Here is a 288358-nt window from a genome sequence, read left to right on the forward strand (position 1 = left end):
TCATTCGGTTTTTTCTCAACTTTTCGTACCATAACGTGGAACCGCAATACGTTGTCAGTAGGTCAAAGGTGCGGATTTTACTGAAAAATCACATCATTGCACTATTTCATGCAAACAACTCAAGGGGCGGTAAGATAATGCTGGTGAGCAAAACCCGTGCCCATGGGCAATTTTTAAAGTCCTCATCAGGGCAAAAAGCATACAACGTACCTTCCCGTATGTTTTAGTGCCTTTTGGAGGTAGACGGAAAGAATGGAAACAAATGGAAAGGGGTCGGTAAGAGGTTTGGGGAACGTTTCTTTTTTTTTGCTTCTTATTGCATTCTCTCTCGCTCTCTGCTTAACCCCTTCTTTGGTGAACTATTTGCGAGGTCAAATGGAAATAGCGAACAGCTCCAAACAAAGGACCACACACACACGCACGCACACACGAACCGAACAACAACAACAAATTGGGTATTTCCACCCTACCGCACACAACTTTCTCCACCCCCCGGCCACGGTACGAAGGGATGAAATTGGAAACAGTTGTTCCTCCACTCCCGATTCATCTCCCTCCCGCTCGAACACTCGGCTTGCTTTGACCGGCAATAATAATGCGTTCGCATTGTGGATGCATCTGCTGCAACGCCTGTCTGATGATGCATCGCACGCACACACACACACACACACACACACACACACAGAGACAAACACAACCAGCTGGTTTGGTGGCGCTGGGATGGTACCACCCCCGCGCTCATGTTAACTGGGGTGTTGCAATTTGCGCTACCATACGGTACGGAAAAATTCACACTTTTACTGACCCTAAGTGAAAATGGTTCACCACACCGGGCCGGGCACAAGTGCGGGGTAGTGTCGCCACAGCGCAAAGAAAGCACTCGAATGCTTGTTGGCGCATTGCTAAACACTCATTTGCACACCTACACATATTTCTTTCCAGCTTGATCCAAGCCCAACAGGGCGACCGCTCGGGAGGGTGTAAACTCATGTGGAAAGAAAAACCAAAACACAATGCCCACAATTGCCAAGGACACCGACTGCACGGTGCGTACCGTTTATCTGGAAGTTTGCGGGGAGAAAACCGAGGGAGAAACGCCACCAAACCGGAGAGGCAACCGTGCACGCGCGCGTTCGGTTTGACAAACCGAGTGACTATGTGGTCGCTACTGGTGCACCGCCACTGCTGCCTGTTTGCTGTTTTGTTATCTTTGTGTGTGTGTGTGTGTGTGTATGCGGGGGTGCGATGAGAAAATTAGCACGCACGAGAAATCTCGCGCAGCTGAGATGAATGCACGTTGGGCATTTGGGACGCAACAGTAGTCCAAAACAAAACACGAATATTGAAATTTTGTGTTTACTCACTATTTTTGAAGTTCCCCAAGGTGAGAAAGATGTTAGAAAAGTTTAAAAAAAATCTAAATCTGTATAAATAAACCTCCAAATAGATTAGATCTGGGATCCCTGAAAAAATACAACAATTTTCGAGCTAAGAAAACATTAATACATTTCATTTCAAATCTCAACGCTTTAAAGAAAATGTTTTGTATAAAGTGCGTTAGTTGCGTAAAATATATATATTTTAGCTAATAGTAGCAATCGGAAGTGCCCACAATATGCTTCAAGTACTAGGCGTCTCCATATTGTCGATACTAGGCGTCTCCATATGGTCGATACTAGCAGTATTAAGGTGCGTTTACACGATACGATCTTTTGGTGATGGTGAACCTTTTTCGAAATGCAAAGAATGATCAGTTTTGATTTAAACTTGAACGGTACATTAACGCATCCCAGCACTTGAAATTTTAACCCTTTTTAAAACTATGATATGATAAATTAAGTGTGCCTTTAGTGTCAACAACACTTGGTGAATCGTTTTGATAATTTGTGTTCGTTTGATAATGTGCGAAGTTCTCGAGAACTTGAGTCGAAATAGGCACACAAAAATTAAAAAAAATACATTTTAACGACTTCTGTGTTGATTAAATTTGTGATAAAATAATAAAAGGCAGGGGTTTCTATATATTTTCGATGTGAAAATCAAAGTCGTAAAAAATATTTCAAGATCTCAAATTCATAGGACATAGGACTGCAACGTTTTATGGCGTTTGGATTAAGGTTTCGTACACCTGGAATGAAATGAGTAAAGGGAAAATCTTTCACAAAGCATACACCACAATAATGAATTTTGCAAAAGAACTGAAACCCATTTTCAACTCATAAATACGCATTTTGGAACGCCATCATGCTGTCTCTAACGCGTAACTTCCGATTGAATGATAAAGTTTGACGAAGACAACTGTTCGAATTGATAAATTAACAGCACGCTGCCTGATTGTGTTGTCAACTATTTGTCCACTAAAAACTAATCGCACCAAATCTCACCTAAGCTTTTGTGCCGATATGTGCGTAGTAAATTGCCCACTGTACTTTAAATCTGTGAACAGTTTTCCCAGAACAGTTTTTTCGTACATTCCATTTAAACATTCTATTTCGAGCTGGTCAAGTTAAGGTCAAGTTAGTACATTACCTTTCGAATGACTCATGTGCAAGATTTCCAAATAGCTTCTGCAATCGAAGCGCTCTTTCAAGCACACACCACAGCCTCATAAACGTCATTCGAGCAGATGACAGTGGTCGGATTCAAAACATTCGAGCGGTTTGGATCTACACGTGCGTTGAAGTGTACCTCACCATCTCTTTAGGTACACACTAAACGGAGCCGTTGTGTTAGGGTAAAATCGTTCAAAAACACAAGATTTCATTCGATTCCGCAGAAAGTGCCTTCGCAAAAGGAGGGATAAATTGATAAATATCCATGATATGGGAAAATTAGACCTTCAAACATCTTCAATACACAACCATACTAACTACATTACTTCAAGGATTTTAAGCAGATGGACTGCAACGGTTGGGTTTTGTTGTTTTCAATGCTCGTAACCGAGGATAGAATTTGAATTCACTATTAATTAATGCATGGTTCAGATTGATCTTGATCCTGCATTACGTTCACTCATTCTTATTAATTCCATGCAGAACGTAATCCTCCGTATTATATTAAAAAGGGCTCGTGAGCAGATGATAAATTACGATTGTCCAACCTGTTGTCCAATAGTTTGCCTTGTTAGTCCGTTTTCTTTCTTTTCTTTTTTTTTTGTTCTTTCCAACAGCAGCCGCATCGCATTTGCTTTGATCTGATCGATTGTTTGCGTGATCGCTATGTTGAAAGAACAGTATACAACGCTGCGAAACATGTACAAAAGACACAAAATAATTCAATTTAAAAACAGCATAGTTATTTTTCTGATTTTGGCTATGTTTTTTGTTGTTGTTGCTTGCTTTACATTATTATTTCGATCTAAGATGACAAAAGTGTATAACGCGGCAAACTCCTGAAGACAGTGTTTTCCCTTTTGGAAATAAAAGGCTGATGCTGTTGTTACTGCTGCGCTGCTGTGAGATGGATGCGCACATCACTGCTGTCTGGTTGTTTCGTTCAATAGTTTGCCCCTGATGATGTTCTTTAATGTTGGCCGCTAAACTGCATTTGTTCAACCGCGCGGCACAAACACACACACACATGCACCTCTCTCTCTCTCTCTCTCTTGCTCGCTCGTTCACTCGGTCACGTACGTGCGCACGCACGTACTCTATTCCTGGACTAAGTTCCCATGGTACCAGGATTTACAGCAGAGACAGTGATTCAATGCCCATCGATGCAAGCCGCTACGCGGCACACACCGACACGGTCCACAACCGTCTACTGCTGAACGAAGGGACTGCGATGCTACTAACTACCGCTGCTTGTCCACTTCGCCGCTGATTGTATTGTTGCGCCTGGGAACACTCTACTCTTCCAATAGAAGCTCTCATTGGAAGAAGAAAACACTCCAGACGAGCGATAAGGAGTTGTCTTTACGCGGCTACCGTAATCACCAAATTGGACCGCGACGATTAAAGACAGAGCTTGGTGCTTTGAAGGTGTGGGCTAAAGATCGATGAATCACGGACAATACAAATTGTAATTTAGAACCGATAAATAGACATGTGTGGGAAGGGAAAGGTGATGAGAATCTGGTGCGAGAGAATTTACATTCATTCAGCGGTACGCGGTGTGCCACGGATGTCGATGTGAAGCAATAAGCATGTAGCGTCGTTAGAGCGCAGTACCGGAGTGTGGTTATGCTTTGCAGAAAAGAAAAGTTAGCTGGGTGTTTGGATGACGTTCAGTACCTATTCTTTCTGTGTTCCCTACTGTTCCTCTTACTGTTATGCCCTATTCCTCTTTTACTCCTACTGTATTGTTTCACGCTCTTCACACGGCCACACGCGCACAAGAACGGAGCGTGAATGACGGCAACCGGGGATTTGTGAACTTAAAAACCGTGCACTTTCAGCTGGTCCGGTTTCGCGAGACCGGACTTCGTTAGCCACTGGCAAATGTTCTCCCGCTGGTCACCCTGCAGCTGTAGTACCTCGCCGTACTCAGGATGCTCAATTACAGTGCCATTGCATGCGAATTCCTACAACAACAAAAATGACAAAACCGCAGAAAGAAACAGAAACGGTTAGGGACGCTAGGTTCTGGCTTTACAGCAAAAACACATTCCTCATTTTGGTATCAAATCTTACCTTCTTACATGCTCGCACGATCTTCTTCAGGTCGTACTCGGCCGACAATCCCTGGACAGTGGTTAGCGTTTTGCGACCATTTCTCTGCTGAATTCTTATGTGCACGAGACCGTCCTGCACATCGTAGTCTGCACCCTTTATTGCATCAGCAAATGGGTCTGCGAAAGAAGAAAGGAACAAATTCAAGTACGTTAGCACAATAAATCCAAAAAAGAGCAATATTTAGTTAAAGGCACCATCGCAGTAAAACAAATTAACAAAACGAAATAGCTGCTACATCATAGCCAGCGACAGCTGATGTAGTGGTGGTAAACATTTTTTTAGCTGTTCCCGACTGCGCTTCACCGTTATTAGGTCATTCATGTGATATGTGATGGTGAGTCATGGGAATTTGTTTCGCTGTAGCTCGAAGTCGTTTGGGTGCGAATCATCGCTTGGGCATCCAAGTAATCTATGGTTCCCGAACAAAGAGAAACCAATCCAACGCTTCAAACATCGTTTGCTTCGATTTAACAATTACACCACTAAAGCTTTATGTTTCTCCTAACAAATGTTGCACTAAAGTTAGCGTACGAACGAAGGGAACCATAATTACGGATGATATTTTATCATAATCTATAAATTGCCATATTTTTATCCACCCTCCCACAACCAACAAAGAAGCATATGGAAGCAGCTAAACCATTTTCTTTATTAATTATTAATTAAACCATTTTATAATAACAGGTTATTTTTACCTGCTCGCTGTAAAAATTTGCCCCTTGTCAAGATAACCATCTCAAAACAATCAGAAATTTCGATACAAAATTCAAGTACCATAAAATAACTCGTGTTTAGCAGCCTCTCTGAGAAATATTACATTTACGAGTAGCTAATTCCTCTTTAAGAGTGCGTATGTTAAGGCAAATAAGACGAAAACTACCTTAACGTACACCATATACCAAGAAATAATCAGAGGAAGCTTTTCTACATTCATGGGTCATGGATTCAAGTCCTTGAAACTGCAAAAAAAACGAAGTTTAAAGCAGTGACTAAACCTTTCATTTGCCTCGAACGCGGTCAATTCACCTACAATCGAGGACAAAATGACCAGCCAAAGACAAGATCAGGCAGTTGTGCTCACCGTAAGGGCAACTGCACAGGTACAAGGAGAACGTGTATGATAGGGAAAAAAAACTCTAGCAGGGGCGATTGCAACGTCAATGATGACAACAATGACCATGCGAAATATTTACCCAATTAGCCTTGATACCAGTTGCAAACATAGCAAAAAGAAATCGCCAAGTATGAAACTGCCTATCGAACGCTTATACTATGTGAAATTATTGCTTCTTTTTCGATAAAAATGTATAAAATGCTCATAAAATGACACTTTCATTATATTCCAACATCCAAAGTGTGTCCCACGAAGCACGTTGCTGTCATTCGATACACGAACACACGCACACCATCATACTAATTCATTCCGTACACGTATCCAACACACCAGTGTGAATGAATAATGCCATCCGCCATTTTGAAAACTCACCAACGTCTCTTTCCTTCCTTCACGTGATTGTTTCAGGCATTTTTTATACGAATTGGCATTGGTTAACACCACACAACTACCAACGCCAAACTAGAGTGCTTTTCTCGTATAACGCACACACACAAATCCACACTCATCAACACGTATGCACACACAGGCTTCATGATACTTTAATGGCGCGCGGATCACGCGAACTGCGAATGTGTGTTGTATGAAATTACTACGAATATACGCACTTTGGAATGCATCTCAGTAGAAAAATATGAACCCTTACCACCCAAACTCGCCCTCATAACTCTTGAATAAATCATAAAGCACGAGAAAGTGTACCGATTCCGTCGTGAGGTTCCCCATGTATAGGTGGGGTGTTGAAACAAAAGAATAGCCCACACACGGGGAACGCGGAAGTGCCCGTTTCGCAGTGAAACTCAACCTAAAAAAGAAAATCCTACGACCAACAGGAAAAGTGCGGTTATGTTACTCACCAAATGTATTAAGATTCTGGATGGACATACGATAAACAAAATAGACACAAGTGAAGAAAAGTAACGCTTCGCTTAGCGATTATCGCCGAGTGTCTTTGTTGAGTGCGTTTGGATTAGCACACGGACGAACTGTGCCTCGGGGTGGAGGAGTTTTTGCTGGTTTTATTCACGCGTTCCTTCCTCGTGGAGCTGGGTTGTGCTGCTCGGTCTGGAAGTTTCGTTGGTTAGAGCGAACGAGCGATGGCAGGCGCAGAGAGAGAGAGAGAGGCGAATGTGCTACTATAAGGCAATCACTGAACAACTTGAATAGACCGCTCCGAGCGAGTGCTATTTTAACAATGGAACGAAGTGAGTGACGAAACAAAATCTTTGCCGTTTCGTTCTCCAAGTATACGCCAGGTACGCACAACAGCTCATAGTTTGACAAATTGCCACCATGTTGAATTCCCATTTTGACATTAATGATCGAAGATTCGTAAAGTTCGATATTTTTTATTTGAATTATTTTGTAGCAAACGAAAATATCGAATAAAATTTAACCGTAATAATATTGCAAAATAAAGTATAAAAACTACAAGTTGAAAAATGCATCGTCATGGATGATATATAATATATTAGATCATCGAAACCCATCTCTCAGCAACAAGCGTGGATCGTCGATTGTTGCGTTTTGGTAAAATATTCACAAGCATCGTATCTAATTTTTACCGAAATGATATGCTAAGGTTATTTCGTGCCTTGGCCTACGGTGTAGCATATCGTGGACCGTCTCTCATCAGGAAATGATTCGATGAACTCGCATCAAGCAGAGAACATTTAGTTATACTACCAACAATCAATTGACTCTAAAAGTAGTGATATTCGACAACAGCTCAGATTAATGTTTGCTCAACACTGTGATGTTTCAGCGCCAGTCATTCTTTTTGAAGCTGCTATATAAATATGGATGAATTCTGTAATGAGTGAGAATAGCGGGGCTTCATTTCTGACCACACAGCTAACGTATACGTCCTACGTATTACTATTAAAGATAACTACACGTTTTACTGCAACATATGTACAACGCCATACGAATAAAAAGAAGTACCAAGCATGAGTTTACCAAACATTTCGAACATATTTTATTTCACCTTTGCTAACTTAAAATTTCTTCATTTGATGGCAGCACGATTGCGGCGCTTGGTTCGCTCGAACGTTGCACTCAGGGTTCTTGACCCACAAATGAGCACAAGCATGACCATAACGGTTTGCCTGGGATGAGTATTTGATTTTAATATTGTCATGAATCAAAGTAGGATATATGTTATCATTGAAACATATAAAACCATAGACGTTCTCTATGCTTAAATTAAACTCATACCTTTTGTTTCCCACCAATACAATTTCATCGAACATCAAATCTACTATCTCCAAATGTGGATTGCACCCTTTCACATTTAAAATGCATATTTCATTATAAGATTGATCGGCGCTTTGCAAAAACAGTTTAACAGAAACATCACTGTCAGTAGGCAAAATGTAAACACCCATTCCATACAAGGATACCGAGGCCTGTGACATGAGGGTCAATGAAATGTTTCCACAGATAGGTTTGTTCAAAATTTGAACTGTAGTACCAACGAAAGGCATTTTATGAGAAAAGTATTTACGCGTTGTTCCACTTACAAGCTTCTTCAATTCCGTCGTGTCATACTTGGCATTTGCAAACTCACACATTTCGAGCGCACAAAGCAACTGTTCATCAGTGCAATTGATTTGTTGTAAGCCAACAATCTTACGCATTCGATCCTCCTCAATCTTGGTAAAATCTTCCATTTTAAAATAGTACAGAGGGTAGTTTTGAATGTATGGCAAACATACTTCATCGACGGGCTCAAATTTGTAGTAATGGTTTTCGCGAAAGATCTTCATTGCTGAATCCTTGTCGACGATCTGCTCCTTCAGGAAATTCATCAAAGGCTTGTAGCACTCCGTTGGCAGCAAGTACATTCGCATATGCTCATAAATATCACGTATGTTTTCATGGCCGATTCGAACCTTTACACCGTAAATAAGTCGTAAAATCTCAAGAAAGATGTCCGGATCTTCATCCTTCAGCTCTATCTCGTCCAGTGGCGCTTCAGCAAAGCTCCCATAAAACAACACGTAGAAGTACTCTGACGCCACCACCAACGGCAGCTTGTGCGCGTAGATTCGTTGCTTTTCCGGTCCTACGATGAACGTTATGTCCGACAACAACTCGTTGTTTATCATGGCCTCAATACGTGAGCTTAAAGAACCATCATATTTAAGACCGCACTTTGCATCTGCTTGGCTAAGAATCGGGTTTTCTTGATGTGTCATGATGATTTCACTAGAATGGAACAGATAACATATTCTTGCATCAGCACTACGAACGTTATAATTTCACTAATATTATTGCAAGAATATTTGCTCAAGCAATCGGATTGTACAGAATAGAGTGCAGCGCTTTCACTAAAAACTTTTTTTTTACATAAAAATTCAATGCTGAAGCAGTACGAAACTGAAATTGGAATAAGGAGACACACTACCGAACACTGTGCTACATTCATTTGTTTACGTTGTTAACAATTTACCTTTCTACAATCTGCAATAACAGTGAATTCGATGTTTCAGCGGAAATGGACGAATTTGTACCACCTCACAACACACTTCTCCGAATTACTCTCACACTGCACAGATGAAAACTACTACGGCCACTTCTTAGGTCAGCTAAGCTTCGAATCGTCCGATAGTCAAGCGAGAAATGATTTCGGCTTCTTGCGCTCAACACCAGCTTCTGCATGTTTCTGCTGTGACGATTGTCAAAGTAGCCAACTAGCTTTCTCGCTCTGCCTGACTCAAGTTTGAACGTGTCAAAACGAGAAAGCATGTTTATTGAGCCAGTTGGATGGTCGCCATTTTTGTGGATCTTTTGTTCCAATGTGGAATAGTGATTGCTAGACGATCGTTTCCAGTAATTTTAAATGACGGCCAACAAAGAGTGGCTATTGTATTGCCGCGGACGGTTTGTTGAAATCGAATTTTGGCGGGAACAACTTTTTAGCGCAATTCTTGCGGTGTGTTGGTGGTCCTGAAACGAAAGAATATTCTCGAAGAAAGCCATCAATTGTTGATGCACAATCATCAGAACTCGTGCTAATTCGAGAGACGCATGCAGCTATTTCACTATTTCTATTACGGAAGCTATTTCGAGGATCGATTCAATGCGCAGCAAAATAAGTTCATGGTCGCTGTTGTAAATTCAAAGTGACACACACAATTCGCCGATCGTGCAATGCTCAATTTATTATCGATAACTTTTCTTTAGTATTTAAACAGATTTTTACTATGAAATCGTAACTACGCAATAGTTTTGGATAATTCTCATCGTCCTTTTGGTGGGGCTGGCTGTCGGGCTTTTTTGCGGGCTTTGCAGGTAACACTTTTTTTTCTTCCCAAGTCATGTTGAAAATGGCTACTGTTCTGATACTGAACAACTGATGCTCCTGCCAAGAGCAATCTGCCGAAATCCTACAATCCGAACAATTGCAAACTATTCTTTTCGTAGGATGTAGGTAATCGTATAGCTATGATTGTAGATTAGATTTACACCAAATGCCCGAAGTCATGCAGACAATCGAATTGCAGTTCAATCTTGACTATAAGGAGCACATTCCAGTATCTCATCGTAACCGAATCATACCGTGGATGGCCATATTCCACGGGGCACCGGTATATGATACAGAATAATATTAGAGTGCGTACATCGATAAGTTCGACCAAAGAAGAGATTCTCTCATGCCCATTAACACAAAATATCTGAACAGTCGCTGAATCAGATACGTGTGATAAAATCGTGCAGACAATAGTTGATGAAGGAACAGGAAGGAACTAATATCCGCAGAACATCTTGAAGCTTTCGATGATCCGTTCAATTTTGGATGAGGTGCCCAATCCATACGGTGTCCGCCTGAATGGTGCAGGCAATCGAATAAATCATCAGCGAAGGTGTTGAATATGCGCAGGCTGCTTTTCAGCATAATATACCCAAGTGCAATCTTAAGCAATGCACGCAAAAAGTTGCGCGAGAAAGAGAAGGAAAAGCTACTGCCACCGAATTACGGGCAAGGATATAGGGCTGTTAACAGTTCTGAAGGGTAAGAATACAAATGCTTAGAATCATCCGGGGCAAATGATCTGCGAAGGGAATAATCCTGCGAATGAAGCATCCATGCGATACCGAATGAGTGTGATGTGGAATAATGCATTGCAGCTTTGGCATGATTTATATACAAATATCCGCCAGCAGATTGCCCGTACAACTTCAGCATCGGAAGAGCTTAACCGAAGAAAGCATAGTTTCTATATCACGTTGAAATTAAATTGGTGCGCAAATGAACCCTCTCCATCAATTCTAAATTTCAATCGGAACTACCTCATATATGTCTTTGTACAGAACTATATGCAAGTAAAAAAAAAATCTATTAAACTAACAGTTACTTTGTTCATCTTCAAGTAATTAACCATGTGGGTTATATAAGCAGCTTGTGAATTGAATGAGGCATACGAAAAGTTGTTTGTATGGGAAGATGTCTAGTGTTTCGGACAGTTATGATGAGTTACTTGCCAACTAAAATTAGCACAGTTCAATCAATAAAGTATGCATAATTTCGCAATCAATTCATATTATTACACGATCATAAAAGAGCACTCATATTTCAACTTATTATTAATTTTTGTTTCAATATTGGCAACACAATTGCGAACCTTGTCTTGATCTGACGCCGCATTCAGAACTCTTGACCCACAAATGGGCAATAGCGTGAGATGAACTACAATCGAAGCTGAAAGATATTTTAATATTGTCATGTACTACTGACGGATTATCCCGGTAGATAACATAACCACTACTATTTTTCATTGATATAAAAAAGGCATATGTCTGGTCTTTTAACATTTCCATCTCTTCGAACATCAAATCCACTATCTCCAAACGTGGATTGCATCTTTTCGCGAAGTTTAAATTCGATATTCTATGATAAGCTTCATCATTACCTTTACGAAAGAGTGCAACGGAAGCATTACCTTTGGTAGGCTTTATGTATACGCCCATTCCATACAATGATACCGATTCACGTGATGTAACCGTCAGTCTAAATCCATTATTACCGGGGTCTTCAGAAGTTAGACACGAAGAATAAAGAAGAGGTAATTTATGAGAAAAGTATTTACGCGTTGTTCCACTTACAAGCTTCTTCAATTCCTTCGTGTCATACTTGGCATTTGCAAACTCACACATTTCGAGCGCACAAAGCAACTGTTCATCAGTGCAATTGATTTGTTGTAAGCCAACAATCTTACGCATTCGTTCCTCCTCAATCTCGGTAAAATCCATCCCAAAGAAATAAAGCGGATTGTTTTTAATGTATGGCAAGCATTCTTCGTCCACGGCCTGAAATTGGTAGTGATGGTTTTGGCGAAAGATCCTCATTGCTGAATCTCTATCGACTACCTGTTTCTTCAGAAAGTTAATCAGCGGTTGGTAGTACGCTGTTGGCAACAAGTACATTTGCGCATGATCGTAAATATCTTGAATATTTTCATCATTGATTTCCAACTCAGCACCGTAGCTTAGACGCAGAATCGCAAGAAATATTTCTGGTTCTTCATCCTTCAGTTCGATCTCCGCCAGTTCCGCTTCTGCAAAGCTTCCGCAGAACAAGGCATTGAAATACTCCGACGCCGCCACCAACGGCAGCTTGTGCGCGTAGATTCGTTGCTTTTCGGGCCCTACAATAAACGTTATGTCCGACAACAACCTGTTGTTTACCATACTGCCATTGCGCGAGCTTAAAGAATCGTCGTTGTGATATTTCAAACTGCACCTCGCTTCTTCTTCACTTTTGATATGTTGACCTTGTTTTGCCATGGCTGTTCGCTAGAATCGGAAAGAAAAAGGTGTAAAATAAAGGTTAGCTATACAAATGTAGTTATTGAACTACGATCATTCGAATTGGAATTTTCTGTGGCTTGCTCGTTCTGTCGCTGGTGTACGACACTTTGCTTCGTGCATCGCATGTTTCAGAGGTATGCTCTGATCAATCGTTATGTAGAGAGAATAGTTAAGTATGTTTTCTATTAACAAAACCTTCTAGGATCCGCTTATTTATAAGTTCTTATCCGTGGTAGTGGAACAACTTACCATAAAGAAACTGCTCTTCAGCGATGCTTTTATACAGTTGGGATGGTGCAATTTGTTCACTGGTTCCAAACACTTCAGCAAGGAAGCCGGCTCGTTTAATGGTTTGGAACGCGATAGAATGTTAGCGGGAATGGTAGTATTTAACATGCCATTGCGCTTCATCACATGTTGCTGTCTTGCTTTTGAGAGATTTCGGGTATGTGTCAACCTCCTTGACAGAATGACAGCTCATATATCATTCCCTCTCGCTTTCTTCATGCCAAGCGCAAAAGTGTTTTGTTTACAAATACACATTCGGATCATTTCAAATTTCCGTAACTTTGTATGGATAGCAAACCATTCTGTTCATTTGCTAGGGGAAGAAATTTAGCATAAAATAAGTTCTACAACCAGCTGCAAGTGCATGCTACTCACGATCATGGCGGACGAATCGTGCGTAAAGTGGACCAACTTTCAGGAGCATCTGGTGCGTGCAGTAAATGAAATTTTTGTATCGCACCAGTACACCGATTGCCGATTGGTCGTACCCGAGGGAGAATTGTGTGCAAATCGTGCAGTACTCTGTATGGCGTCCAAATTCTTCGAAGCAATCTTTGCAGGCACCATGACCTCATCTGTTATTGCCACGGATCACCTGACGATTCTTATTCCGGATCTGCAGCTTTCTTGTTTACGATGCGTTTTACAATTCATCTACACTGGGGAAGTTTATTTACGGCCGCACGACGTAGCACCCTTCGTAGAAGCATGTAGTTTGCTACAGATACGAGGAGCTCCGTATAGCGATGATCGGTCTGTAGAGAATAATTTCGGAACATTCATCAACTCGATGCAGGATGGGTTGATTGCGGACAGCGGCGGTAATGAAACAGCAACGTACCTTTCACACGATTGCGAACGAGAAGTAGTGTCAGAACTAAGCGTAGCGGAGCAAAGCGAACAATCCAATACGTTAACAGTACAAAATGAATCCGTCGAATTCGATTGTCAGCAGGTGAGCTTCGGCGAGAAATCGATCGATGGCAGCTTTTCGCCGGATTATGAGATGGAAAATGGGGATAGAAATGCAACGATTCAGGATCTGTTACATGAAGGTTTGGAAGACCGTTTGAACGAGGGTGCGAAATCGGAATCCAGCGAGCATTTAGACCCCTCCAGCTATGAAACTCGCCTTAATGCAGCCATCGATGCAATATTAAATCGTAATATAAGCTATCGGGTAGCATCTCAACAGTACAAGATCGCTAAGACCGTGCTGTGGCGAAGAACGATGAAAATGCCCCGTTTGGTTCGACCGACTTCACCGAAACTAGCTAACCAGCGAAGAGAGGCTATCGATGCGCTAAAATCCGGTGAAAAATTAGTACACGTAAGCCAGCGTTTTGAGATTCCACTGTCGACGCTACATCGGGATAAGATACGGCTGTACAAGAAGGGCATACTGCCGAGCAAAGTAACATTGAAACAGCGCGATAAGGGCGAATCCTTTCGGCAACGGCTGACGGAGGCGGTGAACGAATGCATTGCAGGGCGCATGTCACTTTCGGAAGCGGCACGGGTATACGAATTACCGAAAACTTCCATATGGCGAAAGGTTCGATCGTCACAGCCGAGTAATAGCACAAGTGGAAAAGAAATGGAAGAAAACGTAGCGAAATGTGATCACGCTGTTCGGAGTTTGGACCGTTGCGTCGGCACAGTCCTAGCGGATGCTGAACACACGGTCGGAGATTTGTTAAGCGTTACATACCAAAGTATGGACGTGTCTGCGTCCGAATTAACGCAGGATGCAATCATCCTGTAGTTGCGCGATCGTCGTAGCAAGACTGGTTCTTCACAATAAACGGTTACACTTTGCAACAGGGCAACTATAATTTTCTTCTCATCCTGTACGATATCAAAATCTTACGCAGACATTTACAGCTGCGTCCGGTTATATTTCATCCTAAGAACGAAGAAAACATGCATTCTCACATTTCGACAATATCCAATGTCGTGTCGTGTGTGTTTTTTTTCTCCCAAATTGTAAATTTACTACTTTTCCGTCGGTTTCGTTGCAACCTCCTCCGTGGCAGGATTAGCATGGCGGAAATTCGGGAACTGTTCCCACGGTGCGGACAGATCAAACTTGCGGAACTCTTGCGCCAGCTCGAGTGGTTCGCACACGACACGTTTCTTCTCATCGTCGTACCGCAGCTCGACGTAACCGCTCAGCGGAAAATCACGACGTTGCGGATGACCCTCGAATCCGTAATCGGTCAGAATACGGCGCAGATCCGGATGATTAGCAAAGAACACCCCGTACATATCCCAAATCTCGCGCTCGTACCAGTTGGCTGCCTTAAATACTTCGTTGCATGAGTCGATCGGCGTCAGCTCGTCGGTGTAGGTCTTCACGCGGATGCGCGAGTTGTAACGTAGCGATAGAATGTTGTAGATAATCTCGAAGCGATACTGACGGGAGGGTACATCCATGCCGGCAATATCCACCAGATTTGCAAACTGTGCATTGTGATGATCTTTCAGAAACTGCAGCACTGGCACAACACCTTCCGGTGCAATCAGCACTTCCAGCTCGTCGCCCGAGGTCAGCTGAACCTTCTGGACATACTTCGGCATGCATTCTGCGACGTACTTGCCGAACTCCGACAACTCCGACCGGGCGGCAGCATCCGGCTTGCGGACCGTTGCTAAAAGTTAAACCAGAAGGATGTTAAAAATTGCCCTTAACACCAGCATGAAGGATGGCAACTAACGCCTTGATTCTGCTGCCGGTTCAGTAGATTTATAGCGCAGCATAATACCCGGAGCAGCACGGGAAATGCCTGCAAGAAAGATATGTTTCAATACTCGCAACACCATCAAAACAAACACTGAGGATAGCAGGCGAATGTATGTGTTTTATGACCATCCTTACCGCTTCGGCTACACACGCCGCTTTTAGCGAACGTTGAGGCGAAAGAGCGTAAGATGGAGGCCATCGTTAACGGGAACTTTTCAGGACGCAGCGTTCAACAGTCCAATCCGTTTTCTGGCCCCGTTCCACGGAGAAAAGTTATTCTTCGGATTGGTTCCGTTTTATGTAATTCGATTTTGTCACCACTTCGGTTTGACGTTTGCCGCGTTGATTTTGACAGCTCGTGCGCACTGTGGTCTTTTGAAAGCAAATTTGGTTAAAAAGCATGTTATTCAATCCGTGGTTGAGATTAGCATTCGTTTAAATTTATTGATTTTGATTTTTTAATTTCCGTGCAATAGTAAGAAAATGAAAAAAGCTAAATTTCTTTCAATTTCAATCAGGAAAAAAATCTTAACACGGGTAAACAATCGGATTAGATTCAATCTGCTCCGGATCGGATCGGCCAAGGTGCAACGAATCCGCCCGTTCGTTCACCACTATCGGAAACAGAGCGAGCTCACTGTGCACGACGTTGTCGGTGGGTTTTCGGTTGGAAAAAATGGTTTTTGCAGCGGAAAAAAGTTTTCAGTGTGCGTTCACGTAGCTAAAATCGGTACGAGGAACGTACTGTAGCCGTTTGGTGTTAAAGTGATCGCATAACAATCCACATTCGAAGCGAACATTCAGTGCAACGATGCTGTATCAGTGGGCTGTGCGGACGGGTTGCGCTACTGGTACCATCGGTAGGTGGTGAAAATAAGCAAAGAACATTTTTTCACACGCGCGTACAACAGTGTGCGCGCGCTAGTGTGCGTGCGTGTGCAGATTCATCCGCAGCGTTCATCCGGTGGCAGATCTGCGTGCGTTCAACACTGCCAGCAGGACGAAAATGTGTTCCAGCTAGGGCAGCAGCGCAGGAGGAAGTGAGAGCAAATTGTGCGTGACAGAGAGGGTGTGTGATGCTGCGCGGGAGGCGATGGAATAGTGGTGAGAGCGAGAAGCGATTACAACAAAAGGTTGTTACACTGCCATAATAGTGGAGCCCGGGATGCAGCAACCACGAATTCTGTGCTGTTTGCCAACGATGGTCTACAAGGATCATTTCCAAAAGTCAACACGGGCGCGCGCTGCAGGATCAACAAATTCATTCGTTTGGTAGTGTGCGTGTGTGTGCGGTTTGTGCCATGTACGCACAGTCCTCGCTGCATCATCATGGGGCTGCCCGTTTTGTGGCCGTGGTCGTCCGTCGTTTGTTCGGTGTAGTGAATTTTGTCATCCGCCAGCGAGAGGTGGTGTTTGGTCCGTAGTGTTGAGTGCATTTTCCACTTGATTTTCCAGTTCGTATATGACTGCTTGGATGCATTTAGACTCGTTGGTGCGGTTGTGTGTACAGTGGCGAAAGAAACGCAATGATGACGACCATAATGCGGTGGGAAAGGACGCGGTTGTGTTTACTTTATGGTTATTGGATGGAAGTGAACAAGAAAAATAAATGGCAGTCAGGTCGCTTCCTTTTTCTGTCAGTTGTATGAACGGTTATGAGTGAAAAGGAGTAGTGACAAACCGAAAGTAACCGTTTGCATTATTAATTCTACTTTCTGATTAAAATCAAAGTTGCATAGTGATTGTAAGTTGAATGTGATAATACTTTAAATTGGGGTATTGTGCAAAAAGCACAAAGGATAAGATGTGTTAGAAAAGCAAAAATAACGAAAAGCTGCCTGTATCACCTGAAGAACGCGCGTGTGCATCTAGTTGCGTGTACCCTTTTCCGTACATGTTTCTCTGTGTGTGCGTGTGTGTGCGCGCGCTAGTGTGCGAGGCAAAACCCTTTCCATTCGCCCGGTTCATATTTGCGATCGACTGACAGAAAGAGAGAACAAAAATATTCCCTTTCTAACCGTATTGTAACCGTGTTGTAAAAGCAGCAACACCGCCAAGCATTGATTTTGGGGGAAACAATTGTAATTTTAATTATTTTTACTCTTGTAGGGGAGCCGTGAATAAAAAAACCACACACATCCTTTCTACAGCCGGGGAAAAAATCGATAAGTTGTCGGGAACACACCATGCAGTTGTGATGAAACACCGTAATGAAGCTGTGTAGCGGTGGTTTGGTTTTGATGTTTTGATGAAACAACACAAAAAAAAACAACAACCACCTAGCATAGCAACGAACCATTGTGCGGATGAGAAGAGTAGAACAACATAGTAGCCGTCTTCTAAATTTTTTTGTTTCATATTTCGGCAAGGCCGTGTAAACGCGGTACAGCGCGCGAGCGAGTGTGAGCCCTTACCTTCTCGATTCGTGTGTTAGTGCGCGTGCGTGCGTGAGTGCGTACCGTGTGCTCGCGCGCGCGTTCCGCGAGTGTGTGTTGTTTTTCGGTGCTGCTGCGCCGCGCGTGTGTGGCGCCATTCCGACGTGTGATTGCGGGCGCGTGTGCATGTGTGTGTGGGTGTGTGGAGTTGCAGTTTGTGTTTTTTTGCTTTGTTTGTTGGGGGAGACAAACGAAAGATAACACACAAAAGGCAAGCAGTGAAAAAAGGTGTATGCGCGCGCGTTTTCCCGCTGATGATGCCGTAGTGCTTTGTGAGTGCTGGCGTTACTTTATCGTGCAGCCGCTGATTGTGTTTGCGGTGAGGTTGTGTGTATGTGTGTGTGCACAAGCACACACACGTGTGCTGTGCGTTAAAAGGGGGTATAGTGCGTGAATGCACCTTTCCGTGCTGTTATGCCCGGGGAAAAAAGGAAGTGTGCCCTCCCCCGTACATTGAAGGAAAAGTGAAAAGAAAGAAAATTCATCTCTAAAAAAAAACACGGTGTGTTTACCAGCGGAAGCCCCCTTCCTTTTGATTTGTGAAGGAATCGAAGTTATTGGAGGTTATTGGAGCCGCGCGGATCCGTGCCGTATGGAAGAAAATCATCCCAAGCTTCGGGAAATCTTGAATATCCATGTATTCCCATCCTTCTACACGGGAATTTTTTCAAGGAAAACTATAACAAAAGGTGAGAATATGCAATATAGCGAATAATGGTCTTGATTAGGCCTCGGCAAGTTGAGGGTTTGTGGACAGTAATACGGAACCACAGGTACCCGGTAATGATGTGGCGAGATGATACGGGTGCAGCAGTATTAGTAGTATATGGGTGTAGAGATAACGCAGCTATCGAAGTAAGTGACAACCGTCACTGATATGCGAGGAGTTAATTTTTTGGTAAAAATAAAACACGATTTGGGGGGTTTCTTTCGTTAAAGCACCGCAATTCTGCCAGTAGGTCAGGTGTAAGTAATATCTCCTTTCTTCTGTAGGGTCTCAAAAGTAAACCATTTTTGGCGTACTTTGGTGTTGATTTGAATTGGGATTTATTGTAGATAAACGCAAAAGTTAATTGTCATTCACATTCATTCAAAATGTTTGGTCGGATAGTATTAGCGTAAGCGGCTTCGGGACCGTAGCATGCGTCCTTAAACGCCATTCCTCTACCTTAGTTTTCATCATCAATTTTAAGTGAAGCAGAGGCACATAATTGTTCGTACGGTGTCATTCTAATGACAAGAGCACCGCGAGTATTGTTCATTTTACAATATTAAACTAATTATACAGCTCACTGTACGTTTATAGCTTTACTAGGGAAGCCTTAAACGCGGAAACTTCGGCGATCATCACTGAAGATATTGGCTAACGCTGATGAAATCGACAGATGTACATCAGAGTAGCCAGCGGACAGTGGAAAAGCTAGTTTTGGGGATCAACGAGACAAAAACACGAACAAACCCTAACAGATCCCAACCAAGGCTGGGAAAACATTTTTTGAAGTTGGCGAAACTATCACCAATGCTGGATTAAAGATCTCAATGTTGAACTACGCGCTATTTGGCTAGGGTGTCTGCCAACCAACCATTCAATAGTCTGAGGACATTATTTACACTGGGAGTATGTCTACAACTAGTAGAATAGTTTTGAATGTTCAATCGTTTAATCGGTTGACCCTAGAGGAACTGGAGAGTGTTTTATGAAGAGTTATGATGTTACGTTATGAGTTATGAATATCCTGTTGCAGGTAAATAAAGTAAAAAAAAGCCAAAAATTGCAGGCTTAGCCCTCTTAAGGTTGTTGTGCCGATAAAGAAGAAGTTAATAAACGAGAGCTTCTAATATTACAAACATATGCATGCTTTTAGCATTGGCTTGTCACCTTGATCTATAATTTTTATACGTACAAAGCTGCATAAACGGTATGCGGCCAGTTCGCAGTTGTCCCGATAATCAACGTTCTACTGTACCTTTATTCTGAAAAGCCGCTTGAACAATGTTAAAATGCTCTGAGGACAGAGGATGTTGCATTCGCGAGCCTTTGGGAGTTCTGCGTCGATCGTGCAACGTATTACACTCATCCGTGGGTTGAGTTGTTGTTGTCAAAATAAGTCAAAACGAACGAATGTGCATATGAACTTTACCCGGCAAGGTGGTTCTAGAGAGTATCATCTGCAATGTGTTTTATTGACATCGGCAACCAATTTGGGACGCTGATATAGTCCTTTCCTGCGTAGCAGATGCTTATAAAATTATATCGCGAGTGGTTGTCAAGAGCTTCTTGGCAATCACCACCTTCGTCAATCTTTCATCGGGATGGGTATGATGGATCATGTCTAACAGAATGTTCTGGTGAAGTTGACGATCTCAAATACAAAATTAAGATTAAATGTGTTTTATTTACGTTTTATCGCATTTCAAATCATGAGTGTGGCAGTCACTCACTTAAACAATAAGCCGCTTGTAGTGTTTAATAAGCAAATACGTTAAACCATTTGTTTAAAATTAAGCACAAAATTTGATGGATGAAGAAAACCGTTACAACTGACATCCCGCAGCTTGAACAGGAGGAAGTGTTTTGCTATGTTTAATTACCCTAAATTGGTGCGACTTCGTGACCGCGCGCAAAGGCATTTAGTTGATGTGTTGGTTAATGGTAGAGAAGGAAGGGCAGGGTTCTACCGATAGCTGTTACTTTGCTAACATCCTAGGGCTTCTAAGAGTAACTGGCCGTGTAATGGTATATCCAATATAATCAGTCCAGTCCGGGTTGTTTACTGTCTCAAGGTTGGGTTGTAAGTAATTGGACAACGCTGTCGACTATGAGATGCAAGAAGTTAGCTTTAATCATGTTTAGCAAGATTTGATTTTTTTTTCGTGAGAAGAACCACTTTCAAATATTATAACTTTTAGTCTGTTATAGTTGTCCTTTGCTTAAATCTTGTATTATCGACTACTTTAGTATTAGAGAACACACACGCTACGCACTTAAACTTCATCGATGCAATCAACGCAAATCAACGTTTAATTAATTTATGTTTTTTTATTTAAAAGTTTCATGTTTATGTTTCATTGCTCAAGTACGATGTGAAGCTTTCGTCCTTATCCGGGTGCTCTGGTGTTTTGATTCTTACCCTGTTGCACTTTACCACTTGTTTCGATAGGATATGTGGTGTTGTTCAGACCTGATTCCGTTGATTTTGGGATTTTTCGTCGTTGATCTACTTTGAATGTTTCTACATTTTCACTCTTGTTATTTTTTTAATATTAGTATTTTTGTTGTGTTTCTGTTTCGTAATTTTTTTTCTGTGATTTTTTGGTGATACGAATGCTTAACCTGATTATGTAATTAATAACTTTATATTTTGATAGTTTGATATTTTGATATTTAGATGATAGCAGATATACTACTTTATAAGGGGTTTTTCATAAGAAACGGCCAAGCCGTATTGCTTACACCTTAATGTAATGGCAAAAAATTAGACATGCATTTTTTCTTTGAGAATTTTAATCGAACCATATGCGTATAATGCCTCCAATCGCGTTTGTTGCATCGTTGCAATGCTGTCACATTGAGATCGAACCGCAAATTTAACCGTCCACTGAACGCTTTCGATGCAAATTATTGTTCCCCTGCGGGCTGAATTGCACCTTCGTCCACGGTGTTTCGCCCGTACCCACATAGACCGTCCCGAAACCGGCCCTATTCGCAGACCCGATGATGTTGATGCTGGCTTTATTATCATTCGAGTTTATCGAGTGCAGCGAGCAGGGTAGCCGGACTCTACCGTGTGGGCTTTGTTGATTAATAACACACACAAAAAAAGAGCACCGCCAGCGGTTATATTTTCGAGCCGGGACATATTTTGCCAGTGTCAGTTTGTGGGCCCTTCCTTAGGTTTCAATGGAAGCGGATGGGTTTGGTTGTTGCACGAAACATCGGCCAGTCTCGGAATGTTGCTCGTTGTCGGTAGTGAAGCTATGTTGAGGATGTACTTTCCGTTGCGATGTCACCATTCTCACCGCCAGCATGGGTTTGGTGTTGAATGTTGTCAGTGGGGGGGGGCGTCATTGATGGTTTTATGTATGTTGCTGTTAAACGCACGGTGACTTGGGATCGGTTTGTGATCATTTGCGTCAAACTCCAGACCAAAGGGTAGAAGATAACGGCAAAACGGAACCAGTTCTGATAGCTGTGTCTTTCTGGCCGGGATCTCACGATTTACGCCGGTAAATTAATTCGCGAATCAAATGTCTTCACAAACAACCCAACCGTTTTACGTCACTGGAATAGAACAGTTGGGTTGTAGCATAATACAAACGTGCCTATGTGACGCTCCAATAACGTTTTGATGGAAAAGAATTTATTGATTGTAGTTTGCATGTTATTAAAGCTTTATTTTAAAAGAAGATCCTCAACAAAGATACGTTTTGATTCCATTATGTTTTCAAATCAAATGATATTACGCGATGATGTTGGGTATGATGCGTTGGACGAGAGTCAAGTCAATCGACGCTTTAAAGTTATGTTTTCTTATTTAACAATATTTTTTATAATGATATAAACTTTCTTTATGAACAAATGAAAATTAAAACAACCAAATGCTTTATTCACCCCTTTAAGTTGCTCAACACCACCCAAACATTCCTCCATTGAGTTATCTCACCAGCCGGACAGAAGCTTGTAGACAGTTGTGGGGCTCAAACAAACCTGTTTTATTGATTTGGTTTTGGTTGCTGTCACTCCATGAACCGACCAGACCGATGAGTCACTGGTCACGGAGATTTCTTTCACTCTGCGCTCGAAGATGTCGTCATCGTACCGCTTTTTTCCCCCGCCCGGTATCATATGGCACTGTGAACAAGCCATTGAGTAAAATGTGTTTGAGTAATTTATTGGGTGTACAAATTAGTTTCAAGTGTTTTTTTTTTGAAAAATAAGAGGCTTCTCTTATGCTCCCTGCCAGAGACCCTGGAGCACAAACTTGCAAAGTTTTCGAGGGTATCGTATGCTTGAAGCATATTGTGCAAGAAATTGCAGTCATCGTTCAAAATCATTCCCTAAACTTTCCCTTCCCTCCTTTTACTTGTCTTAAGTAGCATTAGTTCAAGTAAGAGGACTCTTATCCTATGTTTGTTTGCAAAATACATCATCAATTGTTGGAAACAACAATGCTGCGATTGATGTAACAATCCTTAAATACTCTTTGTAAAACTCTGTACGTCATCCTTTCGTGTTTCCCTTTCATTATGTTAACTAGGATGTAAGTTGTTTTTAAATAAACACTGTAAAAAAATTTGACTCGCATACGACCGATTCAAAATTCGAAATGCCGTTGATGGATTTATGCTGCCGCATTGTGGGTTTACGGTGGCAAAGTGACAGTTGATGACGTCATTTTGTGGGTTTACGATTGGCTGTGTAAACCCTGTAGTAGACATGACGTTTAACAACTTAAAGAAATAACAATATTTAATCTTATGACAAAATAACGCGAATGGAAAAGAATATCTCTTAAGGAACCTTAGAATATTTGTTGGGTAAAAATAGCTACAATTGATTGTTTTGCGTTTATTTTACATCTGCGCTAAATTTGGAGAGGAATTCTGTAAAAAAAAACAATCAGCATTTGAATTTGAGCAAAGAAGAAATTTCGTTGATCCTTAGATATCCAATGCGTTGTGGTGTTGTTGGGCAAATCTGTCGGTGGGAATTCAAATGCAGCCAAAATGTGCTCATTCATTTGAACATCTTCTGCACACGGACTGTAAAACACACACTCACACACGTGCGCCCTTTCTATTTCCATCAAAGCATGCGCGAAAAATAGTTACACTATTGTTTTATGATCCGCGTGCCACCGGCTATCGGGCTACTGTGTGTGTGTGTGTATGTTTATGTGTGATTTACATTCGCGCTAGTATTAGTGTATCTCGTCACCGTCTCGGTTGCGTTGTGTGCACGTGAACGGTTTCTAATGGGTTCGTTAACTGTGGTGTGGTCCTTTGCCAACAGAACCAGTGGGAGGTTATGCAAAGGGGTTCCTCTGCAATGAGTCAGGGGTGTATTAAAATCACCTAATTTTACCGCTTTTTTTGTATTTTGCTTTGCTCGTCTTGTTGTAGACGCTCCATCTGGGAGGGGGTGGTGGTGGGCCATTCATGAATCTCCCTATAGGGGACGGCATTGATTTGTGGTTGTGCTGTTTTGCTATAGAAAGTGAAGCTGTTGAAGATAGTGTTGAATATTGGATGCAGTTGAGAATTAAGACCATACATTATGGAAGAAATTTCCAACAGTTCGTAATTTTTTATGGAATTATGAATTAGTTTCAAGCTAAGAATCACTCGTCAATATTCTTTTCACAATTTTTCTTCTGCTTTAATTACTTTGTGTAATTATTACTATTATTTTTGTGCTTTTATTAACATGTGCAGTTGCAAAAGTAATAACTTTGACTCCTCAGTGGCGCGTTGCGTACGTCATGCGCTTTATTTTTGACTATTGGGTAGGAAACTTATCCATGACAAAAAATCAATCTCCTACAACAAATTGATCGATTATTTTATATTAAATTAAAAGAAGACGGGTCGATATGTGGTGGAATCCTGGTGGGAGTGGTGGTGAATGTGGTGGGTTTCCTATTACGACCGTCATATCTTCACGGCTATATGTCTCTACTAATTGTTCTTATGCCTCGACAACAGTCGTGATTTAAATCTCTTTTGATCCTTATGGACGTTCCAATTTTATCGCTGTGAAATTAAAGAAAAATCATCATGAACGAAGAAGGTAATAAAATTTTAATTTAAGCTAATTATTAAGCTTTTCTTTCGATGGATGGTGGACACTGCTAAATATTTGTAAGTGTTCTATATACAAATGTTGCTCTAAAACATCTCCATTAGGCTTAGAAATTTATTCACTGTTTTATGTCGTCCACATATTATGCCCTCCCTACAGGAATCGATCTGTCGCATGGAGTCGATATGCAACGGTTCTATTTATGGAAAAGAAAAGATCGAACGCTTTCGGACGAATCAATAAACAATAAGACGCTCAAAACCCATTTCAAGCCAGTTTATGAGATGCCTTATGATGCAATCGTCATAAACCTGGGCGCCGCATATCGTTCTCGTTTGCAAAACGCTGCTCGTGAATGGGTGTACTGATGTTAAATGATGGAATAAAGCAAAAAAAAGTAATGGAATACATCCTACAGCAGTAATGAATATTATGATTGTGGGACAGAATATCTGTTCCTCTAAGGAAGGAAAAAGAAACAACTTGTTTATTGCGAAAGTAAAAAATGGATAGAAAGAGAGAGATTGCGATAAGATAAGGCGAGGGTGCTTCAATCGAAGCAAAAAAGGGAGTAATAATTACACAGCTCCATCCGAGAGGATATTAATCGGCTCATATAAAATGTCAATAGTGGTTTCAAAACTTGTTCGCCTTGCCTTGTCTCGTTGGGCCGTGTCGCGGGACGTGTTTGCACGGATGAAATCACATATTCGCGTACACAATTTCAAACACACACACACACACACTTGCATTCTCGATACAATAATCGACCCTTCTTTAGTGCCGAACGGTGGGAAATGTAAATCGTTTGTTCCAGGCGAGCAGCGTTTTGCATTGGATAATTATCCCATTATTATATCGCGGTACCGCCAGACGCTGGCCAATAGTGGATCAGCTCCGCGCGGGCTATTAATTCGAAACGATCAATCACGACGCTGGGCAATCGGTGGATGATGCATTCTCACGTGCATAAGTGCAAGGTGTATAAATGCATCATATTATGCTGCTGGAATTTAGTTTGCTGCGAGATTAGAATGCGTTTTCCTTCTATTCGTAACGCGCAATGGCCAATGAGCCATAATTTTGCGTTGATTTTCTAGCAGCAGAAAAGCGTTTCTGACGATTCGATAAAAACGCACCGTGCTTCGGGCATTTCGGGACGAACCTTAGCTCCTAAAGGTGTAATGCGTGAAAAATCAGAATTCAGAAGTGTAACGAAAATGGTTACTATTGGGTGTGGAAGTAAGTGTGCAGCTTTTTTGAGCCCAAGATTGCGAGTCGAGATCGTTTTCTTGGCGGCACATCAACCACAGGAGGTGTAGGGCCTATCATTAATTACATTTTTTTATTTTATTTATCACCCCATGTAGCTGGTGGGATTTCGCACCGGTCATGTCGTGTGAAGATCGGCACCGCTACCGAATACACCCCCGAGCTGCCCTAATTTTGGGTTCCCATCCCATCGGTGGGTCCCATCGGTTCAAAACAGGAGGTAGTCGTGGGTGGGTGGGTAGGTGGGTACAATAAGGTCGGTGAAGTACAATCTCAGGTCCATTATTCTGCAAATAATTTTTCGCTTGTCAGTAACGGTTTGACCGCAGGAAACCACGTGCAGAGCATGACTTTCTGCGGATAAATATATAATACTTTGAGGTTGCCATTATAGATCGACTTTTCATCACCATCACCACCACGGTGAATGAAAAGGAAGGGCACCAGTAACATCTTGGAAGCCGTACGATGTCTTTTGGCTTCTTCTATAGTGACTCGGTTTAGAATATTGTCAATCCCATTATTTTTGCCGAATTGAATCGGTTTGTTGCGTAACGCTGTGCAGAGAGGGAGCAAACACTTTCTACGTCTGATACGCGGTTCCCCATTTAGCAATATCTCCAATTACTAGCTTTCAAACATTTTCAGCTTCCCGTAAAAAAAGGTCGTGAAAAGTCACCATTTTTGAGCTGTTAAAACCACTCAAGACACGACGAGACATTTTGTTTCTTATAAATTTCCTGCAGAAAACAATAGACCTCAGTTCTTAATTAATCTTATATTAACGAATAGATGAAACGTTTCGTAAAAAGCAAAGTTTACTTCATTTCGCAACAAAAGGTCATCAGATGTCCAATCAGTCAATGGCCGAAATCATACTCTTAGCCACTTTTTTTCTATGCGTTTTGACGTTTCAAGGCTTATCCACTTACAGCTCACCATACAAATGACAAACCAAGTTAAACCTAGGAAAAAAAAATGGTTTCCTAATGAAAGCAGCTGACCGCAGTTCGGCAAATGTAAAAACAAAGAATTTTGCAAAGAATTTAATTTAAGTATAAATTTCTAAACATAAATCGATTTTTCTCAACTTGTAATTCCGTAAAAATGATCCCTTGTGTCATTCTTTATGTCAAAATGCTATATACTTCATGAAAATGTTCTTTACACACTGGATTATTTGACTGATACAGGCTAAGAGCTTACGCTTTCTAACTTATAGTATGATCTGCCCCAACATCTGAGATCTGGCATCCTTACTCAGTAATATACCGGTGGCGTCAACATTTGTAAAACGCTTCAAACTTATTTGCACACCCAATGCGAATGAATGCTCGTACAAATACGAAACCGGCTTCCTTCGTATCACGGTGTACTGGTAACAAGTTGCGAAGCATATAATTATACATAATGAAATTTTTATCGCTCTCCGTGAAGCCTTCCCATGACTGCATATTAATGTTTTGTCCGTTCAATGGTACCGGTGGTTTGGTTGCATGCATTTCTGCGTGCCGGTTCCTATCAAGCATTGAGTGCGTTCATGATCATCGAATGCCTTCGGGACACCACTTGAGGTCTGTCTGTCGTGAAATGTGCGGTAATTTGTTTGTTGTAAACAGCTTCCGCTTCACGTTCGCTACTAGTTGACTGTTTCGCAGTAAAAGCAGTGGTGATAAGGTTGGTTATTAAAAAAAAAATATTTAAAATTAGAAATATGATGTAAGCAGACACGCCTATAAGGGTTTAATCCGCGTCTATGTTGTGAGCAAACAATGTTTTCAAATGTTGTCAATGTTTTTTTTTTGCTATTTTTAGCTTATACAGGGAAACACTCGAAGAAATGACAATTCACGAACACTTTTCCTCTATCGCTTTTTTTGCGAATCGATGAACTTTGTTTTATGTCTATATAAATGCTCAACATTAACTGCTGTCTTGAAACGTGCGGGTATATCCCCCGTGCCCGATGTCGTGACGAATGTACATTTACACAGTCCGAAGCTTTATCACGCGATGATATCGTGTGGGTGGATTTGTGTGCGCCACATTACAACTTGCTTGGTAATCTTGCGTACTTCTTATACCGCCACCTGACATACCCACCAAATGGAGACGTCTATTTAACAGCGGAGCAGAACACTCATTCGCACATTGTGCGCACCACTACCAACCACCCGTGCAGAGTGGAGCGATGTGAAGCGAACCGATGATGATTTACGTACGCGTACGACGCCATACCGATGACGTCAACGGGCGAAGTCGTTCATCGCGGCTTAAGCCGCCGGGTGGATGTAGCGTGTATGTGCGCGCGCACGTTTGCGCTCGCCCGCATACACAACTGCTCGATGGCCGTGTCCATTTTTCAAGGTTCAAACACCGCCGTCCTCTCACCAACATATCCCCGCACGTCAACGGCTCCAGCAGTAGATGGTGAGTGAGTGAGTGTTCGGATCGGTAATAGCAACGTAATAGGAGAAGATGATCGGTGAACATTGGAACGGAACAGCAAGCGGCTTAAATCGTGACTCTTTTTGCCCGGCGTTCGTCACCATTGGTAATTGACGACGGTAATCAGCGACATGTTGGTGAACGATTTTTAAACCCGATCGGGTTCCAAGACACAATCGGTTGGATCGTTGTTTCGTTGAAGGAAGGAAGGATCGATTTAAATACTCGACTTTTGTAGGCGCTCAAATAGTTCTAACTGTGGCTTTTTCAAGGTTAAGCGAACTTTGGAGCTATAGCTAACAGCAGTGATAATTTCTTTCTAAAATGGATTAAGCATGCAACTCTTATTCCCGCAGATCACAGGCTGTTTCAGTTCGTACAGGCTGTTCGGTGTCATTTTAATGACATGAGCAACCAACAGGGCCTTCTTCTCATTGTTCCTTTACCTTACTGTAGAATCGGGCCCAAAAAACAGGCAGAGACGGAAGGAGACAACTTCCGTTTCTCAGAGGTCTTTGAGAGTGCTGGGACTAATTTGTTGTTTTTTTTGTATAGTTGCAGCTTCAATTCTGAAGACAGGTGTTGAGGGGTTGGAGTAGTTTACTTTGGCTTTATGTAACAGTTGGCTTTATCTCCCAACATCCGTTGTTGGTGATGACTTTTGACCCACGATAGACGTAATGTTGGGACAACATCAAACAAGCGAACGCCTGTCTGTACATTATGCTTGGTAGAATCTCTATCGTTTAGACTTCGTAATCTTAAATGCAATTCCAGGAACTTGATTGACCTGTTAGAAATAGGTGCCGATCTCTAGTGCGAGGTTGAGGACCAGCCCATCTGGCTTGGTACAAACCCTTAGCAGTAGGAAAAATGCTTTGAGAGTTACTCATCCGTCATCATCTGACATAAAAATACCGCTTTTTCTTTCTTACAAATCGGGCAAACTTGGGCCGGTTTACAAAACTAGACTATTATATTTTGTAGATTTTTGTTATGGGTTGATTAATTTTTATGTTAACAACATTTTGTAAAGAAATTTCCGTGCTAATCATAGGTGCTTAAGCGAACTTCTCATCGTTCTAATCGTTAATATAGCGTTCGAGCAACGATTTTCACACCTTGCGTTAGCAACAGCTTAACTTGCAAAGAAAGAAACCGATCTCAGGCCCTGGCACCGTTCCATGCCATTCGCTCAGATGGCTTTTTGTATTAATGTGTAACGATCGCTAAAGAAAGCTAAAGAAACTGTAAATCAACTGTGAATCAAGAAGAGAAGACACTGGTGGTAGCTGTTGTGGACATGGCACGGGTTAATGTTTGCCTTTGGATGTGAAGTTTTAATTTTTATTTCATTACTAAGTATTCATCCATTTTATCGCTAGATGATGAAGCATATGGGCATATTAACACAGTTGATAAGCAACTCTCCTATCTCGGTTCAAGGTTGTTAATCGGTAGGGGATCCGCTTTTCGTATTCGTAAGAGTATTACCATTGAACGAATACCAAAAAAATCCCCTCTGTCTACAGCTACCCTCAGTCTACAGCTTAGATGCAGTTAATTAAACTACCACAAACATATATCTTAATTCTCGATCGATTTGCAAACACGCCGTGACCGAACTGTCACTCAAAGTCGTTCACCTTTCGCCACGTCCCTTTTGGAGGTTGTGGCCAATGTGAGGATTATTGATTTTCCCTTCCAGACGGATTTGTTGATAGCAAGCTAAACCGAACGGGACACATTTAAGATTATCTTAATTCTAAATCATGTTTTGTTTGTGTTCATCTCCCTTCTGCCTGTGCGTTTTGTCACGATATTGCGTCAGACCTTTTGCAAGAGCTTTAAATTTCGTGCCAACTCGCAATGACGCGATTTGGGTAGTGAGGATGAAACAAAAAAAAAACATCTACCCCTATGACATCACGTACAAGAGTGTTTTCCCTCGTGTATAGCAATGGGAAAACGGTTCATATTTTGCTGTATGCAGTGGCATTTACCTTGACTTTCGAATATGCCATGACCCTACTGCGTAACACACGGTTTCTCTGTTTCGGTGTACCGTGTACATAAAGGTGTGGTGTTGTTATTTCTTCTTCTAACATTTATAAGTATCCAATATATGCTAGAATTTCCCACCCGACCAGCCCTTTGGATGTGCTATGAAGATAGGTAGGGACCTGGTGGTTCTTCTTTGCCTTCTAAAGGGACCGGCGGCGGATGTTCACTCTTTCTCCACCTGTGTGCGAAAACTGTTCTCTCACTTAGAGTCCACTTGAGCCAGCGTGCCGTTGCATAGGAGTGAGTTGTTGCTCTTTCGAGCAGCTAGCAGCAGCAGCTGATGATATATTATTTATCGTTCATTGTTGTTTTGGTATGGGTGTACGTTGGGGTCGGCATTGTTGGAAGCAACAAACTACGTAAATACATACGCGCCCCACAGACTTGGTAGTCGATGTCGTCATCTTGCGATGTTGCCATTTCTTGCATGCGCGAGATGTTATCATGGCGTGTACTTTGACGTTTCTTCGTTGCTTTGTGAAAGGATGTACCAATTAAAGGGAGGACTTCAAACTTTACTGTGTCCATGTTGTGTAGCGTAGATGGATCGTGATTAATGACAATATTATTAACGATCGCTGAGTTAGTGTATAATCGCTGATCATCGCTGAAGTATATTTGTTCTTATTTATTGGGCTTTATAGCTCTATCATCAAACGAGTCACTCAGTATGTTGCAGATAGCTTAAGTTAATTAAAATACATGATCATCACGAGAAAAAGTTTATAAAACTTTTAGAACCAAAAACTTTTTTTATCTTATGCAGTTGGTTTTGATTTAAATTTGTCGTTACATAGGCATCTATTGCTTGGTTCATTTCCTTTTACAAACCTCAGGCTTGTATTTGTTTAATTACAAAATAAACAACATGTTGGAATTAAGGTTTATTAGACCAAATCACATGTACTTTATCAACGATTTATAACTATAAGTGACTTTCCGTTTCGTTTTAAAAGTTGTCGTCTTGAGACACTTTGAGCTCATTGTAAATTAAACGCCTGTAACTATGCAATAATTATGTTGAGTTTGTTTGATATTTTCAGATCTGTGAGAGTATTTAAGATCTATTTCATTGTTTTGTAATTAATTGTTTCGGGGAAGGCATTAAAATACTGCCGCTAAAAGATTTATAAAATATTCGTTTATTTACTATCAACATTTAAGGATATTCTAGGATTAAGTATATGTTATTTAAGATGGATTAAAAATATATTTTCGTCCATAAATTTATTTATACTAAACACCCATTTTTTCCTTCTCTTTGCAGATTATTAAACATCCGTTAAAAAAATCACTGTCGATCGCTATTGCAAGCCGTAGCATTGAGCGCATTGACAAAACCACGCAAACCACGGTACGGGCGTATCGTTGGGTGAAGCACTACCAACCATCCGGTAGTGCCAACGTAGCCAGTGTACAGAACTCTGCTTAGCCTTCCTTAAAAAAAAAACGGCTCGTGAATGATGTCCGTGCAGCAGTACTGTCTACGGTGGAATAACCATCAGCCGAACTTCATCTCGGTCTTTTCAACGCTGCTGCACAATGAGAGCCTGGTCGACGTTACACTGGCCGCCGAGGGACGGCAGCTGCAGGCACACAAGGTTGTCCTGTCGGCGTGCAGTTCCTACTTTCAGGTAAGAATGCTTACAGAAAGGGGGCCCGGCGTCATGATGGTAGCGGAGCCGGTCTTCTCACGAACGAACCGAACCAAAATTCCATCTGGAACAATCCCCGTAACAAGGACTCATTATCAGGTTACGTGGCAAAATAAGTCTAGCAAGCCAGAAATGGCAGACATATGACATAGTACGCATAGGTTAGTCCAAGAAGAGAGAGAGAGAGCTTATAGAAAGGCGCCTAAATGTAGACTATCTTATGTAAAAACAAATTATGGAGTTAAACAAAATTATGGTCGGTGGTATTTGGAGAATATCCACGTTACCTATTTGCAACTGTACCCAGCTTTTCCATCTTCACGTCTATCCATTTCAGATGTGAAGAAGACTGTTTCCTTTAAGTAAGAAACGTGTTTCTTTGTTAGATTTAGTAATTAGGCAATAATTTCGTTTTATAACAGAATTGCTTTCATGGAATGATTTATGTATGCTGTACCCTGACCGCCATGACAAGTCAGCAATCCTACAATTTCTAAAGGTTTCTGAGGATACTGTATTAATTATACAACTATGTCAAAATATCACAGACTTGAATTTCGCTTTTTTACCTACGGTAATCCATACGAACAGAACTTTTTAAGAGCAAATGTTTTGTAAAGTTAAAATTGGTTTCTACTACCATACGCACAGTAGTATACTACGTTCAACACACCAAATGAATTTCCTTGTCCCGTAACGTAACCCGTAGTGTAACGGAAAATGAATGTGAAAAATGTATTCCAAGACATTCTCCACCGTGACTACGACACTTAACTTTCTTTCACGCATGTATGGTTGCCTGATTATGGTTAATTGCGTCAATAACCCTTTCGGTTCCGTCTTGGTATTACTTCTCCCCCCCCTGGCCTCCATATCCACATACACTTACAGTGCTTCGTCTCCAAACGTGACAGGTATTAATGACAAACACATGAGGAAATAGGATAACGTGCACTCGGGGATGCTCTGTGCCAGACCAAAGGTAGAGATGGCGTGCAATGGTAGCATATGGCAAGAGGAATTTGAGACATTTTGCTAATTAATCTCGTCCATCACGCGCATGTGTGAGTTGTCTGTGGATGATAATAGATAGTCTACGTGCAATGGATATGCGTACTGCTGTGTGTGTAGATTATAGTCGTCTGGTATGATTACTGGCATTTGAATGCAAAAAAGGGGATACAAAAGGACAAATTATTGATTTTTGTTATCCTATTGCCACGAAATTCTATCCTCCAGTATGTCAGTAGGCTGCGCGATTCGCTCACAGTTGTTACAGTTGCCATCAGAAATATTCCTTACCGAATTATTTTTTTTCCTCTACCCTAGTGGCGACTGTGTTTCGCACTTTTGCTTGCGTTTTGGACATTTCTCACCCTAATCAAAAGGGAAAGCTCGAGAGTATTCCCCTAGGCTATTGCCTTTCAATTGCGTTATCCCGTTCGGAAATCTTTCGACACGCGTGGCAAACAGGGTGTTATTTAATCAACAACCTTTCAGCAATTGGAATACACGCGCATTGTGCAAGGGTTCGCGGAGCTATTCCAAAACAAGAAGGATGTAGAATAATTCATAAAAATTATATCAACTGACAGTCACACAAATACGGTGGCGGCTCAGGTTCAGGGAGTTGGTTCTGTTTTGTTGTAGTAGGAAATGTTTGAAATGCTATCGTTTGAAGAAGGGTGAAATGAAAAGGGGCATGCTTCTGTGTTCAAGACAGGATATTGTTACGAGAACTAGTACAGAAAAGTCGTTAGCGGAGGTTGCATATATGGAAATGTTTCATCCCTTGATAATCTTGGATAACGATCATTTTGAAATGTTCTTGTTGATAATGCCTTTTTGTCAGTTTTGTATATTAGCTTACATGTTTAAGGAATTATATTACTTCTCGATATTTCTTATATCTCTTTTTTATCTCTACAATAACGGTTATTTCTTTTTATTTTATTTTTCTCCAGTCACTTTTCACCGCCAATCCCTGCCAACACCCAATCGTGATATTGAAGGACGTGCAGTACAACGACCTGAAGACGATGGTCGACTTCATGTACTATGGTGAGGTGAACGTGTCGACCGAACAGTTGCCCCAGGTGCTCAAGACGGCCGAAATGCTCAAAATCAAGGGCCTGGCGGAGATGCCGGACGCGTCAGCCGTGTGTAAGGCGGACCTGAGCAAGCTCGACCCGTCCGATCTGATACAGGCGGCGAACGTTATACCTGGTGCGGCTGGCGATGCGATATGGGGCAGTGCCGAATCTCAGCAGCAAGCGCAACAGCAGCAGCAACAGCAGCAACAACAGCAACAGCAGGCACAACATCACCAGCAACAAACGCAACAGCAGCAATACCAACACCAACAGCAGCAGCAGCAGCAACAGTTACATCAACAAACCCAGCAGCTGAGACGCTCACCTTCCCCCACGACCAACATGTCACCCGCGGCACGAAGGAAACGGTTACGGAAGACGTCAACCGGTTCCGGTTCCATCTCGACCGACCGGTTGCAGCATCAACAGCAGCAGGCGGCTGTGGTCGTAGCGCAGCATCAAGCTGCTGCAGTAGCTGCGGCTGCTGCTGCGGCGGCCGCTGCTCAGCAGCAGCAACAACAGCAGACGGACGAACAGCACGGTCCGAGTGCGGACCCGAGCACATTAAACCTCGTGCCGCATCTACACATCCAGCAGCAGGTGGACAACATATCGTACGGTACGGCAACGGCGGGGCACGGTGCGTTAGCGCTGGGCGCGGCCGCTGTCGCTGCAGCAGCCGCAGCCGCCGCTGCCGGCAACAATATCCGCATCATTAAAGAAAGCCCCAGCTCGGACGTGGACCAGCAGCAGCACGAATCATCGCAGGAGAGCGTCGACGAGACGGGCCATCACATGCCGAGCATTATCGTATGTACCGCAAGGAACGCCACGTAGGATTTTGATTACATTTGTCAAACGACCGGTGATCGGTGCCTCATTCTCTTACTTCTCCAACAAATATTTGTGGATTGTTTGTTCATTGTTTGCCGTACAGACACCAACAGTATGGTCGTGTGTAGTTTGGCGGATGTAATCAAAATCGCTACAGTGTTGCATTGTCGTTCTGTTTCCTTCGAAAAAAGACAACCATTAACATATCCTTTTCTTGTCTGCATTGTAGAAAACGGAAGACCTGAGTGGGGTCACGCAAACCATACCGATGGACATTTCGACGACACCGACCGCTGTAAATATAACGCAATCGCAATCACAGCATACCGGTAAGTGGAACCACCGACCAACACAATGTGATATCCTTTGTGGCCCACCTGGTACCCGAGACACAGCAGCCGACGTGATGCCACGATAGCAGCGTCGTCTGCTGTTCTCGGTACGCGTCCATCTGTCTGTCTGAAACCTTTCTATCCCTCGCCCGTTTCGTTTTCCGGTTCTCTATAATTCAGCCTCTATCTCTTGGTGCTGCTTTTCGTTCATTCATTGATTGGCTATATTGGTATCGGTGTGTTTGGATGTACGTTTGATTATTACGTGTGTGAATGTATGAATTTTTCGCATCTGTGATGTTCGGAAACGTTTTCACTCATTCATATGCTCCATTCATTAAGATAACATTAATCATGTTTCTCATATGATACTAACAAGTGTTCCTTCGTTCATTGTTCATGTTATCATCTTTCGTTCATTTATTATTTTCGCTATGGATTGTGCTTAATTTTATTAAATTAATTCGTAGCGCTTGTTCCAAAATGTTCAGGGTTGTATGACAAAAAAATAGAGTTGTTTGGAGTTTTTGGCTCCATTTGTCGTACTTGTTGTTAACCTTTTGGTAGTAGTTTCGTTAAATTTTCTGAAGGGAAAACTGGGTTTATAAAAGAAGGGATTCTCTTCTTAAGCTTTAAAATGTTTAAACATGTATAGTTACATGCCACGACTTCATTTAAGGAACTAATAGAAAACATTTTTGTTCTTCGTGAGCTATTTTTACTTCGTGTAGCATTTAAATGTTTGAAATTTATATTATGTTAACAAGAATTTTTTTTATCAATTTGTTATGGTCGAAGCTTTGATTCCCCGAAACAATTATGTTTTACTAACAATGAATCTTTTATCGTTTGATGAAACTTATTCCCAGTATAATAAGTCATGCACATAATCTCCAGCTTTGGACTCTTATGTTTTTTTTCTTAGCGAGATGGTTTTCATTTAATTATTATTATTTTTCCATTCCAATTACCAGTAGATGTGCATCCTATTTTGCCATTTCAGTTTTGTTTATCACTACAGTTTACCCGATCGGAATAATCCGCCGTCCGGTGAACGCTTGTTGGCGTTGAATAAATTGAATTGCGCGTCACAAGAATGCAATTAATGTTGGGTGCAGTAAATATATTGATAGATTATAAAAATATCATGAAGAAGGTAGAAAGTGGAATGGTGTTTCTGTTACCAACCATTTCCCATTGATCCCGTGTGTCACATATGTGTGCCATATGAAAAGCTTCACTATGCGTGAGTGTTTGATCATTATTGATGAAAATTAATTTTTCCACAAAATGAAAAGCAAAAGCATGATAGCAGTTGCGTGCAAAACCAAACAAAACTTTTACTGTTCTGTTTTCATGGGGTCCAAAAACTGGCTATCTGTGTACCGGGAACTCATTTAATCATCCTGCGATGTGTATGTAATGAGATGTGCAGGAATGAAATAAAATAACATTTCCACCTATATTTATACCGAGTTTGCATTTTGAGATTTTATATGCAATAAAATTTGTAACATTCCTTTTCATGTTTCGCAGCAAAATAAACGCAACATATTGCATTGATGTAGTGTCCTATACTGCAAAATATGCATGAAAAATGTTGCAAAAAATTTAGATGTATGGAATTTTACTTGATTAATCCTTGGTACTGATCCGTTCCGATTGGCTATTTCACTTTGGGCCGAAACCCACATTTTTGCCTTTGTCGGAGGTTGATTTAAAATTTGCTGCAATTTTAATGAGAAGGTGCAATTGATTTTGGTTTAATTAGTTTCTCGTTGCTATTCGAGATCGCAATTAATCGCTTTGATTATTTTAAAACAAATAATACCGTCGCTATGAACTTGTTTGATGTTTAAAGTTATCTGCTTTTCCAACAAACGCAGCGAAAATATATTTGCAAGATTTTGTAAAATTTTATAATTTGTTTTAAGTCTGCAATTAAAATACTTTTTAAAAACTGATGATGTGGTTTTTAAATCATTCTAAAATTAAAACATAATGCATAAAAAATCCGTAGACCGTAATAATAATCATAAAATATCAACATAAAGGAAAGGATATCAATCGAATTAAAAAGAAAACCAACATAAACAAATACCACCAAAATATGCTCCACCGCTCGTGACCAAAAATTTTCATTTTAAATGTTTCTTTTCCCTACTTTTGCGCAAATGATATAAAAATGTGTGTGTGTGTATGAGTGTGTATACCTTTGTAAATAGGCAGAAGAGAGCATAAGTATTGGCTTATATTGCATTTTCCGCTCCTCTTCCCCTGTATGCCCCATTTGCTTTCGGTGGTGTCCCTTGACGCGATTGCAATCGTTCACTGCATTGTTTGGATAGTATGCGTGGAATGCAAACTGATTAAAATTCGTTTCGAATAGTCATCAGCACCATTAAGCCAGCAGCTACCTTTGCAGTCGACCCGACAGAATCGCTGATGGTTGGGATTGAATTTTGCCGTCATTGGTCCCGCCACATCCAACCCGTAGAAAGGGACGGGACGGAGCGTTGTATGTGTGTTGCAATTGTGTGTATCCTTAAATGATTGTTGATGGAAATAAACGGCAGATCGCAGAAGGGGTAGCTGGCCTTACTGTCTGCTATTCTTCCACCGTAAACGAATACTAAATTGTAGCCCATCCGAGATGTGTCCCGTACGCTTTCCCATCCGTTTTTCTGTCATCGTGTGTGTGGGCCTGAATGGTAGCAGGATTGGGGTATTTCGTGTAGCACGATGAAACCTGCAGGCGGCCTGGCCAGGAGGCATCTGTGGAAGGAGTAACGAAGGATGGGTTAAATTACGTCAACTCGAGGCGGCTGTAATAATCTTCCCACTCACCATATCTCACCTACTTATTGATGCTATGGATGGAGGGCAACTGCAGTAGTAGCACATTTTCACGCCTCCCCTGTTCAGTTCGTTGGTCCGTTGGCTGTCATCAAATTTCAATAAAATAGCACTCCGAAGGTCGCTTTCCACTGCAATCACATTTGGTATCGATCGATTGAACAATGGTGGCGTATCGTCGATGGGCACTGGGGGAATAGGTTGGGTGGGATTGGATGCGTTAAAGTATCGAGAGGATTGAATGTGGTTGGGAGGGAAAAATACCATTGCATAATGTAAATGATGCATTCGTGCTGTGAAGCGATGGGCACAGGCAGTCGTGGTGTTGTATTGTTTGTTGCGGAAAATGATAGCAATGAATTTGGTAAATTCTTTGCATATGTGTATGTGGGATCCAATAAAAAGTTATTTTATAGAAATAATGCGGAGATGCACTTTGGGCAAGTGTGTGTCAGTCGCTGTGTTATACGATGTCGATACGATACGCATTGTTATTTGATTCAAAGTTATACATATTTTACTTGGTATCATAAAGTATCTAAAATTAATTTGTAATTCAGGAATGACTCAAACTTTACCAATGGAACCCGCAACCCGTGCAAGTCATTTGCATACACAATACAAGTTTTCGAAAAATATTTAAATGGAAAGCTTTCAATGTGTCCGTTTGGAGAGCTTGGTGCAGAGCTCAGCTGCTATTTGAACAAGATCCTGATATTTTGATGAATTCCAGATATACCTAGGCACATTCAAGTTGAACTTATCTATAATTCAGAAATAGCTCAGACCTTGTCAATCGAATTTGAAAACTTTATAAATTGTTAGCATAAATATGACTTTTGAGATCTTTATATTATGTTCGATGTATTTGGCGGAGGATGTATTTTTTTTTCTTACTGGTCCATTTGTGTTCATTTACTTTTTCTATTAGTCGGCTATTTGTTAAATAAATTGCTTGTGATATTTTTCGTATTTTTATAGTCTTTTAATTACTTTTATTATATGGTACTAAATAAGAGAGACTTACGTTGCAAAACATTTTGTGTTCAATTTTGTATTCGTTTAAAACAATTATGATTCATTTGTTTTTTTTTAACGAACATTGATGTTAATCCTAATTCTGTGTTCAAAAGGAAACACAAACAAAGCAGAAACAAGCAATTAAAAACGTTCAATTAGCGACGAGGTGGGATTAAATAGCAGACAAACAACAAAGCTCAAACATGTGTCTGACACACGATTATTTCTACTAACATTTAATGTGACCATTTGAGCAACCTTGGTCCGTGTTTTAATTGGTGCGCTTTTTCTCTGATCGACAATCATCGCCCACAGTTGCGATCAATTGTTGATTTTTGGTTGGTTGTGGTTGTTATCTATTTGAAAATGTTGGAAACAACCAACGCAAACTATTTTACGATGCGAGAGGAAAAAAGAACCATATTTCAATCCTTTTAGCGCTATTGTTTATCCTTCTGTTATCAAACCGCTATCAACCCATTTGAAGGACAAACCGGAGGGATAGTAAAAAGTAATCGTTTGCCGTTACCATCGCACTACAACAAACACAAAAAGAAGAGAAATTATATGTGACATGCTTTATAGTGTATCATGAAGTGTGACATGAATAAAATGAATATAAACGGGGATGTGGAAAAAAATACAGCGGAAAACACTTCAATTTGAGTGCTTGCCATAATCGTTGTTTTTGTTTTGAATTTTTTTTTGTATTTTATTCTGATCGATTTCAGTTGGGCGGAAAATAGAGCATTGAAAGGAGAACACAACTAAAATGGAGTGGCAAAGAGAGGCTAGTTTGAACAGAATTATTGAGCAATGGAAGGGGTAATTTAACTATTTTAGCAGCTGCTTGTTATCACTTGAATTATTTAATTCATTCTACTTAAAAATGTTTAGTACAAAAAGGTCACATTATATGCTTTAATAATTTTGCGCTAAAGGATTTGAAAACGTTAAAAGTTATATTATTTAATTAATCTTATATTGCATAAGCGTTACACTTGATCGATTAACTAGTGCAATTTTATGTACCACTTAATAGAAATTAAAATATATGCATCATACGCTCATTACATTGCATCGATCGATCGTTCGCCACGTTCCGTGGTGGTGTATGTACGTTCGATATTTTCCTATACATTTTTTACACCACCACCTATACACTGGACATCATTTTTTTTTATTCTTGTTGGTTTCATCCCTCTATCATACGGTCGGCATTTCCGGGCACACCTTCCGTTTTTGTGGTAACGCAAGTGTGACGTTTTTTAACTGTCATCGCTGTATTGTTGTTCGGTCATTTCAACCGGAAGCATCTCATTTGCAGATGTAAGGGAAGAGTGTGTGCAGCAATCGTCCGACGATGGACAACTTCGATACTAATTTATTATGCATCATCGTGTGTCCTTTTTGGGCGATGAAGTTTGTGGTATAGCCCGGGGATTGGAAGGAGGATGAAGGGAATGTTGTGGGATCCATACACAAAACTGTATACGTAGATAAGTACACGCCATGTGTCTTGGTACGTGTGAACAGAATGTGTTGGACGTTTGATGTACGGTAAGGTAAGAGGAGATTCTGGGTTTTTTTTTCAATTTCCGTCCACACTTCCTTTGCTGCATTTGATGGTCTGCCTGATGTCCTGTTTGTGGTTTTTATGTTTTTGTATCGCTTTCCCGGACATTACATTAAACGCTGTTTAAAATAAATTTTTATTTGTATTTAGCTTCAATTAAAAAGCCATTCATACCAAAATACGTCAAATAATTGAATAGTGTTTCACGACTGGAGTATGTAGCTGAGTAAGCATTCACACTTTTTTATCAGTTAGGAATAATGTACGATAGTTACCATATGTTAATGTATTTGACAGTATAAAATCGTAACTTCAAATTTAAGCTAAAAAAACCTATAAAAACACTTTAGTACATTATAAAGCAATACATAGATTTGCTTTGCAAACAATTCCTCTTCTTGGCTTAATGATCCACCTAGATCATGCTTGTCATTTCTGGCTTACTAGACTTATTTTGCCACGTTACTGGAGAGTTAGTTCTAGCTACGGAGGGCCGTTTCGGACGGGGTTTCATCTCGGTCCTGTCGTGTGTAACCGGTACTGCTCTGAAATACAACGCCGAAACTATTATGGATGCTGTAACATGGCAAATTCCTATGCATTTCTTGGTTACCTTTTATCATGTCGAAATCTTTCTTTAGAATCTTCAGGGATCAAAGTAGTTTGATGTGCCCGCTGTGTTCACACAAAGGCCAAAATCACATGGACATCATTAAAGGTGATTTTGACCCGAGTCAGGATGACCAGATCCTGCTCCTGTGGATAATGATGAGCTTCTGGGAAAATAGTGTGTGACGTCCAACCTTCACATACGCTTACTGAAAGCCACAAAATGAACAGACCGCGGTTCTGTTGTTGTTCTTCGGTTTCGCCATTATTGCTCACACGTCAAACTAATCCTTCGTGACGTATGAGGTGCCCTGGGTCTATTGCACGGACAATAGGTAATGGGTGCATTTCGATTACAACAACACTACGTGGACATCCGGCCACTTTCGGCCGCGGTTCAGTTGTGTGCTTGATGGGGAACGATTAAATTTACATATAACAGATTGAAAGGGACACAAAACCCGTTTAACGTAACCATTTGTTTGTTGTTGATTGGTACAAATAATGGTTTGGAAGGAAGTAATCGAATTGATTTCTATCCTCTTGATCTATCGCGAAGTATTTGTTTTGAATATAGGATACAAGTTATCTGATCTCCCGGACAGGAGGATTATCGAGTTGATAATTTACCAACGATATGTTTTCTATTTGAGTTGCACAATACCTGAGGACTTCTTGATTTATCTGGATTTATAGGGTATTTTGAGATTAAATTGTACTATTTCGGAACGTTTTCTTTATGTGTTATATAGACAAGCAAACACATGAATGTATTGCAACGAAAATACGGAAATGCAATTAAAATTTACCCTCCAAAACTGAAATCAGGAAACAATGGGATCCGTTTGGTACAATACAATCAACGAAATTGGAGGGGTGTAGGCCTTCCACAGCTACGCAAACACAGTGCGAATGAAATGGAAAACAGGATAATAATTTATTCCAGCGAATGTAATTAAAATCACGGAACACGTGATGTTGATGATGGTGACAGGGTGGGTGTCCGATCGTGCAGAAGCATGGACGCTTTTTATTAAATTGGCTCCGGAATATATTTAAATTATGTTTATGTTAAGGTGACACGGACACACGCAACGAACAGTACCAACTTTTTTTTTTTTATTTTCAAAGTGATTCATGCTGGAACCCCAAATTGTGCTTGTAAAGTGGAGAGTAAAAAGGGTGATGGTGTGGTTTTAATTTACTTTAGTGTGGAAAACAACAATTTTCAATGAACTATTGGTTTTGGGAATACGAATAGATTGTTTAACATGTGTATAAATTTGAACATTTTCTGCAATAGTTGTTATTTATTTTAACGATTTTATATTTAATCGAAAACATGGCATGGCCTAGTCCCAAAGAGAGCTTTAAGGGTCTCCACGTGTGGTAGAATCGATTTGCTGGCGATTTGGAAAAAGACACATAACCAGCCGCAATGAAATCAGCTTACGTAGGTATAACTGCGTTTGTTCCACCCGGGTCCAATCGTACTGATCGTAATGTTGTATTCCTTTGGCTGGTATGATTATATTTCATTTAAATTTTTCACCATTTTCCCAAATTATAATAAGGCTCCTGCAGTTTTTTGTTGTGTCGATGGTTGCCGTTAGGACCCTCACATACGCAACTCTGAACTACCGCTTGATCAGAAGTGTGACAATGCGTTATTCGCACTACCCATTCCCAACAGAATTTGTGCACACGGAAAATCGAAAGGCTTATTATTTTGGGGTCGTTCATTTTATTCCGTACGTTCGCTCACACCTTGCTCAGTTTCAACCTTGCCGACATTACCCTTCCAACGTCCGTGAATGCTAACGAATAGACGACATTAATGTCAGCTTCTCACTCCGTTCCGTGTGCACGACCGGCTCCAGATCCCAGCCACCACCACCAGGCGCCTCCATTGGTGTGTTTAATTCGATTTTATTTTATTCATTTCCATTCGTGGCATGGTTTCGGTGCCGGTCATTTGCTTTCTCATCGGAGCTTTTTTTTTTTTTATCCTCCAGTTCCTCATCGCGTGGCACGAACGGGATAAAGTTAGAGGATATGGTACTGTTCCATTTCTCTCCAAACCCCAATGCCAATGTTCGAGTGTTTGTATGTCTTATTGGAAGGCTGATTGAAATGTTATTCGTGGTCCCGTTTCCTTCCGCACGGGGTAAATGAATGCTCATGTTCGCTTCCGTGTCACTTTATCCATTTTGGAACGCAATGATTACTGGCGGTGTTATTTTTGTTCAACCACTTTGACATTAGCGTTGGTGCGGTTCGTGTTGGCTGGATTGCAAAATGAGGAAAAAGTATCGCTAGAAGCGAAAAGCGCTAGTAGGGCAACCATTGTGCTCATTAAAATACAAATCCAAGTACGGAGACACAAGCTTTGGCGCATAAGGGAAAATGAAGGTGAACAAAGACGGCAAAGCTGGATGTAGATTCGGTTGTATTTATTTTTGCTTTGTTTGAGCGTGAACTTCTCGTTAATGGTCAATCGCTCCCGGTAATCGGAGGATTGATTTTTTACCCGAACCCCTTAGCATATAAATAGGATTTTAGTTGTGGTTGTCTTATTATCAAATTAGGCCACCACATTGGGTATGGAAAATCATTGAACGGACACACGGTCGTGGTGGGGTTCGTAAAAAAAGCAATAACATATTTAACACAGCATAATTTGGCGCATTGGGAGCAAGGTTTTCAGGAAACGAAGGACGATTGTTAATTAGGTATGCCTAACCTAGCCTTGACAAATATTGATTTTTCACCACTGATACATTGAATTGCTTCAGGTTTAAGAAGCTTCGAGAAGCTGGAAATAGAATAGAATGTTACAATGGTTTTACTATAGAATAGTACTTTTCGAAGCGGATCGTGCAGCTCATAGTAAAGAACCGCAAAATTTATCCCACCGTGACATCCAGCCAATATTTTTTCACTACTTAAAATTACCATTGGAATTGGAATTTGTTGTATTTTATTTTTTTTATGAAAAAAAGTTGAAGTATGTAAAAAAGTTGATTAAACAATGTTTAAACAGATCTCCAGTAGCGTCGCAGATAAGTAGCGAGCAGATCGTCAAGTACCAAGGAGATGATCCGTTTTCATTTTTTTCTCTAACGCTAGTAGCGTGAACGCTACAACTCTGTAAAATCGTAAACCCTGTATTATGCAGCAAATTGCTGGAGGGTTGCTTCAAACCCTGTAACATAACATGGTAAGGGTTTACACAATCTTTTTTATTGAATTGAATTATTCGATAATCAGCCAAAAACGCTCGAAGAACCCGGACGATTTGTAATATGACCCACATGATATATTAGTCATATATGTTCAAGACCTCGTGAGAAAAATCGTTTGACAGATTTAAGCCCTACTCCATGTTACAACCTTCCTAATGCCCTAGTGAGTTGTTTGAAACCACTTCCAAATAGTTGCATAACAATACACCGAAGTGTCCGTTGTTCAACTCCGAGCTCAAATAGGCTCGTTGTTACTGGATGACGTTCATCGTACGTCAAACGTTCGAAACAATGGTACGGAAATAGAACTGCCCAAAGAATGCCATTGAATTGTTCTCCTGATGGGGTGGTCCTCGTTCCACGCCAAGCTTTACTTGCCATATATTTCTCCCGAACGCACACTGTCAGTTGCATGCGTACATTAGGGCTCAACCCTAAGCGTCCCCATGCTCAGACAGGTATGTGTGAGCGTCGTGTATGAGAGTTTTGTTGGTACCCCATAATCCATTGTGCCAGGTACGGGCCAACACACAGTCTGGGCTCCATTCCAATCAAGATTGATCGTGTTCACTTTTTTTTTTGTGTTATTTGGTCATATCTTCTTTATCCCACAAGTTTGCTGTGTACAGAGTGTCCAGTTTCTAAAGCGGATGTGAAAACTGAATGCACTTTAGCATTCTAACATTACCACGGTACACCATTTTGCAGGGGCAAGTAAGAAGCGTGCTGGGGTTGGATCCATCGGGCGGATAGGTTTGGATGGACATCCAATTTAATTGGGTTCTGCTTTGGCAGCTTCTCGTTGTTTGAAACGATCGTACTCTGGTGGAGGGGGGTGGGGCTTTGTTGAGCTTGACAGAAAGTTTGGTTAATCGAAGTCAAAGCCTGGAAGTCAGATCGTAAGGCAAATTACGGATGCTGTGTTTGCTTTCAATATACGGTAGCGAATGCTGGTGGTGTAAACCGTTGTGCTCTCTATCTGTTAAGCTGAGAGAGTGGCATTACGTATTGAAGTCAAGTTGGTCCGTCATTTTATTTCTCGAGGACAAAGGTCAACGAAAGATACGTTCCAATACGTGTCGCTCTGTAAATGGTGTCATCTTTACACATTTTTCGACCGAGAGTTTAACCGCCACAAAAGGTTTTCCAACGTGTCACATCTTCTTTTGGGTGTATCTGTGGTGTGGATTGTCCAAAGCAAATCAAATCAATTGCACCGGATAAGATTGGAACAATGGAACCATTCGCTTTCCATTCGCTGTTGATAATGAGCAAAATAAAAAGGCAATTCGGTGAGGGAAATGAAATGAAAGCATTCAGTTACGTTGCGACCATTTGATTACTGCTGGGTAATGAAAATTGATCCATTAAAGTGATAACATTCGAATGCAATTTTGTATAATGTAATCCAATGGTTCTATCCCTTCTGCAAACATTTTACATATTTCATCGCATAAAACCATCACCACCACCATCGCCGGCCGCGGCACCGTCTACTGGTGTCTGCTGATTTGTATTGATTGAATCAGTATTGTTTCCACTTTCCACTCGGTTGTATCGATGGTTCGCTTTTTGCATCGATCCGATCGATCGCCTTACGGTGGTGGTATTTTGCTTTCCGGTTACCTGCAGCATAATACTCATTTCCCGGAACGCATCTCTCCTGGCACAAGTGCCGAATGGCACGAGGTTGAACGAATAAATTGAATATTTTAGTACAGCCCTTTTCTTCCGTTCTTTCTGCCCCAGTCCCGCAACTGTTATCTCCGCTGCTGGTTGTGCCGTTCAAAGCGGAGTTTCTCTTACCCTTCGCTCTGAGATTTTAACTATTTGAAAGAAAAACGCATTGCTGACAGCTATTCCAGCTACTAGCAACCGGGAACGGGAAGCCTCCAACCCGAACCTGTGCTGTAGTAGTAAAGTGGCCACAACGGAGCAAAAGGGGTGCGCATGCAAGAAGGGGTTAGCAAAGAAAAGCCGGAAGTGCTTTCGGTCATCGGGAAGCGTGTTATTGTCTGAAATATTCATTCAATCGATAGTAACATCGTGGGTGGAGCAGTGTTGGTGGACAGCAGCCGAGCAACAGAGGCACGTTGTCGTGTGTGGTTCGCGTGTTAAGCTAACAAAGCTGCTGCAGCTTCTTTCAACGAAGAACGAAGCAAATGTAGCAAATTCCGCTAGAACAACCATCCTACCGACAGTTGCTTCAGCAGGAGCGTTGGATCTAAGCGATGGAAAACATGTTTAACAAGACATGCCAAAAAAGGGGACCATTTCGTCTTGGCATTTTCTACAACTTTGGCACGATCGGTTGATTGATTTTAGTTTTACATTTGGTTTGCTTTTCATTTAGGAAGTTTGCATATTTAATGTTATACTAGGATTTGCAATTGATTTGATAAAACCCACATTCATTTTTACAATCGCAGCAGATGATATTACAAATGTAAAATTAAACTTATGTTCCAACGACAATTGGTTTTCACCCCCTTATTTTCTTTGTCTATGTACTTTTCCGTAGCTTCAATACTTGATTTGTATTATTATCTGCTGCAATTGTGAAATAGTTTGATAACATTGCCGTAAACCGTGATTTTGTTGTAATAATTACGGAAAAGTTTGTAAGTTTGTATCCAGGCAAGTAATCAATTGAAACATAATTGAATATACATAATTTTTGTAAATTATCGATCATTAGCCACAATTGTCAATAGATTTGATCTATATTTTATGACACATCTATCAACGATTAGTTTACACTGCTGGAAAGTTCCATAGAAGTAATTAGTGTAATTCGCTCCATATTTTTTATGCAAAACAAAAACAGATAAGCTATATCAGTTTTGAGAGCTTTTTTTCCCAGAATTCCACATTTCCTTATGGAAATTGTTTTACCTTTATTGGAAAATTTTTCTAGTTACACCGATGGATATGGAATTGTTCGTTCTGTTGGATGAGATGAGGTTTTGGCGAATGCTACTTTCTATCGAGATGTATTCAAAACATTATTCCCTTTTACCGGAACTGGTTTGGTTGATGGTGATGTATTGCATTTAATTATTACGTATTTCTTTTCTAGCCACCGATCCTAAATCAAAATAGTTTTGAAAATTAATTAAAACTTCAATAGGCAAACATGTTCATGGAATGTGATTTGTTTTTCTTAAATTATGTTTCAGTGCCCGACATAAAATGCATAAACGCAAGATGCACTTGGTGGAAGTAAGCTTTCGAGCAATTAATATTACAACAGCAAAAAGCCTGGAAATAATTGAATTATAAATGTCAGAACGGAGTCAGAACAGCCAAGAACTATTAAAAAACAATCTGAAGGGAAAAGTCAAGTGGCGAGAAAATTATTCAATACCAGGCAATGGACCAGTCCTTCTCATTCTCCGTTTCGAGCGCTTCTTCCCGTTCCTGACATTGATTGATGTTTTTCAGTATTGATTTTCATTGCCCCGTTGCCGCTGCTACCGTGCCTGTCCTGCCTGTGGCCTTGCACTTTGTAGAAACGATTTTCCCTTCCCACACAAACATACACTGAGGCGAAAAAAAAAAAAAGTAAAACTAACTAAAGGCAACAAAACCCATACATTTACACCGGACTGGTGTTGACCGTGGTGAAAAGAAAGCTGCTGTGTGGCGTCGCCGCGACCTTTCTTTGTCGTTCGAAGTTTTCCCTGTTTTAGTCATCCGCACAACCATCACAACCCCCGGTGGTCGGGGTGGCCCCGTTGGACCAGATTGATGGCAACAAATACTCTACCCGTTGCGAACACCTTAACACCAGCACAAAATGTCAAACCCCTTGGTGCATGGGAGGAATATCCATACCCATCCTCCGCTGTTTCCCAACGACGTCATTGGATACCGTTCGTGACCTGCTTCGATGGAAATGGAAATTTTACTTTGCTGCTGGTGAGATGGTGTTGGAATGTTTGCTGATGTTGACGTTTGTGAAGTTGGATTTCTTCTCCGGAGGTCCTTCGTGCGTTACCCTCCCCCCGCGATACGTTCTTCCCGTGCCACATTGCCATGCATTGATTAGTGAGCGTCGCGGTGGCTGGAATGAGGTTCTCCCTTCCTAAAGGTGAAAGAGAACCTTTTACCCTTAATTGGGAGGTATGGCATCGAATGTGACGGAATGAATCAATGGCGTTCGTTTGGAGAAATAAATGCCTTCAACCCAGCTGGGGAAGGGTTCATTCTTGACTTGGGTTGGATTCGTTTTGTTTTACCCATTTATGTGAATTTGTATTGATCTTTTTTCCAACCTGTTCCATAATTTTTCACATATTGTTTTTTTTGTTTCTGCTCCATGCGCTAGTATTATGGATGGAAGCTCGTTCCAACATCGAGCGCGTCCTTCACACACGGTAGATTGAGCAATTAGTTAGCCAACCAAAGCAAAACCTTTTGCAAGGTAAAGCATTTAAGCAAATCTAGTTAGCATTGTGCGAGTGTGCATGGGTATTGATTAAATAACTCCCCTTAATTGCTGGACCATTTTGTGTTTGTATTCAGCAAACGAATTTCAAATGTGACGTTTTTTTTTTGTCGTGTAAATTGCCCATTCATCTTTTGAATCTTTTCAAACGCATTGAAGCCTTTTTTTTGCCTCTCGCACTTGCATACCAACAGTCTCTTTAAAGCCTGTTGGATATTTGTGAATCTGTCAACTTCAGCCGTGCACGTGCTGACATTAAGCTTTCACCGGAAGGGGAGCAGCAGAAAGCTTTTTTGAGAAGCTCAGCATAATAAAACCGAAGCCAGAAATGTGGACGCTATGGACTTTTACTAGTAAAGAGATTAAGTTTACTCCCGTTTTTGTGCCGCATTCGGTAAAAAACACGCCATTCGTGACACGTAGCTTTTGATGCTTTATTGAGCCCTTTTTTAGTTAATTTTTTTACTCGCTTTAGAATTACGTTTTGTTTGCACATTGCTGCATGGCTATGATTTACGATATGGGATGTAGTGGATATCTGAAAAGTAGAATTACTAATCCATCCATGGAGGGATGCTTCTTATTTGAGCGTGCAGTGCAAATTTTGTATGGGTAATTCAGCTATTTAACCGGTTGAAAACATGAATGGACGAACATTTTTTGGATTGCAAAAGTTTATTTGATTTCGTTTTTGTTCGCTAATTGAGTTTACAATGTTAAGAAGATTTTGTAAAATTCCGAGTGTAAAAAGTTCCAAGAGTTCTTGATTAACAACTCTAAAACATGTCAGATTTTAATTTGTATGTTTGTACACAATATATCTGTGACATCATGTGTGTTCAATAGGGTTGAGTTGACTCTTTGGGACTAAGTTAATTTTCGAAAAATTGATTTATCAGGTCATATTTTCGCAACATTTATCTTGTTCTCAACGCTGCTATTTACTCTTTCATCGGCACAACAATCTAACGAGGTCTAGGGTCTGTCATTTCTAGTTTTTTCTGGTTTTCTGGTTCTGGACTTTATTTATCCGTAGCCGGATAGTCAGCCCTGCGTACGAGGGATTGGTTCGGATGGGATTTTAGACCGTTCCTGTCGTGTGATAACCGGCGCCGCTTCCAACACACCACCGTGCTGATGCTACGTATGAGCCTTTTGCACACCCGGTTGTCGCACTGTACTCCAATTCAAAGAGAATAGAAGGTCGTACATGACACCCTATCGCATTTGAGGTGGGCTGGTGCAGAAGGGAGTTCGCTTTCGCTATATTGGCGTTCGGTGGAAAAACGGCCTCAGGATGGTACTTTAATTCCGGGTGAGTGCGTTCATCCTGTGCTCTAGGATAAGACACCATAAAATGGTGAAGAGTGCGACTCAACGGTGCTACAGTGTTTTGCAAATGGACTTGGTCATTTGGGCTTTTTATCGTTCGCACCCTTTACGAAGGATATTCCAGCAAATCTATTTTGTTTATTGGCGGCTTGGCTGTGTTTATTCCTGACGGCTGACGAAAACGTTGTAAATCGAAACGAGAGGTTGCTGATTGTCGAGTGGAAGCCGTTGTTTTGAACGTGGAATGTGAGCTTAACAGCAAGTTGGTTACAGAAAAGCGGTTGGTTTGATGATATAATCTTAAGATTATATGAAGAATTATGTCAGGTTGATTTTTTTTAAAGAATCAATCAATAGATAGGGATGAAAACGCAGGTGGTGCAAACTCTCATCAAAAAGGTTTAAAAGGACAAGAGTATCTCTCGTAATTAAATATTGAAACGAAATGGATTTTAAAACGAAAACCTAATAAGGCAAATTGAATTCGCCAAGAAGTGTGTGCAAAACATTCATCCACATGGTTGCAAACAGAAAGGGTTTCACGATTAATTATAAAGCAGCGAGAATCCGCTAGACGGATAGAACCTCACGCCGCTCCATCCTTATCATGGTGACAACCTTTAAATTGTTCATCCTCTCGACGGGATGTTCAACAGAACTCTTCATCAGCCACCAGCCGTACTTGCCCACAACAGGTCCCCGGTCGGTGCTGTTACTTTCAGTGGACCGACTGGGAAAGACTTCCGAGCAAGAGCTGGAACAGTGTCTGTCGCCTTACGACCGTACGATGGCCCATTCTTGGCGTTCTAACCTTACCCTGCGAAAACATCTCAGTGAATGTCAACCGTGAGCATCTGTCAACTCTGACGCCATATCGATCGTACCGAGCGAAAGGACGTGGCAGAGGTTCCGCGCGCCCCATTACAGCAGTCCCGATGCAAAACAAACGGGGTGTTTTTGATTGCGATGTTTTGGTACTGTTCTAGAAGAGAAGAGCTAGAACAAAGTTCTCCTTCATCGGGACGAGCTGCTCGTACGTGGTGGTGATGTGTAGCGTTGCTAAAGGACAAAGTTGTTCGCGTTGGAATGGGTTTTTTTGGTTCATCCCATTAATAAAGCTGCATCTCAGCATCAGTTAAATACCATCGATTGATTAATTTCGTGCCGAAACTTTCGAGACGACTGTGGGTGACACATTTCATGCATTTGGTTATCTTCATCACAATGTATAAAAGCCTTTTTGTGGCTTAAACTCTGCTAAATTCAATGTTTTAATTAAGGCTAATTCTACCAGATGTAATGTAGATTTTAAGCTATTTTATAAGCTCGTGGCTTAGTGTTACTGTATAGGCAGTTAACCCCAGTGCAGTGTTTTAAATTGAAAGGAATATAAAGTATGTTAGAAGCTTTCCTATTCTACTGGCTGTCAACGTGTTGGCTGTTGTTTGTTTGTCCCGTGGAAAGGATTATTTCATCGTAATTTATGGCCACCAAAATGTCAATCCCTCGCTTACTGGTGGTGCGAATGTATCGTGGCTAAACGCTACCCACACAACCGTACAGCGTCATACTCGTGTAGCACCTTCACAATGTTCTGTTGTGTAAATTAATCATGATTTCTTGGTCGGCAGAAAACGAGGACTGCGCAAATGGTGGTTGCGATAAGCTTTCGGGGGAAGGTAAGGGAAACGCGGACGGAGAACCATTTTCTAATGAGATGAATGTGCAATCAACCGGATGGAAATGGCTCTGGGTAGTGGGTATAAGTTGATGTGGAGATGAATATCCCCATCCATCCAGCTTCGGCTCCAGCCGGAACTGCTGGTGTTTGCGTAATTAGGATTGGATTTTATCGCCCGGCCATTTGGTGGCACCAACGTCCATGCCGTTGCGTGTTTCTGTTGCCCATAGAGGCAAGCGTGGATGTGTAAGATTTACTGCTTATCTATGCCTATCTGTGCCGGTAATGGCCAGACGGGGTACAGTACCCGGTCGTCTGTGTCGTCTGCATTGGTTATGGCAGTTCCAGGCCCTATTTTCCGGCCGTTTTCAGGTTCACCTGATCGGTTTAGAATGCATCGGGTCGGTTCTTTACTAACTCCCCTTTAGTGGCCTTTCGCCTGTCTGTACGCTTTCAGCAAGAGTGGTTGATCGAACGACACAGCATCAAACGGGAGGATATTGGCCCCGTGTACGACGTTTCCTTGCTAATTTGATTTCTTCAATTACCATACCATGTCAGGGTCCATACACACACAAACACACCCTGCCACAAGACGAGGTGGGATGCTTTATAGACGGTTTATCGATCGTCTGCATATACAGACGCAAATCCCGCGCCAGTCGACGGTCGCGACGTTCTGCTCCCGATCGAAGCATAAAGTGGGCGAGTTTTATTTTGCTGTTCGAATATTGTATGCTTTATCCGTTTGCTGTTCGTTGTGCTGTCGCTTCCACTTCTCTTTCTTCTCATACGGCATTTGTTGTTGAATCGTGTGCAGCACGCGGAGTAATAATTGTCATCGTCACTTTCGCACATCGCGCACATCTCTCTCGTAATGTGTCTCGGGGTTTACATGCGTCGTGCTCTGTTTCGTGTGTCATTTTATTAAAATCATAATTGATTCCGACAGTGTGCCCTTTCATCATTCCCATCCTGCACATCCATTTCGAATGGGGCTTGCTGTTTGTTGTTCGTTTTTTTTGACGTGCCAGCCTTTAGATGCAGCTTAAAATTAAATGGCTTTCTATTTGCTTTTTTCATTTAGTGTGCTGTATCTATCTATCTCTCTCTGCACAACACAAAATACAGAAACAGTTTTTTATTTTGATTTTCCTTTTTTGTCATCTGTCATATTCATTGTATTTTTGTCTTTTCGTTTTATTTCAACACTTTTAACAAATCGTTTCGATCGTTGTTTGCCTGCACATTTTTGAATTTCGATATTGTGTTATATGTGTGTGTGTGTGTTTTTTTTCTTCTTTTATTTACTTGTAATCTTAATCATCATCTCCTGTTTCGATGAACCAGATGTGAAAACAGTTGTTTAAAATTTGAGTAGAAAAACAAACAATGGAAGAAATAGAAAAGAAAATCAAAAGCAATCGCTCCCGAACACACAACAAATACGCATACATAAAGTAATGGAAAAATCTTGAAAAAAAAACAACAACTCATTCACATTCATTCAACCACTTACTTACTACCAACATATTCCAAACAACTACTCACCATTCAAACCCAACCACTCCACTGAACTAAAGAACCGCGCTAAATCATGTTTCAGCAAATAATGGCAGCTCGTGCAATAATTAAATTATAATAATTAATGTCACAAAATTATCTAATCTAATCTCACTTTGTTGTAGTGTTTTTAATTGTATTGTAACAACAGAAAAAAAACAAACAAACAAACATTAACGTTAATCCAATTGTTATGTGTAATAATATTAAATGAAACAAAATGAAACTAAATTTGGTGCAACGAAAGAGGAGACAGAGAGAGCTCGGGTATTGTATGAAAGACGCATAAAAAGAATTGAAAAAACAACAACAACAAAAGAAAACATAACAATATCATAGGTGACGATAAATGTCACAGTGAAGAGCAATGCAAACGCGTTGCACTGCGTTTGGATACCATGACATGCGTGAATCGAACAAAACGATGCCTGTATTTATTTGTTTTTTATTTAATTTTACACTCGAATATGAAAAGGTATGAGATGATAAAATGGTATATGAGATGATAAAAGGCAAGGAAAAAAACAAGAGTTAACGGTTCTTATATTTTCTGTTTTGCGTATTCCATTTCTTATCGATTTCCTATTTCTTGACCACACTAGAGTTCGGTTACTGTAGCTACTGTTCTTTCAACTGTTGAACGACGATTCGTTTGGTACAAGCATAAGTAGAAACATTTTAAATAGATTTTTTGTGTGTACATCTTAGAGCATTCTGTTTAAAATTTTTACCTAAAACAAATAGTTCATAATTAGTAAAAACTAGCAGCGATGACGTAAGCATGTAAGAAGTACAGAAGTTTTTCCGTCTTATTTACTTGCTCCGGTAGTTTAGTCAATTTGCTGTCGGTATTTTTTACCACAATTGAAAAAACATTGTGTTTTTTCTCTTGGAAATTTCGTTTTACTTTCACAATTGTAATGATTTTTACGTTTCTTTTAAATCAAAATGCCACATACTTATGTTAGTTTAAAGATTTTTTGTTCTTAATTTTGTTTAATGATGAAGTACATCTCGCTGGTCTTTGTTTTTTTTTTTAAATTAGAAATAGTTATTTAAAATCTCCGATTGTTATACTTAATGTGTGGCATTTGAGGAGGAACTTCCATTCTTTACATTAGTTTTTACCTTCGAAAACATGAAAAAGCAGTTAAGTAAACGCACGTAATTTGAACCCATTTCCTTCCACTATTACTACTATTACTACTACTATTACCACACAACACATGGCGTAAATTTGCAAATTCTTTTCGTTTCCTACTTGAAAAGGTCGTCGGGATTGAAAAAAAAACGAACGCTTTCTTTTGAAAATGTATTGAAAAACTAGTAAAATTTGTTATTTTTTGGCGATCAAACTTAAAGCTTCGTGTAGAAAACAAAACGAGAAACAAAATGCAAGCGATTTTGTGAGGAAAAAGATAGAAAGGAAGGACAGAATGTTACGCGATACAAAATTAAATAGAAAACAAATAAATAATCAAAGCTCTCTTGTTCCCTTTTCCGTTCCCAGGTGGGCAATGGACGGTAATCGATACGAATTATTCGCGGTTTGGCATTGCGCCGTGTCAGACGAATTTAGGACTGCAGCAACAGCAGCAGCAACAACAGCAACAACATCAACAGCAGCAACAACATCAGCAGCAGGTGCAGCAACAGCAGCAACATCATCAGCAAACGAATCAACAGCAGCAACAGCATCAGGGTGATAGTCAAGGCTTAAGTAGTGGCGGCAATGGTGCAAACAATGCCGCCAACGGTGGCGCACCGGGCAGTGGTACGGCTGGATCGGCCACCGGTAACAATGGTGGGCTCGCGAACGCATCCACGACGAACTCGAACGCGACGACGCCGCAACCGACGACACCGGTCCAAATCTATCAGCATCCATTCTCGCCCCAGATCATATCGGTTAACCCGAACAGTATGGTCAACAGCTACCAATCGTCGAACCTATCCACACCGACGTCACCGCAGACGGGCAGTGATCAGACGACGGGGCTAGTGTATAGTACCGGAACGCCAAATCAGTCACCGCTCGGCGCCACAACGACCGGTGCGTCGTCCGGTACGAATGCGAGCGGAAATGGCAATACGGGCACGGGAGCCGGTGGTAATGGTACGGCCGGAGGTAATGGTACAACGGGCGGCGGTGGTGGCAACGGTGGTGCTGGTGCCGGAAACGGTGCGGGAGGAGGTGCTGCCGGAACGGGAACAACCGGTGCTGGTGGTACCGTGCAACCGGTCAAGCGGAAACGATCCGTCAATCCACAGGGAGATGAAAATTTCCTGCGAGCACTCGAGGCGGTCCGGTTCGGTGGTATCGGTTTCTGTAAAGCCGCACGGCTGTACGGTGTTAATAATCGTACGCTGTGGTTAGAGTATAAGAAGCGTGGTTACCCGATCAGCCGGCCCAGCATTAAGAATCGCATCAAGCTGGAGCCGAACATATCACCGCCTCCGACGGCCACAACGCCACCTGGTGATGAGAACGCTTCGATGGAGCACTACGATACGGCACTATCATCTCCTGCCCTTAATATGTCTCTGCAGCAGCAGCAGCAGCAACAGCAGCAACAACAGCAAGTCCAGCAACATCAGGCCACCCAGCAACAAGTCACCACAGCACAGCAAACGCAACATCAACAGCAGCAGCAGCAAGGCAACGACACAACGAATGCCGCGGCGGCAGCTGCTGCCGCTGCCGTCGTTGCTGCCTCTTCCACAACCCCCCTTATGTGCCCCCCGCACGGACATCCGATGGGTGTGATGGGTTTTCTCGATACACGGCATGTCGATTTTACGACCACGGCCAGTCTGCATCAAATGTCCCGCCAACGGTATCCGGATACGGCCACGGTTAACATGAATACGGGCGCAGTAAACCTGCAAGGGTTGAACTTTAACTCCATGTAAGGGGACGGGTGGCTTCGTGTTGTGACCGTAAGCAATGGTGGTGACGGTGGTGGAGGTGGTACTGATCCGGCCATTCTATCACTTGGTGGTGGTGGTTGTCCTACTACTACGGAGGTGACAGAAACTTAGTGTCTCAACGAGATCTGCCGCTCCATTGAACTCCACTGTCGGTGAGCAACAATTGAAGCCACATGAAGAAATAGCTCTACAGTACGGTGTGATAATTGTACGTAGGGAAAGATCATCCCTTTATCCTTTTGTTCTTGGACGATCGCATCCAGGGAACGGAAGATTGGGTAATCTTGACAGTTGCACTTTTCCATGTGGAGGCTATGAACGTTTGAAGTACTTCTGCATTACTGGAAGTCCGTCAAGTTCTTGAGGATATTATTGTATGTCAATCAGAAATTAGTTTCAATTAAATAATTATATGCACGATATGCTCATGTTAGTAAGCATATCCTTTTTTTCTCTTTCGACTTTTTTCGTTGGATACAAAAATTTCTTTCAATGAAGACACCTCTCCAATTCAAAGAACCAGTGGTGTGTTCAGTTTCCAGTTCCTGTATTCGGACGAATCATTCTCCGGTGCTCAGTGAGAAGCGTTTGTATGTGGGCATACAAGCCATTTTGATTCGAAAGATATTCATCTCAACCGCTCCCCCCCCCTTATCCTTCTACCGACCTTCCAAATTGCGTTCAAGAAAGAATATATGTATTGTATGTGTGTAATTATATGTATGTGTGTGTTAGTCTTTCTTGTACGTTGTATGTGTTTAAACCAAGTGATCCATCTACATGTAAAATATTATTTATGTTTTCATTTAAATATATGGGGGAGAACGAGAGACTTTCGGGGTTCGACTTCGAGGGCATGCTTGATGCGGCTTAGATTAAAGCAAAGTGTATAGAGGCAAAAAAGGTACAGAAGAAGATAACGAGTGAAATATATCTAGTTTCTAAAAACAAAAATTATGTATTTTAAGCATAAAACAAAACAAAACAAAACACTTTCAAAATCCCAGCTCCCCAGAAGGGTAGAAAGAGCGACAAGGGTGCAGAGAGAAGCAGGGATACGTCGAAAAGATAGAGGTCAAATCAGTAGAAGTAAAAGTAGTAATTATGAAGATAATGTAGTGAAAAAAATGAACAAAAACATAGCCAGGATATGATGGAAAAAGAAAAAAGAAATCGAAGAGATAAGTGTCGAACAAAAAAAAAAAGAAAACAACAGTTGTATAGTAAAATAAAATCCAAAAGCGCGATGGTGAATAGTATTTTTGTTAACTCTTTTTTAGCAGTTTATACGTGTATATTTGTGGGGTGTTTAAAAGAACACCTCACAACTTAAAGTCAGTCTTGTGCGAAATGGTCAAGGCGGTTAGGGAAGCAGAGCAGAAACGTAGAGTTAAGATTGAAAGGAAAAAGCAGCAAAGCAAAAAAGAACATAAACAAAAAGTCAAAAAGTCACAGTCATCGATTCGCGAAATTTTGAACGGGAAATAATCAATTAACTGTTGCAGGTGATAATTGATGATTCTTGTAACTGCAAACTACACTAGTGTAAAGCAAATCAGTATAACATGGCAGAGGCAGACACATATTCATACACTTGATCGACAATTCTAGTAAGGAATAGATCACACGAAACATCCTTCAAAAATAATTTACAGTAAAAGGAGAATATGGTAAAAAGCAAAAAACAGGTAAAAAGAATATAATTAAAAAGCATTTTGTGACGAAACAAAAAGACATTTACACGAAAACAAAAAGGAATGAAAAGGTTAATGAAATTATTACAGCGAATTAAACAAATCAGAAACAAACCATGAAGGAGAACTGTAAGTAAGATAAAGTGCAGTAAACGCGTGTGGAAATTTGTATAAATCAACAAATCAAACTCTCGGTAAGTTTATTGTAACATAAACGAAACAAAAAGAGAACAATCGAAGGAAACGGAATAGTTGAATGTGGATAAAAGCACTTTACGCTTGGTGAACGAAAGTGCATAGTCAAGAAAAAGCTGCATGGAAGTGGAGGAATGCAAAATGCAAACAAACAAATCCTAATTTAAATTGAAATTGTGGTACGGAAGAAGCAATTCACAGCATTGTAACAAAAGCAAAAGCACATAAGAAGAAAAGGAATGAAGGTAAATTGTTTGTTTGTAAGAACAGACATTAGAATAAATGTCGAGAGTCAAGAAAAGGGTTAAATAATTAAGCAAAAAAAAATGCCATTCTCGTATCAGTTTGTTTAAGAAACACATGTACACAAACATAAAAACATAAGAAAGTAATACACAAACAAACATACCAGAAAACAATCCAACAAAAAAGAAGCAGAAGAAAGCTGAGGAAACCCAGAAAAGTACAGGACAAAATGAATCGATTAAAGTAAACAAACACACACACACACACGTACGCGTTCTGTGAAAAAATAAGTATTTACTTATGTGAGTAATTTAAATAAATTGAAGCAAACTGAATTATTGCGTTGTCGTATATGTTGTTGCATTTGTTTCGCTGTTTCAATTATCGTGAATTACACGTTTGAATAACTTTTAACATTTCGAGAGGCTGAATTATAATTGTTCTTTCTGTTTCCTTTTGTTTCTGTTTGCTTTGTATTTGTGAAAACAAAAATTTATTATGTTTTTTTTTCTTTTGCTTTTTGCTCTTTTCCTTCCCGCTTAGTGGCTGAGATGGCGCGTATGGCACTTGGGTTGGTACCAGGTCAGTCGTCCTCATCGACGTCCAGTGGTGCATCGGAAGCTTCAACCGGTACCGGCAGTCTCGGTAGCAGCGAACAGTCCACCTCCACGTCCGGTGGTCACATAGTGAGTGCGGTGGCAAAGCGTGGCCGTCTGTTGATCCGTCAGCAGCGCATCAAGAAGGAAAGCGATTCATCCTCAATCGGTCAGCAACCGTACGAACCGGATACGCCGTCGGATGACAACAGTCCTACGGCACAGTACGGCCATCAGCATCTGCTCACCGTGCCGTCACACCATCGCTTTGAGCGCCAAGTGTCCGAACCAATCCTGCCACTATCGTCGTCCATTTCCGTGATTGGTGGACCGATCGGATCGTCGGGTGAGAGCCGCCATGGTGCGGGTGATCGACCGCACGGCCATTTGCTTTCCGTACCTACCAGCCAGCAACCGTACCTTGTTAAGCAACACTCGCATCCACTGTTACCAAGTCAAACATCAGCCAGCGGTCACAGTGCGGGTGGAACGTTCGAACCACTGCAAGCGTATAACCTGCAACGGCAGCTCTCTCATCCTGGTACGGGACAGCGTGGTAATTCGACACCTTTGACACTGGTTACGAGCAGCAGCGGTTCTACACACTACCTAACGCCATCGTCCTCATTGAAGACGGACTCGGATGAGGAATCGGGTACACCGACAAGCGCGATTCCAACGATTCAGCTACAATCGAGCGTAGATCGTACCGGTTCTTCCGGTCCGACGGTGGTGATTGTACCGGCCGAACCGATACAAACCGCCTCGTGTGGTTCTTCCGTAAGTGTCGTTAGCAATGCTAGCGATCAGCAGTCAAATCCTACCACCATCACGTCCGCACCGACCAGTACAATTCGCGTTAAGGGTGAAGAGCTTTCCCGGTCGATATCAACCCCATTGGTAAGGCTGGCTGTCGGATGGGCTGTCCAATGCCGGGTCGAGCTTTGCAATAACAATCTTTCTTTTTGTGCCATTTTAGACCTCATCCCGCTCCACCGACATACCGGGGCTGGATAATCCTCGCTCGAGTCACTGTCCGGTGGTACGCGAAGGACCGGCTCTCGGGTGTAATTTCTGCTGGAACACGATCGATGCGCACGGGCGTATCTTGCGCCGCAAAACCAAGTACCACTGTCCGGAGTGTCAGACGAATCTGTGCATCGTGCCCTGCTTCCAGGAGTATCACGAACGTCAGTCGGCTGAAAATCCGACCCCAACCAACGACAGTGGCGGTGGTGGTGGCACTGGTGGGACAAAATCCAGCCTACGGCATTACGCCAAATCGGGCTCGATGTAAACGCACGTGTGCCATGGAGGAACACGTTTTAGATTTGTTGGTAAATTGGTACAAAACAAACGAACCGTTTGGAATTTTGCAAACGCGCTCTATTTTCACGCGTTGCCATTTTGGGAGAACGAAGAACTAGTGGCCGAACCGTTGGGAAAGGTACACACTGTGGCTCGATTCTCAACAATCGTGTATTTGGTAGAATGTTAACGTGTTGTAATTTTTGGTACGATGTTAAGGATGTGTGTATGTGTGTGTGTGTGCTTTCAGAAGATGACTATATAAAACATCCCATCGAACATGGACATTGATGTTAGCGAAACCGTAGCAAGTAAGCAGCTGGTGGGTCAGCGACACATGAACTAGAATTCCTGTTGATACAGGAGCTGCTTCACGAGCGCCAATACAGAGAGAGTGTTAACATCATGTGTGAGTTTGGATAGTTGGAACATTTTTTAGGGCGATCTCCAAAACAGCGAGATCACCAGCTAAGAGAATGTTAGAACTGTGGCTTATCCGTGTGGTGTGTCCACATGTACGCTTATACTCAAAATCATTGTCAAGACTAGGGTTCGACTACGAGAGTTACCAATATTAATGTGGTAGTTCCACGAAGTTCCATAAGTAGTAGGAAGTTAGTAGGAAGGATTGTACTACCGGCAAACGGCAAGTGGCATGTAAATGTGCATTCATATCTTGTTAGTGGTACCATTAACACTCGGAAGCTGAACTGCGTGAGGTGTTATTAGTGAAGTTATGTTGTATACGGCGCGTATTTCGTCGTAGTGTTTGTTTTTGCGTTTACCAAACAAAAACAAATATCTTCAACACGGAAGGATTTCCTCTAGGACGTACCATGAATTGTTAATGTCGGTGGTTTATGCAATGTTTATGAAATTTTGGACTTTGAAAGAAGGGAAATAACAGAAAAAAAGTACCCTATACCTATATACATATATATACATACACATATACTATATTCATATATACCGACGTGCTAGCTGTGCACATGAATAAATGTAACTATTTTTACCATTTAATAGAACAGTACCTGACACAATGTTTGAATGTGCATTGGGCGGACGTGCAAGGTGTGTGCGTGTGTAAGAGATGTAATTTGCAAAAAATTAAAGCAAAGGAACTAATATCGGATCGTATCACCATTATCACCGTATATGATAGGGATCGTACAATTTGGTTAGGAGGACATCATGTTGCTGTACCGCCGTCCTGCTGCATTTGGGACGGTTGGATATTTTTATAAGCGATATTTAAACGAAAATCATACCACATACACACACACACAAACACGCATAAAGAAAAGTGTGCATCCACTAAACACTAATGGGTGTTTCCTGCTTTGTTGTCTTCTTCTTCAATGCGAGAGAAGTGTCCTTCATTCGTTTGGGGCAGAATGTTGTTGTGTGGAGCTATTATTTCATCAGTTTAGCTAGTATATCTTGCTCGTGTGTGTATCTGTCTGTGAGTGTGGTTTACAGAACGTACAAATTTTTCGTCCATATTGCATTACAGAGAGAACAAAGAGAACGTAACATAAAAGGAATGTTGTAGAAAGAGCATATACACACACTCGCGCTCGTCTAAATGGAGGAAAAAATATCTTTAGCGTGGGTAATTAGTGGTAGGGAATGCTAATGTATACATATTAACTACAAGTGAGATAAACATTAACGTACCATATTGTAACGAGGGCAGAACAGGAGTAGAGAACCGGAGCGGTTAAGAGTGTGTAGTGATGTGAGTGAACCGCCCGTTAGACGTTTGTTGCGGTTTTGTATTCACTTTGGCTGCCTCCTGCCGTAACGAGGTTAGTGCGTTCTTGCGCTTCAAAGAACGATTGTTTAACGACTTGCAAATCATATTGCAACTCGCAACGAGGCAAGAAATTGGAGAGCTTTGGAGAGGTGATTGCGTTTTCGTTAACATCAACCGACGACGCGCAGATATAAATTCGAATGGGCGCTTGAAATGATAGATGATCAATATTTTCGGCTACCTGCTAAAATTATGTTTTAGGAACGACAAGAACGTAACACTAGATGAAATACCCACACTAGCGAACATGTCCACGAATCTATATAACTCCATTTTATTTTGAACCGGAACGATTCGACATTGGTAACATAAAGGTCACACATTTCGGAAATGAAGTGGCCACATGATATCGAGGAAAAATTTAGCAGATTAACAAAAAAAAACACATACGTAGATAACTTCTGCTTATGGAAAGTAAAATCGCTCGCGATAATATTCAGCACAACAAGTTTGTTGTCCTTACCGTAGGGTCTGTAATTGGTAAATTAAGATGCAACTGTTGCAAGATAACGAGAGGAAACCCATTAACAGCAGCGTTAAATGGGTTGATTTTTTAAGTGTGTGAAGCAACCAGAAGCGTAATTATGTGTGTATTTATGTAGCCCGTCGAAACAGGAGATTGACACGGTGGCCATTCTCCGATCGTAACGCTCTGGCACGTAATAAATCCGTCTTCAATGGAATGGATAATAATTGGCGTGAGGTTTGTGTTTGTTTCATTACTTGAGAAAACAGAGCATGGCGCACAGTTCGACATAAACGGGCAGTAAGAGACCTTGCTTTCGGTTGGTTCGCTATCAGCTTTTATTTACAGCATGTTGTACGCTTTGCGGGATAGGATGATCGGGGGTTTACATTGTTTTAGGTTGTTTAAAATCTAGCGCACACCTTACAGACGTTTAGTTCATCGCAAAGTCTGTTGTATTATAGTGGTGTTTTCAAACATTTCTTTACTTAAAATATACATTTTTTATTCGAAAGCAAAAAAAAGGTGAAAGGGACAGAGAAGGGTTTGCAAATGTTACAGTACAAACGATAACAACAGAACACAAAAACGGTGTTTTTTTTACAGAAACAAATCCCGATCGGTCTGTCGTTTGTCGTCAACTTCGTTTCGGTTAACATATGTCTTTTCGATTGTTCGCAACGTTTGGGTACCCACACCGATCCCCGGGATGTGATGGCGGGTCTTTGCACGTGATTGCAAAAAGGACTCACATCCCCGTCGTGGTACAAAAAATCAATGATGCTCTCTCTCTCTCTCTCCCTCTCTATTTCACTCTGAACCGAGACACATGGACCCACCGCTTCTACTAGCTCTCTAACATTAAAAACCACATTGGGTTGTTCATGTTTGATATTCCAAGTTGGGGAGCTAAAATGCACCAGGTGCATCCACAAACAATTCGTTACATTTCGTTTTCGTATGTGTTTATACTATGTGATTGTTTTGTTCTGTGTTTTTTTGTGTTTGTTTTATTCTCTAACGTTTAACAGTTTTTCTCTCTTTTTGGGCAAACGCTTGTAAGTTTGCTTGCTTTTAAGTTCTTCTTGGTTTTGTTTTTTTTTCTGTGATTTCCCACCTCCAAAGGATACTTGCGTATTATTATGGGGTTATGTCGTCTTGTTCGTTATTATTATCATCATCAGAGTAGCATGATCACAGTGGAGAAAATGTTATGATAATTTTTTCGAATTTATTTCTCTTCTTTGGTCTTGTGTTTCTCCTTCTCGCATAATGTTTGCAAACGTTTGTTTGTGTTTTCTTCTATATAACAAAATTAAACCATCTCTAATACAAACCCATCCGGTAGCGCGTTTGTTATGTCCTTTGTTTTATACGGGGCAGTTTTTTGTAGACCATGGAACTCAGGGATGTGTGGAACAGGGAGGAGAGGCGGTTAGGGAAGAGATGTGGATGATGTCGCGAGACGAGTGTGAAAGTATTTCCCTTTACTCACTTCACATTAAAGTCGGCTTTCTATTTGTCATTTTCTCCTCACCCCCCTTGGGACAAACATGATCAAGCTGATCTTGTTTCACCTTATTACGTTTATTATTCTGGAAGAATATGTACCCTAGTGCCACCCGGTGCCTAGCGCGTTATTAGTTCTGCTTCGGATGTGGTACCGGTGCGGGTGGGGCAGGCTTAAAGCACTGGAGCAAAAATGCAGTATAGATGACGAACCCGAGACCGAGCGCGATCAGTGCGTACATGAAGATGTTCAGCTCCGGCTGACGGAATCGGTTCTTGCGCAACCACTCGAGCACGTCCTGTTCGTCGTACATGTCACCCCGGTAGATGCTGGGGAACCGTTTTCGGAAGTAGACGATCGCGGGCAGCTTGGTGACGCCCCATTTGCGTGCGTACCGTGGATCACCCATCTTGACGAACGTGATGTCCAGGTTATCCGTTTCGCTGTCGATCAGTTCCAGCTTTTCCAGCACCGCCTCACTTTCTTCGTGATCTTCCTCAACTGGCAGAGAAACAGCAGCAGTTTAGATAGGTAAAAAGGATTGGAAAAACATAATCAGATCATGATACTCACAGAAATAGACGGCCAGGAACTCATTCTCGTCGAGCAGTTTGTTCAGCATCTTGCGGTTAACTTCTTCGATTTCATTTTTAATTTCGAACACATCCTGTGACGTCAACCAGTTCATGACACGCTCGTGATCGTGCATGTCACCATCGTACAGCATCGGGATCTGTTTGCGGTAGTACACGAGCGATGGAATTGTCGTAACGCCGTACTTGTGTGCCGCATCCAGACTGGCGACCTTGACGAAGTCAATACCGTAAAGATCTACCTCACCGTCGATCAGTTCCAGTTCCTCCAGTATGTCGTCACACTCGGCGCAATCTTCATCGTCTGTAAACGGGAGCGGAAGCTGTGAGTAATGAAATAAGGCGACTTCTTGGGAGGAACTCACAGTAAAACACACAAAGGAGCGGCGACTGTTCCATCAAACGATCCAGCATACGCTCGTTAACTTCCTCAATTTCATCTGCCAGTTCACGATTGTCATCATCAACCAACCACTCGAGTACGGACTGTTCGTTCTGAAGATCACCTTCGTAGATCAATGGGTTACCGTTTCTAGTCGTATTTGGTGAGTAATTGAAACATTAGCAAAAAACAACATTCCAGTTCCAATTTTAGAGATGTGCTCATCCCGTGTTTCAACCCTACCTGAAGTACACCAGCGCCGGGAATGTCTTGATGGAGTAGCGCTTCGCCAGCTGTGGATCCTGAATCTTCACCATGTGAATACCGAACACGTCCAGCTCGTCGTCGATCACCTCCAAACCCTCCAGGATTTGGTCGCAGATGTTGCAGTTGATCTTGTCTGTCGAAAGGGAAGACACAAACACGTTAGGCACAGAACACGCAAGATGGCAATGCGGATAGTGTGTGGGCGAAAGGCGTTACATCAAATACAATTCATTAGAGAGAACACAACCAATGAGGACAGATAGCAATAGAGGAAGAAGGTTTAGGAGCTAACAGAAGAAAGGGACACGCAGTTTTTTTGGGGTGCGTATATGATGAGACAGACATGAAACGAATGGAATCGCAGAAAGCATCGATGGCAATGTTCATATATATTACACATTGTGCGTTGGTTAGCTGTACTTAAGACAGGGGAAGAATTTGACTGGCGAGAGAGTTCTTTTTCTGTTGGCGAACAATTATGCATAGGTTGTAACAGTAGGAATAGAAGAAAAAACAAAACAAAACAGAGCACAGACATACTGCCGAAGAAGTTCATTCAGTTGGAGCACAAACGCACATTCCGGGCATTCCGGGAAAATGGACACATAATTCGGCGCAGGAATTTCTCGCGCAAGCAAGGTTTTCGTAGCCGGCACAGATGGCCCATGGTAAATGGGGTTTGCGGTAGAAAGCTATGGAAGTGAGTCAATCAATCACGGCAATATTTACAGTGGAGGCTATTAGGAATGTTGGGCTCGAGCGGTGGAGTATTGGGCTGAAGAACATACCCCTCGGAATATCATATTATATTGCTTGCTTGTGTATGTACATTTATGGCAATTTCAAGGGGAAAACACACGGCACATAGGAGCTGTATCAGTAGTGTCTCAGGAGCGGAAAACAGTTGTGTTCCGGAGGAGGCGCAAAATCGCGCTGCGCTTGCGGGAATCATTTTTTTTTGTTGGAAGCCAGCTTCAGACATGGAGAGATCACATCACAGAAACTATATACAGAAGTACAGCTTGTTGTTCAGCTGGGTAGGAGGGACCAGCGTTGTTAAACAGACAGCGAAACAGAGAACGGGATACACCCAATAGGGGGTACGGTTGCACACAGGAAAAAAAGAAACATAGATACAGCCTTAACGGGTTGGCGGGAACAACAAGAAGAAAAAGGAAGTGGGAGAACAAAAACAGAGAAAAAAAAACGAAAAGAAAAACGCTGTTCTGATAGCTGCTGCTAGTAGATACCTGAAATTCCTTCCCGTGCAAATTCCTTTCGCTTGCGGATGTTTTCCGCAGAACAAAAACTTCGGCAGTACGAGGGTGATTTGGTTTTGTCTGTTGTTGGCAGTAGCATTATTTGCATGTTGATTTGTATGCGCATTTTTGTGTTGTTGTGTTTGGTAGGGAGAAAGGGCGGTGGGTAGGGTAAAGTGCAACACAAGATGAGAAGACGACGTGGTGCACAAACAACATCCGGTAAAGAGAACAAAACCAAAAAATAAAAAAAACGTAAGGAACATGGACATGGTGTGATTTGGAAGGTGCAAAACGGTAGAGACGCGCGTGTGGAATTCATTGTTTGTTGTGCGGTAAAAAGAAAAGAAAAGAACAACAAAGAAAAAGAAAACCATATTAGGAACTGTTGGTGCATTTGGAGATTGGTCCGTGGATGCAACAGGGTAAACCAAATTTCTTGTTTCGGATTAAGGGCATTATACTGTTTTCATGGAAATGGTACCAATTGTGAGGTTTTTCGGAAGCAGTTCCAACAACGACTGTGGTGAGTAGCGAAGATCATGTGCGAAAGCGATGGAGATCACTTACAGAAGTACACCGCCAGGTATTGCGTTTCGTCGACCATCGATTCCAGCATTACGCGCGTGATCAGCTCGATACGATCTTCGGTCTTTTGTGTGATCAACCACTGTAGCACTTCCTCTTCCTCATCCAACGAACCTGGCGAAAAAAGGGCGAAATCTCTATTACTCCAGAGGCAGTTCGCTTGTACCGCACCGCAACTTACCTTCAAACACATTTGGCACATTGTCCTCGAAGTACACCAGTACCGGGTACTCGGAGATACCGTACTGTTCCGCGATCGAGAGATCATCCGTCTTGACAAACATGATACCATGCCGGTCACAGTCGTCGTCAATGTTTTCCAGCGATTCTAGCACACCCGAACACTGCTCACATTCGTCCGCATCTTACCGTTGTTGATGGAAAGGGAGAGAGACGAGATACATTGCTTAATTAGTTCCAACAGTACAGTCAAAGACCAAGCACTGAAGGTACAACTTGGGAGGAATGGTAAAGAAACGTTAAATAGTGCAATAATTTTAGTAGTTTCCGAGGCACAATGAAGGATCACAGGGGTGGTCATTGGTTGCGCGGTACTGTGTTCACACAAAACGAAACATGCAACAGTTAAGCCACCAACATGAGTGTTTGTGAGTGCAGAGGAACAATGGACACTTTGCCAGAAAACGAGGCCTAATACACGAGTGGGAACGGGTTCGGGGTTATAGCTGCTATACCCTCCACGGATGCCTGTGCAGCAGCCGCTACCGGTGGTGGTGGTGGTGGTGTCGATGGTACATCGCCATCTGATGCAGAATCTTCCGTAGCTCCATCGTCTACTACCTCCGCAGATGATGCAGCATCCAGCAGACCTTTACGTTCCTTCGCTTTGCGCTGCTTTTTGGCAGCCTTTGTAAAGCAAGCTTCACAAGTCGTTTTGTTCCCTAGAGAAAGAGACAGTGATGGTGCCGGTTCCGGTGCAGCAGATTAACACAAACAAAAGTGGTGCAGAAAGTTTAGACATAAAGAGTAGTACGTGCGAGATGTGCACTTTGGTTGTGGTGTAAAAGAAGACAAACGTTAAATAGTAGCGCTTAGAGCACGCAAAAGTTTTAGAACGTCAACCCACCGGTGTGAATACGTGTCTCTAGTGAAACTCATACATTAGCACATATGAAGCACATTGTCAGTACAGATCCCCCAACAAACGGCCAACTGTGCGTAAACGATCATCATTCGCTTGCTTTGGTGGTTGGATGGAATTACTTACAGAAGTACACAGCCAGTGCGTTTGAGTCCTCGATAAGGCTCAACAGTTTCGTGCCGTCCAGGTCTTCGATGATGTCACCGCCAGGGTTCTTCTGTGTCATAAGCCAGTTCAGGATTTCGTCCTCATCATTGAGATCGCCTGTGGATGTCCGACAGAAGGGTTTAGTGATTGTTTGCTGAAGGAATTTATCCAAGGCAATGTCAGAAGTAGCTCATGTGAAGTTGAAATGAAGGAAGACGGTTGGATGGAGTATGTAAAACTCCTCTGTAACTACTCTAGTTTTGCAACCCAGGCTAGAACAGCAGGGTTCGAGTAGAGTACCGACTAAACGACAGAAAGGTGCTTTAAAAAACACATGATCGTTGATATCAGTTGTAAGTCTACGCATAACCTCCAGAACTTTAGAAGCCTTCCATACAACGGCATCACAGTAAAAGATAGTTTGCATTCGAGCATCACATCCAAGCCATGAAATGGACTTCGACACGCCATAAATGGACGTAGTGAGAAAATACTTACTGATGAGGATTGGTTGATGAATGCTAGAGAATTTGTTAGGACATAAATGTAAAGAGTTGATAGAACATCAACTAGAGATTGAATCGAGGTATGCTAAAAGAGTCAAACAGTCATCTTTCAGAAGTAGGCAGAATATGGGAAGTACCATTTATAAATAGAAAGAAAAGGGTTGAGGACATTGACTTGGGGGAATTACCAACGATCTTGGGAAAGGAGATTATGTCCTCTCCTCAACAACCTTCACTTTGTAGTTAGTTTGTAGCAATAATTTGACTGAAACCCCAAGACGAGACACACATCCAGGAAGATTTTCAAATGCCTTGAGAGACAGTACACTTCATAACTATACTTGAAGCCAGTCTTCAATGGCCACTTACCTGCGTAGATGACAGGTTCCTTAGATGACAGCTTGAAGAATACGATACCGGGCAGTGCGTAAACACCGAGCTCCTTTGCCATCTGTTTATCGTCGATCTTGACGAAGTTAATACCGGCACCGTCCGCCTCATCATCGATATGTTCGATTTCGGCCAGCACGCGTGGACACTGTTTGCAATCGTCACTATCTGCAACAAGCGGGACACGAAGGTTAGCGAAAAGCGTGCCCATCTTCCATCCATTTACCACAACGACAGCTTACAGAAGAAAACAGCTAAATAGTCGGACGCTTGGCGTATCTTCTGGAACATCTTTCGGTTCACCTTTTCGATGTGATCGGTCATTTCCATGTTGTGCGGATCGGTGAGCCAATCGAGCAGTTCCTCCTCGTCGTCGATGTCACCATCGTAGTTGATCGATTTGCCCTTGCGGAAGTAGGTAACGCCGGGCGGGTTGCGGAAGCCAAACTTCTTCGCCATCAACCGATCGCTGCTTTTGACCAGCAAAATACCATAGTCTGAAGCTTCGTCGTCGATCAGCTCGATGTGGCGCAGAATTTTGGGTGTGTTTGGATCATCCTCAACATCTGTGGAAACAGTGTCAGTATTAAGGAACTTATATCTTACAACGAAATCTACCGTTACTCACAGAACACAACCCCAAGGAAGTCTTTACTGTCGATCAGGCTCAACAGTTCGTCTCGTTCCACCTCCTGGATGCTTTCGTCCGTCTTCTGTCCGTGCATCCAATCCAGGACGTCGTATTCGTTCAGTAGGTCACCTGCGAAGCAAAACGACACGACACAGTTCCGAAACCCGCCGGGGGGTTGGGATCGGTAACAAATCGGAAAGCCGAAGAAAGAAAAAGCGGTTTGAGTGAGGCCGGCTTCATTGTCGTAGACGGCAGTTGGCGGCACGCAATTACAGATAGTGGCATAGCCGACGGGAAATGGCCGGCTGCCCTATTTGTGTCAGAAATACTTACATCCTGCAGTGGGCTAATGTGAACTACAAAGTCATCGCTTTTACGGATGTGTACAAGTAAAAGTGGGTGCAAAAAGGGACAGATTTACAGCGAGAATAAAGAGAGAAGACGAAAGACAGAGGGGTAGCAAAAGATAGTCCCACTTGCTTACCGAACCGGACGAACCGAACAGCGGAAGGATTCTTCTTCTACAAGGGCTACATGTACACCTTTCCCGATAGAAACACTTGAACTAATACAGCTGGTTGTGTTTTGTTTTTTTTTTTTTGGTAATTGGTTTCACTTTCTTTGTTTCCATTTTCAGTAAAAGTTAAAGATAAAAAGGCATTTTAACAATAGGGATGATGATTTTCTCGATCCTTTTAATTCTTAGTTATTTCTTGTTTCTCCTTCCCATTTTTCCCCCATTTGTTCTCGTTTGCTTTACTGGTTTTGGTTTATCTATATGTATAAAAAAGTTCTTCACTTTTCCTTCCTTCTTTGACAGCTTCTAACAGTGAACCTGTTTTGCTTTGAGATTGTTTCGTTTGTATTACTAACCCCCCCCCCCATCGTTGGGTTTTACTTATTGTGTTTCCACTCGTTTTGTTTCTTCTCACTCTCTTTTTCTGTTGCGGGGGTTTTTGTATTCATTTCTCTACTTTCATTTCCTTCTTTGAACAACTCCAAGCCATTGTTGGGTGTTTTTTCTTCTTCCGTTTTTGTTTGTTGCTGTTGTGAAATAATTCTAGTCTTCTTCTTTGAACACGTTTTAACATTTTGCATCTTTTCTTTTCCATGTTCGGACACTTCTTTGAGTTTCATGTTTGTATAACTTCTCCCTTTTCTTTTTGCCCCCGCGTTATTTACGTATGTTGTCTTTCTCGTCTGACTAGATGTTAGCTTCTTTGAAAGTTTGACAACCGTTTTTGTGTTACTAATCAGTTTTGTTCGTTCATAATTTTATCGCGAAAAGTACTAACCCTCAAAATCACAGAAAAAACTAGCAGCACCCCGAACCATCATTGTTCGGTTCTTTTCTGATACATCATCGAGCGTGCGTCGAGCGAGCCGTTCGAGATGGAGGAGAATCTGTTTTAGGAAGATTTTGCCAACACTATTCTCTCTTTTTTGTTTACATCAGTTGGTTTTCTTTTCGCTAAAGGCAGTTTCGATTGCGATTTATGTTAGTAAATGTGTTTTAATGAGCTGGAGCGCAAGTTCGGCGCACAAGCATTAGCAGCTTTCTTCTAAGAACGATATTTCTCGCCTTGCCTTCTGTTTTGTTTGTTTATGTAATGAAATATCCTAAGACTGATACGACACAAATCACAGGTCCGCCCTTTTATACAGGTCGCCCTTGTCACGCAAATAGAGATAAAAGTTAAAAATATCAAATCAAAACGTGCACCCAAAGGTACAGAAATTATAATAGGAAAATAAATTACTCAATGTATCGTAAAGTTGCGTGCAAAACTCGTGAAATAGTTAAAAAGTTAAAAAAAAAGTAAGAAAAACGTAGTTAAGAAAAGAGCTTCGTAACACAGTTTCAGTGCGAGTTGCGAGTGTAAAAAAGGTAAGTTTGTGCGATCGGTGAGATCGGTTGCTTCAGCGTTACCGGCGAAAAAAGGTAGTACTAATATTGTTTCCGACTGATCGATCTCACTGATTTGATTCACGTCTAACCGGTGCGAAGTGCGGTAAAGCTTAGCTTAGTTGCTGCCTTTCGATCGTGGTGCTGTTCCCATCTGCATGGGACAAGTTACGCTTACGATGCCGCCCGTAACGGTCTAAACAGGTAAATAAAGTTACTACTATACACTATCGACAAACACATGTTGCAGTCTATGGTTGAGCGAAACAGTTGCGAAAAAATGAAACAACAACGAAAGAGAAATGTATATATGGTGTATATAAGTAACGATAATAACAACCTTGCGCGTTACCATTTGCATCGAGCGCAAGTGCATCTAAAATACATGCGGAAATAGTAGACGTAATAAGTAATAAGTAGTAAGTAGTAGTAGCAGTAGTAGTAGTAATAGTACTGGTTCGTTTTCCTAAATTCGTGCGAGGTTTTCTTTTTTGTTGCTTGTCAAAATGTGCGATCGTTCCGATGTTGCCGGTGTAAAAACGAGATAATCGTTTGTAATAACAATAGGAAAAGTGCAGCGTTTCTACCTAGTCCTGTCAACGTTTTAACTGCTTGTGCGTTAGTATTGCTTTTGCCACTATCACTAAACAACAGTGGTACAGTTGGAGAAGCGTGCAGCGTGCTAATATATTGACCGACACATCAGGTCCGTTTCTGCTCAGTCTAATGCGAAGCGCGATAGAATTTGAAGTGAGCAAATTTTGTTTTGTTTTGTGTGTTTTTTTTTGTTCGTTTCTTCTTTTTTTATCAACTTTAATAAAAAAAAATCATTTCTTTGCCTACCTTCTTTGAAAGTTTTGGTTTGTTTCTTTTGCATTTTGTAGCACTGGTTTTCAAGCTACTCCATTTACTATGTTTGCTTTTCACTTTTGGTACTTTCTTTGTGTACTTAGAGTTTTTTTTCTCTCTTTTTTCACTTTTCATTACTGTGTCACTTTTTGGTTTTTAGGTGTTTTCTTTTGTGGTTTCTTTTTTTTTACTATTTACAAGTTATTAAAATATTTCTCACCTTCTTCTTACTTCTTCCTCCTGCATAACAGGTTTTTTTGACAACTCTTGTTTCTTCATCTTTTACGCCATAATGTTACCATCTATCGTTATTTGGTTTGTGTTTTGTACGCTGTCAAAACCTTCTTCTCTCGTGCATTACCCATCCACCGTACCCTTGCAAGTTGTTAGCAAAACAATCTGGATAAAAGTTAAACCGTCTCTTTCCTATGCGGCGTGAGAAGATAAGGGATGCTTTGGTTGATTCCCCCGGGGGCGCACACTACAAGGCACAACAATGGTATACTGTTGCCGCTGCATTTAAGCTGTATATACGCAAGATTAACAAGAAGAAAACAACATTGAAATAAACAGTTTGGGGGAAACATTATCGGGGTGACGATAAGAAAGGGGTGTTAAACATCAACCATCAGAAAGGGAGGAAAATTCCAATGAAATATTTCTATCCGCACACACGCACACACTAGGAAAGAGACGGTTCTGGGTACACCGTGGGTATGGGCGGGAACCATAATGGTCACGAACACGGGCTGTGTGCTTCCGGTGTGTTGTTTGCTGATTCGAAACAAACCTGGAGCATTGTTGGGTGGGTTTTTGGAAGGTAAAATTTTGACAGCGCTACAATTTCGTTTTTCAGTGACCGCGAGCAGAGCGTCACTAGTAGGATGTTTCCTCCCCTGCGTTAGGGATTACTTTCGACAGAACACATACACATACAGAGATGGAATCTGATGAACGGAAAGGTCCGGACGAGGGCGAACGTTGGTACGAAAGCAATAAAAAAAGGGTGAACTGTACGGTAATCGGAGCTCCTCTCGTGACAACGGAAGGGAGGTTTGTTTGCTGTTGCTTTTGATCATTTACCACCAACCGAGCTTACCGAACAGTCCATCATCGTCATCGTCGCCATCGTCGTCCTTGGCGTCCTTTTTACCTTTGCCCGACTTCGAGCCCGATTTGCCCGCCGATTTGGATGCCTTCTTCAGATCGAGCTGCTGGCGTTCCTGGGCCGCCTTCTTCTCCTTGGCGGCGGCCGCCGTTGCGTCGGCAACATCGGACAGCTTCTTTTGCCGGAACGCGAACTGGCTCTCCGCCTCGTCACTGTCCCGGCGGCTGATCTTCTGTGCGGCCATCTGCGTTACGCGGGTATTCTTCTCGACCTTTGCCGGGCAACACCGGAACGAGTCGTCCTCCTTGGCGGTGGATTTTTTGTCCCGCTTTGTAACACGACCGGCGTGTCCCAGTCCAACGTAGAAACATTCGTCATCTGTGTGTTATACAAAAAACATTTTGTCAGATTTAGTGAATCCTAAGTTCAATTTTTGCTTGTTTTGTCGTTGGGGTTTTTTTTTTAAATATATGCTTATTCAAACGATACGCTGATGGTGGCGGGCAGTGATTTTAGAACTGATTAAAACAAAAAAGAGAGAGAGCGAGAGATAAAAAAAACGGGAGCATTGAACAGGGGATAAACATTCATTGCACATACTCAGCAGGGTTACATCTGGTGGGGTCGGGGCTTTTATTCTTGTGCGTTTAAAACGTTCGATTGGCAACGATATGTTTTTGAGCGCGACTTTCCGTTACACCTATCCGCCATATTTGTTTTGGAATGCAAATGCTAACAATCGACTCTGTTTCCCGCCTTAGTAGTAACTCGTTACTGTTTTGAGTGGCAATAACAAAAAAAAAAACCTAGTGCCCACAAGTGCCAATTCAAAAGCGCATGCGGCACGATACATCACAATAGACAGCGATCGATACATGATCGGAGCAGCGTAGTGGTGCAAAACAAAAGAAGAAAGAAACAAAAAATAAACATTAAAAATAAAACACATAATGGGAGAGCAAAAAACAAAAGAAAGAATAGGAAAAAGTAACAATAGACGGAGCGAACTATCGTTATCGTATCGTCAAACGGGTATTTCTGAGGATCACTAAACGTAACAAAGCGTTACGCTGCCATCTTTACGGTTTCGTTTGACAATTCACGATCGGGACTGTTGTAAGGTTCCGTGGGCATGATTTGCAACATCAACATAGTTTGCTAAAACCGAACCGAACCGAACTTTCTTATCAGTGTGACGCGGTTTGCGTTTTATCGACGCGATTAAACATAGCTACAGATAATCGATCTTCCGGTTTCGCCGAACGTAAATCCGTTTCCTGGGCCCTGGGTCGGGGTACCCCGGAAGCAGCTAATTGATATGAATTAACTGACAAAATGTTTTTTGTAAAACAAAACCAAATCACTACAAACAAACATTTCTACATTGTTTTCTTTTGACGCGGTGTGTTTACTTTTCTTCTGTTTTTAGCGAGGTTTGGTTTCATCCCGTCTTCTGCTTTTCGTGTGTACCATTAAGTATTGTTTGGTAAGTTTTTCTTTTGGTTTGTGGTTCCGCCGTAGCAATAACATTCGAAGTTTCGACGTGCTTAAAGTTGGCAGGATCATTTCCTTGTTTTGTTTTTTTCTTGTTTTTTTTGAATTTGTTTTTTTTTGCTTATTTACAAACACTAGAACGTGTTAATTGTAGCTGTTCGTTGAAAGGAGCAAGCAATAGTGCCTAGAATCTTTGTAGTGTTCTCTGGATATGGCCACGTGCTTGTTGCACACTTGATTGCTATAGACAAGCAGACAAGATTATTTTGTGACGTGACGTGCGGCACGCCTTTTGGATGTGGCAGGTTTATAGTGCAAACGGTTCCTGCTGTCCGTTCGAGCGGCCCTCGGCGGTGGTTCAGCGTTTCCGGGATTTCGCGGCGATCGAGTGACGACCACATCCCAAAATAATCTCCTCTGCTCGGTATACGCTCGTCAAGTCCGTGTATTTGGGTACTTTAGCAGTGGCCATTCCTAAAATGAATACATTGAACTTCATTAGAGTTTCAGCACAGCAGTGATACACTAGGGAAACTTGCTTCTGTACAACTTATTTAACGATTAAAGATAACATAAATTCATCTACAGCTCTTACAGTCGTTTGCCGTGTATCGCTTATGTTCGAAATCCTTTGAATCCTTTACGCTGTTCGGTTATTTTTTGTTCATTTCTGTGGGTGGAAGGATACGCAAGTACGAGAAGCTACAAGGAAAACCAAGTACTCGTTAAAATAGTAACAGTGCTGGTGGCAGTACCAACCGGAAATAGTAGAATACGTAAGTGAAAACCTGGGCGGATAAACATTGTGTCAGCTTAAAACGTACGACATATCAATTTTGCCTCCAAAACTCTCCGTTCTCAGTTCCGAAACAGGGTCGTCAGATCAACACAACTTAAAGCCCCGAACCAGCATATAGCAGCAGATGGATTAAGAGTGCAGAAAAGGGAGTACAAATGGAAGCGGGTAGTATAACAATATAACGGGTGAAATAATACACACACACACCTAACACACACACACTCGCACACGCAATCTATTGTGCAGTAAAACGATCGAGTGGACCGTACATCACATCCGTTATCGAATCGTCATTTGGGTAAGCAAAAGGATGAAATGGAAGAATGGTTGGGAACAAAATGGCAGCTAAATGAGAGCAAGAAAAACGGGCAAAACGGGCAAAACTTTTTTTGTGTAAAAACCGTGGAATTGGGAACGAACGCTTGATTTGATAATGATAGTGGTACGAAATTTTGGAGTTGTCTTCCTTTTGCTTTTGTACACTTATGAATGAAGCATAGGAAAGGCTCATATACTGACTCGTTCTACGTCGTAAGGGGCATTCACTGTACGGGGGCAGCGGAACGGAAGGGTAGCGCAAGAAGGTGCATCACGCCTCGAACACAGTTTTACACGATCCTTTTCGAAGATCACATACACGATGTTTACGAACTACCAGCCAAAGAAAAAAAAACACCTACGATCATCGAATAGCGCAGCCGGAAACGATGCGACGCGACAGTCAAGGAGCGAAGAAAGTACGGTTGTTAATGGTGCAGATGGAGTTGAGGTTATGTGTGCAGACAGAACGAAGATCGAAGCTGTGTACGTGATCTCCCTCCCGGGTACGCATACTTCCACCTTGGCCTTTCTCCTTCCGGCGAAGGTGTTTTTGTTAGCATTAGCTACAGTATGTACAACGACCAAACAGGCACAGAAACACGGTACACTAAGGTAGATACAGCTTGCATAGATATACTAGGCGTATTAAAAACAAAGAGACAGATAGATAGATAGATGGATAGTAAGAGATCGAACCGGCCAATCGAGATTGAACCGGTAGCGTGCGAGCAGCACCACTGTGCCTACAGAGGCACACTACAGAAACAGGTACACGACAATACACTACACAACACAGGGTACAACAGTGAGGTTAGAGAGCTAGCGCTACAACTGAGCAACAACACGGTCTGCAACTCTGGTGCAGAGGAGCGAAGGAGCGCAGAATCAAACTACCTTCGGCATCATCATCATCGACGGCACGGGTAGTCTTTTTCGCACCACCCGACACCTTGGCGGTTGTCGGCTCGGATTTGCTGGTACTGGCTTTGGCGGGCTTACTGGACGAAGCGGAGGTGGACTTGGTGGAACCCGGTTTACTCTTCGTGTCCTTGCCGGCAGCTGTTTTACCGGTGCCGGGCGCCTTCGGCTGCTCGACGGCATCGAGCCGCGGGATGGGCTTTAGTTTCTTGCCACCGGATCGTTTCTTGTCGATACGATCCTCCCGTTCGAGCTCCTCCACATCGTCGGTGTAACGCTTGCGGAGTTTCGGTTTCGGTAGCTTATTGTCTGGAAGAAATGAGCGGATGGGATGGCGCGTTGGGAGCGGAGGCGTGAGGAGTGGTTTTAAAAGAGAAGGAAAATGGAATTTATGAGTACGAGAAAAACAAACACAACACCACCAAATCATCAGAACTGATGAGGTTGTTGGAGCCTTACACACTAGCGAACACATCGAGTAGAGTAGAACAGTACGGGGGTAGTACGACGACGATCGAGTGATATGCACAGTGATATAGATACAGCGGTACAACGATGCGGACGGTACGAACATACGGTACTAGCTACATCGAATCGGTTACACTGAATTACATCGAATTTAGTACACATCGAATCGGGTAGGTTACTGTAACGCGACAGTAACTCCCAGCGCGGTACCAGACCGGATAGAATCCAATTCACGCACAAGCGTTCGTTCGTGCGCTCTGTCAAGGAGGGGTTATTTAGGAGGAAAGGGGCATGAAAAGGGTTCTCGATCGATAGAAGATGCAATGCTTATCTTTCGTTCTCTACGTGCCGAATGGCGATAGGTGCGCTGGTCATGTCATAGCCGAAACAACATGGCCCACATCGTTCCTCAACAGCCTGCATGCGGCAGAGTGTACTGCTTGGGCTACAAAACAACACTACATCTAACACCGACTGGAGCTAGTTTGCTGCAACTCTGCTCTACGCTAGCAGTGGCCAATATTATTTACCAAAAAAGAAGAAACCAAAAAAAAAAACGAAACGAAAACTCTTAAATGCACGATTCAAATTAGGCATTGCTAGTGAAGGGCAAAACTGGAGAAGGGGGGGGGGGGGGGGGTAAGAACTGAAGGATACTAAGGTGCCACCTAGCGACGTTAGAAAACGGTTCCACTACGGGCGGAGCGCTACGCTGCAGAACACCGAAACACGTGTGCACGATACGTAAACCAAGTGGTGATAGCCCATCAAACACGATCAAGACTCATAGACGCATGCGTTTGTTGTTGCTTCCTGTTTTGGCGGTGAACCACTCGGCAGCCACGTTTACCTAGCCCGGTGTACAACGAACGGAGTGTGCCTGACATGGTCGAAACGGCGGGCGCTGACAGCGATGTTGCGGATGGACGCAAAATGGAACGTTCCGGAACACCGGCACGGGCACGTGCTTCCGCCAGAAGCAGTGCCTTGCGGGCTTCCTCTTCCGGATCGGAAAATACCACCGGAACGCGCTCGCGCACCATGCCGTACTTCAGCTTGATATCGTACTTTCCTGCACGGATGGGATAAGGTATCAGACACGTGATGATGGGCATGATATGGTAAGCGGGAATCGGGTGAGCGAACAGCTTAACGGTAGCAATGACACTGGAGAGATTGGGCAAGCAAGTCCAGAACGAGGCGTATATGTGGAGCATGTGTTTAGAAACGGTTGCAAAACCCTGCCCCGTCAGTCTGTAAGGATGTACTCTCAGGAGTGATACAAAATTGCAAGCACGTACACCAATCACTGTTTGGCTTTAATGTTTTGCACGAACATGTTTCAGACATTAACAGCAACTTCAAATAACAAGATGTCTGTAATTCTTAGCTTCTGGAAAAGGTTGAACCAAATGGAATGCATAGCTGAGGTGAAGTCGAGTTGTCGGGCATACATTTGAGCGATGCAGCTCGATGAACAAAAAAGTAAAAAAAAACCCAAAAAAGAAATAACAGAACACAAAACTGGAGGGAATAAACAAAAATGGAACAGCAACAACAGCACCGATGGAAAACAATGAGCAACGGTCGGGAGTTTGAAAATGTCAAAAAGGTGGGCAGAGCGTAAATTCCGAAGGCCCCTTCCCTTTCGGAGACGTAAGGCACTGGTGGGTAACTTATACAACTAGGACACAGTTCCGTTCTTACTTTTGTGATCAATTAGCCACTGCAAGATGCGTTTTTCGTTCTTGAGATTACCTGCGAAGAGAGGGAAAAGAACATGAAACATAGCAAAAGAAGGAATGGAAGTGGAACGGGGGGATTTGGGGGGAAGGTGGAATAGTTGTCGTTGTGAATTCACTTGATCGGTTATTAGTCTCGTTCAAAGCTTGGGGAACGTTCCATACCATCGTACATAATCGGGACACCGGTTTCGTAATAAACAAGGGCCGGGAACGAGAAGATACCGATCTCGTGGGCCAGCTTCTCATCGTTGGCCTTCACAAACTGGATGTGGTGCTTGTCGGTATCGTCGTCGATGGTTTCCAGCTTCTCGAGAATTTTGGGGCAAGTTTCGCAGTCGTCATCGTCTGTGGGGAGGTAATGGGAGGAAGCGAGTTTAAAATATCCTCCAGACGGTCGTACAGATCCACTTACAGAACAGCACAGCCAAATGTTCCACCTCGTTCACCAACACTTGCAGCGTTTTGCGGTCGACCGACTCGATGATCTCGGGCTTGGTGTTGTACTGCTCCAGAACCCACTCGAGGATCTCTTCCTCGTTCATCAGATCACCGGCGTAGATCGTGCGGAACTTGTTACGGTAGAAGACCAGTGCGGGCAGTGTTTCGAGATCGTACTCCTTGTCAATCTCCTCATCGGACGTCTTTACGAAATCGATGTCCTTCTCCTCACACTCATCATCAATGTTCTCCAGCTCGGCAATGATCTTCTGGGCCTTCTTGTCGTCATCGTGATCTGTCGGCGATGGACACAAAATCGAGGGTGAGTGTTAGGACCAGCACCGTACCGTAGCACTGTAGCGTGTACTTACAGAAGAACACAACAATGTGTTCATTTTCCGACAGAATCTTCTCCAACATCTTGATGTTGACTTCCTCAATTTTGCCGGGAATTTCGAGCGTCTCCTCATCGGTCAACCATGCCAGAACCTCATCCTCGTCGTTCATATCACCCGAGAAGATCAGCGGATCCTTGTTGCGGAAGAACACCAGCGACGGTATGTTCTTGATGTTGTACTTCTTGGCAGTGACTGAAATAAGAGATAGAGGACATGATTAAGTGTTAAGAATGGAGCTTCTATGCTCGATAGACGAGACCCAGCACTCTTACCCATATCTTCGGTGGTAACAAAGATAATGCCAGCTTCGTCCAGCTCATCGTCGATGTTTTCGAGATCGTCTAGGATTTTGTCACACTTCTCGCCCTCCTCGCACTCGCCGCTGAAGTAGACGCACACGTACTCATGATCGTCGATCAAATCCTGTAGAATCTCGTCCGTCACCTCCTCGATGGTGGCCGAGTACTTTTGCAGCTTAAGCCATTCGAGAACTTCCTCCTCGTTCATGAGATCGCCCTCGTAGATGGCTGGGATTTCGTTCTCGAAGTATACCAGCGCTGGCAGATGGTCAAGACCATACTCACGCGCTTCTTCAGCATTGTCCAGACGGGCAATAACGATCTCTTCCTTTTCCAGCTCATCGTCGATGTTTTCCAGCTCGTTCAACACGCGGATATCCTGCTTGTCGTCTTTGTCGTCTGAAAGGTGGAGAAATTGTCCAAGAATGTTATGACGGTGAACATAACGTGGATAGCTGACAGAAGCTGATACTTACAAAAGATAATAGCAACGTGATCGTACATCTGCATCAGCTTGTCCTTCATTTCGTCGGTGATTTCAGGAATTTCGGAATGACGCTTCTGATGTACCAACCAGCCGAGCAGTTCCTCTTCCCTCTGCAGATCACCTTCGTAAATGTGTGGAATACCGCGTTCAAACAGAATCTACAAAAAAAAACATCACTTGATTACGGACTGATCTATTCCACTTCTCTTCACCCTTCTTACCATGGTAGGCAGTTCCTCAATGCCCCACTCCTTGGCTTCGTTATCATCATCGATTTTAACAAAAGCGATATCGTTCTGATCGCACTCGTCGTCGATGTTTTCCAGCTCGGCCAGCACCTTCTGCGACGTCTTCGAGTCCTTGTCGTAGAACAGCACAGCGACGTGCTGCATCTTTTCGATGATCATGTCCAACATCTCATCGGTAACGTCCTCGATTTCGTCGCTGTTAGTCTGGCGCTCCAACCAATCGAGCACATCCTCTTCCTGGTCAAGGCTGCCTTCGTACACGGTCGGAATGCCCTGCTCGAAGTAGACCAGCTTGGGGAACTTGGTGACACCGTAGTCCTTAGCCTCCTCAACATCATCCATCTTGACAAAGTTGATACCGAGCTGATCGCATTCATCGTCGATGTTTTCGAGTTCGTTCAGAACCTTTTCCGACTTCTTGTCATTGTTGTCATCTGGTGTGAAAAAAAGGGATCCTTTAGGAAGGAATCTACACGAAAGCAATGGCATAACATTTTACGTACAGAACAAAACGGCGATCGATTTGCCTTCCTTGATAAGTTTGTCCAGCATCTCGTCGGTGACATCCTCGATCTCGTCCTTTTCCAGCTGAGAGAGCAACCATTCCAGGATCTCCTCCTCATCCGACAGATCATCATCGTATACATTGGGGATCTGCTTCTCAAAGTACACGATCGCGGGGACCTGCAAGTATCACATTGGAGGGTGAAGAATAGTGTAGCAGTTGGAGCGTACGGTACTGACAGTGTGAGATAAACCAGTCAACCACTATAGATAAACAAAAACTGCTGGCGGAATCGCTAATCGTTTAGCAAGGTGGCTTTCCACACCGATCGTACGACGATACAGGCGGGTGGCACTATAAATATAACACCGGCTGACGATACCCGCGTATCATCTACGGTCGGTTTGGTTCGTTAATTTCAAGTGGGTTCTAATTTTAACCACCATAAAGCACTCCAACCATTACCGGACAGACACGCACCGTTGTAACAGCGCTGGCTTGCGTCATAGTGACGGCGAGGTGGTGGTGATCGTGAACGTCTGTTGTCTTACCTCATCGATGCCGTACTCCTTCGAGACCTTCGGGTCGTCGATCCGGACGAACTGGATACCGTGCTTGGCGCAGTCATCGTCAATGTTTTCCAGCTCCTGCAGTACCGATTCCGAATCCTCGTCTTCATCGTCGTCTGCCGAGGTGAGTAATGATTAATGGGTTGCGATCTCAAGGATGGGAAGATTACGAGTTTACTCGCGGGAAACTTACAGAACAGCACGACCAGATTGTCGATGTTCTGGATCAGAGTCTTGAGCGTCTTGGCGTTGACCTCCTCGATGACATCATCATCGTCACCGGTGGCCTTGTTCTCTACCAGCCATTCCAGCACGTCCTCCTCACGCTGCAGTTCGTCTGCACGGTGGACAGTGGGCGAGAAGAAAATTGACATTGATCATCTACAACCCACGCTAGTCTTGCGCGAAGCGGAACGGCAACACTTACGCTCGTAAACGATCGGAGTCTGGTGACGATAGTAGACCAGCTTTGGCAGTGGGCCCAGATTGTATTCCTCAGCCAAATCTTCATCGTGAATCTTCACGAATCCGATGTCAAGCTGGTCCGCCTCGTCGTCAATGTTTTCCAGCTCCTGCAGGGCCTTGATGCACTTCTTACATTCCGGCTTGTCTGGGGAGGTTGAGGGTGAAGTAGAAGTGAAATTAGTCTCTTGTCATTCAGTAATTTTGCTCGGGAGGATGCTAAGAACTGGACGGCAAATGGTATGCCACAATGGATAAGGATGGATAGCTACAGTGGGAAGTGATCGTCATTAACCCTACGTCCTAAAGGAGTTTTAGATTTAGTAACCTTTTGTACATGCATAATCAACCGGTTAGAGCAATCTCCCTCTCTTTTCAAAGTAAACCGAAGAAAAGGGCGAGGGAATAGAAATCTTTCTGCTGTGGATCGTTTAACAAGCGTGGGTCGGTGTTTTATCGCACCGAAACAAAAGCATGCAAAATGACAACAGATACACACCATTTTTAACACCAAAGACGTACACACTAACAACAACACAGTAGTGATTAACCTACCAGGCAGCAAACAGGACTTTACCGAGCACACAAATAGCGTACGAACAAATAAACAAACAGCTGTACGAACAAACGGGACCGAGATGAAAGAATCGGACCAAAGAACCGAGCATCAGGTGGGATAATGACGTGAGGGCGGAAAAACAGATCCACTTCAGTTTGGTCGGTGGGATGCAAACGCCGGGAGCACAAAGGTTTGCCACTAGATGGCGCTCGCGCTAGTTATGGTTTGGTGTGTACTACCGAAGATTAAAAATAATGGCCGTGCTCCATGTGTTGTGATGTAATTTCAAACGAGGTGTGCTTCCTTACTAACCGGAGCCGTACGGTAGGCCAGTGCAGATCGGTGCGGTTTCATGTTTTTAGTGCTTTCTTTTAGATTTCTGACCGTGGCGCATGGAGTGTGTGGGAGCTTGTTCATAGTTCAGGTTCCGAAATGGACGTCTGTTTACGCAAGGTAACACCTACACGCTATTGCTCGGTTCGGCTCAAGATCAGTGTTTCGTTTTTCTTTTTTCCCAAATCAACCTGTTTCACTCCGACATGTGTGAATGTTTGTGGCGTTTGAATGGGATGTAGAACGAGCAACGTTCCTTCGGTGTGTGGCCACCTCCACGGGGAAAGTGCATGTTTTCATTAATATCATCGTTAACTGTTAACTGATGGAAAACGAGAACGGCATGGATTTGATATGGGTGCGAATATTATACTCGTAATAGCGCCTATGCGATCGGTCGGTTGATCGTGCCGACAACGTAGGAAGTTCTGACCTCCACAGCGGTGTGGAAAACGTTGATTCTTACATCATTTGGAAGCATATCAAACTTCAAAGTAATTGACAGTTTAAAGCATCATCAACCGGTGGGGATATTATCCAAAGTAGTGGATCATGTAATTTAACTGCAAAGTTGCCTTTATCCACCAATAAAAACGCATAAATCGCTCCGAACTGGTTACTGATTGCATGAAACAGCAAGGGCACTAGCGAAACTGATGATAAAAATAGGTGATGAGCATACGGAGCAGACAAAACATGCCGCTCTGATACAAACTATATCTTGGCGCTGGGTACGCGCTGAGTGATGGTTTTGCTAGGTAATGAAACTAATTTTTACTTATTGTGAGTCATCGTTGTGGTTCGTATGGCTATACAGTCGGGGTTGCAAAAGCGCTTACCAAGGTGCGAATAACATATTGCCCCAGAGCAAAAGTAGAATCGTATTTAGCTCATATTCTTTACAAAGTTGAAGTTTGATGTTGAAGGATAGATTGTTCTAAATGGAGCAGGGAAGCATTTGAACATTATACAGCAATGCACATTTCCAAACTGCAATCAATTCAGTGTGGTGGTAATAAAATGATACAGCGATTTGCACCAAATGGCTGAGTGCATCAGTTCAGTTAAACGATGCGTTCGCTCCTCGGTCACTGATACAGCCATTCCCAGGGTGGCTAATAATAATGCTCAGCCACTGTGTGTGAGTTTTGTACTAAAATTAAACACAAATCTTCTAGTGGATCACATCAGCGCGCTCTAGTGTCGTTGGGATGTGTCTGGAGAAACGTTAGCTAATGATGTCACGCACGTCTGTTCGACACGAACTGCGTGAGTGTCAACGCAAGAGATGTCACTTTTGGTTTAACCGTGACTCACTGCTCGCTTAAGAGAAGAGTCTCAAAGCAACACAACTGTGCTAACCTTGAATATTAAGAGCCGACCGTAAAACGATCTCCTGTAGGGCAGCAATCTTTACAAAATTTTCTGTCCAAGGTGACCCAGGGCAGGAATTCCTCACGTTTAGTGGTTGCAGCTGATCGAGGGAATCGTTTGTTGTTGAATGGGTTTTTAAACATATTTATAATGTAACTCAAAAGTAAACATAAACATGGAGCCGAATTCGGTTTGGTGTGCAATTGTAAATGCACCAAACAGATGAAACTGTAGCAGTGAAATGATTTATTTGTTTATTTATTTGTTTAACTCTCGTTTCTGCAGCTGTTAAGCAGCATGGTATTGATCGTTTAAGCACGACAGGAAAGCACCGTATACATCACATAAAGATGTCAAGGCTGTGTTAGAGCTTAAGTAATGAGGAAAAGTAGCGATTCAATGAAACATGGTTATTGAATATAACATAGTAGTTAAATATAACAGTTTAATGAAAGAAAATAAAGATTATAAGAGAATGATACTTTTGGATGAAAATATAAAGCAATAACATTAAGCAAATTAATAACAACTAATTTAAAGTTTTCTTCGAAAGGAAAAGTTTTACGATTAAATTTGGTAACTCGTATAACAGAATAACAAAGTAAAACTGAAATTGTAGAACGAAAGAACAAACAACTTTAACGACAAGAGCTGTCAAACACATTGACACATAGAGGACACAACAGGAACAACAACAAAAAAAGAACATAGAACATAAAAACTAAGGCGTAGTGGGCGAGAGTAATCAGGTAGCTTGATCTAGTAACCGAATTGTCCTAGCATACTGTTGCCTGGGAGCGTAGCAACACAGCAGGCGCAGAAAAAGTAAAATTAATACAGAAAAAATAGCCAAACGCGAGATTTGGGCAAAAGAAGACAATCAGCAAGGGTGGGAAAAAAGAAGGGTAAAGGCCGGCCAGGCGTTGGGTGGTTTTCGTGGAACAATAGCAATAAAAGAGTAGGGAAGAGAGTGGAAGGGAGAGACGGTTTTGTTTCACTTACTGTTGTTTCCGGGTGGGCAGTTTTCGTGATCAGTGCCTACGGATACGCGGGACGATACGACACGAAGGGGCGGTTTTGGGTTTGTCGTTTGTATGTATATTTTTTTCCATTTAACCATGTTTATATGTAGGGTTTTTGTTGTTGTGTGTTTGTACGTTGGTGGATTGCGGTTTAATCAAAAGGTTTCGAAATTGTTTCGTGTGGTTTTGCCATTTCCAAACGATCCATTTTCCAACATTCCGTTGTGCCCGGAATTTGGTTAATGATCGACGTGTGGGTGGTGTGTGTTTATGTGTAAGTTTTTCGTGGTGCAGTGCATGGAGGGGTGTGCATAAAAGTGGCATAACACACGGACACGTGCGCACACACACATATATACATATACCCGCACCGGTAGTGCAATTTCGAACGTGCAGAGCGCGTATGAAAAAAATACGCATGAAAAAGTAAGAAAGGAAAGTGGAAAGAAAAAAAAGAATAGAAAAAAAACGTAATAAGAAAATGTATTTTTGTAACAGAAAGGGAACGATTAAAATTTAGTTAAACGCTTCCGCGAACCGACACCGACAGGAAGAGCAGAAGGTAAATTTAATACGAGGTGACAAACTGGTCTTAAAAAACGGTCCGCATTTCCTCGTTCGCCTCATGGGAGAGGCGAATGGCAGGACAGCGAAAACGAAACGTTGGAATGTGCGCGAACCGAACCGTCGTTCTGGGGCGGCAAGAAACTTGAACGGGCATGAACATGAATTTGAACCGCCGTACGGAAACGTACATCATGATGATGCGATATTTATAGTGGGGTTCGCTTTCAAAACTGTACAGCATTAATCACGGCTAGCGAAATCGCGATGAAAATGAACCGAAAAGAGTAGGAAGAGTCTAGAGTCTGGCACTAGTCAAAACGCGAGGCTTAACGCTGAAGTGAACTACAGCAGTAGCAGCAGCAGCAACAGCATCAGCAGAGGGAAAACAAGGAAAAGTCGCGCGTAAAGTGAATAATACACGGCTAGGAGAGAAGGTTCAGCAAACGTGAAATTACGAAAGTCCCGAAACATTGGTGCTGCAACAGAATCTGCCCATTTCCGTGCTCCTCGTTTGCCCATAGTGTGCGTACGGTCTAGTCGCGACAATTGCGATCTACAGCGCAGCGCATAACACAGCGGTACGGTGGTTAATTTATCAGATGAAACGGTGCGTTTTGGTGATCCATTGTACAATGTGATGAAATGTGCTAGCTGCGTTCAATTTTTACACTACACAACGAAATACTGATGCAAGGAAAAAGAAATAAACACGAGTGATAAAGTGTGTAAACGAGACGCGTGAACCACAAAAACTAAATGAAGATCGGTATCGAGCAGGGTGCATATTTCAACTGTGTACAGAACACCCGTCCCGGGTGAAGGAGATTTCAACTCGTGAGCAAGAAGAAAAACACAACTCAAAACAAATGTAACACGAACACTGTACAGCATCAACTACTACTTCAAATCGAGCGCATCAAAACGAGTGCCTTGTGCGGCTACGGTACGGTAAGTCGGGCTAGTTTTCTCTCCCCCCCCCCATTTTTTTACAATCATATACAGCGTGTCGATCGGTTTTTTGGTCGCGCAATTGGTCGCACACACCAATCGAACACGGAGCACTTACAGAACAGTACCGCAACGTAGTCGGAGTCTTCGATGATCTTCGACAGAATTTTGGCGTTCACTTCCTCGATCCGGTCGGGCAGATCCATCGCTTCCAGCGAGGTAAGAAAGTCGAGCACACCGGCCTCATCCATGAGGTCACCCTCGTAGATGATCGGTTCCTTCTCCCTGCGGGAAGAGAGATGGGATATTTTGTGTTGTTGTATTTGCCCCCATTAACAGTGCAGTTTGATGTTTCTACAGGTACTTACCTGAAGTAGGTGAGGGCCGGGAACTTCGCGATGCCATACTGTTTCGCAAGTCGTTTGTCGTTGATTTTCACAAAGTCGACACCGAACGAATCGGTATCATCGTCGATGTGCTCTAGCTCTGCTAATACTGTGTCGCAGGTTGTACAACTACGGGCATCTGCGGTCGGTGGGTAAATAGAGTGGAAGAAGAAGTGGGAAGTTTTGTTTTTAGTATTTCATACGATCATTTGGTTTGTTGAAACTGCTGCTGCTACTGCTGCTGATTCTGCTGCTGGTAAGAAAACACTTGATCGGAATTATTGATCTAGCAACATGATTACTTGTCGAAAGTTTCACTTGTAAATCACTGATTCGGTTTTATAGCTTCCTTTTGCTCCGGCAAAATAGTTTTTTTTTTATAGCAAACAGAGTGTTCGTTGTGTGTCTTACTCTATTGAGGATTTTACCAGGATAACCACACTGAACAACACATCACAAGTTCCGGGTTTGAATAACAGATTAAGTAAGAAATTCACTATAACACTTCTTTGTACACCAAACAGCCAACCTGATATTACAAAACTCTTCGGTTTGTTCCCCTATATGTTGTCGATGTCAGTGTCGCTTATGCAGACTGGCCAGATCTTGAGCAGAGACGATCTGGGAAGTAGTAACTCAGTATCTATTAGTGTTGCTTGGAGCACTAATTATAGCAAAATGACGCTAGAGAATAACACATATTGAACAAGACCCCGTGTTTCTAATATTTGGTTAATATGATACTAAGAACGTGAGAGTTGTTGACTTTTGTTTGAGATGTACACTAAGGCATCCGGACGACCCAGCCCCTAAAGTGCTTTTAGGTCGTCTACGTGGACAGAGTAAGTGTGGTAGGCCCAAATTGAGATGGAGTGATGGCGTTGATGCGTCCGCCAAAAAAACCGGGATAAACGACCGTGATCGATTTATAGGTTTCGTTCGATCGGTTTAGAGAACTCCTGCAGCAGGCCAAGACTGCGAAGCGGTTATAGCGCCTGATATGTAGTACACTAAGATATCGCTATTTTCCGAATTAAAGAATGGTTGTTTTATACCTAAAAGGGAATTCCATCACTTCCATTCCATCAATGCCATCACCCATCTCCAAAATATATCATTTTATGGCACGTTTTATAGCAATTAAAATACTAAGGTATTAATGTGTTCATGACCATAGTTATTACAACATTATAAGTAATATCAAATTCTTATCCAGTGTATGACTTCCGAGAGCAACTGACGCAGTGAACACTAAGCAAATTGAAATTCTTTGCTATTGCTTTAAGATAGTACTTTTTTATAGCAACTACTATTGCTCGGATGATGTATTTAGAATCGAAAGGGAAGGTGAACAATTTCTTCTATCGATGAGTGATAGCAAAACGTTACAGAACTTTCAAAATACTATAAATTATTTCGTTTTTCTTGTGTTATAAAAACAGCCATGCATGAATTGTAGTCATCTTATTTACAGCGAGCTTTCTTACGGACTGAAACCTATCTACTTATCGGTTCTTTCCCTTAAAACAGGGTCACATTCTGATGAAATGGTTCACGTGTTTTGTAACATGAAGCGACGAACTGACACGTTCGATTTTAATCGATACGTCTAGCTAACCGATGTCTATAAGTAACCAGACGAAGGAGACAGGCCACGCGAGTGTTCGGGCTCTTAAAATAAATCTTCTGGCCACGAGCAGACGATAAAGCGATCGCATTCAACTTGGCACGTCGGAACGTATTTTGTTATGATTTTGGATGAAATATTGAAGTTAAAGTTGTCACCGTGCAGACAATGAGTGCGCTATGATTATGGCATAATGAGTTCAAGGTTGCCATAATAATCCCAAGAGATGTATCTGGTGCGTGGAATGAGTGGAGAAAAAGCAGCGGCAACCATGGCCGTACATTCATTTACGGCTGTGCATCTCATTGCGTTCGAGCTCCAAAAACACCGTCGCCAATAATGTCGTGAAAGTTGACCTACTTTTTTACCACCGTCTCTAACATGTCTCAAGGCACGAGGACTTCTTCTGTGGGTGTGTGTGTGTGTGTGTGTGTATTTGTATGCACCAAGTGAATCGCCTTTTGCAACCGTTGCAATGTCGAGTTGAATGATTCTAGTGCACCATTGTCGTACGGTGCCAAAACATGGCGGAAATGGCCACGCGCGCGGGGCCCGAGCACACAAAACGCGGGAAAATGATCGTTTACCGTTTCATCTTTGACTTGCGGGGACCTGGGGACTATTTTTAATTTGCCACTGTGCGACTGTCGCACGGCCATGCAGCAGCTCGATTTGCAGCAGCTCGATTGCTGGTAAGCGAGCAGATGCAAATGAAACGGTTTGGTGGAAAAGAGACGGTAGCTCCAATCAACGTTGGAAAATTCGCGCGGACAGATTTGTTTGCTCGCTTGCGCACAAGCTTCGAGCTGCTACGCTCGTGTGGGAAGTTAAACACGATTATTGCATAGGGTTTGCAGTGCCAGGAGTTGGTTCATTAGGTTTTACCCATCGTGAAGTACCATGCGTCTCCATCGAGCCGTTAAGCTGGCCTATTGCACGGAAGGCAAAGTCAAGTTCATCCACTAGGCAATTGACTAGATGGTTGTACTCCGTTCAGCAGCAACAGTTATAAGAGAAGGGTGAAAAAAAAAATAATGTGGATGAAATGTTGTCACGATCAATATGATCGTTACAAGAGAATCTGTTGTAGTTGTTGTATTTATATGTAAAAATTTAAAACAAATTTGAAATATATAGAAATCCTCTTATATACAGTTTTTTATATGTACTGTGAAACAAATTAGTTTAAACTTTTGTTTTGTAAACAGTAGTTACTTAACCATTCTACACACAGAACAATCGAGTCCTAATAAAGGATTCAAATGAAATGTCGAAAACGTTCTATTCCAATCTAAAATTACCCCAAAACTAAACAATTTTCCCTCGCTAATAGACACTGAACGTCTCTACTTAATCATAAAATTCGACAAAGTGCAACAAATTTTATGGTTCTACTTTTTCCGCACCCCTCTCGGTCATTTCTCTTCGGCCTTCGGCGAGGGCGATGGCAATCGCTCGATCACTAGCGGGGTCGGTACCGCACAGTATCTTTCCACTGGACCATTTTACTATGGCCCATAATAACCAAATGGAAACATCAAACTCACATCTCTGGTCCCGGACTGTGGGGGCAAAACACACTGTTTACATAAAGCCCGGCCACCGGCCACCGTAACGCAGGCGTTCAAGGTTTTCCCGCCGTTCGCACCATTAGCGCACAACCGACATCCGGTGTGGCCGGGTGTGTGTCCGGGTGTGGTTTGGAAATTGTTGGCCCATTTGTTAAAATGGTTCGTGGCGTTGTGTGTGTGTGTGGAGAAAAGGAAGCAAAGAAGAAAACCTCCGCTCCGAATGCTATCCAATGGATGTTTCAAAATGGAGCAAACCAAGTAAAAAAAAGGGTGCAGATACATGTGATCAAGTAAATTAGACGTTAGTGGATTATTTTCACAACCAAAGTCGAGTGGGTAGAGTTCGTTTTTCGCAGCTTTCTCGTCTTTGGTTTCAATATTTTTACACACTACACCAATATTTGCAGGCTTGTATAAATGAGGTGTTGTGGCCCCATCTCCGGAATGCTCCTCCTATATTATCGACTATCGGCGGACCGATATTAACCGCAAACCCAATGCGGCACTAAGGAACGGTTTTTTTTTCTTCAATTGAATGCCTTTGGAGCTATTTCTTACCACTGATTAGCACCTTTCTGGCTCGCTTAAAATAAGCAAATGCAGTAATGCACGACCCTACAGCTGGGGTACTGCCACTCCAAAAAACCATACCCCATAGGTGTCGATCAATCAGACCTGTCAATTATACAACCGATAAACAACAACCTGTTGGCAGCGGCACAGATCCGGGGAGTAATGGCCGCCGAGCTGTTGCCAGTGGCGGGGAAAAATATTAAACCAAACGAAACTGTACTACACCGAGCGGCAGAAAGGCGAACTTGAAACCATAACCTCCTTCGTGAACGGGGTTCCGCAAGCTAACCAGCTAACAAAAGGTTAGTTGGGAAGAAACAGCACCAAATCATGTCCAACAAGGAACGTATTAATACTGTCCGTTCCCAACACTCTCAGACCCTTTCCGGGAAGGAGGCGGAAGAAACGTGGGAAGAATTTGTGTCCCAACCGCAAACTGGCAACGGTACAGAGCTAGTGAGGTATTTTTTCGCTTGTACATGGCGGCACCATCTTCAACCACTGTTTCCCGGGTCCCACTGCACGTGGCCACGTTGCGGTATGCCTTCAGTGAATTGCTGTGCCCTCAGAGCGGGAATTGTGCGAATATTCGTTAACAAGAAAATAGGATCATCAGTTTCGTGTCTAAGATCCTTTAGTGGTTTTGTCCGAGCTGAAGATGTTCAAGGACATCTTGGATGTCTTAGAATTTGTGTTGTCCTTACTACCTATATCAACCAAATGTGTGCTTCAGTGTGCAATAGTGTGGAAGGTTCAATGAAACTGCTAATGAAAGCTTTAAAGAGAATCTAATAACGATGCCAACTTACAACGCATTGATAGACTTAAAGCATCCGAATTCTTGATCATCCCCTTGTCATCTCTAGAATATACCTTCTAATTGCTCAATTGTACGCCTAATGGATCTGCTTGCCTGTTCTGTCTCCAACCGAGTAAAAGCTCTCCTAGCAGGCGAGACACCAGAAGAAAAAAAAACCGCTCAACGGCTGATGAGCGGAACCTGCGAAATGATTGTGAGGACGAGGTCGCGCACACGGCACACCGGCGCATATCTTGTCCTGCGTCGGCACGGGTCGGGTCGGAAGGTTTATTTTTGAACACTTTGTTCTGAGCAAAAAACAAAAAAAAAATAAACCTACCACATGAACCCTCGCGACAGGCCGCGTGCTCACCGGTTGTGCGGGGAAGCAACCGCTACCGCTCGGGTACGGTTGAGCTCGCGCAGCACTGTGACATCGGGGACATGGGGAACGAGCGATATTATCAGCCAACTGTACCGGTTTCGTTTCCTGCACTTGCCCTACGGCTAATGAGGCATTCCAAATGGCCAGGGGAGTATTTCCGGGAGTTCTCAGATGTAGCTTTAAGACATTGAAAGTTGCCCCGGTTAGTGGCGCTGTACCGGACATTGGGAGTTGTCTCTTTGTAGAAGATTTAATATTCTAATATGGCAGTTGGTTGGTACTGTTGTACCACACACCACGATCACTTGAAGATCACTCGCAAACTTCAATGACCTCAAGAACAATGTCATCCGTTTGGTGTCGTTGTGTTGCTCCTTTTCACTCTCCACACGTACAGAACACATTCTTACTGAATTAATTTTCTCGCACGATACACACGAACACACTCTCGGAGTATTTTTTTTTTATGTTTTGTACGCGAAACTCAATATCACAGCAGGACACACGATCGTGTAAACACTGACACGCACATACACTAATGCACACGCATTGCTTACCGCACCGTCACCGTGTTACCACTGTGTCACATCGCTATTTTTCCCATCCCTACCCGGGGCTCTCCTTGCCCATGTGCCGACCGTGCATCCCCCTACCTATCTTCCCACGGTTTCCGTTCAACCCTTTTCCCCTCCCAACCCTGCAAGCGGCCTGGGTAGGGTTATTGATGTTGAGTTGTTGTCTTTTTCCGCCTGCATTTGCTTTTCTTTTCACGATTATTTTTAAAAATAATTTAGCTCTCACCACTCGACAAAAACCACTGTTGCTTATAATTCCGGTTGCGCAATGGGGTACGTGGGATTGTGTTTGTGCGCCGTGCGCGTGTGTTGTGCGGTAGCGCACGAGCGCGCGTACGCAACGGGTGAATTTACTGGGTGTAGGTGTGTCCGTGGTGTTGACTTGCAAAGGTGGGTTCATCCGCTTGGTACATCTTCGTATCCATCGGTAGTATTAGCACACGCAAGCAGGACACACCCGAAAGGATAGCTGGAAACGAAGTTGGTACGGTCGTGTCGAGCAGTTTCGGACTGTCGGAGAAGCTACTCGAACGGTGTGCACTATCAAATGTGTCGGTGACAATCGTTGCACAGTTTCATCTTCGGTGGTCATCGCATTTGAACTCACAACACAGCAGGGCCCCGAGGCGGTGCTAAGATGTGAGCGACGGACGGAAAGTACGGACGAACCGGGTCAACTATTTTTAGCTCGTTTTTGCACACATTTCCCACCGAGGCCGCCCCAGGTTGTGAACACAGGAGGTCCGGGGTTCGGACACACGGGCAAATTCGATACTTGTGAAGAGGATGTGCCGTTCGGATCGGAGACAAGGATCCCGCTCGGTAGCCGTAGCAGCAACAGCAGTAATAGCAGCAAGAATTTCACATCACAACTCAACTCCGCCGATCGGCAACCCGGCCAACACTTACACCAGTACACTGCAACGTAATCCTTATCCTCTAGTAACCGCTCCAGCTGCTTCGCCGAAACTTCCTCGATCGTGGCCTCGGGGGCCGCGGCCGGGGCACTACCGCCCGCCTTTTTCGCACAGTCTACATCGCTCACTAGCCAGCTGCTGGCCAACAGTAGGAAGCACAACGGTGCCACTAGACTCCTGATTCGCGGCAGGCCCATCTCGTGCTGGGGGGATGTTTCGCGGACTTGCAGTCTCCAAGTTCCGCTCCGTTCAGAGGTCCGCTCGTAACTGCGGCGTACGTTCGGTACGAACGGCTTTTCGCGGCCGATCCCCGTGATTCGCGACCGTTGCGCGATTGCTACGGAATGGTTGATGTTAAAAATAAGTTCCTACTGGCCGTGCTCTTGTCTCCGAACCACCGAAGAGCAGCGTTCGAGATGGAGAGAATCTCGGGGATCTACGATCGGTCCCGGATCGGGTATTGCGAGTGGTCTGGTTGTTTTTTTTTTGGGAAGAACTCGTGGTTTGCTTCCGATCGTAGTGTTTGTTTCACTCGACGTATGTGGAAAATTGTTTTCCCCAAGAGAAACGATCTTTCTATGTATCTACCGAACGGAGAAGAAAATTTGGATGAATTGCATATAGTTTGGGCGATTATAGGCTTGACAAATTGGAATTTGAAGACTGGTGGCCTTGTAAAGAATGATTGTCCATTTGTTCTTTAACTCAAGGAATCTATTTATGCCATTGCAGACCTATGACCTAACTGGTTTTTAACAATAAGAACACAAGTGTTGATGTATTTCAGATATCGGGTAGATGTAACACGAAATGAATGAGTTCTTAACAACCCTCATTGCGATCCTGCTGTTTTATGTGCTAGCAGTTAACCTATCTTCTATTATCCCTATTTGTTTGATTGAAGTTTAAATGCTTAAGTACTTTGAAAGTAAATAATCGTTTATTAGTATTTGAGTTGTAAAGAATAATTTGCATGTTTATAGGCATATGGATCAAAGATAGAAATGATCGTTTGGCTACGAAGGAGTAAAACTCGTTTCAATTTATAGTTTTTACCCAATTTTACACTTGTTTATTCGGCAACACCTGGAATTACCCTCGTGCATGTGAGTGCAAATTGAAATTGGGCAATGAAACGCAAATAGCATACCTTTAGGCGCCTAACATAGGTTCCCCTTGTACCCGCGCTATGACAGCATACCGATATACAGCCAGTTCGGCAGCGCTTTGTGTAAATGACACTTCAGCTGAATGCTCATGCTGTCAAAACGCTGTCAGTGAGAAAATGTAAACAATAATACGACCTTCAACTCGCGCTGTCGGAAAGGGAAAAACTTTCTCGTGGCCCAGCTAAAGTAAGTGCGTTTCCTGGAAGTTTTTTTTTATCTTTTCGCTGCATAACACTTTTTACTCTCTTCAGGTGAAGTTCGATGAACATTTTGTATGTGGAATTCTTTTACACCGGAATCACGAAACCCATCTCGCTACGTTGGCCTATAGGTGAGCTATGTTGGTGCTTTGTGTGTTGTGAAGGAAACTTGTGAAAAAGTGATTTGTGCGGTGTTAATTTGGTGTGATGGGACAAATCGCTTGGTAACGGTGGCGAATCATTTCAGCATACAAAACCTGTTTTGAACAAAGTGTAGAACAGTTTATTGCCCAACAAGCAGGGGTAGTATCAGGTGTGACCTCGGACAATCAGCTGCGGCCGGTTCTTCCTGATGTTTGCCTATTAATAGGATTGCGATGAGAAAGTATTTCCCTACCCCCACCACTTTGCCAATTCGCACTGTGCAGAGAAGGACTATAAATAAGGGAACCAATCATACATATTTCCGTTACGCATCGTGGATACAATTGAACAAACAAAGTTGTTTTTTTTTGGGTCTTGCGTGAAAATTTGGTCCCTTTCGACTGCATTGTGGTTTGCTTTGATTTGCGTAACATTATTCTAATCGGTTGCTAAGGTAATTGTGGGGTTGTCATAAAACTTGATTGCGATGAAACATAAACGTGGGTTGTTCTGCTCATAACAAGTTCGAAGTAATACTGATTTATTCTAATTTTCATAAATTTGTCAGTCGTTTCTTTAACATTTTATTCCGTTTCAGCATTTTTAGTGAGCATCAAACAATAAAGTACACCCTGCACAAACCACAAACGATTGAGGAGCATGCGCCTCGATGCGTTGGTCGCATGGTATCAGAAGAAGATCGGAACCTACGACAAGCAGCAATGGGAGAAAACGATCGAGCAGAAAATTCTGGCCGGCATCAGCCATTTGCCACTAAAGAATACCAAACTCAAAACCGAACTGATAGATGTCGATCTGGTACGCGGTTCCACCTTCCCGAAAGCTAAATCGAAACTCTCGATCCTGACGGTGCTGTATCTGGCCGCATTGCGCTTTCTGCTGTTGCCAGTATATGCCCGCTGGTGGGTACAGCAAACATCGCCAGGAGTTTTTCTACTCCTGCTCACGCTCTATCTGCTGCAGATGTTGAATCTCGGTGTCTACAGCTACTGTGCCCGATCGGTGACAGTGAGCGAGAGTGATTCAAAGTTGACAACAGAAGCGGTGGATCACATCGTCACGATATCGGACTTTTTGATCCCGCTAGCACTGAGCTTGCTGTTGAGCGTAATTCATTCGCAGATTGTTGCGACAGCCTCGAACACCAATGGTTCGTCACTGTTTTCCTGTGGAAAACTGTCTCAAAAGTGTTTCTCGCATGGTACGCCTGGTTCGGGAACGCCGGGCGCCCCTAGTACCGGATCCGGCCCATCCATGTCGGCCCCGACTGGTATTGGAACGTTGAGCAAGAAGCAACGTGAGCAACGGATTCGTCGGAAGCGTCGAGTTAGAGCACACTCCGAAACGGCACAATCGGCATCGGGCCGGGTGCCATCGGATGATCGAGATCGCAAGAAAGCGTTCGCAAGTGTGGGCGGATCGAAATCGGCTACCAGTTCACCTGCCCGGATGGCTCCAAAGAAGGGTGCATGTAGTACGAGCAGTAGCACCAGTAGTGATGCTGTGGAAAGACAGCAACCGGAGCTGAATGTGGAACCGGATGTGAATAGTACCCCCCGTGAGGAACTGCTTCGTATGGAAGATCGTGCACCAAACATTCATCGGACAGCGAACGGTACGGCGAAGGTTTCACCAATAGGCGTAACCATTACATCGACGAACAGTTCAAGCGATCATTCACCACCGAACGGGCGCCGTTCTGGTGATCATGTTGCATCGGATACGATGCTTCTGCTTCCGTCCGGGTTGCGTCGGCGTAATGTAAATTGGGACCCAACCGTACCGGAGCGTACACGCCCGGGAACTTCCCTGTTGGAACCGGTCGTGGATGACGATGGGTTCGAGAGCTTAAATGGCAAAAGCTCCGGCGGTGAGGAGAGTGTTGGGAATGTGTTTCACCACGAACATAACCGCTACCGTAATAGTCCTTTTGCAAATGACTGGCCAGCCAATGGTGCTACCGGGGGAAACAAAGAGTTTAAAGATCACCAATCCGATTCCGATACGGATACGCTAAAAAATAGTGCCACCAGCTACAACACTCCCATCATCCCGGAACTCGATGGACTGCTCGATCCTCAGCGCAAGCAAAGCATGGAAAAGGATGTGCTTGACGTTCCACAAAAGGATACGCAGCAACAGCAGGAGGGGAAAGAGTACAAGGACCCGGTACGTCAGCGGCGCACAAAGGACACAAGTAAGCAGCAACGGTGCGCACCGATCGACGGTGCAAAGTTAAGCGGAACGGACGAAAAGCTAGGGACGAGCGGCAGCGACGATACGGACGAAGAGAACGAGTACGATTTGCATTCACCGTCGCCGCCCCACCTGCACCTACTCCATTCATCGCCACCGCTTCGCCATCAGCCGGTACCGGTACGGTCGTCGGCCGGCTCGTCCCCGTCACCGCACCATTTGCTTTACCTTCATCGCCATTCCGCCGTAGTGCAGCCGACGATCCATTCTGTTCATTCGCTTCATACGCATCAGCATCACTATCACCATTCGCCCTCCGTACTGACCGAAGGTAATGGCACATGCATCACACTCAAACGCGCTGTTTGCTGTAACCGTACGATAGGAAGTTGGGAATTTGCCCTGAGGATTACCAAATAGATAAGCCTTTTATAAGGAATTGATAAGTAGAAGCTGATGAACACGTTAAACTAGTACGAAATTTACAGGAATTTCAGGCTGAAGTGATAAAGTTAGGATAATTTATTTATTATTTTCGAGTTGTACTGGAATGTGTTTAGGTAAATGTGGAATGATTTCCTTTTTTGGAACGTTTTGTAAGTTGAAATCAATATCAGCTTGATCAAAGATTTCTCTATGCATAACATTTAGTGTTTTAGTAGATAGAGCTTTGAACATAATTGATATTTGCTTAAAGATTCCATATCTACCTCAGCCAATTCCAGTTCAATTTGAAAAGAATCGAGATACGGTTCCAAGTTTACCATCTGAGCTCGAAAACACTCTAAAATTAAGTTAAGGCAAGAGCTGGTAGGCCAAATCTGAAACTACTAAATGATATAAATGTGCTTTTAATGAATGTGTGCAACTAAACGGACAAGCCAGTATAATCATACAGTTCATAAAAGCTTATTGCATTAACGTCCCGTGAGCTAGACTAACTTTTTCCATAGTTACGTACCAATGCGTTTAAAAATCTATCAGTTTTCTCCGTCCGTTTACACGATAAAGTATTTCGAGTATGTTTTATATAACATGATTACAAACGAATTGTATAGTATAGTCTTTAAAGTGCAAAGGAAACAAATTATTCAAATTGGAGATTGAAGATCACTTTTTTTCATATACCAATTCAAATAGGACATAATTTTCCTCATAAAAACGAGTAAAACTATTCGTAAAAAGACTAACGCAAACTTTCTTACCACTTTTAGGCGAAGAATGCAGCTACAGTTCCGAGCTGGACCATTCCGATACGCAAAACGAACACTCGGATGATGATTACGAGCTCGAGGACGTACCGACGCTGATCCTGAATCCGGCCTGCGGTGCGAGCGATCGTGTCAGCTGCACCATATGGGAGGCACGGGAAGCAAAGAAGGCGGAAATGTCCGTGCTGGATATTTCGTCCGCCATCATCGAGCGCGTCGAAGCCATGCCCGAATCGTGCGATTACGTGTACATCGGGGTCGTGCTCAGCGTGTTCCTATCGCTTGTGCCCGCCTTCTGCCGGTTGTGTGAAGCGACAGTCGATTCCACCAACTCGACGGAGGTCAATTTCCTCGACATGCCGGTAATACTGTTCGAAAAGGCATCCTTTTCGCTACTGGCCGTGCTACGGTTCGCTTTCGGTGAGAGCACCTGGGAACGATTTGTGCTGGTGCTCGGGTTCCTGTTGCGGCTCCTGCTTACGTTTCTGGTGTTTTTTCTGCTCGCTGTAGCGGAGCGTACGTTTAAGCAGCGCTTTCTGTACGCCAAACTGTTCTCCCATTTGACGTCGTCCCGGCGAGCTCAAAAGTCCGGCATACCGCACTTCCGGTTGAACAAGGTGCGCAATATTAAGACGTGGCTGTGCGTACGGTCGTACCTGAAGCGCCGCGGACCGCAGAACTCGGTGGATGTGATTGTATCGGCCGCATTTATCATAACGTTGCTGCTGCTTGCCTTTTTGAGTGTGGAATGGTTGAAGGACTCGGTACATCTGCACTCGCAGTTTAATCTCGAGGCGCTCGCATGGTCCTGTGCGTTTGGGACATTTCTGTTGAGGTTTATGACGCTCGGTACAAAGATTAACAAGAAGTACAAGAGCGTGTCGGTGCTGATAACGGAACAGATAAATCTCTATGTTCAGGTTGGTAGTGCGTCGATCGTTTTGGCACTAAAGTGTTGAGTGAGCTAATGATCACTTAATGTTTTCAGATTGAACAGAAACCAAATAAGAAAGACGAGCTGATGATATCGAACAATGTGTTAAAATTAGCAGCTGATCTCCTCAAGGTAAGTAACGACCAGGTGTGAAATGGCCAGGATGATATTCAACCATAATATTTTTTCTCCATTTCACAGGAGCTGGAATCTCCGTTTAAAATCTCCGGTCTCAGTGCAAATCCGTATCTCTACACCACCGTGAAGGTGGTCATACTGTCCGCCCTCTCCGGTGTGTTGAGTGAAATGTTAGGCTTCAAGCTAAAACTTCACAAAATTAAAATTAAGTAAATGGTGCAACATTTAGTTCCCAATTTGAAACGAAATATTTCATCCGCGCTTCGCGCGTTTAGCAAACCTTCAATGTGAATGTAAGTGGCTGTACTAAGGTTGTTTATTTCGAAGCGTTATGTGATGTAGCTGGTTTTTTTGTTTCTGTCTCAGTGTGTACAATTGCAACCGGGCACGCCCGGTTGGGTAAATTCGTTTACAGTTTAACGCTCCTCTCCATAGATGTGGAAGATACTCACCTTATACTACCTATACCTGATGAAAAGGGGATCCGCTGCCACGAAGCTACGCCCCATGCCTGCAGATTCTCAAGCCTCAAGATTTCTCTCGTTCCAATGTTCCGTAGGTTAATTTGTGATGGAACATAGTAATAGTAGCGTAAGAAAGTTACTAGTAGCACATCTATAACTACATTGCAGCGAACTGCACTCGATAAATATACAGGGTTAATACACAAAAAACTATATAGAAACCATATGAATGAATAGCATTAAACGCACGATCCGTTGATCGGTAGTGTAGAGAGATTGTTCTGCCACGATCATCCGCGCGATGACCGATGTGGCAAGTTAGAGAGAACTGAAATAACTATAGTTTATTTTTATAGTACAGTAAACAAAAACCATCGCATGGGTAAGGAGGAGATAAGGATAGGAGCAGGATTTTATGTGAAAAAGGTAGCAATGTGCAATTACAACGTTTATATAGCGAAATGTAGCGAAGAGAACACACATTTGGTGTGTAAGTACGTAGGAAAGGGTGTCGTTTTAGATGCGGATAAGCTAGCATCATGTGTTCGTATTGAGATTGTGTATTTGCTAACTGTTTTAGACTGTGTGCGTGTTGTGCGGTAGTGTGTTAATGGTGCGATGCTGTATTCGTTTCGTTTCCAGCCGTTAACTAAGTAAGAAATGTTCCACCAGCACTAGGTTTGCTATATTTTAACCTCGAAAATTAAACTCTTAAACGCAGGACATGGGTGTGTTCCCTTTTACGTGCAGACGATGGGCTCGAGCATATCCGAAACGAATACCATTACTTTCTTAATGGCTGATTTCCATTACACGTACGCGTTGTGTTAGTTCTCATCGTTAGGTGGTAAAGCAATCGTTCTTGATTACACCCGTTTCAAGCTATAAAAAGGATGCCGCGGATGTCTAAATCGAACCACTCCTTTACTGTAGTCTAGTGGCGGCGGCAAGCCCATCAGATAGTATGAAGAACAAAGTGTCCATCAACTCGATCATCTCGATTATTGAGATGAATGTAAAGTTTTACCGCCTGGTCGGTTTGGCACCGTTTGAACTCAACACGAACCGGGTACGTCTATCGAAACCATTCTGCTGTGCGGTTGGTGGATTCGTGACACTCTACTGGACCGCGATGGTATCCTCGATCGCGACCAGCAATCATGGGAACGATCGGATCTCGCGCATCTCCAACTACTTCCAGCTAATTACCAACGCGATCATGCTGACCGCGATCCTACTGACACCGACTTTTAGATTGCGCAATTTCGCCGAAGTTGTACGTGCGTTGCGCAAACTGGAACTTGATCTGCAGAAGGATTCCATCGGTAGCAACTTCGGGCGAATGGCTCGTTGGAACATTGGGATCGTATTGGCCACGATTGGTGTATTGCTGTTGGTGAGCGCGTTCGATTGTTACGTGACGGTATTCCGAGGATCTATCCGGGTGGACTATTGGATCATAACGATACTACCCCAGTTCGTGGACGTGATAGCCGTTACGCAGGTCATTCTACTACTGCTGTACATTAATGGGCGATTCCGGATGCTTAATCAGTTGCTGGAGGAAGAACAGCATCCGGTCTTGGGAAGAATGCGATATGAACAGTCGGGTCGACTTAATGTAGCGACGGTGAATGGGCCGAAGAAATTGGGCCTGCACGTGATCGAAGTACACGGTTGCGGGATGGACGGCGAATCGCTGAAGTATCTGCAACTTCCGAAGGTCCTATATCGGTACAACGATCTGTACGACATTTGTAAAATGCTCGATTGCTACTTCGGATTACTGTTTTTACTGACGTTCACCTCGATCTTCATCGTAACGACGATACAGCTGTACTACAGCTACACCATTCTGTACTGGTTTACGGGTGAGAATGGGTTCACCATCTGGTCGCTGATGGTGTGCCTCAACACGATATCGATCAATCTCGGAGTGCTGCTCACGATCGTACTGTTGTGTGAAAAGATTTCGAACAAAACCAGACAGGCGAACGATCTGCTGGCGGATTTGCAACTGCGTGGTTCGCGCCATCTATCATCGGAGGTAAGTGAGACAGAGTAGGAGCGGTGCTCATGACGAAATGCTCAATTGTCCACTATCTCATTAGGAAGTCATCAAACTGACGATCCCATTTCAAGCACCGAACAAGGTGTTCAAGTTCTCAGCGATGGGCTTTTTCCAGATTAATTGCAACATGTTGTGTGGGGTAGGTTCTTTGGGAACGGTAATTCGTAACCGATTTCTTACGTAATACTGGTACCACTTTTTTTTCTTTTCCCCTTACGCAGATGATTGGGGCAATCACGACGTATTTGGTAATCTACATTCAGTTCTACATTTTGTACGCGGATGAGGTGAAAAAGTCAATGTTTGTGTCTCGTTTTCAGATTTGAATTTCTAGTGATACATTTTAAGTGTCTGTAATGCTGGATTTTATTCCATCAAGCTGATTCAATGTGGCTATGAGTGGATAGCTTGTCCGTTCTTTATGGTCTACTAGTTTGAATGTTAAATAAAGACGAACTCATCTAGAATACTCACAGTTTAATTGTGTTATCCCCGTCGAATAGCTCGGATCAGGACTAGTATTACTTTTTTCCATTTTCTTCTTCTTCTTGGTAGCGTAGAACTTTGGAGGCCTTGGTTGCTGTTTAGAACTATAGACACTCTAGGAGGTCTAGGGCTGAAGTTACTTGGATTTTCTTAACTTTTGAGTTCTGCATAAGGAGGATAGCTAGGAATGATAATTATGCGAAGGGTGACGTCCAGATTTTCGTTTTTGCCATATCCAAGTAACCATTGAAGTCAGTTAGCTTCAATTCGACGGTACGCTCGCTGTCATTTCACACGGTCCAGTGTACCTCCTGAATACTTAGTTCTGAAATTGTAAGTAAGCGAAAGAGTAGGTGTCTTAACCATTGTTGAACCATATTCTAGAACCTTTATCGTCAATCAGCGAACAGAGTGTACTGCTGATGGAACAGGATTCTGCAAACTACTCCAGCAGCGGTGAAGAGACGGAAGATGCGAGTGAAACTGAGATGTGGTTCATTGAGCAGCAACAAGATAATAAAAAATATCAAGCAAAGCGTGTCGATTTGCTTCACCAGTTGGAACTTGCAGAACAACGCAAACATCCAGTATTTTTACAGATTTTAGCAAATCTCCAAAGCGAGCTCGATGATCGTTTGCTACTGAACGAAATCGAACGAGATTCTGCACTAGCCAGTGCCAATCGTGACTGCTTGCGTGAGGAGACCGCTTCGGAGCAGGAATTCGCCGAGAAGAAAGCGAAACTGATCGCTAACGCGATTTCCGATTTAGAGCAGGAAAAGAAGATGCTCCGGCATGAGATTGATGCGATGGGGCTGACCGGGATCGATAAGAATACGGTGTCACCAAGGGCCACACGGCAACTGCGCCCACGACTTTGCGACTCAGTTTCGATGCCTCAACCGGTCAAAATAAGCTATCTGTTAAGCAAGGAAGACATTGAACATGATCTGCAACTCATCCGCGCTGGTATAGAAGCTAGCGTTCATGAGATGGAAGGTAAGAGCAGAAGCATGTTTAAGGAGGGAGGACACATATATATATATATATACACCGTGTTGGTAAGTTTTACAAATGCATATTACATTTTCCACAGGGAGGGCGCTCGTCGATGAGTGTGCTTCTGCCAATACCGTCCAGCTGTTGCGACGCCCGTTAGATAGATAAGTAAACTTTCCACTTCATCGCAACATTCAGCAAATCTCATTGGCAAACGCATTGAATATAGTTGAATGGGGTGCAATGTATAGAGAATTAAATAAAAAATTAATTTCTACACGGAAAAAGCGTTTTTCTGTCAAGTTTTGAAAAATAACATAAATTTTGTTTGAATCTCCATGTTTTTTCAATAATCTTTTGAAAATAAAAATCATCGCAAACTTTCGCATCAAGAAATGTCATTTAAACATCGCAACGCATGTCCATTGGACAGTTCAGCAGTGCAGCACGAAGCTGTCAAACAGCGAAAAAAACAACATTTGTTCTCCCTTCGCTGCGATCTCGTGTGTACGACAGTGTGCAGGAATCGAGTGCGATTGTTTTCTGTCTTTCGCTGCATAGTCTAGAAATTCCCCACCCGCTATATCCGACCTCCCTAAAGCATAGCTGGAGCAACTCTGGACATCCAGAACACTGTGCCCTTCCGTGTGGTTGCGTGTGAACTAGAAGCTGTCCGTGGGAAAGTGCTACGTTGCGCCTTCTAAAGCTGTGCGTGGAGCTACGTACAGCCATCACAACCGTGTGGCACCACTCCCGAAGAATTGTTGTTTTCGCGTCCAGAGTCCATCAGTTTAGCGTACCAAAAAGGTTGCTGTGAAGAAAGGTTTCACATTTCGCTGTGGCAAGCGAATTACACTGCTCGCGGTAGTAGAGTGTTTGATAGTACTAGAGCGCAGTTTGCCATCTTTTCCCCCCACTCACAAATCAAGTGCCCTCATTTTTCAGCCCCAGGTAATCATCGATACGTCAACAAACGGTGGACAATCGGTGATTTCGCTCTGTTGTTCCGCTGAAAGTTGAACTTCGATCGTGTCCGTAATCTAAGGCGCGGCCGTCATTAGCATCTAACGTAACTCCCACGAACGCTAACAGCTGTCCGGTACCAGCGGGAGTTCCCAGCCATCTCAGCAACCATCGACCCAAACATCAACTTGAGAAGGCGGGCACAGTGCGGCGAAACGAGAGTTGGTGTGGAGAACGTGCTTCGGAAACTGTAGCCCGACACTAAACAATCATCAGCCGGAATCGTTATCCTACGGGCGGGCACATTCAGGAGGGTGTTCTAGGGCCTTAGCGTCGTGTGATCAATTGACGGTCTCATCATCGTTTTGGAAGCGCGTGGGTTACACGGTGTGCAATCTCGCGTGCGATTGATTATTGGCTAGCGTGTGCGTGTGTGCGTTGAGTTCGTGATTGGATTTTCTCTCGGAACCGCTGTATTCGAACCGGCGCGTCGGAATCAGATCACGTATCGCAGAGTGCGGAGTGAATTATACAGACCTTACCCACCGTCTCCAAGCCCCACGCAAAACAATGTCGAACGCACAGGAGGAAGAGCAACACCTGCGGGAATGTGAATCGTACATCCAGACGCACCGGATCCAGCGGTTGCTGAAGGACTGCATTGCGCAGCTGTGCGTGTCCCGGCCCGACAATCCGATCGTGTTTCTGCGGCAGTACTTCCAGAAACTGGAAAGGGTAAGTGTTATTTAAGTTTTCCATACCACGCTTCCGAACCATCTGCTTTGCCATGTAAGAGTAAATTTATGAACAATTTGCAATCAAAGTGAATGATTAATAGTTTCTGTATTAGGAGGAGGAAGCTAATAATTATGATCCTCTACCTGTTTGGTGGGTTAATTTATTACTTTTTGTTTTTTATTTGTTATGATTTTGAGCTAAATTCATTACATATTACATTACATATATTACATATTGGTCTACAAGTCCAGTGCCAAGTATACATTGAGGAACGGTATCGAACCCAGCTAATTCATATTTCGTATCATATGTAATGAACATTGGTTTCGTTCAACATAAAGATTGGTTTGGTTTGGTGACAAACCATCTTTTAATGCTATGGCTGTGTAGAGCTTCTTACCAAAGCAAGAGTGGTGTGACGTTCGTCTCCACATCATTCGAATTGAAGTCTGTCTTACTGCCTTACAGTTTTCTTTTAGGAGTTTGGATAAGTTCTGCACCACGCAACAACCGCAACAACAGAATGTCATGCTGTTTGTACTTTATGTCGAAATCTAAGCAAGTTTGGAATGTTTGTAGATAACAATCTACTATTCCATTGAAACCTGAAGCTTATTTGAATCAATCACCATTGGCTTCCAAAACTTTTCCAGCACAGTAGTGGTCATGCATTTTGGGAGTGTCTAGTTTGTTCGTAATAGGTAGTATCAATTCGTTTTGTTATTTCTCGATCAACGATCTTCGATGTATTGAAGATTGAAGTTAAAGATTCCGCATTCAATCGCTCGAGATAGATAGATTAAAGATACGCGTTCTTCGCATTATATTATTATCTTGTTGTTTTTGTTATGGAGTTCGCGAGGTTGTACCTTAAATAAATAATGGGAATTGTTCTTATTTTTAGTAAACATAAAAAAAATTATATCGAAAATTGGGCATTCCATTAGACTATCATGGCAATAATTTCTGCATAACAATCAACAATGAATTTAGCGAGTAGATTTGCTATCGTTGTTGTTGTTTTTTGTTGTTTGTTTGATTGATCAACAATTTTTCTGAACATTGTTTCGGCGTGGAATAAATGATTTCATTTTCCATACAATTTATATGGAAAAAATATCTCCAATAGCGAATAAAGTAAAACACTGGAACGGATTAAACTCGCTATAAGAGGTTTGAGTGTACTTCACAACATTTCAAAAATTTGTTCTGTACTGTTCCTTTTAGTTCTACTCAGTATCTCCATTTTGTTCTAGAAGCTCAGTATTGCAATATTAATCATTCTACTGTTAGGGGTGAGAGTAAAAAACAACATTGCGACGAGTGTCCCCTTGTTCGAAATCTCACGGCGATCAAGTAAGTCCGGTGAGTTTGATGATGAATGATGCTGCTGATGTACGTGCATGTGTGTGGTGACGTCCCGCGCCGCTTTCCGCCGATAGCTGACCTTGTGCATTGCGTCGCCAAGTAACGACAGCACGTTGTTGCAGTTGCCCATCACAACGACCCAGTCCACCCCGAACCGCTGCCGAGTGGACAGCATGAACAGCACAGCAGCAGGCAGGAAGCGATGTTTACCCTCGCGCAACGATTGTGCATGTAATTGTACGATTGAGCGGGAGTCGGAGGGTTGAATGCAAATAGGTAGAAAGAAGTAGAAAACAAGAGATTCACGATCGTCGTGTTCGTTTGATTCCGCTGCTGTTTGGTGCGATTACTGTTGAGCGTAATTGACGGCGAGAAAATGCATCAAGATTGGACAGAGAGGAGTGGAACACATCAACTAGCTCTGTACCAGGGTGATCGCGACGGTCATCGTGATCGATCACATATATTCCATTTGATCGGTCGTATGTTTGTCGAAAGATGTGAATTAATTGTGTAAAATACAGTATTACCTCGTTGGAACTGGGCGGAATAGAAACAAGAGCTCTGCATACATAATTTGTTATTTTATATGATTGTCGATATAAAGTGGCGCAAGTGTTTTAAGTGCAGAAAGGTAATGTTTTCTTCAAACTCAATATCTTACCTTTATCAACACCGAACAATCTTACTTACGCGCGAGAGATTTCTACAAACGTGTGCACTTTTCGACACCTTCATCGTACACAAACCAATCAAACGAACAGGACCTTGATGCTATCAAGATTGCAGTTCTGTACAATGTCGTTACGATGCAGACGAGACACAACTGATTTGATGGAGGAGGTGGTTGAAATGTGTAACTTCCGAAGACATACATACATTTTGTATGATGCAGAGAAACAAGTAATTTGGCCTGATCTTGATTCCGACTTTTCGATTGTATCGATAATTAGATATGATTAAATGTAATTAATGATTTATTTTGGTTGACAACTGGAACTTCCGAGTACAGAATGGGGGAATGTATACCATTTTGCCGAGCCTGTAGAGTTTAGTCACAATTTTTCACTCTTAAAAAGCCTTTACTAATAGGTCGTATTCTAAAAGTTTAGAATTCGCAAAGTCCGGACTCTAAGGCCTCAGATAGAATACAAGTTCTCGGCACCGCAACAATACACATCTCTTAATGGACTTCCAAATTACTTTATTAAGACCCTCTTTTCCCAATCAATTAACTCTTGATAAGTCACAAAAGTAAGAATTCATGGGGTAATGGAGGCAGTTGTGTTCAAGAGTTCAAGAGCAAGGCAGAATGTAGTCGGAAAGATTTCGGAATCCAAATTGCACAGGGACGTTACCAGCACAAACGACATTTTAGCCAGTAGAATAAAGTCGTATCGTTTTAGTAGAATGTCGATTATCCGTCGTGTTGTATTTGATAGTACAAGTAGTCCCCGATAATAGTGTGTTCCAGTGGATCGTACATCATGTTTCATTGGTTTTTACTTGAACAATACAGAGTCCACCTCACTTATTTGCCCATAATGCAATCAGCATTACAGGCAACGTTTTAGAAGGAAATTTACGTATGAGGCGCTATGGCCGCTACGAGGACTTGGCCTGCCCAACGTACGTCGTGTATTAGATATTATCTAAACGATACAACTATTGGAGTATGTTGGTGCTATTATTTTAAATCGCTTGTTTCACTCTTGGTGCATCCCTGATGGAGGCTATGACTCATTTAAACACTACAACAGTATCCGACGCCGGAATTAGATCGAATGTAGTTGCGTGTGGAATAGCGTTTGCCATGCTGGCACATAATAAAGCAAAAAAAAATAAATAAAATAACTACACGAAGCAGGTAATGCAAGCGATAAACGATTTCATGCTTATGCGGCAAAAATCCTATCCTCCACAACACGTACAAGCACAGAAGGTTGGGCTATCTACAAACGATCCTTTCTGGTCGGATTCTAAACGCTCTGCTACCCACTGTTGATGAGGCTATCAACTGGGAAGGGGGTTGCTTGTTGAGGGTTTCGGGTGAGTGAGATTTTCCTCGGCAAAATGTGAATTAGAGCCAACCGGAAAAATGGGGGCTCCGTGATGACGAACCGATGACGTTACGACTTGCTGGCGACAGGGATAAGCTTTGCCGCGGAATTGAAGTTTGTTCTCCGTTTTTATGACTTATCCACCCCTCCCCATCGTTAAGTACCGGCTGATAAGCGAGGTCACTTAAGCAGAGGTTGATAACATCTTTGGCCAAAGCTCTTAAAGGATTTCAAGTGGAAGGGATAAAAGATTGTCTCGACACGCGACACAGGTTAAAGAAGTTTTCGGTATTTGTTTTTGCACAAGCTTTCGGTTGTAAAGAGCAGTTTTAACAGGTTTATTTATATTCTGTAATAGATTACTCGTTTCGATGGTTTAGTGTGATAACGGTGCCGATTTTTCACTCGACAGGACTAGCTCCAAAACTTAAATCAGTGGGATTAACATCAAGAAAAGCCGGACATAACAGCTCAAGATTCCCTGGTGCTGCCACAATGTCGTAACCCTGATGTTGCCATAACGCCATAAAAGCTTTCGCTACGTTTTCTCAAAAGATTCTGTATGTATCAGCTTATAACTGCTTTAATTTGAGGATAATAGCGCTAGGACACAGTAGGATTGCAAATCAGAAATTGTAGCTGCTTTTAATACCCTATTCCATTCAACAGGAAGAATGTAAACGGCTTAAATACGGGATAAGCTGTGTTGCATGTGTGTATTGTGGTTCTCACACTCTGTGGACATCCTCCCACAATATTGAATAATCTTCGTTCGTATCTCTGAAGCTGGGTAGGAAAATTCGGATTGAACTTTGTTGTGAAGCTCGGTCGTCTATTTTGGTCGTATGGTTCCGGATCGACCAAGCTCTCCTATTGCCATATTGCTTTAGCACCCACACACGCGGCAAACACGGCAAAAGGGCACTGTGTGTTGGTTTTCCTGGTTGCTTTCTGGTCAATGCGTCACACTATGTCCAATGCAACAGGGTTCGATTGTGCTTTCTTCGGTTCGGGGGACGGTCTGGTATGTCGGCTATAGGTTCGATGGCAAACGACCAGAGATGACATCTGGATGTTGGGAAATTGAAGGTCTCCTCTTATAATAACTTCTGGCCACAGGATGATTTCGTAGGCGTTTCACAATGGGTTGTGAAACAGTTGGTCAAATGTTTTGGGATAGGAAATAGTAAATCTTTACGAAATGTTTTCTAAGAAGTTCCTGAACGATGAAAGGAAAATTTACGTCAATGTACCAAAAATTTATATAAAATTGATAACACACACACAATTTATGTTCGTATTTCGCTTCTTAAGGAATTATCCCACTGTATGCTTCGGTAACAGATGTTCAGTTAGTGGTGGGCCATCTTTTGTGCCATCCTATTTTAGCCACTCGCTTACCGATTCGATCCGTGTTGCAGGCGAAAACCTGTCCTTACCCGACAGTGTCAATCTCGGTGGCAAAATAAAACGATGCTAAGAGATTTCCCAACGCAACGACACACTATGCTTTACCTGTTTGCCATTTCCTCAGCTCTTCAGAATGGCGACCAAACTGTCCTTCCATTTTGCTTTTGTCCGGGGAAACTTGTTCCTTCCACTGGCAAGACAGACTGGGCTTATAAAGAGCGATAGCACACACCCACAACAACGCATTGAAAGTTGCCATAGGTGGTTGGCTAGAACAATGTTGCTTGCTCAACTTTCGCCTCCACGAGGAGAACCCCATTGGGCCCATTGGAGGAAGCCGACACACATAGCCCGGCATTGTTCCGGGTGCGCTGTTGCTTGTTAGAAATATTCAATCGGTGTTGAGTTTCACCAGAGTCAACAAAAGCGTAAAGTTTGTTTTCCGGAGTATGTTTTTCCTTTGCACATTTTCCATACCGTGAACTGTGTGTGTGTGTTTTTTAGTCTCTTTTTAAAACCATTCATTACCAGGATATTGTTATTAAAAATTAATTTGCCCCATTGCTTTTAGGAGACGCTCGGAAGCGAAAGAGAATTTTGTTCTGTAACGTTGCTCGTGTTGCTCTTGTAACGACGTAATAAATGAAGGTAATTAAGGTTTGCCGATTCACAGGCCTCTCCCGATCGTTAAGGTGGGAGCCATTAAACGAGAAGGATATCAAAAATGGATCATATTTTCTACGGCCACACCACACTATGAACTTTCCGGTCGTTGTGCGGTGGTCATAACCGATTGGTAGAGACGGGAGAACAGAGGCGGCGCGGAAGTTTTGCCATTAAAATCTGCTGTCCCACACGAGCCCGTACCCGGGAAGGGATGGGTGGATGGATGGAAAAGTTAACGATGGATAATCAATCCAATTTTGAACTTTCAAGCCCCCCACCTGGAGTTGGAGTTGGGAAGCACTTTTGTGTCACGGTTTCCAACACTTATGCGCAATGCGATGTGGCAATTTCATTGATGCAATCCACCCACGTCCCCGGCGTTTGGTGGGTTCAATCGATGATCGATGATGTGTAAAAGATTTTGCTCTCCAAACATGTTTTTTTTTTTTTTACCAGTGCGCCAATTATATTTCCACTGCTGACAGTAATTGTGGCTGTGGGTGGGAAAATGAAGTTGAACGTTCGCGTCTGAGGTGATACCTAACGAGAATAATCACGAATTGCTTGTGCGGCGGCCATGCGTGTTTATTGAGCTTAATAAGGCTGTGTGGTGTTGTTACAGATTTTATGTCGCTCGCTTTGTCTTTAATTAGTGTTTTGTTATTTAAATATATATATTGTAAATTTTTTAATGTTTTGATGTTATTGATCAATGGTTGAAGATTGATGAACCGTTTTGGACAACGCTTAAATTAAGCCATTCGTCGTCAAAGACCAGATTTAAAGGATCATTAATGATTTATCACCAACTCGATCAGCTCGATCAGTATAAAACTCTGAATGTACTCCCATTTTATTTATGGTGTATTTAGGAACAACAAACATAAAGCTTAAGTTGAAGTTGTTGCTGAAAAGGACATTTAATTTCAAGATATAAACACCCTTATTTGCCCGTGATTGTGATAGAGTTAACTAATTTAAAAGGTCAATTTAAAACTGGCTAATTTAAGTCAGCTGGCTGCGATGGTGAAACTGGTGGCAGAACTCTTCATGGTGGGCCATGCGTGGGTTGTCGCCATTACACATCGGCTGATCGTCAGGATTTGGGAACAGGAGGAACTACCAGAGTGGTAAAAACAGGGTGTTATACACCCAGTGTATAAAAAGGGTGACAGGTTGGACTGTGCCAACTTTCGAGCCATTACAGTTCCAAATGCCGCCTACAAGCTACTGTTCCGATTTATCTACTATAGACTGGCTCCCCTTGCCACAGATTTCATCGTAAACTACCAAGCTAGGTTTACTGGAGGAAAATCCACCACCGACGAAATCTTCATTCTACAGCAGATCCTAGTGAAATGCCGGGAGCACCATCATCATTGACTTCAAGGCGGTCTACCGCACCATAGATCGGTCAGAGCTACGGAACACAATGCAGCAGTACGGATTCCCTGAATTTCCCGGAATTTCCCAAACATGCTGTTGCTGTCGGAACCGTTCGAATCTCACCAGGGACTGAGGCACGGGACGAACTCTCCGTTCTACTATTTAATATAGCTCAGGAAGGTGTCATCAGAAGCGCTGGTTTCGATATCCTGGGCCCGATTTTTACTCGGTCACTTCAATTATGAGGTTTCGCCAATGGTTTGACATCATCGGATGCACATCTGTTGTGGTGAGGGAAGCGTCCCCAACTGAAACGTGAAGCCTTAAGGATTGGGTTGGGGATCAATGCGATGAAGACAAAGTACCTGCTTGCCGGAGGCTCTTATCGTGATAGGGGCCGGCTGGGGGTCAGAATATTAATAGACGGTGACGATTTTGAGGTGGTAGAGGAGTTCTTCTACCTTGGTACCTAAGCAACGAAATCCGGAGGCAAATTGTGATGGGGATCGCGCCTTTTATGGTCTGTCACAAACTCCTAAGATCCAGAAGACTTCATCAAGACACCAAATGCAGTATATAATTATGCGGTTCACCACAGGTTACAATAACAAATATTTTTTATTGATTGTGGCAACTCGCAGGACCACTTCCTACCAGTACAAAAACTAAGTGTGAAATGAATCACCTAATTCTATGTCTCGGGTTCTTTTGTTCCTTTCGAGAACTGATTGCTACCTATTGCGAAACGTGGTAATCGCGTTTGGGAGAATTGTTGAATTACGGAGAGTTGGGCTGCAAGAATGCATCTTCCGTAGGGGACCTGCGTTGATCGATGACTGATGGCGTGTTGTATGGGGCTGGCTTTTGACGAACGGATGAGGGACAAGCGTTAAAGAATGCACCCGTTTCCGTAGGAGAGAAGTTCCAACAATCGGCGATAATGTAGTCTAGCTGCACTGATCGGATGATATGTAGATGAACGGGTGAGAGTCAAGGAATGTTGGTACGATCACACGTTGAACGTAATCGTACACTGAAACGTCCGGTCATGAGTCTTGGATGATACGTGCGGAGGACGCTATTATCGAACGAGCGGTGCTACGGATTATCTTTGGCGGTATTTGTGAGCAGGGCGTGTGGAGAAGGAGAATGAACCACGAGCTTTGGGGGAGCAGACATCCTGACGGTAACGAAGTCCCAAAGGATACGATAGCTGGGGCACGTGATGAGGATCCCCCACCAGTAAGGTGCTCGCCAGCGACCCGTTCGGCACGAGGCGCAGAAGAGCGCAGCAATTTCGTTGGTTGGGTCAAATTTAACTGGACCGAATCGAAAACGGTCAGCACGACGTGATCAACTGTGAGCGGGCCAAGAAGAAGAAAAAAATGACATTTTATGTCATCATATGAATCTGCGACGGCCATTATGCGTTATTGGACCAATAATAATGTTAAAAATCCCTTCCCAGTGATCAAACAATTATGTTAATACCGTGCAGGAATTCTCTTAACTACCGACGTCGGAATCGCGTAACGCTATGTAACGCTTCTATTGGAGAATTATTCCATGTATGTTCTCCGTGATGGTGTGTACTTAAAACATAAGAGGTTGCGAAAAAGAAACAATCAAATGCAGCTCGTTATCTAATCTTATCTATTGCTCCCTTGCTGTGGCTCCCGGTAGTTATCGGCTATGATTGAAATCGATGCGAAATTAATACCTTTTAGCGATGGTAACACGGACCAGTTCCAACGCTCGTAACACGTATCGCATCGCTACAGATGTGAATGAAATGGAATTACGGATTGTTAGCCCTCCCGGCTGTCTGCGCTCTAGGCAGCATTCCATCGAGCATATTGCCACCGCAACCCGAATGCGAAGTATGCAATGTGTTTGTGCCGTTGTTGTTCCCTGGCCGCTAGAGGGCGCCATATATTGTTTGCCCTTTGGATAAGTTTTTGGCAAATGTTTGCTTTTGGGGGGCACGATTCGCAAGAGCGATAGGGCGATTGTGTGGGTTGTTGCTATCTAATCGCGATCCTGGGTGGGAGGACAAAAAAAAAATCGTGTGGTTTGCTGGTGGGTGACCGGGGATCGATAAACTATTTCACGATGAAATGGGGCGTTTTGTACCGATTGGAGATAAAAGTATCGATTATTAGATAAACTGATACAGAGCAAACGGTGAAGATTGACGTTGTGTCTGGAGGGTTTAGACGGTTTCGAAGCTTTCGCAGTAGCAAACATGTGGATATCTGTTAAAGTGAATATTAAAAGTGTAGATTCTGTAATTTTTCGCACAATAGTGCCTTAGTTAGTTTTTACTGCGAATAGTGACTGTGAAGCCTTTTTCTGTGTGAAGGATGGTTAAATTTTAAATGTTCAACCAAGAAGCGTGTTCTTGCCACCGTACCAGGGAAGAAGAAACTCTGTTTTACTAGCACTTTGCGCTGTGGGTCGTTTCGGTAGGTCCCTGAAGTGATTAAATTGAAAATCCCCCTAACCTTTGCGGACGATGGGAAATCGACTTGGTGCGCTGTTTGGCATTGAGAAAGCCCCCGGAAGCAGTGGAACCGATACTGGGGGCAGCTCGTCCAAGAATTACAATTTAATCGAATCAACGGACCACCATACCCAGCGTTCGCCTTCGTCTGCCGTCGAACAATCGGCTGTGGAACCATCGACGTCGTCCCCCGGGAGTCGCCTCAATCGCGTTCGATCGTTTTTCCTTCCATCGTCCCGTGGAACGTCCGCACGGCGTCGTGAAGCGAGCGATGAATCAACGGCCGGAGGTGGCTTTGGCCCAGCGGGACGGTCGGGTAGCAGAAGAAGGTTTCGCTTTTACACCATCCGACGACGTACGGAGCAACAGCTTCCAGCAAAGGATTCAACCATAATTGGAGGTGGTGATGGGGCAAAGGCTGAATTATTCGAGGGTGATGTGAACGAATCTTTGCTATCAGCTGGACAGAAAAACTTGCAAAGAACCAACCAATGGATTCACCGTCTTCCGTTGGATGATGGGCAGAAGTTGACACAGAACGAGGAGAACATTGTGGATCTACCCGATGCGGTGCCAGGTCCGTCTGGTGAATCGAAGGTATGCTTTTTGGTGTGTTGTCACTATGTGTGAACGTGTACAGTATTTATCTTTATCAGTATCATAAATTGTTGTGCGAAAAAAATATCAAAAAACAATAATTTTCCTACAAGCAGGCAGCCTTTCTCGTAGAATGGAGAGGTATTTTTTTATGGTGAATTTACTGCACTTTAAGCATCGCCTTGGGAAGTATGCAATATGTTTCTTTTAATTGTAAGTCATTCATTGAGGATATTAGACTTTTAGAGTCACTCTTTAACTAGCGATTAATGTAAACTAGTGTAAAGTGTTTTAAAAATTTCCATACTTCCAGGCATTACAAACTCTAAACGCAATTCTCGATGAATGAAATAGACGAGAAGACACTTTTATATAGCAAATCGGCCGGACTGTTCCTAAATAGAGAAATAAATAGAGAAAAACGCTTTTATATCACCAAACACACTTAAGATATACATTTGAATGGTGTTAACGTGTTAGTAACTCGTTTCGAAGGCTGCAATGTTTGTATTTCTACTGAAACACACTCTATGAGCAATGTTTTTTTTCTGCAAGCTAGAAAACCCCAGTGAAGGTGATGAAGCTTCCTTGGATCCGCGTGGGCAACGCGCCAGGAAAACTTTCATTTCCACGCCTTCTCTAGGAAAAAGCAACATCACGAGCTGTCGTGATACAAATGCTAGGATGTTGCTTCGGCTGTCTTTTCCACGCAGATGCAATTAATTAGGAAAAGTCCCTTTCATTCAGCTACTTTTCTTGCTGGTAGAAATTCAGCGCTTGTTATCGTTTATACATTATAGTGCCCGACAAGCCCCTGTGGAAGAAGTTTGTAGGTGGATTTTGGTGCTTTTGTTGCAATTCGAATTAGATTTAACAAGAAAGTAAATGGCAACAAAAAAGAATAGGTTAAAAGGGATTTCCTACTTTCTTTATGGTACAAAAAGTTGAATGAAAAAGTTTTTTTTCCCAAGGAAATCATCTTTCTAATCGGATCGGCATCTGAAGCAGTGATTGTTGCTTAGCGATCATAAAAAAGAGAGATTTTGAAGAAAGTTGGCCGATAAAATGAGCCGGAAAGTTTTTATTCTGCAACAAGTTTACACGATAACGAGCGATGCCAGGGTGAATTCTTGGTTACCTAATTTAATTGCCTCTTCATATGCGATTACACTGTCACTTGAGCTGTGAACTTAGTGGACGGTTTTGTTGTTCGATTTTGCATTAGTTAAACATTTCCAGTAATTTCTGTTTCACTGATTAAAAAGCGTTGTTATTCTCGTCTGGCTGCTTTTTCACCTTGGAAGGACACCTGTTGCGTTGCATCATGTTGCGCATCCTGTGGTTTCCGCCGATTCGTAAAGCTTCGTGCCTTCGTAACATTCGGCATTTTTCGGGAAAGCTTCTATTTGTTTTTCCAAGTGGATAGTGAAGTTTTCCATCTCGGCTAACAGTGGCGCTTTGGCAACAATTCAAAAGCTTTCGGAAGCTTTCTTCCAAACAAGCGCTTGCTAGTAGCACAGTGGTTCCCAGACGGATAAAGAAATTAATGAGGAGGGTAAATGAAAGGTGGATAATATTTGCAATAAAAAGCAGGAAGTGAACGTAGATTATGTAGCGATTAATATATTTTCCTTTTTTACCTAATTTACAGCATTTGTATTTTACTGTTGAATGGAACGGATTTTGTTAAGTTGAAATTGATTAGATTTCTTTAATATCAACATGAATTTCTGGATAATATTCAAACTTTCGTGTATTATCAGTTATTAGTATTAATTGTTTTGTTATGAGTGAAGTAACTTGTATTTAACTAATTAATTTTGTTTATTCATCAACGTTTGTTTTATGAATAAATATAATTTTTATAAATTGATTCATTTAATTATTTCATTACTAACATATCCATTAAAACTGAATAATAGAAATATTATTTAAAGAAATATATATATATTATTGTATAGAGAGCACTGCCTTTACGGAGAGAGCCACCCTTTTCAAGCAGGGGGTGTATTATGACGTCAATGGCTTTTGGGTGATGTAGGCACCGCCCGGTGTTGATGTGTTAGTACTAACCGGAAAACCGGCACCATATCATAACATTTTCCTGTAGTGAAAGTAGTGCGAATTCTCACTGCTGCTATCTCTTTCCGTTGCGCCGTTTGGCAACAAACTGAAGGTCATCAACGCGGCACCGAAAGGCCATTGTACGCAAACACACGCAATGTACGTACGTTTATTTCTCCCCCAGTTGGTTGGTGCGAAGCTTTCTCATTCCGTAGTGTTAGTGTAATGTTTTGAAGGGCACGCGATAGAGTCTCCATTTGCTGCGATGTAACCAACACTTAGAACTGCCAACGGAAAGGATGTGTTCCGTCGAAGAACCGGACCGAAAGCTCTCTTTCCAGACCGTGGGAAAATTGTGAGAACCCGCTGTTGTTGCGATGATTGTGTAGAACCGTTCTGTGTGGTTGTGCGCCGTGTGCTGCTAATGTTATGGCTCCTTTTGATCAACAGCGTTACTCGGTACCGATTAATTCATCCGATGCATAATGCTTTCTCGTTCCATTTCGCTCATGTCCCAAGGGGGTGGTATTGGATCGTTTCGTTCATCTCACTCTTGAGATTTTCGCATTGTTGAAATTCCAGATCACCTCCAATTGCTCGCTCTTTCTCTCTGCGTGATAATGGCGCTTTTCCGCTGGGAAAATACAGTTCCCCGAATTCGTCGCGTTTGACGTTCGACTCCGTTTCGTGGAGTAGCATCCTGGCGGGAGTGTTGCGAATCAGCCGCGTCAGTGCTTAGGTGGCGCTTCCACAGTGAACAGTTTGTTGTGGCGAACGCGTATGTGTACGGTTGGTTGTACGAATCGTTCGAATTTTCCAAACCGGGAACAAGGTATCGGAAGACGACGAGCTTTAGCCGTCCATTCGGTGGGAATGCTTTCGTCGGTGTAATGCTCCATCCATTACCGTAATCAGTGCGTGTTGCTAATGTTGCAATGTGCGTGTGCTCTGGTATGAAATAGTTGTGCCTGTGTGTGAGCGGAAACTTACAAAATCGGGACATTTGCAGCATTGTGCCGGAACACGTTTCCGTACCCATTATCGTACGTCTTTGTTATCTAATCGTGGGTCTCGTGTAAGATAATGGGGCGGAACGGAATGAATCGAAGTGAACGTGAAGAATGGGAACGGACAACAGGCCTTGTAGTGTGTGCAAAGTGTGGTTTAACCGCCAAAATGGAGACATTTTATTGTTATGATGATGTTCTAAGTGACTACGAGTTGTTACGAAGCTCTTAAAAATCGAGAGGATTGTTTCGGATTTTTTTCCCCGTGGATTTATATTTAATTGCATTGAGACAGACCTGGAGTAGGGACCAGAATGTGCACAACCATAATCTAATTGAATTTATTAACAGATAATTCATCTGGCATCCTTGGTGACAGGTTTTAATTGCGTTCAATTTTCTTTTCGTAATGGGAAATTAATAGCTGTTGATGACCTAATCGCTTGGTCTTTCGATTTCGATACCTTAAGTCTCAATGTGGTTACAACTGGACATTCAAAACATTGCCCAACACATAATCGATCGTACGCATTTATGGGCCACACCGGCATGTCGTGTCGAACTGCTTGTCATAGGTTGTCCCCGTGGCCCAGCTGAGTTTTCCCACGGTTTACTTCAGCGTTGCGTATCGACCGCTTGACGGAGCCGCATAAATTGTACTTCGATTTTTCCAGAGGAAATGATTTAGCTAGAGTAGGTCGGGAATCGGTTCTGATTGCCCTGCTCTGGAATGAATTGATTTAAGGCACTCTACGATTGTGACGCATGTTCTAATTGTTTCGCTTTGCATTTGTACCGTACTGTTCAGGCAGACACACCTGAACAGGACACGAAACACCCTGTTGCCGCGCTAATCTACGTCACTGTGTGGGTTAAAGGCTTAACGGCCGTTGATTTCGTCATTGGATACAGGCTAAATTATCCTGACGCTATGGTGCTTTATGGTAATTAATCATTCGTTTTATGAACCACCACCACACGTCATCCGTTTTCTGCCGTCCAACAAAGGTGTGACATTTACCAAATCTACTTAGTATGTCACCTTCCTTCCAACTCGTTTTAGCGCTAAGCAGGAATCAGGTGTGATCACGATGGACAATTTATTGCGGTGGGTGAGGACAAAAATAAATCAACGAAATATAACTTTCGGCAATGGGTGGTGCGAGTAGTCGATGTGTTCTGTTTTCCTTTGGGTGACACAATTAATGGATGATGACGTTGTTTGACGCACGATCGGTTGAATGGTTTTTGGGTGGTTTTATGGAGGTTTAACTGTTCTTGTCTGATTCGAAGTTCTTTTACATACAAGTTTGAAAAGTTTTTGTGTTTTATGTTAGAGTATAGATCGTGATCATGTTTGGAAGATAATTCTTGTGTTAAATTCTTATACAGAGGTATGCAGTCAGCATGATGTTAAAGATTATTTTTCTCGGCGGTACAATAGAAAACAATAAACCCAAAGAGTAGGCTCACGATCATTTCAAAACATATTTAAAATCTGTTCTCATAATTTATTTAAAGCTTACGAACCGATTGACTTAGCTTTTTTGATCAAGTGTTATAACTCATAAACTTTGCTGGAGTTTTTTTTTAATTACCTTTATTTCTCCGTTCACATAGGAACTCCGCTATTTCTCCGTACACAATCGGATAACACGGATAATAGACCTATCTCCTTTTAATGATATGATTTTAACATTACACTAACACTAATAACATTAACATTATTTGAGCATAATGTATCGTGGGTAGGGCTATTTAAATGTATAATTTATTTTTCCTGTCTATCTTATTGTTACAAAGGAAATTGTAGTTGCATTTTTATTAGAATTTGAGCTCTTGTTGTCTTATAAAATGTGGTCTTTTATTTATTCCGTCAACGATGTTGCAGAGAATATGTCAAATTTTCAATAAATCAACACAAAGTAATATAACATAAAGAAATAATAATAAATATTAAATAAAATAATCAAGGTCAAAAAAATTTAAATTTTTGAAAACCGATTCTTCAAGTATTAGTTGCAAATTTTGGTTTTTGATATTATTTTTAGATAGTTTTTGACGAAACAACAGCGGTTACTGGAAAATCGTAACCTAACAGCTGTCATGGAAGGGCTCGTTTTTGTATTTTTATTATAGTAAAAAAAAGGCAGGCATCTAATAATATTCCTTATGTTTTATTTGCTTTCGTCCCATGCGATATTTCTATTTTAGTGATTTACTTAAGAAAAAGTGCTTCTCGTAGAAGTCCTTTACCAAATGTGATGCAAAACGATAAATATTGCTTTTTGTTGAATCTTATGTTTTTGAATGAGTGTTTCGGAAAATAGATGACTACCATAGTCATGTTTCAAACACTGTTGAAGTAATGCTTAGCGATGGAGCTATAATGTTTACCCTGAATCCATTTATAGACCAAATTATGTCAAATCGCTGCACGGGAAAGATCACCTGCACACAATGATTCTCGTAATTCTTCAGATTCTTTGCATGAGACGAAATCTGAGCTGCGAAGAAAAGTGCTTTTTATTTTCAGACCAACTGTCTTTCGCATCGAGCGGTCACATTTCCTTGGAGAGTTGCAGGAAGCAAACGAGCAAGTAAAAACGCTTGGCAAAAACTCCTGACACCGGAATCAGGTGGGCAAGGATGGCGCGGGTGGTGACGCTACTGTTTCTTGGAATGTTTCTTCCCCAAGTTTGTATTGAGATTGCTGTCCGATGTGTTACGCCTTCCGATTGGGAGGAGTGATTTGTGATTTATTGACTTTACCGAGGCGCAACTCTTCCCTTTTCGTGTGCTGTGCTTCTTTGATGGCATCAGTGTAGCATTCGTTGCTCAATGGTGTTTGATATTTACCAATTGAATTTGTTTGCGACAAACAAGGTGAATGGCTATCATTATTTGGCTGTGGTTGTACTTTTCTTTCGTCCTGATGTTGAGTTCTGTTTTTGAGCTGTTGGAATAGGGAGGTATGTTCTTGTCAAAAGCATTGCTATGCTGTTGTTGCTGAATGGTCTTTCATTGCCACACACAAAACCCCATTGATGTTGGATCATTGGGTGGAAACTCACAAACAGAAAAGCTTATAAGAACAGAAATGTCATGTATGGTTTTGATTTCGTAACGAGAGTATCTCGATGCAAGAAGAGATACAGAACCAAATAAAACTGTTTGTTCATAACATTGTTATGTTGTGTACTTTTTTAACCTGGCGTGTTTTGTATGATGCGCATTGAAAGGTGTATTGATTTGTGTTTGCTATTCACATAGAAACATTTATCCTTTATTTGGACATCGACTCATTAAATGATAGCAACCTCATAATGTGTTTATTGAAAACAGCTCGTTGTTATCGTTTTCCTGCACAATTGTTTAGTATCTCTACCAATGTGAATAATAATAATTTACATTCACAGTGGATTTTCATTATTTTGTCAATCTTCCTAGAAGCGTATTCAATCATATTCAATCTGATCAATTCCCACGACTTTGCTTGTAGAGCCCATGTGCAGGGCAGATGTCGCAAAACTTTTCGCCTGAAAATGTATCGACACGTATGTGGGTTGTGTTGGTGTGCATGTAAGCTTTCCAGATGAGCTTTGTGGGAAAATAGCTGTTATTCGCACGTGTCGTTTTTATCAAGAGTTGGCTGCAATGTGCAAACCCCCTCATTGATCGGTGGAACAGTTCAATGTTGAAGAAACCACCTTCATGGTGAAATAGGAATTGAAAACATACATCGTACATCGTACTGATTGCATTTTGCAACTGATTGCAATTGTTTTCTTTTTGTTTGTTTGTTGCTGGAAAGTTTTTTTTTTATTTGAAATTCATGGAGGCGCATTCAATGAAGGCGCCTGGTGTGTGGTGTACGAAAAGAGGAATTGGAGTATTTAAGTCCAACCCCTAAACCCAGTTCATCATGAATGTTTTTTGTCTAATGAAGTGGAGAAAAATTATTTATGTTTTCCATAATTATTGGAACATCTGCAGAAGGTCTGGAATCTGGAACACACACCCAAACCATCAACATGATTTTTGCAGGAAACGAGCTGTTCCAATAGGTATTAATGGAAAATAAGAGCCATTACTCAAAAGAGCTCATTGCTGTGAAGGCTTTCGTATTGACATACATTATAATTAACCTTTGCAAAGGTACAAAATGATGCCCCACCCCATTACTCTCCTATTGACAGTGATACAATTCGAGCTTCGACGTCCCAACCGGAAGATGGGGATATTGATATTGTTGCGTTTCGCATTAATTTCCGGTCGGTTTTGTGAGCTTTGCCACTGCTTGGAAAAGTAAAATGGCAAGCGTGTACATAATTCATCCACCGTTTCCGCTCGATGGCAATTGCTGTTTTCCTTCTGTTTTAAACGACCCTATTGAAACGAGCCCAAATGAAACCGATGGAACACTAGCGCCACAGGATGTTATGAAGTATTTACGTAAAAGATCATTAAGGCACAAGGATGAAAGGTGTTTTGAATAGTCTGAATGGAAGGGATTTCTTGTTATGTTCGAAATTGTTTGATACGGTTATTCAACGTTAACGTTGAATTGGAATGGTTTCAGTCGTTTTGATTTGGGACCGGTTCCATGCAATTTTATCTTAAAAGGACAATACAATTAAAGTGAAAATTAAGGTCACAAAGAACGAATCGTAACTTTTTACAAGATTTGCTCATTTCGTTATTGTATAGTAATTTGGGAAATGAGAATTTACGACGGAAAGAGCACACACAGCCAACTATGAGAACCTTAATTTGTATGCTAATGTAACGACCGGTTTGGTTTACATTGTGATCCACATCGCCTTGGGGCAACTGTAACCCGTTGATCGTTTGTTTCCGATTGCTTCCGTCCCATTTGGTTGTGTACCGGGTTTGGGCGAAAGCTAAACCACCGTACCACCCCGGTTACAGTAAGCCACAGTCCGTTCGTCCGTGGCTCAATGTATTTACATTACCTTTCAGCGCGCGTGTCTGTTGCCTTTTGTTTCGGGTTTTCATCTTACGCGGCTGGGAGGTTTTCGTGGCCGTTCGTCGCGCTGGTCTGGCGCGGAATTTTTGGGACACGCGATACGACGGACAACCATGACAGACGAACGCGTGAACCAAAATGTGGACCGCAACGCCAGCCAGTGCCGGTGGAAAAGTGTGCGGTTTTCGGTTGGACGATGAAAAGTGTTGTTGTGTGAAAAGTGGAACGGCGCCACACTGTGCACTTTGTTGTCGTTTCCACTGATGTGCCATCTGTGCGGTGGCCCGATTTCTCCTGCTGGTGTGGATGGTGAGGGTGTTAGGATATGCGTTCTGGCATTCGAAGCGAGATAGAAATTGATTTAAAAAAACATGCACACACTTCGTCAAATAAATGGGATCTAAATGTTGTGTATCTACGAAGGCGGAGATAGAGAGAAGCTGCAGATAGAATGGATTTGTTATAAGGACGTTCAAAAAGTAGGTCGTAGACATGAACTTGATACAAACGGGGTTAACTTTGGGTGGATTTGATTTGCGGCCATTTCTTGGAGCGTTGGATGGAGATTTTATATGAGTTTAGAGCTTTTTTGTAGGCAGCAAGATTGTTTTTTTTCCAAGATTCATCAATCAAAGTTTCATTTACATCGAGTTTAACCTTATTAGCCTTCTTTTATAAAGATTAATATTATTTGAAACTATTGTAGGTCAATGTGTGAGACGCTTCACTATACGCATTGTATTCAAAAAATATTGTAGCAAATTTAAGATTCTGTCAAGATTACATTTTGTAACCCATTTGTTGCGACATTGCATACATTTAGGCGTTTATTTATCAGCAAAATACTATGTTGTAATGGGTGCGGAAGAAGTATGGTTCCTTCATTTCCATTTCGTAACACAAAGTTTACAAAACCACTGTAGAAATGTAAATGACGTTACATGTTTTTTTTTCCTCTAACACAATTCCTCGCATCGAAGGGAAATTTAAATGCGTAGCAAAATTCATTAAAAAGTTGCGAAAAGTAAGATTTCATTTCATGGTGCCTACATTGTTGCAAACTTTTCTCACCAAGCGTTTACGCTCTGATTGTGGGCAGAGGACTTCATCACCGAACTCTGCATAGGTTCAGCCGGGAGAAAGTAACAAATTTATAATATTTCAAAGCTCCACGCTCACCGTGCGTTCGATAATGAGGTTTTCTACCGACCGGACGGCAGGTTTTGCTTGCAATTACACTGTTGTAACCATTTACATTAGCTTTTGCTGTTGCACACCGTTTCGAAGCAATGAAATGCCGTATAGCACCGGAAGAGCAACATTATAAATGCTCTTCCTGTGTGTGGTTGCGTTCGGTTGGGCAACTGTTTGTAAAAGCTTCCGCTACGGGTTACCTCAGTTAAGGGTTTTTTTTTGTTGTTGTTGTCGTCGTTCGTTGACATTGTCCGCTTGAAGCCGGTTCTGTCGTACGATGCACCGAGAGTGCATGGTAAATGGCTTATCACATTGGCTGGTTGTACACAAGTACGTTCTTCGATATCACTTTCCTTTCAGCCCCTCAGTGGCATATGCAGCGGCCCTACTGGAACCATCGACCAGTTGGCATCTGCTACCGAAGGAAGCTGACGTCCTTTCGACCTCAATCTCGCCGGCTTTCTGTGCCGGGGTTGATAAAAGTGCATAATCGTGTCAGTTGTGTTTTATCGTGGGTGGTTGATTCGCACTCTTCCTTTGTGTGGCAGTGCTCTTTCAGCAGGTCGCTATGCTTGCGGTTCGTGTCGGTATCTTTGATACCGTGTAAGGGAAGGGTTTTTCGAATGTCCCTGTAATATTTAGTTATTTTACTGTATGCACTTTACAGATTTAATTTAAAACACACATTTAAAAACTATTTTTTGGTACTATTAACACTTATTTTCAAACTTGTTACCAATCAATCTTTTAAGTGCCATCGTATGTGTAGTTTTTTCTATAATTATTGTTGAGTATCAATGTTTGGCATCATGGTGGCAATGTGTTGCATATTGCCACGGACAGGATAAAATGCATCCCAAACGAGCGTCGAAAAAAAAAAGGTTCATTTGAGTTGCAGACGAAGCGCATGTGTGTGCCGCGGTATGTTTATGCAACAGAATGTGTGAATGGAACCGTTTGGTTTAGAGTCCTTGAAAGCAGCGGAATCGTGCGGGTACGAGAGCAACTACAGCATGTAGTGTAAGCGAAGGCGAAGGAAGCTTCATTTTAATCGGATCAAAACAAGAAAATCGATTTCTGCTTATTTTGTTGTATCTTTGGTTGCAGTGTAGCGTTCGCAACATTTTTTTCACATTCGTTGTGATGTAAGTTTGTAAAACGGTTGATGCACGTAACAGTCGTAGACGTTTTGGGACTGGGTTATCATTACCTATGGCGAACGAAATCGTCTTAATCTGTGTTAAACAACGGGATAAATTGTCAACCGTGAAAGCGTTTAACAGCCCATTTATCGCGCCCTAAATGAAATTAATGAATGCTGCCTTACCCGGGCCGTCTTTTTGTCTCCAAACAATTAGCGTCTTATACCGTAATGGCGCGTTAACAGGGCGCGTTGTGCAAATCGAAACCGGATCGAACAAAAACCGGAACATTTTAACAGCTTGAATTAATCCCTCGAGATTTACTTCTTCCGTTTGGTGATGGATTTTTGATTGTGTTGCATTGTTTGCGTGTATTTCCCCCTCAGGATGGATCGAGATCCTTTTTTTTTCTTTTTAGGACAGTAATTCCCTGTTGGAGGAAATTGAGTGGTTGCTTTCCGGAAGACGAACGCCGGAAGGACAACAGTTTGATTGATGGACTGTCTGGTTGGATTGATCGAGTAAAAGGAGAATCTTTCATGGAAGCAAAACCTTAATTGTGTTTACTGGTAGCAGTCTTTTCTTATCAAAGCGTAACTTCTAGTGATAAAAAATCAGATTCGATGAAAAGCACTCGAAAAAAATATAGTTAAAATGGGTTTGTGCAATAAAATATTCTCTAACGTTTATTCGATTAAATCGAAAAGGATTAAATTATGCATGCATCGAAAGGAACCATTTCCTTTTGTGCCCATTCAATGGCCAGTTTATCCGCTTTACTTCCATGTTTAATTTATAGCCATCTTTTTAATTAACCTCGCCCATTTAAAACGGCACCAACAACAATACATGTCCAGCACCAAACACTCTCTATTACGGCGTGCGAGGTACTGTTACTAATGAACCGAAACCTTCGCTCCACGTGCTCAACCCTCGGGCGCATCAGCCTGGTGTCCAGATGGTTGGAACCCCGTCGGGTTGATGGAACACTTGAAAATTCCGTACCTTCTGGCCCGAACGAAAGTTTCCATTTTCCTAGCCGAGGGTGTCGAAGCGTTGTACTTCTTTGCATACCTTCCAGGCGGTTTCTTTCGTGTCGGGTTGGCCCGCATGTATAACCGTTGGCTCTTCTGGCCTTCATGAAAAAGTGCGCTTGTGCGCGTAGAAAGGGGTTTCGCTCGGCCAATCGACAACCTGTAACATCTGGCAGTGGTACCATAACGCACCGCCCAAGCACAAAGCACCTTCCGCCTTCACGAGAAACTGAAGGTAATTTAAATTTCTTTAATCAAATAAAAGCCTCGAACAAATCATCGTGTACTCGTGCCGTAATCGCGAATAATTTAGTTCCCGCTTCGGTGCGAAGTTCGCCATGGCGCTTGGTCACACACTGAAGAGTTCGAGCAAATCGAGAATAATTTGCAACGTACACATAAATCTGATAAAGGCGAAAGCGACAACGTGGCGGTAAGCCGGCTGTGAAATTGAAATATTTTCCCTTTGGGATGTTTTTTTCTTCTGTTGCTTTGTTCTGTTTTTTTTCTGCGGTCCTGTTCCATATTTATCATTCGTTCTGGTTTTCGTGTAACGGTTGAGATACGCAGGAATGAAAGTAAAACAAATTATTAATCAAACAACGCTGCGGTTGGCGTCGGCACCGAGACAGCCCATCAACGCGTGCGGCTGTTGGGCGGGTTGATAAATGAAGGGAAATTAATTTTCACAAGCCAAACCCGGGAAAGATCGTGCTTAATGAAGATTGTTATTTTGACCATAAAAACGTGTGTGAATAAATTGAATATTAAAAAAAGGTGATGAATGATTGATCCAATCGCACGGACAACCTGACTGGAGTGAATCCTCGTACCAGTTTTTTTTATTGGCTTGGTTTGTTCTCTCTTAGTTTGTGCAGCACGTTTCGCTATGTTTCGATCGATCGATATAGTGGCAGGAATGATATAATTGAATGGTAAGCGGAAATAAAACGGAAAGGACCACTTGTGCGCGAAAGTTCGATTGGATTTCTGCTCCACCGTGAGAAGCACCGTAGAGACTAACAGTGTGTCCGTCCATGGTAGACGTAAAGTTTCCAAGTCCTTACGTTTTATGAAAGTGTTCAGGTGCTGTTTTGCATGGTAAATTCTTCCCGAGCGGAAGATATAACGGCGGGAGACTCGATCATATTTTAACGAGAAAAGGGACGAAAAATCACAACACTTCACTCCCGCGCCCTAAAGCGGAATAAATCGGGACCATGTTGACCTTGCCGTTGGTGAGTAATAATAATGTAATATGGTTCGATGGCAAACATTTATCCTGCGGATCGGACCGCTACCATTTGTCGAGAAAGGCGGTTGACGAGTTGTATTTCCACGAAAATTGTATTCCGTTTTGATGCGCTACAGTAATAATGCATTGATTATGTTTGATTGATGTCTTATATTTATTTTCGCAGTAGTCATGTTTTTTTTAAACTAGGATTTGTGGAGTTTTATGAATTGAAAATGTAATTTGTTGTTTGTTTTTTTTTTGTATCGATTTATCGTTATTGACTTATTATGTCTTGTACATTATTCGAACCAATTCTTAGCACAAAATCCTTCGACATCGATCATCATTTGAATGTTCCTTTTTCTAACGTCAATATTGTTCTCTTTTATTTCCAGGTAAGTCCTTTTTGGCTGCAAACAAATATTTGCCTAGTCTTACACAAGCCACACAAAAACGCATGTTCGAAGGAAGAAAGGGAAAGTAATGATACGGATTTGTGGTAGGTACACCGTGGAGAGTTCTGTGGTTTTGAGGTGCTTTCTTTCTTTTCCCAATCTGTAAACGACAACGGTTGATTGGGAAGATACTTCCGTGGGTGGTAAGGTTATGCGATTCTGTTGGCATGTGACTTTAAAAATTATTCTTACAGCGATTAAAAGGGAAATGTTGAGCAGTTTCTGGAAAAATTATTTCCACGGATACATGAACAATATAACGTATACCAACATGTACATGTACGCTTCAGATTTTTTTTAATACCATGAAGAATTTCGAGTACATAAGTTGAATAAGCATTTTTCGTGTATAAAACAGTGCTGAAAAAATGTAAACCAAGTCTGCATAATGCGTGTTCAAATGAAGACTCGTTAGTGATATCGGTTTGCCTAACTTTAGGCGCAATTCTCAATCTTGCATGAGTCAACCACTTCGGCTGAATAAGCTGCTCACAAAGTAACATCATTTGATCGTAATTATAATGTGAACTGGATCGCAATTCTTGTCTGCCTCTAATTTATACATCTATATAAATCTTACACACTTATCATACATCAGCATCGTTTCTCCATATCCTTTTCTTGAGAACCGGAAATACGCAATAAAGCCATACGTTACTACGATACGGTTAGATCCGGCGGGCCCGATCCGTTGATAGACATTTCATTTCCGATGCTGCACATTTCCGCTCGTCATCATTATCACCATCCATCAGCATTACACGGGCCATCGTTTCGTATGGACGGTGATCATGGTTATCGTGCATGCCCATGGTTATTATTTCGGCCGGATGTCGTTTCGGAAACCTCCGATAGTTGGTGGTCGATAGGAAGGATAACGGCATCAATCCCTGCGACGTACCAGATGTAAAGCTCATAAGGATTCAACTCCCCGTTTGTCTGGCGCCATTTTGCACGATCCCATCATCATCCATTCGCTTTCGTTCCCGTTGGACGATTTGTTTGTTACGTTTGATGTGCTGTTTTTGTATCGTTTTGGTACGATTCGTTCAGGCTATGTTTTAGTAGCTTACCCTCGGGTTGTATTAGTGTCTCTAGCTGGAGGCTGGTCTTCCCATCAATTGTTATGTAATTTTCTCTGGCAATGGTTATGTTTCTATTCTTGCTAGTGATATTTGATTTTATGATTTTCGAAGGAGGAGTCAAAATCGCAGAGACTGCCTAAAGAAATTGATGAAGCACCAGCATCGTTTTACAACTTGAACATCTGTCTTTTTGCCGCACTAAGGGATCGGTTTCCTTATAAATCTTAAACACATTTCCAATAAAAAGGTTAAACCAAGATAACTATGAACGACATATGCTACCCTGAATATTATCAGCATTAGTTGCTTAACAGTACACGAAAGGCGTGTAGAAATTACAATATATTTTCACCTCCATCAGCACATTTGTTTTGAACTCCACATTTAATCGCAATAACACGAAACGGAGGAATGTTGATGGCGATTTTTAAGCATCGTTTACGAAAGTCCATAAATTTGATACGGCTGGTAAGAATTACGGAAGCTTGGACGTGGCGGGAGGTTTTAATGTGCTGTACACGGCTGGTATTGGTGTTGTTGGTGATGGTAGTTAAACGATTATTGCCGGCCTGGGCTTGGGCGGACTCTGATGGACTAATTTTGCACGGGTCAATTAATAACGCCCGGTGCGTTTAAAATAGGTCATCTCGTACGGATGGGCAAAGTTGTTTATTTTGATTACATCATCGAGCTGACGAATCACCGTTGGAAGACTGATTGTGTTAGAGAATGTATAAAACTTTTTAATAGCTGCTTTAGTTGCTGGTTAGCAACACTTATATTGTAATTTGAAAAATATTTTGTGTTATACTCAATCCATTATTTCATGTTCTTTTGTTGCATTTTGATGTACGAATTGCCTTGTATAAAAGTAAACTATGTTTTATACATTTTAGTTATAACAATCTTCAAGCCAAAAATGTACTCTCACGGCTGTCGCTTCGACTTACTGAGAGTAACTTTGTACCATTACTTATCATCTGACCCTTATCCCCAACCGTAACCGTAACCGCGAGCTTCTTGAGGAGAATCGGAATCGTAAACAACGGCAGTAGACAACTCACCAATACATCGACGTACGTCCGATGAGACCTGACACACTTGAGGGTTTGCCGCCGTGTTGGGGATGTTCAGTTAAGATGCCCGCCCGTTTCACCAACACCCTTAGACCCCGTCCGACAGTGGATCCATCCACCGAACAACCGATTGCGCTACTACAAATGTAACGGCCGGAACACGCTTACACACAACCGACCGACCGAATGTAAACGGACCGCTTGGGATGGTCGTGAGGATTTGCGGCACATGGGCTAACGTGGCAGTAACGACGCGGCGTTACTGCCGTTACATAGCAGACCCGTTCGCTAGTCTTCGTCGTGTGGGTGTCTGCGTAAATGTGTCTCTTGGTCGCGCGCCAAACGACCGCACGGTAAGCCGAACCACACTCGTGTTAGTCGTCGGTTGGCGCGTATCTTGGACGGATCTTACTACGGGCTGATGCAAAACACCACCCTACGGCCCGTTGGACTTTGTGTCTCGGCGTTTGTTTGAGGTGGTGATCTTTTACCATCCCGTTTACAGATGGTTGCGTTGCGTTTTAACTGATAAACTACGCGTGGTTCATACACTTCCTGTTCGGCTGTATCGGTTGCGTGCTCGGAGGGCTAAATGCGGGAGACACCACGCTTTGCATATCGTATCTTCTCCACCAGCGCGCGTATACGAAACACCCAAGGAAGTTACGGCAATTGGTCGTAAATTCAATTAACGATGCATTAAGTAATAGTTCCCTTTGCACCGTACGCCTTACGGGTGCATTTGTTTCTAGTGGTGGCGCGTGTGATTGTTCGTGCTCGTGCACTAAAATGGTGGAAAATTGAAAAATCGTTCAACTTTACTTAACACAAGCTATCCAGCGAACACATTGCTCGCTTTATCGTTTGGTACGGTGGACGGGAGGCGGAGAAAAAAATCTGTCCCAAATACCTTCTTGTGCCGTGTTTCGTTGGCAGGGATTAACGGAAATTGTTCGGGCAGTGTGCGAATCAGAACAGTTATTGGAAAGAATCTGACACTACCCCCGCGTACAGCGTATGGTAGAGGCGATGGTGTCGAGAGTGATTTGTGCACAACAAGTGGCAGATTAAGATTGAGTCCACGGCGTGACAGTAGTGGACACAGTGGACCGATATTTGAGCGTTACAGCACAACCGTCCGTTCGATCGTGGGTGTATTATTTTTGCATCTCCAGCGCTCCTTTGAAATTCCTGACCAATCACCCGTGGTTAACCAACCAGATCTTTCGGCTGCCGTTTTCGTTCGTACGGGCACGGGCGCGGTAGGTTATGGACTGGGTCGTCCGTTTTAGTTGGCGAGCTATTCGGCGGGTGTTGTGAGGGACCGAGTGTTTATTTATCTTTCTCCTACGGTTAACGATCGAGAGTGAGTGATCCACAAATTGGATACTTCTTACCGGTTAAGGTCTTTGATGATTTCGCTGTTTGTTTGTATGAGTGGCACGATACAGAATTCTCGATACACAGAACCGATCCAATCGAATAAGCATTCGAACAAGAAAATATTCAATGAGTGGCAGAGTGCTAGCAGTGTGCTGCTGACCAACAGGATCCGTTGTGTTTTTTCTTTTGCTGCTGCTTCCATTCTAAAAATATGTTTTCTTTTCCGAGCGCATTCTGCACGCTTGAGAGCATGAGTGAAACGTTTGGAAAATGGTGTGAAACGATGGTGAAATGAATGCTCTCAGTCGTGTTCGGTCCGCCGGATTAGCTGTGCGTGTTTTAAAGTCACTTATGTCGACGCTGTTGTGAAGTAGCATTTATTTTTCACCTGTTTTGTGAAAAGTGATTTTTAAACTGTATAATAATTTTACATTTTAAGGTGCATTTTATTTTATGCTGTGAAGAATCGGAAACAGGTTTGGCGTACTGTGGCCTGTAAAAGGCTTGTTAAGATTTGGAGTGAGTTGAAGTAAAGCGAAGCATAAGTGAAAAACGACCAGAAAACGGTGGCAGTTAGTTCCAATCTAATTTGGAGAGTGGTGTTGCACACACCAAGCGCTATCACCTTTACACGTTCCGGGAGTTCCGAGATCTTATCATCACGGTTGCTTTACAGCGCTTAACGTCACCACCCGTACCGGAAACTTGAATCTCCCCGGAATCACACCGGAATGAGCGAGGTATATGGCCATCATTGACGCTTCCTTGCATTGATTAGATTAAGTAACTGCTCCTTAGTGAAGGGCGATTGTTGGGAAGGTGACACAATTCCAACCGGTCTGTAGCGGCCACCCAAGAAATCGTATAATTTGATAAAATCACGATAACGATGGAGACGCCTGGTGTGTGTGTGTGTGGTTGGAGCACGTGGTCACAAGGTCAATAGAGGTAGCGCTAACTCGATGGTACTAACAAAGTTAGGTGCTTTTTTGTTGTGAAAGTTTTTAGTCATTTCGGAGCACAGGTATCAGGTGACGAATTCCAACTGCGGAGGGGGCCAACGAAACGGTTTTTGGATTGATGCCAAACAAATTATTTTAATCCTTCGAAAATAGTCGGGACCAGCTGTCATTGGGGGACAACTTATTTGTCGTGTGCATGTGTGGGTGAGATAGAGAGAGAGAAAGAGTGATGAATGTTGATGATAGGTTAACAAATGTGAACAGCCGGCTGTACCGGTTCGATTGCAATGTGGAGTTCAGTTCCTTTGCGAGAAGTACAACTTCTAATTAAGAAACGGTTCATTCATTCATTCATTCAATCGCCAGAAGGTGTTTGCGAATATCTATTGTCACTTTTATCTGCTTTAAGAGTACTGTGAATGGTCTATTGATCTGAAAGTTACATAACCGAATGCGTTCCACGTGGAAATAGAAAATCGAACGTTGATTCAAACCGAACCAAAAAAAAAAACGTTATGGTAAAAATTTCGGGTCTCTTGCCCCAGTGTCTACGGTTTCTGCACCGTCAAACAGATGAGTTGGCCTTTGTGTGCAGTAAGTACGGTACCGTGGAGTGGTATTTTTAGGTGCAAACCACCCGTTATTCTCCGTTGTTCGCGCTGTCCTTTTTGTCGGTGATGGACCTGACATGGACAAACGGGCAGCTCTTTCACAGCCGCTGTAATTACCCGGCCAGTGTTCGCGACAACCTGTCAGCTGTTTTCAGCTGTTTGAATTGAAAATGGTGTTAGCATTCGCTCGATTTTTTTGTTTGCCTTTCGAAGAAACAATATTTAGATTCTAGCCGTATTTACCATTTTGTGCCCGTCGGTGTTGATCGCGGGTCAGATCGTGGAGTGAAATGTAAAGAAACAGTTTTCTGTTACATGATATTTCAATATGGAGTGGCATTTTTTTTCTTGTGTGCGACCTGCGATGGGTTTGTCCGGGGACAAAATGGAGGTGGAAGAGAGAGGATAATTGTTAATTAGCGATTAATTCGTGTCGCATGCAGCTGTGAAGTAGGGACAAATTATTGCTGTCCAATGTTCTAGCCATCCCTCGATAATGATGTTGCTGAAACATGGCCAAGGATGTTATCGCATTACATTTCTTTCACGTTTTCAAAGATTAAATCGCACGGATATCTATCGCACGACGGCGACGCCATCATGCACGTTGAGAAGAAACGAAACCTACCATCGCAAGACAAAGTGTCTCCCGAGTTCATTCTCCACTCGCACTAGACACTTTGTTTGCGCACGGTCATAAATTAGTTTCAATTGCATCCCATTACGGTTCAGATTGTGTGTGTGTGTCTGTTTTGTGCTTTAGCCAGAAAGGTTAAATAGAAGAAACTTATGTGGTTACATGAGCAGAGGGTCGATAATGATTAAAAAAAACGAATAATTGAATGAAAGCGATAGGAAAACAGAATGAATCGTTTAGCAGTTTCAAAAGATCAAAACGTTTAGACGTGTCTTGTTGACTTCAGAGTCACCGGAATGGAGCCGCTGATTTAATTAATTAAGAATAAGGGGGAAACCTTCCTTCCAATATAATTGTTTAGCTGCTGTTAGGCTTCTACTCAGTGCGATGTCGATTGAATTTCTATTTAATCTTGTTGAAAATCTTCACGTTGCACAAGCCGATGTCATCGTCAAAAATATGTTGATTGGGTTGTCACACATTCCATCGGTTACAACTCTCGATACGAAAATAAATCTTTGCTTCGGATTGTTTTTTGCTCAATAAATTATGCCACCAGGTCGTTATCGTCTCACATCTGCTGTTTCCCAAATAAGCAATGCTGGTTTAGTTGATACTTTTTTTCTTTTCACGCACGCCTTTTTGCCCCTATCATCGCCTACGCACCCGCACGGTGCGGCATTGTTATGCTTCACCGGGCAATAGACTTGATTATTATTAATGATCACGTCCTTCCAAAAATGGAACCTACATATCATACCTCCTGTTGTAGTCGTGTGCTGCTGCCACACAATGACAATACTATCGTGTGTTCTTGTTTCGCGGATGAGTTGAGCAAAATAGAATTAATCGGCACCATCGCGGTCCACCCTCCCCGGGGAGCTAGCTTTGTATAATTTCTTTTTTATTGATGTGTGATATCCTTTTTTTTGCGAATTAACATGCGTCATAAATAAACACTACTAGATGGGTGATAAAATATGGCAGATTGGACATCTGGGAGTCGGTAGTAATTTTGGGGCATGAATAAATAGGAAATTAATAAGTTCGCGTATGTCGTCCTCGCTGGTTTGTTGAAGAAGTTGGAAAAAACGTATGACAACTTGTCGTGAAACAATATTTAGATAATAGAATTCTAAAACTACCATCCAAAACCTTCGTAAACCGGAAGAACTTGTTGGGTCACGTCAAAATTGTCCAGACGAAAATGGAAAGCAACAGTGAAGACGAACGCTTCACTTTGCCCAAACAACAACAGGTCAACGGATGACGGCAATCGGCGCGGGAAGCCATTAACATTATAATTTGATGGTTTTTATACGGGCCTTCGCTACCCTGGCCAGGCCCAGTGGCAATGAGGACGATGACAACCGGCCGGGCGCGTAGAGCGGAGTTCTCCCGCTACAGTTGTACCGGCATATGGCACGCGACGTAAGCTCATTTCATTCTCCCTCGACCGACGTTGATGGCCATCCGCAAGGCTAAAAATAGTGGTAAGTGCAAACTTGCACAGGGGCCCATTATCCAGCGAAGATGCGTGTCGTTTTGAGGCGAAAGAGACAGAATGGGCAAATGACAGTTTCTGTGATGATTATGGACAAATATTTTAATCACTTATCAGCGATTAGTTTATTCCCGGAAGTCCGGTAGCCGTTGACTAATGCTGACAGCGGAAGTAATTTTAATGGAGCCCGGGCCTAAGGGTGGAGATGTGAACAAATCCTACAAAATTCATAATATGGTTTTGTGTACCGTTTCGACGTTAGCTTGGCACGCTTGATTCCTTATGACGGTATTAAACATTGTAAGAAGGTTTATTATTACAAGCTTTTTACATGTTTTTAACTCACTGTTGTGTGGGCTGTAACATTCGTCAACTATTCTTTTCGAGTGCGTAATGGAGAGTTTTTCATTTTTTTTTTGTTCGCCCGAATAGTTGTCTCTCTTTCGTTTTAAATTTAAATATTTTAAAAAAATGATTGCGCTATCTTCAAATTAAACACGTCGAATTTCTATTTAAACTTAGCCTATTGATAGCGTTAGTGATAGGCGTTTCAAACGACTAAAACGATCTAAAAAACATTTCTACGATCTAAAAAGCATTTTAGATGTTCTTCCATTTTTTTATTTTGAAAGAAAATACAAAATTTTGTGTTATTTTTTTACATATTTTTCAATTTGTTTATATAAGAAAATAATAAATTTCAACCCTTGTCATATTAAATAGCAAATTTTGGTATCACATTTATTTTAAATAAATAAGCATTTAATGGTTGAGGTTGAGATTCTTCAATATTGTGTAATTGTTTGCCTTATTGCAGCTAGAATGTAGTGGTCAAAAGTAATACTGTTTTGTATGGAGACTTGAAAAGGTTTCCGAAACCTAATTCCAACGCGTTTGCGTCATTGGAGCTCGGTTTGCTGCCTTGGCTTGTTACATTTACGTTCTTGAAATTGTGTACTAAGCTCTATCGTTCGCACTCTTGTCTTTTGAGTTGTTTTAAAATGTTTTAAATATTCAGCAACTTTTAATTTACACACATTGTTCCTTAGCTTGAGTATCGTAGCTCAAGCTAATGCTTGCAACATTCAGTCTCTTCTGCTATTGCTACAACAATAGTGAAAGTAGTGTTAAATACTGCTTCCACAAAGGCCTCAAGAGGCCCACTCCACTTGATTCATGGTTACTCACAGTCACGCCAGTACACTCCAGCGTGTACTCGCTGGATGTCATCGGGCCCGAGATGTTGCCAACCACTCAAACCCGGTTGGCGCCTACTTGAGAATGGCTCGTGCCAAAAGACACGGCACGCCCAGGCACCGTCGTCGACACGAGGTGTGGCGTGTACTAAATATAGTCCGTACATTTTAATAACTCGACCGGTCGGCGGACCGGTTCGTGTAATGAACTTACGCTTATTCCATTTGGCGTAGCGACCAATTCGAGCGTAAGTAAAAATAAACATCCAGCTGGTGTGTATGGAGTCAGCTGGAGTAGCAGCGGTTAACATCGTTGTTTTTTGGGAAGAAATGAACATACTTAACAAAATAGAGTTTGTCATCTCCAGGTCCGTAGATTGTTACGTCTTTTAGCGGTTAATGAATATGCATTAGTGTTGTAAAAGACGTGGAAACATTGGAACCAAATTTGAGACCATTATTTTTCGATTGTAGTACTAATGTTTTAAGGGAAACTGTACTAAATTTGTGTAATTTTGTACAATTTTGCTATTGAAGATAGAATTATAAGGCTTGAAAAAACGCAATTTGTTTTATTCCATGGTGTTAAACGTGTCATTCTACTCTCGTGACTAGGTCACATGTGTCACTTAACCCATTTCCTGCACTTATCGTTGGTTGTAAATATTTGAGACCAGAGTCTTAGCGAAATCTGCTAAATTGATTCACCAACCATTATCTAATCAATCATTTTTGATTTTGCCCCAGTCCAGAGAGATACGTTGGTTAGCAAAATTGCTGTAGAAATCCCACTAGAAGACATCTGGTGTGATTTAGCCCTTATCGTCCAGACGTCTGTGCACTTGGTTTCTCCAATCAAGTGCAAATGTGATACACGAAACACACGAGACACACGAGACTTGGGTAGACAAAACCAGTCCCCATATCCCAGCTACTAACGCGAAAGCATAGAGAGCAATGAATCAAAAGTTTGACAAGCGATACACCTCGAGCGGTGATTGAGTAATGAATGGGGACGGATCTCCTCGCGTTGTTAACGAAAACGGTGTGTTTCTGGGCGTATGGAGTGACGGCACCGTAGTCTTTACCGGGCCATAGGCCAGACGTGCTACTTGCTCCAGTTCTCGGCTGGCAGCTTCCTCTCCCGGTGGGGGAGTATCGCAAACCACGAAACCGTGCCTCATCAGTGATCAGCATAATGTGTCACGTCATACATCTTCCGTACCGGTTGTTTGTGTTCACAAACCGGGCGCCCACAACTCCTCGAAGGATCGTGATGGTGATTTGTGCGAGACCTTCAACCGGGTGACATCTGCTAATTTATCGTGTGGGAGTGGAGCGCAAGCGTGCCTGGTACATTCGGGGGTTTTTTTTGTTGTTGACGAAGAGTTTGAATTCACCTAAAATTAAAGCATGGGTTATTTGTTTGCTGATTCATAAATCATATGGAAATGGTGGTGAATGATGTACCTATCCATCATCGTATCAAAGATCTGACAGCGGTGGGTACGGAGTACTGGAGATGGTTTTTGTACTCCAATATCAAGCTTAAAGCTCGTTTTATTTTTCCATAAGAGATTGTAACCCGTATTCCTTAAAATGTATCACTCGCGATATTGCAACAGTGTTCAACATCAGTTATCGTTTGACCTCACTAATATGATAAGCATCGAGTTTTTCTTCGTGCTACCTACGAATATACCCGTAACCCTTTCCGTTACGTCAATTCGTTTTAGCCTTAATGAAAATTGATGCACGAGACGAAGCTTTAACTCACGCGATGTTGTTTAATCTAATAAATCAAAGTCTCGGCACGGGAAGTTTCACCCCGCGGAACCGTACGAGCCGGGGTATTTTGTAATACAGAGGGTGCTTGCAAGTATCCCAATTAAGATGTTGCTGTTACTTTCTTTATTCTGTTCAGCATTAATTTGCGATAGAATTGTTACATTAAAACAAAATGGTAATACTTTTCTTGATTGATGTGCTGCTGCAGGAGAGGGATACGTTGTAACAGTGGTGGTCAGTGAAATAAGGCTACCGTATAACTCGCTAAATTTTGAACTTTTGGCGTTGGTTTTAATATCCATAAAATCAGTTTCTATTTTATGTTTCATCAGTTAACTGAGAGAAAATTACATAAGTTCGCCATAAAACGAGCGATGTAATAAACTTTTTTTATGAATTTTCGCTGGACAAAATCGTATAAGTTTAGTTAATTTCGATGAAAGTAATGTTACTGCATAACTAATTACAAAGATTGTCGACTGCACAATTTTGAAGTATAAACGATATAACCCATAATCGACTGCGTGTATTTTGGTGACTTCTTGCATCCCTCTTTTGTCCCGGATATGCGGTAAACAATAATCATTATGACATATTAGGTCAAGCACATTCAATACCGTTCATGTTTTTTTTAAATGAATTGTTGCTTACTACATCAAACAGTGATTTTATCAAGGTAGCTTTCACACCTTAGTAGTCGTTAGTAGTTTGTTAGTCATCGTACGATCCTGCACATATTCCATCCTACTTTTTTATTGTTACCAAGTGAAACAATGTAAACCTTAAAAATATATAACAAGAGAGAGAGTCATATATAGCAATCAAAATGCATGTACCATCATGCCAACTACGTTCACAATGTCGTGTAATATATAAAATTATTTCAAAAAAGACTCGTTCAAACATTGAATGTTTGTTCCATGAAATTCAATAACGTAACCATATTTCAACGGCCGCCACTGTATGTTTTGCAGCTGTTTAAGATTTAGCCTGTTACGCCAGACGATGGTTTCCGCTCGTTAAACTTATTCACCGAGCAAAGGTGGAAAACTTATTGCGATCATTTCGCACTGTTCAGTTGCAGAACCTTTGTCAGGCTACGGTGCTCATTCGGGAGAAATTACGTGAAACAAAATCATCCGAAGGCACAGATAAATGTTGCGCACTTTTGCCGCATTGAGATGTTACTGGCAACTTTGTGTTAAAGTTTTCCTCCTCCTCCTGCTGGTGCTGTATACTACGTCATTAGAATTTAAAGAAGGGCCAGTTTTGCAACAAGTAGCAGAAGATGTGTTGTAGCTCCGGTGGTGATATATCGTACATCTCACAAAGCCAGCTTGTTCTGGTGGTACCGAAGTTTTGAGGTACAATGTCTACAAATCTCTCCAAAGATTCGCACAAAACACTTGCATGACGCATTCCGCAACAGATCAAATGAATAATTGAAGTGAAAGCTCTCGCTCCTCTTTCCCGGCCATTTTCTTTCATTGACTACGGCCAACTGGTTCTGCTATGCTGATGGATGCTTTCCATGCTGCGACAGGAAGCATTTTTAATCCCCAAAATATGCGCTTTCACACTGAGTGGCTGCGTTCTTGTTGGGGCCGTCGGTGGACTTAACACATCAAGCAAAAGCTGGCGTCAGCCGCTCTTGGGGATTGTCGACACCCGTGCAAGGATGATGGGATGGCTGCGAGTTTTGAGTAATTAACGTCGGACGTTGTTAATGTAACGTGTTAATTAGCGATATTTGGATTGTTGTTGTATGCGCTGTTACGGAGCGTATCAAATGTAACGTGTGATTCCCATTCCGGACAGTACCAACAGGAACCGAACAGATGGTTCGCATCCTAAGGATATACACTCGGCTGATGAGTGAATTATTTATTTTCACGCGTTGGTGGAGTGCTAAAAACCCGAGAGAAAACACAACACGAAAACAGCACAACGGAAGGCATATGGTTTTGCGATTGACAAATTCATGCTTAGGGGTGCCTCACGACTGAGTGTTCGTTTTTCCTTTTTTTTTTAATTAAAAATAAGTGTTATCATATATTTTGCGCAAGATTTTGTAGGTAGGCATACAATGAAGAAAATTTGTGGAAAATCGTTAATGACCATTTAGTCAGTACATATTTAATCTAAGATATTTTAAACTTCTTAATGAATTTTTCTATTTGACAACGCCTGCAAAAATTTAACTATAATTCTTTCTTCCTTATTTTTAAGTATTATGATGACAAAGTTTCCGGATTCAAAGCAGTTTTTGGATTGTTTTCTATTGAGTTAATGTTGTAAACGGTGGTAACCCGACAGTGTATTGGTAGTGGCGCCGATTTCCACACGATAGTACCGGTACGATATTCCATCCGGTCCAATTCCCTTGTATTAGTACAGAGTATCTTGCTACGACTAAATAAAGGCTAAGAAAGCCAAGCGATAATTCCACCAGTTGCGCCCCTATTTATTTTATTTTACCGGGAACTGAATATGCTTAGCTTTCCCTGTATTCGGAGCAGCCGTGTTTAGGCTGATAAAACGCCAATTTTTCTTTCCTACAAAGTTTATGATTTTTATTACCACGTCGGGAACTCGTAACAGCGCTTTGATGTTGTTTACAGTACTGGGCTCATGGGAAGGTATTGATTTAAACTTTCCCTCGAGGTGTGTGTTCCCACGAAGAGTCCCAAAATCCAAGAACGTAACAGTTGTTTCATTATTAGTAGACGATGAATAAATGATAAAAAAGGTAACGTAATCCTCGCGCCATATTAATATTCTAGCGGCGCTACTTTTCGGGGGACGTGGAAAGGTGAAAAATGCCCATTAATCCGTGGAGGCTAATAATAGAGCCCTTTGACCCATCGGTGGAAAATGATTTTTACCCCCGAAACGGGCTGTGCCCTTTGCCTGTTGGAGCTGGCTGACCCGTGCTTCGCTGCTAAAGAAAACCACTTCTGCCGCTCAAATATCGCACCCGGTCACGCAAGGTTTAGATCGAAACGGAAAGGAAAATGTTTCGGATCCGCATTTTCTCACCGCAGTGAGTGGAATTTGCTTGCCCTACCCAACAACCGTGCCCGTGAGCATAAAAGGTTATGTGTCAAGGTTGTCGCAGCTTGCCGAAGGTGATGCCCACACCCGGCGTAAACGGGAAGACATTTAAAGTGTACTCCGTTGGAAAGCTTGTTCAACTGGTAGTTTGCGCTGTAGTGTACTCATTTTTCACGGTACAAATTGAAGTAGCACGCAAACGGATACACACGGTAGTACGAAAGTAGAGTCCTCGAAAGGTGTATTTTTAGCAGTGGAAGAACACAGCCCGAAAGAGTGGTGTTTCGGCTTACGCAAAAAGAAAATAAAAAAAAACAGAATGACCATAGTGGAATATTCGCGGTTTTTTTTGCTGTATTGAGAAGTGGTTTTGTTTATTCTTGTGCAAACAGTTTCGAACGGCGCACTAACGTAAGCTGCCCGGGACGTTTCCGGATGTATTGCGATTGTATTGCTATGATTTGTCGCTTTTGGCTACTGGATGGGTTGCAGATGGGTTGAATGGTTGCTGGTGAGTACCCAGAAATCCATTCATGGAAAAGGTGTTGATGGCAAGTGTGAGCGTACAAAACAAACGAGACCTGCCCGTGGTGTTCATTTGTTTACACGATTATTATTTATACAATGCCTTCAATGGTTTTGTTATACAAGTGATGATTGGCCTATTTTAGTATCAGAACAAAGCTCGTTCTTTGATACTTAAACGTAGTGCGAATGATATGACTCGGATTGAATGGTATCGTTTATTAGGGTTTGAATGCCGGAAATTAAGTACAGTTAGAAGCAGTAAACATCGGCTTGGACAACTTAAAGTTTGTTAGCATATAAATGTATCTAATAATACATCAATAAAATTGTTAACATAAAGCCTGTTATATAAACAATCGAAAACTATTAGGCATACTATATTTGATTTTGAAATTTCAATATGGAACCAGAAACCTTTCAACGTATAACTTGACTGAATGTGTAAAAAAAACTGTATAAAAACCTCAATAACCTCAATAAAAAACACAACCTACGCCAAGCGTACACTTCAAAGGCTTCGCTATGATAAGCGTTGGTGGAGAGATGATGTTTTTAATTAATGAACTCTTAATTAATTTGCTTAATTTGCTCTATATTAATGAACACCACATGTGTACAGAAATATTTGAAATTGTTGAGGTTTCCGTTTAGAGCAGCTCATAATTAGCTGACAGTAAAGATATCATTTTTTTCCATTCACAGTTCTTGAAAATTGCGTATATCTGAAGCAAAATTAATCATGCTCACAATGTTCATTTATTTGAATTCTTCTTCTTCTTCGACATAACAACCTCACGAGGTCTAGGCCTACCATTTCTGGTTTTCTTTGACTTTATTTACCCATAGCCGGATAGTCAGTCCTTGCTACGGGGGATTGGTCCGGATGGGATTTTGGATAGGTCCTGTCGTATGAAGATGCATGATAGGAATTCAGTAGATGAATATTTCAATCATTTTAATTTTATTGGTGTATATTGAAATAGAGGGAATGATTTAAGACAGAATATAGCACTGAATACTGGGTTTCAATTTTGTACATATTTAGAGTAAGGATTTCTAGGTAGAATTACCTAAAAGGGATATTTAATGTCAGCATTTTCAAAAGAATAAACTGGTCAAAAATGGTCACAAATGTTACATATCAGTAGACCAACAACTAACGAAGTTAGAACTCAAAGGCTATTTGGGAACACATTTTCATAGCGGGGGTTTCAGAAAGCAAATTAATTAACCTGGAATTGTTGTCTGTAAATCAACTGACTTTATGCAAGTTATGACCGTCTCGCGATTTTTAATTATCAATAATAATTATTATAACAAAGATCAAAGATCAGATTCTATAATCACATCTTCTCTCAAGACGAAAACAATCCACAGTCATTATCATTATTTTGTTTGCTCCGAAGATAACTTCGGATTATTGTTTTGTTTGCCTCAAATGTATCATTTGTTGAACATATACTTATTCTAATGTTTGTGGCATTCAAGTGTGGTGGCATTAAATATAAATACTTCCGTGCTATTTTCTAGCCTCATCGATACAAATAGATATCTATTTTTAGCATCTAAATGCTTCCTATCATTGCTGACATTCAATGCTTGGCCATTCCAAAACAACACCATTGCAGATGATCAGTGTGTTCGCGGTAGAAAGGAGAAACGATAAGTACATACCGTCGTGTCGTTTAACGAAACAAAAGTCAAATGTCTAGAAATGATAAGAATCAACGGTCGGTCAGGGTATCATGGTTTGCTCGTGTGCGGCAAATTTTGCTTGCGACAAAGCTCGGGAAATAAGACTTACTATAACGATGTACGTCGGGATGGCGCCTGGGTAGAGAGGGACAATGCCGTCACTGTATCCTGTGCCTTATTATGCTGATATTGTTGACGCACCAAGCATAGAAGATGAAGAAAAGTGCGTAAGATTGCCTGTGGGACGGATGTAATTAGGTTTGATACTTAAGGTGAAGAAGTAGTGCTTGCATGTCAACAAGAAAATTCCATATTCAATACATCTGTTATTTGGTATGTGTGCTAATATTTGTACTTCTCTCTTCTTGCTCCTTTTCTCCCCCAGGAACAGGCAAAGCTGGACGCCAGCAAGCAAGCGGCCACTCCGGACGATCTCGATGATCTGAGCCCGATGCCACAGACGGCGGTACCGCCGGTACGGCGCAGGGGCGGCATCTCGGCCGAACCGGTCACCGAAGAGGACGCCACCAGCTACGTGAAGAAAGTCGTACCGAAGGATTACAAAACGATGGCCGCCCTGTCGAAAGCGATTGCGAAGAATGTGCTGTTTTCGCATCTGGACGAAAACGAACGGTCGGACATCTTCGACGCGATGTTTCCCTGCAACTTTCTTCCCGGCGAACCGATCATTCAGCAAGGCGACGAGGGTGACAACTTTTACGTCATCGACATCGGCGAGGTTGAGGTGCGTGTGCGATAATTAGCGTTAATTACTGGCTGTGGCTAGGGTTAGAAGAGCAGCAAAGAAAGGAATAATTTATAAACAACATTTCGGTAAATTCTGATTGATTCTCCGGGAAAGTGTTGTCGAACAGAGGCAGTATTGCAATATTTACAAAGGCAAATTGTTCGATCCGTCATCGTTGTGGGGGGATATGCACGGTTGTTTTACCGTGAAGTAAACAACCGCAACACCCTTGCTGCACTCGCATTACTACGTCCACTTCTCATTAGTTTGGGCGGACAGCAAAGGATGCCGTAATCAGCGCCGCGCATCTTGATCGTTTGCGGTCGCGGCGGGTGGATATGTTGAACCGAGCTCAAATTTCACCCGATTCTCGGTTCAGTAGCTTAGCGCAGAGCAGAAATAGTATCGTTGGGGCGTCGTGGTACCCACCAAACAGTAGCAACGGCGGTCATGTGTGTGTAAACAAATAAACACGACGAAATTAATATCCCAACCCCTATATCCCCTAGCACACCACTGTGGAGAATGGGGTTGAAATTTGAATGTGCAACTGCGTACCGGGTCTTTGTGTAATCTAACTTGCCAGTGTGTGGAATGGCTTTTGGAAAGAGGTAATCATTTACCCTGGTGGTTAATTAATCGAGCAGCATTTTATAACCCTTCTTCCGTTTGGCTCGACAAAGCAGTTAGCTCTGTGGTAATTTCTCTACAGTGTTTTGGGAAACCTTTTTGTGGACCGCTGGTTCCCCAATGCTTCTGCAGTAATGTACTCAATGTCATTACCGAACTGGACATGCCACAGCGAGTGTAGTGTTTAATGCACTGGCCATTTTCGTGTACAAAATGGCAATTATAAATATAGCATCCTGCGAAAGATGGGTTGAGCAATTGTTACAACTGTGTATTGTCAAACCCGTAATTGGAATGTGACAATAGCGTAACAAAAATATACTAGAGTTAGAGTGAACAAATTAAGTTTAAGCTGAGCAACTGAGATTGAGTCTTAAAATCTATTTGTAACAAATTAGATTTGCTTTTGAAAGCTCATTTCATGCATAGTATATTAGGTGTGCAAAAAAGTTCGCAGCATTTTATCCCCACAATGTGAGGTTTTATTGTAAAAAAATGTAAAATTATACCCACTCCGAAGCAGATCGTAATACATGATTCTCTTTTGATCCCACCATATGCAGCTCAGATTTACTGGATGTGGGCATTCAAGCAGTGATGAGCATTTACTTCGGACTTGACGTATGTTTTTTTTTAATATGTTTATAACTTCAACTTTTGTAAAATGCTGAAAACTTACATTTAGACCCAGTTAGTGCCATAAAAAGTATATGCGGCTAACTAAGGGCACTAAGCTCAGCTTATCGGATTCCGATACCCATATCAAAACTAGGCAGATTTAATTTTGGGTTGGATTGTATCCTCTAACTCTGGCGTAAAGTTGGAAGTGACAGAGGATCAATCGTGGAAGCATGGAAATTGAAAACACGTATCTGTGTCCGAATATAAAACGTTCGCTAGCTAATCCAGGATTGATTGAACATATGGGATTGGAAGATGAAACATTTCCACAAACACAGAGCGAGAACCGGCGTTCGGTTAGTTTGTCCGTGTACACAACCGATAACCCACCGTCACGCATCAGACCGTAAACTGACAGATTACGACAAATTGTTTTGGGGTTTTGTGGTGACGGCATGGCTTACACTACGTATATTAAAGTGTTCCAGGATACGTACAGGCGTCGTGGTCATAAAATCAAACCAAGTCCTTCACCGCTGCACCGCTTGACACTTGCTGTTGTGGTTGTGTAGTGCGGTAAGGCTTTCCATCGGCAAGGTTAGGGGGAAAAAGCACTGTTGTACCGACACTCAAAACGTGACCCGGTGGGATCAAATGAAGATGAGAGTAATCGATTCCGCATAATATCGCCCTACAGGCCTAGCCGCAAGTATATCTCAACCATAGGAGATGTCCCATGGGCATCATGTCGGATTCCTTCAGTACTCTCGGATGGGAGCACCGACAGTGCGAGCTCAATTGAAGCTTAAAGTAGCCAGCCCAGACAAAGATGGAAATAAATAGAGCGTCCCTCATCAACTCATCAGTGGAAATGTCCATCGGAATGATGACGGTGACGGTGGTCATTTGTTGGTGCGTTGTTTCAATTAGAATTTTCCGGTTCCATTCTGTCCGCTCGGTGCGACTCGTGCCAGCGTCATAACAACGGGTGAATTGTTCCGAAAGCGTGGCACACAAATTGTACTTGTGCAACTTCGTTAAATTTAATTTCAAAACCAGTACATGGCACTGTTTGTTCCGACAAAAGGGCACACTTTCTGCAGCGTGTGCAGAGCAACCGTTCTGCACCGCACTGCTCAGTGTATTCCAATTCTCGCATCAGCGGTCCCGCGCAAGTCACGGTTACCCGTTGCCATATGTGAGTGAAGTTTTAATTTTCGAATCCCTATGCATCGTCCGGTCTGACCTTTTCACCAATATCCTTGACCTTTTGGGGGTTCCGTAGCTTCCGTATTTAATATTCGTCTCAAGCTTTTCCATCATGTGTTAGCATAGTTGACACACTCCGCTTCAAATACATCTCCTGACCCGCCGGGGGGATAGTTGGTACTACTTCGGTGCAGCAACATGCATTCAACGGGCATCCTTGTGAATATCATCACGTTACACATCCGCTACATACGGGCAAGCTGAGCAATGATGATAAAACGTGGGCCTTTTCCCAAAAAAAAACTTTTCCTAATTAAAACTTATCCCACAAAGGATGAGTGCCACATATGGAAACAAATCATCGCAAGTTCCTTTCTCTCTTGATATGTGTGTTAGTGCTGAACGATATGTGTTTGAACATACAAATCCCGGTCAGAAATCTGTTCACTTCTCCGTTGTTTCCATGGTAACAACGGATGCTACAGGAAATGGAATTGAACAAGACAATTGTTTCGATTTAATTAGAAGGTAGCAGCGTTTATTTCATTGCATGGAATGATTGCATGTGTCCTGGTCTTAGCATTGATTGTTGCTCTTTGATGGAGAACGTTTTTTAATTGAAGATTCTCATACTATTAAACGTTTGTACCTCAGTACTGATCGAACTTTGATGAAGTATTTAATGTGTTAAACGTATAAAGAAGATTGATTGATGATCAAACAACGAAGCTTCTTAGAAGGTTGGTTCATTTCGTGAGCATTCATTCAGTGTTAACACATGCAGCATCTAATAGCGCCATCTGGTGGACTACGCTTAGTAGCACCATCGTTACTACAGATATAGTTTTAACTAAAGAACACCACTCGTAAAACAAAATTACTGAACTGGAAAGATGGATTTGAATTGTTAAGGCTTCACAGTTTTTTGGAGGACTTGAAGTTTATGGTTTGTTTGAAATTACAAAAATTGTTTCAATATGAACAATCAAATAACTTTTGTAGTAGGAAGTGTAACATTCAATGCTGCAATTGCAAAACATTGAATGTCTCGGGTTAACCGAAAACATCAGGATCAGAGCACCCTCACATGACCTCAGGGGGTTTCCTTAGGCACTTAGAGTTCCAAGGATGCTGATGTGCAAAAGTGTTTGTGATAAGTCATCTCGAAAATTTTTTCCTCACATCTAATCTTTTCTTTCTTATTGCAGGTCTTTGTAAATAATGAGCAGGTAACGACGATCAGCGAAGGTGGCAGCTTCGGTGAGCTGGCCTTGATCTATGGTACGCCCCGTGCAGCCACCGTCCGTGCCAAAACCGATGTGAAACTGTGGGGCATCGATCGGGACTCGTACCGCCGTATTTTGATGGGTTCGACGATTCGGAAGCGCAAAATGTACGAAGAGTTCTTGTCGCGCGTCTCAATTCTAGGTAAGCAAGAAGCCAAGCGATAACCCTTTTTTTTTTTGAGTCGAACGACAATTATCAGCTATTTGATACTTTTAATTACAGAGAGTCTCGATAAATGGGAACGACTTACGGTGGCCGATGCGCTTGAGCCGGTTAGTTTTGAGGATGGAGAAACAATCGTGAAACAAGGTGAACCGGGCAACGATTTCTACATTATCGTGGAAGGATGTGCAACAGTTATGCAGAAGCGTGGAGAGGTATAATAGAGAAGCGTGGCGAGGTTGAAATGAGAAATTAATTTTATTCATAACATTTTTTTTATCTTGGTGGATTCCTTGTAGAACGAAGAAGCTGCTGAAGTTGGTCGCCTTGGTCCATCGGATTACTTCGGAGAGATTGCGCTGCTGCTCGATCGACCCCGTGCTGCAACCGTCATCGCCCGTGGTCCTCTCAAATGTGTCAAGTTGGACCGGGCCCGGTTCGAACGTGTGCTCGGCCTGTGTGCCGATATTCTCAAGCGAAACATTACCCAGTATAACAGTTTCGTTTCACTGTCCGTTTAAGCGCAAAACTACAGCAAAGAATCGCCGCTGAACATTGCCACACAGCTGGACACGTACTGCATCGAACATACCGAGCAGATTATCGAGTTGGTGATACTGATTGCAAGTCCATCAGCGAAGTGCTTTTGTCTAGTGCGCAGGTTCTTGTCGTCTATTATTTCTTTAGATGTGTACCCGTGCCAGCAACGTGGTACATAGAATGTTGGGGGTGTGGCATTGACATGTGACGGATGCAGAAAGAATAGAGAAACTAGCAATTATTGCCGGTCGTCATCCTTCTTTTAGTGCGGTGAACGTTTTCTTTCTGTTTGATGTTGCATCATGCAAAGCAAATTCTCACACATTGAAAGATTTTCAATTCACCATCAATTCTCACCCAATTTGCTTGGTGAAATTTTTACGGGGGGTTTTGTTTTTGTCGTACATTTAAAAAAAACAAACCCACGGCTACAAAATAGAACTTGAACTGGAGGTACGTGTAGCTGATGTGCATACGTTTTGCTGGGCGAAAATGGTGCATGTGTTGATGCGTTTGCACATGCGTATAGTTTACTTAAACGAATGGTGTGGAAGAGTAACAGTGACCAGCACTCGATAAATGTCGTTGGTGGAGTATTGCTGCGCAATTATCTGTTTCGATCGAACCAATGTTGTATTAAAACCGGTTCACCGGTACAGATAAAAGTAAAAAGCAGTCAAATGGAGTACGAAAGTTGCAAAATTCAGTAATCCAGTTACGAAACGGTTCGAACTATTAGTTAGAAAAAGTGCGCTTTGCACTTGTGCATAGTATCGAGGTAGATTGTCAGCGTTTAATTTGATGCGTTAACAAATATCTCTATAAATTAATGCAATGAATTAGTTAAGTATTTATAACCGACTATTTGTGTTAAGATAGCAAGCAACGTCAATGTAAAAAGGCAGCAAAAGTCGAGAAAAGGAATGGGCAGTGGCATAGGAAAAAGAGGTAAAAGAAATGCATCTTGTATAGAAAATAGTCTAAAACATGACTGTGTTAGGAAACACACGAAAACAAAAATCAAACGTTGGAGAAAGGCGGCAACAAACGTTCAGTGAAAACATGCTAAAACAACAGAGAAAAAAAAACAAAAAATATTTAACAAATGAACCTGTCCAAAAGAGCTATGGAAAACAACAATTGGAAATTGCAGGAGTACGACTTCTTAACAATTTTAAGCGATACGTTTTATCGAAATTTGTAATTGAAAATCAATTTTGTAAACAGGAACGAAGAGAACGATTTGAACAAAGCTGATAAAAAAAAACACATTAAAACGCAAAAAGGGCCACCGTTTGGAACGGTTTGAAGCAAACCCCATCGGCAGGCGGCTGTAAACGTTTGAAACGGCCCCTCGAGCGGTCAGCAGCACAATTTAAACAGTATGAAAAGCGACAACTTTATCGAAGGGAAGAGAGACCGGTGCAATACAGGAACCAAGGTACGCAGGTACACTAACTTTTTCAACGTTTTTAGCTGTTTGGTGTCTTTGGTATATGTTGATGTAAAACTATGCTAAAGCAGCGCTAAGCTGATATCTCGTAAACAATCAAACACAACACAATACAAGTCATGGGGGCAGACATTTGTCGTGTTAAACGTTCTTTACGATCGAAACTTGATCCCTTCTAACTGCACGAAATGTTGTGTGGTTAATTCTTCTCTTTTGCTAAACGCCTTTACTTGTTATTGCGAATCCGTTCATTCAGAGGACATACTTTTGCACATTAAGAACGGATTCCGTGTCAAAATCATTTTCCGGAAAGTTTGCGCCGCATTCGTTTCACTTAATCATTTAAACGACACACAAACAAGCAAAAAAGAACAAATGCTCTCCCACTTCTCCCACGATGTGATGTTGCCTTCTGAGATGTTTTAATGTACAGTATAATGACAAAAAAATAATAAACGTGAAATATAGTGCAGAATGGTGCTTTGGAGCGGTGGAAAGGTATCGATTCGGACCAGGGAAGTATGTAATTTTAAACCTTTTTGTGTAGAGAGCTATATTCTTTTCATTCAAACTGTTTTCAAAACAACCTGTAGATTCGTTGGTATAAGACGCTAAATTAAATTTAAACACTATGCACTAACCGTCGAACGTTTTCTGTTAACATTTTGCTACTCAAACAGCTTGCCCAAATGTGCCGCTTTTCAACTGTTACAATCCGTAAAGTTACACCTCCAAAACATTGAAATAGTGAAACATAACACTGTGCTGAAATGCGCAGCACGTGAAGCTTACAGGCTTAGGTAGAATTTTGTCTGGAGCAAGGGATAGATTAGATATTTCACAAGGCTGGTCCTTTAGTTTGGTCTATCGTGTCCCACATGATTATATATTTTACGGCAGATGAGTAATACAAATAGTGAGGTTTTATTATAGAACGCAAGCTTAGTAACCGAAGCTAAAACTAGAAGTAGAACCGAAAGAGAAGGAAAAACACTTTATCCAATATTTGTCCAATCTTCCTTCGTAAAAGGGAAAGGATGCATTACTTAAAACTTAAGACGCTGGTGAAGTGAACTCTAACAAAGCTGACTGTAAATCAGTGCAAACCAAACGATATCGTACGATTGTCTTTGGCATAGAAGCACTTTCTTGACAAACAAATCAACCTCTACCTTGTAGTTGTTTGTTGGGTTTTTTGTCCATGTTGCAGCACTAGCTAGAGCTATATAGGATGATCCGACCCCGGGATGGAAGAAATTGTGGTAAATTGCAACGTAACTTTCTTCAAACCCTTTGAGCCAAATTTACTGTAGTTTCAGTCTCTTATCTCTCTTCCCATACGTCAACTCAAACCGGTTCTTGTAGAGTCCACTAGAAAAATTTGACGTATTCAGTAATTTAGTATCCAGTAATAGTGTCACACTAAGTGTAAGTGTATTATTCTGCTCTACGACGTTTCATCGCCAGATTGAGACATTGTAACGGACGTTTGGACAAATGCAGTATAAAACAAATCCAGTTAGCTAATGAAAAACTGTTTGAGAAGCGATAATATGTTGATGTCTGAAAACATACGTCCTAATCACAATGATCGCAAAAATGCTGATTGCACAGATTCAGGCGTTAGGAATTCCAAATAAAACCGAGAAGAATTACGTGGCTGCAGCAGGATAATACACTTTAGCTGTGACAAATTTCACTGTTTAGTAACTGTAGCTGTAGTCACCGTTCAGATTTTCTTTTAGGTTCGTGCAGAGTAGTTAACGTTGTCTCTTCTGTTTTTCACCACATAAGGAAATATGTAACGAACATCAAAGCGAGCATACTGGCCAGGGAAGGAGGTAGCAAGTTTTAATGGAAGTATTTTCGTATTTTAATATCTTTTCGTGCGCGTGAGAGTAGGTGTGAACGTAGACCGATGGGAAAGCTATCTGCAGTGGCGGGAGACACAGTATAATGAACCACTAAATAACAACACTCGGTGTCATAAACAGGTAAACGGTGTTAACTAACAGATATCCTCTTTTTCTCGTTGTATAATCGGCAACGACGATACATTCTTGTGGTCCTTCGGTTCTGTCATACGCTAGATTTATGGGAATATTACATGTGTTGAGTGATACAGAGACGTGAGAAAAGATAACGCCCGCCAAAGGGAACAAGTGGAGCAAAGGCGCAACTGCATGGATAGAATTGTGAGTGTGAAGGAAGTGGAAATAATAAAATAAAGAAAAAGAGAAAACCGAAAACGTGTGCTCGTTTCCGAACAGGATGCTTGAAGTGAGTTCCTTTTGGGTTATGTTTTATTGCTATTATTAAGTACACCGCGCATAACCTCACATCTATTTACTTTTATCGCTGATTAGCTTTCACAGTTTCATCTCCAACCGAATCACTGCACCTGTTCCAAGAAACATTTGCTCGCCAACATTGTCTCTATACTCCGCAAAGCTTAACCGTGCCGTTTCACACATTCCAATCCGTTTCATAAGTCGCAAAGAGGTGGCACTTGTTGCTTCCACGGTGACACTTTGTGTTGATGGCCAACGGGCACGAACCAATCGGATCTGTTCCTCCATCAAACGACGACCGATCGAATGGCCACGGTGAGCAGGATGTACTGCCAGCATGGTAACAAGGTACGAGGAAGAACTCTCGTTACCGGAAGCACGTGCACTTAGACACTTTAGAAATGCTGTTATATCGGCAAACTTTCGTGTGGTGATACTTGTCGCGATGACGCCCGTTGGAGGTCTTCCAATCGCAAGCCCCACTAATTCGCGGGTTATAGTTGCGCGTGCCAGAATTATGGTACCCTGGTCCAGCAGAGAAAGGGCACTTTCCATGTCGTCCACTGTGACGTCGGGACCATCCCGATGGGCTAAGGTAACTGGTTCTTCAGGGTAGAAATAGTTGGCTAAGGCTTCGCAAACTAGTTCCCTATCGGAAACCGTGGCTATAACGTACTCGTAACTCATCTCGGCACTGGTACTGTTCGAACTACACTAATGAGGGTAAACTGCCGTGAACGGTTTGTTCGATCGAATCATTAAAACATAATGGGAAATAAGCGTGAGAGCGATCAGTTCGCTGATTAGCATAAATGGCGAACTATTTATCTCCGCAAAGCAAATTGGCTGTTACAAATGACCTTGGTTAGGAAAATTGATCCATTTTAAGTACTATTATTAATCTTATTTATTCATTTGATTTTATGATTTGTTGCGGTTTATGTGTAATATCAAAACGAACTTTTCCAATGAAACTACGGCATTTAACACAAGGGTTTGTATTCTATTGCTGATATCGTTATTGATTTTGGTATATAAATTGTTTAACAGTTCGCAATAAAGGGTTTGAATTGACAAAAAAATGGGGCGGGTTTGTTTGAAGGTTCCGTGCTGACTGTAGGTATTAACAAAAAATAGTTAACTAGTTGAGTTGCACTTTAACAAGTTGCATTTTTAGGTCGAAAGTACAGTTCTTTGAACATTTAGTTATGGTCTTGTTTCGTTAAATCTGTTTTCTAACAAATAATGCAAGCGAAAGAGCAGTAAGAACAATTGAAACGCGTATTTTACATTTATTTCTAACATGTCTCTTATTCGCAGCGCTGAACGATCATGTGCTTAAGAAGGTAGATTAAAAATTTGGTACTTAGTGAAACGGATCCTAGTTATGTTTGGTTATTAATCATTGTTGAATAGTTGTGAAGGGCTTCCGTTCCATTCGCGGAGTAAAACCAGGGTAAGTTATTGAGAGTTTTTTTTTTAAATTGACATTCATGTTATCGGTTCGGTCTTTGCGCGATAATATCGAACTAACAAACCATATAAAGTAAGAAATTATGCATGTGTTCTGCTTTCTATGTTTCTTTGTTGATATTGCAATTTAAATGCGAAAGTAGCAAGCTATGTGTTTGTAGCTTAAATCGGGAACTGTGTCTCTTCCGATAGTGCAGCCGGCAAGGTAACGATGGCAGCTGGAATCGTTATGCCACCAGTATCATGCACCATGGAATCAACGCTTTCGGGCGGCAGAAAGCAATCGAACGAAATTTCCGGAGCATGCTGTGGTTGACGTCCATTATCCGTTGCGCTCATGCCTCTACCGTGCTGTGTCCGATGATTATGTTCCCGCTCGATGTCGCACTCCATCTGAGAATCTTCATCGGTTGTTTTTATCAAACCCGCTTTATGATTGGCTTGGTGGCGCTTAAGATTCTGTGCATTGATCGATGCGTAATCGCATAGTGTGCATTTCATCTGTTGGTATTCTTGTGGGTGTTGCGATTGTATGTGGCTGCGCAGGGCACTCGGTTGTACAAGCCTAATGCCACATGTTTTGCACTGGTATGCCTTTTTGTTGCGATGGCGCCGTTCGTGGTAGCTGAGAGCGCTCGGATCCGCCGTCCGGAAGGTGCAGCTTTTACAGGTTAGCGGCTTCAATCCCGAATGTTGTCGGATGTGAATCTGTGGCGGAAGAGATAAAACGCGTAAGGTGCAAAATCCTAGTGGCGTCGGGGGGTGTTATAAATTAAAACTCACGTTTAGTGTTGCCTTCCGAGCACATTTGTAACCACACACGTTGCACACGAAGGGTTTTATTTTCAAGTGTACCGTTTTGATGTGTTTGGAAAGTATCTTCGAGTTGGAAAACATGTGCTTGCAGATGTTGCATCGTCGTTCCGCGTACCAGCGTAGCTTTTCCTTCACCTCCAGCTCTTCTTCATCCTCGGGGGCGTCCTTTTTTCGATGTAACGCCTCGTGTACCGAACGTTGTGACGTGTTGACAAACTTCTTACCACACACCCGACAGGAAACATCGAGCGTTTGGTTCAGGCGGTGCGTTTGCAGATGTTTAAACACGTGGACAGTGTAGACAAAGCGCTTCTCACACACCGGACACCGTAGCATTCCAAGATCAATCTGATGTTCGCGCCACACGTGCATCAGGCATGGTTTCCAGGAATCGAACTTACCATCACATTGACTGCATTTAAAGCTAAAACGTTTCCGTGGCATGCCAGCTTTGATACCCCCGTCGGAAGTTTCCGGTATGGAATCACTTTCCGCATGACAGCGCAAATGTTGGTCGCGGATATCGAACGATGCGAACTTGTACTGGCAACCTTTGCGTGAACATTTGTGGGGTTTTTCGTACTGGAACTTTTCCGTCAGTGATTTCAGTGTGACGGTTTGTAAAAAGTCCTCTTCCTGTTCACTTTCTACCTCACTAGGAGCGCTCTGTTCCGGTTTAACTTTCTTCGCCCGTGTTCGTCGTGTACCTTTTAGGTTTGGTGGGTTGTTTTTGTGTGGTTCATCTTCGCATGACGATGAGCTGCGATAGGAAGATTGTTCGATGGCCGCTGTACTGGAGGATGTTGATGGTTGAATGCTGGAGTCAATCTGGACGACGGCTTCTTCGTCGGCGTCGCCATTCGCTATGCAACTGTATGCAAACCTTGTTTGGCCAATATTCCCAAGTTCTTCGATCATGTGCTGTTTAATTTCCTCCATAGTATCGCATACAACCAACCCACAATAACCGCAGGCATACCTTTTATTCTGATTACCGGTTTGTTCGGTATCATGCTTGCCCGTTCGTGTCGTCCAATTAGGTGGGATATTGACTGTTTCCTCGTCATCATTGCTTCCGGACATAATTTGATCATATTCTCCTCTAGTATTAGCTGAATCCAGGTTCTAAAATAGGTAAAAACTATTACTATAGTACAGTACTCATTCAAGCCAGAAAGCTTACCGGGGAGGACACGTTAGCACCATTTTTGTTGGTGAAATCTATTTCTGGTTTAATGAACATGTCGATTTACACAAACCTGTGAAGGGCATTTAAAGAAAAGCTGTTGTTTTCGGCGAAAGATACGATTGATTACTTTGTATTTCTAGAAAATGCACAAATGTAAAAAAAAACAAATAAAAACAACCGGTATAGCCATTTGACAGTTACAAAGTGGCAGTGTTGCCAAGGAAAAGAAAATGAATATTGTTTTTGTTTTTGGTATATTGTGCACACTTTATGGAGGGTTTGTACGATATTGTTATACTTATTTAACTTGTTGTTCTTCAAACTTTTGTTATTATTTCGTTTTAGTGTTGTACAAATTTTCTTGGCTTCTAGCGATTACCCCGTAGTGTCAATAAAATCGTACCAAAGTGGGCTGATTTGGCGCACATGCTGACACTGACACTATTGACGTTTCTTCTCTTCCACTCTTGCACGGAAACACACATTCGCGTTTTGCCGACACAAAATCGTTTGTGCGAAAGGAAAAAAGCCATCCTTGTGTGGTAATTCTGAGGTTCTGTGATAAAGCTGGCCCGCCTGCTACCATCTTCCTAGCGCATATTCATCAACGAAGTCTACGTAAGCAACCACACCGTGTTGTTTAGCAGCTGCGTAACGGTGCGGTATCGAACCGGGACGAAGATTTTGTGCATCGTTGGTCGAGAATCGTGACAGGGTATGGTCATGTCCCTGCGGAGGTGCTGAAACGAAAACGGTAGAAAGAAACACCGTGCGAGCCGCTAATTTCATCGGTTTCTTCAAGAAAAAGTTATCTATCAAACGTCCATCACGCACCATTCGTAGCAGCGTGTCTACTACTCTGTCCCTGTTCGCGAAACAGCCTGACCAAAGGCGGTTGTGTTGTAAACAATGGCCTCCCCGCTAGAGTATTATGTTAATTTTGTCCGTACACAGAGCAGTACAGGTAAGAGGACATGAAATTATGTAAACAAAGATGATTTTTCGGTTCGAACGTGTTTCAATAAATGTATGGCCCTTTTTAGGTAATTTTCGCGAACTGGTGGTATATTTAATCGATTCGGTCGAGCTTGTGACGAAGAACGGTAACATCCTGGACAATGTAATGGAAACGTTAGATATTCAGCAGCACTCGTTGGGTTACCTGTTCGTGTTATCGGCGAAGTTTAACGATTCGAGTGTAAGCATGGAATGTTTGAAAGAGTTTTTGCGTGGTGGTATTAATTTCAATTCGTACTTCATCCACAGAACGTCGACGATACAGATAACGTTCTGCGGAGTGTGCGGGAATTCATCACCTCCTGCGATGCCGAACAAGTTCGATTTGCACCACAAGTTTGTAAGTTGAGTCAATTTGGTGGCACATAGCATGGGGTAACTGGAGTAATCGGTTGCTTTGGAGACGGATCTCTAGAGTACTATACTGCACTTCATTTTCACGCATTGGCTCACATCGATTTAGGTTAGTTTATTGAAATATGTTCCTTTGCTTTGTCCCTAGATTACGAACTCTGCCATCATCTGACGACGGCGCTGGTAAAAAACAAACAACACATCATCCAGGGTATACACGTGCTCGTGCTTGCGCTGGAGAAGATACGTCTATTCAACAACCAGCTAACACCCATCCATGCCGACCTATGTCAGCTGTGCCTGTGTGCGAAGGTGTTCAATCCGGCGATACGCTTGCTGGATTACGACATCGCCGCGATCGCCACCACCGATGACAACTACGCGGACACGAAGTACTTCCTGCTGTACTATTACTATGGCGGCATGATCTACACGGCGGTGAAGAATTACGAGCGGGCGCTGTACTTTTTCGAGGTGGCCGTCTCGACTCCTGCCCTTGCGATGTCGCACATTATGCTCGAATCGTACAAGAAGTACATCCTGGTGTCGCTCATCCTGCACGGCAAGGTGCTACCAATACCGAAGTACTCGTCACAGGTGATTACCAGGTTTATGAAGCCGCTCAGCCACGCGTACCACGATCTGTCCAGCGCATACAACACCTCGTCACCGGACGAGGTACGAAACGTGGTGAACAAGTTCCGCGACACGTTCCAGCGTGACACGAACATGGGTTTGGTGAAGCAGGTCGTCTCATCGCTGTATAAGAAGAACATCCAGCGATTGACGAAAACGTTCCTCACGCTTTCGCTGGCCGATGTGGCTAGTCGTGTGCAGCTGAGTGGGCCGGCCGAAGCGGAGAAATATATTCTCAATATGGTACGTACGGAAGAGTCGAGTGATGTTGATTAGACGGTTGAGGTTTGACGTGGACCTATTGAATATGCCACTTAATTTTAGATCAAATCTGGTGAGATATTTGCCACCATCAATCAAAAGGATGGTATGGTCGTGTTCAAGGATGATCCACAGGAGTACAACGACCAGGAAGTGTTCGAAATGGTGCAGCATCAAATAGGCTTAGTTATGGGGCTGAACAAGCAAATTCTTAAGATGGACGAAGAGATAATGCTCAACCCAGTGGTAAGTACACTGACGAAAGGATATTGACACGCTCTTACGTACAGAGCCTAATGTATTAATTTATCCCTAATTTAGTTTGTTAAAAAATCGTTTGGCAACCAAGAAGATGATGGAATCGGTTGCAATTCGAAGGTTTATAGTAGGTAAGTTGCATCTTCATAATGAATGTTATTTATTTATTTATTCACTTACCAAACAAAATTATGCTCACTTTAATCGTTCCACAATTCAGTGATCCAACGGAATAAATTGTTGATTATGTAAAAAAGAAAACCCCAGCATAATGGCATCCATGGAAGAAGGGCATGAACAACGGCAGGAACAGGAATGGCACAAATCCCAACGAATCGAACTGATAAACTTAAAAAAGGCCGCATAAGGAAGTGGACGCAAAAAAAGAAGAAAAAAAAAAAACGCTTTTCACAGAGGCATGCTGGGAATTGTTGCAAAAGTTTCACCAGTTTCTTAAGTAAAGTCACTAGTTCCACATTTCGTTCGTTTTTTATTCATCTCAAAGCGGATCATTGGTTTCGAAGCAAAAAGGCCACACACACACATGAACAAAGGAACAGGGAAACAGAAAGCGTCCGATTTTGGTTGTCATCCAATCCTTCTCGGTGCCTCGGTAGGGGGTCACCTATGGAGTAAAGAAGTTTGCGACAAGTGTTGCTACAGAAGAAGGGAAGTAATTGATCGCTGTAATAAAATGAAGACCGGATCTGAGAATGTAGATCATAGTTGTGTCGTGAGTTGTAGCGAAAAATATGTTCAACCGAAATTTAATTCCGAGGTGAGTGCATATAATTACTTACTATGTTATGTTATGCACCCAAGTTTAACATTTAGCAAATAAGTTTGAAAGTGCGGCAATTGCAGAGGTCTCTAATTCTCCTTAAACATCTCACCAAGGCTTCCTAATTCTCCCAAATACTATGATACCGACATGCCTCATTGGCAGAAGTAGTGATTTGAAACTATTAGAGAGAATTCCAACACGGGAAATCAACCACTGATCAGATCTTCATCATGCGTTACACCCTGGAAAAGATGGTGGCTCAAGACAAGACAAGACAGCAGCTCCATTCCGTCCATCTCTTCATGGATTTTAAGACTGTATGTGATAGCATAACCAGGGTAAAACTCTAAAACGCAATAGAACCACTTTTGTAATCCCGGGCAAACTTACCAGACTAGTACGAATGACAATGACCATTGACACATGCCAGGTCATTGGTCCATGAAAAACTATCAGGGCCTTTTGATTTCAACAAGGACAAGACGTGCTAGCTTGACTATTGTTGAAGACTGTCATCTCGAGAACAAAACTTTAAGTACCGCGGTTCTTCTCTCTTCCAGTGATCTTCCAGTCGTCGAAAATTTTATCCATTTTGAGTGTTTGCAAAGTTTGTATCGATAACAACATTGATGTTGATACGTGGCTGACAACGCCTCTGAGACATAGACTTTGGTCAAGACTGATTCAGAAGGATTTTTTGCGTCGAATGTGTGTAAGATCTGTAACTTGTACAATGACCTCACTATCGTGCAACGAGTTAGACTCGCCAGACTGTGAACTTTAATAGAACGGACTGGTCTGGTCATGTAACATTTTTTTTAGAATGTACGTATGAACAGAGGTGGTATAGTATGTCCAAATTGAGGTGGAGTGATGTGGTTAACGACGGCGCTCGACCTCGAATGACGGCGCTCGATCGGTGAAGAGGACTAGTTCAGTACACCAAGACCACGAATCAGTTGTAGCGCTGGATAAATAAGTAAGTAAGTAAGTAAGTAAATTAAGTTGTTTGTAGGCGATTAATCACCATAGTTTGCCAATCATTTCGTTAGACGATTTCATCCAATCGATATAACTCTAGGACTAGTCTAGGACTTGGACTCCACTGGGAGGGCATCGTCGTCTAGTGACTTTCGTCTAAATGTCATTTAATTCATGATATTCGGCATTTTAAACCGAATATAAAATCACAAGTCGATTTTATCATTTGACCCCAATAAGATGACTGGATGCATTGGCATGCATCATATAATGATCGAACGTACACTTACTAGCACCAAGTAGTATTAACCCATCCATCAGGATACTTAGACATTATAGCACATGTGTTATACAGCTTGATGTTACGGTTCTGTTGAAATTCAATGATATGGTTGAGTTGTTTTATTTCTTATGTTTTTCTTTTCGCTCTTGTTTTGTTATGCGTTTTGTTGCATTTCATGATGGATTTTTTTTGTTCACTTTTAAATTTCATTGAAATTGCTATGGTTAGCGGAGTAAAGTTTTGTTTTCTTACAAGTTTTAATTTCACTTTCTGTTTTCTAAACATTCCTACAGTCCCATTGTGAATACCTAGGATCACTTATATAGCTTCCCATTTTTTCGTCTTCTTCGCTTTGGAAATTTCTCGTCCCATTCCTGGGCACCATCAAATTCTTCTAGGTTTGAATCTTTGTCTTTGTTTTAGTAATGCATTTCAATCATTTCAACTGGTTTTGCTTGTGTTTTGTGTTTTTTTTCTGTTCTCCAATGCCCTTTTTGCCTTGGTTCACATAAAGATGCTTTCGGTATCGCTTTGTTTGCTAATGTAACCGCTGTTGTTTGTTTCTTTGCTAAACATTTTATCATTAAGAGAGATTATCTTAAATTCCATGTGTCTTAATTTTCATGTTGCATTGCATGCAAAGGAAAATGTAACAAAATCAATTGGAACAAAAGCACTACCAACTGGTCTACTAGGGGTTGTCCAATTCTTTACCGAACCTCGCTCAAGTTGTTGTTCAGCTTTGGATGTTTGGAAACTGTTTGTTGTAACGCTTAATTTAATGTCGTTTTTACCATCTTTATTACCCGAGAGGTAGTAGCACCTAAACGAAAGAATGAAAGGAACATTCGTAGCTGCATTTGACATGTCGGCTGTTGCGTCTGTATGTCGGGAGTTCATCGCATGCTTGCGTGTGCCATGTTAAGTACTGGCCCGTTTGCCTATCGCTTTACAGCTTTTGTTTTTACTTTCTTCTATGTTTTCTTCTGTCATTACAAATCTATGTTTTCTTTTCTGTATTTGTTTCTATCGCACTTACCGGTTACACATTCGCTACGTCCATTCATTTTTGTTTCTACTTCTTCTCCACGGTCTAAACAATTTCCCTCCGCCCTAATCGACACCTGCCACTTCCTGCCACTCTCCGTCTACCACTTTTATTGTCATGAAGTCTTGGATTCGTCTTGCTTTTTACTTTTTTAAATAACCCTCTTTATCTTGAGGTGAATCAGAGAATTGAGAAGTGCAACCTTTGTTTTTATTTTGTTGTGTAATTTATCTGTTGTTTTTTCTCCCGTTTGTTTTATCATCTTTGCGCTTGTTTTTTTTCTTTTATATGGTGCTTTTGTCTGTTTGTTTTCTTTCATAATAAGCGATTGGTTTTCTACTTTGTAACTGTTGTTTTTTTTTCTTCTGTAATTTCTTTCGTAAAGGATGTGCTGTGTTACTATTTTACAACAGTTTGGTTAGTGAAAAACAGGGGCACGAGTATTGCGCGCGCATTATCTATTGCTACGAATTATCAGGAGGTTTTGTTCAGGGGAGGTTCCGGCGTTTGTTCATTCTACATGTTTGGCAAATTTGTAATTGGAGATAAATTGTATTTTTTGTTTTGTTATATTGGTTTTGTAAATCTTTGCTTTTCTGGTTTTGCGCGAGAAACACGTCTCCTGGCTCATGTAGTTCTGCTTTCGGACAGTGGCGATTGAGTGCTTTTGTTGGTGGAAATCGATACTCCGGAAGAAGCGGAGAAAGGGCCGTCCGGACTTTGGATCCGCATCCACCTATTTACACCGTCGTGTGTGCATATGGCAGACAAGAAAGTGGAAAAGCCGGTGCTTCTCCACTTCAAATTAGCTATTAAACTCAGCAAAGGTAGTAAACGCATGTTGGTAGGTTGTTTTTTTTTGCATCAAATTTAACAAGTGTTCAACTAGTGAATCCTTTCCTGTTTTTGCATTCTCTAACAGGTGTGTGAATTGGTTTCGTGTGTATGTTCAACCACCGAACGGCGGACCACCTGTGCTCCATGACTAGTTTCGATTAGATCTATTAACATTGTTTCAATTTTTACTAACCTTCAAGTTTCGTTCTGTCGCGTGTTTTGTTCTCATGCAGCGAGAGTTTGCTGTTCACTAAACCAAATTACACTAATGTTAATGCGAATAACGAAATGATTACACCCGCTCCAACGAAAGGTTGATATTTTTGCTCACTTACCCCAACAAGTTTTGGCAGTTTTTGGTTGTGTAATTTAAACTTCTGAGCCTGACGTCTGTATGGTCATTATCAGGACATCTTTCGATTTCTGAAAATTCGTGGGTACGTGTAAACGTTAATGGACAGTATGGCGGTTAGCATCGTTAACTGCGTCTTTTAATCACAACGGAATACGGCGGTACGTGTAACCGAATGACTTCGAATAGACAATAGATAACCGGATCGGAAACTATGTATCGTGTAAATAACGTTTAGGCGTGTAGAAATCGAACGCATTTTGGCAGTTGAGAGGGTTTCGTTTTATGTTATATTGCCTACGAACGATGAATTTCCGGCACGATCTTACACTCGCAAGTCGATCGAGAAAAATCAGTGTCCGGGGGCGTTTTCTTCACAGTAAAGAGTTGGCAGTTTTAGTGTATTTTAAATGCTCTGACTCATGGTATGGTGTGTCTGCAATGTTTCAAGTCGCATTTTAACACCGTGTTGTGTTGAAAATTGTATGCTTCTGCCATCGAAAAGTGACCAATCTACTAGATCTGCCGAAACTCACCGGAAAAAAACAGAAGGAAAATCACTTGCTGCGTTCGTCCATTTCGTATGTCACCTTCTTCTAATCGTTAGTGGTCTCGTGGTGTGATGACATAACTTCCTCCTTACAAAAAGTAAAAGGTATGGTTTGCAACCTTCCACTCGTTTATGTACACATCCGTCCACGATCCAGACGCCAATGTCGTTCCAGACTGATCGGTAAGAGTAAGCCCAATATAGCATTAGTTTTGGTCCGTTTTACTTTAAAGTGAAATGCAGACAAAACCCGAAACGTGTTGTGCCGCCGATTGGAGATGTCCTGTACGTTGAGTGGGGTTTTATTTTGCTGGTTTCTCTATCATTAATAAACTAGTTATCTACGTAACTCGTGTTCGCCCCGCAGGGATGGGCCTAACAATTGAATCCAACCCACCGCCAACAGACCTATTTAATTATGAAACATCGTTTGTTTGTGTATCGACATACATCCTTTATCGAGTACCCGATCATATCATCTCTTGATCGGGACTTTTGCTTCGTAACACGGGACACCGTGGAAGGAAAGTGTCTGCCATTGCGTTACTTGTTAATTAATGTTTTTTTTTTGTTTCTGTTTTAGTCTGCGACTGGAATATTATATTCTATGTACGATTTAATGTAAGTTTTTTTTTAAAATTCTCATCATTCGCTTCTTATCATTTTGGTTGCTTTTAAGTTGTTTTTGATTTAATCGATTTTAATATTCTGCTCTGCACCCGGTTGCTTTACGGCTATTTCCTTCCGGCCATTTCAATTTTTGCTATACACACACATACACCCTCGCCCTCGCTGATTAGATATAATTCAATTCAATTCAATTAATAATGAACAAGTCCATATCGTACCGGTTAGGGCCGGTTTGTTGCTGACACCTTCCCGATAAATGTAACGCCGATGCATTTGCTGCTGTAACCATTTCGCTAATAAATCCTATACTCCTGTACGCTAATAATACTCTTTCGCTTCTTAAATCCTCCACAGAATTGAGGCATAAACACGGACACGGCCATAGAGACAGCCAGAGCTGTGCAACCCTTGTTCGATAATCGTTCGTTAAAAGCTCTGCACAATGCGGATCGTTCGTAGTACGACATTTTGGTGGCATCTGTCAAGGTAACGCATTTTGGTCGAAGGCCAAGTTGCGTTTGTTGCCATATTGACAGAGAAGGAGTGTAGGAGTGAACGTACAATTTGTTTGCTAGAACTGGATCGTAAAAAGGTCGTACACTACTGGAATAAAAGTATAATCGACTCTTTTTCCACAATCTGTGTTAGGGATCGTATGCAAGAACCATTTAACCATGCAGCCTCTGGAGGACTTTTTGGGTGTTTTGATTGCACTCTTCCAAGGTAGCACGAATGATCTGCCGCTTTATAGCCGATCCATCTAACCAATCCGTCGCCCATTTATTAACCCTTCAGCTATCGTTTATAACATAATAATTGTTTGTCTCTGATTTGTATCGTTTACTAGAAGTAATACTAAAACGTAGTACATAGTAGTGTGTGACCTCAGTCCCGACCGGAGGTCGTCGCGTCCAATTTTGGCTCCCATAGTTTGACGGTTGGGACAGGTTCCGTTCTTCTTTTGATTTATGTTCTCCGTCTGCCCTTTATGTTCATCCTACTGGTCTATAGTAAAATTGTAGAATTAGAATGACTAACAGATGGCTTCCGGTTGGTGCCGTTTATTTTGTTCCTAGTAGTAATGATTAGTTTCTACTATCCGCTACAACGCTACAAGTAGTAAAGTTAAGTTAGTAGTTGCTCTGTTTTGCTCCATCGTTAGCAGTGCTAGTGTAGCGACACTCTCAGTAGTAATCCTCTATCGTCCGGTGACGCTCTCCACCACGGTGGCGTAGTGGTGAGTGCCGAGAGTAGAAAAGAAGAAGTACACGATACTTTGCTGCTATTATTGCTCAGTCCATCATTTTCCTGCTGCTCACTGGTGTCGCCCATTTGGCGATCGTTTGGCATATCGTCGGTTTGGTTTGGTTGCGTGGGAAGACAATTCTGTACGGCATCTGGTGTTGCGCGATGACGCGGTCAGACCGTGGTAACGCGATCGATCTCGACGTACCGTACAGAATTGTCGTTTTGTCAGCAAATCACCTCCTTGTCCTCGAACACGGCCGTATCCATCGAGCTGAGCGATTTCAGGCGCGTTTGGAGCACGCTCGTCCGTCGGCAGTTTCGTTTGATTTTTCTGAAAGAAAGCATTGGAGTGCGTGAGTGAAGGTTGAGAAAATCGGCAGCAAGCAGACGATATCAAAGAAATCGTAACAAGGTAGTAATAAATTCTTAAAAGAATGGTTTAGTAAGGAGAATTGCATATATTGAGGCTGATTGTGTAACTCTTAAGCGATAATCGTCGAAATCGCATTGGCTTCTGCTAGTACCTGTATAGATATCCGAATAGTCCGCAACATAACACCAGCAGAAGAACACTCAGTCCGGCCAGTATTTCCGCCGGAAGCCGTAACAGCGCCGAACAGTGTGTAAAAGCTTCATCCTCTCCCGAAGGACACTGTTCGATGCCATCGCACCAGATGGAAGCGTTCACGCAAGCGTTCAGATCGGGACAAAGATAGGGGCATTCTTCCTGTACTAAAGCTGTGTAAAAGAAGTCAAAGAGGAAGATAATTGTTGAGCATTTTGTCAAGAGTTCTTGCCATCACCTTCAACAAATCGCTTACCATAACTTGCTGATGTTCGTTTGGTAAGCTCCAGCCAACTAAATGCATAATGGCCACCGTCGTCTGGGTTGAGGAACTCCACCGAAACGACCCGTGATGCTTCTGTGCCGAAGAACGGATGCTTACGACCCCAGCCGGCACTAAACACCTCGACCACGTGCCGATGCTTGGTCTCTTCGGGCAGCGGACAGGCGGTCACCGAGATACCTTCCCCATTGGTTATGATGACGCGTGACTTAGTGTAACAGCGTATCGGCGTTACAGCGCTAAAGCTGGCGTTATATGCAAGCGGAGTCGCTGGATTGAATTTCCGCAGGAATAGCCCTTTCAGACGTATATAGAGATACCGATCGTACGAAGGTTCAATCAGCCATGGGCGGTTACGACATTCGATCTGAAAAAAATGGCAAGATGAAATGTACTACCGTATACTCAGACAATGATGTTTTGGTACTTACATCGCCCGAAGACAGGGTTACTACACCGGTGATGGCGTTCTTACGACGTACGTCCTTGCACATCATTGGACCCTTCACGAACTCGTACGATGCCTCAAAGTTGAGCGAATCGGGATCATCCCCATTGGTCATGTTGGCGGCACTGAAGTGTATCTCAACCTCGCGGCCGGTAGATGTGAACACGATCGGCAGGTAGGAATTGTTGGTCGAATTGCAGACACATCCACGCGGAAAGAGAATCGATTCGTGCCAGGGACGTTCGAAGATCTCGACCCGGGCCGTACTATCGCCGAAGCAGTACGATCGACCCGTGTCGGGATCAACGCGCGAGTCGCACGTCCGGTTACCGGTCATCGCACGATTAATCTCGAGACGAACACGTTCTCCACGTTGTGCTTCGAAGCGATAGATGCAGCTGTAATTTGACGGAAAACACATCGTTACATCAAGATGTCATCTTTACCCACCCGAAGCTGATACTCACTGTAAATGTTTTGCTCCACCGCGGCCGAAAAGGAATATGTTTCGCACGCTGCGTATAGGATGTGGTCCTTTGCGTTCCATCTGACTGCTGGCGAAACGCCGATGGCATTCATTTTCACTCCCGATCGCGGTACCGTCCTGCAGGAGATCGACAAATTCATACCGCAGCGCAAACTGTAACGGACGAAGCACGGTCGAATCGGACGTTTTAAGCTCCAGCGTCACAAAATCACTGCTCGAGACGTAACTCTCCGACAGGGTGCATGGTCGCGAGCTGCTCATATTGAGGATGCCGTGATCGCAGGATCTCGGCACGGAGCCGCGACAGTACCGGGCGATGATGTTGGTCGTATTCGCACCGAATCGTATGCTGCTGCGTTGTGTTCCATCTTTATCGGTGGTGAGACTGAAAATTGGATGACAGCTTGTTAAGTGAGTTGTCCTCATGAACGGATTAGGGGAAAGATTCATCTTACCAGTCGAAATCCTTACAACTGGGCACCTCTCTAAGAGGTCCATCCCATATCCTAAGCATACCACTGCAGTCCTCAGTCCGCTGGTACTGCAGCAGCTGTTCCTCGGTGGCACCGAATTCAGGTGCAAGCTCGAACTTCATAACGGATATCCACACCTTGAAGCGAGTCGGTGAGGTGGAAAGCGCACCAGAGCGGCGTGGGATGTTAATTGCATCCAATGCGCGAGCTTCAGTACCCTAGGAAAACATTGGTTTGATTACTGAAGGCTACCACTGGTTTTGACAAAGAGCCTTATTATTGCACTTACTTGCAGATGGTAGAGACAGGTGGTGTTGGGAGCTAGCGAATGTAAGGGATTCTGTAACACACCGTGCCCAGTTCCTCGGACCCAAAACTCGCAGACACGCTTACTTTTCGCGTACGTCGGAGTTTGGATGTCAACAAAACGTACCGAGACCTAAACAATAAAAAAAACCCCGTGAGAAGATAGTTTGTGAATAGGGAAAACCATCGTTTGGATTGCTTGAACATACCTCAAGTTGAAAACCATGCAGCGAGTGTCCGCTGGTTTGCGGCGTATTGAATGTGCCGTACGGTGATGTGGTGAACTCTACCAGCAGCTCCGGACCGCTCGAGATGGCCTGCGGTATTGCTTGACCACCGCCGCATATCTTCAAAATGATTGGATCACGAGTTGTGTACCCATCGTAGACCGTAATGTAGTCCTGTAAAGGTGAAAAATTAAATTCCGAATGGAGTCATGAGTAGGGATTGAGTGCTGAGAGAGGAGCGTAGCTAAGAGACGATACGCGCACTCTACTTAGATTAATGACAGATTATAGTCGCTTAGAAGAAGCGATAGTAAGACAGAGAGTGAGAGAGAGAGAGAGAGATCGAAAGAGAGAGGGGGAGACATAAGTTCATGATAGTGTACTTTAAAATATGTGAGAGAAAAATAGAGAGAGATAGAGGCGAACGAAATAGTTTCTATTGTCGAGTGCACTTAGAGGGTGATAAAGTTTTAGTAGATGTTGTAGAACTCTACCGTGTCGACATATCTAAAAACAAGGCGGAAAGAAGACTAACTCTTCAGTCATCTAGTGGAATAAGGGTTTGTAGTCTACACAAAACCCCCAATTTGAAATAACACATTCGTGGGAGGGTATAATGCAGGATCTATAGTATGTTAACTACAGAACGGAATAGGTTCAAATTCTAGGTAAAACATTGTTTTTAGTAGATTAATTTGAAGTTTTTCGTGCATTATCTCCAATTTGATTTGGCCAATACAAAGGTGCGTTTTGTAATGCAATTTTCTGCTTAAACTTACACATACGGACACTGGGGATTAGTTTGCTACCTTAGTGACATTTCTAGTACTATGAGCGTAAAATCAGTAATAATCAACTGTGTAAATTTTGATGTAACAAGCATAATTGAAATACTAAAGCGAATTGAATTCTTCATTTTACAGAGCTCTCCGTGCACAACCGACTGTAACCGATGACACTAAACACAGATGGAGCAAGGTGTCGTAAAGCTACTGAGGGCTAAGGACATTAAACAGCACCAAGATGAACGGTAAGTAAATCATGCATCGTAATGTTACAATTCAATTCTGTTCGGGTCAGTGGAATGCGCTTGCGGTGGGCAATTCCATTTAGTGGGCGGACATACGCCAACCCAACGTTGCCTGTCATTCGATTAGTTAGTCCTTGAGCATAAGGAATGTCTCGTCGCAGTGTACGGCATAACGGCGTGGTTGCCATGTGCTCGGCTAATTAACACGAAGCCTTGAAGCAATAGAACAATACAATTAATTGATGAAAAGCTGGGCCGGATGAAGTCGATCGATCGTTGGTCGGATAGTAACCGAGCGCTCTACTCCAGCAGTGTGTGGTGCGGCAGGAACTTTGTCCGGATTCGTTTTGTATGACTGTGGGAACAACCTCAAGCACTTAGGTTAGCAAAGATCAAAGTGATTTGAATGGAACGGGTTTTCTGCACTGTACTGCACCTTTGAAATGCATGGGAGGGTAGGCTTTATGCATTTATCTGTAGCTTCGCGTGTGTACACCGCAGCATGGATGCTGTGGGTACAGTTGGGACTATTGATTTCGAGATGACAGTTTCTCTGTAGCCTGCACAGGGTATAAATCTATTCGGCGGACATTTTGGTTCCCCTCATCGCGTGTATGTTCATCTGGTCGATATTAATCACGAATCGAAAGCGAAATTTCTACTGCACCGTTAAATTTATAGACATTATTTACGATCTGTACCGGGATCTGTACGAGTGAAATGTCCCACGAGCCATCCAAATGCATATCACCAATGGGCAATGGGTGGCACTCGCGGGAGTTATTCTCTCGATGGTGTAGATTGCCATCAGTGGCTCGTGATGTCTCGCTGGAATCGATCAAATATCGATGCCCTGTTGCGATGCCGTGTGCTGGGGTCTACCCATCATCACAGCTTTTTTTTTTCCCAGGGCCACTCAGACTTCGTCAATCTCCCCGCCAGAAAGTGACAGATAATGAATGCCCGATAATAACTAATAAAAACTGCTTACGCTGGAGTATGGTGGCGTCGAGACGGTTGTCACAAATCGTGCCCAGAATTTGTGTTGCTCCGGGCGGAGGAAGCGATGGAATGGAAGACGTCCCATTTAGATGCGAGCTCCGACGTTTCGATGTGATGTGATCCAGACGGGGTGTGAGATGAAATTTTTATCGATCGATTTCATTCCATTCCGCTGGGATATTTGGGTGGTGATTTTTACAATGTGCTTTTATTGTGCGAGCTGTCGCATGCCTTCCGGCCATCCGCCGGTCGAAACCTCGCCTGTACGCATGGTGAAGAATTCCCGTTCGTGACACCTTCCTTTGCGCTTTATTGCCGTGGCTATAACCGCCAGCAAAGGTCCTGACAACGTCCAACACAAAAGAGTTGGCAAATGGAATCACACTTCACTTTCCCTTCCTTTTAGGCGAATCTTCTCCACGGCGGGAGTGAAGATATCCTCTTATTTCCGTTACCCGAATGAAGGTTATCAAACGGTTTGGAGGTGGCGCGTTTGCAACGTTATCCAGCTCGTAAAACTGCTCGTATGCTGTCCGAAAGGGAATTGCACTTAAAATGTCTCATCCACTCTGCGGTGCTTTGAAATCGGTTTACAATGCTATTGTAAAGATGGTAGCTTTGTACCGTACAATGTAGAGATTCTATGATGTGCGGTGCAATTAAGCTCATCATTTTTTGAAAACGCATCTTAAAATCGCTATAAAATACAGCTGCCGTTTCCAGCTTAGACCCAGCATGGTTACCTCCCTTATTTTAATAAAAGAATTCATAATGAAGTTCTGCTTCAGCACTTCAGTCGCTTACGTACGTAATGTGTTGATAATATGCAAAGTTTTGGGATTAGATTCGAAGAGTCTTTAACGCACCGTCAGAACCGAAATCGCAACATGTCTGTTTTAACTGGGCTGTGCCTGGGTGGACATTATGATTCCAACTTTGCAGTGTGGTGTTCCTTCTTCCACATTGTCCACTTGACATCTTCCCAACCGCAAAGCAGAGGCACAAGAGGCGACAGTTAGTGAAAGATCGTATAAACCCTGGAATGTAATGCTTGCCTAGGCGCGATGTAAAGCTCTCTCTGGGGCTTTTACCGAGCCCGGGAAAGATGGGCTGTGCAGTGAATTTACAATTTTAATGAGCATTATGTCACACCCGCTTCATGCTGTGTTGTACCACGGTGTTGTAGTCGGGCGGGTTGTATGAAAGTGTTGCATGTGGTTTTTTTTCCGCTCGCTTTTTCAAACAAATACTCGAACAGCAACAACATTCACGGCGAGTCGACGGATGTCTTTGGTCGCGGTCCGGGAATGTGGCGGATGTGGAAAGCTCGTTTCACGTTTCATTAATTTACGCTTCATTTGTCAACTTTGAATGGGCGACATTTTCAACAGGAGACATAACGAAAGCAACATTGTATTTCACGGCTTCAAAGATCTGGGCAAACCGTCGTGATGTGGGTTAGAATGATTCGTTGTAGTTCCCTTGGAAGCTTGGAAGAATGTTAAAGTGAAGAATTGAAATGTCGCTTAAGTGAGTAAGTTCTCGTTTCGAAACAATTGCATTCATATATTTTGTTGTTATGTTAAATCTCTCTTGGTATGTATTAGATGTGGCATGATGTTCATAAACCTTGCAATCAGATTAGATTTCAACCCATGAGTTTACGTATTTTGAAAGCGTCGTCATCACTATGGGATCCCCTTTGGTCTTTGTAATGGTCTTGGGAATAATAAAAAAAAAAACTCTATTTAGGTCATCATCATTTTATGATACTTCGATTTAATGCTTTGGCAAAACTATTTCAATCTTCTGCTGAAAATTCAAAAAATAGATTGGCAAAACTATTTCGAAATTGCTTCGAACCTCAACGAACAACCCCTTTTGCACACCCATCGGATCGCTAGTGATTTGCCTCATTAAAATAAGGATCAAACTGGATGCTAATGCAAATGCAAGTGTGTGAGTCTGTGCATGGTCTGATTTTTGAGGTTGGCAGAAAGATTAAGTGCTGTACATTCGTTCCACACGTTGGTGGCGTTGGTATGGATGATCCAAAAGAGCGAAGAAGAGCAAGCACGGTTCCCCACACCATGGAAAGTTATGCCCACCGTTCGCAGGATTTCCACTGCTGGCAAAGTTGTTGGGTGACCTGCATAAATTATCCCGTATCATTGAAAGTTTCGTGTTTGTGGGAAGGTTTTGGGTTTGGGCTTTGAAATAAATAGTCACGAGGCCCGCCAATATCGCTCACTTCCGGTGCGTAACGCGGGGAAATAAGTACTGCCAAAGTTTGGTATTGTTTAATTTTTTGTTGTTTGGTTGCTTCCCCTGCTGCATGTAGATGCTGAAGACGCTCGCCGAGAGAGTTACGCCAAATTGGAAAGCATATAAAATTGAAATTAGCTCTTAAGCCCACTTCAACGCGCAGCGGAGCATTGCGTCTGCTGGGTGGAGCAGTTCCACCCCGAAACAGAGCAAAGTGATGGCAAATATGGAGGAATTAGCTACGAAAGAGAAAAGCTTTCGACGAAATTAGAGCCGAAGCACAAACACAAACAGAACGACGCGAGAGCAGAAAAAAATCACATCTGATTCAGCCTTTTTTGTGTTTGGTTACTTTTCCTCTTCTCAAAATAATAATAAAAAAAAACATCCCTCTTTCTGTTAATCTGTTCGGGGAGATAACAAAAAAATGAAACTGCAATGGGGTAGAGAAAAGATCAACAAGCACGATCGATGGCAAGAAGAGTGGCTGAAGGCACAGAGAGAGAGTGAGAGGGAAATCACTTCAATTTCCCTCGAGACAGAATGTCGTACAGGCTAGTTTTTTTTATTCCTTTACGCAGGCAGAAAGGGAAGAAAATCCACATAATCAGAAAAGTAAACGAGCGTGTGGTAATGTGAGCTACAGGGGGAAAAAATACAATATCTTTTGTTACTTTTGCTAGACGCTTCGGCTCGGAACTTTACTTACTGCAACAGCAAAGCCGACAATCTTAAGCAACGTATGCAAATGTCGTCGAATTAACAATTGCTCACACATTCTCATACGCAATTGATACGTGAGACATGGATGGAACGGCAATTAGACGAAAATGTAGAAACATTTTGTTCCATTCCCCTCCGTTGTATCGCTTGCCAGCTCAGAGCAGTTAGGAATGATACCTTCGCTTGTGTGTTGTGATTGTCATCTAGATGTTTGCTTCGTTTATGAGGCGAAGAATATTTAACGGAAAATTTATATCAAGGTTTTAATAAGGAATTATTTTTTTCATTTAAAGTTTACGTCATAACATAAACTGCATGTTGCACGACTAGGAGCGGCCCGGTGGCATGATGGTAGCGGCGCCGGTTTTCACACGTACGGACCGTACCAAAATCCCATCCGGACCCGTCCCCCGTAGCAAGGACTGACTATCCGGCTACGTGGCAGGCATGACCTAGTAGTAGTAGGTCGTTAGGCCAAGAAGAGAGAGAGAGAGAGACTGTTTGACGATGGAACATTTACTGCCAATGAAACAATCTTCCCAAAAGTTGGTTGGCCACGTTTGAGAGTACAGAAATCAAATTAAACTCACGATACTACTCTATCTTCGCGGTTCACGATTCGTACGAGAGGTTCGAGATTTACGCGTGCTTTGTAACATCCTTAAACACGATCCACTCCGCATCGTTACGCATCATCATCCCCGCTGTACAATCTTAGTGGAAGAACCAGCGCTAAGAACGCATCTCCCGATCATGAACTTCCAACACAGCTCGATTGCTCGGAAGTACCGTAGTCCGGGTTATTCGGTAAGATGAAAATGAATAATGCATGAACATGTATCGCCTCGTCGTTGTTGCCTTACCTTTCGTATGGTAAGCACTGTGGACGGGAACGTGTATGTACAGCCATACAGCGCCACCGTTTTACTGTGCCACCTAATCTTCTACACCGTTGTCTACCGTTGTACGCGGTGCTTAAGATGGATAGGTCTATTCCGCTTCTGCTTCAGCTTTGCTTCTGGATCAACCGATTTGAGCTGATTAAATTAAATGAACTGTTGTTCGGGGAGGGACAAATGGGTACGAGAGAGGAAGACAAATCCTTTCCACGTCGGTTTCCCGAACGCGACGAGTGGTAAAAGGGCCGAAATGGAGTCCGTGATTGAGGGGAGGATTTTTTTGGGGTGGGGAGGGGGCCCAAAGGGAAAATGAAACCGAGTCCGGTCGGCGCGTGATTAATGCCACGCTCTAAACGGGACTGGGATTTGTTTCCGGATCGGTTCGGTATGTTCCACAGTTAGCTTGCGACTCGACCGTTCTCAATTATTTCCTAATAAAGTGTCGGTCGGCCATTTGGCGTCGCTCGCAGTCCGGGTGGACTGGAATCTGAGTAGTTCTGTGTAAATTGGAGCAATATGAATATTTAGTAACCGCAGAAAATGGTCCACTGCCGAATGTGGCGTTAATCCCTGATTTTTCCCCGGGATCCTCCGGAGGAGGATATAGCGGAGTTTTATCTAACCATAATTTTAGGAAAACGCTCTTAGGATTGTTGCGGTGAATTTATTTCTGTGAGTAAAGATACACCGAGGCGAAGCGAGTGATGAACCGAAAACGTTTACGGCTCACTCCTAGATGCAATTAATTTGATTAAGAACCTCCACATGTACGCACCGGTCCGGATTCCGATCTAGCCTTGGGGAGTAAGGAATTGGTGCTTTGCTTCCCTTTTTGATCGAAATAAATCTTTATAATCGAGGTTATTCGAACGTTATTGCCCATTTCGGTTTATCACTGGCAATCGATAGCTGAAGTTCGTTTGCCGCAATAGACTGAAATGTTCGTTTGAAGGTTGCTTAACTTTAAACATTCCTGCAAAACCTGGCTGATGGAGTTAGAGAAGTATTGGCGATGGTTGATAGATCTGTCTGTCAAACTTCAGATGGAGTTGGGATAATTTCCGTAAATGTACACTTCAACCCATTGTGCACCGTGGCCGTCTTGATTGATTTGAAGGTCCAACATGACATCGTCAAGGTCAGGACTTCAAGAATAGGTTCATCAGATTCGTATCGTATCTACTAAATCGCAAAAGTTTTGACAGTGTTGGTGGAGTCCGTTCGCCTTAATGATACTGAACAACTCACTGCTTAAGGTCGTTTGAAATTTTGTATCTGTGATAAGACGAACAATCAATAATTAATCACTAACAATCCATCTCGATTGCAGAATTTTCAAGAAAATTTTTATAAATTAACACAGTATATTATAGAACCATGAAAGGCAAATTGAAGAAAAGTTTAGTTTTTGTTATACCCAATTGTTATTCAAGCAGAGCGTCCTAGACCAAATGAAAAACATCAACTTCACTTAAACGCGATGAAATCCTACGAGCAACGCTCACTCTTCCCGGTGGGAATTTTAATGAAATAATTTACGCCACGACGATATCCTGGCACATGATTGCAGAAACATTGCTGTGCTTTAATTTAATTTAAATTTTCCCTGTTTTCACCGAGAGTGGCTTCGTTTCTGAATTTCATTTTTGCATCGACTGTAAGCGCCGCGATGTACTTCCCGGCGAATGAAAAATGGATACCACAATGGGTACCACCCTAGGAGCCACATGCTAGACACACGAGATCGCTATCGGCAGGGTGCGTATTAACATCGTGTACTGCAACAGCACCGCCTAGCTAAGATAAGACCCGACACGACACTTTCACGCACACGACGGAAAGGAAAGTGTACTTAGACTGCACGCCATTGTCTAGTGCTAGTGCTGCCTCCGAGCTGGAGTAGGTGGCGAAAAAGAAATAGGACAAAAAAAAAATATCTAACTTAAAGATAAGGGAACATACAAACGCTTGGTAACGATGTGAGCGAAGGTGGAGAATAAAAAAAAACTTTAAAGACGAGTGTTTCTCTTCCGTGCGCGTCTATTGGGAAATTGAACATGACAGCTTACGACGACGACGATGACGGCTAGGTGTGTACAGGTACTAGGTTTTTGCCGCGAGAGGGACAATAGGTAGAAGGTACTTACACACACGCAGCATTCCTTCCCCACAATCTGCTGCAACGCTTTGTTAGCGGCGGTGAGATTACATACCACCGTCGTTCGGTGTTCCCTGTTGCCGACTGGCCTGGTTGCCGACTGGCTGGTGGAATTTAATGCTGCTCGCACAGGAAGATGTGGAGCGATGCAATATGTGTCTGTTTTTTTTTTTGTCATGTCCATTTCCTCTTATGTGATATACAGACTTGCCTGCCACACGTGTGTGTGTGTTGCATGGTCGTATCAAAACCATCAACTGCTTGAAAACGGTGCACTTGGTAGGTTGATTTATGCGCGTTCGTCTAAGCTCCATTCCACCTCCATTGCCGGGGGAAAAAGGCAAAGAAGCACCTCCAATGGATTTCATTTTTCTACGTACTCGATACCGTGGCAGACAGAGCGAACGACGTCAGGGCAATACAGAGAAGCATGATGAAATGTAAAATAAATTAGCCTTCATCAGCATTCTCTCTGCGCTGAATGTGTGGCAGCGGATGGTTGCGTCTTCCCAAAAAAGACGACCGTGGTGATTTTTTAATTTTCATAACCACCTCAACCGTCGGTCCCACGAGAAACAGGTATCATATCGGTGTCCTGTACACCCTGTGTACGGCCAGGATGAAGACAAACCATACCCGAGCCGTGTGTGTCTGTGTGTGTGCTTTTGGAGCAATTATGAAAATGGAATGTACTTCGAGTGCTTTTGATGGGTTTGTGCCGGGTTTTAGTCAGGTACGCACGTCATCAACCTTCACACAGTTGTAAACAATTGCTTCAAAGTGATTTGCTTATTATTCATTGTAGGTTTTTTTTTCTTAAAGCAAATGGTGGTATGAGATAACAGCTTTACTCAAACAAAACCCACACGACACATTAGTCAAATTGTGTGCACGTATGGTGGTAAATCAATATTTATTGTGATGGTGCCGTGGCCAGAATGATGTGAAGAGGACGCTATCAGTTCTATACATAAAATCATGCAGTGAGATGTTGACATGTAACAACACTTCACTAGTTGCTATCCACATTTTCGTGAACGATTATTAAATCTATGTAACCAACCACATTAAATACATCCAGATATCTAACACGGAAACATGTGGCAGTGGAGGAGCAAAGGGTGAGAAAGAGAATGTTTCATGAAGAACCAAAATCCAAGATGTTTAAGGTGCAATTATAAGTAGAGGTATGCTACAGTCTCTGATGGCAGGTGGGCCATGTATTCAGATACATTTCTTTAGGTAAGAAAAATAGGAAATCCAGTTTCTCCCCTTTTTAAAAGGTTTGATTCCAAAACAGTACGGTAGTAAAGTAAAACCAATTTTGGGAAAAACAGGTGAATTTAAAAGAAAAAACTAACAAAACATGAGAAAAAAACACATTCATACACATTAACATCAACAAGGGTGTGACAGCTAAAAACTAACAGCTAACTGGGAGGATTTGTTACTAGTGATCGTGGGAGATTTATCGTACAGGCACTTTCAATAAAGTAGAAATTTCAAGAATCAAAGACAATGTGTTGTGAATAGTAAAAGTTTTTTTTCTAAATGGACAGACTTGCGGGTGGAATTGAAAGCCTCGACAAAACGTTAACAAAGTGAACTTTGGCAGCTTGAAAGGTTTGCAAAGCTTATTGCTTGGTAATCTAGAAAAGGTTAAGAGCAAGATATGCTTGTGAAAGAGTAAAGCAGCAGCTAAGCAATAACAGTGTCAGAAACTTAAACACACAAAACAAAGTAAAGCAAACACAGCAAAGAGGAAAGAAAGAGCAAACAGAGTAGAATGAAAAAAGAAAGAAGCGCACTATCGCTGTCGTTTAGCTTGCTCTGGTTTTTTTTAAAGGTTTCGTTTGTTAAGTTTGTGAAGTAGTACTATGAGACACAACATTACCGTAGATTTCCACTTCGGATTCGTGCTGTCCTGTTTGGCGTTTGGCATTAGGCGCGCAAAGCATTTACGCAATAATGAGTAAAACCGCGATGTTTTTGCGTCGCAGTTTGTTGCATTGCATAATAATATCGATGACAAGTGATGATGATTATGTGTACGAGAGAAAGAGAGAGAAAGAGAGAGACATAGATACACATGAAAGTACAAAAAAACAGAGAAAAACAGAAAGAGAGAAAGAGACAAACAAATGAGAGGCAAAAAGACAAATAAAAAATTGAATAAATGATCGAAACAGATTCAAACGAAACAACGCAAGGGGATTGAACAAATGTTTGCGAAACAACCACAATGGCGCAGCTAATGCTAAGGAGCAGCGGCAGTGTGAATTGTTCCGAAGTAATTCGGTAGCGTTTTTTGGGGGTTTGTTTCCTTGTTCGGTGGAACACAGCATTGAAGGGGTTTGGGGGGGGGTAGTATACAAAAAATGCACCAATGGATTGCCAATCGGAAAATAGGGAAGGAGATGTTTAGAAAAACAAAAAAAAAACGTTTCGAGGCTACAATGCGACAATGGGGACGAAACGCTTTTTTTTGTTAAACAATACAGTATAGTTTACAGAATAATTTACATACGCATTCAGCTGGTAGTACTGAATGCTTTTAATTTTACAGCAGTTAAGCACCAAAGAGATTTTTGCAACGCTGCATCTACTTAACGCAAATATATGGAGGTTTGTTTGATGGTTTTGTTTTTTTTTTCCTCTAAAAGCTCTACCCATTCCTGTTACATTTGTTTTTATGTGTGGGAAATGTTTTACAAATTAATACATTTATACCGAACGGTAAAATGGACAGTTCTACACAACTGTAAAGGAAACTCACTACACACGCGTATAATCTACAGAATGGCGACTGAGCAGCACGAGGTACGATAGAAACACATTTGCATTTGTGAATGTTTGGTTGTTCGTTTTTTTTGTGAGTGTATTAATTGTAGTGGTAAGAGTATTATTTATTGGTGGTGTCTACTTGGGTTTTGTTTTTTGTTGAATATCATTTTTATATATAATAAACGATCCATTTAAAGCCACTTAAACTCGGAGTACACGCAGTGTAATAAATCGATGGCTCTACTTTCAACTACAATGGAACACCGTTTATCCTACACTATCCGATTCTTCACTAGCTGGATAAGCGGATAACATGGTTAAAAAGTATGTCTGCATTTCTCTGATGTATATTAGTGTCAAATGTTTGGTAGGGGAGGAGTTTTAAGTGTACATGGTAAGGTTTCATTAACTTTGGTTTTTATTGTTGTAATAGAAATTTTGTTGCAGGAGGTTTCATTACAGGCATAAATCGGATTTGCCGTTGCAGAATGTTACATCTTGTTCTTAGTAACACGGATGATTCATTGTCCGATTTAACGGCACTGGGATAAACGGTGTTCCACTGCATAATATCGTTTACGCTACGCATTTAATTTTTGTTGTGTTTGGTTTCATCTAAGTAGTTGGAAATCAATTTGCAAAAAAACGTGTAACTTCTCATAAATAAATTTAAATTGAATAAACAATTAATTGGAAAACCAAAAAGGTTATTATTGAACTCAAGCAATATAAGTAGCTTCGAAAAATGATAAATGAAAGGATAAATGTATAAAAAGGTATCGGTACCAATTGCTAGTACTATAGTACTTAGTGATTGAAATGAAATTTATTATAATGGTTGTAAGGCTTAGTTTTGTATTATACTATTGTTTTTTTGATTTATTTCCTTCTGTTTAGTGTACTTCTGTGTAATTACGTTGTTTGTTTGTCACAGGATGTAAGGATTATTGAAGGATTTTATTTGGATTTTTATTGGAAATGGAGAACTTGTAAAGATACTTTTCTTTTTTTTTTTAATTCTTATTCTTTTTACTGAACTCATATCAAGCACCATACCATGCTCACATAGAACGCTTGTCATAGTGTTTACCGGGGTGATTTCGGTTTGTATTCCACCCTACTGCTACAAATGTCATACAATAAACAATAAAATTGCCCAGCCATGCTCCCAGATGGAGTAAAAAAAAAAATAAGCCAACAACGAAGAGGGAAAACTTTTTCCCAAACCGGGCTAACAAAATCCAATATCAAACGGAAAGTAGCAGTACAGTTAATACGCAAGGAACTGTCGTAAATTTCACGGTTTTCAAAACTTTTGCCGTGAACCGACGGTGTTTTTCATCGTTTAGTTTTGGATTTGAACAAAAACAAAAAATTGTTCTAAAGGTTTCAGTCAGTACTGGGTGGGTAATATTAATATTGTTTGCAGCCTGTACAACGACACTTTTTACGCTGGTGAGCAGTAAAACAACCGATTTGGGAGCGCTGGTTTTTATGTATAACTTTACACGTTTGTTGACAAACCTGGGCAGGCAATCTCGTAACGAATTTCCAATCCAAAAGTCATATAATTGTTTTTGCAATTGTACAGATTTTTATCCTTCATGTACCAGGATAACATGTTGGCCGTGATTAAATCGTTTCTCTTTTTGGAATCGCCCGGTGGTATATTTGATATACACGACAGGATCGGATCAAAATCCCACCTGTATCCAAGACTTTCCAGCTACGGGTTTGCTTCTTGACAGCTGTGTCGGTACAGAAGAAGACTTACATCGGCTCTCTTTGTGGGCATTACCCTTAAGAAACTAAAAAATAATTTGATTACTTTCACCATTTAATGAATTACCTTGTATTATCTTTTACCCATAATCACACTCGTAAAATCTATTTATCTAAACGTGACGCCAAAGCACCCAATTACAAAACGTATTCCCAAGATAACACCTTTTTATATCTGTTTGAGTTGTAAAACGTACAACGTGGAGCGTACTTTACTGATCCGTTGTACAACGACCAATAACTTTTCCCAAATAGCTTTTCATTCCGTCGCCATTTGCTTTTTCAAGTTGGCATTTGGCCATTCATAAAATATGTTTGCCACTGACAATCGACAGTAAATCTTCCCGCTCCCTGTTTTGTATGATCATCGATACGTTAGTAGCTTTTTTAAAACAAAGTTTTATTGAAATATTTCAATGTCAGAATCGTGCAAGCGGAAAGCAAGTCGAGATAGTTGACGAGCCGGGGATGCTCATTCCAACCCATAAACGGTGATATAAAAATGAAGATAAAAAAGGTCCCCAAGTATCCGACCGGCAAGTAAAAGAAAGTAACAAGGGTAGCCGAGTGGCCACCAATCACCTTCAGGCCGGTATTGAAAATAACTCAAAATACTTGTGCTGGGAGTGGAGGATGCTGCTACCACCACGGATGGTGGTACTATATAATGAGGAATTCTTTATTGGAACAACCTTCCGTTCCCGCGAGGCTTTTTGTTTTGTTTTCTATCTGGAAACCAATATCCCACGTGCTTCCGAAAGCCACAAAGTGTACAGTGCAGCAGCAGTAGTAGCAGCATGTTGTTTTATTGTCTTTCGGCCCGCCTGCTGGGTGGGCTCGTTATGCGATATGGTTTGATGTCTGGCATACTTCTTCACCGTACCTGCACCGTACCGCACCAGGACCCAGTAAGGCTTTCATCTGCAGGTAATGGACAGAATGGCAGTATGTGGTCGAGGTTTTGGTCCCTTCGGGGCATCCGGGATGCATCGAACGAGTGTACCATCAGCCGATCAGTGTGTGGTTGCACCGGTGCATAGTGCTTTAAATATTCATAGCATATATCATAATCTTTCAATCCATTCTTCCCACCAATCCCGGCCCGTGCGCTTCTGCACCCGCAGTAAAGAATGCTTACAACGTCCGAAACACGACGTTCTGGTGTTGTGCGAACCCTTTTGGCCGGGCAGTGGACCCGTGCGCTGTGCAACATGCGGGATAATAAATTTATGTCACTACCAGTCTTGGTGCCTCGGTCCGTGGGCCGATTTGGAAGCATTGGATAATGACGGTGCTTCCTGACACTAGCGTGCACAAGGTAAATATTGATATCTACATAAATATATCCACCAAGTGTATGGTTGGGTTTTTCTGCTTTCGTTGTGTTATTCCGTCCAAACGTTCCCGGGCTCCAGTAAGGTGCGCAACTGGTTTAACGAGCTGGCAAATAAAACCCACCCGTGCTCTAAATCGGTGGAAATAATTTATCGATAGTTGGAAAACTGCTTTCTCTATCGGCCCCTTTAGTTTCTTGCCCTTGCTTGCGGCAGTCCCCGTTTTACATCTTCCACATCCTCATATGGTGCACCGAACCGGTATCGATTTAGCAAACCGAAACCTCTCCCCGGTTTCCCATCTGCATACCAAAGGGGACGCCACGCCTTTGGGGGGAAAAAAGCGTTTTCCACTGAACCGGAAACCCCAGAAACAAGGTCATCCTCGGTTGCCTGGCCTGAATAAGTTAGCAAAGCCGATTATAGGGCGTGAGACAGTTATGATATCATCGTGACCAGCATCACCACACCATCATCAGTGCCGACATCGTCATTATCATCGCCGGGCTCCAAAAACAGGGCAACATGCAAATGCAAAATTGCAATTCTACGCAAAACTCGGCCAGAGACCGGGCGTTTGCGTCGGATTTGCCCGGGAAGGGTTCAGGGAATGGGAGCAACAATTTGAAGGTCATTTGCAATTCGAATTTCGTATGTGTCGCACATAATGGTTGAACGATGAGTGGAACTTTGGGGCAAACAGCGGAACAAGGACTTAGGGATGCATACATTGAAAGTAAAGTTGTTTTCCATAAAAAAAGTGTAACATTGAATGTTCATCGCTGTAAAACTATTTGAACTACCTAACTATGTATAATTTGGAATATTTTGTTTGCCGTGGTGGCGTTTTGGTGGTATTTTGTTTTAAGATTTTTAATTATTAATCATACCTATTTTGTTAATTTCCTTTATCTTTTCTTCTTCTTCTTCTTCTTCTTTTTCTTCTCCTTCTTCTTTTTCAACTTCTGGAGGTATTGCACTGTCATTTATAAACTTTTTTGTTAGTTAAGTAATTTGTTTGCATGTTTGATTTCTTAATTATGGTTTTGTTTTCTTCTAGACGTTGTGCTAATGTTAACTATAAAAATTTAATGCAAAAAAATACAATCAATATGATCTTTGGCTACAAATTGTTACGCAAATAAATGGCCCTATTCATGCAGAACACACATTGTACACAGGACTGGCTTCCGATGCAAAATTGATCATCGAACAAAAATGTTGCCCCGTTCTTGCGAAACAGCTGTCTGGCCTAAAACAGTGTGTTAATATGTGATCGCACAATTCATGGACCATTTCATAAAATATGCACAATCCCCAGCTGGCCGGTGGCAATCCCAATGCGCACTTCCGCGTCCGGTTAGTTTCGGAAACGGTTTGAACATGTTGTATCCACATCGTCGGCCCTCGTGCGCGGTTCCCCGCAACCGAATCTGCATGATTTAGACCGAATCATCGAATGTGTGACGTGTCGGAACGATGATTCGCATGTTTCTAGTCATTGGCCCCAATTTCCTATTCACACTGGCGGTGATGTCCGTTCTGACCCAGATTAATGCACGCCGGTTTTTGAAACGCTAGCGATCGAACCGTCTATCGGTATGAAAAAGGGTTTTCTGCTTCGGTTACGTTGGGCGAGTTGTTTACCCTGCTTTTGTTTCTTTTTTTGTTGCGTGTGCTGCTGTGGGTTGGGAAATCTGTCAGGACGTTGCATTAGTGCCGAGTTTACGCGAATACGCGGTGACCACAGCAATGCGCTAGACGCTGCGTAAAAATGCATCGCACCCGGTCCGCGGAACGCAGCCATCGATCACGCGTAACTCCATCAGTCGATGTATTGTGCTACCGAGCAAAGCGGTGAGAATCGTTGCGCTTTTGGCTGAAAGCTGCTGTCAGCCGTTTCGGCAAGTGCTACACTCTGCTGCGGATGTGTACTCGCATGTCAAAAGTTCAGAACCTTATCGATCAGAAATATGCGTTTACCGTGGTGATGGGTATCGGAAGAAGACAGCTCACTCACTCGAGACTGTATTTATGGAGTTCTTTGACTGAAATGAGTAGTTTCCGGCTTTTAAGACACATCACTTAAATTTCTTGATTGTGCTTCACTTTCAACTAGGAGTTATGTGGAGTGTAAACATTATATATGAAATACATCATAATTTAAGTGTTAATTTATATTTCTCCAGCAGAACTTTTTTATAATTCCCTTTACGCAAGTGTTAATTTAACACAATAAACAAACTCTTTTCTATTCAGACAGGATTGTAGGTCGATGCCACTTTATCTATTTAACACTAGAACTACCGGACCAGTCCTTTTGATTGGAACGCCTAATTTTAACTACAATAGTTTTTAAAGTTAAACAATTCTTTCGTAGTTTAAGCTTGACATTTACATGTCTATTATGAGGTATGAACAAAAAAGTATTGGAAAACATAATTTCGATAATTGTTATCAAAGTGTTCATTAAAATAAACCGCTTGATAGCTCAAGTGTTAACAGCTTTAATTCGAAGCATTAACTTTTTTTAGTGCTTGAGGTGAAATTGTTTAATACATACTAGCAGCGAGAAATTATTTAATATATCCTGATGATTGTATTGAGCACACACAGTCTATTTAAAAAAGTCTTTCCGTGTTTCAAAAAAATTACGGTCTGGTATGGATTTGAAAAGAATTAAAAAAAGAGCTTTACTATTAGCTTCTTTGACGTATGTAGACGTCGTAGAATGAAAAAGACGAGTGTCCTACCCGAGAACAGACAATGAAGGCATTTTACCTCGCCAGCGGGTGGTTAATCAATAGCGGCTTTCTAGCTATCTTGTTTAGTTTCGTTCAATTTTTCCACATCCAAAACAAATCTCGCACCGTACAAAGACGCCCAACGTACCGATCGGCTCCAGAAGGAAAGAATCGCTTTGCCAAAGTCCAACCGCTCCGCGCGGAAGATAATAGATGGCAGGAAAAGCGGCTGAAACGGTACGGTATATCGCCTATCGTTTTCCGGTTATCCATTGTTGGCCGCTGATACAGGAAATCTTCTCATCACACTAACGATCAGAAATGAGCGCTGGCAGTGCTGGCTTCATTTTGCCAACGTTAGCTAACTCCTTAATTTAGGCCGATACACTCAAACACACATTCACTCCCCCCTGGGCGGTGAGTATTTCAAATAAAGCCTAAATGGAGAGTCGTGTCGTAGGCGGAAGGAGCAGATCTGTTTGATTAATGAGCTCCATCGGTTTAGTACGATACAAGAGGAATTTTCGGTATGCTCGGTGGTGAGCATTTTTGTTGTTCTTTTTTTACGAATGGAAACCTGTTTTTGGCCGGAAAAGGCAATATTGATAACCCGATTTGATTGTATGTGGGGTAAGAAAAGTGCTGTTCAATCGGACTGAAAGATGGGTTTAAAGAAAAACGTTCCTTTTGGTTCGGTATTTAATTGAGCTTAATTCGATTCGAAAATGAGCAAATGAGCCGATGTTAAAAATTAAACAGCTGATTTTAATATTGTTCAACCTAATATTGGTCAACATTACTGAAAAGAGTATTGCCTTATTTCATAAGAGTTTTAATTTTCAGTTTTACTTTAATGTACCATGTTTTACTTCCCACCGATTTGTAGCAAAATGTTACTTTTGTTTAATTATTCCACAACGTAGCAAGTGACAATAAATCTAAATTACAATCAAGAACTGTATAAACAATCACAATACAATTTATTTTTCTCCTCAAATCTACCAGCTACATCCTGGATAAAGGTTTAAAGGTTAATAAAATAACCAAATAATATAATTCGTGTATTGGAATATCCAAGTTCATTGTGACAGAATGTTAAAATTATGCTTTGTCTCCAAAAAGAATAGCAATTGTAAAGCGATGATTCATAAGCGAATTGTTACAGAAATACTTCTGAGCTACTTCATTCCCGCTAGAGATTGAAACTTGCACCGAACTTTTAATAGTCTAGATAACAAACTAGAGAAAGATAACATGCAAAAAGCACAAGATAAAGGCTCGAATACTAAATTCCATAGAACATTGGGAAAAGTTCCACCAAGTACGTTTAGTCGATGTAAATAGCAGGAGTGTTAGTTATTTGACTTGGTTTTATACTTCTGATAATTTATTAGAAAACCATTGAAACTATCTATAACGATCTCTTTTATCATTTCCAAACATTATGTATGTTTAGCAAATAAACTTGTACAATTTTTAAACAATAAAAAAAGCTGTTTAACCAAAGAACACCATTCAGTCATTGAAATTTGGCAAAACCTCTCTAGTATCGTACTAAAAGTTAATAACACCGTAAACAAAATAGAGCTCCGATGGCTTATTTGTTTATTAAAATAATTACTAAAAGAGTTGTTAAATAGAAACATACGATAAAACATCAACAGACAATTGTTTAATAGCAAATATTGCACCGTAAAATGTATTGTTTTGCCATGTGACTTGTTGTTCCACCAATGCCAACAAAGTGTACGACATTCGCCGCCGGTTGTCTTGCTACAAATTACAGTTAAAGAGTTTACTGCCCCGCTCCTTCAACATTATCATAAAACAAAACAATACACCATGCTAAACCTCCGTCTTTCCTGGTACCTGGTTGGGGTTTGCGTTGTTTTTCTCCCCCAACCGGAACCGGAAGGATGGAGGGATTGTGTGTGTTTGCTTGATTTACGGAGACCCTTTCTTCTGCGAAGGAAAAGGTCCGTCCATTTCACCTTTGCCTTTGTGTGTTTTTCACATCCAGTGGAGCGATTTATTTTTCATATTCATCTCATTAATGGGGGTTTGACACAGCGTGGAAGTGGAAGAAGAAAAACAATACACCGGAACTTGGGAAGAGAATAAAAAAAAACATTTCTCCACCCAACTGGATCAGTACGAAAAAAAAACAACAACAACAGCAAGCTACAAAACGGAAAGTGTAATACATTGCGTTCACTTTCCCTGGCACGTGGAAAGAAAACGGAAATGGCACATCGAAATAAAAGGGTGAACAAACAGGAAACGAGTTTGTATAAACATTTGCCTTCAGGTGCCGGGTGCGATGCAGGATGCATTATGCAGCTGCAACGATCAACGATCGGTGGTGGGTTGCATTTTTGCTACGCTCCATCACCATGCTGCAGGATGTAGGCGAATGGATGAAAATGCAATAATAGCGCTCTCGCCGTTGTACCGACGTGTCAAGCGGATACGACGCAATGCAAAAATTGCATCCGCCAGCATCCGGCGTACGTCCTGGCGGCGTATCAATACGTGGGGGTTTGTTTAAATAGGCATCCATCGCACCATTTTCCCATCGCGCATCGTACGCAGTGGTGCTGTTTGTTGGCCGATTTTTTCGCACCTTTCGAACGATCGTAGTGGATGGTGAATATTGTCCCATTCCGATACGAGCGAGTGTCGCACTAGCCTAGCCACGCTTCACAGGTTGTCCCCCAACGGTAAAGGGGCGGGAAAACATCATGCGCTACGATGAGCAACTTTTTCCTCGAGCGAATATGTGTTTCCCAATGATGAGGATGCGACCTTACTGCCACACGGTCCACACTGAATCGCGCAACCAAGTATACCGAGTGTGTGAATATTGTTCACCCGGAATAGGCACATTGTGGTCAACAGCGAATGCAAGTGTGTCCCGTGTGTCCCCGTGCCATCCGTGGCGAGGGGGTAGCTTCATCCCCCGAACAATCCATTTCCGGACTTGACACGGTGATGTGTGCGTGTGTAGGTAGTTGGGATTGGTCCCTGCTTTTTCAATTTAGACATATCCACTTTATTTTCGTTTTATCGATTCCCTTTGATAATATGCGGCTTGGGAAAAGGGATTAGGAAAATGAGGTCGCTGCTAGGAGAACCGGGCAGTGTCTGCAACTGCACCGAGCTGCATTCTACGCAGTGGGATAAAAAAAAAGAAATAAAACGAGAAACGAGGCTTTGTGTTTGTTGTTTTGCATATTTTGCTTACGCTGTATGTGTATGTGGTCATGTGGTAGTGTGCGTGTGTGTTTGTGTGGAAATGCAAATCGACGAGCTGACGAACTGGGAAGCGGAAGCTCGTTCCAGTCCACATCGCGTTTGACGGGGATTTTCCGTTTGATTTTTCTATCTCATTCGCACCAAGACAGTTTCTGCGACGCGATTGTGAGTACGTATGAGTCTACTCACTCCCCCCGGGGGGAAAGGATTCGATCAAATCGATCACTACGATACTACACTTCTAAGGGAGCGGAACGGGAACCGGGTGGGCGGTGTTTATTGGATGCCATCCGGCCATTTCAACGTACCTGCACGCTGTCACATTCGTTCCAAGTTTGGAGGCGAGGTTTGTGCTTTTCTTTCTCATCTCCCCGGGCGGCGTTCGAGGTGGCACCGGCCGATGCCTCGGTCGATATCCACACGAGATTTCCCTTCGGTTGGCTGATGACGATGAACGCATGCTTACCTGGCGGGACATCGTGCTACAATGGAAGATGAACACAGCGGTGGGCGTTAATTAGTACGTTCATATTATGTTTTAATTATTGTTGTGATGCGTATGCTATGTGCCACTCGAAACAATTACTGGTAGTAGGATGTTTTCGTTCTTTGAGTCTTAATTTGAGGTACTGCGGACCAATAGAGCCCTCATACTAGTATGCGCTCATCGGGGAGTTTTAAGGTTTTTGGAATCGTAGAGAAAATCTACCAACCAACTTAAACAAATAGCGAAGTCAAGACCAATCGTTAATTGATTTATTTTCTTTACTTGATTATTGATTATTTAATTTAATATTATTAATTTACTTATCAATGTTTTTTTCTTTTCATGATGTACATAATAACTTATTCGCTTATTCTTTTTGTTTATTCATTTGTCTATTGATTCATCAATTCTATTTTTACTTATTTACAGAGTGGCATCGTAGAAGTGATAAACTTTGTTTATGTAATGAAATTGAAACCGGTTTGATTTCTCTACGGAATCGATTTAAAGCACATGTGTTAGTACTACATTTGCATTTTAATCCATTTATTTCAAAAATTTCACCTTTGCACTTGATAACAGCCTGTAAGCGTCTTTGGAAGTCGTAGCAGGCCGCACGCACAATGAAGCCACCCTGTGTATGTTCATTTGATTGTTATATAATATTGTTGATATTTACAGAGTTTCAATGGTGGCTTACTGTTGTTTCGAATACAAGGAAGAAGGGAATTCAAAGCTTTTTTTTTGGTAATTCAAATGTCAAGATGTGGATATCTTTTTCATGTTGTTTTAAAATCAATTTTGTTCTGTTAAAGGCTCTGTATCCTACGCACCCTTCCTGTTGGATGTAGTTGTATGCGAATTCAGAAAGCTTTATACAGTTTGTAGTTTTGTTAAAGCACGAAGAAGGTGTGAGAACTTTACATCTGCCAATACATATTCCAGTTCAACTTAAAAAGAGTCCAAGAACGGCTATAACTTCGTGATAGAAGCACGAAAACGCTGCTAAATAGTTCTCGCTATGATTAAAACGCTAAGGTTTTAAAGGATTCTATTCGTTGAAGAACTAATTAATTGCTCATTTATTATGTTTTGATTGAAACACATTCGTAGAACAAATATCTATTAGACTTTCCTATAATAATATTGTCCAATTCCGAAACTCAGAGCTAAATTAAGTATTTGCATAAATAAAAGATTAAATAAGTTTTGATTTAGATGAGGCTTGATATGATCGTGGTAGATAAACAGTATTTATAGCTATGTGTTCAAAATGCTATTTGAGGTCTTTGTCAAACGATTGTCATTAAGATTACTTGATGAATCTATTTACAGAATGAAATATAATAAAACAGGCAACCGATTTTGTATTCCAGGCCTTCCATAATGGTATGTAATCCGTCGTAATCATCAGCACCATATTTAATCCTAGTTTATGGCTGATGCTATAATGCTGTGTTCTGACCATTTCCAGCAAAGAAATTACAAACCAATGTTTGCTGGATGGATGGATGGTGTTTAACAGTTCTAACAGTGTAAAATATAAAGCAATAAAATAACAGCTTCAGTAAGCAGTTACGACCCTTTAGAAATGGCCATCCATTAATCCGTCAGCCCGATAAATACACCTCGGCACGGCAAGTGTCATGCACATTTAATTGAAGCAATGTTATCGCGCTGTAAAAGAACGTTAGGGCTATTTCTCCGCCGGGACCGGACAAAACGGCCGGTAAAGGTGTAGTGTAAGGATTATGAGATATTTTTCACCCGGAATGGGATTAGTTTTAACGCTTCTGTTTGTGCTTGCGGGGAACGCTACACGGCATAATCATTTTATTAGGGCCATCAAATTGTCACTCTCCAATGGTTGTTGTCATTGGGCTTTGGGAGAGAAAGGTCTAAATCAAATGTCTCCCGGTCGAGAAAGTTTCGCTCGTGGTACGAAATGTGAGGCACTGAGAAGCCTATCTTCAACTCATCGGCCCAAAAGCCTTTCGGGCCCAGCCCGGCCAACGAGCGTACCACAATCATAATCATGAGCATCGGATCATCAAACGGATTGGGCCTTTACTGATGCTGATCCATAATCCTGCTGGCGTTATGAAGGATGTCTGCTTCTGGGCTACATGTTCCGTGACATCATGTTTGAATGGGACATTTTTCCCCACAAAGGAAGAAAAAACTGTCTCCTTTGCAATGGGCAAAGGCGCGTCCTAATAATGGTGAAATTTATATTTACTCGTCCTCGGTCATTGCCTCATTTCTCCTGCTGTTTGCCAAGTCCAGGAGGTGATTAAGAGGGCTGTGGGGTTGATATTCTCTCACACTCCCTTGCTGGTGGTTCCTACTGATGGCATTCCCAGAAGGGCTGCTCCCCACCGGTTCGCAGTGACCGATGAACGAGAGAGAGAGAGAGAGAGAGAGAGGGAGTGGAATGAAACGACCGGACCGGTGTTTGTTTGCCGCTAGTTTAATTAAATTTCATCTGCAATACGTTCTGCAAAATTCATCAGCGCTTATAAAATTCATTAAAAGTTCCACGGTGCTACCGGCGGTGCTGATGCTCTACGGCGATGCGAATGCGTACCGTTGTCGACGTTGGTCGACACTTCTGACCAGACACTTCCAGAACACGCTCTTCATCACTTGCGAGAACTGACGGATATCCTGCACGGAATCGGGATGAAAGCGGTTTGGGGCCACCGGTGTCACAAGGGTTCCCTCTCCGGCGGGTGAAAGTGTGACTTTTAATGGTGCTTTAATTGCTAAGTAAAATATTGAACCCTAATCAGCTGACCGTGGTGGTACAAGCGCCGCGGAACAAACGGACGGACGGGGGGGAAATCGTGTCTTGGCAGAAGGATAAAGTGGAAGCCATTTCCTTGCGCCACGAACGTAGACAGACGGAGACACCTGCCCGAAAGGAAGGTAACGAGTTGTCTCAGTGTCGTACCGTAAAGGAAACTGTAGACGAGAAGCACTATCTTCCCGCCAGCGGATCGAGATGAAGACATTATGGAGCCACTGGGTGGCTTTCTAGCCGGCAACCCCTATAAAAAGGGTAGGTGGAGCAATGTGGTGAATGGTTTTCGTAAATTGCCTCAACAGGCGAAACGATTTAATCCCAATTAGTAGTTCGCCAGGACGGTTTTGTCTCGTTGCAGCGAAACAAACTGGACCAAACCGGTTGTAAGGCTGACGTATAATATTTATCCGTGTATTATTCTCACGAGTGAACAACGAGTGAAGTCTTATCTCCGGTTGGGAGAATGACAAACAATTTGCCATAAAAAAGTATTCCTAGCGCATTCGGACCAACCGTAAGATGAAAGAAAAAGAGGTTTTGGAGGAAGCAATGGCTTAGCAAATGGAACGTTTTAAGCGCACGATAGATTAAATTCATAATCTTGCAACTCACTTCAAAGGAAACATTGAAAAAGTTTGATGGCGAAGCATTCGCTATCGCATTACGCTGCCAACTGAAGCGGATAATTGAGTATTCAAATTTTCACGACAAACCCGACTCGTTTGTACCACGAGCTGGAACGATTTGGGAACTGATTTTTAAACAAAGAGCGTGGGAGTGTTTTTACTTTTTAAGTCTTTTAATGAGTTGAAGACAAAGAAAGCACATTGCTTTGAGCTTGTGATGAAGGTGGAGATAAAGCTGTCTTCAATCGAGCTTATTTCGATAAAAATGGAGTAGAGAATCCGTCATTCATTCGTTGACAGCGAACGAGCGGTTGAAACGATCGCAACCATTAGCCACTGTTCGCATAGGTCCTAGAAACGGTCTTCATCTAGTCTTGGTAAGTCCTGCCGCTGAATTATTAAAATACTGCAATGGGTCATGAGAATCGCATATTTTATTTATTTATTTTTGGCATGATTCTATTGGAATCTTGATCTAAAGTACAAATCACATTTGGAGACAATTCCTTCTTCGAAGTAATGACAGAGCACCTTGGGCCAGGTGTGCTTGGCCGAGTTGAATAGTTCATAAGTATCATTAAAAGCTATTTTCATCGTAGTTCGGGGATCTTTACAACCGGACAATGGACGAGATCGAACAGGAACTATTGGAGCGTATTTAGCAAGCCGTTACTTCTTCGAGTAGACATTTACTGTGCCATTCACCGTCTAACACGGATCGTTTGGAGGCCGAGGAAACATTAGCCGATCTTTATAAGGTGTATGTTGCCTGCCAGGTGGTCAAGAATGTAGGTGAATTGCATTCCGTTACTATAGAAACTATAGAAGCATCTACGACGGCTGGTCGCACTATGCTACAGTCTACAAATTATAATAAGACTGGTTCTTTGAAGTTATACGTAGACATGCGTAACTGATTGCTGCAACTAATCAGTTCTTTTGCTTGCAGATCCAGGGACAACTTTAAAGGGCAACGCCAAGATTTTTAACGCTAGATTGTCTGGCCCATTCATTTTGCGTATGGTCGCAATTCAACTCAATGCGCGGCACATTCATTAAATTTTTTATAATTTTATTTATTATAATTAATTTATTACGGTTCTGTAGTATGAACAAAAAAATAATGTTTTGACGGAAACCCTCACCCACCTCCTCGGGAAATTTCTGACATTTTACACAAAGTAACCCTTGATGAGAAACGCTTAAAACACTTAGTCAATCTCGTGTTAATGAAGCTCTATCGCTCAAGTGGGACTTCATAAATTTTGTATTTGTATTATATAGTTTTACATCACCTACAGTACGTCATACAGTACATAAAAATATTATTCTATATCGGTACAACAACCTCAGAAGGTCTCGGGCCTGTTTTTTCTGGCTTTCTTTGACTTTATTTAGCCCTAATCGGACAACCAGTCCTGCGTACGGAGGATTCGTCTAGATGATATTTTGGACCGGTCCTGTCGTGTGAAGACCGGCGCCACTTCCAATACACTCCCGGCCATCCCCTCTGAGAACGAACTCTGAGCAATTGTAGTAATTAAGAGCTGTAGTTAACAAAGATTAGTTTGCAAACTAATTTTGTAATTAAAACTTTGGTACTTGATGATTTGAAATCTTCGTCCCTAAGCTATTATAACCAGTTTTTTATTATTAATAATTTATTGCTTATGCTTTTTTTAATCACTTCGATTGTGACGCCAGGAACATTAATAACACTCGAATGTTGCGCTGTGTTCACTCACCTGCCTAACGGCGAAGTAGCACGTCAAATTCCTGGGGTAAATGCCGGGAAAGTTGGGCGACTGCAATCGGCAAACCTTCTTGTCGCAGTTGGTGAATATTCGCGAGCAGAACGTACCCTGCATAAGATCCCCTGTCGGATGGGAAGAAACGGACGGTGGGGGGAAAAAAAAACAATCAATACCGAAAACGGGCCCCCTGCAGAACACTAGTAAAATGGCCGTAATTGCTGTGGCACGATAATGATGGTACGTCACGTCACGGACGCGTCACAACCATTACCTAGGTAGTACTGCGGTTCGGTGTAGTTTAGCTGCTTGCGGGGTGGCACGCCGGACCCGAGCGGCATCCAGTCCGTCGACCCGTTCATGCGCCCAAACATTGAACCGCCTCCGTGGAGCGTGGTGGAACCACCGCCCCGCTGCAGTCCAATGCCGCGCGTCATATTGTCGTAGGTCGTCGGATAGGGCAGATCGTTAGCACCGAGCGATATCATCCGATTGCGTTGCTGGCCGGATCCCGTACCGAGCCCGGTTTCCTGGTACGTCTGATGCTCCGAGTGTGCGGTCGAGTTGGTAAAGTCCTCGATCAGCGGATAGTTCGGGATGTACGTGACATTCGTCCATGGTGGAATGTACTCGTGCCTGTGCCCACCGTACCGTACGACCGCACTAGCACGCGACAACATTTTGTACTGTATCCGGAAGTCGAAGTTGTATCCGCTCTGGTCACGCGAAAGCCTGTGAAAAACAGCAGACAAACTTAGTGAAACTTTGCACAAAATTTACCCAAGTAAAATTTGCAAGAAAACGTGCAAATTCTCTCTCTTTCTCGCTCTCTAAACTACTTAAGTTGTGAACCGTGCCGTTTAAACGGACTGTCATCGCTTACACTCCAAACGGAGAAAGGTGGATCGGCATACTTACTTGAACAGCTTAATCGTCATGACCAGGGAATCGGTCTCGCTGTAGAAGATGGCCGGTCCCCAGGTCGTACCACACCACATGCCACCGACATTGGCACGTTTCGCTTCCGAAACCTGCAGATAACCGTCCGGGCAGCCATTTTCCGTGTACGACACGAACCGTCCGAGGGTGAAGCTGTCTAGCGTCACCTGTGGGAAATAGAACGAGAAAACGGTGGTATGATGCTTTTTAGATTGTGTAATTGGTAGGTCGGCAGGACATAATAAAAAAAAAATGAAACTCTTCATCGGACATAACCCAATGTTTTGGCTGCGCATTTTGAAACAAGTAAGAGTAAACTATTCACGTGTGCTAAAGCTAAATGATGGAGGGAATTTCATATTCACTCGTAATGAAAAGTTGTAGTTGTACAACACACGCACTTGCACGTGTGCTGATTAGTGAGTCGAGTTCCTTCGCGTTTGTTCGAGCAGACGCAATTACGCGGTTGGGAGTTTCTTTGCAAGTGGCAAACAAATGTTCGAGGTTAACGGTTAGTATGGTGCGGGTTAATAATGCTGGCCGTGGATCGTTTGTTGCAAGCGCTGGTGGTTGTTTTCGTGCTGACACAGACACGGCAGCAAATGCTTTTGTACGAAACCATGGCTCAAACATGCCCTCCTCCACCACCAGCTTCTTCTTCTCTATTCTCCTGCGGATAGGTAGGAAACACAATCCCTAAATAATGCATTCGAGAGTTTATGGTTGGCATCAGTGGTGAAGGTGTTGGAAAATGTTGCAATTCCATTATTTGAGCCACAAACTGGCCGCGCACTATAGTGCAATGCCCATCGCTTGAACTAGCAGGATGGCGTTTAGACGTACCCATTCAGCACGTGTGCGCACGTCCGAGCTGGTTGCATTTAATCTGCAATTAACTTGCAGCGTGGAAGGGGTTGGAAAATTATCATTGGACATTGCCACTCTTCTCCGACCTGGATCTCCCGGCTCGTCGACAAGTCGTCCATCGTCACCGCGAGACTCACCCGGGGCAACGAACGAGCGTTTGCACGGGATCATGATTGGCGAGCAGGTGCAATTAGTGTAGTAGGAAAGTGCCTATCGAAATTTTACCACAGAGTGTGGATTTCGTGTGAAATGGGCTCTCAGTGCAAAGGGTATCAAATCCGTATTGGATGGATTGAGGTGGGGGGCGGACTTTCTCGGTAGATTAGGTATGGTATATGAGGGAACCGGGAACCGTCGCCCGGGTTTAATTATGCATTCGCGTTACAAACAGTTCATTATGGGAATGATAAATGATGGCTAATTATTTTCGGCGCTTTCGGGCTCCGGGTCGGCCTAGCTGCATCAATTTCGATTTTGGATGTAAAGTGAGAAATATTATAATTGCCACTGGTTGTTGGTTGGTACACGGATAGAGTGTTTTGGAATTAAAAGCGCATGTAATTTGATACCTTCAATCGAGTGTTCGGTTTTATGTGGATGTGTTCGTGAGAGGAACTTATTTTATTTGGTTTAAGGAATACATTGATGTCACGAGTAAAATTGCCTAATTTTTGCGATTGAAATAACGTTTTAACACATTGCAAACGACTCACTAATGTACGGTTGAGCTGCTAGTGTTAGTAATGCCAATGTGTTAGTAACGTAAGTTAGTTCGTACGTAAGCATTTCAACGCAAAAAAGAAGATTATTGAATAAATTTCTGTATGATATTATTACTGTTTGATCGATTTATTTCTCCAGAAATAATTTCGGCAAGAAAATCACCCTTCAGTGTAGTCTCATAGAAGTTCACATAACATACACAAGAACATTTGGGACTGGGATTGGCTTGACTGAATTTTAATTGATTTTACAATCGCTTAGTGATCTTGTTGTGCAACTGGAGTCTTCTAATCTAAAGACATCGATCGATCGATCGATCGATCTAAAGACATCGCCTGCCAAACAATTATCATGGCTATCCTGATAGACTAGACGACTAAAAAGTATTTTACAGGTTAGGTTGTCAGGTGTTAATTTCTTGTAAAAAAATGGAATCTTGTCTGAGGTGCTTCGAACGTGTGCTGGACTGTTATTTATTAAAAAAATCTGAAATCTTACATAAGTCCACCATAAAAGGTATCAGTTTTTAAAGATGTTTCTTTTTTGTGTAATCCTTAATGTTCGATTTTTGTTTATTTTTAAATGGATAGTTGGTCCAGCATAATGAACATAACAATATGATGATTATATGAGAAGCGGCCGGTGGTGTATTAGTAGCGGCACCGGTCTTCACATTACAGGACCGGTCCAAAATCCCATCCGGATTCCGGACTGATTATCCGGCTACGTGGTTAACATGGAGTCTAGTAAGCCAGAAATGGTATCCATGAGCTAGAAGGTTGCTTCGCCAAGAATAGGGAGAATATGATGATTTAATTTGTTAGATAAAGCTAATAGTATGAGAAGTCCTTTTAGAAAATGCACTTAGCAGGTTGCAGAGATTTATTAAAAGGAAGCTAAAAAATAATTTTATTTAGTTTTTTAATGTGTCTTTTTATGAAATATTAGTATACAAATATTGGGCAAGAGCACGATACGGTGGGAAGAGAAATTTTTACTGTAAAATTTTCCATTTCTTTCAATATTAAATTTTTGATTTATGGGAAAGAAAATTTGTAGGACAATTAATGCGCACTGCATGCACTAGTAAATTGTGTGAATATTTTCTGATAATAATGACAAGTCAATCGGTGTTCATACTTTCGATGAATTATGAAGCTTTGACTGAAAAGCTATTTTGCTTGGACATCGTCCTTTATCGATATATTGATTTGAACAAAGTCAGATACTTTTGAGATTGGCATCTTTGGTATGGAACGTTTACTAAATTGTTATTAAGTTGCGACGTACATGCTTTCTGTATATCTTGCCAAAAAAGGATAAAGGAATCGGCTTTCGGAGTTTTATGTGTGTTCCTATTTTCATCCAAATACTAAAACAACTGGCCTCACAGGAGTTACCATCTGTCAGCCATAAAGCTTTCCTCTTTCATTGTTGAAGTGTAATGAATCCATTTGGTTATTATTTTCATGTTCATCGCAAGTTTCCTTCCACCTTAAGCAAACATGTTTATGCGAACGATGCGAACACGATCCACAAATAATAATCGGGTTCGTATTCAAAACCCTCTATCCGGCCAATGTCGTACAAGAGCAACATCGAACCTGATTGTTCCTCTTGGTGCCGTCTTGGGTAATCACGGCACACGGTACGGTCTGCGTAGTGCTTTCCGCTGAATGAAGCACGTGGGCGCCAGGAGCCGTGTGCCGTCCAGTGCGAAAGGATCAGTCCCCGGGGTGGATACGGACACGCGTATAAGCGTTATTAGTTTCGTTCGTGCGACATGCTCATAAATTAAGACAAAATAGGTTTAGTTTTATGTGCATTTCATCGAGCCCGCTCGTTTCGGTCTCGGTATCCATTTTCGTGCCGTGGCGTTGGCGTTACGAAATCGTATGCTACGGCCTTCGGTTCTGACCCACTCCGGCGTTCGGTTGTGATTGGTAGCCAGTTGGAGTGGGACATATTTTATGGTACACTGGCCGGTCGAATGTCGATTGTATGGGATGGGACACGACGACGCACAACGACGGAGAATCAACCTTGCGACCGTCAGCGCCGGTTGTTATTGTGCTTGACCGATAAATCGATCTAATCTGTTAGCGTAACAGAAACACACAACCGGCTGGTGATATTGGGGCCCGGCGATAGAGCTGTTTTACAGGAAAGAAAACAAGCGCTGCTGGTATGGGACGAAATTAATCGTATTAAATAGCTGACATGACATAACACAGTGTCGCGCGCATGGTGCCCATCCTACTCCATTGCAAGCAATTTTAAATCAATGCGTTCGAAATGCGTTTTAATTTTATTCTAAAAAGTTACGGCAAACAGTGTCGGGTGCATACTGCTCAGAGCTATACATTGAAAAGCGTTACAACAAACAATAAAACCTAATGATGCCTTGTGAAGCCTCTTAAAATAAAACAAACATTTATAGCGAGCTTCAATTAAGTTGTTTGCAGAGAATCATCGCATCACGAGAATACCTACAGCGCGAAGCTAATGCTTCGATTGGGTGACATTTGGTTTCGCTTTTCTTATCCAGGTCAATGGTACAATTTGACCGGAGCATCATGTAACGTAAAGCCATTTTCCCATTAAAGAATGGCAGCGACGAAAAAAGAAAATCAATACAATACACGTATTAAGGTGGCTTCGATTCGAAGAGCAAGCAGTGTTCTGCTATGGCGGGGGCAAGCAAACAACATTCGACGACGTCTAGAGAAGAATGAAGCAGCATTTTATTGTCAGTAGGTAATCTTTTCTCGCTGAAAAGGATGACTTTTCTACCTTTGTGTGGGAAAAGCAATCGTTAAGTGTGTGGATGTGGTTGTTTGACAACAAAGATCGGTACACAACGCTTCTGTTTGGACGTTCTATTATGATCCTATTTGAGTTTGTCCGTAGGTCTAGCTGCTTGTATAAGGGTGAGATAAAGGTGCGGGGCTTTGTCAGTGATCCACGGGCAAATAGGTTGCATTAGATTGTCAGTTATCATTTACAGCAGACAAGAACGAAACGAAATTACAGGTTGTTGTTTGGGTGTTAATTTGATTGATTGTGAGTGTGTTTGAAGGAAAAGAGTTTTGATGGCATATGGTGCAGCAAAGGCGAGCTCATAGACGCTGTATCGTAAATGTTTATTGAAACAAAGTTTAAAAAATGGTAAACTCGTGTTTTTAATATCGTTTTTTAATATTTTTTTTTAGCACTGCATCTTTTCAATCGAAATGAAAGAATATTCCATAACATGAGGATTGAAATGTAATTAATATTACTTTGAACCGAACTGTAATTTGCCAAATGCCTATCGGCATTCTTCCAATACTGGGCGCCTCCATCAAAGATTACAAAGCACCAGGCGTCTCCATTGGCGAAAAAAAAGATTGCCTCCATGTACCACGTGCGATGTGATTGCAACGCATTCGGGGCGTTTCCGGTAGGATTAATTTCGGACCCACATCAAATTGTGCGCAAATAATTTTTACAGGTGGAAAGGTGCACAGCACTGGGCAGGAAAATGACGTAGGGAAATGTTTTTTTGCTTTATTTTTTTACAGTACTAGCTTTGTTCGGTGTTTTATCATTTGATCAAACATTGTTCTCTCCCCGTGGTCCGTGGATGATGGTTGATGAGTGAGCGTAGTAAAAACACGGTTCGTTCGTATGGCGAGGTTGAATGATTTAGTATGCATGAAAAGATCATCGTTGAAACATGTCCTTTTGCGCCATCGGAGACTGTGTTCGAACAGTAGCGAGGCGGTAAGTAACGAGAGGGAAGGGTTAATCATTTTCGAATCAGCAAACTCGCTTTTGTTCGTTGGACGTGGGGTACACGCTTTCGGTTGCCTGCCCGTACACGAACGCAAACCAATCTGATCGTGGAAACACGGTATGGCGATAGGGGAAACCGGCTACGACATTCCATTGCAGGGATAAAAACTTCTGCCACTGTGTGAACGATCAGCGGATCAAGTTTAATTAAATTTTGATGAAACATCAAAAAGCTTTCAGCGGATCGATTAAATTTTCATCATTGCGCATAACTGGGTGGGGTGGGTATGATTTTTGTACCGACTTTTCGATGATTGCAGAACCGGTTTTTAGAAGCGTTTGTCCCGCGGGAGGACACTATGAGGGTGATGAACGGGTTTTGCCAAATAGAATTTGTGACAGGCGAAAAAGCACCTCGGTGGCCGAATGGCGGAAAAAAGAGCGATCGCTTGTCTTTTTGGTGTTATGACATTATTTTCACGATTTATGATCATTCGCAAAACCCTCCGAAGGGAATGTGTTCCAGTGCGTGTGATCTATGTTGTTGGGTTGTTTGTTTTTCTTTGGCCTTTTTTTTAGTGGCCGTTCACCGTGTCACGGATGATAAATTTGATGTATTTGCATGCGGGCAAAATTGAAATTGAAATTCAATGCCAATGCGTTGTGCGAGTTGCGCGGTGTGAACAATAAAACCAACGCACCCTTCCAGGGGAAGGGTAAAAATGTGATCCATGGCCGTGGTAGAAAACATTGGCCGCTAAACTGTGTTTTAAAATGGGAGGGGGGGCAGAATGTGCGTAGATAGCGCGGTAGCGATAAAAAATTGGAAAATAAAATCCCAGTAGCCAACATTGGCGCCTTTGGCAGTTGTACAAACAGTTGCAACCTGCATTCATCCGTACAATAGTAGTTGCACTGGTTTTTTTTTGTCCCGATTCGCTTTACGCTTTTTTACATTGAAATACATTTTGTTGCGGCTGAAAAAGTGGACACAAAGCCATAGCAAAGCTTGATTGATTGATTCAGCCACTTTGACGACAGACCGGACGGTAACGCTTTTGCGTGCAATACACGCTGAAAGCACTTTGACACGTGTCAATGCCTTTTACGCCCGTGGTTTTATACTTACTTTGACCCTGTTTGCGAGAACGATCAACACGCGTTAGCGTGTGAGTGAAAGTGGGGCGTGAGAAAACTGACTTCTCGAAAACCCCACCCTCTTGGCGAATGGCGGCACAATCGAACGACAATCAAAACCACGACGAAGCGATGGCCAATGCACGATGACACTCCTATCTGCGAGTGTGTTTGCGTGCCCCACCTCCACATGCTGCATCTTTGCTTCCTCGTGTTCACTTCTTTGTGTTCACAACACAGGATGTGGGGTGGAGGGGACAAAAGTAAAAAATAAAACCACAAGGACAACGAAACAATGAACGTTCCGGTACGTACCTGCACGATGTCACCGTAGTTGCCACCGGCGGCTGTGAACGTTAGGATGCACACGTACGGTATCCGGTCCTCCTTCGGTCGGTGCAGCTCCAGATTGTACGTCAGCCCGATGTTGCCATAGTACGTACGGTTGCACCCTGAGAATGGAGAACGCAGAAAGCATAAATGGAGCGAAACAGAAGAATTCTTTCGCAAGCTACCGGACCCCATCTCCCGGCGGAAGCTGAACTCCGAAAACAAATAATTGAGAATCAGCCAAAGTGGCCGTGCATCCGTTTTCGTTTTCGTTGTTGTTATTTTCTTGCACGGGTTATAATTCACCCACTTCGGTGCCCACCATGATAGAAAACAGCCAGAAAGGCGAGAGCGAGAATCGTGTGGACACACCCTGCAAAGTGAAGGAAGGTTTTGATTGACTCTCAGTAGTAACATGGCCATCGTTTTGGTTTGTGCGGTGGACGTTTTCGCAAAAAAACAAAAAGGGAGGGAGGATAAACGGCTTCACCTGATGATGGTCTGTGTGGTATGATGGTTTGTCTTTCACCGTTTGGCAACTGTTGAACCAGTATGGTCGCCGGTATGGCGATCAGAGAAGTGGATTGAATTGGTGGAGTGGACTTGAATCAATTACTTTGTGAAGAGTGTGAGTGAAGACGGGATTGAATTCTATTTTGCATCCAACAAATGGAAGTACCTGGCACTTTCGGGTGGATGGATGTACATTGTGCGGTTGGTTGATTGAAACATAGCAAAGTGCACTGCAGGAAGTAATGATGAGAGTAAATGGTACTTAAGTGGGTCGATGTGTTTTTGTACCAAAGTGTGCACCTTTTGTTTAGGCGATAGTTTTAGTACATTACTTTACTGTTGCTGTTAGATGTGCAATCATTTTAACGGCATATCGTGGTTTAAATATTAGTTAAGTTCGTCTGAGCATTTCTGTTAGTGTACTGATACATCAAGTGATGAAAATCAGCTTTATAGTTCAAAACACAGACCGAGCCCCACAATGATTGTCATAGGATCAATAATTTTCATTAAAATAAATCTGAAAGTCAAGCATTTTTTTCCTTCCGTAAGAACGGCAAGGTCTCATAACAGAATTATTTTTAACACCTAGCCGGGAAAACGGTTTGGATGGTCCTGTCTGTCCTGTTGAGGTCCTGTTAAGTAGGACCAGCGCCGTTACCAAATGCATAACCGAATCGCCCCAACAAAACAAAAATAACCATAGGAAAAAAAGACGCATGGTGATGTTCCAAAATGATAAACTCACTTACATTTTTAATAGAATTCCTGCAAAAACGAGCACCAATTGATGAAAACTGGGTTATTGAATAATCAATAGATCCTCCATTACAATTATTTACTTGAAAAATGGTTTGGAGACATCTTCTGATAATTTCTTAAAGAAAACGCTCTATATTGTCTGATGGCAACTATAACCTTCAAAACAGTCCTTTAGTGCTTACGATGTTCATAGACATTTTGAATTATGGTACAGCCGTTGGCCAGGATATTGTGTTACGCATATGTGCTTAGTACAGCGACAGCTTAAATAAGTTGTGCCAGGGAAATAATGAACTTAGAAGATTCGGATTATGCTTTTGTTTAGTTTTAGAGAGAACGAATTAAAACAATAATAAGGTTAAGCTATCGTATTATGGTTACAGGAACAATAACGACAATAGTGGGCTTTATAATCCATGAAAACCGAAGTTTTAAATTTCATTCTAAAATTACAGACACATTTTATCATTAAATTTTGACTGTTTGAAATATTTTCTGCATCATTAGCTCTAAACTGAACACTTACATTTGTACAATAATCAATTTTTAAAGTGGTATAACCCAAACTGATAGACAATTTTTAACGTTTTGCATAGCACAACATAGTTGAATATTATAGACCTTTAAGCTTATATTTATTATTGCTGCTAAACCACAACACCAGTATGTAAGTTTTTATATTTTCTACTACTTCACATGAAAAATTGCAATATTTCATACTTTTTTCATGTACGTTGTATATAACATCACGCAATGTTATCCAAGGTTTAGTATAGAAACAATAAAATATCTTTATTGATGACATATTATAGTCATAAATGGGTCACTTACCCTACCGTTTATCCTTTTATCAATAGTTTGTCATATCGATACACTTTAGCACTATGAAGAAATGCATCATGTCAATGCTCAATCAATATTTTTCTGCTCTTTGACTGGACGCTGCCAGGTCGACATCCGAACTGTGTCGTTAATCAGCTAATACTGCACAGCGGACTTTATCCTTTTGCCCGTTGTAATGAAAAACAAAAAACTTTGCATTCTAGCTAGTAAACGCCCGCTACTCTTTCAATGCACCGACTAATCAAGGAAAACCACAACGACAGTGATGCACAAAACAGTTGTGCCGCTCTTCTGTACACAGTGTCACTGCTATGGCAACAACAACAACGAAAAAACCCAGGCTCGAAATGGAAACTGCTTGGTGTTGTGTGCAGCATAAGCAAGTAAAAAAATGTGACTTTATAGCAGTGTGTTCCTCTTTGTCGCTGTCAAAATTTGCGTGCGGGGGGTTTTTTTTTTGTGCGCTCTCAACCAATCACATCATTTTCCTGCCGCTCGTCATCATCGACGTCATCGTTGTTCCGTTGGATAAGCGATGTCGTCCTATCCGCTTCGAATCGGGAGCTAACTTTACCGTCCCATAGCATTCTTTTGTGTGTGTGTGTGTGTGTGCCCAGCATATTTCCAAAGTATACCGTACTATCTGCGCACTGCATGATGGGTACGATGACGGTATCAACATCGAACAAAAAAAAAACTCCGCTTCAAGTTGCGCATCCAAAAAACAGTGCACCGGAATGCAGTTGTCGAGTTTAATAGTTTCTTTTACCATGCGCTAACACGGTAGGCATTATGCATACACGATTCTAGCCACAGTGTTCCGATTTTTCCCTGTGTTCTCTCGCTGCTGCTGCTATCAGGGCGGGTTGATTTTTTTTCCTCTGTTCACTGCCACCGTAAATTGGTGGTGGTGAAGGTGAAAATCGATTTTACACAACTGGCTTCGGTTAGGACAGTTTTTTTGTTGTTGTGCGATTTTTTTTCCTCGCCAGTTGTACCTGTTTTTGCCGAGTACACACCGATGCACCAGCACCGTAGATTCAATTTTAGCTCCATTCCGGCCTGGGGGGTGTAGTTTGCCGAATTTGACGCCACTCTTTTATTTACGCTAGGCGGGAACTGAACTTAATTCAGGGTTACGGAAAAGCGCTCTTGGGACATGTAAAAAAAAACGCCCCGAAAGGTGTTCAAATGGTACAAATGGTGGCACACCGGTTGTGTTCAAAGGTCTACCCCGTGCATTCACACTCCAATGCCAAAAGTCATTCACATCGTATGTGTTTTTTGCTGCTGTTCCTGTTCGTATCAACGCACTATCAGGTTGGTTTCGTTTACTTTTTCACCCGTGTTGTGTTGTATTACTTCTGCAAAAGCTGTCGGAAAAATTTAACGCAAACAGGCACAAAGTGAAAATTACATCGCCCGAGTACCATTTAGCGTGCGACGATGGCGTAATATAAATACGTTCAAAATGAAATTTGTGCACTAAACAACAAAGGGGCACAAAAACAAACTCGCACATTCGCACGGTTGGTAACGTGAGATTGTTCCTCGCACGCAATCCAATTCGCTGTGTAAAGTTAAAAATGTGGAACTAAAAGTGTGTGTGTGAGAGAGAGAAAATTCGTTCAATGACCTGTAATGTAATGGGTGGTAAAAATAGCATTTCGTGGGTGAAAATTGAAATGTTAGTGTGTGCTTGGTTGGGCGATAATGGGAAACAAAATGCTAAAAGCTTATTCGTTTGGCTAATAGTTGGAAATGCTTTGACTTAGTTTTTACAACTTTAACGCACGTTGGCTGCCATGGTTATCATTTTTTTATTGCCACAAGCATACAAGTACAATGTAAATCATAGGGAGATGACTTGGAACGCGGGGTAGCCAACGTGTTAAATTAAGTTTCGAATAAGGGCACTGATTTGTTAGAATGAATTATCACTTTTACATCCTTCCCAAATTTAATATTGCTATTTGTTTATCAACGAAATAAATTTAATCAATTCTAGCAGCCGATGGCGTTCGACCGTGAGAGGCATACAGGACTTTTGTAGCAGATAACTTCAACACCGCGTAGTGGTTGTAGCGCTTGATAAGTAAGTAAGTATTTGTATATCTGTTACAGTTGGATAAACCATGGTTAATACCACGATCGACCAAAGAATGGGTTTATGTTGAAGGTTTTGTATGGAATACCAACCATTACGTGTCCGGTTTTAGGCACTAAGGTTGATATATTCGTTTATTTACTGGTTAGATTCTAGAGTATAACATTTCATATAAAAAGAAACCATGCTAACAAAGTTGGTAGTTAAAAATACTAATCGAACAAGTCAACTTAAAACTTTTAATTTTACGGATTGGTAATTTTGGAGTGTCTTTGTTTATTATTTTCTACTCCCTGTCATTGTCACTTCAATTTCTGTCTCTTTTGTTGAGTTTTGTGAGCAAATTTGAAAACAATATGATATTTTTGTCATAATCTTTATAAAACTGGTATCTGTTTGTAAGTCGTGCACAAGTGCCTAAATGATGAACAAATGCCAGCAACATAAAAAATCCTTTAAACATAAACTGTGTGCAAAACAAACCAAAAATCTACGTCAAAAAGCCACAAAAACTGCACTGTTGGCGTACGGAAAGCGGAATGCATTCTCCAAAAGCAGCAAATAATGCTTTCCATCATGCATTTCCTTTCACATTAGTATGCCCGTTATTGCATAGCTAATGGAAAATGTGTGGATTTGTGTTTCCGGCCGGTGACAGTTTTTTGTTTCCAACATCTTCACAACACACACATACACACAGACAAAAAAAAAGGTGGACGGCGATGAAAAGAGGTGTCCCTCCGTCTGGCAGAAAGAAAAACGCAAACCGGAAAGAAATAACGACAAATTGCAGTTGAATGTTCCGTCGGGTGTGTGCTTTCTTTTTCCACGTCCCTATCTTTAGCATCCCAGCTGCATTCGACAAACTGTGTGTGTGTGTTTTTCCGACTGCAAACAATGGAAATGGTTAAAGAGAAATCCATTTCCGGCAGCATTGGGGCAGCAAGCGTACGCGGGTATACTAGGCAGCAGAAGTTTCGTCAGCACCGCACAGAAAAGTGTGCCATTATGGAAGGAACATTGTTTTTGCTGCTGAAAAAGAGAAAAAAACTCCAGCCCACCGCCCATCATTCGCGTTTATTGTTTGATGGATGAGAATAGCTTCCACAAGGAGGAGGTTGAGGGAAAAAAACAACATTACCGGGAAATAGTATGCCGCTTGTCGGTGGTTGGTAATATGCCGTCGGAAAGGAAAGCTTTTCCTTCGCACCATCCCGCTATCCCGCTATCTTCCCACCCCCGCTCGACCGGAATGTATTACTTACGTGTGCAGAAGCGTGGCTCGTCGCTGCCATCACCACAGTCATTCACATTATTGCAGTACTTGTCCCACGGAATGCACCGTCCATTAGTGCAGGTGTGCTCGGACAGGGCGCACTGTTGCCGTTGCGGAGTGTTGCCACCCCGGCTGTTGTAGTACGTTTGCTGCGATTGTTTTTGGCCAGCGGCTGCGGCAAGGGCCAGCGCCGTCGGTTCATCGCTCGAGATCAGTACGGCAGGGTGGGAAGCGCTTCCGGATTTGGTTGTCGCGAGTGTGACCGTGAACAGGGCGAGTGTTGACAGTGCTGCCAGCAGTGTTGCCACGCTCGACGGCCCCAGGGACCATCCATGACGACGGTGGTGCGATTTGTGACGAAAGCCTCGATGCTGACTGCTTATCCCCGTCGGTTCGATCGTGCACGATCGCGACGTACCGTTGGACATTGGGTGTGGGCATGCTGATGAGCTTGGCTCATCGGATCGGGGTTTCATTTGGCTTGTGTATGTATGTGTGTATGTGTGCGTGTGCGTGAGTGCGGTTGGCAAGGGTTATTTTAGTTGTGATAGCGATTGTTCGTGACCATCTCCCCACCCAAACGACTTGAAAGCTGCCTATAGCGTCCGAGGGAATACTATTGGGTGCAGCACGATGTTCGATTGATTGGAGACTAATTTGACAGCCGAGATTGAAAATGTTGAAGGTTTTAACGTAAACGTTTTGCGTGATTCATCGATGAGGGGCAAGAAACCATCTGGAAAGGCAAAAAGAAAGAGAAATATGCGTTAATTAATTGCTCAGTTGCGAATCAATTGATCAAATTCAAGTAAGCGGAAAGGTAATTTGTTGGTTAGATCTGGAGTAGGATTGATCCAACTCCAGGAATGTCCATGAAAATTTATTTTAGAATTTCTAGAAAACTTTGGAAAACCTATATGATCATTGCCTGAAATTACTATTGGCAGTTAATTGGCCATTAAAAATTGTATTATAATAATTGTTAAAAAACCTTTGGAAATAGGACAAATTTCGTCTATAGACAATCGTGTTTTAAAAACTGAGACTCCTAACAGTAATCTTATCGGATTCATCGGATTAATCCAGAGCAACTCGAATCAACTCCGGACTCATCAAAGCTCAGACAAATCATCAGAGTCTTTGTGGATTTGTGACTCCACTCTAAAAATGGCGTAAATACACTGAGCTACGTTTTTTCTTGTTTCTTTTTCGGTGGAACTCTCAATGCTAATTATTGGGTAAATGATAACTTATAAATTTAGAATTATGCTCTTTAAGAAAATTCTCGTACTTACTAGTGGTGATTTCGAATTATGTTCGAAATTTTAAAAATAAAAATATTGCTGAAAAAATAATTAATCTCGAATAAGTCTCGAAAATGTGAAAACAATTATCTGAAATATAGCTTCGTCCTTCTTGGTCCTATGCATGGGCAGAGGTGGTAACATCATCATTACTTATGAAATAATAGTATGCCGAATAAGGATGTCATTGATATTTGTCATTAGTCCCTGAATGTATGCAATCCGCTTTACAAAAGCATGCTTTTAACAATTTCATTGCACCAAAAAGCTTTAAATTAGCCTTCTAAATGCAGAATTAGCTTTCGCAACATTTCTCAAAGTAAAAATGCTCACCAATCATATTCCCACGACTAACAGTATCACTCGATTGTTAGTCGAAGCTTCATTTAACACTCCGCACAAGCAAAATCAATAAGCTTCGTATCGATTTCAATTTGTACGGTAAGCTAACGTGCAAACGATTGCATCATACTGGTCAAATGTTTGTTCATGTCGTCACATCTGAAGCGTGCGGTGCGCGTCCGTGTTGTCTACTGTGTGCTTAGTTCAAACAGCGCGAATACGCCGCATGAGTTGAAATCAGATATCCAGCACTACGAAACTAGCCCACAATGGTTTGGTTTGGAAAAGTCCAACTGTGAATGAAACCGGCAGCCCAGAACATGTACAGGACCGACGCGATTCCGCAATAGCCACTGCCGGTTTTCCTACAGCATTAGGCTGTATAATCCGGCAGCTGTGGACGCTTTTCTCGACGCGTCTCGCCTTGTGCGCTATCATCATGTCATATGCCATGCATTCACCACACGGACCGGAAATGGGGGGATAAATATGAGATGCGAGTTCTCATTTCCTTCGTGCGAGTTTTCCATCCCCTGGTCCGGGTCCCGGGTCGAACAAAGAGATCGTCTTGCACGTGTTGGGACAAGTGACGGCTGGATGAAAAGAAGTCTCCCTACAGCAAGCATACATTGTGTTGGCAAAGAAATTATTGCATCAAATGTCCATCGTTACTGGCGGTGGTGTTTGCGCGGATCCGAACTGTGGATCATCATTACTCAGGTTTCATCGTTGGTGTTATAATTTTGTACAAACGCTGGAGCTGTTATTTGCGCTGGTTGTGGTGAAATACTCGGAACAGTTGTGTCGCATTGTTGGCAACACGACAAAATAAATAAATTGATCGCTGCGTGCTGGTGACAAAACATATCGGACGGTGAAATTAGTATTAGACGTTAGTGGTACTTTGGTGGAGCGAGAATTATTTGAGTGATAATTAATGTATGATGAGTGTGCTGAAGTAATCATGAGCGTATTGATTTATTGAAAGCGAAATCAGGCGGACGACATTGTTGAGTTATGATTATGGTTTGATACCGATATTATGCGGATACAAATGTGGTTTAAAAGTTAATGATGAAGTACTCATACGCGCAACGGAGCTGGAATTGAATCGACATGGTAAAAATAAGAGTGTCAGTATTTCCTCACTTGATATCTATGCAATCCAGTCTATCCCGGTTTATGGTACGATTTCATGGCTCATTAACGTTCCATTCCTTTGTGCGCCTCTCTTCTACATTTCTAATCAAACGATAAACCATTCTTCACTCGATCGTAACGCATAAAATGGTGGCTAGTTTTTCCCACTTTCTTCATCCTGCCTAGTAACAACAGGATTCCTGAGACCATTGAGCCATTTCTAGGTAAAGCCCGTGAGGTTTTACTTTAGTTTCTGTTTAGGTCCACGCTCATTCGCGTGCCAGAAGTATCAGTTGCAATTTTATCGACACGACGACGACAACGTCGAGCATAAAACCTGACCAAAACCACCTCTTGGCATGATGCTTGCAGACGTGGAAAACGTGGAAAATGTAGGGAAAAAAACGCAATAAAATCCGCGCCAAGGAACGTGAAACATTTATCGCCCCTCGGAACGGAACATGCGTTTTCTTGCGTGTCGTCCCGGCGTACAAACGTTGGCGTGGCAGTCAATTAAAACATCTACCCGTGCGTGTGAAGAATGTGGGAAGGAGAAGCGGGCCGTTTTTGGGGAGTACCGTGCTACTTTAGGTGAGAAATTAATTCACGCAGTTTTGTTTCGGTTGTTGCAGGGTCTGTCGCGGTGCCAGCGATGGAATTGATTGCGGGGTAAAGGCAAAGGGACACATGTTGTTGGGTTGTTGAAGGAACGCACAAGATAAGCATAGTTGAGCTGTTGTGAGCGTGTTTTTGTAGTTGAGCCCTACTTTACCGGCACAGATTAAATGATCGCTACGGATGGTAGTCTTACGGCAAGAGGATGAAATATGTTGTATTAATTGTTGAATAACAGCTTGATTTGATGTTTGTATCAAATTATACTGTTTAACTTCGTGTAATTGTTTCTAAATCATTTTCAATTAATGATTAAATTAAGACTGAAGGGGATTTTTAAGAGGGAGCTCAATTTACTTTGGAATCTTTCACTACACGAATTTACGGATAGCTTTCTTTTGATTCGAAGCTGCTGATAAAAAATAGTTGCTAACTCCTGCGTAAATTTCTAACCTATAAAGAAAGAGTTTTATTTGTTAGCATTTATATTTGCATATTTATATTATTTTAGATGAATGCTCTTGTTACTTTCCTACTGGTGAAGAGAAATGTTCCAAACTATGGCATTGGATTTAGAAGAACTCTAAACGACAAGCATCAGATAATATTTTTTTATTTTTTTTTATTTTATGCACTATTAACGACGTATAACTGATCTTGGAACATTTTGGCAGATTCTGGAATGGAACGATTTCGCCATACAAATGGGTTCCCAGAGCATTTTATTCGACATAATTGAATAGGATTATGCTTTTTTTAAAGTTGGGATCGGATCAGATCAACTGTTACAACTCCTCAAACTGCTCATTACGATTACCAACTGACTACTCCGATCAATTTCGAACGAATTTAAAGTTTCACTTAGACAACGCTTATTATCTGTGTTCATCGGGGCTCGATGTTTCCTGGCTAATAACACGGATAATAGCCACATCTGCTTTTTATGATAAAATCAGAGGGCTTTTCAAAATGTATAATTTATTTTTATTTTGTGGTTAATCGTTACAAAAGAAATTGGTAGTTGTTGTGAGAATTTGAGCATATTTTATCATTAAAACTATTAAAACTAACTACTATTGGATATTTCATTTCTTCCGTCAACGGCGTTGCAGGGAATATGCCAAATAATCCCATGAGCGGTAAACGTAAATCGATACTTGTCAAAGCTTTCTGACACTGAATGCTACGTAAAAATGTGAATTGAGAATGTGTTAATAAGAATTGATTCCAGCTTATGCATTTTCCAAAAATTGGTAAGAATTTTAGCTATATCTAACCACAATCCTGTTCAACTTGAAAAAGATCTAGGAATATCGCCTGCTTTTACATTTGAACTCACAAACCCCGTGTAAATCATGTCCGTTGAAACATGACGTTTCATTAGCGGGCAACCGTGTTGTTATCTGGCACCAAACAAAATAAAACATAACAAACACAACACATCATGGCAATCTAACATGTGATTCGTTTATTGCTCACAATTGGTATTACATCCATTTATTCCTTTGTCATCCTTGCTGCAACATAACCGACAAAACCACCAGACCCGTTGATCACATATTCGCAACCACCCGAAACCCGCCGCTAACAACGGATTTTGATGCCATTTTTCATGTTTACAACTGTCATCCCATTACAACTAACGTCGTCTTCGTTGTTCGTCCACGTTCCTCCACATGTATAACGTCCCGTGCCGGTCCGATTTCAAAAGCCATCGCTTTGAAATTATGCTGCCATTCCAGTCCCGTGAGCCCTCTTTTTCCGCGGGCCTCTTTTGTCAAGCTCAACCCAATTTTCCACACGTTACGAAGCTTAAAAGTGAAAATCTTTTGCGAAGAGAGACATAGAGAGAGAGAGAGAGCGAGAGACAGAGAAAGCTAAAAGTCACACTCGATACATTCCATAACGGATGCTCCGGTTGTTGGAACGCAGGATGAAGCGGAAGTTGGCTCACAATCGCCTTCGGATTCATCTTGACATCGCAATGGCGAACGCGTGTGGCGGCGGTTGTGTGGCGTATAAAAATAAACTGGACCAAATTTCCCCAAACCGTGCACAAGCAGGCACAGGCAACAGCAGCCCGGGCAGCCCGTTGATGCCAGTTTGCCAGTTGACAGAGAATTTTCAATTTAAATATGTTAACGCAAGCAGACCGAACGGAAAATATCATCGGTCTGTCAGCGTCTGGTGGTTCTGGCCATCTCCCCAAGCCCTGGCAGGATTGCTGGAGGTGAAATTTTGTCGTGTGGTTGTTTGGTAAACCACCGCGCACCGCCGTTCCTTCTTCTTTTGTGCATTTATTTTCTTTTGGATTTTTTCTCCGTTGGTACACCATGAGGAATATTGTGGTCTTCATATTCTCAAATTTAGGACAACCGTCACCGGCACCAGCGGGAAGAAGAGTTGCTGGAATTTTTGTACTTGGATGCTACGGACCAATTCCCACACGGGGTACCATTAATGCAAACAATGTACTCCGCTTTGGCGTAGTGCAAAACTGACCAGCATCATCATGGGAGGGATGTAGTGTAGTTTTGAAAGCAACTTTCTTCCCTGTATGCCACCACCGGCACACATACAGCGCGCTGATGTGAGATGATGTTGTTGAGCTGTCTTGCACTGCACGACACGTGTCCTTTGGTGAGGTGGGATGAGTGACGCAGTGTTGCCTGTAGCCAGTCACAGAAAGAAGCACAACAGAACAAATAAAACTGGAGTAAACTGGATGACGATGATGATGATGATGTTGTTCTACTGGCCTGCTTTTAACGTTCGCTCCCGAATAGGGGTTGGAGCTGTTGTGATCTGTCTGACCGTGCTAAAGATGACACGAGTTGACGTAGGACATGGATAAGCAGTGATAGCTCTCGGTGCTATTTTTCATTTCATCCCGAAGCAAAATGCAAATGAGAGTCGTTTGATTACCGGAATCCGGTGTGGATGGGGCTGTTTTTCGGCAGAAAATAGTCGATGAAAGGAGAATGATTTGCACAGTTGTTTAAAGGCATCTCCGCTTGAACGCTTGAATAAAATCAAACATCTTCAACACTGGGAATTGAAATGAAATGTTGATGATAACACGAGCTTGGAGATGTTCTGAAGAACACGAGATGGAACAAAGTTCTCACTTTGGGTTAACACGATCGGAATGTTTTTTGCCGAATTCGAATTTCACTTCGAATTTTAATAACTTGTGTGTGTAATAACTTCCCTCGTTCATAAGTGGATGCTTTTTGCCCACAAAATAGTAGTGAACAATATATAGAATGAGGCGCTCAAGAGGCAAACTTTTGCTCGATGCTGATAGATACGCGCGTATGGGATGCAATGGAGAGAGAAAAGTTCTTCATTGGTTGTTGGAAGGCGTGTTTGGCAAACAATTTATCATTTTGCATGAAACTTTAATGTGAATATTGCTGGGAAGTTTTTGATTTTGTGCTGAAAGGCGTACTGGAGGAATATTGATTATGGATCTGGGCTAAAGTTGAAAGCAGGTATGGATAGAAAAGAAAATGTGGTTCCAAGTTTATTAATCATAGCTAAGTCTGTTAATAATAAATTAAGTAAGTAAATTAACAAAATAGTTTTCAAGGTTTTTTAGCAAACATTTGTGCTACACTAATATGAAAAACACTGCGTACCATTAGTGTGAAATAGTTTGGTACATAACAAGACTTTTTCATATTGACAATGGCTATAACAGTCAATAAAATGTTACGCAACATGTTTGAACCAATATACACCTTACTAACTAGAATGTATATTAGAAACTAACTTGCTGGAATTATAATGATACTGATAGAAACTGATGACAATGTAGGCGTAATAAGATGCATAGACTATCAACATCAAATATTAGCGTCAATTCCACCGTGTCGTATGTCCCGGTTCCATGCACATAATCTAAATCCTGCTGGAAAACAGATCCCTCCTCACAGTAACCGCCGAGTGCCATCCGTGGCTGTGGTTTCTTAATGGAGCAATTTTAACGACACGATTTCCATCGACCCGTGCGGCGTTGTCTAACTTAAGGAAAGATAGTAAAAAAAAAGAATCCAGTCCCGGCGATAGAACCCGACGACTGGCAGAAAAATCGAGCAAAAATGATGATGAGGAAAATTTTTGCTTGCTTGCATATGCTGTATTACCACAGCTCTACCGAGTTTTATTTGTTCCCTTGAACACACGCCCCAAGCGAAGCAAAAAAGGGGTTAGCAATGCTTAGTTTGCTTCATTTTTCCTTCCATCAACGAGCGTCGAATCGATATCACTCGAAAGGCCAATGCCAATTTCCAGTTATTCGTTTCCGTACCACCCATCTTCGGTGCTGGATTGCGGATCCCTCGAATCAGATCGAAGGCACCGACATTATTATCCTTTGCGTCGGTTGAAGACACATATCGAGCACGTGGTATGGGAACGTTGGGACATGTGGCGAAGGTCGATGATTTTACCAGCAACGCTATATTGGCTGTGAATGCAGCGTCCTCCTTCAAGCTGGATATTGCCAGCTGTGGTAACTGTGTGTACATATGTCCTTTCCTACCCTTTGGCCCGCTCATATAATAACGGGCGAGGGCGCATCTGCATCCGAAGCTCGGATAGACGATAAAAATGTGATTGAGTTTCGAAGTCTTAATACATCCGCTCACATACATACCAACATGCCAAAAGCGATATTGATGATGAAGGAGACCAAACAGATTTGCTTGATTCATTGCAGTTTATGGAAGGAAGGTTTACCATACCACGCTGCAATCAGGGGATAAACCCTGGAAGTAAGTTTCTTACGAACACGATTAAGTAAACTAGGAAAACAAGTGTAGTTTTTTATTATTTTTGAAAAATATGAAACTATATTAATGGATACTAATCTAGAGAAAATACCACACCCATGGAACGGGACGCCACTAAAAAAAGCCACTAAAAGTAACCCTTTTATTATCTAGACAATTGCATCGATTGATTAGACTGTCCGAATAAAATTTGCTATAAATCTGCTATTAAAAGCAAGGAAAAGAATGCTATAAAAGCACAGCCATTGTTGGAACAATGTAACACGGCGAATATAAATCACCACATGAAGTAATGGCTTGATTGACGATCGGTTTTATATTTATACACTAAAAGGCAATAAATGTTTGCTATTGTTGCATTGAAGACGTTTATTTAACGAACGGCACCAAGCATACGACCCACTCGCCCAGCATTAATCACGAGACCTCGTCTCAAGCCTCAATGAGGCAACATTATGGAACGCATCAATGATCGGTTAAATGACGCCAATTTAGCAGCATGCGGCAACCAGGAACTACCCCAGCAAGGGGGACAAAAAGCGCCGGACAGTATCGACCAATCAAAACTGCAAAACTGCACCATAAATTTTGCTCCGAATGCAGCAGTGATTTAAATTAACTCTTCCATTTAATGCCGTACACATAAAAATCCACTGTCCGGTGACGTGACCAGGATGAGCGCGTGGGGGTTTGCGCGATGCCAGAAAGAGCAAGGTGACACTTCAATTTCGATCCCTCATACACGCTGCGGATTGTCACTCGAGTGGCATTCATCCACTCTCCGTTTCTCCCGACAGAACCGATTCCGACTACAGAACCGGAAGTGGCACACGTGCCAACCGGCTGCCGAGGTCATTTATTGATAATGCGTATACAAACAACCCCAAATGAATGTGGCTTGTGTTTGTTTAAGCCGTCCGTTTTCCGTCCGACTGTCCCCACCGCGGTTTGGCTGTGTTCGCTGTGGGTGCCGTCGCACGCGTAAGCGTTCCTGAATGCATTTTTAATCCCCTTTTTGCGAAGTGAGGTGATTCGCTTCACTTTGTCACCCGCATTTGCTTCAGCTGACCTTTATTGTTCGACATTAACGCCAATGTGGTCGCTTTCAAATCTTCATCTGGGCAAACCCTGATTCGGAGTGTGCGTATCGTTGTTCGGTCTCGCTCGCCCCGAGTGTAGTGCCGTTTGGAGTGTTTTGTTTGATTTTATTTAAATTGCATTTTACGCACGAAAAAAGCGTTGATTAAAAAACGCTTAAGCTGCCATACCCGGTTCAAGTGTCCGTGGGTGGTAGTTCGGTGGTAGTTACAGTAAATTAATTTCGATTTTTCAACGATGATAACGGGAAATAGTGGGTGGTTTGCATGTGCACAAAAGTGGCATCGTATTTTCGAAAAGCTTTCCAACATAGCCCACTAAATGCCAAATGTCACCAACGTCAGGTTGGGTCGGGTGAGTAGCAAGTGGAGAACACCATGGGCGAAGTTAAAGGTAAACAAAAAACAAAAGAACGGGAACGGGATTATTATGGTGCTATGGCGTTGTCGGTTTCGTAATAATCCGGATTTATTTCGACATGATTGTGGGAATAGTGGAATCTAGTGCTTTATACGTTTAAAAATTAATCCGCTCTGTTCAATGGGTTGCCGGATTAAGCATTCAAATGATTGTAATTTTGATAAATTGCTGCTAGGAAACAGGTGCATGCGTTTTATGGATTTTTTTATTGTGTATTGTGAAACAACGGGAAGCTGTGTACAGATATCTGTTCCTGTTTTGCTACAAATTGTCAAATTTGATAAACAATGCAATACGTTACATTTCTTTATATCGACGAAAACGAATTGTGATTAGTTCTATGCGCATTATTTTTGAAGCAAAAAATCGAGCATGGAGGTCGCCTCGTTGATTAAGATAAATATGTTTCTTACTAATATACAGGGTTTCGTATCATAAAGGGGAAAAATTAAACCCGCTTGGTGGAATGTTGCAATTCATTGAGGGATATTTTCAGGGAAATATTTGGGATTTTTTTCTAAAAACGCTCTGTCAATTTTCGTCATTCTTGTAAGGAAACAGAGAGGACGGTGAAACAGATAAATGAAGCTGTGCTGAATGCTGCTTTATAACTGAATATCTTCTCAAGCAATGCTTAAATTGCGTAAGCATTTCAGGCATAGATATGCTCAGGATTTTCGGGTCAATTTAAACTTTTGCATGTTGAGATGCTGTTTCTTGATAATGGTTTTCTATGGCGAAGTGCAGAATCTGCTTACCTTTGAACATTAAAGAAAACAATCTTAGATTTTTTAATTCGAATAAAGGTGCAATACTAAGGAGTTTCTAGAGTAAAAAAGATGACTGTGCAAATCTATTCGTTAAAAATCTTGAAGGTTGTGATTTTATAGCAGAAATTTAAACAAACCGAAGACAATACAATCAAAAATGAATGTTGCAATTTGACGGATAGCTCTACAGAGCGTTTTTAGCTAAATTCCCCTGTAAGTATGCACATTTCCCCTTTATGATTGCAAATATCCCCCGATGAATTGCAAAATACTACCAAACAGCTGTAATGTTTCCTTATATGAAACGAAACTGAACCCTGTAATTATAAGACAACGAGGTAACATTCATGAGAACTCCCATATGAGGATAAAGATGAGGCTTAAAGCACTCTTCACTAATTACTACGGGTGATAGCCGGAAATGCTATAGGATTCAATTGTGTAAATATTATATCCATTACCGGGAAAGTTCTTCAATTAATACGACTCCTGAATTCTAATGCAATGATAGTAAATAATGACCTTTCGGAAAAAAATATGTCTTCCAATATAAAGCACCGTGAAAAAAAGGAAAGCGCACAAAGATTTGTCCAGATCCTTTCAAAGAAAGAAATTTCAAATGTAACGACATAATAGCAAACGGGACAAAATGAATTTTTCTTCAGCCTTCAAATGGGTCATTAATCTCTTCGTTAATATGTACAAAATGCTTTCCCTGCTGAAGCCCGAAGCCCCTTACTGCAGATAATAGACGCGACGTCCTTTTTGTCCACTACTCGAAAGCACTCAATCACTTCCTAATACATGTACGTTTACATTTTCTTTTTCGTTTGCCGTGGACTTCTCGACCCACATCGCATAGCGTTTTTGTGTTTGGTGCACGACATCATCGGCCTCAGATCGTTTCTGGCCAGTACCAGAAAGGTTTCGTTTTGTTTCAGACACAAAAGTATCCATCGGGAAGATACCACTTCCATTTTGTGGTTTGTTATCGTGGAAGATGCTGTGACAGCTAGACCGAAGCAGAACTGTCTCATAAAAACGAATGACTCGAGCAGCGGCAGCATAATGTGGTTGTGCTGCATACAAATGGGTTTTCTGCACTTCGGCCCAAGGTACCACCGAAGGGAAGTTCATTATTCACTGCGTGCCGTGGGAGAAAAGTGACACCGTTGATATTTGGACGAAATAAAAATGCGGGCACTTCTGTGGGACCGATGCCCATTAGATGAGAGTTTGTAAAAATTAGTGCGTTTCTTTTTGTTTGGTGATCTTCGGGGTTCTAAAGGGGTAAAAGAAAATAGGATAGTATGGTGTGTAGATCGGTTTTTTTTTGGGTGTGAGGTGACAAATGCAAATGCTTTTGCTACAAAATCCGTGCTGCAGTATGCTAATAAAAAGATGCTGTACAACAACCTCAAGAGGTGTAGACCTGCCCTCATTAACTGATGGCTTTCTTGAACTTAATTAGTAAGTCCGCAGTTGAATAGACAATTTTGCTTACGGCAGGTTGCTACGATTGGGATTTCGACCCAGTTGTGTAGTGTGACGATCGGCACCGCTTCCAAAACACTACCGGGCCTCAATACTCCATCATAACCGTGTAATTATCAGAAATAAAAATGCCGATCTTATGATAATTTTACGCCAAGTGAGTCACAAGCAAGTGAGTCATAAACCGAAAATATCCTTGCCTTTGATTTAACTAACAGCGCAAACTCTAAGTTATAAAAGTTTTGCTTATGATTCGAATGAAATATGCAAACTAAGACATGATAAATGAGACTTTAAATCCAAAACTGGTTTTTAATACAAAAAAAAAAACAAGAAGTTGTTATAGTTTTAAGAAGCATGTGGAGATAATTGACGATCATTTGCATCGTCTTACTTATTTTTTGTTCTAATTTAGAGAGATATTATGTTATAGAGATAGCAAGTTAAAGAGAGATAAATGAAAGTCGAGTGTAGAGCCCACTGATTGCTCGGTGGTGTATTGGTAGCGGCGCCGATCTTCACACATCGAACAACAGAAACAGAACAACAGAAATGCCAAATGTCAAAGAAAGTCAGAAATGGCGGGCCTAGACCGCTTGAGGTTGTGAACGATGAAGAAGAAGTAGAACCCACAGATACTTTGCAATTTGCTATAAATGATATAAAAATAGCATTGCACATTTTGCGTTGAATATTGAAAAGGAAATTTGAGAACTCATCTTAGCACAGCATATCGAAACCATAAACATTTGAAAGTACTAGACGAAAAAGGTCAAAACCATAAAATGGAAAATGTACAGGCTAATCTAGATCAAGATATGATATAGAAAACTGTAAAAATAGAAAATCCTATATCATGTAGAGGACGAGAAAAGGGACGACATATAGGGAACCTTCGTAGAAGATGATCTTCGTTGAGTGTTCTGCTGCAAATTTATATTCCAAACATGACGCTCAAGTCAACCGATGTACACAATTCGGCCGCTTCTCTGTTTTTGTTGTTGTATAATCTATAACCGCCACAGTAAGTAGAACCTATAAAACCCCTCGGTGCACTCACTCACACACGCACAACCATCCAAAATTCTGCCCTCCCGTAATACATCCACCGGGACCGAGGCCAAAATTAACCCATTTTGCGTAAATGTCATTATAAAGGAAAAGTAGAAGAAGTAGATTTATGACGGGGCGCATTCGTTGGGCCCGTAACCCGTAACCGCGTAAAGAAACCCGTAACCGCAAACGCTGTGGGGGTTGTTCATCCCCCCACAAAATGTGTCGGTAAGGAAAAATGCCGAAAAAGAAGCAAAGTGACTGGAATGCGAGTGTGAAGGAAATATTGCAAGACATACGACATACGATGAGAAAAGCAAGAAGCTTGCACAGAAAAGCTTTGTGTGGCATCAAAGCGGAAACAGCAAGTATCAAGTGTTTCGAAAATCGAAACGACACAATCCGTTGTGTGCCACGATGTAACAGCGGTGTATTCTTTTGCACCTACACCAAGAATGGGGACATTCGAGCTGGAGACACATGGTGGAAGAGGGTCAAAGAAAAAACCACGCGCCACGTGGAAGATGTATGAGAAAAAAAATATAAAACCCGCTAACTTCGAGCACAAGTCGTCCTTCCGGTCGCGGTCGTACCGACGGCAGGCAAACGGAAATGAATTGCTTTGGACGAAATTTACGAGCTTGTCGTTCGTTTCAGATGAAAATAAATTTATGCTTTTTTTTCGCGCTCGACCCGACCTCCTGTACACCTTACCGTGGCAAAGCAGCAGCGCAACGTGCTTTCTTGGGGTTGCCAACTTAAGTAGGCTCTCGGTAACCGGCACTGCCGCTGCACACTGCACACAGCGATTGAATCCGAGGTTGCTGTTTGTTTCCGGCAAATAGGGTTGCGTTTTTGGCACGGATCTGAAGGACCTTCGGGACAGTTTCGTTTCTTGTGCGTTATGAAGGGATAAACAAGAAAGGGACACAAGGAAAAGCTTCAGTTTGCAGTGTCGTAAAACCGCACGAAACACTCCGGGGTTGAGAAGCTTGCACACGTGAAAAAGGGCGTAAAAAATGGCATAAGAGCATGGTGCCTCGTTTAAAGTATCCCGAAGAACACAAATAACGATATTTAAAAACGATCCTAGGTAAGTGTGTGCTTGGTGCTCTTTTAACGTTTTTGCCTCCTTTTGTCTCCAGGAGAACGTCTAAAATCCTATTCCTTTTTTTTAAGGAAGTGATGCTCAACGCATCCTGTTGTTGTTTGCCGGAGAAGGCCACTGTGGCCACCTTGGTGGTGGTAACACCTTCTCCATCGAAGTTTGCGTTATCCTTGCGAGGCGTACCTTGCAACGGAAACAAAAAGGGCGGAAAGCAAAAACAATTTCTTCCCTTGCTTTGGTATTTTGGACATTTGTAAACGTAATTGAAGAAAAACACTTGGCACAGATAAGACGACCGCGATGGCCGGATGGGAAGAAGGGAGGGAGGGACGAAGTGGTTCCGGTTGTTGGTGTGGTTTGGCATTGGCATTTGAGGGCCGTCATTGCCATGAACAGAGCGTCAAGACACAACGATGATGATGATGATGATGATCCAGGTTTTGGTTTCGGTTCACCAGCTTTACTACTGTTACTGATCCATAAATAATGTGACCCACCCGCAGACAGAATGTCGCAAATCGTAGCTACTTTGTATGAAAATGGTAACCAACAAATCAAGCGTGAAACCAACACGATAACGTGCGTTACAACTGGGTCGCGGTGTGGAACATTCCGGAAGACAACTCGCACCATTATCGAAGCAGAATTAGTTCCATTGAAGGTTTGATTGTATTTTATGCTTTCAAGTGTTTTCGTTCGCATTGGCAAATGTGTTTCGATTCAATTGCTTCAGCGTTAGCTAAGGTAGATACGAATGGGTTATGGACAGTCAGCAGATATGTTAGAGAATGAGCTTAAAGTAAAAGAGCATCATGAGGGAGGGTTTAAAAAGAAAGACTGGTTTCAGCGATTTTTAAAAGGAGTTTCATACGGGATAACGGGATCGTTGCACGAAGTCTAATTCTGATAATACAACAGCACTGCAACACAACATACAAGTACAGCAGTGGCTAACGATGACGGCCATATTGACTTCGGGAGCATCCGAATAAATGGTGCTGCTCGTCCTAAACAAGTGGGATTATGTAACTTAGTGACAGCGACAGGGCCATATGCTTGATATCCTTCTCCATCAGAATAAGCATTCAAGATTCCTACACCATTTATCTGACCTCAACCTCGAATTAGCATAAATAACATGTACTTAACCTCCAGAACTTAAGGTGATCTGGAATATGGTCACAAAATGTTTTGCTGCTATAGTCGCTATGTGATTGTTTCTCTTGACCTAGCCTTGGCTTTCATACTAACAAATCAATGGCGAGTGTTGCACGTCAGAATAACTTCGTTTCTCCAGCAAAGATTTGGATTTGGAACTTGTGGAAGGCAAAGATTTTACCGAAGATCGCCAACAGTCCTCAGATGGGTCGGACAGATTTTTAAGCAACCCTTTTATTGGAGATTAGAGATTGGACCAACGCAATTTCTACAATTGCGAGATCAAAACAGAGTGGCCAGAGTGGAGCAGAGTCGATCGCTTAACCCCCAAAGATGAGAAATCAAAGAAATAACAAAATTGCTGATATGCAATCAACACCCTTTAGAAGGGCGTAGAAGAATATCGTGTAGAAGAATATTATTTAAACATAGGATTCGAACAAACCCGACCGTCGTTTCTGTACACTCGTCCCGTTGATTATCCATTTTTAAAAGGTTTCGTTGATTACTGGATTAGAATAGTCAACAGTCTTCAATGACAAGTTGTTTTGACAACCAGCGGTCTTCCAGCGGCGGCAGGATCGTTATCAAACTATCATGTGCACCGTTCTGGGTTGACTTCTGTGTACATGAAAGAGATTTTCCAAGATTTCCCTGTCCTCGTAACAGATTTGGTAGTGCTCGTTTCAAATAAAAAATACTTTCTCGTTTTCTTCTTATCACATTCTTTTCTAATTAATTAATATTACGATTTGTACGAGTAATTATAATTTACTGTGATGAACATTCCAAATGATTCAACATATTCTATATCAGTTATGAGTCGCTTTAAGAACAAAAGTAAGAAGGAAAATGTTTGGCAGAAAGACAGAAAGGGTAACATTTCTTTAGGCATTTTCGCATGGAACATGGAACGAAATGTGATCCTAAATCTTAAATTTAAATAATCCAGCTTTAATTTTGCTACCTTAACGGATCTAACTCAACACCTGTGATCAACTGGACGCTTTGCAATATTATTCATTAGAACTCACTACTCAGCAGCAAACGCTCCATTAGACGGTGTCGATGATAAAAAAAAGTTCCTCAGGTGCATTACCACTGGCTGTCATAAATAATCACGATGGTTATTAATTTCATCACTCATCTTTTTCGCACCACAGTTGTGGTGGGAGTAGTATTGCCTTTTAATATCGGCATTCGTTTGAAAGTTCGCCGAAAAAGAAATATGGCCGCATCGTGTTCTTTTGGCCAGGGATAGCACAGTTTTATTAAAAATTACCGGCGCCAAGCAATGGCGAAGGTCAATTTGTACCGCAAGTAAATCATTCCCTACGATGGCGCATTACTCCACCCGACGGTTCACGAGAACGTGAATATTGGACAAAGTTTGGCAGCCACCGCAACCACCCATAGGCTTTGGCCGCGGAAGTCTGCAGAGCCAGCACATCGGTGCCTGTTTCTGCAAGGTCTGCACATGAAATCCAGATATTCCGAGTGCTCCTCTTTGTTGGCTGCAGTTGCAAATGGACAATTTCTTTCCATGTTGCCGGGTGAAAACTTTGGTAAAGGGGGTGAAAACTTCCCAACCCAGCGGTGGTTCGGTTTCTGGCAAAACGGGGTTAATGTTGGGCTGCTAATGAAAGTGGCCATCTAGTTGTCCGTGGGATAGGATCCGGTGGGATAGGCGAGGGGAGAGTAGAGTCGCGCCATTGGTACAGACATTCGGCGCCATCCCGTACTAGGAGCTTTCCAGTTTTCGCAAGAACACTAACCGACCTGGTCAGGCACGGCTTTTGCGTGTACACCCTGATGCGGTCGCTTGACCATTTTCGGCGTCGTAGTAGATGCGGATGCTTTTCGGTGAAAGGCTAATGTTTTTAACGTTCCACATAGCACATCGAATGAACACATACGACGACGTGGTAGGATGCGAACGGTGATCCTCTCACACCCCATTTCCAAAATGGCTGTGGAAATGGACGCTGTGGCCCCTGGGCCGTGGCTGGACAAATCGGCAGGGCAAACACAAACACCTTAATTACTTGCATAATTTATTCATTTCGACTTGCCACACATCCACATTGCTGGGTACGGAAATTAGTGTGCGGATTTGCGGATGGATCCCATGCGAAGGGGCATGAGTGTGTGTACATGTGTACTGTTCCGCAGGGAGGAAGTTATGCTCCTAATCTTCGTACTCCCCAGGGTAGATTAGATGTCTCCCGGTGAATTAGCTCTAAGTAGTGCAAAATAAATTCCAGTGTGCTAGCAAAAGCGTATCACGTGCCGCCGGGTTTGTCTGCAATTCTTCGACCTCGGTGCACCACAAAAGAGGAAAGAAGTTAATAATGTAAGATCTTTTCACCCATGATGATTGTTTTGATGGTGGTACGGATCCGTCGATGATGCAAAGATGCCTCGACTTTCCTGCGCAGAATAATAGCCAATCAAAGTGTCTTGTGTGCTAATGAAAACGGACTGGCACTGGCATCGCACAAGACAGAGACCCAAGTTCGAGTTGAGATGGGTCGTGGGACGTGATCGAGCAGTAAGTTGTGATTGGAAAATAAATTTCTCCATCTGTCCGGGTTTTCCCCAGAGCAGAGGTATGGTAAATTGGGACTGGTACACTTAATTAAAAATTCCTTTGGGATTTTGTGAACCGTACTGAATCGATCCAACTCATCAACGTGTACCTACACACATCCGCCAGTGTTGGTAAATGGGTTGGTTGTAATTTTGATTCTATATCGATTTGGGGTTTGTTTCTACCCAAGCTCCAACGAAACCGGCACCAGAGTGAGAATGATCGCTTTACCTCGTCAGGAGTTGCAAGCGTACGCCGTTGAAATGGTGCTCGGTTACATACTTTCCCAGGGTCGTGCAGGTTTAATTGCTTTTTTTGGTGAAGGTGTCGATAATTCCATCGGTAGATTCAGGTCAAGCAGAGCGAAGAGAAATGGTGAACCGAATTGGTGTTCTGACTTCTCAAAAGAAGGTTGTGAATGGAAGTGTTATTGGGTAAGATGATTGAAAGTGTTCATGTATTGAACCTTGTCTGTGTAATAAATAGTTTTATTTGTAATTTAAAAGGCAGACAACTTCCAACGACATTGTAAAACACACCACATTGTAGTCTATATTTTGATGAGGACAAGTTAAAATTAACATGTTTTTGTTATTCAAATGGACTCTCTTAGAGATTAAAAAGTTTTTTTTAATAGATGAATCTACACGTAACTGTCTAAGCAGTTTGCTTGAATATTTTATGAATTTGAGAAATGTATGATAAGGTTTCTTAAATCCGAATTATGGTTTTACAAATCTTTATATCGAAGCCTCTTGTCTGAAGGGTTTTAACAGCTTATCCTAACGTTTGAAAACCTAATTATATCCTATAGAATTGAGCAGTTGTGATTTGAGGATTGGAAAAAAGATAACAGTAATCTTGCACATTATTGTCATCCATCCATCTATTATTCATTATTATTATCCGTCTTTTTGATGTGTTGATGTTTAGAAAAAAAAACACATGGTGCCGTCGTCTGGAAATCTATTATACCAGCCTTTCCGGCGAACGCATCACCGTCAGCATTCCATCTCAGTTTGAGCCAACCACGTCTCCTTTGTCCATGTGGACGACGTAAAAGAACTTTACGAGCTGGGTCGTCCGGTGTCATTCTCATGACGTGACCAGCCCACTAGAGCCTGGCGAATCTGATCAGCTGTACGACAGTAAGTTCGCCGTACAGCTTATAGAGCTCGTCATTGTGGCGACTCCTCCATTCTTCTTCCACACATATGGAGTCCTTCAAAATCCGTCAGAGCATCTTCCTCTCGAACGCGGCCAAGAGTGTTTCGTCAGTTTTGGACAAAGCCCATGTCTAAGAGGCGTATGTGAGTATTGAAACTATATTGGTTCTATATAGTCCCATCTTCGTTCGTCGCGACAGCTGTTTTGAATGGAGAAGATTCGTCAGACTGTCGTATGACCGATTGGCAGCCATTACTCTGGCGCGTATTTCAACATCAATGTTACTGTCGGTGTTGACTTTGGACCCATGATCTGTGAAATTTTAGACGACTTCGAAAGAGCGTTCACCTATTTGTTCGTCACCCCGTTTCGTTTGTCTCGTTAATCTCCAATCCGAGGTTTTCTGTCGCCTGTTCAATCTTTTGTAAGCATCCGCTACTTAGGAGAACCGTTTTCCTTAATTTTGCACACCAAAAAACACAGCAACGGTCAACGGCCACCGTTACTCTACTTACTATTTACTCTTGAATTACCATCTCACAAGAAGATACGTCATTTAAAACAAGCCCGTCACTTTGGTTTGATAATGACAGCATTTTAAAAAAGTGAAATCCATAAGTTTGGATTGTAATGGGTATTCTTTAACCTCAGCAGCACTGAAAAATGGCTATCGATCAGCGGTCAATAATTCGCTTTTGATCGTTTAATGCTTCCTATTGCAAGTTCTTATAGCGCCGAAACGATTTAAATATAAATGATTGGAAGCATGTCAAATGAAAACGCTGCACTATATGAAGGTGATTTAGAGAAGGAGTATCATTTTTACGGTTGATTTGTTCAACCTTTTAGGCTCGAGTTGCGATCGTTTCCTGCCGCATCAGCCACATAGTTCTCCATTTGTAACTTCTTACAGCGATGTCAATTTAGCCATATAGTTATCATGCTTCACCAGAAAGCAAATAGCGTACTAATGAGCTTTCTAAGCTTTGCCGGTTGCATGAACGGATGAAGACCGATCTAGGATTGCTATCCTTAGGGCGTTATTTCAGTCACTGTTGTGGCACCGCATTTATACACCCACACACACACGCACACACACATGCACAACTATTCGCACAGACCGTTCATTGCTCTCTGAAAATCAAGCCAACAGAACGGCAATATTAATAATATTCTGCCACATAGGCTCCAGAAGCTAATGAAGATGACGCAAAGCAAAGACTCTAGAAACCATGCCGTCACCGTACCCAGCGCATTGGGAGGGTACGGTAATTTTCCTCGCGGGATTTTCCTACCGGTGCGAGACATTACACGCACCTACACACGCATCCATAATCATAATCAGCAAACGGCGAGATGAGCGATGATGTTGAGTTTTCGCTCAAGGGTTTGTGCCGCTGTTCGCGTGTGTCGTACGGGTCCGGACGGGGACCAAAACTGCCGCTCGAAACACGGCGTGTAGATTTGCATAATTAATCGTTGGTAAAACACGTGCTTGATTGAAAACGCGACTTTTCGGGGCATGGGAACGCTTTTCCGCTTCTTGTGCGTTTGTGTGCGTGTGTGTGAGTGCGTGTTAAAGCGCATGAGGGATGGGTATCGTAAATCTATTGGCCACAGAATTGATACATCTACATCATGCATGCATTATGTGCGGGGTGTGGTGGCGATAGGAAATGATGAATTATTAAAAGCGATCATTGGTTTTGGTGGAATATTTTTACCGGCCCGAAATGTATGCAACGGCACCGCGACGAAGTGGTCTGGCGAAATATTGCGTACTGGAAACTTTGTTTGTGTCGCGTGGAAATGATGGAAAGTTCAGAGAAGATGTTTCGCGTTGGTTGATGGTAAGTCAAGGACGTATGAACTTCGGAAGTGAAATAATATCTACAGTTTATTTAAATTTTTATGTCACCGAGAGCCTTAAATTGTTTGTTACATTTTTTAATAAGTGCAGTAGATAACAGACATAGAGAATCTCCAAAACCAGCACTGGGTTGCCTATTGGTTTGTTTGTTGTTCCAGTGTAATGGCCTGCATTTAGACCACAGTTTTCGGTGGCCACTAAGGATTTGTTGTCCAGGGCAGGGGTCTCCCAACTGTTCAGCGTGGCGGGCCACATTGGTTAGAACTACAGAGTGCACTTGATGCATAATCCAATTCTTTTAATGTTAATTTAAAAAGGACTGATTTTAACGATTCTTCATAAGAGTTTCCTGCTGCCTTGTGTACAACCCATCAATTAATAAATATTAACGGTCAGATTGAATCTGGCAGCATTTTCACGGAAGATGGCGTTGCCGTCGTCGACCGGTATGAAGTTGGGATCGATCGGACCGAAATTAGGGTTCAGCTAGGGGATGCGATGGTTTTTGATTTTGCGATGGTGAAGGATAACGTGTGGAAATAGGCCACCATCATTCATATTAACACTCAGTAGCGATGGACAAAACTCTAACAGTGAATCAAATCCAATAACTTCTAGGTAAAATCAGACAAAAAGTCACGAAAAACGGTTCTGGGTAGTTGGCGAATGGCCGTCCGATATTGCTTTAACGCATTTCATTCTATAGCATTATGATTATATGTATTACATTATCTTCAATAATATTCCCAATGCTCCTAACTATCAGGACCTCCAACTCCGCTCAGGGCCTTTAAGGAGCTTAAACTGCCACTGTCCCTAACAGAATAGAGTAGTGGCGCTTTTATCTCGGGGATTTGACCAAATCATGCAAAAAAAAAATTTCCGCATCAACTATATAAGATCAATAACGAGAGTAGTTGAACCAGACCTGATCATCGAGCTCTTACAATTAATTAGCCTTGTTCATTCAAGCCAATCGCTAAGTAAACAGTAAGCCAATGAATACATAAAAACATAGAGTTTAAATTCACACAAGTGTGATTATAACAAGAAGGATAATTATTTACTGGAAAATAAATGACTTCCCCCGACAAAACAAGCTTAACTGTTGTAAATAACACATTCAATAACACAAATCCCTATTAGACCATCTTTTTCAACTTAATTCGCTAACGCTCAACTTGAAGCTTCCAGAATTATTACATTTATTGAAAATAATTGGCTGTTTCCCTTTTCTGAGTGTAAATTCCTGCTAAATAAATGGCTTACCCTGCAAAGGCGTTAATTAACAACCCGATAAATGTGCGCAGCACTCGATCGATGAGGATTGTGGCATTCGTGGAACATTCTGTCGTAAATTGATTCGCACTGGAATGTTTCCCAGGTAGTTGGGATTATTTTCCAACGGACTAATATTACGGCAATAAATGGGGATGTGGTTTACAAAACGTGAAATAGGATTAATTTGTGGTGTCCTTAATAAGGTTTGAATTGTTCTATCGGATTATAGTTCGAGTATTTATGGAATGTGAATCAATTATTTGGAATTACGAAGCAGATACCCTCGTTTCGTGGCAATTTCCGTATTGAACTCTTAAAAATATGAGCAACTCACTAGAGCATGACAGCGAAAGCACATAAATGTTATCATGTAACAGAGAAAGTAAATGATAAAAAAACCCGTTCCCTTCTGCTCACCAGCTTGAAGTGTATTGTTATCAATTGTACATGATCTTCAAAGCAATTTTTAATTGGCCACAGACGTGGACTCTAGTAACCTTCGGTTGGTTGACCGCTTGACTGTGTGCCGCTTAAGGGTCTGTTCGGCACTCTCAACAGCAAGTCCCTAATGGGAACCAAAGGAGGGGATCCGAGTTGGCCTTCCCACAGCGAGCGATTAAAACACTCGTGACAGAATCAGTATTTTTTTTCGGGCAATTTGAGCAGCTCCATTTAGTTGGCCAGCGTTGGTTCGTTAGTTTGTTTGAGCATCGTTGGGTGTCGTGCGAGGGCAGTAAATGATGTTAGCCGGAACACATTATTATCCTATCATGGTGCGCTGTTGGTCTTACGCGACCCTCGCGGACACCTGTGACGTAATGGGTGGACAGTGATAAGTGAAAACCTTCTTCACGTCGTTCGTTCTTCGCACACAGTATATACATCCGCTATTGTTTGAGCAGTTGAGCATATCCGTCCTGTCAGCAACATTCGCCGGGTACAGCCGATGTAAAGCATGTTAATCTAAACATTACGCCAGACCATTTTGTGGGTGGGAAGCGGTGGGAAGCTGGGAGACACGGTTGCATGTTCCGTTTTTGTGGCGCGACATGAACACGGTCCGCTTGTGACTATCAGCCACGATCCACTCCCCTGCTGTTGGTCGAGTAGATGTGGCGCGAAAGGAGGGGTTCAGGAAACTCTGGTAATTGTGTCCATTTGCCTCGGACCCCGTTCCATTCCATGCACCAGTGGACGGTTTTTGATACAGACTGTACACACACACACACACACTCCAACCAAGCGCAGCACAAGGTGGCTGGAAGCTGATTTCATTTACTCATTATTTGCAAATGGTGACACGCGCCGTGGCCTTTAACGGTGAGCGTACCGCGCGGGTCATGTCGTGCTTCTTATCGAGCACCAAACACGCCACACAAAATTGTGTTTGGTTGATGCTGCTGGAGGGGGTCCCATAGAGGGCCACAACTGGGATTATGAAGGTACTTTAGCTCACGAGTCCTTTTCGGCCCGTTGACATTGTCCAACTGACTGTCCTGCTTGAGTTGGTTGGACGGTTCCTTCACCATCCTTCACCTTCACCACCGGTAGGATCGGTTTTCCTTTTGTAAAAAGCAGTGACCAAATGCTCCAAGTCTTTGGCCGACTGCAGTGCTCTCGCTTTTCTCGCATAAACGTAGCCTGGACATTGTTCTCCACAGACGCACCAGCACCACATTAGCCACACCAAACCCATCGCAACGCTGGCACGTTCCATTGCGCCGTACCATCCACCAAACATTCCGCATTCCAAGGCGAGGGCACTTAAAAGCGTCATAAAAATCGTTTTACTTGCGATAAAAATGCAAATTTAATTTCCCATCCGTTTCTTGCCCGTTAACGTTCGGTTCCCCGGTTCCCCTGCTTTGTGGGTCGCTGCTTGCCGGGTGTCATTTTGGTCGGATGATCGAGCCAGTCGCATAAGAGTAGCCGTCTGGGTGGGTAGGTGCGTACTGCATTCATGTTGTTACCGCTCTGTTTACCTTTGCTTTGGCGCCCTTTGCGGAGCGACTGCGGCTTCTGATGTTGGTGGCGAGTAATTTTATGTCCATTTCCCCAACATCTTCTCGGAAAAGTTGCTACCTTGGGTGATTTTTCCCACGACAGGGCGTGACCGCAGTCTGGCAGGAGTGGCTGGTTTTTCTTTGGCTGATGTGTAAAATCATACACAGTGTGCTATTTTCGCGAATGAGTGTCGTTAAACTGTTTAAAAGTGTAGCGTTTAATACGCGAAAAATAAACGACGAGAAATTAACCAACCATGGGTGTTTTCTTTGTTGGCAGTTTTTTACGGCATATGTTGCGGGCTGTGATATAAAAACTGGTAAATGTCATATGAAAGTTAAGTAACGCGGAATTAAGTTTTACGCTGATTTATGCTGAATTTCGTATGAATTTATTTAAAGCGTTTCGCTCATTTGGTTGCAGTATTGAAGTTTCTTAACTGCTTGTATGTTATGACACTTTTGTAGAACTTTTACTTTATTTGAACTGTATTAGATTATCATTTTATCTTAAGCCTCCAAAAGGAAAGTTAAGTTATATTATATAAAATAAAATCATAGAAAAAGGGAACGATTTTTTATGCGATAACCACGAACCCTTTTGTATTCTTTTCTCACGCGCTTAATGTTCCTGTAGTTGTTTTTTCCGTTGCTCAATATACTAAAAAAAACAACATGCTACAGACAGATTACAGACAGCCAATGTTTTGTTTTTTTACTTGCTTTCATATATCCCTCACAACCTCATGAGAATGGTTCCCTTCCAACCAGAGTTCAGGAAACATTGCTTGCCCAGCGTTGTCGGACAATAATGATTGTTATCCTGTTCCTGTGGTCGTTTCTTCCATGTTCCGGTAGGTCCCGGTACCAGCATTTAACACCCTTCCCGTACCCCCGCATACGAGCATCGGCTAATAACCCGCACAAACTCAAGGGCCATCCAGATGATGGCTGGTGGCCGCTGGCACGTACACAACATTTGCAACAGCTGCCCAGTGACCGGCTGTTGGCAAAGGAAATCGATAGTTTATCACACATCATTAATCACAAGCAGGTCCCCATGAGAGCTTCGCTAGGAACTAAGGGACGACCGGGTACTGCTATTGCTGGAAGTTTTGGAAAAGAGTGAAATGGTGGAGCAGTTTGGGTTCTTTGTTTTAAAATTCGTAAAGCGTTATACCAAGTGTTTAAAGCTGAAAAACATTGTCTTTAGCTCTCGCTTAAAGCGCTCTAAGAGTTTTAGGGAAGGTTTGGATGCTAAAGTATAATGGGAAATGTGTTGTTATGGGAGTTTTGCTATAACTCCTATTTTACAAATGGTACATGTTGACATGTTCGCAATGCATATCTGTCCTACATACTGTCGTCCCCTGTTTTCTGCACTACTAAACAGTCACTATTACTTCCTCCTCGTAAATGATGTTCTACGAATGATTTCAGAAGAGTATTGTTGTACTCAAACACGAAATAATATCTTTTAACTATAAAGTTAAGATAATGTTTTAATTTATTACGGATATCTGTCTCAGTTGGTACCCGTTAGTTCAAAAGGAATTTTTATGTCCCAAAAAGAGAAACAAAGAACAGATTATAAAATGTAGGTAATGACAAAACTCTGTCTTAGTGCTGTGTAATTTTTTGTTTTGCTAATTTTTGGTACTTTTTGATAGAAAAGAATTTATGGTTTCCAATATGTTAGAGAAAACTGTAGGATTTAAAAGATTTCATTTTGGGCTTGAGATACTTTGCAAGAGTCTTCAATGGATTCTGTATTATTGCCCTATTACTCATCACTAATAATATTTTATATCCTAGACAGGCTTAGCATATCTGTTGTGAATGATAGCGTCTCGCGAAGGCTGATAATAATGTAACTATTTATTTCTTGTTATATAAATCACAAAATTAGTTTTATTATCGACGGTCATGGTTAAAAAAAGGCGGAAAGCGCTTCCTTCGGCCCTATTAATACATTTTACATCTTGTTCGTCTTTGCTACCGTTGCGATAATGATGGTGGGCACTGTTCCATCATCTTTATACTGAAACCCTACTACAGCTAGACTTTGTAGGGTGTTACTGCTAGGCTAGCAGTAACGCCTTACGTAAACAATCGTGTTGTGATCTCAATCACAACAATACCAATATAACGATATCATTCCGATATCACATAAATTTTTGAGACACGTGGCTCTTAGGTACTGGAGTTATTATGCCCTTTACAGGCTTTAGGAGCATGCAAATCATGACTTGGGTAGTTCGACTGCTTTGTAAGTTAGTTCTACTTTATGATATTTCTGTTTGTACTTTTCCAAATCAAGAATTCAAGCTACTTAAATAATACGCTAATCATGATATCGGGAAACATCTGGTAAACAGAGTAGTGGCGAATCATCCTTAGAGCACTTAGAGCACTAAATCAGGCATTTAATGACAGGCGGAACATAACCGCTAAGGATCTCGAGCGATTCAGATGTGCATCATTCAGAGATTTCGCTGATCGAGATCAACAAACTCCTTGAAACAAGAAGACTAAATCAAGACTTAAAAAACAGGTTGCATAGTTGTCTGATACGTTAGCATTGAATAATGCTCTGAGAGAAGGAATCTTGGAGAATACTGATGGATAACCATCGTTTTTAACTATGAATTGATAAAGCCCATTTTGATGTTTCTGAATATGGAATGTGGAACTAGCCACGTTAGGTCTAAATCACTCAACCACTGGAGCAGACAAAGAGAAAGCGATTTTCTGCAGTACGATAACCTAAGTCAATTGGTGAAGGTGTAGTAATTTGCACCATGAAAACATCTCGTTTGTGCAACCATTGCAATAGTGGCCATTTTCCTTGGCACCTCATCGTACCATTTAACGGAGAAAAGCACGCAATCGGCATAAAACTCCACTTAGGCATCGTTTGAAGCGTAAACGAAATAAAGCAAGAGTCTACGATAATATTTTATTGTAAAGCCCACCGTACGCGATAACCATGCGGTGATGTGATGTGGCAAAACTGGCAGGCAAAAACATACCGACCCAGCGTGCCCAAAAACAAAGCTCAGCTGTGTGCTGACCTGCGATCGGCCACAGGAGCTGATTGTTTCGGACGGTTTTGTTCCTCTTTCGCTGGGGATGGTATTTTTAACGCCAGGATGAAATCAAACGAACCAAACCATGGCCGTGTAGCACGCGGTGGTCAAAATGCTTGCCGTTAATGGTACGGCGGTATGTACGAAAGGTGTGTTAAACCGTAAACGCTTGAGGTTTTTTTTTCCTTCCTTGGTTGTACCGTTTTTTTGTTGGATCGCGGGGGGGTTGGTTACAAAAGCGGAACGAAGTTATGCCACGGGGATTACACAACACATGGGAATTTCACAATTGTTGTGCGGCCATGTGTGTTTCGCTGCGTGTGTATGTGTGTCGCTGTTTCCGGGTTTCAAACCCCCCTCCCCCCATCCGTCCGTTTGCTACTGCGTATGGGGACGAGGAATGATTTTAATATTTTTTGCCCTGTATGCTTGCCATTTTCCGAATGCAAAACATGTTCATATGCCAGCCACAATGTTTCACCTGACGGTGCAATAACAGGCGATGGGTGTTTTTATTCGCATGTCGTTAAACGGGAAGTGGAGCAACGGTTCCGCAGTAAAGAGCAGGAACGTGTTTCCGGTTTTCCAGCAAAGAGTTTACGCACCAATATAGAAGCAAAACGAACCATTTTACCATATACATTATAGTTCTTCATTTTATTTATTTTTTTCTGCTTGGTTATGTTCTGCACGTTGGTTGAGTTTTGTATGAATTTTGATCGGAAAAAAGCATCAAAGAGGGTTTGCTAACGGGAGGAAACGGGATAGAGTCCCATAATCGAGCAGTTCGTCGTGTTTGAAAGGTTAACGAACACCTTTTGTCTGGTCTGGAACACATGAGATATGTTATTTTTGCCCCGAATCGATATGGGGTCGAGATCCGGTTGAGTAGTAGCTACCGATCGGGAGAGGTGAAAAAAGGCAGGCTCGACCTCCATACAATAGCAACATAGAAGCACATCTCGTATGATAAAGCTTTGGAATAAAAAAAAAAAAACATGAGAAAGAAGAAAAAAAAACAATAAATGGAAACAAAATACAGAGCCAACCGACGGATGGGTTTAGGTAAATGGAAATATATTTTTTCCTGTTCCAACCATCCAACCAGCTCGAAAACGTTCCATTCCATCCATCAAATTCCAACTGACATCGGATTCGGTTCATGTCCATGCTTGTTTGGTTAGCCAGGAACCCCCATGAGGAGGGCGAGAATGCGAAAGGGAGGAGGATGGTTTCAATTTCTGGGCGCTTTTCCATTATCTGATTAGATCCAAAATGTGTCCCGCAGTGGCATTTGGTTGTGATTGAACATTTTGGAATTGAAATTTGATGTGTGGTTGTTCAGTTAGGTTCTTTGGTTAGGTTAAGCAGCTTGCTTGATTAAACGATTATGAAACTCGTGTTTGTATTCGAATTGCGTTTGTGTTGTTAAAACTTAGAATAAATATTTCCTTTCAGTCAGTTTCCCTCGAAGCAATTGTTATTTGCTTAAAGCAAAGTTTAACTTGGTTGTGACAACTTAGTTTATGATGAATCACTGAACATTCATAACGTTGAATTACTTCACATGTTCTAGCAAACCGTTTTGTATTATAAAAACAATCCTTTATAACATAATATATTATATAACAATGCAACTGGTATTGGAACTTCGAAATGATTAATTGGCAGTTAAGAAAGTAGACGTAATGTACAGTTTAGAAGTGAAAAGTATTCAAAATACCTGAAGTTCACAAAAAAAAAACTCCAAGAATTCAAAAGTGTTTTATTGCTAGAGCAGAGGTGATCATGCATTTTAAAAATGTTGTGTTAATTATTTATATTTCAATTTAATTGTCGAAAGCAATAAAAACAATAAAAATTTGCTAAAGAAGACCGATCATTCTATAGTGCAGTACATGATAGACTCCTGTAAATTTCCCATCTTAAGTCCATTCAACAAGTTCTCAAGGACAACAGATACATCAACACCCTAGACAGAGAAGGCAAAAGTAGAAAACTTTTTCCAGTATCCATGCAAAGGATAACAAAGTCGAAGTAGAAATGAAGATCAACATTCATTCCAAACAACATCCAAACTTCAAACCGACTTTGGATGATTACAAAAGTTAATGAATAATAACCATTGTTGATATAAATTGGCAAGTGAATAGAAACGGTCCGTTTTATTTTTTCAGAGCTTCAAACGGCGTTCGCGGTATGTGTAGCAAGAGGCAAAAGAAAAACAATCTCAATATCTTTGTTACCATCTGAGACAATCTCGCCACTTGTTTTCCTTCTTACATGTGTCAAGAGTTGCTTGTTTCATAAGTAATATGATATATCTCCGCTGGCTTCCGTGCGAACAAATATATCCGCAATTTTGCTACACGAAAAAAAAGTTCATGACCCTTCGAAACAAATAAGCAATGGTTTTGAACGTACCATTCCATCTCGTCTAAGACACGTGCGCGATGGAATTTGGAATGTGAAACACAAATTATGCTAACTTTTTCCCATCACATTTCTAACATCGTTTTGTGTGGCAGACGGAGGAACCGTACCGTGGGAAGATATCATCAATTTGCCCTTCCGAAAGCTGTGCCGCTGTTGTCAGGCTTTGGAATTGAGGCAAGGTTGGAAAAATCTTCCAATACAAAAGTCCGCTCCCGGTGATCCGGTCTTGTTTCGAACGGGATGTGCGGCTTCTGTCGACTTTGAGCAATCAAAATCTCATTGCTCAGTCAAGCACGTAATGGAATGGAGTATGGAAAGCTTTGAAACAAACAAAAAAAGGGAAAAACGAACGAAACGAAGCGCTCAGCCTCAAAATCCCATCCGTGGCGTGCAATGAGGCAAAGGGTGTGTGATCGCTGGAGGAATGAGGATGTGAGATTCATTGCAGGAAGCGCCTTATTTTATTGCTTTCTGTAGACACTGGCACACAAAACGCACCCCTTACCATGCCATCGAACTGCAGCATCAAAGCTTTTCCCACTCACCGAAAGGATACACACGCAAGCTCAAGAAGGCAAAGATACACACATAAACATTTCCGAGCACTTGGTGGGACAATCTGAAGATCAACAAAGGCGAGTTAAATCGAAAAGAAAGCGAACCACAGCAGCAAACGCGAATGTTCGAATCCACCCGATTGCTCCACGGCTCCGTTTGAGTGACGGAAGCAGCAGACGCTGCCTAGCTCTATTTGCTGAGCGTACTGCCAGTGCGGCAAATGTTACACACGGTGAACCCAGCGTGCTCGCTGCAAACGTTTATCCCAGCTGTGGCAGCGCAAGAACGCTGGTCCTGGCTGCTGGCTGCAAGCAGAAACAGACAACCAACTCAACTGGCTCATTGTTGGATTATTTAACTTTCGAAACTCCGCAGAATGAAAGACGGTATACAGGGTGGACGTGGGCAAGGGATGCTAACCCTCAGTGCACCGAACGCGCACCTTACAACGGACGAGCAAATAGTGTTGTTGAACGGACTCAAAGAGAGCAGTGCACGCGTTGTTTACCTACACTTGTTTTGTAATGGTGCAAAAGTGTGCGCTTCGGAGCGGCTATATAAATCACGAGAAGCGAACTAATTTACTTTAGGTTGGGAGCGAGCTTACGATTGTTTAGCAGGATGGTTTTATTTCACGTTTGCTAAGCTTCATCGCTAAGAATCGTTCGAAGAATGCGGGAATTTACTTTAAGACATTCAGTCGAACTTAAGTGAATGGCTTCGGTTACGATGAGGACATGTCCAGAATAAAACAATGTTGTAATATACAATAGAACAATAGTGTACCAAAGTTGTACTTGAAAAGGTGAAGCGATAGCGATATCAAATCGGGAATATCATTTCTGCAATACAATAAAACCCATACAGGATTGTGCAGGATTGTTTTCGAATAAAAAAAGGATTGTGCATTAGACATTTAGTTCTCGATAAGTCCAAAATAGGAAAAAGTCAATGAAAATCACAAATCGAGAAAAGATAAGATAAGAAAAAGACATTCGAATTGTAGAATAAGTCGAGAAGAAGTGTACCATTAAAAACATCAAAAATTGATTGAGTCTTAAGTCCGAATAAAACAAATTAATAACCAAGGAGCAAGAAAATCCTAAAGAAGTCAGATGACTTGCTAAGCATGTAGTATTCCTTGGCATGAAATATTCAACATGCTAAGGGAGAGCAGACATATTACCTAGGTACGATCTCATAACTGACGGCAGGAGTCAGAAACTCTTTGTTTCACAAAGGAAACCAATGGTATAACAGTTTGCCGCAAAGAGTTGTTTATGTGAATTCTGTAGCTGAGTTTATTAAATTGTACTCATCGTTTATTAGAAGCTGTAGTTTTTAGCTTTTGGTAACTGTCAAATGTTAGAGGATGATGAGTTTTACTTGTAAATACATTAGAATACAAAAAAAAAAACTCAGAAAGAAGCAACATTTAATTGAGACACCCGCTAGACCAGAAACTCATCATTTTCATTTGGAAAAATCTGATGTTGGATGATGATCCTAAAATATACCTATTTCTTTCCAAGAAGATATTCCTCTATACGTGCACTGGAGTTATAGACACGGAACTTAACAGTTATTCCAAGATTTTGTGAATTAAACTTTGTGCAAAATGACAGAAAAACACATCAGTCCAATTGGTTCAATTTCTCAATGCTCTTTGAAGTTGTTTGATTGATTCAGTAATTAGATGTTACTTGTTGTTTGAAGTTGCTTAGAACTTGGAACTTTGCAACAGTAAGTTACAACCCTTGAGGTCTTTGACTATTCCCTCTAGGAGTATCTTGCTCACTTAGGCTTTTGATATTTTACATTAAATTGGTTCAAGTCCACGAATTGATCGGTTATAGAGCACAAATTCTTTTAAAGAGTTCAATTAATTACTTAAACATAAAATAGTTAAGTATCAGCATCTTCTTTTCCAACAGTTCCAGGTATTGACTTAAACTATATTAAATCAATTCAATTCAATTCTCAAAATGATGCTTCAATTTTTTTTAAACCTTAAGATATCTTTATTTTCCATTAAAAAAACAACAAAACAAAACAAGTTACACCTTGTCAGATTCACTGATATTAGGGAGAACATGTAAAGTTACCTGAGTGCGCCATTGTTCCTTGACGCTCCAGCGGCGTGATAAATATCGTGTAACGCTTTCATCTAACTTGCTGAAAAGAAATTCATCTCCTCATTACATTACCCCTTCCCGTAGACACGCTGCACATCGCTTATCTTCATTTTCCACACTTTGTTATCGTCGTACCGAGAAGTCCCATCCCATCCTGCATTCCCATTTGCGTTCGCAGGTGCACTGAGCAGCAACAACAGCAGAAGGCAGAAGAGAATACCCAGCATACTTGCTTCGCTACGTCAGTGTGTTCGAATGGAATGTGTGCAATGGTTACCGGAGGGAGCATAAATTTGCATTCAATCTTCCGGAGGCTTGCCAGAGTACACACCTTTTCCCACCTTTAGCTAGCTGAAGTTGAGTTTACGTGCCAATTGTTCCTGTTTTTTTTCTTGCTTTCAGGGATGAAGCTTTCGGTACGGTAAGCTGTACTTAACACACAACCAAATTGTGGAAGTTATCCGCTCCGGAACCGGAATAAAGACAGATGGTCTCATGCGCAGTGTACGCAGTGTCGGCCTGATGCGTTATCGCATCTGTTACGAACTTTTCGAACAGCGTGTACCATTCAGACCGGCAGATTGATGTGTACGGAAGGTACGATCCGTACGTGTACTGCGAGAAGAATAATTTCCCGAACGACGAACCGGGTCGTGTATTCTATTTTAGGAAAAAGGATATCTTTTCCTTTCAACTCTCGCACTGTTTGAATTTTCATGATTCAGCTACGATTAAGCTAATCCGAGATGTTCCGCACTGTATGCGAACCTGAGATGGGTTTCTTTATTCTGGGTAGTCGAAAAAATAGTGTCCGATGCCATGCTGATGTTCCTACCGTTTGATGTTTTGACAGTGGTCAGATTACAGCATACGTGCTGCAGGAGTACGGTGAAACTTATGCTCGGACCCGGCAGGGTGGTTAGGAGTGTAGGTTCTTTTTCAAGGAATTAATTTGATGTAGCTCACGTGTAAATGCCCTGCTCTAGTTCAGATTATTCTGTACACAGCACAGCGTATCGGATTGAATTTCAACCTAATGAATTGCAGCGTACGAAAGGGAATGAAACATGGGTTTAGAACCCTTTTTCGGGAACCATAAAATACGTATTGGGAAAGGAGGGAGCCTCATTCACAAGTGCACAGTACAATGCTGTTAACCGTGTACTTTATGGTGCCATAAATGTTTTCTCGCACAACATGGAGCGAAAATTTAAAAATCCACGTAATTACAACTCAATTTCTTGCACGGTAAATTCTTCGGTGCGTTGGAAAGTTAACACCATCCTCCCGGTGCGTAGTTTGGTGGAAAAATGATGGGCAAAAGTTAATTTTCTTCTGCCAATTTCCGGGGTCGTGCCTCGGTCGATAGCGAACCCAGCTGACGGGAGTCCCACTTGTGCCTACCAAACCATCAAATTGCTCTCAGCAGAAAGTTCTCTTATCGGTTCAATTTCATCGTTGTGCAAAATTGTTGCCCAAACCACCCTCCGGGCACACTCCGCCATCCGCAACTAGCGAGCTATGGTGGCCGTAGCCAATTTTCTAATTTTCAACCCACCCATTTACGAGCGGCCCGGATATAGGCGTACCGGGAAAGTAATGGTCGTAAGCAAAAAGTGTAAAGTTTTAAAGGACTTCGTCTAACGGTGCTTTAGTTTTGGCAAGGGGGGAAAGGTAGTGATAATAGTATTGGGCCAGGGTGGTGATGATGGTGGTAGTGCACAATCCCCAAACATCAAGATCCTCTCACTGTCGCAGCGTGAAGGGTGACAATCATTTCGTAATATCCACCGTATCAGAAATTGAGCGTTCTCCATTGTCTTTCACCGGTACGGTACGGTTGAAATACTTTGAGGTAGTTTCATCTCACTGCCAACTGCCATCGAGATGATGGGCCAGAAATTGCAGTTGCGAACTAAAAGCGGTACTGGATAAACCATCGTACCCTAGTGAGCGGAACTGGTCGGCTGGCGTTAGTTGGTGGAGCAAAGGATCGGAAGCAAATGTTTAATTTATTCTCATTTTACAAAACCAACCCGGTTTGCGATTTTTCCTCACTGGATGAACGGCAAACAACTTGGCCGATTTACCAATCCACGGTGCTTTTTTTTGGCTTCTGTCCAATCGGAACCGTCTTGTCATTCACTGCAGCAAAAAGGACTCACCGAACACCAGCACGCTAAAAGATCTAGCAAATGTTCGCTTTTGTTCGCTTGTTTCCATGCCTCAGGTGTACCGGATCTTGGGATTTGACTTCAATCTTCACTTTTAATTGCTTGGTTCCGGTGCGACTGCAGCGATATTACGGCGTTGAGGAACTTTAAATTAGTCATAAAATTTCATTGTCAAAGTTTGGAGCTTCACGAATTGGGGCCGGATGGTGCGGGTGTAGCAGTCGGCGCAGAAGCTGTCACTGGGTCATTTTGACATTGATTTGATGTAATGAGCGAGCTTATGGCGGTGGGAAAGTTCTTTTAACAGCAATTTTAGTTAGTATCAACGTGGATTTCAACCGGACTGGGTATTGTGGTGTAGAGGAATTGAAATAGGGTGGTAAATGATTCTTGAGTTTGAAAAATTAAACCATTTATGGCTTGCGTTAACAACAATAACGGATACGTTATTTCGTACATTTGGGCAGATTAATATTAGCCTATAGCAATCAACAATGTGAGTAACTCTGACACAGTCACATTTAATAATGTAGTTCAAATGAAATCTGATAGATGGCGCTAGCAAGGATACAAGACATTCTAAGTAAATATTTCTGACAGATAATTAGGAAATGTCGATAGTTCCTAGGTTGATTTTCCTTACATATTTGGCTCTACAACCTTAACCGAACCTGTTCAACCTAGCCTAACGAACATAGTGACAGTCGCGATCTAAAACCGTTGAGTTGTGTAGTTCGGTAAATTTCAACACATTCCGTACTATCATACTGTTTGATTCCATTATCCAATACATTGAACATAGTGGAAGCAGAAACATATATTTATAATTCATGAATTATTATTCGAATATGAATCATACATTTGACTAAAACTGGATTGAATTTAAAACTTTCGTTTCCAAAGGTTGTGAGGTACGATGCACCGAACCTGCTGGCTTAATCTATAAACTTTTCCATGAGGAGCATACTCAAACCAACCAATAAAGTTACTGATAAATACCAAAGTCGAAGCAAGCTAGTTGAAGTCCATTTCGCTTCCAGACACAAAGTCGGGCATGACTGCATGACACCGAAAACAATACATCATAAACGCCATTTCTTTCAGAACGATCACCCATCCGCCAAAAGAAGTCATCAACAGCCGAGAACGAGTTCTTGTCATTCAAACTTGCACTCAACGTCGGCAAATCCTTAACCACAGGACGCCACAAAAAGTAGTCCACTACGTACCAGCGTTATGCCTGGGTAGGTTTTAGACGCTGTCATCGATGTGACAGTTGACTGAGCATTTGCCGTGCCTCACGTTTCCCCAGCCCTGACGAAGGGGTGTGCGTGCCATAATTATGATTAACAATTGTCACGCTGGTGACCGTCAAACCGAATGCCCAAGAAGCCATTAGACGGATTCCAGCAAAGGGCGAAGTGCGGTGCGTAATATTCCTTATCGCTCAGTCAGTCACACCATAAATCCAACAGCCAGCTGGAATGGGAAAATAATTTTACCCATCACAACACCATTGGCGCAACTAACGTGAATGCTTCGTCTCGTTTCCCTGCGCGCTTCCCTTGACCATTTACCAAACCCCGTTTCGGTGTGCACAAAATGTGAGACCAGTGACGAAGGTTTGTCATTTTCATTTGCCAACACGGCAGCAGTGTCGCCCGTGGGGTGAGCCTGATTAAAGGATCGAGTTGATGTCCCGTCTGGTGCTCATTTCGTTGTGCGTTGCCTAATGTTGCTAGCCGATTGTATCGCGGGTGAAATCATTGCCATCGTTAGACTGTTGTTTTCACTGGTTTTTTATGCCATGTTGTTTGTGTCTTGAAAGGCGACGCTTGGGGACAATAAATGGTGTACCTTCTTTTTAATGTGTTCCCTTCGCCCGAGGCTGGTGGTACGATCCGTTTTGGCGACGGGGAGGATGGTTTGCTGGTGCTTAGTGCTAAAATTATGGAGGTATTTTTATGTGCTCTAATTACGAGTGCAGGATTTTTTTTTAAGTTGGAGGGGATAGTGCCGTGAAGAATGTCTGTCAATTAGTTATAATTGAATAAATTGTGTTTACCTTCGGCCAGATTTTTATTTCTCCTACTGTAGCCAATTTCACAGCAATCGTGAAGAAGTGAAATAAGGCAAAAATAATGTTCAGATTAATAAGGATCGCCAAATTGAAGCTCGATGTGTTCAAGTTGATTTTTTCATTTCACTTGTAATCATTAATTTTAGATTGTACTGTTCCCATTAGTTGATGGCAAAATGTTGCGAAAGCACGAAACATTCTTGTACGAGGGTTTTTAAATTTTTAGAAAAGCTTGTTTTCAACAACAGGCACAACTAATGATCATCTAGAATTTCATTGTTTGGTAAATCGGAATGGACACCAAGAAGACCAATTTTCCGTTAATATCCAACAAGAACTTAATGATGCAGGGTTTTTCACTGTATTTTCGTTACACTGAGAAAACAAAAAAATAATATCGCTCACCGATTGTCAACATCTTGCCGATTGTTGCTTAATTTAATTACCCCATCATTCCCACAAGCTTCGATCCAGTTCGTTAGAAATGATGGCTTTCAGCACCGTTGTCCTCACAACGCGAATATCATTATCAAGTCATACAGGTTGGTTTGAAGTTGTGCTCGCAGAAGGGCAGCGTCAAAACGGTTCAATGGCGAACAGTTTCCAAATCAATTAAAATCATCAACAACAGCTTCTTTATCGTCATCGTCAGCGGTAAACCATGCCACGATCGCTCAAATCCGTGACACGGGGCTTCATTTCGCACCGTGCCGTACCGAGCACAATGCGCGCCCGTGTGGCTGCGTTCGGGATTTGTGTGGATTTCCAATGGGATTAAAATATGCCACACTCAGTGTCACAGTTCGCCAACGGTGCCAACGCGGATGGCCGGAAAAGGGAAGTGCTTTCGGTGCGATTTGTCGCGGCATGGCAGTGGTACGGTAGGGAGCTTAATTTAAAGTGTTTAATCACATTAAGTCAAAAAGTGCGAACGCGGCTGTTTCGAATCGTGCGATGTGCGCTTGTGTTGACAATAGATTGATGAGTTTTGTGACGGTTGGTAAACTGAAATGTGGAATGAAATATTGCTGACGACGACGAGAAGCTTAGGCAAGATATGATTCTTCTTTTGTTTTGTGGGCATTATATTCTGGGGCAGATTTGTGTGAACATGAACTTCTTATATAATCTTTACATAGAGACAAGAATGGAAATTCAAGCAGTGAGCTTGTTGCCTTAAACAAGTAAGACGAAACCTTCTAAATGTTATACCATAAGTACTGCTACTGGAGAGAAATACTAAGAATATACCCTGGGAATGCTGTAATGATTCGAGATAAAACATGACATAACAACAAAGTTAACCGAGAGACCCCAATTTTGGGGAAATGAGTTCGATAATTTTTGCTCATTTTCTCACTTCCGCTTCGTGCTGTGTACGGTTGGGGAACCCCCTTCCGGTTCCAGGAATTCGTGAAGGTGTCTTCACGATTGCTTAAATGAAGAACACATCCTAACGAACCAACAGCCCCCGGGGCAACACGAATCAGTCGCACACAAGGATGCAGAAGTTTCTCGTCGCGAGAACCAAAATGCAATTAGAACAGATCGTTCCCGTTGGAACTTTCGTCGGAACGTCGGCTGGTAGTGATGACAATGGGAAGGAAATCCTCGAAATAATCTCGCCCACCCAAGCTAACGATATGCTCGAACACAGCAAAAGAAGTCATGAATCTATTCATGCTTGGCTGGAATTTGCTCCGTTTTTCTTACCCCCTGCCGTTCGGCAGGGTTTACACGACGAAATGGTCTTTAATGGTTCCCACATGCGGAATAACGATCGATCGATCGATCGTGGCGAAGAGCGGCAAGTAAAGCGTAAGGGGAAAAGTTTCTTACCCACACACGAACGAACGTGACGGTTTCCGTAATGCTACGTGATGATCCGAATGGGAATTGAACCCGATGCCCAGCAGTGCCGGCTCGTTTAGTTTGCGGGCATTAATTTTAATGATGAACGGTCTGTAACGAAGCAACGGGAAGAAAGCGTGGTGCGATAAGTAAATGTTAGTATTGTATGGAAATGAAATAAGAAATGAAAATGGCAAACGGTTGCGATAAAACAAACGCATCACCTATTCGCAAGGGGTTGTCATGAGTTGAGGAGCAGTATTCTGGATCGGGAGAATCGATAAATTTCTTCTTTAGTAACGTGGTTCGGTCGTATCTTCTACTAAGAAATTATGATTTATAAAACAAGGCGCTGAGCAGGGCGAATAAAACAGAAAGGAAAATGGATATTTATGAGCACCAGCGTGGGACTATTCTTTATAAAAGTAAGACTTGTATCTAAATCTGTGACACAAATCGGGATGTAATCTGCGACACATTATCCTGTTGGTAGATGAATGAAATTGGGAAAATGGGGACTATCGCACCCTGACACTTTTTTGGGGTCCACAAGGTCTACTCATGCAGCACAGTGAATTACAGCGTATTCGAGTTCTATTCGGTGAATGGAGTGTTGTTAAGTTGAACTGTAATGTTTCGAGGTAGATCTAGAATCTGGCACACTTGCTGATTTTTTTATCTGATGTAAGCTTATTCATCAAAGCTTTCTAGATTGACAGTTATGTAGCAAGCGCTTGAAGAGCCCAGAATGCGTGAGGAAAGCTTAGCAAAGTTTTAGTCAAGAAAGCGTTGGGAAAAAGGGGAATTGATTTTAGCTTGCAAATACTCACAAAAATTGACAAATTCTAGGTAAACTTCATCAGATTCTAGAAAAGGCTTCGAATGTGTTTGATTCATAAGGCGTCATACATTAATCGTTGAATATTTCTCAGTAAAATCGTCCCACAAGTGGTATAAAAACTGAAAAAGTCTGATTTTTCCGTAGAAAAGGAGTTTTAACTGTTCTTTTCTTTTTGTATTCGAAAGGGTCGTTTGGACTATCGAAGATAAATACAGGGTTTTCGAGTTCAAGAGACAAAGCTGGAGACATTTCTCGATTTATTTTCAAATTTAACTAGAATGTTTCGAGGAACCCTTCAAACTTTTGATTTTGCTCAAGGAATCTCTACTGACACTCTATGATTTACTGTTTGAATAAGACTTAGGAAATTTAAAGAATCCCAGAACTAGCATTTGGTTGTTTTTGCAAAATTATGCCCACTGTAAAAGAAGTAAACTGTGAATGAAAAATAAATAATAAATTGATTTCGTGAGGGAATATTTGAACACATGGTTACGTGCAAAACACACACATAAAAACACACGAATTCCTTTTCTAACACACGACATTATCGTTTTTTTTCTCCGAACAACTTTTGATACAACCCGTACCATTAAAACACACAGCCTAGCAAGCAAACACGTAAGTTTCGCATACCAGAACCATGTCAATTTCGCGCCTCCATTCAACACTACCGAAGTGGTAACATCTCGTTTCAGTTCCTTCATTTAGCGTGCAGCACACAAAACTTTCTTCCCATGTGCAAAGCGGTGCCGAGGAATTCGTGTGCCCTTCCCCGTGCCATCAGCGTTACGAACCGACCAGATATGGATTAAATCCAGCACTGTAGCGGAAAACCAAAAACCTGCAGAAGCAACTCAATGCTCGCACAACCACCGTGGGGCTGTGGCCTAAGAGCACCGGAGACAGTTGCAGTTGGTGGTTGGTTTTGGTGGTGAATTAATGTGTTTTCCGGATAGTTTTCCCCTGGCGCTGGTGCCTTGGTTGCCGCCGAGGGAAGTTGTAACGAGTGCTCGAAGTGTTCAGGTTTCAGGTTGAACTTTTTTTTTCACCCATCACCACAGCGCATTGCATTACGCCACCGATGATGGATAGGATTTAAACCTAGAAGCTATTACGCTTTCTATCTCATAATCCTCGCCGGATGAGCGAGAGAGAGAGAGCGTGTAGCAGATTTTAACCGACACCGTTTGGAAAGTGCTTGCAGCATCGGTGAGGAGATAGAGAGCGAATACATTTTCATCATCATTTATTTATTTGTTCCATCCCCATTCCAATTGGTAAGATGGTTGGAAAGTTAGCAGTTTCGATAATGAGCTTAGTGAAGTTATTGCATCATCGAAACAGATGCTGGCAGAGTAGTAATGTTCTGGCGTGCTCGTTTTTTTGCATCTTCGATTTCTTCTCCGTTTGCACCGTAAAGTTGGAATAGATTGGAAATCAACGGTGCAGCACTAGAACCATGAAAGCAAAACCCGATTATGTTCGTTTCCGCGTTTGGTCTGCCAGTTTCGAACCGACTGCAGCCGGTGAAAAGAACGAAGTTTTAATTGTGTTTTTGTGAGCATCGTCGTAATTAGTTGCCCGTTTCAGTGTAATGAGCAATAGCTGAGTAGCTAAATTGGAATCCTATCTGCAGAACTATATCGAACGGAATCTCATTAAATTGCTACGCTTTGGTCCACCAACCGGGTCCGATACACTATTTCTCCCATCGTACAACACCTGCTGACAGGCCATTATGTTTTGAACTTGTTGTAACCCGGCAAATAATAGGAAGCAATCATCTCTGCCATGCTCGGCGCCCGCCGCGTACAAATCTCATCTGCTTTGATGGTTGTAAATGGCCCATCTGGATGGCGAACGGGCATACTACCGGTTGGATTTCGGAAGCTATAAACATTTTTCGAAAAAGGGTCACTACATCCTCCCGCAGGAGGACTAAGCATACGCCGTGCGGCAAGTGTGCCCGATCTGTCCGTTGCGTTGTGAGTCGTTGCTGTTGCGGTTGGGTCGAATTTCAATCGGGACGGGAAAAAGAAACAAATGTGTCACACAAACACACACCCGGCGCCACCTGATGGGACCCGGTGGGACAACGAAAATGAAGTTTACAGCGATTGGCACTGTATGAACGGACGATACCGGGAAGGTTTGGCATTTCCTTGTGCGACCAGTGGAAGTGCGACGCTCCGAAAGGTCGAAAAAGGAGAAGGTTAAACAGCGCTAAGAACAGCGTCGCCTCAAATGGTGTAAAGTGGGGCAAGAACTGTTTCGGGGATGGTGGATTTTAACCTCCTCATTGCTGTGTGTATGAAAAACACTTCGGACTTCGATAAGAAAATGTACATTTAAGCTCTGGGAAAAACAAATAACGGCAAGCAACCGTGTGCACGCTGTGAGGGGTTTCTGGTTAAATAAATGAACACAAAGAAACAAGGGCAGCAAATGTTCACCTCCTTGAAAGGTCAGAATGGCGGTGATTCTTGTTTGCTGTTTTGTAACACTCGAGCCATTCGGCAGCGTCTTGAATAGTTAAACAAGAAATCGTCGACAGGAGCACTCTAAAGACATGTAAAAGAAATAACCATCTTGTTGTGCTGCTGAAATCTGTTTAAATTGAATGCTTTAAAACAGCGACTTTGATGCAAGAATGTCTTAAAGCGAAACTGTGCAACAAACAAGACAAATATGGAAATGGGTTCAGAATTTGATTAATTATATCAATAACTGTGAAACCAAATCGTATGACGACCGTTTGAGTTAGGTTAAGATATTTGGTTATGAGAAATCAATCTAACCATCGAATCAAATTTTCTCCGTTAGAACAGAACGTTATATTGTCTATTGTTTTATTTTTATTTAATTACTATTAAGTCATGGGACTGTTCCGTGGTGTATTATAGTGGCACCGCAAAATTGATGCTAAATGTCACCCATAAATGGCAGAACTACAGCTCTTGAGGTTGTTGTGCCACTTATGAACATGAAAAACATGAGCTCATTCGTGTTGAAGTCAAGACTCATCGACGTTCATTACAAATGATTTTTGTAATAGTACATTTCTTTACATTTCCTGTTCACATCATTCTTCAGCTGATTCTCAGATCCCGGTATCCCTTATCAAAATTGCATCACAGAAATCAAATCAAGCTGTAAAAATGATCCAGTACGGGGTTTCTCTTGGAATCTTACAGTTTTTTTTTATCAATGCCAGTTTCTTTTTTATTGAAAAAAATGCGTTGCCCCAAAATGTTGTTCTAGTTTCGGGGCACTATTTAAGCTATCCTGTTAGTGATACCAAGCCATATTACTTACTTTCGTTCCCAAATACCAGAAACCTTCCATACGCACCGGTGCAGTTCCAGCCTATCGCTAAATTCTGGGCAAAGAGGTTAAATATTAAGCAAACATAAAGAAAAGGTAGGATTAAGTAAAGAAAAAACTGCAACCAAACAAAAGTAGAAACAAACAAAAGTAAACAAAAAACTGAAAAAAGATGTTGCACAGAATCTGATGAGTGGAGTGAAGCGTAAGGTGCAAACGTACGGTTATTGTATTGAATGTGAATGAAATGAATATGCCAATAACTTGTTAATGGCTTTACTTTCATTGACTGAATATTTGAAAACGATTGGGTAACTAGGTAGTTTTTTACAGCGTTTTCTCGGCGCTGCAATTTGGGAGCAATGGGAGACACTTTATTTGTGTGTTGGATCAAAAGTTAATGTTTCACGTTCCGACAAGTGATGACTCCATTTACCAAATGATCGTACCGCTAGAGAGCACATACTCGGACGTTATGGATTCTGATTGCTTAAATTTGAGCCACAAGAAACCATCCGATACAGAGGGGCACTACAGTCTCGTATCTCAGCGATTGCTCTGCTAAAAAAGTCATAGTGAATCAAACGACATTTGAGACGATCTGATTGTCAAAAAGAGCTGGTAGAAGCCTAAGCCAAAGCTGTGGAAAAAGTCAACAACTATCCAAACAATTCCTATTTTAGAAAACTTTACGAGAAAGAGTTAATAAAAGAGTTGAATCGAGAGAAGATCTTAAGGAACCGTGGGTCTATTCGATAAGTAATGCCAATTGTCGGTGAGCTCTTGGTAATAGTCGTTGACAACTGCTTTGCCTAGCCAGACCATCCCAGTTAACAATGCTTCGTCTGCTCTGCATGCCGCTGTCAAGTTCCACCTGTGCGTGAGATGCATTTTGGATGTAAATCTGTGTTGTCGTTGATGGAGCTTTGCAGCTTTAGCCGTCATGTGAAGGTGATCCATTTCCATGGAACATATGATGCAAACCTCTTCATTAGTCAACCAATCGAACTTTTTTGCCAATATCGGAATCTAGAAAGCACTATCTGATCGCCCCATATTCGGTAGCGTTGCCGCAGGACTGGGACAAAATCCCATCTGGGCAAATCCTCCGTACGCAGGAGTAACTATTCGGATACGGGTAAAAAGTCAAAGAATAGAAAATAGTCAAAGAAAACCAGAAATGGCAAGCCTAGACCTCTTGAGGTTTGTTGTGTCGGTAAGGTGGAGGAGAAAGCACCAAATCGAATACTGTCAGCATGCTGGATTGCTAGCTCAGCAGGACTGACATCTAGATTCTAGCGCCAAGAATCGAATTTAGTCTTGTTTGAGACGATGGGGTTTTAAATCTCACGTTTTATTGATTGTTGATTCACCGAAAAAAGCTGTTTGACAAAAAGAGTTTTGTTTCGGCCAGTTTAATATCTGTAGTGTTTGTCAATTCGGAGTGGCACTTGCGGAAAATGGCAATAGTACCTGCTCCATTGCTAATGCACTAATAATACATACAATAAGCTTTATACAAGATGATACTAATATAATTTGTAGAATCGCTTTAAAGCAGATAATTTATTCCACTATACTCTATATCTCATATCACAGTCCTACAAGCAATCCCAATAATAGCACAATTTCAATAATAAAGAAAACAATATAAACAATACCTGACATCACATGAATATCATTTGTTTTTCTATATGAAATGGAGCAAATAATCCTCCTTACTGTTTTCCCCACCGTAGCACGAAAAATCTCATTACTCTTGGCGGAATTCGGGCAAAACTGTGTCACCTCCCAACACAACACATTGTCCCACTGACTGACTGACCTGTGCCAATGTCAATGGCAAAGGGGGAAAGAACAAAAGCCACCGTCAGAACGTGGAGTCCCGGCCATTCTGCAAAAACTGCATCCACAATGGTGCCGCTAGCGTACACCTTTGCCAACCCGTCCGAAATTCGCATACCGCTTACCGCTTTGCCACTTAAGCACACTGTTGGATTTTCTCGTCCTTGTAGCGTTGGAAAACGGTAAACTGTGGCACTAGAGAAACGCTGAATGGAGGGAAAAAAATATCCACCACCATAGCTTAACTTAGCCATGCTGAGTGAACGGAGGGAGGGAGAAGACGAAGAAACACTTTCCGCATGACGAATGCAAAGCCACGCGTAGTACGGCAGCAAGGAGGGCAAAAGGAAAATGTGTTATTGTCAGCAAGGGTAAGGCACTTGGTCTTTCTTTTTCTGACGCAAGGCCGCTGCGATCGTTGGCGAAAAAAGGGATGAAAAATATATTCGTGTGTGTGTGTGTGTGTTTTTTTTTAATATATATACACACAAACACACTCTAGAAAACGGATTCAAACGGGAGGTTAAGAAGCGTGTAGCCTTTCTTGCTAACCTTCTTTAGTACGGATGAAAAATCATCCTGTGTGCCCATTGCGTGTGGTATGGATGGAAAAGTTTCCTTCCTTTTCCGACGTACTCGGCGTACTGTTTGGGTGGAATTTCGTCATTTCATTTATCGTGCTGGTGTGCCGGCGTTCCACGATGGTTGGTGCAGTTGGTTTATTTAATTTTTGCCTCCGTGACACGTGAAAATGAGAAACATTTAATCGAGTCGGTTCGGTACACACAGCGGGAAAAGTGTCCCATGTTGTGTGTGTGTAGTTGCTTTGAGCAACGGATACGTGCCCAACTGGGACACCAGCAGACGATCGTTAAAAGACACGGTTAGTGTTTGGGTGTGTGTTTGTTTGTGTACGAGAAACATGACACGAATTTCCTGCGTCGGTCACTGTAATTTTACCACGCTGCTTCCGAAGATGGCGTGTTGTTTTGTCCCCCCTTCCCAATGACATTTCCACACATGTGCTGTGCGCTAGGTTAGTGTCTTTGGATGTCAGCATGACCTCGTAGCGGATAACGAGCGATACAGTGGGGTTTTTGAGAAGAGCGACATAGAAGGAGCCACATTCTTGCCGTACAAAAGATACTGCAACACCCGCAACATTTGCAACCCAACATTTGAACAGAGCCCAGGCAGCAAAGAGACCGGCTTTGGAGTGGAAAATGGAAAATGGTATGGTTGGTTTTCGTTGCCTTTTACCCGTGTTAGTGACTATCTGCTTTTTACCAAGGAAGTGCACTGGTTGGTTGTCGCGTGGTAAATTACGAAAGTTGGCCGTAGCTTTTTCCGAAATTAATCGCCACCAGGGAGTTCCTTGTCTATGCCTTGCAATGTGGTTCAACAACATGTGGAAGCATTGTAGAGGAAAGCTCGTATTCGTTATTTCTTGACTCCTTTCATTTAGTTCCTTTGCTTAGCGTCAATAGCACTCGTACACGATCCGCTGGTACTATATTTACATTTTAAGCTCCTGCAGGATACTTGCAACTGTCCGTCTGCAGTTACTCGCTCCGTGAGCAGTCCCGAACCAGGTAGGTGTGTAATTATAAAATCAGGTCAAGTGTTTAATTCGTTGAAATTAACTCACTCCTTTACCGGTCTCGAACTTTCTACCGCAGCTATTTAATCCGAATCCTTTCTTTCGTTTCCCTTGTTCACTCTGCGCCTTTTGCATACGATGGACCGCCTGTTTTGACGACGTTGGCATCGTTTTTTCCAACTTTTTGTTTTACCTCATTTCATTTTCCTGCACGACAAAAGAGCTCGCGTGTGACGCTGTCCTGTCGCGTGGAGATGATTAAACTGTGGCACCAAATAGATGACTGTTGGACAAAATTGATTACCAAGCCTCAGAATCGTGCCTTTTTTCTTTTGGGCTACATTTCCCATTGGACAGTGGCAAACTAAATTGTGGTCGCAGCTCGCATGTTTCGCATACCGATAGGGTGTGTATACGGTCCGATTTGAATAATGACGTGCAGAACAAAATGGTCGCTAGGCTGGTTGGGTTAGGCAGCTAGAACTGACGTGCCTGAATTGTTAACACGAAGCGAAAGCATTTCTTCGTGGAAAATATGTTCGTGTTGTTTAGGAGCTTTCGCTTGGACTCAAAGTTCAATGGAAAAAGCGTTGTATTGGAATTTTCAACATTGGAATTTGGAAACTAAATAATATGAGTGAAATATCAAAACAATATAGGTAATTTCAAAATATATTATATAAGTAACCACATAAATGTGACATTTAAATGTGTAATTTTATTAGCAACTGACTGCATTGACTTAAACATATTAAACCAGCTAGCGGAGTAACTTGGGTTAGCTTTATCTTAAGCTAATTTCTAGTCCTTTTATTACTGTAAGACATATTGTTAAATTTATTTAATGTTTTAATTAACATAGTCAAATTACTGTCCCAATACAGTCAAACTATATCATGATGGGCTCGATGTATTTCAAGTCTATGGGGAAGAATTGTGGAAAGTGGCAGAATATATCCAGCCAAAATGGCCGGCCGGTTTGTAGTATCCTCACAGAGACACTCTATACTCTCAGTATATTACAAATACAAGGTCAGATACCATGGATTTTTTCAAAGTGACAATTCAAGGAAATGATTTTAGGTTTTCCCCGAAATTTTGCAGTCTTGCACGAAAAGTCATATTCAATTGCAGAGATGAACTTTTTTAAGTCCTGTCTCGAAAGCATAGTAAAAGCAGGTGTAGGTGTAAAGAAGGAAGAACTACAATATTGTTTCCGTCAAATAGACTATTATTTAAATAAACTTAAATAAAGTAAGTTGCCTTCAAGACATTAGCGATATTTTTTCAGTTTTATATTCAATTTTAGTTGTTTTCGTTAGAGAAGTACGATCATATAACTTATTGATATTGGAATACATAGAAAAAAAGTTCATCGACAAATAAAAAATACTGCATGCTACATGCAACAATCGCATGACAGAAGGTATCGTTAACAAATATATGAGAAAAGGCACAAAACCCCAACAAAGAACACGTAGTGCGTTCCATTTGAAGCTTTTGAATGAACTGGGAACTAGGAGTATTTTTTTGCTTGTCAATTTCCGAACAATCGACTTCAAGCACACTATAACTTTTAAAAATACACACTACGCAACACATGACACTACAAAGCACAAACACACCCTACCGCTCTGCTCTGGCTGTATTTCATTCGGAAATAAATTGTTTCGCAAACTTTCACCCGAATCCAGCGCAATGGCAGCGAATGGTGGTCCGGAAAAAGGTGCAACTTTATCCGGGAACGGGGAACAAACTTTCCCGAAAACTGTCCGTATTGCTCCGCAAGCCGGTGGGTACGCTGAAGCAAACTTTTCCGTCAACGTCAGATGATACTTTTTCACTTTGGTGCAGTGTTCGGTGCTGCCATCCTTCCACGTTCGTGTGTTTACGCTCTTCTTGCCATCGGTAGTTTGCGCTTCCCTTTTGAGTCACATCTTATTAAGAGCCACAGAAAATAGCTTTGACACCGTGAAAGATCACAATGTTTTGCGAAACTTAATTTATACTTTCCTATCGGACTTTTAGAGTCATTGAAATTATGGGAAAGAAGCGCAATACAATCGCGTCTACTCAGGGCTTTGCGATGCATTGCGTAAATGGAGAAAGAAAGGATAATAGTTGATATTGTATGTAATGGCTTTTTTGTATCTTAAAAAAAGCTCTAAAACTTTCGAAAAGAAACACCATTAGAATTGATCAACTGATCATACCTTAATGGCTCTGTAGTGGGTAGTTGGTATTTTGTTCGTTTAAACCTGATATCATTTTTAAATCAAGCACTTCTACTTTTACCATGGCAAGAAACAACCATTTAATTCAAATCAACCCATTTTTTTTAAATAAAAGCAAGCTTCAATTCTAACAGCAATAATTGCTTCCATCGAAAAAAGTGATGAATCTTAAACCGGCAAGTGTGAAAAAGCGAAATAAATACACCCGACTGTTTGCCAACAGCGTTGGCTTTGGCCGAAATAAATTCGCTCGCAAATCCGGCCCGACTGGCCAACTGGTTCCCGGTTTCGCTACGAAAAGGCGTGTGCGGTTTGGCTATGTTTTAAAACTTTGTCCAAATCCGGTTCCGGTTTTAAGCGATTGTCCCGTCCGGAGCGTAGTGCGTCCGTAATTCCTATCTCTCTCTCGGGAAAGGGGAGCTAAAGGAATGAAGAAGGGAGGAGATCATGGAAGAAAAGCTGCCGGTAGTGACCGTTTCCGTGTGACCATAAAATTTAATGCATCAAAAGGTTTCTCTGGGAACTTTTTCACCATCCGAAGTGCACGAGTGGCCTTGGTAGTACTGGCAATAAAATGCAGCATTCCTTGAGCTAGGCTGGCCAGAGAGGCAGCAGTTGGAAAATTTGAACAAAAACGTAAAGAAACTCTTTCCAAGGTGAAGTCATTTCGGTGCTGGATGCAGCATCGGTAGAATCTATACGCTGGAAACGTTTTCGATGACTTGCACCGTTCCGTACCCAACCCTAACCCGGGCGTGACGCACACGAAAATGTGCCAGTTTCACAAGGCACTAGGAACCTGGGGATGGTACACTCATTTTCATAAAACCATACATTTATCATACGGCCATACAGCAGACGTGCAACTTTGGAGTGCATTCGCTGTGCCGGTACCGCGAAAGCTGGTACGAGGCGTGGTGCATTGCAATGAGTGGAACTGTACAGAACGAGTGAAAAAAAAAACCTCACAACCACTGTGTGGGCTTTTCTTCACCACGAGGTCTCATCTCGGTAAGAGGCGGTCACATTTCATATCTGCATTAATTTGGCCGAAAAGCCGAAACGGTGGGGTTTTCGAAATTTCGAATGAATGCCTTTTGCAGAGCAGTGCCACACACGATGGGAACGCTAACACTCCCGTGAAGTTTTTAGCTTTCGATAGTAGTTGGTTGAAGTTTTTTCTTTAACGTAGCGAAAGCTGTAACCTCCACTTGGCACATTGTGCCTACCGGGAGTGGAGAAGATACGCCCCGAAAGGATAATTGTTTTCAGAGCTATCCTTGCCCCAGTGTTGGGACATTTTGCAAAAAAGTACTCCACTTCCCTCAGATACAATCAGATCTCTTCAGGAAAGAATACTTAAGCGAACTGCAATGCATCAACCAACCTACCAAAGGCGGATTCAGCCATCGATGCTGCATTACTCCAGTTTGCTCTTAATGTAATCAATGTAATAGCGAAAACCAACCGGTCCGAACTTTGTTCAACGGATTCGCGACCATGCCGAGGTTGTGTAACGATGCGGGCGTTCGGTCGGTTTTGCAATCTGCCGTAATTCGTATTTTCTATCATCATTTCAGTGGTAACGATGTGAGCAGTGTAGAAGATTGGATGTGATTGCATTTCGGTCAACGAGTTGCATGTGGCTTACCGGTCCGTCTGTTTGTTTGCGCATTTGAACGTGCCGGATGATGCCTTCAGTGGCTGTATGGGACCGTGCCATTAGATGTGATGGGATTGCAAACTTTTTACTTTTTGACCGAAAGACTGTTCCGAAGAGGTGATTTGATGCTCTTGTAAATAAACTATACATTAAGTGTAGAGAGTTACACGTGCGACACCATCTACCGCTATCGCTTAAACACTCGGTAGGGACTTATGTTAGGGTCAGTAAAAAGTGTTACAAAACATTAAAAACATTAAAAGATACCATTGCGTACTCAAAATATCTCACGACAGCATCAGTTTCGTCTAAAGAGATCTGAAGAGATAAAGAGATTTGTCTCTATTAATCCTAATCGCATTTATCGTAACTGTATTAATGATTTTATGACATCGGTCCAATACATTTAAACCCTTTGCTGACATGCTATTTGTATTTGTACCTTCTTATTTATCGGTATAACAACCTCAAGAGGTCTAAACTTGTCATTTCTGGTTTTCTGTATTTACCCGTAGCTGGATAGTCAGTCATGCGTACGGGGGATTGGTCCGGTCCGTTCATGTGAAGACCGGCGCCGTTACCATCATGCCACCGGGCCGCCAATTGGTTTGGCATGATGGTAGCCAATTGGTCGCCATTTGTATATTATTAATATTTGCTTTTTATATGGGTTATGTCCACCATGTCATGAAATTTCAATGTTTAATTAAATCATCATCGAATCTGAAGCTTATGAAAGTTACCACATATTTTTATTTGTTTAGGAGCGACGCCATGGTCTAGGGCTTTGGCATATGATTCAGTATTTCGAGTCAAATTACGTTTATCACGAGACTGCATGCTAAATATTTCACTATCCGGCTACGTAAAGCATAAAAGCAGTCAAAACAGCTACTATATTAAAAATGTGAAGTAGTATATCATGTTGCGAAGAGAAATAAGAAAAGATGGGGTAAGAAGAAGAGCATAAAATTAATATATAATGTATTTCAGAGAATGTTGAAGTTATTTCGAATGAAAGCGGATATCAAATGCAAAATAAAACATAAAAATTAAAAAAAAAATCTAATCATATCCCAAAAAAAGTTAAATGTTCATATTTTCATGATGATTTGTAGCATCCTCATGATATAAAATATGTTCAGCTAACCTACCCAACTTACCCCATAGCCATAAGCCACACCCAAAGCATTGCATTTGGTCAAGTATTGCACATTAGCAGTTAAAGTGTCTACAGTTCAAGACCATATTAAACTTTATCAAAATAAATGAAAACCTTCGAATACATCCCCGATACAGACCGCTGGCTAAGCAAACACGGCCAAAACTGCAAATGACTGCACTTTACGCTAAATTGACATTTTTACTGCAAATGATCACTCCTAAACCTCCGTCGCACACACGTCAAGCGCACTACAAAACGCGATAGCGTGGATCATCCTACAGCGCTGATATCGTTCGGACACGATGGCAAACCTACAGATGGAATGGCAGAATGTGCAGCCAGAGAGAAAAACAATCTTTACATGCAGTTGTTACTGGGTTTCCTATTTTTTTGATGCTGATGCAGCTCCGCTAGAGTGAAATTTCTTTCCCATCAAAAGTGTAAAGCGGTGCAGCGAGATGGAAAACAACCCTAGCACCACGGCACCCAACAGGTTCGCACCCGTACTACAAACGGGCTGCTTATGTGACCTTTTACTGGGACTAGCGACCAAGCGTGGAGTGTAAAAGGGAAATAGAGAAAAAAAAACAAAACAGACAACCAACCGGGAGGTTGGAACATCTGTCGTGCCAACGCAATTGTGTGCAGCGACAGAAAATGCAAATGCACCCTCATACAAAACGATGGAAACTCTTTTCGCCAACCAACACACACACACACATATGCAAGTGATGTGCATGTTACACCGTCCTGCATGTGTGCCTTTGTGTTTCTTTTCACCCCGTTCTGGTGTCACTTCACATTTACGTTCCTTGCCTCAAAATGAAATCGTGTCCTTTCGCAGCGTGATGATGGCGGAATGTAATGGGAAGGTTTCACCGTGGCCATCGCAACGAGTAACGTTGTCGAAAAGGACGCCATGTCCGACTGTTCTGGAGAGAAATCCCGCTGAGCAAAAGGGAAAAAAAAATCTCCAGGTCCAGAAGGATTACGGCTCAAGGATAGCGTAGCCTTTAGATTTGAATGAGAGCAAAGCAAGACAAAGGCGCCAAACGAAGTGGAAGGCAAAATGGACCTTTCTCCCCAGTTGTAATATGTTTCCCGTTTACCTTGTGCACCTGGTGTAACTTTATTGCGAAAGCATATCGTGCATCGCATGAAGGGAAAACGCATTCCACTTGCATGGTGCAAGACCGGCGAACTACTTTATTCCGCTGTACAACTCCTTCATCTCATTTCGGGGAAGCTTCATTTGATGTTCGCTCTCTTTCTCTCTCTCATAGAAATGATTGGAGCACCTTTATTGTCATCGGATGAATCGATCGATAGGTGCAATTGCAATCGTTCACAAGGCTGTTGTTTGCACGCCTCGGGTGATTGGGATTTAATATTGCGAAACGCCTGAAAGCGTTTCTGCATCCAAGAAGCATAGAACATTGCACAGCTCAGTCCGTTGGTTTTATTTGCGAACAAAATGGATACAAATATCTGCCAGATTCATATTTACTGTTGTACAGTAAGTGTTTCATTATTTTGTCTTTTCTATTGTTCCCAAACGTGATTGGATTTTATTATTAATATTTGAGGGAAATTAAACATTACAAAACAATGTATTTAAATACAGTCGAATACCCTCACTGGTTGGGTTTATTTTAGTTGGGTTACTCAATATTGTAAAAAATAATACAAAAAACACAGATTAAACTATTTTTAAACAATGCCTCACATGCATTTCTTGAAAAAAATGCCGTAAATTTCACAAATATTCCAAGTTTTCAATAGCTACGATTCGTCGAGTTATAAGCGAATAAAATCGCCCTGGCTACACGAGAAGCCGATTGCAAGAAATAGGGTTAACAAACGTCATTTAATCGTTTTGTTATATATTATGGTTGTTGTGCAGTTCACTAAAGGTACAACGAAACAGAATTAACCCTTTTGCATTAAGATTAACACGTTCAGATTACCATATATTCGTGTAACATATATTGAGCAGTTTAAACGCATTAGAGATGTGGAGAAATTGTTTCAACATCGTGTGACAAAATTGTAAATATCTCAAATGTTATAACGAAACTCAATCTAGATCTATAAAATAAAAAGCAACGTTCAGTTATTTTTTTCCTACGTACACGAAGCGGTTTTTCTTTTGATTCCATTTGAAAAATGCAATCGAGTAGTTAAATTTTAAGTTTGCAACAAAGTCACCCATATTTGGGTGACGCATGTCCCAGGGTTCGTTTCGCATCACCTTCATTTGGTTGACGTGATATCGAAACGTGTTAAAATATTACTCCCACAATTAACAATAATAAAATTACTATGCTTAATTTATATTGACTCACTTTAGTTGATTGTTTGTTCGGCATTAATTTTTCCCAAATAAACATTTTTTGGAGCGTATCTTGAAGACCGGAATGCTTACCTGTAATGAAAAAATGGATGTTTAAATTAGTTTAATTGATCTATGATCTATTTCATCCTTCAAATTATCAAATTGTTTTATCCTTCTATGATCTCCATAAAAGGATAAAATAATTTGAGCTTATTGTATTTATTTTGCAGGACAAACAATGTTCAATTTTGATTAGTACCTATTACGTTGTATCAATAAGTAATCCCGTTTAAGTTCTTTATTCTATCCCTTCCGTGTAACACCAAGGAGTTTCGCTTGTTTCCCATTTATCAGCTCAATGGCTAACGCTACTTGATCCCACAAAGCAATCTTCTTGGGCGTTTGTTTTGACATTTTTTATATTTTATTGAATAAACGTAGCCTCACATCTTTCCCATTTGCGCCAAAGGCCAGCATAGCCATATTTCAGCGGATTACCATCACCCAACCGTCTAATACAGTGCTCCAGTTTGGTAATGGAAGAACGGTAAACGGGGCGACCCATCCTCAGGCAGCATCAGAGCACAAACGTTGGTCGCCGCTACGAAGAGCGCATCGAAAGACACCGAAAATGGCATTGCGGGTGAATAAAATGTCGAAATTTGTGTATCTCGTAAAATTGGATGAGTACGTATGCAACGTGTAGGCAATGCAGGGCAAAGAAAACCATTCGACCCACCAGCCAAGCAGAGAGGGTGCGCAAGAAACGGTAACAAGGTGACAAAAATCAGGACACGGTTCAAATTACCGCAAAACTCCTTTCCCGATAGCGGTGGGAAAGACATTCGTTTTGTGTACTGCTGGCATCTTCGAGCCTTGCACACGTAGCAAAAAAGCGCGAGCTTCTAGCAGGAGTGGTCGTGAAATGATCCAACTCAAACCCAAAACCCCTTTTTTCCGTAAAACCGAAAACAAAACGAGTAGTCGTTGTCCTTTTTCACTGTCCGTAGCAACGCATCCCGTACCGTACTTTAGATGAGCGTTCGCCTGCTTGCGTTCGGTCTAGTGACACTCGTCTGCTCTGCCGGAGACTCCAGGTTTCGGATACGGTTGCCTGGATACGCATAATGACCTGCTCCTTGCGAAAGGTGTTCTTTCGAACCGGGCTCATCTAGCAAGTGAAAATAGATCCGCAAATTAGGGTAACGCAAAATCGTACGGGATGTTGTCACGCATACTAACATCTCCTTGTGTAAAGCAGCTATAGGATCGTTCTGTTTATTTTTTTGTTGGAAACAAGATGGACGAATAAGTTGGAATGAAATTTAGCTAATTGCTCATTAGGAAAGCAAACAGTAATGAGCGTTTTCCTTCTGCGTTTGGCTCGTTTACTTTCATTGTACTGGGGAAAATGTTATCAGCAACGATGATTGTCTGCAATCTGACCAGGTTAGCTCATGATTGGTCACTGTGCAGATGCCGAAGGCAAAGGCTTTCGAGGATAAACTGGTAGTAATGCAATTGTTTGGAATAAAATATTTAAAATCATAGATTATTTCTCAGAATTATTAGAAGATTATGTCTTGGAAACAAGTCTCAGAAAAATAATTAAATAATCAATTTTGGAACATTTACAATGAAGTAAACGAATCAACATGGAATCTTTATAAGTTTACGTTTGTCAAGCTTGTCTGTTTTGATGTTCGATGTTTTGAAATGGTTTATTTAGTTAAAGTAAGACACCGAAAAAAAGATCAATAAAATAGAATTATTCGCATTTCTAATATTACAAAAGATCAAACGTTTTCCCCAAAAGTTCCCGTAAATGTAGAATCTAAATCTACCAATTACAAGGCACATTACGAATCTTTCACCATGGAAAAGAAACTGACTCATCCTCCTCCTACGACGACATGATATTGAATAATCACCCGAAGAGGAAACGGTACACCGCGAAGCAAACCGTCAAGTGTGAAGCTCGCTGAAAATTGCGTCTCTGCTTCGATGAGAATCAACTCAGCCAACCATCCACAAACACACACACGGAGTCTCCGAAGCCCCGAAGACAGCTTAAAATTCTAACAGATTAACTTACTCGGCTAAAATGACTACACCGCGCGCACAGCAGGGCGAAACATGCTCAACTGGCTGTGGCTGTTGCCAACGGATCTCCAGGATGGAATCTCGTGTACGCTTCGGTGTGCATTGAACCACCGCGCCACCTGTGTTGATTTTCACCTGTCGTCTGTTCGAACACACAGCACGCAAGCGTTTCATCCACCGAAAGCAGATTAGCGTATGTAACGCTAGTAAAGGTGGCAAGAATTGTGTAAATATATGTGCACATATTTGTCTTCCCTGCCTGGCGACGGTGGAGCAAAAAAAAAGAGGCTAATAAGGAGCACAGCTTCCCTTAGGGCGCCTTAATCAGAAGTGTTCCCTGGGAAATGTTTAACATCCAACAGACTACACACACAACACCGAACACGAAAATCGAGCCCTTTGTGTTTGCGCCAGGGAAGCAACAATCCGGATTCCGGAAAACCTTGAATGACGCAACAGAAAACCAAGCCAAACCGTGTACGGGACGTGTTGCTTGCGTTGGTACGCCCTGCAGACATGAGCTCATTTGCCAGTGTCGAAGCGGTACTGAATCGATCACCGTCAACCATTTCAGCATACTTTCTCCGTGATCCATTGTCTGCGCCATGAGGGAGCGCGGTTCCAGTTCGCATTCGCTAAAGAATGTGTAAAGTTTTTGGAAAATATGAGCAGCATGGTATTTCGTTGCCGTGAAACAAGAATGTGGTTTTGCTGGAACGTTCGTTCTGGGAGGACTGGCTTGGATGACATTCTGCGCCGGAAAGATGGTTACTGTCAAAGTGTATGGTTTTTCTGTAGCAAAACTTGTGAACAGTTTAATGCCGGAATGTTTGGGTATTTAACTTAACATAAAAAGGTTATCAAAACTGTTTATACTTAAATGCATCCACTCTGGGCATCAAATAGTCTACGATCTTTAATTAAGATAAAAAGAACCCTTAAATTGAGAATTTGACTAAAAAGTAAATTAATTCTAAGGCAAATTATTTTTAAACTACTATATACTATATATTACTTGCTATAATTCATGATTTTTGTAGTTATTTTATCATATCCGATTGAGAAATTAATAATTTCTAAGATATTTTTCTTAAACAATATTTGCTTTTTGCAGTCAGGCAATTTCTTAATAATATATTAAATAGGTATTGATGTTTGGAAACGCTTTGTAACTTATCACTGAAACTACGTTTGTTCAAAATGTGAAAATGAGGATTTTTTTCTGACTAACATATTTAAAACAAATGCCATAAAGGTTGTTAAAATGCTTGTACTGCATCAATTTTTCATTTCAGATGCATCGATCTGAGTTAATTGCATACAGGAACTACTTTATTTTAAATTAAGAAAAAATATTTAAAATTGATTTTCAGTGAGGAAAGTGATGAAAGTGTCATATTCACTTACATGTTTACGATTTATAATGCCATAATAACCCCATCATGGATTTCGGGGTTTTTTTTTAAATTTTATGAAGAACTGTTAAGCTGTATTGCTTAAATCTATTGGAAGGGAATTGGAATTAATTTGAAGGAATTTATTTGAATGAACAGTGAAAGCGCACCTTATTCTGGGTTTACTTGGCCGAATTTGGAGAATTTATTCCAAAAGTTAAATCTATGTATCATTTATGCATTTTGTGCCTCTTTAAGCCCTTTAAGGCTTATGTTAAATGTTCCATGTTTGTTCCTATTTTAAGGGATATTTTTCCACTTAATGCACATAATTCATAATACATATTTTTAATCTACATTAGTATCGGTCTAAACAATACTTGTTGGTCATACGTCGGCTTCGTGGCGCCTTGGTAACAGTTGCTATAAAAACGCATAATGTGACAGCTCCATTCAAAGCTCCACATAAGGGGAAGACCGTTAATAACCTATCAACAGCCACCATTAACACGCTTCCCAACGCAGACAGCGCTACCCTTTTTTTGGCGTTTCGCAATGAATCGGAAAATATTGCATCCCCTTTTCTAGCAGTTATAGTTCGCGAGGGCTATTATTTTAACAGCTCATTTCAAGTGAACAGTCCCTCGGCGACTCGGTTGAGTGGGTGAAACCGAACTGGGCGGCCTACTAGAAACGATGGTGGACGTGTCTCTCAACAAGTAAATCTCGGCACGCATTACATTCTATGGCACCCAGTGTGTGTGTGTGTGTGTGTGTGTGTGTGTGTGTGCGAGGGTGGACTGGATGACTGGGTTTGTGGTTGCCAGGGGTTCCACTTTTTCGATCGCCCAGCAGTCTCAAGAGTCCTTCGTATACACCCACAGCGACTAGCGTTCGTTATCATTATAACCTCATAAAACACGTCCTATATATTGACGTCCCTCCCCGGTCGGTTACGGTCTCTGGCCAGCGTTTTCGAACGTTTATCCCACCGGTATCCTTTTTCTGGCTCTGGCAAACCCGGTGCCCGGATTTTTATCACCACGGCACGGATGCTCGGAAACCAGCAGGGTATGAACAAAAGGGACACCACCGTGATGTTTCCGTAACACGATGTGTGCCTTCGTCACACCACACTGTTGGGATGGTTCTCCTTCGGTACGGGTCAGTAGGCTTTCGAACGGACTCGTGCAAATGTCCACCTCTCTGAGGGACCGTTGCGCAAACATCATTCTACAGAGTTTGCCTCAGTGAGTTCACCAACCAAACCGGGGTGAGTAAAAAGTGGATTGTCATGACCGTTTCCTAGCCAACTCGAGTTCCGTGGTTTGTGCTGGCACGGGGCGAAACAAGGTATAAAGATTGTAATTAAATTAAATCACCGGCTGATGGTAGTACAGCTCCGTAATGAATGCGAAATTCATTAGTGAATGAGGTTGAGACTGACGTTGCAGTAATGTTTTCGGGACGACGTATGGTATGGGCAAGTCACATCTTTGTCATGCTGTCAATGCGCTTATAGCACCTATCCAGCATTCCAGGCAACGCTAAGAAAGCGCAAGTATGTTGGTACTAAATTTGAGATTATAATATCTATCCTTGCTCCGCTGGCATAACGGTAGGTATCCATAACTTAACCTGTTTGTTGCAGAACATCCCACCTTCTTCTTGGTGACGTTGCCATCGAGACGCAATGTGCTTCGGTGCACAAACTTTTGTGGTTTGTTTCACACGCATCGGTACTGTAGGGATAGCATCGTGTGCACAATCCGAACCATCCCATCGGGTCGGACAGGACTGGTGTACTGGTGTTGTCCAAACCATAAAACCTTCAGGACTGCCCGGAGCTGATAAGAAACCAAAACGTGAACGATCCGAGTGAGCCGGCTACCATCGAAAAATGTGTCCTTCTCCAACAAAGGGATATCGTCTGTTGAAGTGTCCCCCCCAAAAAGGGAGAACCCAAAAAAGAAAAACTCTCCGACATCATTATCATTTTCACTCTATTCAAATTTCGGGATCTCCAGCTTTGGTAGACCTGGGGGAAAGTTAGACATTTGGTTCTAGTCACAGTGCGACTATCCTTAACTCTTTCCCACAAACACACTCACACATCGGAAGCTGTGGTGATACTGATAAGGATTGATGTGTTTTGATTCGATTTGTTGAAGGACATCCGGCACGACACGAGAAATTCGAGGTGAATTGCAAGTTGCAAGATGTCGCAGTGTAGGCACGCGTGGAAGCGTGGGCTGTGTGGTTGGACACTTTCCAGCGTCAAATCCATCGCAGCTACTTTCCCGGCTTTAGCTGTGGTGGAGGTTGAGAAAACTTTTATTGTTTTACTTAGCACCGAGCGGCAGAAGAAGGTGCAGAGAATGAAAATGAAAACAGAGACCGGACCAACGCTGGAACGGAATTGAATGCCAACACCGTCCAGCGTCTCCAAAGTCACACACAGTAAAGCATGGAGTGTCTGGAGATTTACGTTTATTGAACTAAAGCCCTCGGGTTTATTTTGAAATGGTTTGTTGGATGCTTTTTTTCTGCCTTTTCGGTTTTCTCTTGCTATTCTCACTGTGACCCAAATGGGTCTTAGTGCAGTGGACAGCGTTTTATTTTGAAAGTATTTACGATTATTACCCGTAGGCGTACGTCTTGCTGGTTGTGCTGTGTAAACCAGACTCCAACGGTGGACGTTTGGGGATGGTTTGGTTAAAAAAAATTGTCTAGAATTTGATATTTATCAGGCTTTTGTGTCGAGAGGTTTCTGCTGTCGTACCGATCGCGATCGTGTACGATATGTGTAACTGGGCTGAAATGTTTTAAGCTGCACTTTATTCAATAACCACACTAATCGTAACCATTTAACGGAATTGTCATAGAAATTGTCTGTCAAAGATTAATGTGTGTGATTTTAAAAATGAAGAACAACTCAAATTATCTAATGATTTTGTTCAATTTGTTTTAGAAGCATTATTTAATAAATTAAATGATTGATCTTTCAATGGATCAACGATAGATCGAATGGCATTTCTGCAAACCTTAAATATAAACCATTTTCAGTTTGGTTAAAAAATGCTAAGCGTAATTTACTTGAATAATAAAAACCCATATCTTATGATTAATTAATACAAAACACTGTTGGTTATTAGTGTAACTGTAGCCATATTGTAACATTTTACATATTTTCAGTTGTGATAGGAGCTTTCTGTATTCAATTTCTTTTTGCTATTTCTGCTTTCTTAACAAATATGACGATTTGACATAGTAATATTAAAAATCTGTTTCAATCTTTGCTAAATCACTATACTGTCATCACTTTATTTTACAGCAAATACAAACCAAATCAAAGACTATTCACCATATTCACTATTATTATTTCATCACCATATTAGATGTACTAAGATGTGAATTATGGTCATTAATGACAACTATCTCAGGAAATAGTTCATCGAGTTGTGTTGGTATAGTGATCATTCCTAATTTTTCAAAGCGGAAAATGTTTATTTCTTTTATTCGTCCTCCGAGCACGGATGAACGAAGAGGACCATGGGAATATTTACAATGAAAAAGACGGGTAAAGTTACGTTAAACGCAAAGACTGTTTAAATTGGATCATAGTCATGGTGAAATTGAATTGTACGAACATTGCTTGCATCGCCCAATCATCATTTTGAGTGTTTTAGTTTAAGCCTAAACTGATAGCTTTATTTAGCTAAAGTTATCGAATCGATACGGTTGCATGAAGAGCCTACTGTACAGGGTTTTCGAGGATTATATAGCCTGGCAACAGCAATGTAACTTCTGTCAAATCCATAGCAACCGCGTTGCCAGCAACAACATTCGTCTGTAGCTCAATAGTTATGCCGAATAAGTGAACGCCATCTTTTTTAAGATTAAATAACTTGCCGTTCAATTCAATGATATGCCCGAACAAAACAATATCTCGCTGAACTTGTTAATTGAACTGAAATTGTCACCCTGTAAAGCATAAACTCCTAATATTATATGCCAGCTCATAGCTACATTTAACAAAAAAAGTTTAACAAGCCAAGGAATGTCAAAGATGATCGATTTAATCGTTACATAAAAAAGGAATAAGAAATTCGCAAATAACAGTGTTTTTTTTTAAGTTTCTTAAAATATCTCAGCGAGCTAATTTGGGACAGAACAGTGGAACAAATTGAGAACCACTCGCAAAAGTACAGCTGTGGCTGTTAAAGCTTCGCTCAATGAAGTGCTTCATGTCTGAAACATCCAATCCCACACAATTAAGCGTATGAAAAATAGATTATTCTAAGCAAATGGCAATGGTGCGATGTTTCACGACGTTGCCGACCCATCCGGCACCATTGCCCGATAATGCGCTCGTTTACTCGATAAATTCGGCTTTTATTTTTATTTGGCTGCAAACAGTTTATGCAAATTTCAGCACTTTGCAGCACTATGGTTGCTTCCGATGCGAAAAGATGGTCCGGCCCGTTCGCCTACCGCCAACCGCGCGCACCGTACCGTTACGTCCGTTTTTGGTGGGCTTCAATTAATTGCGCACCCAACAATCTAAGAGAGATCGCGCAAATGGGAGCCATTTCACTGATTAAACACTTTCCGGGCACGATTGCAAGCGCTTGGTGTGAGTGAAACCGATGCGACGATGGTGCGCTCTTTCGGCGTGCAATGGTTGCCACATGCCAGCACGAATGGCCGAAGCAACGTCCTTTGACTGCCGGAAGCAGACCGTTTCTCCCGTTTGGTAGCACGTTTTTGTGCTCTTCTTCTCGCGGTCAATGCCATTCTCATCAAATTGTGATGCTTGTGTATCACCGCTCGACCGTTTGCTGTCACCGAGTGGTGATGATGAGCCGCGAAGACGTCACAATGTTCCCTTCGGTGGAGGGACTTTCTTCTGTTGTTGAGCGGCTTTTGTGCTGTCGGAAGTTGCCGCTTTCATCGCCAGATGCACGGTGCGGTGGGGAATTGTAGACCATTTCGCGTTGACACAATGAAAGTATCCACACTCTCCATGAAGACGCTAATGGCATTCAAAGCAAGCGCGCCTTAATCGAACACTTCAATCGACAGCGACACAGTGGCAGAGTGGCGCGACTTCCTAACCTCAGCGCTTTGGTGTGAGTATCAGCTGGACTGGTACTGGTTGTCACGATGGTTCAATGAGGCACCGTCTCAGTTTCTGACATCGGTTCACGCCGTTCGCTTTCTTGCAGCAGGCGAGATAATTGAGTAAATTTTAAAGCCACTGCTTCCACCACGGTGGAAGCGTGGTGGAAGAGGGGTCACTTTGTGGATGACACCTTGTGTACCTCCATTCATCGTAGAACCTGAATGGGTTCAGTTTTTGTGGGACTTTTCGCTTCACGAGTTCTAAGCGTCATTAGAAGCAGTCGAAGGTTTTTTTTTTTGGTACACAAACACCTTTGGCACTGTACTGACGTCTCGGTGCGGCCCGAGAACTCGGTGTTGATCTATAAATTATAGGCGGATCAGGTCAACGGGCCTTCAAAAGCCGGTGGACGTCTGGGTTTAAATGGATCCCGGTCCGACCGGATCCGGGTATGATGGGTGGGATGATAAAGTTTCACAGCTTGCACAGCACAAGCGGTTGAGTTAGAAACAATAAGGATCGATAAACATAACGAGTTCCTGCTTCAGGGTGTTCTCGAGTGCTGCGAGGTGTGCAACAAAAACGAAAACAATAAAGACAACTCTCCAATGTTCGAGAGGCTGCTCGGTTACCGTTAGCCGTAGTCGCCGACGCTGACTGCAAAAACCGTCCTCTGGTTCAGCAAAAAACCAAAAAAAAAATCCCAAACGCCGAGAAACCGAACTCATCATGGACCATGGACGATGGTCCCAGGTGGATGGTTGCTGGAAGCAATCAGAAAATGCAATTAACCTTCCGTTCCCCGCTGGTGGACATTCTCACCCAGCAGCCCGGCAGCCATTACGCACGTACTTGGCCGCGTTCCGTTGTGTGCGTCTGGGTTTTATAGGCACCTCCCGTATATCTGCTTCATGCCAACCGATGCTACCCTGTCGCCAGTGTGTCTACTTGGACGGAGTTTCGGCGGAATGTTGGCACGGGAGACCTTGATGGTGTTGGTTTAATATGGCATCTAGCCGAACGTGTGGTCGAGGAAAATTGTTGCCGGGGAAGAAATCGGCATGTCAATCGGCTCGAAGGAAGAATACTTGTAAATGTGTGTGTGTGTGTGTACTTTTTTGTCCTTTTCAAGGCGAACCTGTAACTACCATGTTGTTATACGTCCGTTGGCCATGTCAGTGGAAATTGATTTATTGGCATTCCGAACAACAAGCTCCACTTCCGAGAAGTGTCCATAAATTTTCGTCCAAAACCACTTAAAAACAAGTGCGTTGTAGATTCGGAGCTGAAGATATGTGCAACCAGCCTGAGAAGTTTTCTTTTAATCTCGAAAAGCACTTTCACTTGGGAGCTTTGATGGATTTTTTTCTATAGGAATAATTGAAATTGAGTCCTTACATTTTCAAAAAACTTCAACACAAATACGAACAATGCATGATGAATATGAAATATTTCCGCGTTATCCCACTGTCCAATCTGTTTACGCTCGGCATGCAACATCGGCATTACGCTCTGCATGTAAATGACGCTCTGGCCAACATCTGATTTAGAACAACAAAAACTTCTAACAAAACAAACCAACGCTGATGCTTTTGATTTATTATCACGTTTCAAAATCACGCACCAACAATTTGGTTCGCTGGTTGGTGGAATGGAAATTTTTGCTTTTCTACGTTACCGAACCATACGGGAGGCAGTATTAAAATAGACGTCATTTGCCATTGTGCAAGGGAAATAAAAAACGGCCCTCCTGTCCCTCCTGGCTATCTAGCATGTTCCATCAAAAGTGTGCTCCCCATCGGCTGGACAGCCGGGTTGCCGCGGCCGGGTGCAATATAGAACCCCGGACTGGAGAAAGGTCCCACAGAATTGCCTGCCGCATTCACGTTTGCCGCATGCGGAAAAATAAATTCTCGTTTACAGCGCGCGTGGCACGGCACAAGAAAAGATTACAGCCACAGCGTCCGAACCGGAGCGATGCCACCGGGACACCTACTTCGGTGGTGGTTGGCTCGCTTCACCGGATGCTGGCTGTTGCGTACCGGACCATTGTGCCGCATTAAACCATCATCGGGACCACCCGTTCCACCCGTTTGCCGTACGTTGCCGGATGGGGCAAACAGTGGACTCCACGATGGTCCGGCTCTTCTGTCCGGAGGGAGAAACATTTATATCATCCGATCCTATCATAAACGTTGCGAAAACGTGCTAAAGTACCTGATTTTTCTCGGCAACCCCAGAACGATGGAGGCGCATGGTCAAGACCCGGCGGCCATGCGGACACTGCTGCAGCTCGGCCTGTTAGCCTGGCCGTGTGGCTTTTGCGATAAAAATATGCGAACAAAATGTCAGCCTTTCGATAGTGGAAGCAGTTTGAGCAGATATGAATTGTAATCAGTGATTGGTTGGAGCAGTGCGTTGTTGAACTTTAAGCTTTTTAACAGCACCGTTACAATTAAGTTCAAAGAACGTAAGCATTGTGAAGGGGATATTTAATATGATAAATTAACACTTCAATTACTGATTAATTATTGTAACATTTTCAATTATTAAATTACTCTATTCCGAAAGTATGTTAGCTAAATTTTTCGAGTCAATAATACGTAAATGAAAAATTCATCAATACTATTATTTAATAATATCTAGATATATACATAAGAAACAGACAGCTTCTATATTTCTTTTATAAAGCTATTTAAGGTGTTATATTTAGAATTTAAGTGACAATAAAATAAACTTAATGGTAATATAATAAATAATGCAATAAATATTAATATACATCGAAATACAGTACTAAACAATTTCAAACTTGGATGAATGATCGTAGATGGCCTATTAAGTCTTAACCAGTTATTATTAGGGCCTACACGAAATGGATGCTCTGAGATATGAGATTTAACAGTATGGCAATAGCTACATCGTTCGGGGTATGACAACATTTAAAATGATATTATATTTTTGTTTTACCGACTTAACAACTTTAACAGGTCTAGTCTGACTAGCCCGGCCATTTCTGGCTTTCTTTGATTTTATTTACCACTAGCTAGATAGTCAATTTTGCAGTCTGGATGGGATTTTGTACCGGTCTTGTCGTATGAAGACCGTTGTTGCTACCAAATACACCTCCGAGCTACGATTTATGACTATTATGATTGATGTTGCGAATCATTTGGCTAGTTTTGATCGGCCGTGGTCTATGACAGACTACCTGGTTACACCGTAAAATAATTGTAGTTAGCGAATAATGGTTAGGACGACTCATCAATAAGAAGATGATCTCACTTATTTTTAATACTTTCGTTTTTGACACTCTTATAGTAACATCATTACAACAAACATGTGTTATATGCTGTTCACTGAAACCTTTATTCAATCCAAAATGATATTTTGCCCTCAGATCTTATAGCTGTGAGTTGAACGTTCATTTGATTTGATTTGATTTATGACTCCTTCCGGCTTCGGCAGAACCAAACCAGGCTTGTCTCGCTTTGCTCCAGACGTTCATGGAGCAGCAAACTTCGGTTGAATGGTATCCCTGGCGGAATCCTGTACATAGAATTTGAGCATTGGATACTGCTGTTCAATGCCTTTTCCAGTTCGGAAATAAATCAACAAAGAATTCGGGGATGTAATCATCGAATAACCTTTCAGGCGAACGCTTTGAGTTGGCTGTTGAAGATGCCACAAAACGGCTGATAGCAGTGATTCATTCATGAATTCAAAGTTTTTGCTTTGAATATTGAACCAGCCACTTTTGTTCCGGCTTGCTTGTAGACGGTACCAGACTCCGTGTCTCTTCGCTAACAACAGCTTTGTCTCCCTTTTCTGTTGCGCTCGCTGTTATCACAACTCACTGCAAACAAGCCTATTTGGATGAAAATGGACAAATGATTGGTAGTGATTGCATTTGTCACTGTGCCGTTTTTTTCTCTGTTCTCCGTCCGCATTCAAGTGACGCGTTCCATGTGTGTCATATGAATACATTCCCACGGCTTATTTACTCATGCACTCAATATGTTGCTTCTTGCGTTTGATGCTGCCAGCTGTTCATAGTGTTTTGCCTTTTTGCCGGGGTGGATCGAAAGAATGAGGCTTTTAACTGACTTTTGCATACATTTCTGGTCGTTATTTCTTGGCCTCCCTTCAGCGCGGCTGTGGCGCCTCCATCGGTCGTCCCAGATGGAGACGCCTGGCCGTTTGCGGTGTACGGTGCGTGCGATGAAAGCATCAAAAGCAACTTGTTCCCATGGAACCAAGAAAAGCGATTAACAATGAATTTGAAAAAAAGACTCAAAATACACACCATTCGCCAAACTTTAACCCGATCGATTGGTACAATCGGAGAAAAATCATTCGCAAGACGCTTTGCTCCGCCATAAAAAGGAGCAAAAGATGAATTATTGATGGCGTCCTTCCAGAAGGAATAAAATGTTAACCTTTATCATGGATTATTGATAGAAAAAAGGTACATCCCAGCGGGTTGGATGGGTTTGACTAAAAAAAAAGACGGTACAGAGCGAGGTAAGGAACTTTCAGCAACATGCTGACGGCGTCGAAATTCTTTTATCTGCTCGCTGCTCAACCAAAACGAAACACTGGCAACGGAGCACCATGGAAAAACATGTTTTTCTCCCGTTCCTTCTCATTAATCTCAACCGGGTACTGTTGATACAGCGCGTTTTTATTTTCCACCCGCCCCCGGTTTCCATTATGGGTTTGTTTGATCGTGATTTGCGGCTGGCACAGGCAGGACACGGACTGGAAGTGTGCTGTGGGTGCATATTTCTTGTGATATTTCGATTTTCTTACCGCGTACGGTTACACCTCCCCCGAAACCGACGGATAGCGCAAACCGGCCGCAATTTCTGCTTTGCCAGCGAATGGAAAGTTTGTTTGAGAAATGAATGGAATCTTTGAGAGCAGCGGCACAACATTGCGTTCCCAGCGTTGTGTGAAAGGAGGGAAAATTATTTATTGGATTTATTTTTCCAGCATATTTGAGGAAAAACTTTCGACGTTGGTAAAAATTATATGCTTATGATATATTTGTTTGCATAAACGGAAGCGAAACTTTTAACTTCATGTTTACAGCAGTGGGTTTACGGATTGGAAGGATGGTGAAAAACAAATCATCCCTCCAGTTTGACATCAAAGTAAAATTAACACTTCCTACAATCTATTAGTGATTGGGTTTAAAAAAATGTGCTTTAAAAGTTATCAAATTATTATCGAAATGTGGTAAATTGTGTCGATTACAAAAAACACAAAGGGAGTAGTTCAAAATAAACAAATAAAAATGTGCAATCAAAATTAAAATTGCACACCAAAAAAAAAAAAACAAACTGGAGTAGCAAAACTAGTTTACGGGAGAGTTTTATAACACAAATGATAATGGAAATCACTGTGAAAAGTATGCAATTCGCCCGACTTAATCATCTTAACCTGGGGTTAGAGTTTTTTAAGCACCAATTAGTACCCGTTGTGATAATATCTGCTCTGGCTACAACAAAATGTTACTTGGCCAAACTATTGCAGAACCAGAGTAAAACTGATATAACTTTAAGCGAACCGGGTCACATGTTGCCTTTTGCAAGCTTTAACACATTAAATTCTCATGCAAACGATAACATGCTCCGCATCTCACCATCTCACTCATGCATCCCGGTCGGTGAATGGGCTTTGAAGCAGAGGCGTCACAGCAGAAAAACATAAACCGCCCAAGGCCATCCGCAAAGCTACCGACGACGGGCGAGGGGAGAAAGGAAGACCACCAAGAAAAAAAAACGTACAAAATCGTTAAAGAATAACACGCCGAGAAGCTCCGGAATTAAAATTGGAAGCATGATTTTTCCCATCTTTTTCCCTTTTTACTTGGATTTCCATTCATTCTCGTGCACACACAGCCATGCATATACAGTATGCTATCACAAAGGAACTCGCCTTAAGAATCCGTGCCCCGCTCCAACATTGCTACATTTCCTAGTGTGTGTGTGTGTGTGTGTGTGTTATGTTAACGATTTTTCCTCTCGAGTTTCCTTTTCATTTCTGTCCCTATGGTTAGGATTTTTCATCGTTTTGGTCGCCGTTGTCGTCGTCGACGGTCGCTTGTTAGGCAAATTAAATACCGAAACACTTCCGACGTCGATCATCCATTTTGTGCCGTCCCCTAGTTTGCTTCTACTGAATACGGAAACCGAATCTTTTTCCCATTTTCCATCCAGTGCCGTGTCGTCCACACAGCGGCTTATTAAATCGGAATGGGTTTTTTTTTAACGTAAAATTGTGTCACAAGTTTCGCTTCGCGTTTCGCATTGCAGGAGTCACCGGTATCACACAAAGGATGGTTTGGAAAAGTTGGGAAAACTGATCTGTTTTATTCGACGGCTCGTTGTTCGGGACTTCCTGAGAAAAAGAGCATGAGAGTTGAATTCCTTTCCCCTTTTTATTTCATGGAACTTTCAAGTCAAATAATTTTCCGATGAATTTCTTCCGGGGAAAACTGAAAATATTTAGCCCGGAGACGATCATCACAACTGCACCCGGGGAATTTGGGGCTGGGACTAAACGTTGGTTCGTTGGTTGGTGGTGTTTGGCGTACTGAAACAGCAACGCTAGCCGGAGCTGGAAGAAGGTGTGATAATATTCATTCAACGGTGAAGATGATGTGGCTGCAGCACAAGAAGAATGTTGGAAGGAAACGCCTCGTAAGCTGACAACCACAGAGCGCAGCACAGTGTACAGCAGTGTGGTTGCCCTCAAGATGGCTCATTGAAAAAGCGGAACAGGAAATAATAGGACACTGAAGGTGCAAGACGAAGACAGGGAAACGAAGCGCGAATGTGTCATCCTACTTTGCTGTGCACGGTGCTTTTCCGCTCATCGTCAGCCCATTATCTGCGAACGGCTGTGGCCCACTAAATCCTCCCTGATACCAAGACGCAAACGGAAGCAGGTGATGTTGGATGTGCAAAGGGACGGAAAATGTGGCTTCGTTTAACGAACACTACTCTCCAAAGCCTGGGAGGAGTTGAGTGTGGATGTGCGTGTCTACTTGCAGTTGTATTTGTGCGACGCTGCTGCTACTGGAGCAGCGAAACCCATGTGTCCCTGAACTAAAGAATTGATAGAGAAATAGAAATCGACGGGTGTTATGATAAGCCTAGGGTGCTTTCATCCGGTCGCTGAAGAAACTGGAAACGGAATCCCTGAAAGAAACCATGATAAAATAAAAATAGGAAGTAATCTCTTCGCTTTGTCCATCCTTTTCTCGAGAAGTGTCCTTCGGGGGGTGGCCATCATTGTGGTGTTGAGTTCATTGAACGGGGGGAAAAGAAAACAAAACCCTACCAACACCACACTTCCGGTGAATTCTGTTTCCCACTTCCTTCCATCATTCTGATCCGCTAGATTCTGATGGTACAAATTTATCAGCTTCCTTTTGACACCGTCTTGGTGCGATCGTAGTCAATCACGAGAGCAAAACGTGAAGAACCCCGGTACCGGAGAGACCCCGAGCGGGGGGTCAAGAATTGTCATCTTTCTTTGTTCACCCAACTGTTCAGTTACCAAAGAAAAAATAAGTGAAAAATCGATACCATAAATAGGCCGCTTGTTAGGCTACTAGAGGCAAGAAAAAAAGATTGCCTCGATTTTCGATTTTTGGAGCGCTGTAACCAGAAACCTATCGCAGTTTCGATGTGCTTGACCTCTTTTGTTTGTTTTATTTTCAGTTTTGATACGAAAGATGCCTTAGAATTCAAAACGGGAAGCCATTTCCGGAGGGAAGCATCTGTACAGCTTCCGGAAGTGAAACAGATGGGGCTTGCCGAATAAAGTTATCGCATTAGAAGAGCAATGTTTGGATGGAAGTCATACAAAAAAAGAGTTTGTTTTAAACGCTCTCTGAGACAGTTTTGAGATGTATTGCTCCAAATAAGTAAACGAGATATTACACACCTCATGTAATGTAAAAAAAATAGAACTAGACCACGAGGAATATATGACTACTGGTCCGATCCGAGATATTCAGATTTGGAATTTAACTGCCCAGTATGTTTATTTTATAACATTCGTTAAAATTATTCGCTTTCAACAGTTTCTTGGTTTGCCGAAAGAAGTCGCTACTTGCGAAAATAATACATAACTACCCTATGGTGGCACTGATTTTGGTCGCAAATTGCAATTTTTTTCAATTATAAAGATTGAATTCTTGATAGTTATAAGATTGGCCGGAATCATACTCTAAACCAGTTTTTTTGTTTGTATTTTGACGTTTCCAGGCTTATCAGCTTACAGCTCGCCATACAAATAACAAGCCAAGTTAAGCCTAGGAAACAAGGATAAGATTGGTTTCCCAATGAAATCAGCTAATCCAAGCTCGACAAATGTCATAACAAAGAATTTTGTTAGCTGGTCTGAGCCAGGGTAGGCCATGTTTCTCGTGTGAGGAAAATGTAAACAACATTTTTTTTAACGAAAACAACTGAAAAAGGTTTATTTTATAAGTCAGACTTATGTATTCTTGCAAATGAATTAAATTAAAAATTAAATTTATAAACTTTAATCGATTTTTCTCAAATTCCGCGAAAATGATCGCTTGTCCAAATGCTATGTCCTTTACGAATCTGTACAGAATGATACAACCCTGTACCTTTATTATTGAACAGATAAAGGCTAAAAGCTTAAGCTTTCTAACTTATAGTATGATCTACCCCATTGTTGGAGGATCGAAAAGTTTGTGAATTCGCTCATAATCCTCATGATAGCGAAGTGGATGAAGTGGATCTTTTAAAATCAAGATCATTCTTTCCTCAACTGAAGAACTTATGCCTATTTCCTAACCATAGATTCCAAACATTACATTAAAAGATCGTAAAGGAAACACTATCGATCATTCATCCATCACTCCAGCTTCGGTGAAATTAGTCAGAAAAAGCCATAGCCGGCCTAGGATCCATTAGGATTGTAACACCCATAAACAAGAACTTTATGACATTAAAATTATAGGTTATAAAATGAAATAATGCATAATTAAAGACGTTATAAAATATGTATCTAATCAAACATCATTTCGAAATTGATTACGTAAAGTAAATAAACAGCGTAGCATAGTACAGCATAGTACATAGTCCTGCGTACAGAGGATTGGTCTGTATGGGATTTTGGACCGGTCCTGTCGTGTCGAAGCGCCGCTATCAATATACCACCAGGCAACGTCCCTAATGAGTGACACATTAATATTCTTGATCAAATTGGCCTTTTCGATAAATCTTCCTTATTGCTCTGACGTAAATCATAATTAAAATCATGAGTCCAAACCACGAAGCAACATTTTCAATTCCAAGTCCATCCAAATTGAAGTTGCCTTGCTTGTTGATTATCAAGTCATTGCTTGTTTTCAATTGGTTCAATTGCTGACCATAGCAAAAGAAACCCAACCTAACGAGCGAACAACTGAAATGACCTATAAACTGACCATTGTCAGTGAGACGGCAGCAATCCAATGCAATCAGGCCATTGGTGGAGCTTTGTCCCGCAAAGCAAACGACTTGTGTTTCTTCACATCGTACCCTGGAAGTGGTTTAGGATGTTGCAATTTTTCTTCTTTATTCCCGTTTGCCAACAGTCACCGTTTGTTCGAATTTTACGATGCCTGCAAAACGTACATTTCCCTGCCTTTCCTTGTTTCACAAACTACCACACGCGGAATGAGTTTTCCGCGCGAGAAATGTCACTGCATTTCTTCCAGTGGATGGTAAAAAAGCAAATGACAAATAAGGACAAAAAAAAAACGCACACAGTACAAACACTGGCTGGTTTTGCGGTTGGTACGTGTGTGGGAATAATAATATCGGAAATGCTAACACTTTCGGGCTTCCCCCTAATACGGCTGCACCAAATACCATAATTAATTTCCCCCGTACCGGGACAAGCGAAAGATTTTACTTGTTTTTTGGCAGTTTTGGTAGTTTAGTTCCGTGGTCGCTTTGGAAATCGTGCATCGTCAGCACACACTGGCTGGCCATAAACCGGAAACCATGGCATGGAATGTCGAACTTATCCATGAACATTCTTTGCTACTATTACTGCTGCCCCTGACACTGGGGGCAAAGACAGCATCCTGGTAGTTGTAAGTCCCCGCAGAAAGCAACCAAGAAGGAAAGCATTCTAGCCACGCGTGAAAAGGGTTCGAAGCAGGGCTCCGTCAAGCCAGCTATGGAGTGGTAAAAAAGGGGTAGCGTTAGTTTTCGTGACAAACAGTCATAAACTAATCCGGATATCCATCGGTCGACCTCGGTTGGCTGCCTGTGCACGATCGTGTAAACAACCGAACCAGCATTAAAGTACGATTTAACGATAGGGGATTGTGACAGGATAACGAATATAAACATGTCGTAACTTTAGTGAGGAAAAACAAGCAGGAACCGTGGTAAGAGTGGCAGTTCTATAGGCAAAAGGACACCAGATAAGAAAGGAAAAACAGCACACAAATTGCAAGTACGCAAAAGTGCTTTGGGGAAAGTATTTTATTTCATTGTATAAAGTTTTTTGATTTATTTTTAATGCTTTAAAATACCATGGTCCGGGATACTTCATCGAACATCCAATCCAAAACATGTCCAGTCATCCAAACATTGATATAACAGAGAACGAATATCACTTTATACTGTTTAGAAAATAACATCCTTCATTTTGAAAGTTATGCTTCACAAAAGATTTTGTTCAATTCTGTCTGCACCAAATAAAAACCAAAAACTTGAGAGAAAAATATGAACTGCACCATCCCCTTAATGATAAATACTTAATTTCGCTTCAAAAACATTCCAGACATAGCAAAAGAGCAACACCCAAAATCGAATACTGATCCTTATTTGATGGGCACTGTACCGGTACCGGTACAAGAGCACTCCCTTCTTATCACTCGCTGTATTGCGCATTCCTTCCATTTCACATTGAACCGGGCGGTCAAACCATTTTTCGATCAGGCCCGCCATAATGAACCGTGGCCACTGGGTTTTTTTTACCTTATCGTTCCTCCCAAATAAACGGCGGAATGCAGAAGGAATCCTACCGTAATGTTTGCCCGGTCCGAAACTCTTGCACGCCGCTTTTCAAAGCTCTTAAACGCTGCACAATGACAGCGGTCGGTTCGGTTCAAACATTTTTGTGATGGAATTCAAACGCTGGTAGGTGTTTTTTTTTCTTCGCTCGATCGTGTCAAAATCGGGCAGAAAATTATGAAACGGTCCGGGCATTGAGGGGTTTGAACCTCTAAAAGAAGATTTATTGCTTTGTGAAATGTGGATGACTGGTCACGATTGATTTTTTTCCTCCCCCTCCCGTTCATAACGACGTGTTTTTGTGTGAGAAAAAAAACCGTCCCAGATGAATATGGACAACGAAAACAGTGCCATAGAGTTGAAAAACAAAATGGACCGAATACCGGAAGGCATGTTCAGCATACCCCGGAGTAGGCCTTGTAGGGTTTACACTTCACTAAGGTTTCATTTTGCGATGACTCAACGCGTTTTGTGGAATCATCGTTTCCTTCAGGTTTGACGGTCATTCGGTTCAAATGGTTCTCGAAGCTGGTAGGTTCCTCGTTTTCGGAAGCTTTTGCACAGGAAGCTCCTGATTAAAACGTATTTCAGTGTGCGGGAAAGCCCATCGAATGGTGATTAATTTGACCGATAAGTCCACAATTTGCTCCACCGAATATTGATCCGAGAACACATCGTTAACTCAATGATGCAAATGGCAAATGGCATTTGGCTTGAAAAGCAAGAAAATGTGTCATACACGCCTAAAACTATGCAATTTTATAACATTTGTTTGATTTTTGTCAGTTGAGCTGTTTGGATTTCGTAAAACCTTAAATTTTGAACAGCTTTTGCGAAGAATTATACCCTGTCAGATTTAATTAATTAAAAAGTGCTTTTAATAGTATTTGGAATTGGAAGTACGGAACAAAGATCCAGTACTATCCATCAATATTGCTTCGGTTTCAATATAGAAGCTCCTCCTTTTTGCCGTGGCGTAACGTTCAATTCTCTTAAATAGCATGACCAAACAGAGCTCCAGTCAAACATCGACCGATCGAAACGGCAATATTGCAAACGAGTTTCACAACTCGTCCTTTGCCGGAGACAGTCAATCATGAGTGCGTGTGACATTTCTTTTATTATTTCACCGTTTTTGTCCTCTCTATTTGCTTCAAAAACAATCAAGCCGACAGCTGGCACACTGGATGAAATGCATGCCATTTGAATATGAAAAGTTTCGGGGTGTTCCGTTTTGTTTTTTGTTTTGGTTTCCTTTCTCTAGCTACTCTTTTTATTCGCAAAACGCTCTGCCAAATGGCAAAAAAGCACTGACGAGGACACACCAAGGACATTTCGTGCCCCGGTGAAACGAACGAACGCAAACCACGCTCGGACCGACCGGGAGCCACCGCTCGCTTTGCCATAAATTCCTCACAAGCAGAGAAAACAATTTATGTTCTAAATATTTCAACCTTCACGGAGACGGTCCGCCAACGATGATGGACTGTTGGAAAGCGGGATGGCACGGGACGGCCCGTTTCGACTGCAACTCGAGCCGAACGGCAAATAGCATCGTCCAAATGGCATTCGTTTGTTTTTCTGAGGCGGAGAGAGCAAAATCAGCATCGTCGCACACACACACAGCACGAAAAAAAAATCGCACGCACCCGTCCAAGTCAGCTCATTCCAAACATAGTCATCATTCTAAACGTCAGCGCTCGCTTACCGTGTTTGGTGCGGTCGTGGAAGACTCAGTACGACGACCACATTAGCTGGAAGGCACACTGGTGGGAAGGATGGTGGGATGAGTACAATAAATATTCGTCTAAGTAATGAGAAGAATTCCCAGCATCGTGAACAGCACCGGCTGGGTGGAAAGGTAGCAGAGTATCACATGCAAAAGAGCTGGTGAGCGCTACCTTTACACTGTTACTGACATATGATACGCAACCGCCAAACAAAAGAAATTAGGCAGCAAAAATCCCGCAACGGAACTCATATCTACAAGGATTCGTTTTTACTCCACCGTTTCAGCTGAAAGCAGAAACACAACGATGAGAAGACACCGGCCACCCTCGGGGCAACAAATAGCAGCCAGTTGTAGGTTTCTTGACGAAGGCGAACAGAAATTCCCACGGTTCTCTCTTTCTCACACTGCCTGCGGAAAGCGTCAACATGAACAAAAAAAAACATTCTTTTTACCAACACCCACAAGTTCATGCTTGGCAAAAAGGGATGGGATAAAGCGCAAAACCCACGCCGGAGGGCGTTTTTCTTTCGCCCGAAAACGTGGGCGCATTTACAATCCACAGCACAACGAACCACGACGGTGTTCGTGGAAATCCAAGACCGAAACAAAAATTTAATCGAATATCATATCAAACGACGGGCGGGCATTACAAATCCACCCGAACCCAACCGCCCATATGCGTACGTTGACATGCAGAAACGGGCGCAACTGTTTCGTACACGTCGTGGTACAGCTAAAAAAAAAAAGGAAATGCACCCACGCGCGTACACTCCGATAAGACGATGCGAAATGTCACCAGGTTATCGCTACAGGCATACTCCACTACTGATAGCTTAGCATGATACACCGACGCTGTGGGAGTGGGCTAGCATTGTGTAACTAAGTTTAGTTGGTGGTGTATCGAGTAGGTAGCTAATTTTCAATAGCAAAAATAATGGTGGAAAATATTCTTTTGGGGTTTTAACGTTATAAGCATGACATTGTCCTAAGCTTTTGGTTACATTGATGATGCTTGCTATGAGCAGGTCTAATAATTTTTTACTGCATGTAGTATACGAAAATTGATAACGAGAACTCGTGAACTGCAATCATCAAACGAAGTGGCTTCAATGTAGCTAGTAACATAAAAGGAAAGCGCCTAAATGGCTGCAATCTGTTCGATAGCCTTTTTCTAGAAAATGAAATATTTTATCTAGTATTCTTATATTGTAGCTCCTGAGGCTAAATTTAAACATAGTTATTTATTTTGGTATAATGAAAACAGCTCAGTGTATACTCACAAATTACATAATGAATGCATTTCTTTTTACTACAACAATAGTTAATGCATCACGCGGAAGCATTTAAAATAGAGTTTGCGAACCATGTTGTTAGGAGGGAAATGTTAAATAAATGATTTTATTTCGCTTTCTATTAAACGAATATAAATAGTAAAATCATAAAATAAATCAACTTCGATACAAGAGCGCCTAAATGGCTGCAAATGGAATGAAAAAATGGATTTCCATTGAATAATGGAAAAAGACGTACTTTTATGTGTAGTACTGTACTAAAGATCCTGTATCTAAATTTGAATCTAAATGCAATATTAGTAAAATTAAAGGGGGAAAACGATAAATAATTTGAATCGTATATAACTCATTACTCCAACGATTTTTTAAACCTGGAAATGTCATTAACTTGTACGATGCTGTACATTTGGAAACAACTTCTTATTAAATTGTCTTATTAAACGTTTCATCCGATTTCTGGTCACGGCGATTGATAATCCTCTACCAACTGGAAGTTATTAAGAACAGTATTTTTTTTTTTTTTTTGCAAACAATTCACCACATCGGATCGATCCGACCAATCAAAAGCAGAACCTGAAACGGAACGGCCTACCCCAACGTCTGACACCAGGCAGATTATGGCGAAGCAATGGCAGAAGAGTAGCAAATAAAGGATTTACCACCCTACTTACTACCGCTCCCTTTTCTTTCCTTCCATACTTTTCCATTCGTACATCCTTGCCTTTATTATCGGATCGTTGCTTAAGTCGAAAAATATGGTACCGAAAGACCGTGTAGTGTGGTGCCACGAGCCCGGAGAGTTAAAACCCGTGCCAAAGCCGGTGCGCCTTGGCATGATGCGAAAGTAATGAGAGCGGAAAAAAGGCTTTTCTTGCTTGTTTTGTCTGCCAGGAGCGGGGACGTACGGTGTACGGACGTGGGGTACAGCAGCACGAACCCAAAGACAAAGATTCGCAACTTTGCGTGAGAAAAACAATAACTCTTTCGCTCCATTCCCTCTATTCCCACCGGCTATACAGGCAGTTGAGCGGAAATTGATTTATGTTCACATGTGAATGTGTATAGCGCTGGTGCAAGAAGCTATTGGTATGTTTTTTTTTTTTTTTTGTTGGTTTTTCAATTTTCCATTTCCTTGTTTTCAGTTTCAGTTTTTCCCTCCCGGCAATTATTTCCACATTTGTCTTCTTCGCTCTCGAAAGTTTGCTCGTTTGCTCCGTTTCGGTGGGAACGATTTGACGCATCCAGTGAACCGTGGCTTTGATTCAACCTGAAAGTTACTTCCGCATGGTTAGAGATTTGTAGTGAGTGAAGCTTGAGCGAAACTCCCCAAAGGTGATATCGATGATATCGCCCATTTCTCAACATATATCCGGCCAGTCATTTAGGACGGATGATAGCACGGTGGCCACATTGCTTAACGAATATAACAAATAATGGTTCACATCCTTTTTATTGGCTTCCCTTTTTTTCCACCAACTACTTTCCGTAAACTTCGATCGTAAAGTTGAATCGTTGGTACGGTTTCGAGGTAAGTTTGAGCGTCACATTGGATTGGTTCACTCCACCGGACACGACACCAGCGTTGCCACCTCGTCCGGCCGGCACGTTATCACGAGCGTAGATAGCCGTAATGTTCGGTGGCCGGAATGAACCCTACAAATGTTTGCAAGACCATGTTAGGCTGTCATCTAGCTGTTTGGAGCAGTTTTTTTTTCTTTTCTCCTTCCTTCAAACAGTACGTACCACCGCTGGAAGATAGCGATAGATGCTGCTCTTCTCCGGCACTGGTAGCGAGTTGTTTACGACCACGGCATAATCTAGCAGACGATCTCCAGACACTCGGCGACCCCACTGACGACTTTCACCATAAATCAACACCACCGAAACGCTCAGAAAAATCACCAAACAACACGCGATCGCTTTCATTTTGATTCTGCCACGTTTTCCACTGCTTCACACAATCGCTTCAATTCGCCGCTAATTTGACTCTGCTTGCGACTTGTTAACCCTCTCAACAATTTATACCGAACCGCTATCGTCTAACAATCAATCAATTACACGAAAGTTGCGGAACTCAACCACTTCAGGATGATTCACAGTGACAGTGTGCGCACACTTCAAAACCAGGCCGACACGGACGAAAAACATTGGCAGGTACTTCAGGCACATGTGCCACCAGCCGTTGACAGTGGCCATGGCAATAGTAAGGAGAAGCGGTCATTCAAGTGGCACACGATCTCTTTTACTCATTCACAACCTCGCAGTGGATCGGAATACGATGTAACGTGCGTCTTGGTTGAATAAACGATGAGACAACTGACCACTTTCGAGCACGCTATACGATGCGATGGCAACTAACGCTTTCGGAGGCGCATGGTGGTGAGTGGCGTGGCAGGATGTCGGTAAACATATGTTCACCTTACCATGTAACAACATACAGTACAGTCTTCCCTTCGCGTTCTGCTTCTTTCTGCATGCCCGATGCGACAAGTGCATGACCCAATAGTGAAATATTCAACAAGTTTTCGTTTGCGACAGTGTACCGGACATTGTTTGGTGAGTGGGATAGCCTTAAAAGTCTAAGTACTGCTGAATAAATAAAGCCAGGATGATTCGTTCAATGCAGAGCAGCGACTTATGCTACGTTTGATGTAGCTAATTGAATAGTTTATAGCATCTCCTTTGAAGTTCAAAAAGACCAACACAACATTTCCTACGATAAAATGTTTAAATAGTCGTTTGCTTGTCTTTTAAAATGATTGAAGTGATGAAATATTAATGAAATCTTTTATAGATCAAGGTGTACATCTTATCTTAATCTGTTTCCTCTTGAAATTAAAGGATAGTGAATTATGAGATTTTTTTTAAATATCCTAATACCAATGTATGTACTGTTTGTATATCTAAACATTATAAGTTGTTGTTACTTACCTTAAAATAATATCAGCAATGGAATTTACTTACTCGATCAATCAACAACACAACAATCGCCTATTCATTCACATCAGCATATATGATACGGTTCACAATTTTTAACGATTGCTTTCAACTATAATTTCCAACACTTTTTCACTTCACTTCAACACACTTTTCATGCACTTCGATCAAACAATTTTATTTAACATTTGATTTTTTTTACTTTCATTAACACGTTTAATGTGATTATGAACACTTCACAACTAAGATAACAAACGAAGGAAGA

The 288358-nt window shown here is 42.1% G+C and overlaps 16 protein-coding genes across 16 annotated transcripts; 8 read left to right on the forward strand and 8 right to left on the reverse strand.

Annotated features, from left to right (window-relative positions):
* Positions 1-4375: 4375 nt before the first annotated feature.
* LOC128711162 (eukaryotic translation initiation factor eIF1) lies at positions 4376-6778 on the reverse strand. The gene is made up of 3 exons (XM_053806027.1): positions 6645-6778; positions 4632-4789; positions 4376-4522 (listed from the first exon to the last, which is right to left on the reverse strand). Exons 1-3 carry the CDS (start codon positions 6670-6672, stop codon positions 4376-4378), a joined length of 333 nt encoding a protein of 110 aa, XP_053662002.1. The 5' UTR covers positions 6673-6778.
* A 1006-nt stretch (positions 6779-7784) lies between these two features.
* Positions 7785-13011, reverse strand: LOC128712805 (uncharacterized). The gene is made up of 5 exons (XM_053807678.1): positions 12850-13011; positions 12160-12585; positions 11896-12099; positions 9242-9252; positions 7785-8997 (listed from the first exon to the last, which is right to left on the reverse strand). Exons 1-5 carry the CDS (start codon positions 13009-13011, stop codon positions 7785-7787), a joined length of 2016 nt encoding a protein of 671 aa, XP_053663653.1.
* A 256-nt stretch (positions 13012-13267) lies between these two features.
* On the forward strand, positions 13268-14653 carry LOC128712806 (uncharacterized). Its single transcript, XM_053807679.1, has one exon. The coding sequence runs from the start codon at positions 13268-13270 to the stop codon at positions 14651-14653; it is 1386 nt and encodes a 461-aa protein (XP_053663654.1).
* A 230-nt stretch (positions 14654-14883) lies between these two features.
* LOC128711678 (NADH dehydrogenase [ubiquinone] iron-sulfur protein 3, mitochondrial) lies at positions 14884-15830 on the reverse strand. Its single transcript, XM_053806561.1, has 3 exons — positions 15767-15830; positions 15606-15674; positions 14884-15539 (listed from the first exon to the last, which is right to left on the reverse strand). Exons 1-3 carry the CDS (start codon positions 15828-15830, stop codon positions 14884-14886), a joined length of 789 nt encoding a protein of 262 aa, XP_053662536.1.
* Positions 15831-32112: 16282 nt separating this feature from the next.
* LOC128715574 (longitudinals lacking protein, isoforms H/M/V) lies at positions 32113-56811 on the forward strand. The gene is made up of 4 exons (XM_053810480.1): positions 32113-32286; positions 34272-35210; positions 35464-35563; positions 55409-56811. The coding sequence occupies exons 1-4, from the start codon at positions 32113-32115 to the stop codon at positions 56809-56811; spliced, it is 2616 nt and encodes an 871-aa protein (XP_053666455.1).
* Positions 56812-58639: 1828 nt separating this feature from the next.
* On the forward strand, positions 58640-60857 carry LOC128712807 (mucin-5AC-like). The gene is made up of 3 exons (XM_053807680.1): positions 58640-58652; positions 59508-60460; positions 60540-60857. Exons 1-3 carry the CDS (start codon positions 58640-58642, stop codon positions 60855-60857), a joined length of 1284 nt encoding a protein of 427 aa, XP_053663655.1.
* A 3933-nt stretch (positions 60858-64790) lies between these two features.
* LOC128714637 (uncharacterized) lies at positions 64791-95372 on the reverse strand. The gene is made up of 29 exons (XM_053809513.1): positions 95168-95372; positions 88711-88867; positions 88461-88627; positions 86808-86843; positions 83505-83687; positions 83271-83414; positions 83060-83193; positions 82507-82687; positions 81977-82437; positions 81745-81913; positions 81242-81667; positions 80943-81161; positions 80546-80866; positions 80296-80478; positions 80096-80146; positions 79239-79460; positions 77897-78229; positions 70523-70654; positions 70137-70460; positions 69874-70062; positions 68978-69115; positions 68445-68651; positions 67931-68113; positions 67732-67863; positions 67153-67242; positions 65879-66035; positions 65619-65785; positions 65234-65557; positions 64791-65161 (listed from the first exon to the last, which is right to left on the reverse strand). Exons 1-29 carry the CDS (start codon positions 95370-95372, stop codon positions 64791-64793), a joined length of 6006 nt encoding a protein of 2001 aa, XP_053665488.1.
* A 1976-nt stretch (positions 95373-97348) lies between these two features.
* Positions 97349-101401, forward strand: LOC128714138 (protein phtf). The gene is made up of 4 exons (XM_053809013.1): positions 97349-99236; positions 100120-101036; positions 101105-101182; positions 101252-101401. The coding sequence occupies exons 1-4, from the start codon at positions 97349-97351 to the stop codon at positions 101399-101401; spliced, it is 3033 nt and encodes a 1010-aa protein (XP_053664988.1).
* A 1215-nt stretch (positions 101402-102616) lies between these two features.
* Positions 102617-104049, forward strand: LOC128714856 (gustatory and pheromone receptor 32a-like). The gene is made up of 3 exons (XM_053809737.1): positions 102617-103699; positions 103764-103862; positions 103945-104049. The coding sequence occupies exons 1-3, from the start codon at positions 102617-102619 to the stop codon at positions 104047-104049; spliced, it is 1287 nt and encodes a 428-aa protein (XP_053665712.1).
* Positions 104050-104396: 347 nt separating this feature from the next.
* On the forward strand, positions 104397-106425 carry LOC128712810 (uncharacterized). The gene is made up of 3 exons (XM_053807681.1): positions 104397-104448; positions 104594-105208; positions 106301-106425. Exons 1-3 carry the CDS (start codon positions 104397-104399, stop codon positions 106423-106425), a joined length of 792 nt encoding a protein of 263 aa, XP_053663656.1.
* Positions 106426-106741: 316 nt separating this feature from the next.
* Positions 106742-150719, forward strand: LOC128715032 (cAMP-dependent protein kinase type I regulatory subunit). The gene is made up of 5 exons (XM_053809913.1): positions 106742-106906; positions 145927-146286; positions 149958-150177; positions 150259-150413; positions 150498-150719. The coding sequence occupies exons 1-5, from the start codon at positions 106742-106744 to the stop codon at positions 150717-150719; spliced, it is 1122 nt and encodes a 373-aa protein (XP_053665888.1).
* Positions 150720-154560: 3841 nt separating this feature from the next.
* Positions 154561-155169, reverse strand: LOC128713583 (uncharacterized). The gene has a single exon (XM_053808442.1). It carries the CDS (start codon positions 155167-155169, stop codon positions 154561-154563), a length of 609 nt encoding a protein of 202 aa, XP_053664417.1.
* Positions 155170-156117: 948 nt separating this feature from the next.
* On the reverse strand, positions 156118-158014 carry LOC128713580 (zinc finger protein 765). Its single transcript, XM_053808441.1, has 3 exons — positions 157955-158014; positions 156739-157896; positions 156118-156663 (listed from the first exon to the last, which is right to left on the reverse strand). Exons 1-3 carry the CDS (start codon positions 158012-158014, stop codon positions 156118-156120), a joined length of 1764 nt encoding a protein of 587 aa, XP_053664416.1.
* Positions 158015-158869: 855 nt separating this feature from the next.
* On the forward strand, positions 158870-160746 carry LOC128715666 (COP9 signalosome complex subunit 3). Its single transcript, XM_053810574.1, has 7 exons — positions 158870-158924; positions 159004-159158; positions 159227-159317; positions 159480-160210; positions 160292-160474; positions 160550-160617; positions 160707-160746. The coding sequence occupies exons 1-7, from the start codon at positions 158870-158872 to the stop codon at positions 160720-160722; spliced, it is 1299 nt and encodes a 432-aa protein (XP_053666549.1). The 3' UTR covers positions 160723-160746.
* A 6678-nt stretch (positions 160747-167424) lies between these two features.
* LOC128711164 (uncharacterized) lies at positions 167425-209384 on the reverse strand. Its single transcript, XM_053806029.1, has 15 exons — positions 208898-209384; positions 203393-203529; positions 196553-196740; positions 195909-196366; positions 195629-195759; positions 190273-190446; positions 179960-179989; positions 169971-170162; positions 169745-169894; positions 169438-169673; positions 168963-169367; positions 168479-168893; positions 168021-168414; positions 167724-167937; positions 167425-167530 (listed from the first exon to the last, which is right to left on the reverse strand). The coding sequence occupies exons 1-15, from the start codon at positions 209382-209384 to the stop codon at positions 167425-167427; spliced, it is 3717 nt and encodes a 1238-aa protein (XP_053662004.1).
* A 77248-nt stretch (positions 209385-286632) lies between these two features.
* Positions 286633-287082, reverse strand: LOC128714665 (probable salivary secreted peptide). The gene is made up of 2 exons (XM_053809540.1): positions 286900-287082; positions 286633-286809 (listed from the first exon to the last, which is right to left on the reverse strand). The coding sequence occupies exons 1-2, from the start codon at positions 287080-287082 to the stop codon at positions 286633-286635; spliced, it is 360 nt and encodes a 119-aa protein (XP_053665515.1).
* Positions 287083-288358: the final 1276 nt, after the last annotated feature.

The sequence above is a fragment of the Anopheles marshallii genome, chromosome 3, assembly GCF_943734725.1.
Source record: "Anopheles marshallii chromosome 3, idAnoMarsDA_429_01, whole genome shotgun sequence".
NCBI classification, from domain to species: domain Eukaryota; kingdom Metazoa; phylum Arthropoda; class Insecta; order Diptera; family Culicidae; genus Anopheles; species Anopheles marshallii.

Excerpts from the sequence above, each read along its gene's own strand:
- LOC128711162 (XM_053806027.1), bottom strand. The coding sequence starts at position 6,672 with ATGTCCATCCAGAATCTTAATACATTTG. Across the intron at positions 4,790-6,644 it reads CCAGAATCTTAATACATTTG|ACCCATTTGCTGATGCAATA; the intron begins GTGAGTAACATA and ends CTTCTTTCGCAG. Across the intron at positions 4,523-4,631 it reads TCGTGCGAGCATGTAAGAAG|GAATTCGCATGCAATGGCAC; the intron begins GTAAGATTTGAT and ends TTGTTGTTGTAG.
- LOC128712805 (XM_053807678.1), bottom strand. The coding sequence starts at position 13,011 with ATGAAGCGCAATGGCATGTTAAATACTACCATTCCCGCTAACATTCTA. Across the intron at positions 12,586-12,849 it reads TGAAGAGCAGTTTCTTTATG|CGAACAGCCATGGCAAAACA; the intron begins GTAAGTTGTTCC and ends TTCCGATTCTAG. Across the intron at positions 12,100-12,159 it reads TTAACTTTCTGAAGAAACAG|GCCGTGGACGAAGAATGCTT; the intron begins GTAGTCGATAGA and ends TACCAATTTCAG.
- LOC128712806 (XM_053807679.1), top strand. The coding sequence starts at position 13,268 with ATGGCGGACGAATCGTGCGTAAAGTGGACCAACTTTCAGGAGCATCTG.
- LOC128711678 (XM_053806561.1), bottom strand. The coding sequence starts at position 15,830 with ATGGCCTCCATCTTACGCTCTTTCGCCTCAACGTTCGCTAAAAGCGGC. Across the intron at positions 15,675-15,766 it reads CGGCGTGTGTAGCCGAAGCG|GCATTTCCCGTGCTGCTCCG; the intron begins GTAAGGATGGTC and ends TCTTTCTTGCAG. Across the intron at positions 15,540-15,605 it reads ACCGGCAGCAGAATCAAGGC|CAACGGTCCGCAAGCCGGAT; the intron begins GTTAGTTGCCAT and ends TTTAACTTTTAG.
- LOC128715574 (XM_053810480.1), top strand. The coding sequence starts at position 32,113 with ATGATGTCCGTGCAGCAGTACTGTCTACGGTGGAATAACCATCAGCCG. Across the intron at positions 35,211-35,463 it reads ATCACATGCCGAGCATTATC|AAAACGGAAGACCTGAGTGG; the intron begins GTATGTACCGCA and ends TCTGCATTGTAG. Across the intron at positions 35,564-55,408 it reads ATCGCAATCACAGCATACCG|GTGGGCAATGGACGGTAATC; the intron begins GTAAGTGGAACC and ends TTCCGTTCCCAG.
- LOC128712807 (XM_053807680.1), top strand. Across the intron at positions 60,461-60,539 it reads GGTCGATATCAACCCCATTG|ACCTCATCCCGCTCCACCGA; the intron begins GTAAGGCTGGCT and ends GTGCCATTTTAG.
- LOC128714637 (XM_053809513.1), bottom strand. The coding sequence starts at position 95,372 with ATGGGCCTGCCGCGAATCAGGAGTCTAGTGGCACCGTTGTGCTTCCTA. Across the intron at positions 67,243-67,731 it reads ATACCTGGCGGTGTACTTCT|ACAAAACCAAATCACCCTCG; the intron begins GTAAGTGATCTC and ends TGCCAACAACAG. Across the intron at positions 66,036-67,152 it reads TGCACGGGAAGGAATTTCAG|ACAAGATCAACTGCAACATC; the intron begins GTATCTACTAGC and ends CCCTTTCGACAG.
- LOC128714138 (XM_053809013.1), top strand. The coding sequence starts at position 97,349 with ATGCGCCTCGATGCGTTGGTCGCATGGTATCAGAAGAAGATCGGAACC. Across the intron at positions 101,037-101,104 it reads AGATAAATCTCTATGTTCAG|ATTGAACAGAAACCAAATAA; the intron begins GTTGGTAGTGCG and ends TAATGTTTTCAG. Across the intron at positions 101,183-101,251 it reads TAGCAGCTGATCTCCTCAAG|GAGCTGGAATCTCCGTTTAA; the intron begins GTAAGTAACGAC and ends TCCATTTCACAG.
- LOC128714856 (XM_053809737.1), top strand. The coding sequence starts at position 102,617 with ATGAAGAACAAAGTGTCCATCAACTCGATCATCTCGATTATTGAGATG. Across the intron at positions 103,700-103,763 it reads CGCGCCATCTATCATCGGAG|GAAGTCATCAAACTGACGAT; the intron begins GTAAGTGAGACA and ends CTATCTCATTAG. Across the intron at positions 103,863-103,944 it reads ATTGCAACATGTTGTGTGGG|ATGATTGGGGCAATCACGAC; the intron begins GTAGGTTCTTTG and ends CCCCTTACGCAG.
- LOC128712810 (XM_053807681.1), top strand. The coding sequence starts at position 104,397 with ATGATAATTATGCGAAGGGTGACGTCCAGATTTTCGTTTTTGCCATAT. Across the intron at positions 104,449-104,593 it reads TTCGTTTTTGCCATATCCAA|AACCTTTATCGTCAATCAGC; the intron begins GTAACCATTGAA and ends ACCATATTCTAG. Across the intron at positions 105,209-106,300 it reads TAGCGTTCATGAGATGGAAG|CTGTCCGGTACCAGCGGGAG; the intron begins GTAAGAGCAGAA and ends GAACGCTAACAG.
- LOC128715032 (XM_053809913.1), top strand. The coding sequence starts at position 106,742 with ATGTCGAACGCACAGGAGGAAGAGCAACACCTGCGGGAATGTGAATCG. Across the intron at positions 106,907-145,926 it reads ACTTCCAGAAACTGGAAAGG|GAACAGGCAAAGCTGGACGC; the intron begins GTAAGTGTTATT and ends TTTCTCCCCCAG. Across the intron at positions 150,178-150,258 it reads GTCGCGCGTCTCAATTCTAG|AGAGTCTCGATAAATGGGAA; the intron begins GTAAGCAAGAAG and ends TTTTAATTACAG.
- LOC128713583 (XM_053808442.1), bottom strand. The coding sequence starts at position 155,169 with ATGAGTTACGAGTACGTTATAGCCACGGTTTCCGATAGGGAACTAGTT.
- LOC128713580 (XM_053808441.1), bottom strand. The coding sequence starts at position 158,014 with ATGTTCATTAAACCAGAAATAGATTTCACCAACAAAAATGGTGCTAAC. Across the intron at positions 157,897-157,954 it reads GTGCTAACGTGTCCTCCCCG|AACCTGGATTCAGCTAATAC; the intron begins GTAAGCTTTCTG and ends TACCTATTTTAG. Across the intron at positions 156,664-156,738 it reads CTCGGAAGGCAACACTAAAC|ATTCACATCCGACAACATTC; the intron begins GTGAGTTTTAAT and ends CTTCCGCCACAG.
- LOC128715666 (XM_053810574.1), top strand. The coding sequence starts at position 158,870 with ATGGCCTCCCCGCTAGAGTATTATGTTAATTTTGTCCGTACACAGAGC. Across the intron at positions 159,159-159,226 it reads CGAAGTTTAACGATTCGAGT|AACGTCGACGATACAGATAA; the intron begins GTAAGCATGGAA and ends CTTCATCCACAG. Across the intron at positions 159,318-159,479 it reads TCGATTTGCACCACAAGTTT|ATTACGAACTCTGCCATCAT; the intron begins GTAAGTTGAGTC and ends CTTTGTCCCTAG.
- LOC128711164 (XM_053806029.1), bottom strand. The coding sequence starts at position 209,384 with ATGAAACCCCGATCCGATGAGCCAAGCTCATCAGCATGCCCACACCCA. Across the intron at positions 203,530-208,897 it reads CGAGCCACGCTTCTGCACAC|GGTGCAACCGTACGTACTAT; the intron begins GTAAGTAATACA and ends CTCCATTCTCAG. Across the intron at positions 167,938-168,020 it reads ACGAACATCAGCAAGTTATG|CTTTAGTACAGGAAGAATGC; the intron begins GTAAGCGATTTG and ends TCTTTTACACAG.
- LOC128714665 (XM_053809540.1), bottom strand. The coding sequence starts at position 287,082 with ATGAAAGCGATCGCGTGTTGTTTGGTGATTTTTCTGAGCGTTTCGGTG. Across the intron at positions 286,810-286,899 it reads ATCGCTATCTTCCAGCGGTG|GGTTCATTCCGGCCACCGAA; the intron begins GTACGTACTGTT and ends AAACATTTGTAG.